General features: G+C 37.6%; 2 protein-coding genes and 1 non-coding gene across 4 annotated transcripts; 2 read left to right on the forward strand and 1 right to left on the reverse strand.

Annotated features, from left to right (window-relative positions):
- The first annotated feature begins 14,272 nt into the window (after nt 1-14,272).
- Nucleotides 14,273-14,344, forward strand: trnah-gug. Its single transcript has one exon. It is a non-coding gene; the product is annotated as a tRNA-His (tRNA).
- Nucleotides 14,345-14,849: 505 nt separating this feature from the next.
- gripap1 (GRIP1 associated protein 1) lies at nt 14,850-214,187 on the forward strand. 2 transcript variants are annotated; one of them, XM_039773970.1, is made up of 28 exons: nt 14,850-15,097; nt 29,769-29,835; nt 38,848-38,909; nt 39,190-39,216; nt 39,445-39,552; nt 42,677-42,833; nt 43,524-43,702; nt 44,721-44,769; nt 45,642-45,712; nt 48,046-48,093; nt 59,325-59,356; nt 63,408-63,455; nt 66,387-66,486; nt 71,652-71,729; nt 79,240-79,332; nt 83,358-83,492; nt 89,852-89,947; nt 92,630-92,842; nt 95,557-95,670; nt 103,413-103,490; nt 103,643-103,738; nt 112,446-112,502; nt 112,603-112,702; nt 136,223-136,353; nt 147,641-147,757; nt 159,096-159,189; nt 203,953-204,113; nt 209,939-214,187. In XM_039773970.1, the coding sequence occupies exons 1-28, from the start codon at nt 15,056-15,058 to the stop codon at nt 210,023-210,025; spliced, it is 2,640 nt and encodes an 879-aa protein (XP_039629904.1). In that variant the 5' UTR covers nt 14,850-15,055; the 3' UTR covers nt 210,026-214,187. The 2 variants fall into 2 exon arrangements, with proteins under 2 accessions (XP_039629904.1, XP_039629905.1); XM_039773971.1 differs by lacking the exon at nt 79,240-79,332 and having other exon boundaries at nt 14,851-15,097.
- Nucleotides 53,021-54,793, reverse strand: LOC120541955 (zinc finger BED domain-containing protein 4-like). Its single transcript, XM_039773972.1, has 2 exons — nt 54,022-54,793; nt 53,021-53,818 (listed from the first exon to the last, which is right to left on the reverse strand). The coding sequence occupies exons 1-2, from the start codon at nt 54,712-54,714 to the stop codon at nt 53,672-53,674; spliced, it is 840 nt and encodes a 279-aa protein (XP_039629906.1). The 5' UTR covers nt 54,715-54,793; the 3' UTR covers nt 53,021-53,671.
- Nucleotides 214,188-224,014: the final 9,827 nt, after the last annotated feature.

A 224,014-nucleotide genomic window follows, 5' to 3' on the forward strand; every position in this document is an offset into this window, starting at 1 on the left:
TGTTGCAAATTACTTTCCCACATCCATTCCACCCGTTCACACATAAAAAGAAAATACTATCAATACACAAAATCCTGCTTTATTCAGTTCAGGGTTGCACAAAGTCAGAATCTACTGCTGTAGAAGCAGAGGTAATGCAGGAACCAGTCTTGAATTATATCCCATTTATTACAGAGCACATATACGCAATAGAAAAATTATTACAATCTGCAGGAAACATACATATACATACAGTACAGAACATAGTTTATATTCAATACATACGATAAAAGAGAAACAAAGTTACAGATAAAGATTTAGAGTTCCAGAGATTACCTTATTTAATGTCCAAGATGTTAAATTTTAAAGAAAAGAAAAGAAAAAAGAAGTCTGGAGCCTCTTACCAGCTCTGATGCTCATATGAGCTTCAAGAATATATTCTGCATAGTGGAGCTTTGTCCTTTTAAGAAGCGGGTTCCAGAATGAAAGCCGACTTCCGGGAAAGTTACTGTTTGTATAGAAGGTGTACGGAAAGGAACAGGACTTGCAGAACTGAAGTGGAAGTAACCTTCAGACTCTGTGAAGTGCTTCAACTTCATTCTACAGGAATAAACAAAAACTGAGTAAAGGCCATTAGATGACTTTTCCAGAAATTTTCAGCTGTAGCTTTCCTTTACATAAACTTAAATTCCAAGGCAGTCAGCACTCCTGTCAGTTCAATTGAATAATGTGACATGCCCAGTGACTCACTCCAACTAGCCACAACCTGCCACCAAACAAAATTAACCTTCTTAGTGTTACTAATGTTCTCAAAAAAAACATGTAAAAAGTTGTATTTTTTAGCTAAAAATTTGGCCTCAATCTAAAGGATATTCCTCCCAGGTGCCGGACTAGATAACAAGGTCATGCAGGTAGGGTGCACTATAGTTATTGTGGGGCAGAATCATTTTATCCACCAGTTGTTGAATGAGAAACAATACTGACAATGGATGCCAGGGGTGCCGGGGGTGTTGAACACAGTCTTTACCTTGGCAGATTCCTTTAAAGGAATTTGCCAGTACCCTTGTGTCATGTCAACTGTGGTCAAATATTGAGTCTTACAGAGTCACTTGAGGAGTTTGTTTACTTGTATCATTTGATATACATCAAATTGTGAAACCTGATTAAGTCAATGGAAGTTGCTGCAAAAGTGCCAAATACCATTGGGTCTAGGGACCAGGACTATGGGACTAGACCAGGGACAAAACCTTTCCTTAATAAACCAAGATCTAGAATCCTCCAGATCTCAAATTCCACTTCAGCCCTTTTTGCCTCCAGGAGACAATATGGGTGATCTTGAACAATAACCCCCAGGTTCTGTAATGATGTTGTGCACAATTAGGGAATTTCTTCTGGATCAGTCATTCACCACTCCTGAGACAGACAAAATTGCGGATTCAAGCTGTTGTTGTTGATTGGGTGTCAAATTAGGACCAAAATTAATTGTGTTGTTTCAAGTGACGTAAGAATGAGATTGGCCAGAGTAGACCAGGATCCATGACCTTCCACAGCTTCAACAGATCCACATTCGTTTGGTTGGACAATGGGTTGGTTGTTTTACCAAACAGTCAACCAACCCCTTCCTCTCTTTAAGTTCATAAAGGGCCTTGCCAATGCACCAATAATTTTGAATGGTAATGGGCCGATGTTTCTGCAATGGTCTTAATAGCAAGACTGAGCTGACTGCGCACACTCCATATTTTCTAATAGAATTGGCTAAATTTTATCAAATCTGTGGCGTAATTATACATAATAATAAATACATTTTATTTATATAGCACCTTTGCCATTCTCATACACACACACTTGAACTGTGCATACATATACATACTGTATATATTTTATTTTGTAAGAAATTCCTGACTGAAATGTTATGTAATGAAACCATTACACTGCAAATTTCACTACTCCCATTATGTCCATCTTCTGGCAGACAGTCTTTGAAAATACGTTTTTACAGTGACCTTTCACACAACACACCAGCATAAGGTTCTTAAAAAGCACACAAGAACAAAATGAATGCAAAAAAATAACAAATACAAATGTTTATTGAATCAGTGCATTAATTTAAAGAATGCTGTATATCTTAGTGTTCTACAAAATCAGACTATATTTAAAAAATAAATAACTGACACTCAAGTGACAATTTAAAGAACCAAAGCTTGTATCCATTTAGAACAACTGTGTTCTGGCATATGTGACTGAATGTTACTTATTATGTAACCATCTCATTAAACCAAGCTAACTGAACTCATAAACATACTGTACTTTTTGAACCAGTTTTAAAAAGGCTGCATATTACGATTGAATATGAGCTGCTGTTAATTGATGAGGTAATAATCCTCCTTTACGTTTTACAATGATGAAGTAATAATCTTTTGTTTAGTGTTACACAAATTTTATACAGAACCACAGCAATGCATTTTGAAGTGTTATAATGGCAAAGTATTTCAGTATTTTTCTTTTCATGCAGCATTATTATGATGCACTCTTGAAAGAGAGATTGCTGAGAAATGTTTTGGGACTTAAAAGTGTATCATAAAATTACCAGAAAGACAGGAGACTAGACTGGAGGCCTCTGTGCAGTGTAAATGTCTCTTTAATACACTTGATATAACCCTATCAATACACAATAGATATTCAAAAGGACCCTTGGAAACCAAGCTACAACATTAACAACAAATGTTTGATATAACCCTTGAGAGACCAAGTTTAAAGTGTATAAATGAATATTTAAATTTACGAACACTAGAACTTATGCTGATTCGAGTATGTAAAATTGATACAGTGTTTACTCCATTACAAAAACTGACTGATAGGCAAAGTTCACTTAGTGGACATGACCCTAACCAACCAAGAGTTACACACGGACCCTTAGTGGTTCATGGTAGTAAACACAGGACACTATTAGTATGTTGGACTGTTTTGTAATTTTATCATTTCCCAGTGCAGTTATTTTATCATGGATAACTTATTAAAGACCTTTCACCATTTTGCTAGGCTGAAATGGAGAGACTCCACTATGAACATAGGATGCCTTTGCAGTCAGAAATAATTGACCACTAAAGACAGGGGTCTTCTTCTTTTGCTCAGCTGCCTAAGATGGCTGTACTCTGCAATTTAAATCCAGTAGTCCAAATTTGTGTTTACCAGCTCTGAATAAATGTGTGCACCCCTCAAGTGAATTCCTCTCAGGGGATATTTCCATTCCTTTGTGATGGAATTATAGTATGTAGAATAGGAGATGCACATGCTTGATAAGAAAAATCACGATTTATGGTGCTAGAAGTCACTAGCAGTACTTGAGGTATTATACAGTAAATGGCACATAACCCACCAATTAGACTGAAGTTGGTTTTTAGACCCTGCATGTTTAACTACTGCTACTAATTTTTTCTAAATGAGTCTACTGGGTATGTGCTGTTTTGGGCACTTTTGAAAAATAAACTGATTGGAAATGAAGGAAGGATAAGGACTGATCATTTGATAAGGTGCTCTTCAGTTTTAATGGTTGCCAGTGCTTGATAACACCATGTAACTGCTTCTCCAGTTCTATAATATTTGTATCCTGATCACAACCATCTCTAAGAAGGCACATTGGAACCCCTTGTGCTTTAACGTGCCCCCTAGAATTTTCTAATAAAGTGAAAAATATGATTTAATTTTTTCAAAAATCCATCCATCCATATTCTAAATCCGCATAATCCTGAACCGTGTCAGGGAGAGCTAGATCTTATCCCAGCAACCACAAGGAGCAAAGCAGGAACAATCCCTGGACAGGGCACCAGTCCATCACAGGGTGAACACACACACACACCCAACACACACACGGGCCAATTTTGCATCTCCAGTCCATCTAACCTACATGTCTTTCAACTGTAAGGAGCCCCAGAGGAAACGAGACATTGGTAAAACATGAAAACCCTTTTTCAGAAATAACGAACAACATTTTGTAACTGTTGGATCCATTATTAAAATGTGAATATTTTCTATATAACTTGATTATACTTTGTCTGCATATTTTTCTGCCCAGCATATAGGGTGCTGTGAACTTAATATAACCTTGAAGTTTGTAAATATTTGCAGCTGTGAGAGTAGTTGAACTGCTTCCTTGTTCTTAAAAGTAGACTTAATTTATTAAATGACCTTGGTCATTAGATTAGCTTAGTTTCTGATTTCCTCTATGAGAGGGAGGATCTTTTCTTTCATGTATAAAATTAACTGCAAGACCTTTGCATCTCTGAGATCTTTTGAAAGATTTATACTGTACTTGAATCTCCTTTACCTATAATCTGAAAAAAGACTGAATTACAGTGCTTAACCTTGGATTAGTTATTTGCCTCAACATAAATCAAATATTTCATTCCAATTTTCCTGTCATGATAAATGAAAAAATGTTGCTTGGTCTTGTGTCATATCTGAGGCTTCTGTATGGGATTTAAAATGCAGCACAAAAGATGGATTTATAGCTAGAAACTAATTTTATTTTATTTGTCAGAATGCTAGGCTAAAAGCAATCTAAATAATGAACACAAGAAAATTATTCAAAAGAACCATCTGCAGTCACCATCAAAATGGGTAGATGTGGGGAAAAGAAAAAGCAACAGAGATTTAGTGAAGCATATATAGGGTGGTCCAGATCTAATTATGCAATTTTCATTACGCTATAACTTATTAATTTTATTACATAGAAAATTACCTGAAAAATCCCAGACCATCGAGTAGTGTGCGAACTGACGACATGAAGAATCGTCTTTGCGCCGAACTGGAATTGTCCCTGCATAAATCAAAGTCATCCAGACTATCTGGATCTGCATAATCAGATCTGGACCACCCTGTAGGTGTTACAGATACACATTGTGTCCAGGGATCATTGTGAGAGCAAAAAGTCCTGGGGCCTCATGTATAAAACCTTGCTTAGATTTCATACTAAAACTTTGCTTTTGCTTGAAAGACAAAAATTATAATAATTATATTATTTATATGATTATTAAAAATATTTATAAAACCCTATGTATGCCAAGTTCCTGTTTAAATCCCAGATCATCTTAAATTTCTGTGCTGTGCATGACTTTTAAGCTACTCCTGCCAGTAACCATGTATGGCTTAAAAAATGCCTTTTTGAAATATTCATGATCTAATCACCATATAAATTTGGCCATTTTCCTGTGTGACGTCTTTAATACAAACCATGGGAGGACACAGAAAGCCAAATTTCAGTGAATGTGAACTTAAGGTATTACTGACTGAAGTGGAGAACTGCAAAAAACTTAAAAATACAAGAGTGGGGATGTGTAACTGCAGCTGAGTAGAGAGAGTAATAGTAATGTGTCATCATGCAGAGCCCAGACCACCACCAGCACTGTGAATCCAGGCTGACATTTGTTGACTGACAAGGTGTTGCAAGCATAAAAAGAATTGATTCAGGCTGTTAAGGCCTTGTGACAAACAGTACAAATTAGTGCAGGATGTATGAGCAGAACTGTGAGATATTAAGAATATTCTTAGTGAACTACTGAAATAAAATCATTGTGAAAAGTAAATGTCAATGTTGCAATACATACAAATCTCTTAACATTCGATGTACAACATCCAACATATTTGAATTGTCATTGCATTGCTGTGTTAAAGGATAGGTTCTGAGTCATCCATATACTCATCTTGGCCTATCTCTGATGGTAAAGGCAGTCTGTGTGTCTGACTTATGTTGTGCAGTACTGCACAAGCTATCATAATGTGGCAAACCTTTATGTGGCTGTACAGCAGCTGTACAGTTAAAAAACTGGCATCTATTTTTTAATGACCCAAGGTCGATTCTGTTGTGACAGTGTGCATTTGTGCCTCTCATTATATCTTTTCTTTTATGGTGTTTGAGGGTTGGAGAGCGGTGTGAAAAGCCAGGCTTTGTGCAGCTAGATGATAAATTGGACTGGACTGCCAATACTGATGCTCTGTGCAAGACAGGACAGAGCTGACTATACTTCCTTAGAAGGCTGGCATCCTTCAACATCTGCAATAAGATGCTGCACATATTCCATCAGACGGTTGTGGCAAGGGACCTCTTCTCCCTGCGGTAGTGTGCTGGGGAGGCAGCATAAAGAAGAGGGACACCTCACGACCGGACAAACTGGCGAGGAAGGCAGGCTGTATTGTAGGCACGGAGCTGGACAGTTTGACATCTGTGGCAGAGCAACGGGCACTAAGCAGGCTTCTGTCAATCATGGAGAATCCATTGCATCCACTGAACAGGATCATCTCCATTTAGAGGAGCAGCTTCAGCGACAGACTGCTGTCACCGTCCTGCTCCACTGACAGACTGAGGAGATCATTCCTCCCCCACACTATGCGACTCTTCAATTCCACCCGGGGGGGTTAAACGTTAACATTATACAATGTTATTGTCTGTTATAACTGCCTTGCACTCTCCACCTTGTATTTTTTAATTTGCACTGCATTTTTTTAATTATTTAATTAATATTGTTTTTTATCAGTATGCTGCTGCTGGAGTATGTGAATTTCCCCTTGGGGATTAATAAAGTATCATCTATCTATCTATCTATCTATCTATCTATCTATCTATCTATCTATCTATCTATCTATCTATCTATTTTTGTGGCCCTGAAGCATAAACTGGTAAGGGGACCCCTTTGCAACCAGCAACAAGGTTTGGTTAACCACTGTTATCTTCTTCAGATTTTGATTACATTTACTGTACTGGATTATCTCACATGTCAAAGTCACTGTTGTGAATAAAAATGTCCTATGCTTTATAGTTTTTGAGTTATGGGGGGATGAAAATTAAGGAAATGTTATATGTATGCATTATGCATCCTAGAATGATGAAATAAAACTTAAAAAAGACCACAGTCAATATATTTTTTTTAAATTTCAGACACCTATAAGAAATAAATAAAAATTTACCAAAATGTTGCCCTTTATAATGACAGCAAGCAGCAAAATATTCTTTCATTTTTTTTTAATTATGGCTAGCCTAAGATAACTAAAAAGAAAAATATAATTTCTGTCATAAATGTTAATAGTGTTTTAAATTACTTAGAATTATTTTAGATTGAACATATTTAGAATGAATCATCCTTAATTTCAACATTTTTGGTTTATGGCTAGGGGCGGCACGGTGGCGCAGTGGTAGCACTGCTGCCTCGCAGTTAGGAGACCCGGGTTTGCTTCCCGGGTCCTCCCTGCGTGGAGTTTGCATGTTCTCCGCATGTCTGCGTGGGTTTCCTCCGGGTGCTCCGGTTTCCTCCCACAATCCAAAGACGTTCAGGTTAGGTGGATTGGTGATTCTAAATTGGCCCTAGTGAGTGCTTGGTGTGTTTGTGTGTGTCTTGCGGTGGGCTGGCACCCTGCCCAGGATTGGTTCCTGCCTTGTGCCCTGTGTTGGCTGGGATTGGCTTCAGCAGACCCCCGTGACCCTGTGTTTGGATTCAGCGGGTTAGAAAATGGATGGATGGATGGATGGTTTATGGCTAGCCTACATGACACTTTTATAACCTTTTAATTTTTATTTTAACTGTTATTTTGTATTGAAATACATTGCATTATTAATATTATTTTTTTTTAAAAGAAACCCTTCTCATACAGTAGACACCCAAAATTGAATCAATGTGGGCTAAAGTCACTTCTGCAACCCTGGAAGCGTAAGCTTCATTAGCTTCATAGCAGATCTGCCCCTGCCCTATCACCTGTAAGAAAGATTAGACAAGTTGTTTGTAACGTACTAAGTTTAACTGCACTCCTACTCACCAAGAAGACAACCATCACCTACAGCATGACACTGACATTTGCTTCCCACATTATTTGCCACCTTGCAAATGTTATTCAATGTTAATCAGACATATTTGAGCATCACATATTAGTTGTATATTAATTGAATGAAAGTCAAATAAATTATGTCATGGTGCCTTTATACATGTCTACAGTTAATTGCACCTATTAGATTAGGAATATAAAAAATTGCTGCTAATTGCCTTTTGATATTGGCTTGCTCACGCTGGCAGAAAGAATATTGCATGTATCTTGGTAACATTCTAACTGTACCAGCCCATATGGACAGCATGACACAGCTTGGGCATTACTGCAGTATTATTGACTGACCTGCCAGTTCACACTGAAAAGCACATGTCTTCAAGTACCTTATGATTGTTAAAACCTGTAATAGAATGAGATTGTGTGATTTCTGCGTGATGGTCCAATTCAGCACACAACTCCAAGAAAATGGCTGTAGGAAGGCTAAAATGACTTTTAAGCCAGTAATCATCATGAGCCAAAAAAATTAGTGCCATCCCTGTAAATGAACACTGGTGAGATCCTCCAAAAGTGCTAATGCTGCTATTACCAATGTGGAGAATGGCCAGCCGTTTATCCCGGCCAATACCCCCAAGCCGCCAGGTGGAGCCCTCCTTGCAGCATGGAGGTCCCCAGAAGACCAGCAGGGCATCATGGACAATGGAGTTTTTATGCACAGCCCTGCTGGATGCCATGGGGGCCACTAGGGGATGCTGCAGGGAAGAGTAATGATATTTTCCCTACGCCCTGGAAGCACACGTGGACAAGAGGAATGACATGCTTCCGGGGTGAAAAAAAGAACTTGTACCTGACCTGGAAGTGATTGAGAGCCAAATGGACTGGGGATTAGGAACACTTCCGGGTCAGGAGATATAAAAAGACTGTGGGAGCTCCCAGACGGCAAGCTGAGTTGGGAGGCAGGGTGGCTAAGCGTCTAGGACTGGAGGATTGGTTTATTGATTATTGTGTATTTGTTTATTGAGTATTGTGGAGAGGAGCGTGCTTTGTGCACATTATTATTATAATAAATAATTATTTAGACTTTTACCTGGTGTCTGACGTGTGGTCTGAGGGTACAAGGGTGCGAGAAAACCCTAATCTGTCACACCAATTATGTTGTACAAAACACTGCGCACCTTTTTTATAGGCAACATAAATAGGTTACACACATTATGCAGTTAATATTAAGCCTATGCATTAGGCACTATTACCAGCATTAAAGACAGCAGTGTTGAGTGAACATGTCAATTGGCCATGATGAGATAGTTAAAGAACATTGGAATTCCACTGACACATCACGGAAATGGGCAATGACACAAGATTTTCTGGTTACTTAATTGTCCTGCTGCCTGGAGTTGCTAAAATACCTAAAAAGTCTCTCTAGGAGTTATGGATGGTCAAAGTTTACCATAAAATTAAGCTAATTTTCACATTACCTTACTGCTACATAAATCACGATTTTTGCATAAGGAATGACCTATGCACGTTTCTGAGTATAAGCACTTTTTATACATTGCTTTTCTTTAAACAAAGATACACTAATTGAAAACAGTTCTTCACAAAATATTAGAAGAAAGAAGAGAGAACTGTTTAAAACCTCTTGTTGCAAAATGATCAAACAGTGTTTTTTAAACAGAAAGACATATCTGCAACACATAAATACTTTCAAAAAGCACACAAAAAGCCAAATGTAGCAAAGTGTACCCATAAGCAAAACAGAATAAAAGATGTCCACAAAAGTCAAAAATCAGAAAATCCAATACTTACGGAGAAAGTTTACCACAGAAACAATGCCAAACTTAAATAATAATAATATGATTTATTTATAAATAGTGCTTTTCTCACTACTCAAAGCACTTTACATAGAGGGTTTGGAACCACTTCAACAACCACCGATGTGCAGCATGCACCTGGATGATGTAACGGCAGCCATTATTGTGCCAGTACACTCATCACACATTAACTGATGAAGGGGTGAGGGAGCTCATCAATTAGAGACAGGGGACAATTAGGGGGTCAAAATGACTAGGTTATGGTAGGCAGTTTAGCCTGGATATCAGGGTACACCCTATTCTTTATGAAGTTTTTCTCAGGGATCTTTTATGACCACAGAGAGACAGACCTCAGTTTTACATGTCATCCAAAGGACGTTACTATATTTACAGCACAGTGTCCCAATCATTGCACTGGTGCATTGAGATCCTGACACAGACAACAGGGTGAGCACCCCCTGTTGAGTTCTCCAAAACTTCTTCCAGCAGCAATCCAAGCTTTTCCTGCATGGTATCCCATCAAAGTACTGGCTGGGCCAGTAAAACCATAAAAGTAGATTAGTTCAGGCTGAGTTACAGTTTTTGCAAAGATCTATCAAGGAGGCAGATGACATTTTTTGATATTTTAAAGCTTTTCAAAGTCATCTACCTCCAAATTTTGTTTTTTCTCATTGTAAGCATCTAAAGGACATAACCAGAAAACTTTAATCAGCATTCTCCTTTACAGTATATACAGAATAACTAATCTTGAGGAGGACAACAAATATTATGATTTAAAGGACGACATCCTTTCAATTATTTTGGACCAGTATAGATCTGCAGTAAAATTGTATTTTCAGATGCCTATGTCTAAAACAAAATCAACCCTTTCATTGCTCCCAAGTCTTCTAGTATTGTATCTAAGCTCCCAGTGTTTGCTACTGCCTCAACTAAGCCACCTACCCCAGTTTGTACTGTTGTGTTATTTAAACCTCTCATTTCAGTATCAATTGCTTTTTCATTTGAACTGTCATCACCAGACCATGCTACTGCTTGCCAAATTCGGCAACCCTCACCAGTATGTTCAAAAATATTTTTTGACCCACTCACCCATTTTTTCCATGTCATGGGCTGCTAATCATAACAGTCAGAAAGAAGTGGGGGTCAAAACTTTAACAGCAAAACAAAACCAGCAAACAACTATCAAAAGGACAAGACGGAATCGAGAGTCAAAGTCAAAAGGAGGTCATAACCAGAATTCAAAATCCTACTGCTAGGACCAGCTTAAAAAATTAACTAACACTAAGAAATGCAAGGAATCATTGTACCTGTCAGGGATAAAGAATAGTGCACTTACTTAGATATTGTTGTGTTCAATACCTGTGATGTCATCAACATGGCAACCATGGTCATGTGACCAGAAACAAAACAGCATTGAAATAAAGAAAAACCCCTATGGAAGCGTATTAGGGCCACGGTGAAACAAAAAATATGGACACAGTGAAGAAAAAAAAAATCTAAATGTTGAGAATAATGTCAACATGTCGACTTTAATCTCGACATTTAGATTTTTTTTTCTTCACTGTGTCCGTATTTTTTTTTCACCGTGGCCCTAATACGCTTCCGTACTTTTAGGCTTTGTTATTTCACTTTTTCATCTAGTAGTATTAGGACAGACAATATGGCCTTTTAAAGGGTTTTTCCAATTTTTCAAAAATTTACGCCCACAGATGCCCTCTGGAATGTCCTGCGAATCACCTGAATCTTTTCATGGTGACTGCCATCATCGCGAGTTCTCCTCTCCATCCTGTCCATTTTTACTTTTTGTTCCTACGCAACCTGCCTTACTATTCGTGTTTTTTTTTTCCTGAATTTCCTGCTTTATGATGTTTGAGGCAAACATTAAAGCTAATTTGTTTAAGATGATTAACTACCCAGCAGCCACAACTTTGTTTCAGCTCAATAAACAACAGCATGGGGTTCATATATGGAGTATTTATTAGCCAGTCATGCAAAGATATTTTTAGATTAGATAGATTAAATATCATACTGACCCTTCTCAGGATTCAGTAGGCTTGGAAAGAGGTACAGTAAGATATTGTCACATATACTGAGCATTGAGAGTTTCATATGCCACAGTTTATGGTCAATATAAAACAACAACAAAAAAATAAATGACAAAGGTTAAACAGTCCAGTAAAAACAATTGTGGCCTCTAATTGCATCTCAGATCCCAAACCCCAGATACAATCACAGCATAACAGTCTCAGGTTCAAGTTATTGTTTGTTATACAGAATAGTTTGCACAAGCATCTTCCTCCAGGCATGAACATAATTCCTTTTCTCTCAATTTTTCCTCCACTCCTCCTACGCAAGCTGTGTTGCCTTCCTCCTTCTCCTCTCCCAACGCCAATTTCCTGAGTGACACGAGTATAACCCTTTCATGCAAAACCCAGGAGTACTTCTACTACCAGAATATTGCATGGAAAAGCACTTCCTCGTTAGGCAGAAACCCCTTTAAGTAGGGACAGCCAACCCCTGCAGATGTTCCTGGTGGAACCCACTGAACCCAGGGGGGCTGTCTAACCGGTGTTACAGTTCCCAGTATTCCCTCCAGGTGTGTGTATGGGTGCACCAACCCAAGAGCCCTGCCACCTAACAGGCTGGGGGAGCATACCATCTTGGAAAACTGTCTCCCTCATTCCAACCACTTTACTGCCCTCTTGGCTTGATAAGGGTCTTCTCTCCATCCCAGCTGTGATGCCAGTCCATCCTTGACACTATCAATTTTATGGTAAAGCTCACACCATTAGCACTTTCAAGTTTGTGCACAACTTGCATATTTGTATAGAGGTAGCATTCAAACGCTACATGAGTACTGATTGCTGTGTCCCATGCTTGATTGTTAAAGGAAGATCTCCTCAGGCAAAAGAATTGATCAAACATGTCTGCTTTTTAGGTATTTAGCTTTCTTTGCAGGTTAGTATGAAGATTCAACGACCATCAAAATATATTCTGGCTGCTGCAAATAGTCTTATTGTCAGTCACACTCTGTGCCATAATAAAAACTGTTAAGGCTTGAAAGGCCTCTTGTTGTAAGACTTAATTTTCTACTTGACATCAATTGTGCCTTGTAAAAAGCCAACTTTTCTTAGTCGTCAGAGTCAGGGCGGTTGTCAGAACAATTCAAATGGATGGACTCTGGGTCATAACTGGGAAAGGTAAGCCAGTTTGAGAAACAAGATGATAGACATGACAGATAATTGATCAATACTGTAATATACCAGACAAAGTCAAATGTGGTTCAGTAAATACTCCAGGATATTGAGAACAGAATCTTTAAAATGAATAATGTCAGCTTACCACTCCTATAACCACAGATAAAGGACACCACACATGGGGCTGATAGCATACTGTGCCACAATCACAATGTGCAACAGTCACAACTCACAATACCACTTTATCAGCACCCTGTTTGTAAAAATCATTGGAACATGTGCATCTGACTAATGGCCAATCATTTTAATCATCATGCATAGACAATGGTGCGTATAAAATACAGGAATAAACAGGGTAACTCGATTTTAGAAAGACTGAAGATGACAAGTGTCAGCACTAAATCTGCTTAGGAAATTCTCTTTCTACTCAGTTACACACAGTTGGCTTCTGATTAGATATCTTTCAAAGGGACGCTCCATAAGCTGGGCATTGCACACTCAATGCATGGCACTTCTGTGATCCGTAAAATATTTTGTCATTATTGATAATTAATACTCACACATAGCCATGGAAACACTGGATGTTAAAGAAAGCTCCATGGTAATGGGAACAGTTGGCATGACTTCCAGTGCATTTTGATGTATTAGGAAATGTTGTTTATTTGTCCATTTGTTGTCTTCTTTGCTTTCTGTCTGTGGCAATACCATTTTACAAACATTATTAAACTATAGTTGAATGTGTTCCATGTGTTTAACAAGTTATGTGACTCTCCAGAAATATATCATTCTGCATTAACAGCCATAAGTGCACAAGCACGCCACTTGTTGTGCACATTGAAATGCTATCTTAGTCACCAATCACAATATCAATTGCACTGCAGAATAGCTGCCGTAGTTCTGTCTCATCATTATCCAAGTGTCCAAATGAGCTTTCAGTCACACTCCGGCACATATTCTCATTGATTGTGTGCTCTCATGTTTAAGTAGCACCGGCCTCAATGACAGATGCCACAGCTCGGTGAATTTGGTTCCCCAGCAGAATTTACAGAAACAGTCTGGCATTAACAGCGAAAATTCAAATGCTATCAATATTGAACACCCTATTGGAATATAGGTGAAGTTTAAAGTACAGTTTTAGTTATTTTGGGAATTTTATGCATACAGACATTATTATTTATAATGTTGAGTTGCACATTTTGTTTTGAATTGAAAAAGTAGGGGTTCTTTACCGTTTTGTTTTTTTTTCACCGTGGCCCTAATACGCTTCCGTATAAAAGAAACTGTTATTCGTTGTGATACTTTATAAAAATCTTTAGGATAATTTATTACTGTAAACATTTTGAAATGTCTGTTTTATGGTTAAACGTATACAGTACTGTACATTAATACCACACTGACATCTATAGGAATAAAACCAAATTACATGAATAATCATTAAAAACACAAAGCGCGCCTCTAACGTCATGTCTTCGGTAGCTCGCCGTGATCGTATAGTGGTCAGTACTCTGCGTTGTGGCCGCAGCAACCCCGGTTCGAATCCGGGTCACGGCATCAATAACTGAAGAATATTTTTATTTATTGTGTCTAATATAACACATTGGTGACAAATACTCCGTGGTCGCATTTCGTATGAAATGTCATTGTGTTTTGTTAAAGAGTACATCACGCGTGCCGCGTGGATCATGCGGTGGCATCTGTTGCCACTGAATCGAAAATACGATGCACGTCTGTAGTGTAATATAAACGAGAACAGATCTTAAAAAGATCGTGCATTGCGTGTCATAAAAAAGTTTTTCCTCATTATAGAAATGTTAATGACCTAAACTGCATGAATGCAGTAATTGGCGACCAGAGGTGCGACATAAAATTAGTACAAAGCCGCAAGGAGACTACGTAGTACGGGAGCGTGCAGCTCAGGCTGCGTCGTTTTCAAAATAGACGCTTATTTTAGTTGGAAAGGCGCTACACAAGTGTGATGGTAGGCGATTTCAGCTTTTATTAGACAATAGACATAACTGGGGAATGTGCTGTCATCCACAGTTTCTCATTATATACAGTAACAAAGGCGTGGTGTGCTTTCCTCACTGTTGTTACACTTTTTATTGAAATAACGAATTTGTCTACATTTGCTGGATGCTTAACAGTACTGGATTACATATACACCAGAGGGACTGAATGTAGGAATCAGTTCTTCACCACTACGTAGTCTTCCCCCCTTCTTGGGGAGTTGGTCGCGACCAGTCGCTCCAACCTGCAGTAAAGATGGCGCAGGCACTGTCGGAGGAGGAGTTTCATCGTTTGCAGGTAAGTCAGACCACTTAGATGAAACAAGGCGCGACAGGTAGGGCTGCGTGTTCCGAAACCTGCGGCGATGTGTTGTTTTAGGTGTTGGAGAGTAAGGCAAATGTACCGGTTTAAATTCAGGCGCGGTTCTGTGCAGGCCGCGGTTGCATCCACGGAGCTCGAGTAGTTATGCTGCGGAGGAAGAATTTCCTTTTTTTGCGTTGAGATATGTCAGGCTGCGTAGTTCCCTTGTTTATATGACGATTGTTAGTGTTCACGGCCCGTCCGATTAAGCAGGCTTGATTTCGTCGTGTGTCATGTCACTGAGTAGATGACTAAGACCAGGTAAACACTTTACAGGTGATGCTCGTAATCTGAGTGTACTGCACATTAATAATTGTTTGGCAGTGTTTTCTCTAAGTTCGATAAACCTCATCTTCCAATTTTTTTGTCTGTTACGTTATTGTAACAGAGTAGCCAAGCCTATTTAAACTGTTGTTAATAGTCTGGAAGAGGTGAGACTTTCACCGGTTTGGTCTCGGTGAAGGAATTGGTTTTCTTGTCATTGCCAACAACGACAATGCAAAACGATAGCTCTGATATCGGTACAAATCTTTTTTTTCCCTGCAGCATGTTACGAAGACATTGCCTACACATGTAAAGGAAGCTGACACATCACGGGGAAAATCTCAGCCTGATAGTGTTATGAAATCACATTACATACTTGACAGTAAACTGCCCTCTCATGCGTCATTTTATGAAGCAGTTCCTGAGAATCTACTGTTTGAATTTGGGCTTCTTTGCCTTTATTCATTGCTTTCAGCAGTTTAAAACTCTTTGTGTGTAGGCTACGAAAACTTTACATCCTTGTAACAGTTTCAAGCCATGGTATTATGCCATGGGACGTAGTTCCTTTTTACCATTCCTGTAGATCTTATTGGCTGTTGATTTTAAGGCTTGCAGTATTTGTGGCTATTCATATGACACTATTTATATACTATATATATAATACTAGAAGGAATATACTTATGTACTATTTAATATTAGTTTCCGGAAGCCCTCAACAAATGTTCTCTTTATTTCAATCTGATGTTTACATTGCAGTTATATAAAGGAGGCATACATTTCCTGTTTGTGCTAGTTTACCCATACTTCCAATGGTCTGTGGTATCCTTAGGGGTGAAACTTTGCCACAGCTTTATTCCATGTTGTCATTGGCCAGTTCTCTATGGAAGATGTTTTTGTGCCAATACAGGTTAGGAGCATGCACTGATGCAGTACATTGCCGCACCCACCACAAACCAACTCAGGATCCAGATTAGGACCTCAGTGCAGCCATGATATGGGTGATACCTCAATACCACACTAGTTCAGATGGAGTGGAACAGAGTAACCCCCAATGTTAAATGCAATTCACCATGTTCACTACATTGCAATACTGTAGGAAAGGAAAAAAAAATTTCTTACCCAGGGATGGTCATAATAATATAGGAAGGAGGAGAGATTTTAACTTGTTATAACGATTATTGGTCTTTCCTTTGGCAAAGCTGTTAATTGATCGGTTTTGTTTTCGTATTCCACGTTAAATGGACACAAAAAATTGTGTGCTGAAAACAGTCAATCATTTGGTTGATACGTTTATATTTATAACATGACTGTGCCAAAATTAAATGCACCATGTGCACATGTATTGCATTACTATAATGTTAACATGTTGAATTGCATTTATTTTTGGTGCAAATAATCTTGCATATTTCTTCTTTTTCCCTTGGCCTACTTCATAGTGCACTTTTACTCCATATGCCCAGCTCATCCTAGTCAATTTTTTTTCTCACCACACAATGCTTGTATGACAAATCCTTTTACTCTTCCCTGCACTGGTTTCCCTCTCGGTCAGTGAAATTTACGTAATCATTCACATTTCAGTCAATTTTAATTGGACTTCATGTGTCATTTACTACAGTTTTCAATAATTACTTTGATGTTTTTCCTGTATTGTGACGTAACTTTCACAGCCATGTGGTTTGACCTTTTTTTCTGAGTTGTACTTGTACAACTTGTACTTCTCTCTGGGCTGACCTGAGTGATGTGGTGATGCTTTGGTTCAGATCTCCATAAAGCCTATGTATAATAACTTCACTCATTTGGTTTCTGTTTTGGTATAGTATACTACAGTTCAAAAACCTGTGTCATTTGTCAAAAGTCCTTGTTTTTAACAACGGTGTAGGGTCTTGTATCTTTACAGATAACTGCTTAGGGTCATTGTGTTGTTGGAAGGTAAACCTTTGGCCCAGTCTGAGGTTCTTAGCACTCTGGCGAAGGTTTTTGTCCAGGATATCCATGTACGTGGCCGCATTCATCTTTCCCTCGATTGCAACCAGTCGTCCTATCCCTGCAGCTGAAAAACACCCCCACAGCATGATGCTGCCACCACCATGCTTCACTGTGGGGACTGTATTGGACAAGTGATGAGCAGTGCCTGGTTGTCTCCACACATACCGCTTAGAATTAAGGCCAAAAAGTTCTATCTTGGAGTTTTCAAGACACCTGAAGAACTCTGAGATGGTGAGAAATAAGATTCTCTGGTCTGATGACTGGGCCGAAGGTTTACCTTCCAACAAGACAATGACCCTAAGCACACAGCTAAAATAACGAAGGAGTGGCTTCACAACAACTCTGTGACTGTTCTTGAATGGCCCAGCCAGAGCCCTGACTTAAACCCAATTGAGCATCTCTGGGGAGACCTAAAATGGCTGTCCACCAACGTTTACCATCCAACCTGACAGAACTGGAGAGGATCTGCAAGGAGGAATGGCAGAGGATCCCCAAATCTAGGTGTGAAAAACTTGTTTGATCTTTCCCAAGAAGACTCATGGCTGTATGAGCTCAAAAGGGTGCTTCTACTAAATACTGAGCAAAGCGTCTGAATACTTAGGACCATGTGATGTTTGTTTTTCTTTTTTAATAAATCTGTAACAATTTCAAAAATTCTTTTTTTTTTTTTGTCTGTCAATATGGGGTTCTGTGTGTACATTAATGAGGGAAAAAATTAAATGGTTTTAGCAAATGGCTGCAATATAACGAAGAGTGAAAAATTGAAGGGGGTCTGAATACTTTCCGTACCCACTGTATATGTGATATCATTTTCATGATGATAGGAGTTAAAGCATGTTATTAAACATGGGACAAACGGTGGTGTAGTGATTGTGCGCGACCTTCGATAAACTAATTTATTGCAGCAGTACTGTCTCTTTCAAACGTACTAACCTCCAATTCCTGTCCTTCCTTTTCTTTCTCCAAATACCCAATCACCACACAATCAGCTCTGTGGTTGACGTTAAGCCATCTAAAATTTTTAAGGAACATTGAAATATTTTCGTAGTACATGTTAAATTATTCCATCCTTTATGCCAGTTCCAGTGAAGCATACAGTGCGAGGCGGCAGGAACAACCCGTGAACGGAGCTTCAGATCCATGCTAGCATAGCAATACCGGTTCCTTTTAATTATTAACAATATAGATTATTTAAAGTTTTATCTGTATAATAAATATATTTTGCTGCATTTCATCTTTAAAAATGATATCATCATCATATGTAAATACGCTCTTTATAAAATGGCTCAGATTGTGCAATATTAACTGTATCATAAGTTTACAGTGAGGTAATTGTACTTATAAGTACAAACAGTTCTACAAGGAGCAGTTGATGGAGTGACAGAGTGCATTTACAGCTCTTGGGATGAAACTGTTAGGTCCATACAGTAAAGGTTTTGAAGCGTTTGCCGTGTGAGAAGCAGTTCAAATAGGAAGCATGGCTGAGGCAACGTGTGCTTGATACTGTATACCGATAATTCTGTTTCCGATCAGCTGCTCTGAGTGGTGCAGTGAGAGTAATATGGAAAAAGATGATCCGCTGTGTCAACCCCTAATGGGAGCAGCTGAAAGAAGATGCAGTGAGAGTAACAACGCTAAAGCAGCTATGGTATTTAGAATAGTATATATATATATATAAATAGACCATCCTGTGGACCATTATATTGTTACAGGTTATTTACAATCAGATGCATTAAACTAATAAACAATATGCGGTTAATTTCAGTGCATTTATAAAGCCCCGTCAGGAGTGTGGATCTGAAAAAGAAAGATAAACCACACAGGAACAGTAGCATTGCTTTGACGCTGGGTGCCGCCAGTCTGCAAAACCGAGCGGAGAACTTACGTACGACAGGGTATGAGGTACCGTGGAAATGTGCGTGGCTTTAGGCCAAGTTTAGGTTTTATACATTGCGATTTGAACATGGAAACGTTCGTACGCAATATTTCTGTGCGTACGCACCGTTTATACATGAGGCCCCTGGTCTTTCATGCATTTTTCTTGAACTCTTTTGCATTCAAACTAGCTTTTTATTTCAGTATGTTCTTCTTCAGTTTAGCTTATCTTTTTGACATCAAAATATTATTCACATTCATGAGATCCCATGACAATCCTTTATACGTTTCTGATTGCCACCTCTGATTACCACATTATCAAGCTCTGTATATTAACACTAAAATCACCAGAGCCTATGAAAAAACATGTAGATCCGTCCCACCTTAAATCGCTTCTTAAATCCGTTCACACCTCTCCGTCGGCGTCTTTTGTCATCTAAATGTGTTGATAAAGACTAGCTGCAAGCAGCCGGCTATTCCATGGTAATCCTATTCCATGGTAATTCCTGGTAATTCTAGTGTTAATAATACTAATAAATTGCATTTATAGAGCGCCTTTCATAAACCCAAGGTTGCTTTACATACAGAGGTAAAAAAAATAAAAAAATTACACAAAAGTTTAAACAGGAAAATTTTTGGTTGAGATTTAAAGGTTAAAGGAAAAAGAGGAGCAATCTTGGAGAGACTGAGGAGGAGAGTTCCAGAGTTGAAGGGCCATACCACTGAATGATCTGCCTCCAGGGTGGAGAGTCTAGTGTGTGGAACAGTAAGGAGATTGCTGCCCGAGGATCAGAAAGATCAACAAGGAGCGTAAGGAGCTAGAAGCTGAGTGAGGTTTGGTGGGGTGGTGGTTGGCAAGGTTATATAAGGCTTTGAAGGTGAGAAGCAGAATCTTGAATTTAATCCTTGATGGAAACTGTAACCAATGAAGCTGGGAGAGAACAGGGGAGATGTGAGCAAAACGCTTTGTGTGGGTGAGGACTCTGGCTGTGGAGTTCTGAATGTACTGTAGCTTCTGTATAGATTCTGCAGCGAGGCATTATTAAACCCATGAACCAGAGTTTGAGCATCATTAAAGGACAGAAATGGACAGAGGTGGGCAATGTTACGGAGATGATAGTTAAGTGATGAATCAAACAAAACACCAAATTTTTGGCAACGGGAGCAGTTTTGACAAGTGTACCATCAACAGAAACAGAGGTTGGATGCCTTAGAAAGTTGGGAGTTTCGGCCTACCAGTAACACTTCAGTTTTAGGAGGATTTCATGATTAACAGTGTCAAATGTTGCACTTAAGTCAAGAAGGAGGAGAATATTAAGTGAGCCGCAATCTGCAGACCGGAGAAAATCATTAACTTCACGGAGAAGAGCTGTCTCAGTGCTGTGCTGTGTGCGAAAGCCAGACTGAAATGGCTCATAGAGTGTATTGTGTAGAAGAAAAGCATGGAGTTGTGTAGCAATAACGCATTCCATCACCTTAGCCAAAAAAGGGAGATTAGGGATAGGCCTGTAACTAAAGAGAGAGAAGAATGATCCAGGTCAAGTTTTTTTAAGGATTGGGGTAACTGCAGCAGTTTTGAGGGCAGTAGAGACAGAACCTGAAATGAAACATGCATTTATTAATAAGACATCAGGAATACCAATTATGGATGAGCATGTCTTAGGCAGAGAAGTAATTGTTAAGAGAAGATATTGTTAAAGATAGCTAAAAAATTTTTCTCCAATACTGACTTGCTGATGAGATACAGAGTTGAAATTTATTACATGTAGACATGTCACAAGGATTGATACTTTTGTACTAGGTCAGTATTAATCTGAAAATGTAATGGTATTAGCTTTTTTTCCCAGTATCTGTAGTACAGAATGAACGTCCGTACTATCCTCGTGTAAATGAAAATAGATGAATTACTTGGGAAATTATAATATGTAAGAAAAACGTGAGTAAAAACTACATATGAAAATGGCTCACATAGGTGATATTACAGCACCACATTAACTTTTAAAAAATAACTGTTGAAGTTGTGTGGAATTTCTCCTTTTGAGACAGGAACATTTCAGCACTCAGTTATGAGAATTGTGCTTGTTATTAACGGAAACAAAAAAACAAACTTACACTTTTATTGGTATTTTTATATAGTACTGGAATTAACTGAAAAATACATTTGTGCATACTCTGAGAGTGCAAGGATATGACTGAACAGATGCGAGTTGTAATCTTTTAACTTATACTGTCATGAGTTTGTAACAGGAGCTGAAAAAAATGGTGAGATTATAATCCGTTTTTAATGTAGTGTCCTACACAGTCCCAATAAAGGATTAGAGGCTTTACATTAGTGCTGAGCGGTATAACGGTTCATACCAAAAACATTTTTATTTTTGTTATGATATAGATTTTTCTTATACCGGAACACCGGTTTAAATAGCCTAAACAATGTTCGGAATGTGGCTCAGCGGGAAACTGTTTAAGGGGGGACCTTTTTCACTGCTGCACTGCTAAACAGGCAAGCAACAGAGTACATGTGTTAGTGGAGGTATTGAGTGGTGAAAATGGACAGAGAACATTCGTAAACGGAAGCTGTAGAAGACGATAAAGTTGAACATGATGACACAGAAGAACTTTTGACGAAAAAGGGTGCCGTGTCTGTTGTCTGAAGATACTTTGGTTTTAAAAGTTAGCATGTGGACCATTTATGTTCAAATGTGTGAATACTGTTTCTATACAACCGGTTAATACTGCAAGCCAAGTTTTACTAGTTTTATTTTTATTTTTTTTTCAATACTGTGTAATGTACATGAGTTCTGTGTAATAGTGTGACGATGCCCATCCCCTACAGACTCCCTTTTCCCACATGGGAGTCTGAACCAACACCGTCATAACCGATAGTTATGACCGAGATGAGCTGAGAAATCTCCCTGAAACCAGGGGATGGTGGAAAGTGCTCAAGTGCTTTTGTTAAAAACAGTCAAAAATAAAACCAAAAGTGTCCATTGTGCAGTGTTCAGAAAAATACAGTACCCAAATAAATAGCAAATCCATAAAACCAGTGAAACATGGGTATAAAATCCATACTAAATAAATCTGTTAAAATAGAGGTTAAAATGCAGTCTCTCTCTTCGCCTGATCGCAGCACACCACCTTCTATCTCCACGGCTCACCCTTCACTGGCGTTGCTAGCGAAGCCTTTGCAGCACGAACTGCTTCCTGTCGGCCCCTGTCTTGGCTACCACTACACTGCGCAGCCAGACTGTCCGAGGTCGGCACACCTCCCGTCTTCCTTTGTGCTCACTCAGTCACTCCTCAGATCCATTAGGAAGTCTTACATTTTGCTCGCCCCACTCTACACGCTTAATCAGTCGGGTGAACCAGCCCCTAGAGCATCTCAGCCTGTGCTCCCTCACGGAGCCCCAGCTCGTGCTGCCTTAACATTCTTCGTGTCTGGATCGGCTCCCATGACTACTTTTTCCCTTCTTTAACCTCCTTGTGTTCTATCTTTTGTTTTTTCCTTCCCCCTATCCTGCTGGCCCATAAGTACAGTGGGTACGGAAAGTATTCAGACCCCTCAATTTTTCACTCTGTTATATTGCGGCCATTTGCTAAAGTCATTTAAATTAATTTTTTTCCATTGCAAATGGCCGCAATATAACAAAGAGTGAAAAATTGAAGGGGGTCTGAATACTTTCTGTACCCACTGTATATGTCTCAGTGGGCGCAGCGCCATATTCAGACACTGCAGTAAGCTGATGAAGCAGTTGAGAACGATCGGGTGCGACTCGCCCCAATCACCTCATCTACTCCCCACGGTCGTGCAATCACGCCCACGGAGATGGACCCGGCGAACTGGATTTAAAAACTGACCTTTTTTTTTTTTTTTTTTTTTTGAGCCTCGTACCCACTATACCACAAATAGCATTATAAATACAAGTTGCAGTTTTATTATTTTATTTTTATATTGCAATTTGCCTTAATGACGGTTCAGTTGGTGAAGATGTCATCACCAGGTTGCAGTTGTTTTATTTTATTTTGGTGGATACTGTGTAATGTACCTAGGCTTGAAGTTTTGAACTAATAGTATTAATGGAAGTTGCACTATTTTTTATTATTTTATTGTTATCATTTATTAGTTTAAATATTATGCAGTTTAATGATGGTAAAGTTGTTTAAAAAGTCACATTAATGTGTCAGTGGACAGAGATTAACATTAACTGAAAGTTGGTTTTCAAAATATATTTACTATTCCTTTTCTAAGACATGTCCAGTGCAATACAACTTTTGACAAGCACCTCTGAATATTTTACTAAGTCTAAATGCCTCTTTGGATGGTTGACAATATGGTGTCAAAATTTTAGTTTAAGTTGTTTGCAAAATTTGTTCAATTAAAAGGTTCTATATTTTGATTGCAACTGTCTTTCTCTTTATTAGTGCCTGATTAGTTCCCCCCTCTTTGAAAACTATCACTTTATGGGGCCATGCATACTTGTATGCACATTAAAATGTTTCTTTGTACAATTCTCATGAGAGTGGAATAGGTTATTCTTAGCCAGTCTACTGCAGTAATTGCAGTGGAAAATGTGGTTAACTCATGCATGGGGAAAATATACCGTTGAATACCTTGAAACTGGTACAATTCTGAAAAATACCATGATGTAGAATTTTGGTCATACCGCCCAGCACTACTTTACATTCATTCTTTGATTGTCATGAGCATGTCTACAGATGTCTGTCCAAGCATCCATTCATTTTTTTTTTTAATTTGCGTATATAGTTTAGGATTATGGGGGAAACCGTGCATGCACCGACAATTACGCATTAATCACTTTAGGATGTGGGAGGAAAATACACACTGACAATGCTGACAGTTGGTGCAAGTAAATAATTAGACTAAGCTTCAAACAAACTGTCTTATTTGGTTTTTTTTTTAGTTAACGTAATCATTCCATACAAATCAATCAATTTTTACAAGAAATAGGATTGAGAACAAATCCCCCCCACCCCTGAGAGACAGAGCATGGCCAACAGGGTAAAACTTAGGCTTGTAAACATACCTAAATTGATGAGTTTAATAGGCCAATAGAGATGAATGGAGAAGAATAAGAAATGCGGAGATAATTACTTCCTTGGTGCTTTAAGAGCTTATTCTAAAATATTATTGATCCTGCTATGTTTTGAAAAAAATCTGTACAGATCCTCTAACTGAATATTTGATTTTTTCCAATTTCAAAGAGTATTAAACATCGGTTTCCCACTGACTTAAAAAAGGAGAGTTAGGATTCTTCTATTTTAGCAAAATAAGTCTGCGTACCAAATGTGTAGTGAATGCAATCACAGTTTGTTTGTCCTTCTCCACTTTAAACCCATCTGGAAGAACACCAAACACAGCTGTTAATGGGTTAGGAGGGATTGTGACACTAAGGCTGTCTGAGAGGTATTTAAAAATTTTGGTCCAAAATGATGTTAATTTGGTGCATGCCCAAAACATGTGACCCAGTGAGGCTGGGACTTGATTGCAGCGTTCACAGGTTGGATCTTACCCTGGAAACATTTCGGAGAGTTTTAGGCGAGACAGATGTGCTCGGTATATAATTTTGAGTTGAATAATTGTATGCTTTGCGCATGTGGAGCTCGAGTGAATTCTCTGCATTGCTACTTTCCACTCCTTTTCTGGTATATTGATTAAGAGATCTTTTTCCCAGTGTCCTCTTGGATCTTTGAAAAGGTGGGACTGTAAAATAATTTTATATATTGCAGAGATGGTGTCTGAGTCCTTGAAATTGAGCAATATTTTTTCCAGCACGGACGAAGGTGCAAGATGAGGAAAATCAGGTTCTCTTTAACAAAGTTCCTAATTTGAAGATAGTGAAAGAAATGTGTAGCTGAAATGTTAAATTTGGAATGTAATTGTTCATTGGATGCAAAGATGTTGTCTATATAAAGATCTCCAAGCAATTTAATCTCAATTTTTTTTCCAGATATTAAAAACTGCATATGTTTGCGAGGGTTGAAAGAGGTGGTTCTCTTGCAGAGGTGCCACAGACAAAAGCTTCTCCATCTTAAAATGCTTTCTACATTGGTTCCATATTCTGAGTGAGTGAAGCACAGTTGGGTTATTAGTATATTGGCGATAATTTGCATTTATTGGGGCACAAAGCAGGGAATATAAAGAAGTACTGCAGGATTTTACTTGCGGACCAGGCCTGTGTATGTTCATCTATTTGTGTCCCATGTTTTTGTAGCTTGTATGTTTGCTGCCCAGTAATAGAACTGAAAGTTGGGTAGAGCCATCCCACCTTCTGCCTAAGGTCTTTGTAGGGTCACTCTTTGGATACATGGCTGTTTTGAGTTCCAAATGAATGAGGTTATTGTTGAGTCTAATTGCTTAAAAAATGATTTCTTGAAGGGTGACATGGTGGCGCAGTGGTAGCACTACTGCCTCGCAGTTAGGAGACCCGGGTTCACTTCCCGGGTCCTCCCTGCGTGGAGTTTGCATGTTCTCCCCGTGTCTGCGTGGGTTTCCTCCAGGTGCTCCGGTTTCCTCCCACAGCCCAAAGACATGCAGGTTAGGTGGATTGGTGATTCTAAATTGGCCCTAGTGTGTGCTTGGTGTTTGTGTGTGTCCTGCGATGGGTTGGTACCCTGCCCAGGATTGGTTCCTGCCTTGCACCCTGTGTTGGCTAGGATTGGCTCCAGCAGACCCCCGTGACCCTGTGTTCGGATTCAGCGGGTTGGAAAATGGATGGATGATTTATTGATGTATATTGGAATGTTTTGAAATAAAAAAGTAGCTTAGGAAGAATATTCATCTTAACAACATTTATTCTTCCAGCTAGAGTGAGATGAAGGGTTGACCATCTATGCAAGTCTTGCTTAATTTTTTCCATGCAGACGGCGAAATTTTGTTGATACAAAGCTTTGTGTTTACTTGTGATGTTTACCCCTAGGTATTTAAACTGATCTGCAGTGATAAAAGGTAGGGTGTCTAATCTAATATTATATGCTTGAGAATTCACTAGAAAGAGTATACTTTTATTCAGATTAATTCTAAGACCAGAGATCTTTTCAAATTCTGTACGTGCTGTTAAGACTGCAAGCACAGAATTTTGTGGGTCTTATATATACAGTACCATATCATCTGCATACAGAGAAATTTTCTGTTCCAGTACTTCTCTGATAATCCTCTTTATCTGATCAGCATTTCGACAGTGAACCACCAGTGATTCAGTGGCGATTGCAAACAGTAGTGGTGACAAGGGGCATCCTTGTCTGGTACCATGTTCTAGTTTAAAGTAGTCTGAACAAATGTTGTTAATACAAACTGAAGCCTTTGGATTGGTATACAGTAGTTTGATCTGTTTGGGTTATTGATATTATTTGTATCCAATATTGTATATGCCCTGTTGTTGTTTGTATTTCTCTGAAATGCTTTGAACAAGGGAAAGGTGCTATATAAATGACCTCTTAATTTATTATTGTGTACACTAGGGGGCTCTGCTTCCTGCTTGCTTTGCTTGCAAACCCTTGAGGGGCAGGTGCTGATGCCAGCTATTTGGAGGCTCAGCTGCTCGAAGAGTGTTGGGGCGCCCTTCTGTTAGAGAAAGCAATTGTATTTAAAGAGGTAGTATATAGAAAAGTATACAGAGCACTGGAGGAAGGTGGTTTGGTCCTTCGTTATTACAGATAGAAAATTAGTTACTTGAGTATTTCACTGCAAGTCTCTATTTTAAATACCAATGAATAATTAAACATAGTGAAAAGTAAAAAAAAGCAGAAATTAAAAAGTAAATAAAAAATTCAATTACATTAACACCTTGTCAAAAATATTAAGAATTGCTTTATCCTCTAACTTGCATTCTATAAATGTTGCTTTTTTGCATTTCTGTTCACATATTGTTCAGGATATTTTTCTCTTTCACGATTATTGAATGATTCTCATTGTTCTTGATTTTTTTTATTATATGCAGCTCTTTTTTGTTCCTTTTCTTTTTTTTGACAGCTCTTGTTGCTGTTTTTCTATCGCAATCTAAAATTCAACTTTCCTAAATAGGTAATTTTGATTTTCTGCCTTGCCCTTATAACCAATTATGTTGAAGGACTGAGCACTGAGAGCTGCACTTAGTGTGTTGTGGGGTGATACGGAGAGAGAATGTGCACGGTAGGAGTTATGATTGGGTGAGAGGTGTGGAGGGCAGTAGTCAAGGCTGAATGATGCGGACACAACAGAAAACTTTTTCAATATAATGGAGAGATAAGCAATAAATTAAGCAATTCCATTTGTTAATACAAAATCAAATTCATTTACCGTTTCAATGCTTTGAAACACAACACACATCGTTATTGAAGTTTTTTGGTATTGCTGCAGAATTTGGTTCATTGTGTCAAAACTCTACACAAATAAGACACAACACTCAGCGATAAACATCTCAATTCTGTGTCAAAATGAAACTCTGCTATCCAAACCTACCAATCCTTTTTCAAAATGGCTTTTTTACAACAAATTGATACACACATACACCATTTGAATTACTCTTTGAAAGTAGCAACAACACACTGATGAACATTATACAAAACACTGCTACTTTTAGCACACAGGACTACAGTGTATACATTTTCATTCAAGGAAGGCGGTGGGTAATGGCCTGGGTCAGCCACATTTGGTGCAAACTACAAGCTACAGATAGGTAGATGACCCCACAGACAACACTCCCCACCGGATGGTGTGCCTAGGTCACAATGCTGCTTTGTCTGAATGTATCTATGCAGTGGCAGTAGGGCATAATCTACTGCAGTTACTCTATTTCAGTTAAGTACAGTGACACTTACTTGCACATTCTTATAGCAAAGATCCTTGACTCTTAACACCGTTCCTCTTAAATGGAACCCTGTCCTGCTGCTTCTTTGTAAGCTGATGTTGACAAAAGATGCGGGAGTGTGTCAGTATACTGACACAGTTAATATTATGGCATGTTGTGTGATCTGTAATGATTTGCTCTTGTAATTGATGTAGTCAGATGGTGCTATTTGTCAACACTACAGGGTAGTCTAGATTTAATTATGCAGATCCAGATCGTCTGGATGACTTTGATTTATGCGGGGACGATTCCAGTTTGGTGCGAAGACGATTCTTCTTGTCACCAGTTCGCACACTTCTCTATGGAGAGAAGGATTTTTCGGGTGATTTTCTGTGTAATAAACTTAATAAGTTATAGCGTAATGAAAATTGCATAATTAGATCTGGATCACCGTATAGAGGGAAAATGGCTAGTTCCTGTTCATTCTTGAACAGATGTTGCCTTCCATCCTCAGCAGCTCATCCTGCTGTTCTGTAGATATTGCACGGAAATGTCATTAGTTCATTTTTACATATACTGTACACAATAACATAATTGTATAGCATGTACTTCAGCGAACTATACCTATTTTTTATTCACTGGGGAGCATAAACCTATTGTGTGACTTCATTGTATTGTACTGCGGTGCAGAATGATGTGCAACAATTGTAGGTACGGTCTAGTGTAGAAAGTTGAAGACATGCCTGTTCTCCAGCTTCCTGTGTTATGGATGGTATGTGTAGCGATTCAAGTTGGACTGGACTCTTTGCCCATTCTCCGTCATTGTCAGGCCATGATTTATGACATGGTCCACTAAACTACTCCTAATGTATATAACAACATGCAGATTTATGAAATAAATGAAGTGTAGAAAATAATTTTGCAAGCTCTAGTTATGTTATCACACTGTAAGTAACATGCAGCTAACTGTCATATTACCTCAAAGTCATAAAAATATTTGTAAGTTGCAGTGCCTTTTTATGTTTTGGGTGAATATTTTTGGGTGTACTGCACTGTGGCATGTTAACCTGTATTATGTGATCTTGGACCTTTCCTAAGCTGATAGTCTATACTGATAATGTAATATGAAGTACATTTCTTGCATTCTAAAATGAATATATATTTATTGTAAAGTGTATTTTTTTTGCAGTTTGTTGTGTATTATATGGCTGCTTGCATATGTTTTGGCAAATGAGAAAAAAGATTCTGTTGTCTTTGTGATGGGCATCAAAAAAGTAAAATGTAGTACTACTGTATTGCTTTGTTACCCATACTATGACAATATTAATTTGAACATATCACTTTACTAAAACTGACAGCTTTGTAGAATGGGTTTCAAATTATGCATTTATAAAAGGCTCTTAATTATTGTATCTCAAGTTAAACATCTTATAATGAGTTCCTTTCTCTAGAAAGTTTTATATTTATAAATGAGAACATAAGTTCTGTAAGAGAGGGAGCATAAAATTGTGCATAAGTATCATTTAACACTTATTGGTAAGTGACTCAGGAACATGTTAAATGCTGCTTTCAGTTAACTGACAAAGTGCCCTCATCAACAGAATCGAGTAATGTTCTAATTAAATTTAAACTCCTTTGCTTTGCATCCATTGAGTATCATTAATTTTTTGTTAATTATTGTCAATTTTGTAAATTTATAGGCTCAACTCCTGGAGCTAAGGTCCCAGAATTACCAGCTCTCTGATGATCTACGCAAAAACTCTGCAGGTATGAATGATTGTTTGTTTCTGTTTGCATTAAGTTGTTGTTATGCAATGAATTGTGGCAAATTTAGTTAATGCAGGTGCATTAGTTATAAAAAGTGTTTTTGCTGATTTTAATCATGAACAGTGGCCATGAAGAGTACTTCAGCATGTTGCATATCATAGCTGTGTTAGCTGCAGTTTCCACTTTCACAGGTGTGCATGGAGGTTGTATATTATGAACATGGGTGGTCTGAGTCTTGAGTCCATTGCAACTAAAACTGTTGTTTTTCTATCTTGACCAGAATCTATCTATCTATCTATCTATCTATCTATCTATCTATCTATCTATCTATCTATCTATCTATCTATCTATCTATCTATCTATCTATCTATCTATCTATCTATCTATCTATCTATCTATCTATCTATCTATCTATCTATCTATCTATCTATCTATCTATCTATCTATCTATCTATCTATCTATCTATCTATCAGTGAGCGCAAGCAAGACAGATATGCCAGTTTGAAAAGATAAGTTTTGAGGGTAGTTTTAAAATGTGTTATTGAATCAAGCCGATGTATTTGAGAGAGAAGAGAATTCCCGAGTTGAGGAGCACTATGAGAGAAGCTTGAGCTCCCATAGCACAGAGTTTGATGTGTGGTACAGAAAGTCAAGCTGCACATGAGCATCTGAGTGAGCAAGAGAAGTGTCCGTCTGTAGGAGATCAGTGAGGTTGTGGAGAGCTTTAAATGTTCAGAGAGGTATTTAGTATTGTATTCTGTAGTTAACAGGAATCCAGTTAAGTTGAGAGAGAATAAGTGTAGTATGTTCAGTGGATTTAGAACAGCAGGTTATTATCCTGGCAGCAGAATTTTGAATAAATTGTAAGCGATGGATACGTTTTTGTGGGATGACAGATAGAATACCATGACAGTAATCTACACGTGAGGTGACTCAGACATAAACCAATACTTTAGTACTGTGTTGCATAAGAACAGGACGAAGTATAGAAATGTTTCGGAGATGGAAGAAAGCAGTCCAAAAAATGTTACTTATACAGGAGGAATTATTTAATAATAATTATTTTATTATTTAATAAATGCCATTATTAGTGTATAAATGGATATAAATAATTGCATGTAAACGATTTGCCAAAATCTGTTGTATGTAAACGATACTGTTTAAAACGTTATTGTTTTTTCCACATCTACCTGTATTAGTTTAAATTGGACTTTTACCACTCGCAATAGGGCGGAAGTGCTGACTTATCGTGACGACTGGGCAATACAGTGAATGCGGCGTCTATCTATATATGTCTATGTTTTCTGTAGCCTGCTACAGGAAGGTACTCTCTCGACTATTGGCATTGGTTTCGCTCCTTGCTATTTTTGTTATACTGCAACGGTGGTTTCCTAAGCCTTTGTTATACTGAATTCCTTTCTCAGCGTTTTCCGTTCCTATTCTACGGCGGGCTTTGGCTAGTAACATTTAATTGACCAATTAAATTACATTTTTATATATATATATATATATATATATATATATATATATATAAAGGGCTTAATTCTTATTATTCAAGGTTGGTAATTGTGTAGGAGAGCAATTGAAAGAAGTAATGGTATTGTCTGCTATTCAAGTAGAAGAGTTATTTGACGTTTTAAATGGCAAGAAGTGCATTAGGGAAAAGTAATGCAGAAGGTAGGCTTGATTCACATGCATGCAGAGGTCTATAATCGAGTCACTTTAGACCTGGCCACCTTTGAGAATGTGTGCGTTTTAGTTTTTAATAATCTCTGACTTTATTGTCCCCCTTTCAGTTGGTAATGATTGGCAGTTGAAGGGTAATTTATATTTCACTTGTATGTAATTAATGATACAATTGTTTTGATACGATATTCATTATGTCTCAATATGTTTTCAAAACCCATTCAAGACTGAAGATCAGTACCATGTAGAAATGTAAATACTTGTTTTCTATGTAAAGTCCAAAACATAATATATTTTCCCACAAATATACAATATTTTAGCAAAAGATCTTTTTTCTTTTTTGAAATAACAATTTCATGAATAGCTGTGCCTTAAAGAAACCACTCAAATAACTTTTTTTATCAATCATGTTTTGTATCTCTTCTGCTTATCCGAGTTTCCATTGTTTGTATTGAATCTGTGTTTGCCAGTCAGTGAACAAAGCTCTTGATTCATTACCGCATTAATCTCTGATCATAGTGCATGAGAATATAGCATTATACTAATTTGTCAGTCGTGTGGCTGTTGTAAATGTGCTATATAAATAAACTAAACCTAAACCTAATTTGAAGGCAAAGAACATTTAACATAATGTTTTATGATTGCCATTATTTGTAGTCGTTCCAAATTATATATTTTATATCTGTGCTTTTTTTTTTCTTTTTCTTTGGTCTATAACAGTTTAAGACGTATGTGGGCATCTATGTTATAACACTGGCATAGTAAGAACTCCTTTTTTGGAATGGCAACTCATATTTTATATCCAGTGCTCTTAACAGCTTCTTGAATCTTTTTATTTCTCTACATTATAGATAGGTACTTTGCATAGCTGATACCAGGTAAGAATCTATAAGGGGTGATTGAAATTCTGAGGTGGGTGGTGACACGGAGCATTTTAAATTATATAGTGAAGCTTCGTTTTCAGTGTCAATCTGAATAAACAATGAAGTAGCTTCTCCCTATTAAAATCTGGCATTATAAAATGACAGATTTTTATTTCATTAATTAATATTTTATTATCCTATGACTAACATTTGCTCACAACGTAATATCGTTATATATTTGACTTCCTCCAAATAATCTTAAAAGATTCAAATATAAGCAAGACAGTGTAGGGTAGTGCCCCTGGGTCCAGACCTGAGAGGGACATGCTCCTCAGGTAGTTGCAGGCCATCAAAGTGATTGAGGATATTTTGAAGAAGCTCGCTATAAAACACTTGCAGGAGCTGCCAGGGGTTGGGGTGCACATTCAGAGAAGTTAAAAAGCACTTTGAGTGCGTTTTCCCACTGCTAAAGCCAATCAACCTGAGTGCATGGCTACTGGTGAGCCTTGGATGTGCTCGTGGAGCCTAGGTGAGCGGGGTGATGCTGATGGTGTATGTGGTGGCCTTTGTGTGAAGTAGTCACACACACACAGCACATTGAGACGCAGAAGACCTGTGTGTTTTGAAGGAGTGGCCAAGGAAGGTGAAAGTGGGTTCAGCTGCTGAAGAAACTAAAGTGATAAATCCATTCTTCCATTTTCTAAACCTAACCAAAGGTCATTACAATATTTATAAATTGTAATTCAGAATGAATGCACTTTGTTTACACTGTTTTAATCATGGCTGTGGAGTGGGAGTCGGAGACAATTTTGGGTACCTGGAGTCGGACTCGGCAAAAAGTTAACCGACTCCGACTCCTACTAAATTTAAATGGGAATTAAAAAAGTAAGTTGAAATGTCCAAATTCACAAACAGTCATAATGAACTACTTCTCTGCTGTAAGAATAAAGCCCAATGCATGCAGTGCATAATGTTACCACAAAACGAACATATCAAGTAACCATGAAGCATGCTTTTCATTGACTGTATGCGTCACTATATGGGATGTAATGCACAGGTAAGGTGCGGCACCGCTTTCCATTGTGTTGTGTTCCACTGTTACAGGGAACTGTGAACCTAGCCTAAAGCCCCCCATACATTTACAGATGCGCTGCCGATTTTTCGGCCGTTCAACGAGTCATCGCGCGTCAAACGCCTGAAAATCATCTGGTGTGTTCTCAGCTCGGCTCCCCTTCACTATGTGCTAGTGAAGGGGGCTGAAGGAGCCGAGAACACAGATCTCCCTACCTGTCTCCAGCAGGGGCTCGTTCTGCTGATCAGCTGGCCGGTGAGTGACAAAATGCACTAAACTTCCGGCTGGCTGACAGAGGAGACAGCCACTGCAGCAGACCGAGGCATCACATTACTTTGAATGGGGGCGGTGGTCGAGATTTTCCGCAAGCTGGATCTGCCCTCCATGTGGACACCCGCAATCCGCGCCGCCAATCAATTGTGTTTGTCTTTAATCTGGCATTATAGTAGAGTGTTGGCTTCCTAGCCAGTAGTTCTTTGGTGAAATGACATGTATGTTGCCTTCCTTTCCTTCAATGGATGTAGAAAATACATTAGCATAGTATATACATACAGAGGAGTCGGAGTCGGGGAGTCGGAGCATTTATCTACCGACTCCACAGCCCTGGTTTTAATTAGGAAGGTCAGTTTACCTGCTATGCAAAAATATAACCTCATAATGGGGAAAAAAAAATTGGCTAGAATGCAGTTTACCCCATATATGTTACGCAGACACTGAATAATTCAGACACAAGTACACTATAACGCTGCTGTTTTTTTTCCCTTGTAACTTTTCAGTATTGGAGAGATTGGAGAGTATTAAATGGATTGATGAGGATTTATACTGTGTGGACAACTAACTTCTGGTGTGATGTAAATTACTGGTTAGTTTAGCTATCCGATTGTCATCTTGGGGGGGGGGAAACTAAAATATTTGCAAACAGCAGTGCTAACCCTACCTGTTCTAAATGCTTCCTCTTCTGATCCTCACTCCATTTTTTTTCTCATGCTCATTGCCGCCAGGCAGCATGGCCAGAGTCAATGTAGTCCTGTTTAGAAAGCACCCCAGCGGTATTGTGGATTTTATTTAATGTTCAGAAAAAGTTGTGGAAAATTAAAGCGCTGAATATTGCAATATTGGGTTTTTCATATTGATTTTCTTAAACGTCAAATTGAATTACATTTCATATTTGGGGAGAAAGTGGAAGCTTATATTTAACCGCTTGTGTCAGTTTTCCCGATTGTGTGCAATGTTTAACACAGAATTAGTTTAGGCAGCAAAACTGATGACTGATAAAACATTTTACATGCTGCCAGAAAGTAGAAATTGTGGTGTAGTCTCTTTTTTTCATGCCAAGCTATGTGGAGAAAGTATTTGAAAAGTGAGCTGATATTTTCAGTAATAGGTCTTTGCTTGGCACAGGTTAGACAAAGGCAGTTAGGAGAAGTAGTCATGTTGTCCTAAAAATTTAACATTTGTACAATTTTCAATCCTAAACATGGTTTATACACAGTAAATAAAGCAAATTTAAATAGTACCAATATGAGTTAGCCAGCAATAAAACCACTGTGGTCTGCCATGAATGATGCTGATCGTCCTGATTTGAATGATTTTTTTTTTTTTTAACAAAACTTAAATACAGTTAATGATCAGTCAGTTTTATGGTACTATAAATCAGTAAGGTATGACATAATCTGTGGTCTCATCTAAACCTTTAAATGAGTAACAGGTTAGGTCAGGTTGGGGAGCATGCACTGGTACAGTGCTTTGCTGCAACCTCCACACGACAAAACAGCTCAGGATCCTGGTTGGCAATCCCCCAGGCAGACATACAGTCCAGTCCTACCCTCTGGAAATGATCATCTGTCTGCCGCAGCCAGGTGTTATGTGGGTGTCCCATTGGCCTGGTCCAGCTGCTCAGGTCCTCAACAATGAGGATCCTGCGTTCTGGATCATCCTTGGGGAATTGCCCCACATGGCAGTAATGCCGTAGCTGATGCTCCCTCACAATGCTGGTAATGTGCCTCATTTGGGATTCTGTAAGCTACCACTCATTCGACACAAAGTCAAACCAGCAGTACCCAAGGATTCTCCGAAGAGACACGGTACAGAAGGATTCCAGTGTTTGTCTCGGTTCACTGGAGAGCGTCCATGTCTTGCAAATTATAGCAAGACAGGAAGCACCAGGACTGGAAAGACTTGGACCATCGTCCTTTTGCATAGATATCGGGAGTGCAATACAGGCAAGAGATGTTGAACACATAACTAAAACAAACTTTTTTTTCATGTTCTACTAATAATTGTCAAAATGCTGACGTGACATGTATAATGTGTGAATACTGAAATTCAAATATCAAAAACACTTTCACAAAAGGTATAACAAAACAATTGTGCCTTTATTCAAGAACTAGACATTAAGCCCGTTACAATAACGGGAGCTAGAACAGTAATGCATAAACATTAGTAGGAACAGTCTATATTAAATGTCAAGGGACCTTGTATGTGACTGTAATATGTGTCACTGTATTGTGTGCCTTTAATTTTCTCTCGCAGTAGTACTGGTTTGCATTTCCGTAAATGCCTGTAATTTTCTCTGACAGTAATACATTGAAACCGAAGTCATTTCCCCTATAGGATTGTATGTAAATACAGTTCATATGGTCTGGAAAGGATTAATTGTATGTAAATATATATATATATTTTTTAAGTTTTTAAGCACAAATATAGTTAATTACACCATAGAATGCACATCATAATAGTAAACTAAATGTAAAAACATTGAATAACACTGAGAAAACCTTGAACAATAGAGAAAACTAACACTGCAAGAGTTCGCTCTATAGTGCTACGAAACGCTCGCTAAAAACACTTTTTTTTAATGAGTTTTAAGCACAGGGAAAAAAAATGAACATTTAATAAACAACAAAGAAAAGTAACATTGCAACAATGCACGTGGGCGCCTGTGTGTGTGTGTGTCTCTCTCTCTCTCTCTCGCGCACCTGTGTGTGTGTGTGTCTCTCTCTCTCTCGTGCGCCTGTGTGTGTGTGTTTGTCTCTCTCTCTCTCTCTTCACAGGGAATGCACAGGGAGAGACTGAACATGTGTGGCCCTGCGCATGCGCACTTCACCAGAAGACACACACGGACACCTGGACGCACATAGGGGTTTTATTAAAGAGGATATAACCAAAGGAAAAAAGTATTCAATACATAAAGTTTCTGCTTTAGTTATGTGTTCAACATTTCTTGGCTCGCATTTCCTGTCATCCTACATTTATCCAGATTATTGTAGAAATGGAACACACATGAAATGCATGTATTCCAAATCTATATATATAATTCACTAAGGCAAGACACCCATGGAAAACATGCCAGAAGGGGCATGGATTCACTAAGCCGCCGACAAGTAAGACACCTATGGCGCATGCAGTAAGGAGTCACGCCCACCAACTCCAAGAAGTAAGCAGTCTTTAAAAACCGAGTTTTCGGTTACGATGCACGGCCGCATCCACCATAGCAAACTTTTTTACACGCTACATACAGCAATTCGCATCTGCGACAAACCTGCGTCTTCTTAGATGCTCCTGCAGGAACACGGAAAGTCTACGTGAGTCACAGGTGCATCTGGACTTTGCAAAGACGACAACGACTCAAGTGACGAGTTGGAGGTGGGCACATGAGCGATGGCGGTCCGCCAGTTTTCAGTCAAGGATGATTGTGTGTTGGTTCATTCCGTGCATTGTTACAATGTTGCTTTTCTTGCTGATTTATTACATTACCGATTTTTCAAATGTTCATTTTCTCCCTGTGCTTAAAAATCATTAAAAAACCGGCCTGATTATGTGGCGTATGGTACGCCGCGGGTTGGCTAGTAATGATATACAGAAATCCCTCCTCAATTGCGGGGGTTGCGTTCCAGACCATATCTTGTATCATTGAGGAGTTTCAGTTAATATGTAATGCATGCTCTGATTGGGTAGCTTCTAAGCCATCCGCCAATAGATTCCCTTGTATGAAATGAACTGGGCAAACAAACTGAGGAAGCATGTACCATAAATTAAAAGACACATTGTCCGCAGAAATCCGCGAACCAGCGAAAAGTCTGTGATATATATTTAGATATGCTTACATTTAAAATCCGCGATAGAGTGAAGCTGCGAAAGTCGAAGCGCGATATAGCAAGGGATTACTGTATTTACCACTCAAGGCACCTTACACCCAGTTTAACAAACTTGAGCTGGGAGAACTTCAGCTGCGTGGGTGGGGGAAGGGTTAGCACTCTGCTTGCTGTTTGTGCTGATTGACACATTTGCAAAACAAATACGCTGATGAAGAGGTGCAAAGGCACATAAAATGGCCTGGTATTACTTTTTTATTAGGCTTCAGTGATTCTAGTGTTAAACAGCTGCTCAAAGTAGCCTGCTCGGTGAGTCACAACTGCAGTGTCATCTGTAAGGACTGTTCCATCAGCCGCCTGGACTGTGACTCTCCGAGGAACAGATTCAGATGTACGTAATGCTTCAGTTCCTCTGTAAACAAGACATGGGTCACTAGACCATAGATGGTATGTCACTTGCTCACAGATTCCTCTAACAAACTACTTTGTAACTTTGTAACTGCCTGCTTATCCACGCTCTGGTACAGACTGGGGTTGCCATCAAGCCATGTGCTGCGGTTCCTATCGATGATATCCAAAGTGCACTGCGAGATGAAACGCCTCCTTCTGGGAACACTGGTAACACCAACACTGGCACAATATTTCTAAGCATCAGAATGTGTACACTTGACTATTTTTTTTTTTTTTTTGGCATATATAGTATTCTGCTCACTTGTGCAGTCTTATATTCATTTGGTAAAACTTACTATATGAAGCACTAGCAGATGGTTAATTTAATCAGGCTTTGATGTTAGTGCCAGGAGTACAATTGCTATGTATCTGTTTTCAATTACTACTGTAAGCGCAACCTTTTACTGACAAGGAATTGTCTCAACTGCCACCCCTATCCTTGAAAGTACAGTTAGTATTCTCAAGGTGATGTACAGTTTCCTCTTGTTTTGAAAAACTAATACTTTGAGCTCAAAAGATTTTAGAATCTGATGTAACTTTTAGCAGAGTGTTGCCATAATTTCCTTTGGAGCTGCTATTTATTTCTCATCAGCATTTACACTTCTTGTCGGGATACTTCATTTTCAAAGACACCTTGTTGTACTCAGATTCTCTGTTTTTTTTAATGGAGTTTGCTGTGTTTTGACAGATTTTTTTTCCTTCAAAATCTTCTGTCATCAGACTGGTGGTTGTGCTTCATTTTAAATTAATGTTCCTTTGTCTTTAACGTGTACTTTTTGTTAGGATCTGCATTAACCAAGTGAAGAATTTATTATGACATTATTTATTTTCCATTTTTATATATAGAGCTTGCAGCTCTTCGGGTTAGGAGCACAGCTCTTGAGAAGGACTTCACCAAAGCACAGAAGGTAGTCTGAACTCTCAGAAATCCTGTTTACTTATGATGCAACATTAAAATTTTAGTCTAATGGATTAAATACTTCAGGTTTTTTAGAAGTTTAAAACCCTAAATCCAGACTCTTGTCAACATACATAAAACTTTAAAATTGTATTGTTATTAAATATTGCAGTGTAGAAGATGGGTTCTGAAAAATGGCATGGGATGCAGAATCTTTAAAATCTTAACTATTTCAATAATGATCAGCTGCTGTGACCTATGAGATGTTTTTTTTTCTTACTGTTTTTCAGGCCCTTAATAAGAGCAAGAAAGCTCAGGTTGGTGATTTTGTTTTTCTTCATACAATATGGATTGCATTTCTTGATTTGCAGAAAGCATGCAGAACTTAATTGTTACATCATGCTTAAGACAAAAGATTAAGCAGTGTGAGTAAGCATAAACCAACAATTGTTTGTTTGCAAAAAATAATGTCAGTTGTGTAAAATGTGTGTTATGAGGGAATCTTTGCAAAGTAAGCTCTGGAATAAGTATCTATGTATTTTTAGGAGGTTGATGCACTTTTAAGTGAAAATGAAATGCTGCAAGGCAAACTACACAGTCAAGAAGATGACTTTAGACTGCAAAACAGCACACTCATGCAGGAGCTGTCCAAGGTACTTATAAAAATACTTTTTGTTGAATCTACCACTGGGGGCATAAATGGCCTACTGTATAATGTTGAGTCCTGCTTTTAGTTATTAAATTTCTGTTCTTCCACTGACTCTGAATTTGTATGTTCCCTCCATCTTTGTATGGGGTCCTGCACTCCAGGGATTCTTTAAATCCTGAAAAGTATTTAATTCTCTTGAAAGTCTTCAGTTTTCTGCATGACAAAAGATTTATACACACTTATCCGCTCAGTATTTTAATGGATAAATGTGTACAATGTACACATAATGTAATGTACTCTTATGCTGTAACAATACACTTCCAGAGTCAAAATATAATATTTTGTCAGAGTTGAAGGGACAATGGATGGGCACGTTTACTGCACAATATTGCAGGAGAATTTGTTCCAGTCTGCTATTAACCTGTGACTCGGGAGAAGAATTATCTTTCAGTATGACAGTGACCCTAAGCATAAGGCCAAAGTGACACTGGAATGGCTAAAAAAACAGAAAGGTTAGGAATGACCAAGTCAAGGCCCTGATATTAACCCTATTAAAAATCTGTGGCACTACTTGAAAACATTGGAAAGGCACTATATTTAAATTAAATGTATTATTATTATTTGTTATTGTTTATTAATATTAACTGCTCTCCAGAGGCCTAAACATAGAGGAACTGTATAAATTCAGCTAAGAAGAAGGGAGACGACTAACTCCTGAACAATGTGCACAACTTGTACATATATACCCCAGAAGAATTAAGGCTGTTATTGCAAAAAAAAGTGTTCTTCAGTGTATTAATGTGTAGGGCTTGAATACTTATGCAAACACTAACTTTTTAGTTTTTCTTCTTCAATTAAATATCTACAGAAAATGGTTTATTTTGATTTTGGAAATGTATTGTTACGGCAGAAAAGTTCACATTAAAAATACTGAATGGATAAATACGTGTACAAATCTTTTGTCCTGCAGAAAATTGATTACTTTCAAAGGTATTGAATAATTTTCTCTCAAGGATTTTACTGTGGAGCCCCAGTATAGGTGATCTGGCAAACCTATACTATAGAGGTCTGTAAGAATTTGTTTACTTGATAAAAAGTAGGCCTCAATTTGATATGATTATTATAATTTGTTTGCTTTACTTTGAAGAGTTTCATCCTTATGCTGATAACTGAGTAAGAAGTCTTTTTGAATGAGTTTGGAAAGGTATTGCTAAAGACACCAAATAAGTTAATACCTTAGTTTTTCACACCACTGTATTTTAAACTATTTGCCCCCTTCCTGATTTCTTATTCTTTTGCATGTTTGTTACACAAAATGTTTCTAATCATCAAACACATTTAACCATTAGTCAGATATAACACAAGTAAACACAAAGTGCAGTTTTTAAATGATGATTTTTATTATTTAGGGAGAAAAAAAAATCCAAACCTTCATGGCCCTGTGTGAAAAAGTAATTGCCCCCTGAACCTAATAACTGGTTGGGCCACCCTTAGCAGCAATAACTGCAATCAAGCGCTTATGATAACTTGCAATGAGTCTTTACAGCGCTCTGGAGGAATTTTGGCCCACTCATCTTTGCAGAATTGTTGTAATTCAGCTTTATTTGAGGGTTTTCTAGCATGAACCGCCTTTTTAAGGTCATGCCATAGCATCTCAATTGGATCCAGGTCAGGACTTTGACTAGGCCACTCCAAAGTCTTCATTTTGTTTTTCTTCAGCCATTCAGAGGTGGATTTGCTGGTGTGTTTTGGGTCATTGTCCTGTTGCAGCACCCAAGATCGCTTCAGCTTGAGTTGACGAACAGATGGCCAGACATTCTCCTTCAGGATTTTTTGGTAGACAGTAGAATTCATGGTTCCATCTATCACAGCAAGCCTTCCAGGTCCTGAAGCAGCAAAACAACCCCAGACCATCACACTACCACCACCATATTTTACTGTTGGTATGATGTTCTTTTCCTGAAATGCTGTGTTCCTTTTACGCCAGATGTAACGGGACATTTGCCTTCCAAAAAGTTCAACTTTTGTCTCATTAGTCCACAAGGTATTTTCCCAAAAGTCTTGGCAATCATTGAGATGTTTCTTAGCAAAATTGAGACGAGCCCTAATGTTCTTTTGCTTAACAGTGGTTTTGCGCCTTGAAATCTGCCATGCAGGCCATTTTGCCCAATCTCTTTCTTATGGTGGAGTCGTGAACACTGACCTTAATTGAGGCAAGTGAGGCCTGCAGTTCTTTAGACGTTGTCCTGTGGTCTTTTGTGACCTCTCGGATGAGTCGTCTCTGTGCTCTTGGGGTAATTTTGGTCGGCCAGCCACTCCTAGGAAGGTTCACCACTGTTCCATGTTTTTGCCATTTATGGATAATGGCTCTCACTGTGGTTCGCTGGAGTCTCAAAGCTTTAGAAATGGCTTTATAACCTTTACCAGACTGCTAGATCTCAATTACTTCTGTTCTCATTTGTTCCTGAATTTCTTTGGATCTTGGCATGATGTCTAGCTTTTGAGGTGCTTTTGGTCTACTTCTCTGTGTCAGGCAGCTCCCATTTAAGTGATTTCTTGATTGAAACAGGTGTGGCAGTAATCAGGCCTGGGGGTGGCTACGGAAATTGAACTCAGGTGTGATACACCACAGTTAGGTTATTTTTTAACAAGGGGGCAATTATTTTTTCACACAGGGCCATGATGTAGGTTTGGATTTTTTTTCTCCCAAAATAATAAAAACCATCATTTAAAAACTGCATTTTGTGTTTACTTGTGTTATATTTGACTAATGGTTAAATGTGTTTGATGATCAGAAACATTTTGTGTGACAAACATGCAAAACAATAAGAAATCAGGAAGGGGGCAAATAGTTTTTCACACCACTGTATACTTGGTAAAGCTGTTAAAAATGGACGATCATGAATGTGTATGTAAGATAAAATGTTTGGTTCTTGCCTTGCATATAGTGTGACAAGGGTAGGGTCTGACTTCCTGCAACTCCCAATGGATAAAATTGGGACTAAAAATGTGTGAATGGATAAGCCCGTTGACTTATTTTACTTCTATTCAATTCTGCCAACAGATCAAATATGTAATACTTGGGACCATTTTTATATGATGCATATATATATTTTTTTTTAATTAAGTTGTGTTCTCAAATTGAACAACTGGAGCAGGAGAACCAGAGAATGCGTGAGGGACTGGGTGTGGCATCAGTGATTGCTAGACCAGAGTCTATCCCAGTGGATGGTGAGCTGCTTCGTCTCCAAGCAGAAAATTCTGCATTGCAGAAGAACATGGCAGGTGAATTCTCCAGAAACATTAAAAAAGAAATTTAAGGACATTGTTTTAAATTTTGATTTGCAGAATTATTTTTTACACCATCAACACATGTGATACTTATTGAATCATTTGTCTCTTTAGTCATGAGTTTTACCTCAAATATTCTGACCTTCTCCCTAAACACAATACATCTCCTCTCTAAACACAACACTATTACATTTTAATGTTAAATCTTTTTAAGAGAGAATCATCATGTTTTTTGGTTTTGTTAGAAGTCAAAACCCTTGTTTTATTTTTTGATTCTAGTTTATACTACTTAGAAGGAAATGTGAAATCTTAAACTGGCTGTTGTTTTTGCTTTAATTTCTTTTATTAATAATCTTCAAAGCAAAATGTAATGACATTTACATTTAGTGTCAGTTAGGTCAGCAATGTGACAATTTTTTTAAAAATTAACATTTGTTTATATTTTTTATTTATTTATTTTTTTAAAGATCTGTTATAGTATTCAGTATTGGAAAAAGATAAAAGTAACTTTAAGGCTGTAGCTGTTAATGTAGTAAAAGGTATATATAAATAGGTTATGGCTTCAGTCATTGTATGTCCATTAACATTAAGAATACTATTTGAAAACTTAAGTACAGTAAAAAATTAGTATTCTGAGATATACTTTGGTGTTGTTTTTTTTTTTTGTTTTTTTTTTCTTTCCAGCTTTGCAAAAGCGTTACGACTTGGAAGTACATGCGTCGAAAAGAACAAGTGTGAATGGGATACAGAGTACAGAAAATGAGAATGCCATTTCACTAGGAGATGGCGAGAGCTCCCATGGACAAACAGACAGTGCATCAAGGGAGACAGTGGACAGAATACCCACAGAGAATAATGATCAGGTACAAATTAGAGAAACACACTCATGAAGATGAATGAAAATGTTATTAGCAAGATTTTTTTCCCTTATAGCCAGCTTATATTCAAGCTTCGTTTAAATTTTAATTAAAAACAACAAAAAAATCATTTTGGCACTTGTGGCAGTTTGAAACTGATAATACACTCTGTTATGCATTGTAAAGTATTAATATCAAATGGAAATTTAAATTTCTTCTGTGATATTTCAAGTATTTCTGATGTGCTGGAATTTTTAAATAAATTTTTAATAAAGTTTAAGGGCTTATATATGAATCATTGTTTTGCAGTATTCTGCAGTTAATAGTACAGTAATTTAAAAAGTCTGAACGTTTAAAAATTGGCAAAGGGTAATTACAAATTTTGTTTCTTCTTCTTTCGGCTGCTCCCGTTAAGGGGTTACCACAGCAAATCATCTTTTTGCATATCTTTCTATCCTCTGCATCTTGTTCTGTTACATCCATCACCTGCATGTCCTCTCTCACCACATCCATAAACCTTCTCTTAGGCCTTCCTCTTTTTCTCTTCCCTAGCAGCTCTATCCTTAGCATCCTTCTCCCAATATACTCAGCATCTGTCCTCTGCACATCTCCAAACCATCACAATCTTGCCTCTCTGACTTTGTCTCCCAACCGTCCAACTTGAGGTGAAACTCTAATGTACTCATTTCTAATCCTATCCATCCTTGTCACACCCAATGTAAATCTTAACATATTTAACTCTGCCACATCCAGCTCTGTCTCCTGCTTTCTGGTCAGTGCCACATCCTCCAACCCATATAACATAGCTGGTCTCACTACCTAAATAACTTAAATGAAATTAACATGTTCAGTTAACAAACTATAGTGTGCTTGTTAAAATAGAGTCACTACTACCAGCTACAAATAAGTAGTATGCTATGATGATGCATATTAATTGAAGACCAGTTTTACATATACATTTTTTCTTAGCAAGGAACGAATAAGTTAAAGTACATTAATTATTCTTGGTTGACTATTTATGAAGGAAACTGCAAAATATACAATACTGGAACAGCGGATCAAGGAGCTCAGTGGTGAGTATACTGAAAGGATAACCTATGAGAAGATATAAAGTGAGTAATGAAAAAAGTTAGTAGTCTGTAAGATTATGTGGTTGTAGAAATGTGTAATGTACACTATAGTGTTTTGGAATTTGTACTGTGGTAATGAATGACTAAAACATATTTTATCATTCAAATATCAATGCTATTTAATGCTAACCCATCATCAGGGTTTGTCTATGGCAATTGAGATCAGGTGGCGATTTCCACAAAAGGAATATTTCCAAAAGATCATTACCAAACATCAGAATAACAAGATCTTTAGCTGATTAGGTAATTTCAAGTGTTGTTTTTATTTTGCTTTCTTGGAATAAAGAATTGGGGATTATAATTAAAAAAAAAAATTATATTATTTGCCGTGTTACTTAATGCCATCAATAGGTTAATGTCAGTTGGTAATTCAGTAGATGACAGACTGTTTAAGAAAGGGGTTGCTGTTAGCAAAATCTTAACCTTATGACCTGAAGTAAAAAGAGAAAATTCCTCATTTTTTAAAAGAAAAAAAAATAATTTTGCAGTTTTTGGTTTCTACAAAATAAAAAAAAGAAGTATTTCATTTATCATTATACCGATCATGTTCTAGGAAAAAAAAATATTTTCAGTTTCTAAACTGACATATAGCACATTATACTGCTAGAAATAGTTTACATTTTGGGTAATGGGTAGATAAATACATAAAAATGTTAAGCCAAAGAAAATAACTGGCAATATAAAAGCACATCTTTGTTTTGTTGCTTCTGTTTCCTGAATAGGTAGAGTAACAGTAAATGTTAAAAGCAGTTTATTTGTTTAGAATGATAGTAAAAGTAAAAAGCAGTCAATTTGTGTCATGATTTTAATAACAGAAGTGGAGCTGCAGCTTCAAATGGAAAGAGAAGAAAAGAAATTGCTGAAAGAGCAACTGCAAGCATTGGAGGTACTAAAAATCAAACTTAACATTAGTACTTCGAACAGTCATTAGTACTCCACAATATTTGTATTTGTGAAACCTAATATTTCCTTTCTTATAGTGGGTGCAAGATAAACGTTCAGTGTGAATGTGAATTAACACCTTTTTAGGATCTGCATATACTAAGCCAGGCAAAGGAAGAAATTTGATTAAGCAGTACAAACTAATCGAATGCAACAAGAAGCTCTCAGTTGCGCATTGTACCAGCATGATCACAGAACTGGTTTAATGCCAAGCAATATATATTTCCATGCAAACGTTTGGTCAACCCGGCCAAATTATATATTTTGTTGACATTTTGAAAAAAATGTAAATGCAGTTGTGACAGTAAACAAAATAAAACAGTATTTGATGATCTAAATAAAGTAAAGTAGATGTGGCATTTGCAAATGTTTGGGTACCTTACAAAGTCAGTATTTAGTAACCACTTCAGCAGAGATCACAGTTGCAAACATTTTTGTAGCCAACTTTGAGTCTTTGGATTCTCATTTTGGAAATTTCATCTCATTCCCCCTTGCAGTTAGCTGATGTCTATAAGATATCCTTGGGCTATCTATTTATACCAGCTGCTATATCCTGACTAACATTCTCCTCAAGTATTTAATAATATTTATTTGAATCCATTCTTCCCTGTGCTCGCACAGTGTTTCCTGTGCTATTAGCTAACACACAACCCCAAAACATAATAGACCTATTCCCATATTTAAGAATTTGCAAAGCGTTCGTTCCTTAAATTTCTTTCTCCAACCAAAACTTTTGTAGTTGTGACTAAACTGTTCAATTTTAACTTAATCTGTCCACAGTACTTGGTTTCAAAAATGCCTCTTTCTTGTGCAGATTGTGCTTTGCATACTTAAAACTTTTTTTTGTAATGTTTTCTTCTAATGACTTTTCCTTGAAGTTCATTTCTTCATTAGTAATGCTGTATTGCAGAACTAGCTAAACCTGCATGCAGTCCCCATGAACTCATATGGGAGTTTAGATTTGTATTCCTGTACAGTACACAAACTATTATCTTGGTCTTTCAGATATGGTCTTGACCTCCATGGCTCCTCTTAACTGTTATTTCTTAACATTTTGGACTGTGGAAATTGGTAGCTGGAAGTGCTTTGACAGCTTTTATTAGCCTTGCATTGCTTTGTAGGCATCTGTTAGTTTAATTTTCAGGTTGTCAGTCAGTTGCTTAGAAGATCCTGTGGTTGCTGAGTGTTGCACAATGTTTGAAGATTCAAAGAATTTATTATTAGCCTCTGGAATTGTGATCAGCTTACAATTTCTAATGACAATTCTAGACCAGACTAACATCTGATGAGCTAAGCCAGAACAAACTATTGATCTAACGAGTTCTTAGCCCAGACTTTTGCAAATGTCACATTTCCTATATTTTTTTTTTTTTTTACATTTTTTTAGTTTGTCAGATAACTTGTAATTATACTTTAACATTTTCATAAAATGCCATTGTTTTAGTTTGCTGTTTAATTTGTATTATTATTATTTATTTATTTACTGAAAATGTCAACAAAATATGTAATTTGGGTAGGGTTGTCATTTTTTGAATGGAACTGTACATTTACATTATACTGTAGGCATATCAAAGTTATGACACATGATAAAGAACATACATTTTCTGTACAATAGTCTTTAGTATTTTTCCCATCAATTACACTATTTGCAATGATGAGTGACACTCGGTTTATTTCTGTCTAGTCTTTGTCCATTAATTTGAACTTCAGCTTTTCCCCTCACTTTTGGTTGCATTGTTTCATACATTCTAATGTGGCTTCCACACAAGTTAAATATTCTTGAATAATGTAGTCATTAACCTAGGCATTTCTTTAATGCGACACAATTGTATTAGTAAAAAAATAACACTATTAATAGTATTGTCACCGCTACAGAATTGTTTGGAGCAGGAGTTTTCACGTTATTTTAAGGAAAAAGTTTTGTTTTTTTAAATCCACTTCCTTTATGGTTTAGAACTGTGGGAAATCATTTTGTGTATTATGTATTTGATTTATAATAGCTCTTGGGTCTTGGATTATTCAGCTAAAATGGGGATATAATTGAGTACATAATAGGGAAATTCACAAAATTATCATAACTGGAATGAGTGTAAAAATGTGGCATGCAAATTCTTAATTTTATATTTTATTCTATAAAATATTTTTATTTAAATTATATTGTCTTTTAATTCCTGTAACTTTCTTCTAAGATAAGGCTATGTTTAAAGTTTTGAGAGTGCAGATTTTTCTAAGAAGGTGGTATAAGCAACAAAGTAAATAGTATTTTTCCCCTTACAGTTATCTAAACAAACTGAGATGACAAAACTTCAAGAGGAGATCACTAAGGTTTGTAAATAAGCCCTAATTGAGCTTGTCCTTTAATATCACTTATATAATACAACAGTTTAGTACCCGAGCATCTCATTATATTTCATCCTGTATTCCTGGTTTCATTTTGAAATTAACAAATAAGTAGGTATAAAGTGAAAGGGATTTATTGATAGAAAAATGTCTTTTAAGCTAATCGGAATTAGCCAGTTTAACATGTCTTTGCAATATGGTAGAAAAGCCACATAATTAACGTTTTCTGGGCCAATAATTCCGTTCGTATTGGAGTATGTAAATTTATGTATTAATTATTTAAATAGATTTTATTCGATCTTATTTCTATATTTTATGTAACATTACTTGGAAATTCAGTTTAGTTTTAGTTTTCCTTCATCATGTATTTTTTAGTTTTTTTTTTCACAAAGATATTTCTATTTTATTTTTATATTTATTAGTTTTAAAAATTTATGGCATGGAGCTCCTGTGGGGTTTAGTTTTTTGTCACGATCAGACAGAACTGTACACATAATGGATTTGGATATGAGTTTAATGTTAGTGGAAGCTTACTACACTACATGATTTGCTATCTGGTTTTGTTTTTTTCTCATAAAAACGAGCATAATCAAAACCAGATACTGAATATGAACAATTTTACAGAATTTTATAATTTTGTCATTTGTGCTGAACAAATCTGTGCTGACTGTTGGCACTTTTTTCTTTATTGCCCAGAATGGGCCAAGTTGTAATGAAATTTAGGTGAATTTTAATGATTGAGGGTTTTTTACTCAAAATGTCTATAGCTCACAACATATCCTGCCATACTGTGCTTAATTTTCCACCAACCATATTGATCTCTGTTTCGATATCAGGCACAGAAAATGTATCAAAAATTAGAAAACAGATTCACCTGTATTCTGACAGGTGTGATCATGAAGATCGTGGGGGCTTAGGAAGAACAGGACTCTTGAAGTTGAATCAGTGTCCAGAGCCCACCTAGCTGTATTGAGGGAAACAAAGAAAAACAAGCATGTAATGTGAAGGTTAGGGGTGGTGAGACTTGAATAGCCTAAGAATGGTAAACCTTTAATGAGCAGAGTAAGAGCAGGTAATATGTGTATGGACAGCTGCAACATGACAGAGATAGCATCTGAGATTAAGAACAATATATACTTGACATAAGCCTGTTTATCCAGAGTAGGATCGCAGGAAACCTGGAGCCTACCCCAACAGGTTTGGGCGCAAGGCAGGAAAAATCCCTGGTATGCAGTATGTATGATATAGCTGATGTTAAGAACATAAAGAATATGATATTTCAATCATCTACTTTGAGAGGGAGAGAAACATTGTAAAAATGGGGTCAAATATTTTAAAATATAATTCTGCTACTGGATTATTTTCACAATATCAAGTATTTTGAGCTGTGAATCTGTGAATCTGTCTATCTGTCTATCTATAAATAATTCACTAAGGCAAGACAACAAAGCACGCCGGAAGGGGCGTGGATTCACTGAGCCGCCGACAAGTAAGACACCGATGGCGCACGCAGGAAGGAGCCACGGCCACCAACTCCAATACCATTGGATACGACGATAACTTGCAGAGCCACGCCCACCAACTCGGACGCGATGACACGGAAAGAACGGCGTCATTTATATTCGTCTGTCGTAGAGGCCACATGCACCTGCACGTTGACTGTTCATAAAGGCATGTTTCTCGCGGAGGTAAATTGCCATATGCAGCGTGTAAAACGGTTTGCGAGGGGTATCCCATGGGATCTTTAAAACAATCCTTTACAACTGAGGTTAAAACACAATGAAGTAAGCAGTCTTTAAAAACCGAGTTTTCGGTTACGACGCACGACCGCGTGCACCATGGCAAACTGTTTTACACGCTACATACAGCAATTCGCATCCGCGACAAACATGCGTCGTCTTAGATGCTCCTGCAGAAATACGGAAGACGTTTCCCTACCCACTAACACTCCTTTTTCACCGGCCTGCTTCTACTCTCGCTCTCTAGGCATTCACACAGCCTGCCCATGTGCCCGGACGCAAAAACTCACCGACCACTCAGTTAGCCCCTTTCGTCTGTGCTAGGAGTCCACATGCACACCTAAGCCACATTGACTTTTCATTATTCTTTTCGGTTTCGACACCCGACCGCGTCCACCATGAAAAACCATGTCACAGGAACAACGAAGCCCCACCCAGAAACTACCCCTCCTCCCACGCGCTCAAGAACGCACCTCAGACCACTGCCTGCCAAATCAAACAGCTCATCAAACACATACTCACTCACTTTGGTCTGTGCTGCGGTCCAAACCCAGCTGTGAGCAACTTTGACTATTCTTTTGCCCTCCATGGCTACCGCTTCAAATGTATTTCATGGAAACAACACTTCTTTTAATGTTATAGAAATTCCTGCTTTCTGTCAGTCGGGTTTTTTTGGAGAAATGTCATTGACGAAACTGTTGCTCTCAAACTTCGTAACATGGCTGTTACCTTTGTTTGCCAACATTGGGATAACTTGGTGACGTGGTGTCCGTTGTTCTTAGTCTCAGAGGCATTGTTATGCAGTCTGCTCAACAATACGCTGATTACATGAATATGTCCGGAGTCTATGGCAGCGAGGCAGAAATTGTGGCAATGTCCCAAATCCTTCCAGCTACTATCAGCATTTACTTCCAAGAACGTCCTCATGCCTCTCCTCAAGTTTACAATCCAGCCCAGCATCTCTTCATATCCCCGCTCTTTAGCGGTCCTTTGGATCATGGGCATTACGAGGTTCTCATGCCTCTCAAATACCCACGTGATAACCTTCTGGTGACACACCCACTTGCTCACCACACTAATGTGACATCACCTGCCCACTCTCCTCTTCCTGAAAAACATTTAAAGACACCCTACCCTGAACACGCGCATTCCACACAGGACTTTCAATGCACCTTTTGTTCCAAAAGCTTCAGAGTGCACAGATATCTGAACGCACATTTGAAAAAACACAACACTAACCGAATAATGCAATGTTCACATTGCCAACAATGCTTCGAGACAACTCGCGCTCTCAAAAAACACTTACAAACTCATTCTACTCTCACCTTCAATTGCACATTTTGTAACGAGGACTTCACAGGTGAGATGGATCTCCACAACCATATGCAGATCCATTCAACGCAAAGATTTGTATGCAAAATTTACGACAAGCACTTTCACGCATGGAGATACCTTACTAACCATCTCAAAACACATTCCCTGATGAATTCTTTTCAGTGTCAACACTGCTCCCCCTTCACACGCAGAAATATCTCAAAGCACATTTACACACCCACTCCACTGAACGAACGCATTCCAAAAAGATCTTTGAATGCACGATTTGTTCAAAAACGCTCCGAGTGCAGAGATTTCTCAACATGCATTTAAAAACACACTCCACAGAACGAATTATGCAATGTGAACATTGCTTGCAATGCTTCGACACAACTCATTCCAATTCCCTTCATGCACAAACATTGCATTTACTTTTCTGCAGCTTTTCAAGAAGATACCGCCTTTCACGTCCAAGAACATAACATTGGCCTACCTACCTACCGCACTATGTGCTTCTTGCAATGCTCTTCATTGTCCAGCAGAGGTCAACAAATCCGGACATTACACTAAGTGTTGTCATGCCGGCAAGGTGTCTTTGCCACCACTATCCTAGCCCCCTCTTTTATTGGAAGACCTCTTGACTGGCAAGAACCCGCTCTCCCGAAAGTACTGTGATCATATCAGGGAATACAACTCCGCTTTAGCTTTCGCGTCAATGGGCGCACACATCGCTGAACCATCTGGGCAAGAACCGTATGCTTTCAGAATCCACGGTCAAATTTATCACCAGGTCTCTCCTTTATATAACAATCCTGACACGTCACCACAATACGGTCACCTATATATCTTCGATTCTGCTGAGGCTACCAGTCAGCGTTTGCAAAAGGAATGTAATAGCGCTTGCAGTGACATTTTGTTGCTTCAACTAGACAACATCATACGCCAGGTTAATCCCTTCGCAAAGTCTTACATGCAAATGCATGACATTATCACTCACTGTTACTCTGTTACTGCTGCACGAATGGTGTTCATGGAAAATCCAGGTCTGGATATGAGTTGGGAAACGCCCCGTCCTGTCAAACTGATGTTGCTGCTTTGTAGGTGAAGATGGGGAACTTCCTGCACAATGCAACATTTGCATATATCCAAGGGGAGATGCTTGCAAGCGTATCTCTGTTCTCAATATGAACTGTGATGGTTTTTCCACTGCTATTCCCTTTTGGAGATCCAGGCTGGCACATACAATTAACCTATGTTGAGTAAAAGCGAACCGCGAAAAGAACGCGAGTCACACAGCTTCAATTTTATGCTTTCAGGCTTACCATGAGATCTTCATTTAGTGTCTTGCATTTCAGTGGCAAACTCTTCCAGCAATACATCGTCGACGCATCTGTCAGAACAGAGGGCACGCGTCTACATTTCCTTCGCTCACATCAACAAAATTGGTCCGCCAGTTTTCAGTCACGGACGATTGTGTATTGGTTCATTCCGTGCATTGTTGTAATGTTGCATTTCTTGCTAATTTATTACATTACCGATTTTTCAAATGTTAATTTTCTCCCTGTGCTTAAAAATCATTAAAAAACCGGCCTGATTATGTGGCATATGTTATGCCGCGGGTTGGCTAGTATGAACTAAAAAGAGAAATTAATAACTATATAATAAATACAAGAACACTTTAGTTTGTTTAGTTTTTCATCACTTGGCAGACTCTTTTGCCTACCTACTAGGGGTGTGACGAGACGCTTTCCCCACGAGACAAGACACGAGACTGGGTTCACGAGAACGAGACGAGACTTTTGGAGACTTTTTTTAAAGAAATCCTTAATGTTTAAATATATAGCAAAAATAGCCTTTTATTTAACTGAAAAACACAAAATGCAAAAAATGCATGTCCATTTTGAAATCAACTTTTTGAAATAAAACTTCTATTTTGATGAATGATATGCAGTAATAACATGTAAACACTGTAAAATATTTTGCCACAAACTGATAGGCAATTAATTGCACAATAAAATTAAATAGTATAAATAAAAATAAATAATAAACAACACAAATATCCCTTTACGTGCAATTAACCATAATTAGTGTAACTATCAAAGTAGTGCTGTCTTAAAACTCAGAGTGCAAAACAATGAACAAAATTTTCTTAAGCATGGAAAAAGAGCTAAGACGTAGGTAATGAGGTAATGACCTATACAGAACAGCCTAAGATATGGTCATGTTCTTTTTTAAGAATATAAGCATGTCTACATTTTCTGGCAGCAATTGTGACCTCTGGGCAGTGACTATGTCTCCTGCAGTTGAAAAGACACGCTCACTTGGAACAGAGGTCGCAGGAATGGAAAGATATTCTTTGACAAGTGGAGACGGCAAAGGATATTTGGAGCTGTTTTCTCTCCACCTTGTCAGAGGGCAGCAACTAAGTGGGATAGATGCTTCTCTTCTGTAAAGTTCAGTTTCCCTCTCAATTCCTTTGCTGGGCTGTTCTGTCTTCAAAAAAGAGTCCCCTAGCAGATCCTCAAGTGCTGTCTTCTTGGAAGCAGGTTCCTCGTCTGACTCAGCTCTGCCTTCAGCTTCAAGAGCCCCCTCGCCCCATGTGTGGAACAATGAACTGATGCCTCTTCCTTGCGCTCCATACTCTTCTCATCTGTGGGCTTCAAGCAGCAGAAACACTGGCTTTAACATTAGCAAGCAGCAAAGCAGTCCCCCTCTCTCTTTTAACACAAATACACTCACTCTGATGCTCTCATGTTTACAACACACACACACAAATACAGCATGAACCTATTAAATCAATTAAAATTTAGTACTGGAAACATAAATCTTCTAGGGGAAAAAAAAATCAAGTCAATGATACCTGGTTTTGCTGCAACTGTTCCACCCTTTTCTGTATCCTCTGAAAGACTGCCTCACGCTGAATGCAGTCTAGCTGCGGTAGAGACTGGAATCTTGGGTCCAACGCAGTGCTCTCCAGCAGGTAGTTGTATACATCCCCACTGTATCTGCCTGAAATATTGCTGAGAATTGCTCTCTTTGTGTCGGCCACAGTGGGGGAATCACTGTCATTTGGTGCCATGTTTTGTTCTATCATGTTCTTCAGTGGCACGATGAGAGACACTGTGGGCCTCTTCTCTTCACACAAGACAGTGGTAGCTGTCTTTAAAGGATTCAGCAGCTTCACAAGAAATTCGGCATTGACAATGTCGCAGGTATCCAGTGTGTCAATGTTTCGGGCATTTTGTCTTATTTCTGGGCTGGTGAGCGCAGCCTGCTGCTCCAGGTAACGAACCAGCATATCCAATGATGAATTCCATCGCGTGGTGACGTCCATTATTAATTTGTGCGGTGGCAGTTGTTGCAGCTTCTGCTTAGACTTCAGTACCGTGGCAGCTGTCGAACTCTGGTGAAAAAAAGCAGTTACACGTCTCACCCGCCCGAGCAAACGAGCGACACGCACAACACCGAGGCCAGCCTGTGTAGCGAGATTTATTGTGTGCGCGAAGTATTTGATGTGCGGCTCAAATCCTGCCTCGCACACAGCCACATCCATATTACGCGCATTGTGTGTTACAATAGCGATGCAATGGTTTGGCTTTTTAAGACCCCACTGTGTGACAGCTTCTAGTAAAACTTCAGCGACGTTTTCCCCTGTGTGTGATTCAAAAAGTGGGCGCGTCTGCAGTACAAAATGTACCATTTCCCAGTTACTGTTGATAATGTGGGCTGTAATTGTGATATAGCTCTGTGTACACCTAGAAGTCCAACCGTCAGTAGTTATGGCGATGGTTTCTGCCTCTTTCAGAGCCTGTACAACGTTTACCTTGCACTCTTTGTACAGGGTCGGGACCACCGTGCGAGTAAAATATGCGCGTGACGGGATGGCATACTTTGGTTCCAGTGTGTGGATGAGTCGCCGAAATCCCAGATTTTCCACCACAGAAAATGGTCTCATATCGGCTGCAATTAAAACGCAGATGTCTCTTGTTATTGTCGTGGCTCTTGCATTGGATGGTGGAAGTTTAGCTGCAAAGGCATTTGTTATGGTTGTTTGCCCTTTTATGCGAACTGAATTGCTTTCCATTTTCTTCACAGGTGCAGCTTTTAGTAACGAGCTGTGGTTGTTTTCTAAATGCTTTTGCATAGTGCTTGTGTTAGCAGAGGTGTACGGTATTAATTTCTTACAGTGTTTGCAAATTGTCTTTGTCATTTTTTCGCCATTTCTTATTTCCACAAGGAATCCAAAATGTTGCCACACCAATGATTTAAATGTCGCGGGCGCATCTTCTATCCTTACTTCTTCCTCACACTCCATCATGCCAATTCTCGCGAGACCAGATGCATTTCGCCAGACAAATCTGATCTCGCGAGATCTCGTACCACTACCTACCTATAGTTCAGTAGAGGCGTTACCAGGTTGAAAATACTGTTAATGACTTTTTAAAAAAAAACAAAAAAAAAAAACTACATATTCCTCATATAACTGCTTATTACATTTTAATAAAAATCTACGAAATTTGAATTGAATTACACCTTGATATAGAACAAGCGCAAAGAAAGGAGGCACAGTAAATTGCTTTTTATTTCACACTCTTTTTACATGCCCATATTTGGCTTGCTGTTTCACCACAAATGCTGTGTGAACACCTGCCCTCCATCACCAGCCACCATTCACTGGATGAATATATGCGGATGGCTTGTGGCGGATGACTTTCTCTTTCAGAGTTAAAAGTTACAAGGGTTAAAGACTAATGGCAAGAATATTCATTCAAAAATGAAAACTAAAAATATTTTTACTAAATTATCATTTTTATTTCAGTTAGTCATTACTAGTCATCTACTTTAATAGTTTAGCTTTTGTTAATTATTTTGTTTGTTTCTACTAAAATGTTTTTTTAGTAATAGTTTCAGTTTTTATTTTAGTTTTCGTTAACTTTAATAACCTTGGCTCTTTGTAACATTTCTGTTTTCTAATTCAAAATATGAGCTACTATACTAAACACATGCTTACGTATTGTCCATACTCCCACAATAAGTGTCTGCTGTAATTAAAATAAAAAAATAAATATGGCTGGTCTCATCAGAGAAGTTTCTCTTTTAATTTCTACCAAAGATATCGTTGGGGGCGGTTTATACTTCACACTTAAAAAGCGCACACGTCATGGCTGCCACGCATTCCCAGCGTTCATTTGATGCGCCTTCTCAGCACGTCCTCTGAAATTAACGAGATGCGTGTACAAGTTGCAGTACCAGCAAAAAGTCGTGGGGTGCAATGCGATCAAGTTGGAATGTGATGTCCGAGTCTCTATATACCACCTACATGTGACAGAAAGCCGCTTTACAAATCCTACAGGATCGATGTGCGTGCTTCGATGTTTGATGAATGGTTTGATGTGGTGAAGCAAAATGCTGACATACAAATCCAGTTTTGTGGTGCTTGTATATTCAAGTGTAGGATACTCCCCAACATAATGGCAAGATACATTTTAAACGACTCCAATTACAATCTTCTGTGCTGTCTTTTTTTAATTTTTTCTCTTCATAACAGCATCAGAATATATGGCAGTGTATTTGAGCCACTGAGAAAAAAAATTAAGGACGCAGTGAAAAGGTCTTTTTTGTGATTAAAGTGGAAATTTTGACTTTAATCTCAATGTCCACTTTAACCTCATAGTTTATTATCATTAAATAGATACTTTATTACTCAGTGGAACAGGACAGTGACAGCAGTCTGTCGCTGAAGCTGCTTCTCTGTCTGGAGATGATACGGTTTAGTGGATGCAGTGGATTCTCCATGATTGACAGGAGCCTGCTCAGCGCCTGTCTCTCTGCCACGGATGTCAAACTGTCCAGCTCGGTGCCTACAATAGAGCCTGCCTTCCTCACCAGTTTGTCCAGGCGTGAGGCATCCCACTTCTTTATGCTACCTCACCATCACACCACTGCCTTGAAGAGGTCGCTCGCCACAAACGTCTGATAGAACATCTGCAGCATCTTATTGCAGATGTTGAAAGACATCAGCCTTCTAACAAATTATAGTCGGATTTGTCCTCTCTTGCACAGAGCATCAGTATTGGCAGTCCAATCCAATTTATAATCCAGCTGCACTCCCAGGTATTTGCAGGTCTGCACCCTCTGTTCACAGTCACCTCTGATGGTCACGGGGTCCAGGAGTGGCCTGGTCCTCCAAAAATCCACCACCAGCTCCTTGGTTTTGCTGGTGTTCAGTTGTAGGAGGTTTGAGTCGCACCATTTAAGAAAGTCCTTGATTAGGTTCCTGTACTCCTCCTCCTGCCCACTCCTGATGCAGCCCACGATAGCAGTGTCGTCAGCGAGCTTTTGCATGTGGCAAGACTCCAAGTTGTATTGGAAGTCCGATGTATATAGGCTGAACGGGACCGGATAAACTACAGTCCCCTGCAGCACTCCTGTGTTGCTGACCACAGTGTCGGGACCTGCAGTTCTCGAGACACATATACTGAGGTGTGTCTGCAAGATAGTCCACGATCCATGCCACCAGGCATGAATCTACTCCCATCTCTGTCAGCTTGTCCCTAAGGAGCAGAGGTTGGATGGTTTTGAAGGCGCTAGAGAAGTCCAGAAACATAATTCTTACAGCACCACTGCCTTAGTCCAAGTGAGAGAGGGATCGGTGTAGCATATAGAGGATGGCATCCTCCGCTCCCGTCCTCTTCTGGTATGCGAACTGCAGAGGGTCGAGGGCGTGGCGGCCCTGTGGCCTCAGGTGGTAAAACAGCAGCTACTCCATGGTCTTCATCACATGTGATGTCAGAGCGACAGACCAGAAGTCAATCAGCTCACTAGTAAAGTAGACCATCGTAAACTTCATCTTAAAACCAACCCTGTTGTTAATCGCTACGTGCTTCTGGAGCTTTCTCCTGAACTGACAACAGCAATTACAACATAGAACACATTAAATGCATGATATTCCAGCTCTCTGCACATTTAGAAGCCTTAGATTTATACTAGATATCACTTTCATGATGAAATGAATTAAAGTATGTGTGGTACATTTTACAGAGAAATTGTTAACTTCATTTAAATAATGAATACTATTGTTAATTACAATAAATGCAACTTTCATTTTGTTGGCAGTCTTGGAGTCTCCAACTGTCTCATCATTGGGTCTTTTCCTGTTTTTAAAGAAGCTCTCAATTGGTATTTGTTTTATACTCATTTTAGCTAGGGGTAGCTTGTGGACTTAATTTATCAAACATCAGAACTAATGGAAATGATGGGGGCATTGTTGAACGATGAGTGGTCACAGTTATTAAAAGTAAACAACAGTTTATTGTACACCACAATCAAATAAATCTGCACGCACATCCAAATCTTACTTAATACCTCTTGCCCTACTTTCTTAACTACAGTGGTTATCAAGGTACATGAGCAACATAACATATTCACTGTGCTACATCCTCCCTCTTTAACTTTGTTCCTTATTTCAAAGTACATGAAGAAGTTTGCTTAAATACTTTCTTTAAACACATTCAAGAATTAAACATTATATCAACCCTTCAACATAGCCTGTCAAATTTAAGTATAAATGCTTATGTGAGTGTTTCTTTGCCTGAATGTGCAGCCGCTATGAAAATATGGTGTTCCTGTTCAAACACACCAGTTCTCTGTGACATTGCCTTCAAACATTAGAGATTTGGTTGTATGAAATCCTTCTGCCATGCAGTCAATGTATATTCAGTTACTATGCACACTTCAGTCACTCATAGCACTTCTATGAAACTTTGTTACTGATGACTTCTTCACCATGTTGAATGACGAGTTATCACAGTTATTGAAATTTATCAACAGTTAATTGTACACCACAAACAAATAAATCTGCATGCACATCAAAACCTTACTTAATACCGCCCCTCCTACTTCCTTACCTACAGTGGCTGTTAAGATACATAAACAACAGAACATAGTCATTGTTGTGCCGACATGATCTGTGGTCATTTTTCAAAGTAAAACACCCTACAGACTTCAACATTAAACCAAATAGAAATAAAAAAAAAAATATATATATATTTCTGTTCTTTTAAGCGGCCCATAGGTTGGGGACAACTGTCCTACAATAACATTGCATCCTGTTTCATGTTCAGTCTTGACTTGATATACTTTTCTGTCTCCGTTTTTTTTCAGGTATCAGAAAAATTGAAAAAGAAGCAAGAAAGGTTTGTTTTTTTGTGGTATTTGGAAAGTTTTTGAAGAAATTAATTATGTAAAGGGTCTGTAAAATCATTCATTTATTGCTCATATTAAAAAAGTATTTAGGAAATTAACAATTGCAAATGTAAAAGAATTAAGTGAAAGTAAATGGTTATATTGGATCAGTTATAAATATAGGAAGAAAACCAGTAGTAGCCAGTAGCTTTTAGGTCCATTCCTTTGAATTTTTATAATGATAATCTTGTATCTTGTGCTTAACCTGCAAATAAAATTCTTCTTTCCTTTTTTTTCCTGTAATGCAGCATTCTAAAGCATATAATGTATGCTATAATTGCTCTTTTTGGTAGCAAATATATATTAGCAATTTTGTTTTGTTTTTGTATTTACATTTTGAAGGAGACACTTTAGTATATTAGACTGTGATAATATTACTGTTTGACATCAAAACTGGGACAGTAAAGTGGTATCTCGGTATACAGTGGTGTGAAAAACTATTTGCCCCCTTCCTGATTTCTTATTCTTTTGCATGTTTGTCACACAAAATGTTTCTGATCATCAAACACGTTTAACCATTAGTCAAATATAACACAAGTAAACACAAATTGCAGTTTTTACATGATGATTTTTATTATTTAGGGAGAAAAAAAATCCAAACCTACATGGCCCTGTGTGAAAAAGTAATTGCCCCCTGAACCTAATAACTGGTTGGGCCACCCTTAGCAGCAATAACTGCAATCAAGCGTTTGCGATAACTTGCAATGAGTCTTTTACAGTGCTCTGGAGGAATTTTGGCCCACTCATCTTTGCAGAATTGTTGTAATTCAGCTTTATTTGAGGATTTTCTAGCATGAACCGCCTTTTTAAGGTCATGCCATAGCATCTCAATTGGATTCAGGTCAGGACTTTGACTAGGTCACTCCAAAGTCTTCATTTTGTTTTTCTTCAGCCATTCAGAGGTGGATTTGCTGGTGTGTTTTGGGTCATTGTCCTGTTGCAGCACCCAAGATTGCTTCAACTTGAGTTGACGAACAGATGGCCGGCCATTCTCCTTCAGGATTTTTTGGTAGACAGTAGAATTCATGGTTCCATCTATCACAGCAAGCCTTCCAGGTCATGAAGCAGCAAAACAACCCCAGACCATCACACTACCACCACCATATTTTACTGTTGGTATGATGTTCTTTTTCTGAAATGCTGTGTTCCTTTTACGCCAGATGTGACGGGACATTTGCCTTCCAAAAAGTTCAACTTTTGTCTCATTAGTCCACAAGGTATTTTCCCAAAAGTCTTGGCAATCATTGAGATGTTTCTTAGCAAAATTGAGACGAGCTCTAATGTTCTTTTTGCTTAACAGTGGTTTGCGTCTTGGAAATCTGCCATGCAGGCTGTTTTTGCCCAGTCTCTTTCTTATGGTGGAGTCGTGAACACTGACGTTAATTGAGGCAAGTGAGGCCTGCAGTTCTTTAGACATTGTCCTGGGGTCTTTTGTGACCTCTCAGATGAGTCGTCTCTGCGCTCTTGGGGTAATTTTGGTCGGCCGGCCACTCCTGGGAAGGTTCACCACTGTTCCATGTTTTTGCCATTTGTGGATAATGGCTCTCACTGTGGTTTGCTGAATCCCAAAGCTTTAGAAATGGCTTTATAACCTTTACCAGACTGATAGATCTCAATTACTTCTGTTCTCATTTGTTCCTGAATTTCTTTGGATTTTGGCATGATGTCTAGCTTTTGAGGTGCTTTTGGTCTACTTCTCTGTGTCAGGCAGCTCCTATTTAAGTGATTTCTTGATTGAAACAGGTGTGGCAGTAATCAGGCCTGGGGTGGCTACGGAAATTGAACTCAGGTGTGATACACCACAGTTAGGTTATTTCTTAACAAGGGGGTAATTACTTTTTCCACACAGGGCCATGTAGGTTTGGATTTTTTTTCTCCCTAAATAATAAAAACCATCATTTAAAAACTGCATTTTGTGTTTACTTGTGTTTATATTTGACTAATGGTTAAATGTGTTTGATGATCAGAAACATTTTGTGTGACAAACATGCAAAAGAATAAGAAATCAGGAAGGGGGCAAATAGTTTTTCACACCACTGTACGTCCGCTTTGGAATAAGTCCAACTTGGTGCACGTCCTGTTTGGATGCGAAAAATTTTGCTTGGTATACATCCTTTGTTTGGAATACGACTTGCGTGCTAGAACGCCGCATGCTACCCTTGTTTACCTCTCTCGAGACAAAAGTCACGACTGCCCACGAGCGTCAGTGTGCCAGTTGCTAGCATTCAGTGAACAGCCCACGCTATAACTCTCTGTGAATTTTCACGTGTCTGGTATAGCGGGCCCACAGATCCTGTCAAAGGCCAGTTTTAAAATAAATAATCACTGCGCTCGCGGCTTGGTTATGGGGCGTGGTGGTTGTGTGGCTGAAGCGGTTCTCAGGGCGATTCTCGATGGGGCGTTTCTCACCTAAGTGCACAGGTGAGAAACCATCCACATTTGTGATTGTTCCTGGGGCTGCTGATTTCAGCTGCCATGCCCTCTTGATAAATAGGAGCACGAGTTGGCTAGAAGGGGAGGATAAAGAGAGAGAAAGAAAGAATGGATGGACGGGAGGTTGCAGGAGAAATGAGGAAGCAGTGGAGAGAGAGCAAGTGCAGGCTTGCATTGCAGCTGAACAGGGAGCCTGGGTGTTGAGCCGACACCCAGGGAATAGTAGTAGTGGTCACTCCCGCTGAGTGATCATGGAGCGGGATTGACCGTAAGGAGGATGACTCTCCGCGTAAGGCAGCGGGAGTCGGGACTTGGGCGAGTGTACAGTATTTCCCAGCATTGGACGCCCTGGTCGCTGTGGATCCCAAGTTGCTGTCGGGAGGAGCGACAGCTGAAGTAGGCAGAGTGAAGGTCAGCTGCAAGTAGGGTGACTCCCCTGTTGAGAAGCCCAGACGGAGGAAGCAGGGTGGCCACCAGGTAAAAAAGCACCGGGCTTCTTGTTGTGTTTTTTTTTAAAAGAATGCTTCCTGCTGTATTTTAACATTGTTGTTTTTAAGAAGACTTTTTTTCTATTGTTTTTATGATCCACGTTTCACTTCTGATTTTATGGATTTATTTATTGGAACTTTGGACACTGCACTTTAATTTGAACACCTTGTTTTGTTGATTGTTTTAATAAAATCACTTTGCACTTTTTTACCACCCCTTGCTTTGTTGTGCCTCACTGCTGAGCTCATCGGTAATTACCGACGGTGTAAGGTTCAAGGCCTCCTGGACAACAGATGGGAGCATGCAGCAAACCCACATCGTCACAACGTGATTTTGTGTTTTTTTTCATGTAAATTTGAATCGATTGTTGAAAAGTATGAAGGTGGCATGCGTATTCGGGACTTGGCTGCTGCATACCGTATGCCGAGAGCGACGGTATCTATGATTGTGAAAAACAAAGACGTTATTAAAAAGTAAAGTGAGGTTAAATTTTCATTTATTTCATCTAATTGCTTCTGTATTTATGTATTTTAGTATTAAGCAGTGTTTAAATTGTATACAACCCCATCAATGTATAATATGCCAATAACAATAGGATTTTTTTTCATGGGAACGGATTAATCATTTTCCCATTATTTCTTATGGGAAAAATTTGTTTGGTATGCGTCCTAATTGGTAAAAGTCCAAGGACCTGGAACAGATTAAGGACGTATACTGAGGTACCACTTGTATGCTGTTTTGAATACGTGTTTGTCTCTTGTCTGAAATTATACTCTAGAATTCAACTTATTTTTGCAAGAGTTGGATAAATACTGATTAATGACCTAAGTTGGGGGAAAGTTACCTGTTTGATTAGTCTAACTTTCTAAGATTCCAAGCTTAAATTAAAAATAATGTATTATGGCATGAAATAAAATGTATTTATTTATGTGAATTGTAATGAAGATGGTGTCTCTTTTATGCATTTTCATATTCAAGAAAAAAATTTATTTAATAGCACACTTTACTGTATTTAACTGTGTTTGATCAGCTGCAGTATTGTAACAGACTTGCTTACATTTATATGGTTATCTCTTTCAGCTATGTCCGCTTACAGATGGAAAAGGAGACTCTGTATAATGACAGCAGGTAATGGGAGCTTATGTCACATATTAAAAAATATGGTGTTTACAGAACACTGTCTTTGATAAATCACTATTTTCTCTATCAATGAAATACTCTCCCCAAAAATGTTTTTTTTTTGTAGCAACAGCAGTGAAGAAATGTTAATCTCGCTACTAAATGAAAATTGGAGATACAAGAGTTTCTTATATAATGGGCTTTAATGGCTGCCATCCACAAGCCATTTCTGAAGAACAGCAAACAAAAAAAAATCTCAAGTGTGTAACAGTACAAGCAGGCTTGCTATTGAGAATAAATGGGGGCAGTGAGGGGTAATTCATCACCAGCCCACCTTACAGTCACCTCCACTACAGTATGCTGCTTGCAGCGTCCGCCACACCACCGCCCCCATTCAACACGCAGCCATCCGAGGCACACTACAATGCTACCCCCTGCTGCCCCGTTCACCCTCAATAGCCTCCGTTCAGCCACAAGCGGGTCACCACTTGCAGCATTACCAGACACCCACCGAGAATGAATGGGCAGCCATGTGTGGTGGGCGGGCAGTGAATCCGCATGCTGCTGGGAGCCACCCGAGGGACACTACAGTGTTTGTTTGTATGTCGTAGATCAGATGTCCATAACCTGGGGACTACCTGTATTTTATACAGGCATTTCATACAAAAATAAAACCATCTGTTTATTTGATGCAAGCTGTTAGCGTTTAACACGCAGTTCAAGAATGATATTGGTGTAGAAAGTGTTGCTTTAGCATCACACATGTCTTAAAACCTTTGAAAGAACCTCCATCCTGGTCATTATTTCCCACATTGCAACCCAGTTACACTCAAGGCTTTTAACCCACCTAAAGACGTGCTTTCACACATATCTTACTAATTAATGGATTCTTTCATGCCCCCTAGCAAAAAGTGCTATGCATTGCCGTTGATTTGGTTGAGTGGTGCACCTTCACATCAGTTTCTGTTTCCAAATTCTGTATTTATTTCAAAATGACAGTTTACCTCTGTTGCTTCTTGCACAAATCTCCAATGTATTGCAGTTCAATCCTATGCATGGAAACAATCGATCAGGAAATAACATACAAGACTAATTCAAACTATCTATCTTTCTTTCTTTCTTCCCACCTTTACAGCTGCAGCAAAAAGGTTATTCAGGTGCCCTGAAAATGTAATATTTTACATACATCCCATTGTTTTAAGCAATGTGCATCCAGTTATCTGCCCACACAGACTGACTGTGAAAACCCTGCTCTAGCTGAATTAATTAAATAAGCAGTGTTTAAACTGAAAAGGACCTATAAAATAGAAACTTTAAAGCTTTTGTAATAATAAAAGCATAATCAGAAATATGGCATTTAAGTGGAGTCTGTACAAAAGAGTCTGTAGTGTGAGAAACAGGCACTGTACAGATCCTCAATTGGCTTCTTCCTATAATTCATGCCAAATACCAGTGTTATCTGAAACAAAGAAAAGTTGACTACAGAATGCTGGCCATAATGCACTTTTCCAGTCGTCTTCAATCCAGTGTCTGTTTTTTTTCTGCATTTCACCCTTTTCATTGTATGGCTTTTACTTTTAAACTTTTGCCTCTAAGGAAGAGGTATTGTCACATAAAAAGAATTCATTTTTACCAAAAACAAACATTTTTTGGTTGATTTCAAGTGCTACTGTATGTTTTTAGTACAAATGTAAATCCAGTCATAATATAATAGTAATGGCAGTACCATATGTGATATTGGAGACGCTTGATATCTTTAAAATAATATTTAGGTTTTAGTGTATATAAAGAGTGTGTTTACATACATAATTTCAATGAATCTTACCTAATATCTAAGAGAATATGAAGGGTTTATGCTGTATAACTGTGTGGGGAATGTTTATAAGAGTGTGGGAGAGTTTATAAGGGTTTAAAATATATAAAAATAGCAATATGAACATATGGTTTTTACTGTGCGGATTTTCACCTTTTGCGGGGGGTTCTGGAACGCAACATCCGCGATCGAGGAGGGATCACTGTAATAAAGGTCAGAAAGAGGTGAAACTTCATCATTCATTGGCAGAGCACTTGGTTACAGTTGCCAACAATAGCATTTATTAAAATAATGTAACTGTTCCGACTTGGATACAAATTCAACTTAAGTACAAACCTACAGTCCCTATCTCGTACGTAACTCGGGGACTGCCTGTATTATATTGAGTACCTAAACAAATAGTGTATTTCTTTTTTTTTCTTCATAATTTATAACAGAAACCAAATTTTCAGAGTAGAATCTGTTATTCCGTAATGTTCTGGAGGTTCCCTTAAAGGTAAAAGGCAAAATTGTTAATATTCACTTTGTCTTGGAAAAGTAGACAGCAAGTTTAATAACTTGTAAATTTTTATAGTTTTGAATATCTGATGCTGAGTTAGTCAATAGTACTGCGATCTCCTTTGTACTGGAAGATGTTTTTCCATATTTTTAATATATGAAGGAGAGCAACCCATACTATCTAACAAAAGTTAAAATGTACTACTTATAATTAGTAGCAAAGATTTATGGATCAAATAAAATGCTATTATTTGCAGTGTCAATATTAACATACTATGTATATAATAGAACTGCTCACTTATAACCAAGGGCTTCATTATTGAGAGCTTTTCATAGTGATTGATAAACACATCCAATTGAAAGAAGAAAGCGTTAGTATGTGTTTCAGGTTATATTTTACACTACAGATTCCATAACCGCTGCTGTGTAGAAGTTCACTTAGGAAGGCTTGAATTCCTCCTGCAGTTCTGTCTTGAACCTGACATGTTTAATAGAAAAGCATCAGTTGGTCCAATAACTGCTTGGTGTGTGTGTGGGTGTGTGTGTGTTTTTTTTTTTTTAAACTCTCTACAGACACTGATGTACCTACTTGCATATTATTATCATTATTATTATTATTCTTTGTCTAGGACAAAAATTGATGAGATTCAACAGAAGAAAGAGGAAGACCTGAAATCTTTAAACATCCGCAATCAGAAGCTTCAGGCTGATCTACAGGCAGTTAATCAGGTATCTAGCCTCAGCATAGGCATTGCAGTGATGCACATTTTAAATAAAAGGTTACAGTGATAACTGAATATAAAGGTTCAGAACGATTCTATACTGCTTGCTGATATGCAATTGCTACATTTATCATTAATTAAGTATTCCCTGTGTTGTACACTTGAGAGTACCTGTCTGCTGCAGGAATACCTTTTAAATATATCATATCTATATCAGAATATTTAGGTAAAATCATCACTCGGCTTTAAAAAATGGACCACAGGCAATTGCTCGCATTGTGTCTGTCTGAAATATTCAGGTTTTCCTAGGTGGTTCAATATGTGTTTCCTTGCTTTGAAAACCACTGATTGAATCTTACTGGATATACTGTCTAAAGGGATGCATAAAGCTCTTATTGATCCTTTGTTTAGGTTTATCTTGGAGCTGTTTGAAAGGTATTCTCGTTCAAGCTGGATGAGTACTATAGTAGAGAATAATTTCCTTGTGCAGAAACCTTAAGGATAATTAACGCAGTTACTAAAGGCACACATACTGGGTTCTGATTCCTACCATATTCTGACAAGACAAATATTTGCAATCCTGTAATAAAACCATAGGTTAAATAATCTCATGCCACCGTTTGCTTTAGATCTTTTTTGAAATACCTTTTTAATGCATACCTTTTGTACTTTAGCCCCCTTTTTATGCTAATAATAAAAATTAGTTGAACTGTTTTTCTTGTGGACAAAAATAAATTGTTTGAACTTCCCTTTTTGTAGAACATATTATTAGGCAGATTTGCATACTCTTGGTTGGTCTTGAAATCTCAGTAATCAGTTTAAATGCCCTTCTGGCTTGCAATATATTTTTATCCAAAATCTATGAAAGCACTTGTCCCTTCAGGTACACAGTGTTTCCCAGAGTGTTCCTGCCGAAGTCTGAACTGAATTCTTTGTCATCTAAGTTCATTGCATATACATATATTCATCAGAATAATTTTTCTTTTTTATACTTTTCCCACCACCATAATACAGTGTTGTTTTAGTGTTCAATATTATTTGAACAGTTAAGAAGGGAATGCCTTTGTGAATTGCTATAGTTTCAATCTGTTTCATATCAACAGGTTTTAGAAAATCTCTAATTAGCTACCTAATAACTAGAGTGCAAAATTGTTTCCATATCACAATTATGGAGGCAACTGTGCTCCAGAGAGCACTCATTAGAAATGATTTTAGATTCATACCTTCACCAAACATTGATCACAGAGGTCTACAGAGAATTGTTTTTTGTCCTGATATGTATTATGAATTGTGGGAACCTGTATACAGTGGTGTGTGAGCATTCATAAACTATGTCTAATCAATTCAGCTTGGCAATGGTTAAATACAGTTAAGTTCTATATCTGGGTCCCCAATGAACCTAGTGGCTTCAGGTTTTCATTCTAGCCCTTTTCTTAATTAGTGACCCGTTTTTGCTGCTAATTAACTTCTTTTAAATTAATTTGATTTGCTCTTAAAGACTTAATTGTTTTTTTTCCTTAATTAGCAGCCAAAAATCATAAAAGGAGCCAAAACATGACCAGCGAGCAATATCTGAAAATAAAGAAAGATGATGGTCTCAGGAATATTGATCTGATCATATCCACACAACATTTTTAACACTGCTCTTAGAAAAGAGAAAATCAACAATTTTCAAAATGTATGCTATTGCACAGTGAGAGCAGCAATAATCCATGGAATTAAAGAATGGGTTTAATTAACAACAAGACCCTGCACCTAATTAAGTAGCTGGTTGGAATGAAATTGGTTGTAGTTTGAAGCTCTGACTTAGTTGGTCTTCTGTTGGCTTAGTCACTTCACATTTCATATCTGTTTGGGTGCCGTTTAAGGAAAGAAATGACGCAATTCAGAGGAATGATAAAGAAATTCTGGGGAACAAATTTTAAAAATAAGTCAATATTAATTCAAAAGAAGTTAATTAGCTGCAAAACCAGTGCACCTATTAAAAAAGGGTTAGAATGAAAACCTGTAGCCACTAGTGCCCTCCAGGACCAGATTTGGGGACCCCTGTTCTAGATAAGAAAAATGAAAGCTAACAATTCACCAGACCAGAGTTTGGAGAGTTACAGCAAAAAGTGTGAATATTTATATAAATGAGAGATCTCAGTGTTTGATTTTTAATAAATTTGCAGACTTTTATGAAAACATGTTTTCACTTTGTCATTATGGATTATTGAGTGTAGATTGTTGGTAAAAATGAAACATGTATCTCTTTAAAATTAAATCTACAACACAAAGTGTATTGAAAGTAATAGAGGTCTGAATACTTTACAAATTCACTCTATATACTTGGTCCCTGTTACGCTCTGTTTTGTATTTCTCTGTCATTTGTGTTAGTTCTAAATTCTTCAAATAACTGAAAAATACTGTTTTGGACACCTGCATGTTAATAAGAGATACTAATACTTCTAATGTTTTAAGTCTATTCATAGTGTTTGCAGGCTAGGAAACAGAGTTTTAGCATGCTGTTTCTTGTATGTATATTGTTTTATTGCTTTCTTGGTTTATATAAGTTTAAGGTGTGATGTGCCTTTATATATGTACAGTATAGTCTTTTTGCATATAAATAACAAGTATACTAGTTGATTGATTGTTCATGAATCTGTCTTTAGAATTATTGAAGCCTCACCCAGGGTAGGTTTTACCCTGCCAGCTGGATAGGGTCTAGTCTACCACATCTCTAAACTATATTAGTTAAATTTGATTTTGCTTAGATGTTTATGATAAACTACTTTTTACTTGGTAGTTCTCTTCAACCTGTTTAAAAAAAAAATTAAAAAATCTAAGTTAATGCTGACAAAAGATAAATAGGAAAGTTTAAAAAATACCCTTCACTCAACATAAAAAAGCAGTTAAATTTTTCAACATGTCTATTTCATAGATAAACAATTCTAGTTTTGGACTGTTTATACAGTATACACAGTGTACAGACAGACACCAACAATTTTCACATGAAAAAATTTTCACAGTGAAAAACTGTTTTGGGAGAAAAGTAACTGCTAAACAAATAGTAAAAGAATATACACCTTTCCTTAATTGAAGAAAAAACAAAGTGTGTAATTCTTGGGAATACTATAGACCTTCTCTTTTTGGTGCAACATGTCTTTAAAAATCTAATTCATACACCATGATTTGAATTTATTGCCCTGTTAACATGGAAGTGGTCTCAGATGAACATAGTGAGAGGTTCCACCAGGACATTACTAAGATGGAGAGATGTTATAGTGGAAAGGGGGATTGAGTTTGTTAGCTGGTATCTGTTCGTACATCTGCCATAAATCAAAATCAGAGGATTATAACTACCATGTGACTACTTTTTGAAAATAGTTGTATTTAAAACAATTGTGTAATTTGTACAATTGTAAATAATCTTTAAATTTTTTTCACTAAAGTAGTTTTTTTTAATTTTAAACCTTCATCTTTCAAAACTGGATGTGATAGAGCAATTCTTTTGCCAGGTTTTTATTCCGCTCCCTCACATCTATAAAGAACAGGTAAAATTTTTGACTGTAACTGGGGGAAAAAAAAAAAAAACATTTTTGCAGACCAGTGTAATGTTACCAAAGGGACAGTGACACCATTACCTACTGCAGTGCACAGAGAAAATACAGAAAGCTATAGCTACAGTTACTAAAATAAAATGTTAAATGCATATTCATTTTATTTTTAGGTAGTTGTTAAACAGGCAGAAATAAATCAAAGTCTGATTAATTTTATTAAAAAGTTTATATATTGTAGTTAAAGTAAATAAGTGACAGTGCAGTTGATGTGAATAAGCAACACTGCTGTGGTTTTAATGATTTGGTTATGCTTAAACTTTAGGCCTGTTTTAGTTTGTTATTTTAATAGCAGTTGTTGTCTTTGCTTGAACTAATGTTCTGTTTTATGAACATTCTAATTTTAATTTTAGTTGTAGCCTGATAGCTAATAATAACAAATCTATAACTTAGACATTCATTATTCAGAGAACCTAGCACTAAATATTGTTAATTAGGATCAGTAGCTTCGTTTGGTATAATTAAGTTAATGGTATCAGAAGATTTGAATATATATTATTTCCATTGTTAATGCCTACTACAGGCATAGAGGTATACCAGTAAGTCTAAACATAGATTGGAGGAAAGGGGGCCACAAAAAACACACACTAAAGAATATATTTAAAAGAAACTTTTTTTTCGCTAAATAAATAAACAAATAAGAGGTAAGGTTGGAGAAAGTAATGTCTAAGACAAGTAAAATATTAACTACTCAAAAACCCAGTCACCGCTAACTAACTAACTCATAGAAATAAAAAGTTGTAGTGGCAAACTATGGTGGTATAGTACCTACCAGCTATAAGTAAATAAACTGTCTACCAAATAATATAAATATAGATATTGACACACTCCTGTAATCTTATATATTAAATATTTCAACACTACTGAAAAGAAATTGCTAATAGCTTAATTACTGCTTAAATTCTATGTATGTTTTATTAAACAATAGCCAAGTTCTCTGTGTTAACTTTGCATACCTGGCTCTGTGCTGAGCACAGCCACTGCTCCTTTTCTTTCAACTCCTGAAAAAACTTCTTTTTTGTATTAACCCTGCACCCTCAGCAATCTTTTGGTCTGGTCACAACAGAGGTCGTCTGACCTGGAAATGAAAAGCAGCTATGACATAACCAATTCAGATATTCTAAACAAGTGACATTCTAGCTAAGAAGTGGCAGTGTCTAACAACGATTTAAGGTAGCAGATTCAGAACCATCCAAGAACTTAGCTTCACTCTGGTGTAGTATTTAAATAATTTTAATTCATTTATGTTATAGTACAGAATTGTCATCTTCAAGCTCGGGGTGCTGTATGTAATACTAATCTTTGATCATTTGCTCTTAATTGCTTTCTGGAGTATCCTATTTATTTTGAAATTGGAGTGGCATTGCCTATAATATATAGTGTTCAGAGGTTCCCTTTGTCTCTGGTAATTTTATTCATGTTCCTTTTTGCAAAGATCTGTATGTGCTATGAAATTAATTGATCTTGCATTTTAAGTTGATTTCCTCACTTGTATGTGTAGTACTAACTCTACATAACAAAGTAATGAGTATCCTAATTTTGTAGTTACTTTATTCATGCTATTGTTCCCCTACAGACTACGAATGAACTGAAAGAACAGTTGGCCAGCAGACAGAAAGAACATGAATTGGCACTGCATGTGCTCAAGAACCAGGTAATGCTTTCAGACCTGTTTAATAATAATAATACATTTTATTTATATAGCGTCTTTCCCATGCTCAAGACGCTTCACAGTGTCTTTGGGGGGAAAAAAAACAAAAACAAAAAAAAAACAGCAGGGTATATGTAACATTGGATATGTTTTCCTGAATAGAACAATGAAAGAGATAACAAAGCATTAAATAGAATAAAGAACAATAAACCAGAGTATAATACTAAATTCAGTATTAAAAGGATATGTTTTCCTGAATAGAACAATGAAAGAGATAACAAAGCATTAAATAGAATAAAGAACAATAAACCAGAGTATAATACTAAATTCAGTATTAAAAGAAAAACTTAACAAATAACCTGATTTGCGATATGACAGACAAATAAATTATCCTTCGCACCTGGACAGACAGGTTAACTGAAAGAAAGGGCAGAATGTTAAGTTAAGTTAAAAGCCTTCCTAAATGGATGACTTTTAAGTTGTTTTGGAGAAGAATGAATGAAGTCAGCTGATATAATTTCGGGATGTCATTCCAAAGTCTGGGTGCTATGGAGCTGAAGGTCCTGTCACCCATAGAGTGCAGGTTAATGTGAGGCACAACAAGATTACCAGAACCAGAGGACTTTAGTAGACGAACAGAAGCATAGTGATTTAGAAGGTCACTGATGTAGTCCGGTTCAAGGCCATTTAAAGCTGTGTAGGTTATTAATAGAATTTTATATTCAATCCCGTAAGACACAGGGAGCCAGTGTAGGCGAAGCAGGATGGGTGTGATGTGCTCACTGTTGCTGGTTTGTGTAAGGACTCTTGCACCAGAGTTTTGAATCAACTGGAGCTGTGATATAAGATTAGAAGGAGCCCCTGCCAGCAGTGAGTTACAATAATTGATGTGGGATGTGATAAAAGCACGGACAAGTTTCTTAGCATTAGAAAAGGAGAGGAATGAGTGAACACGGGATATGTTACGGAGGTGACAGAAAGTTTCTTAATGTTTCAGAGGATGGTCTGATGAGATCACCATCAAGAGTGACTGAAAAGGAGCTCATTTTCTTAAGTAGCACTTTAGTGCCAGTTTACAGGAGTTCAGTTTTGTTGCAATTTAATTTTAAAGAGTTCTGCTCCTTCCAGGTTTTAATTTCACTGAGGCAAGTTATGACCTGAGAAAACTCTGATAAAGTTGCACTTTTGACAGTGAAATAGAGTTGAGTGTCCTCTGCATAAAAATGATAACCCAGTCCATAGCTACGAATAATATGGCCAAGGGGAAGAATATAAATATAGAAGAGAAGAGGGCCAGAGCCCTGAGGAACTCCTTGTGTGACTGGTGCTGAGCTGGATCTGCTGTTGCCAAGACTAACAAACTCTTGCCTAACAGTCAGATAGGACATGAACCACTGGAGGGCAGTGCCAGAGATACCCAGCATGTTCTCCATTCTGGACAGTAGAATGTCATGTCTGACAGTGTCAAATGCTGCACTGAGGTCTAACAGAATGAATATTCTGAAGAGTCTGCTGCCATAAGCAAATCATTGGTTACCTGAACAAGAGCAGTTTCACAGCTGTGCTGCACCCTGAAACCAGACTGAAAGGGTTCCATCAAATTATTAGAAGTTAAGTGATTGGTGAGCTGGCTTCTGTCACAGATAACATAAAATTACTTATTAGAAAGATTATTTTTGTTTTTAACAAACTTCAATACATAATGAGTAGATATGCTCGTAAGGTGATAATTCACGTGTTGCTTTTATTACAGAATATAGTATTACTAATACCTCCTGGCTATAGACTGATTTGCTGTGTAATCACATGGCCTTTTTTTTTTTTTAAAAGAGTGTTTGTGTTTTCAGAGTATAGTAAAATGCACATCCTTCTAGATGTAAACAATGACTGGTGTACAAATAATAAGATTTTATGCACGCACAGCTCTTCTGATTTGGAAGCAATAACAGTTTTATGCAGACCTTTCTATCTACCATGTGAGCCGACATTAGTGATCATTACTGCTGTTTTTATCCCTCCTAATGCTAACATTAGCTCAGCTCTTGCCTGTATACATGTTGTGATCAACAGGCATATCTTGACGGTGTACACATTGTGGTTGGTGATTTTAATCAAGCATGCCTAAAGACTGTACTCCCCAAATGTGTGCAGATATGTACAGTGCTTCACCAGGGGGAACAACAAGCTGGACCAAGTTTATTCCAACCTAAAGCATGCTTACAGTGCGGTACCTCTTCCACATCTGGGCTTCTCTGACTATCTCTCATTGCTCCTCATCCCAGCATAAACTCAAGCCATCCATAAAACCATCAAAACCTGGATTAAAGTAGGCCTTCTTGCAGCTGCAGGACTGTTTTGAAAGCACAGAATAGTCCATTTTTGAACAATTAGAGGAGCACACAAACTGTACTAAGCTAATTTAAGTTCTGCACTAATGTGGTTACAGTGGATAAACACATACAGGTCTACCCTAACCAAAATAATGGATGACCAGTGAGGTTTAGTCAATGAGAACCCAAGACATTGCATTCAGATTAGGGGATAAAGCCTGGTACAGTTCTCCAAGAACAAATCTTAGAAGAGGCATCAAAACTGCCAAAATGGTCTGCAAGAGTAAGGTAAACGCCCACCTGATAGACAATAACCCATGGTAGGTATTGCAGGGAATACAACAATTCAACAGCTACAAAAGCAATACACATGTGCCAATCTATGCTGATGCCTCATTGTCATAGGAACTAAATTTTTTCTTTACCCACTTTGTGGCAAAGTGATCTCACACGGACTCTTTGACCCTGCTGAGTTCCAGCTGCAACATACTCATTCTTCAGGAACTTGAAGTGAGATGGGTGCTCAAGACAGTGAACCGAGGAAAGCTGCTGGATCAGACAGCATACTTAGCATTGTAATTAAAACTTGTGCTGACCAGTTGGCAGGAGTCCTTTTTAAGTTATTTAATCTGTCACTGATGCAGGCCACTGTTCCCCATATCTTAAGTCGGCCACTATTATCCCTGTCCCTAAAAAGTCAGTCAACAATAACCTTAATGACTATAGACCAATTGCATAAATATGTAACAGTCATGAAATGTTTTGAAAGACATTTCGCTCAGCACATTAAAGCCAGCTTCCCTCCCACCTTCGACCTTCACCAGTTTTCGTTTAGATCAAATAGATACAAGGAAGATGCCATCAGTACAACCATCCAAACAGTGATGAGCCGTCAGGAACAGTCAGAGACCTATGTAAGGATGCTATTGGTCGATTATAGCTCAGTGTTTAATACAGTCATCCCTACCAAACTAATCAATAAGCTGTATATCCTGAACATTTTCCCCCTACTTCTGTGCTGGGATAAAGGATTTTCTCATTGGCCACCCACAAACTGTTAGAATTGGCCCCCAAAATTCCTACACCCTCACACTTAGCACTGGCTCCCTTCAGGGCTGTGTATTGACCCCACTTATCAATGCCCTGTACGCTTATGACTGTACATCTAGTTATTCCAGCAATACTATCATCGGGATCGCTGATGATTCCACTGTGGTAGGTCTCACAACCAGTGACGATGAGTCAGCATACAGGGACAGGGTGCAGAAGCTGTCAGTGTGGTGGTCCAGGAACACTCAACACTTGCAAAACTAAAGACATGGTCATTGACTTCAGGAGGCGCAGAGCCAGCCCTTCTATACATCAATGGGGACCTACTGGAGAGGGTTGCCTGCCTTTAGTTCCTAGGAACTTACATTTCTGAGGACCTGCCCATTCTAGCGGTGGTCAAAATGTCACAGCAGCGATTGCATTTCGTGAAAGTTCTCCAGAAAGTGGTAATGAAGGAGAAGCTGCTGTTGACCTTCTACTACTCAAGCATTGACAGTGTTTTTGCATACTTTATTACAACATGGTGTGCTGGCTGTACAGCAGCGACAGGAAAGCTCTGCACAGGGTAATATCCATGCCAGACAAAATCATTGGCTGCTCTCTGCCCTCCCTGGAAGATCTCTCCAGTGCCTCTGCAAAGCCAGAAAAATCATTAAAGACGTTTCCCATCCTGGCCACTCACTGTTCACACTACTGCCCTCCAGCAGGCGATACAAGAGCATTAAAAGTAAAATAAAAAGATTTGCAGATAGTTTTTATCCTTGAGCCATCAGAATTTTAAATTTTATGAACTCCTAGAACTGTTACTTTTTTTTCCTCCAGTACATATGACGATTACTTTAGTGAATAATAATTTTCTGCCCTTTTATGTATTTATTTTTCATAGGATGTGTGCCTTTTATATTATTTGCTCGTCATTGTTTGTACTTGCACCATTTTACAGTTGTAGCTTTTACAATTCAATTGTTCTGGTACAATGACAATAAAGATTTCCTTATTAGTATTATTTTTACAATGATTATCAGTGTAGAACATCATATGTTACATTTGAAAGGCTATTATTCAGTTTGCTTGCGGGGTCTTCTATCTGGAAGGCAAATTTTTATTGTAGACAGCAGACGCAAGGGATCACTTAGAGTGAATTAATTATACAGAAACAGAACATGGATTGATGGCTGCCTTCAATATTTTTTGTTCATTACCACAGGGTATTCTAAAAGAAATATTTGTACCTGTGTATTGATAACATCAATCGTAGATATTTGGTCCCTTCTAAGTTCTCCTGACTTTTCATGCACTTACTATTTATTATGTGTTGATATTGTTGTAAAAAATAAAACATGCACAGTTTTTTTAAGCTCTTTTAAATTTAGCCTATATAAATTCGCATTACTAACTGAAGTTTCAAAATAACCTTGATCATATTTCTCAGTCTTAACTACAGTACAGGCCAAAAGTTTGGACACACCTCCTCATTCAATGTGTTTTCTTTATTTTCATGACCATTTACATTGGTAGATTCACACTGAAGGCATCAAAACTATGAATTAACACATGTGGAGTTATGTACTTAACAAAAAAGGTGAAATAACTGAAAACATGTTTTATATTCTAGTTTCTTCAAAATAGCCACCCTTTGCTCTGATTACTGCTTTGCACACTCTTGGCATTCTCTCAATGAGCTTCAACAGGTAGTCACCTGAAATACCATTGATTTGATGCCTTCAGTGAGAATCTACCAATGTAAATGGTCATGAAAATAAAGAAAACACATTGAATGAGGAGGTGTGTCCAAACTTTTGGCCTGTACTGTATATGACTCTTATTTTACCAAAAAAAAACAAATATTAAAAATCTAATCTAAAAAATAAGAGCAGGTATTTAATATCCGAGTGCAGAATGCCAAGCAATAAGATCTTAAGTATACTGTAGTCTTGTGAAAAACATTGGCTAACATTAACTGTTTTCCAAAAGGTCACAACTCCATTTATGGCATTTTCATTTCTACAAGCTCTGCATTTGCAGTGGAAACTAAGCAAATAGGCATAACACAAAGTTTTGTTGTATTGAATTTTACACTAAAAATTACTTGGCTGAAATGAAATAAAAGGCAAACTAAAATGTAATTTTGTCAAATGCATGGAATTTAATAATCTGTATCATGTCACACCTTACTTCTAGTTTTTCAAATGGTGCATGCTTCAGTAGAACCATTATTCACTGCCTTTATTAATGATCACCATATGTAAATATGAGGTGACACAGAATTTAATGAGTCTTATCCTTAGAGAGTATGGTGAATTGCAACATTGTTTCATGAATGCACCACAGCTTCCACAGGCTTGTTTTCAAATCAGACTCTTTTAGAATCACCAATGCACAAACTGATCGTATTGGAACAGTTCTTATGATATACTTGCAGCTGCAGGTGTGAAAAAGGACGCTCAGCACATCAATATATCTTTCACTGATGGTGATTCAGACATTGGGGTAGATTACAACAAGCTAATACAGTAGTGGATCTTGCAACAGCAGTTCTATAGCATAGAAGAGAGAGAAAGCAGCCAAATTCTCAGTGCTTGATTTTTCTGTTCAAATCTGTCCCTTCTACTTCTTGACCCAGTAAACGAGGTCTTGGCAGCAGCAGAGTGTTGATGTTTTCATCTTCCTTTAAAGTAAATATACTGTATCTTAAGTTCTTCCTAGATCCTGTCAGGACCAATAGGTAACATGTCAGTAACACAGCGTTTCTCAACCTTTAAGTATTTGCAACCCGAGTTTTCATAACAGTTTTAATCGCGCCCCCCTAACATTTTTTTGAAACCCAAATAAAATTTACTCCTATATTTTTTTGCTGCCGATGCACACAAGTTTTATTATACCTACTTTTATCGACATTTATCTATATTTATTTTTCTAGTATCAGAATGTAGTTTAAGTTAATTTGTTTTGGTTTCAATAGATGTATTTTTCATATTTTCGATTCTTGTTTTCTCTTTTTCCACATCTTCGTGCCCCCTTTTTTGTTGAGAACCGCCGCAGTAACACATTCATGCAAGATAAAATGACATTCATTGTTGAACCAATGTTTAATGTTAACTGAGAAAACAAAAGTGTAAATTTACATGATTTTGCATTAATTTTATATTTTAGTTTTATACAATCATTGTCATATGAACAAAGTAAACTGAAATTCTTACTTGTGTGTGCTAATCAACATAAAACAGATATTATGTTATTGCAGTGGGAATAATTTGTGTTAATATTGTGGTAGTTAGCAGATTACCCTGAAGATGGGCAACACTGAACACATGACTAACAGGGACTTGTCATACAGGTACATAGAGCTCTGCATTCCATTAACCCTGGGATTATTTGTAATATGCTTTACAAGGCTGAGGAAGTTCATGAATGCAGGCAGAGACTCTCAGAAGATAAGTGGTCTTCAGTTGATTGTGCGGAGAAAATGTAAATGACCGTGGAAGATGATCGGGAGCAAGAATAACCAAGCCTACTTGCTAGTTTGTTTTTTTTCTTTTTAGAAGGTGTCTCCAGTGTGATGACTGTGGGAAGGTGCTACTTCTCCTAGTACCATTTTTCCTTGTTAAATAAGCAAACCTGTTCTTGGGCTTAAGTATCATTTAGTGTGTGTGTCTCAGTCTTTCCAGCTTGGTGTTCATCATAGAATTTAGGATTATTTTGTTTTAATGCAAAAAAGTATGTATATGCATACTGATTTGAATGTATTTTGCTGTTTAATATATACATATCTTATAATTAGCACCAAACATGCCGTACATGTCTTTCTTTTATTCACATATTGTGAAAATATCAAATCATGAAGCCTGAACCCCCAATAACAATTGCATCACAAAAGAAGTATCTTGTCTCATACCTATGATCAATCCAAGAATTTTCATAGAAGAATCAAGGAAGCTTCAATAAAAGGCAGTGGGAATAAAGCAGAAACCAGAGGAAAGTTTAATATTAAACCATGAATACAGAATATGAAGAAACACCAGTACTACCTTCAAGCACTTTTCTGTTTAATATCTTTTTATATGCTATTCTATTCTCTGTTTCCTTCTTTTTTCCATACTCTCTTCTGTTTCTTTGTCTTGCATATACTGCAGGTAGAGTGTCAAAGTGCAGAGAGTCAAGAACAGGTGGAAAGTATCCTATCAGAAAATGATGCACTCCGGACTAATCTAGCTGCACTAGAACAGGTATTTTGCTCCTTTGATTTAGTAGGGCAGGTTTTTTACCTCTGGTAGATGCTTATATGGTTGGTCATATTACAACTTTTCAGCATTTTTTTTTTTTATTTTTATGTTTAATGGACAGCTCCTAACCTGGCTAGAGACTGGACTGGTCATCTATTTTTTTTTAAAAGGGGGGGGGGATTGGGGACGTGTTGGGGGGGGGTGCGTGTTTGGGGGGAGAGAGAATCTAATCATCAAGAAATCACACTTCTTCCTTCATCAGAAAGCTAAAGCTGGAGAGCAGTCTTTGTCCAGCAGCTAAGTCTTAGATCGAGAAGATGCAATGGTGATTCCATTTTGGCTATGGAATGATAGACTGACTCTTTGTCTTAGCACAGATATTGAAGGATAATTTGAATTTGCTATCTACATGTACATGTAGTGGAGAGTTTATTATCATGTACCTTGCGCTATTTTGTGGAAGGAGCATTATGAATATACGGTTCTGAAACATTTGCTGCATCCCTTCAGTCCATTTGGACTTGTTAATGTTGTACTGGCCTGCTATAGTCCAGAGAAAGCTAAGTTTTAACACAAAGCTTTTGATTTACTGGTTAGTTTATATCCCCATGCTTATCTTTGGTCAGAATCACTTCGTAGTAATGAAAATAATGAAACTATGAGTTCAAGCTGCCAAAATGGTATTCCTTTGCATGGTTATTGGTCTCACTCTCTGACAGGGTGAGAAAGTCAGCAATACATGTGGATCTTCAAGTAGGAGCACAGATTCTACTGATTGAAAAGGACCAGTTAAGGGGGTTTCAACATGTAGTTAGGATTGCTCCTGGGCACCTCTCTTGGGAGTTGTAGGTACAGCAGCAAAGGTGAGTCATATTCGATTGACTGCCAATTAGTAGTATGTGTCAACTATTGTAGAAATATATGCATTAGCACTTTGAGATGTACATTTTCAAGGCAGTATGAGCCAAGTAATAGAGTTAAAAAGAACCTAATACTTGATCCTCCGATTACAGGTGTATTGATTAAAATACTGCATTATTTCATGTGTCAGGAGTCTTCAAAATAATAATGGCATATGCCAAATATTAACAAACTGCATCAGCAAGGAGAAACAGTGTTCCAGGTCAGAACTCACTTATACGGATAAACAGACACATCTAGGTATATTGGCTAAATGCAAATAAGATCTAACCTTGTAAATTATGACAGAACTGAATTGGAAGGTCTGAGACCCAGTCTTAGGCTAAACTATACATGTCTGTTTCGCAAGGTAAGAAATTATCTACATAAATAGATTGATAATACCTTGTTTGTCACCATGGGGAAATTAACATTTTATAGGGGCTCCAAAAATAAATAAAATAAATATGATAAAAACAAACAGCCCCCACCCCCATAGGTTTATATTTATAGGCATTAATATTTAGAAAGAGCAGTGTCCACAAATAGAACATACCTAAAAGACACTTGATTGATTTTTTGAAGTCACCAGGATTAAGAATGGTTTATCAAAAAGACTGGTACAGAGTGAATCATGTGTGTTGCTGAGACAGCCAGGATGATGTAAATGTGTAACTTACCTTCCTGGGCATTGACATGGACAAATTCACATCTAGTTTTAATTTTACTGTGGTCCCTTTTTCATTATTGCACATTCACAAAAATCTCCAGCCCTCCTCCTGCCTTATTCCATTCAGCCTGATGAAACGCATATAAGCATTAAAATATCGTCTGCAGTGACAGGTGTAAGCTGGTCCAGATCTAAACACTAGCGTGGAGAGTCGCTCGCATACTGAAGAGTCTATAGCTGCAGGTGGAAGCTGCCGTCACTGTACTTTGTATGTAAGAGCCAGATCGAATGTTATTTACCTATTTACCTTTATTTATTTACTTACTTCCTACAGCGTAAAGTCACAAGTAGAGTGCAGAGCTTTTCGTGTACATATACAAAGTACAGCGATGGCAAAAGTACGACGTGCATTCTTGTTCCGATGTAGAAAGTTGTCATGATCTGAGTTCACCTTTGTTATAGCGCATCTATGTGAAAACAGCAGTGTCAAATGGGGTGGGTGGTGGACGGTTGGATCGTGAACTCGACTGAGAGAATAAAACTGAATTAAAATAAAAAAACAAAGCTAACCTTTACAAGTATCATAAATGTACACCGGCTGTTACAGACTGGAATCAAATGTATGTTTTTCTTCTAAAATAGTAAGAATAAGAGCAGCTCACTTCTCAAAATGGACTCATCTGGGGTCGAACCCGTGAAGTTTTGATTACCAGTCAACAGTTGGTACCGTTGTGCCACCGAAGCGGTCATAGTAAATGTGTGCCAATATCGCACCATAACGCGGGTTCTTTTTCTGCAGTTATATTCTTGAATATTAGCGCACTTGTTCTGTTATATTTGTAGCTTTTGTGAAAGTGTTTATTTGATATTCGGACCATAGGCTTCACACATTATACACTTCATGTCTACATTTTGTCAATTATTACTAAAACATGAAAAAAGCTTCTGTTTTAACGATGTGTTTACATAGATCGTTGTAGACACGGAACACACATGAAATGCATGTGTTACAAATAACAATAGAGTATTTATAAAAGGTGCCATTTTGCTTGACTTCTCACTCTTTACAACTCTAAGCAACTGACACGCAGGTAAACAGACTTGAGTTGAGAAAACTGTGGGGAGATGTAGTAGTAGGCTGCTAATCGACACATTTATGGGCAAAAGATGCTGATGGTGAGGTGCGAAGAGACTTAAGGTGGGATGGATCTACGAGTTTTTTCGTAGGCTCTGGTAATTCTAGTGTTAAAGTCTTTTATATTCTCCAATATTATAGGCGTGGGCAACCATCAGATTTTTAACACTCGCCATATGACATTGCTTAAGTTTGCAGCTTCTCTGAGAGGCAGTTGAGGTGGGCTGGTGCGCAGATCAGCGCTGATAGCAGCATCTATTCAGTTTAGTTTAAAAATTCATTCATAAATGTATGGTAAAAAAACAAATCTTAACATTACTAATTAATAACATTTATTAATTGCATTACATTTTTAAAGGAGGAAGAGTGACTCTATAAAGGCTGCTGCATGGTGCAGTGCCTGGAAGTGGAAGAACTTAAGGAAGGATTGTAATTCAGAAGCTGCTTATTTTCAATGCCAGCAGGCAAAAATGCTTAGCTAATTATAACAAACACAACACTTTGAGTAATAGGAACGGTAGTTCGTTTGGATGGGTCAACTTCCATTCTGTTTCTTTGATGTGGAGGAATGATTAAATTTGGAGAAGGCAAAAGGATGCCTTTAATTTGAAGTGTCAATTGCCCGCTGTTAAACATTTGTTATAGTCATTAGGCCTAATAATTACTCTTCATTGTTGTGTAATGACCAAGGGATGTAAGGCTATGTTACAATAACCTACGGTCAATAACTATTTCCTCGTGATATTCTGTTTTTCTGGGATGACAGTGCCCCTGTAAATACCTGTAAGGTAATCTAAGAGTACTTTCCTACACAGTCTTCCATGACCTTCCCATCACCAGATATCAATATAATTGAACCTTTATGGGAACTACTGGAGTGCAGATTGTGAGATAATGTAGACTTCCACCTACTTTATCCCTGAAAAAAATGCATTCCTTTCTTGAAAAATGGTATGACATCCCACTATACACAGATCATGACTTGTATGTCCACTTTCCAAAATGAACTGAAAGCATGAGGCACTTGATATTTATTATTAGTTGTTTCCATTATTTTGTCTACCTCCTGTATGTGTATGCATGGTCTTTAAATATCTGCTCTAAGCTTGTCATGGTGATAAGTTCCTCAAATCCAGTTTTTGTAGATACATTTTTTTTTTTTGGATGTAATAATTTCAAATCATATTATGGCCATTAGTATGGCTTTTGATTTAAATGACATTTTGTGAAGTCTGCTTTTAAGAAGATTTGAAAAGTGCAGATATTCTGTAAGCTAGACTGTTTGATTAGCTAATCTAATTGCTGAATAATATTGTTTTTCAGATTCAAACAACAAAGACCCAGGAGATGAATCTCTTAAGAGATCAAAATATGGCATTGACATTGGATCTGGAGCAGATACGGAGTGACAAGGAAAACTTCCTGGCTCAGATAGATGACCTTAACTCACAGCTGCAGGTGATTTCTCTGTCTTGTAGTACTGTAAAATGATATATTTAGAGATTCTTTTAGGGTGTCTTTTCACAGTATGATACTGTAGCTTTCGCAGGCTTAGTATGAGGAATTTTAGTTTCCCTTTTGAAGTTTTTTCTTTTTTCCTGTTAAAGCTTACCCCCACTCAAAAATATTTGTGTTATTCACCAATCATGAATGGCCTGTGCTGTTCTGTTCAAAGAACAAGCAGAAAAAGATTCAGCAAGGAATTTGTGGCCAGCACTGAAACAGAAATCTAAATATATAGTATTGGTTTCATTTTTTTGTAATTAATTTGATACAAGTCAGCAAGGTATGGTATGATATGGAGGAAAAATGATTATGAACAATAAATCTGGTTAATAGTCAATGAGAAATGATATTCTAAATTTGAAATTGAGGTTATGCGTTGTACAGTATCGCCAATTACCATGCTGCCAATACAAATCATAAAATATAATATGTCAATAATATATAATGCAAAAAGATAATGTTTTGTGCGAAAAGCAATGCTGAAAGCTATTTTAAAAAAATAATAAATTCTATTGTTCCCAGCAATAGTGAAAATCTAAACAAATTTTTGGGTTACATCTCACCTATCACCTGCCAATTCACAAGAATATGACAATGTCATAGTAGCTAAGAGAACGGAAAGAAAACAAGCATATCAGAGAAAGGGAATGGAACTTTGTAACTCTGCTTTTAATCTTTTAAAACCTCTTAATTCCTCTTGACATTTCCTTAAAATGTATTTGTGTCAGAGAGAGACAGTGACATAACAGTATTAAATCCAAAACAAATTACAGATTTTTTTTTAATCAGAAATACAAGCCTGTTCACTTTGCTTGGCTTTGAAGATGAACACGAAATGTCCCAACATTCCCTGATAATACTAAAAATTCTTTCAGAAAGTGTGCTTGTGGCAGGCACACACATATACTTCCTGACCAGGTTGTTTAACTGAGGAACATTAACCTGTTGAATTTTCCAGCAAGTAATAGGATTTCCTTCACTCCCAATTGTGTGAGTCAGAAGGTAGCTACTAAGTTCTGCTTCAGTAACAGCTGCAGTGGAAGCTGTGGTTATAACTGGTGCTTGCAAAACACTTCCCAGAATCCTTTAAGAGAGATGAGTTGAGCATGCACATATTTTTAAATACATCGGAGTTGTATTTGAAGCTCTTCCTTTTCCAAATAAAAACAAAATTACCTTTCGTGTCATCGTAATTTCAGACAATAAATGTGTTGGTATATCAGTTAGGTTTTCAGGGCACATATAGTTGTCTTAACTTGTGGATCAAGGAAATTAGCATTGTCCAACAGAGTCTGGGCAATTGGGTTCATTGTTTTTCCTCTCCATGTACGCCCATACTCTAATTTTGATTGTGTGGGTCAAATCAAATCCCTCCTCTTGTTGCAACTGTTTCCATCATCAAGAGATGAAGTAATGGTTGTACATGAGACACACATTGCCATCACCAGGCAGCTCATCTGTAAATTCTTGGAAGTGGCTTTAGTTCCTTGTTCACTGACTCAAGGAGCTCTAAGTCCTTCCATGCTGTAACCAGGTGCTATGTCTTTCTGTCATCAGAGAGGAGTTGTGACAGAGCCCATTGTTGCTCTAGGGTGTGTGCAACCATTTTTTTGCCTTGTGCCCCATCTGGTTACTCATTCTGTAATCGGACCATGCTCAAGTAATTTTAGTTCCTTTTGTTTTGTTACATTTTCTCTCTAAAGTCACATTTCCACAAACTAAAATAACATTTATAAGCTTTACCAGCACTGAGTATATGGGCTACATTTTTTCGCCATAGTTTCTATCTAAATGTTTTATGTTGGGTTGTCTACAATTTATTTAGGAGAGATGTTGATTTACCTGTGGCCTAGCCAATAATACATTTTGAATAAATAAAATTATCAAGTCTGATACCAGCAAAACTTAATAACAGTCTAGGCCTTGGGGTGCCATCGCCCACAACATCACTCTAAAGACAATAATACACTTCAGGAACAGGACAAAAGGCATGTACGAGTATAGTCTGTGTCCAAAACAATGTTGTCTCGGCTAGTCATTTATTCAGTAGCTTTGATCATAAGCTTTGCATTGTCAATGGTGAAACACCCTAGCCCACCATCACATAAACTCACAGCTATATTCTCTCCACTATGTTCTTCAGAGAAGTAAGGATGACTTTACTAAGTAAAGATGACCTTTAATTCAAAGTCACAGTCTATGAAATTAATTGTCAGACATTTGTAAGGCTTTATTGTCCTGCTTGACCAAAGATGGGTGGTGCATACGATTATGCATACGAAAAATTCTTTTACCTTTTCTAGTACCCATTTGCATCACTGCCCATACATCTCCAGGATTCTCCAGAGTAATGGATACCCATTTTCAGTGAGTCATTTACCAAAACAAGAATACAATCTTGATCCTATGTTAAATCTTTAAGCTGTTTTATAAATGTATGACAGCATTAGGAAATAAAAATTGTTTTGAAATACTACATACCAAAACTAGTATGTAGTCTCTTGTATTATTAAAGAAAACTAGTCTGAATTGAGTAATCTGGTTTGAGAACATTTTTGACTACAAAAAAATGATAAAATTTTTCTGACTGGTAGTCACTTTTGCACATCCATTATGGGAGTTGTTTTTAAAATAATGCATATTTTTTTCATGATAATCTATCTCCCATTTCTTTTTTTTTAAATAAAATCATTTCAAACAACTATGTTAAAATTATATTTGATTTTGATTCATCTCTATAACATTTCTGATCACCAGCTCCAGGTGCTTTACCCTCTTCCTGTTCTTATGATCCATATACCACTTGCTGATTAACTGATATGTGACGTTACTTTAATGTGTATTATTTTAAATTATTCTTCTGGAAATGTATTATACTATATATTGAAAAAGGTATTTTCCATTTTATTAGCAAAGATCAAGATTTTTTGCTGGTGACTAGGGCTGGGCGGTATGACCAAAATTCTATATCACTGTATTTTTTAAAATTATACCAGTTTCACGGTATTCAACTGTATTTTTTCCCCCATGCACGAGTGGATGTTAACCACATTTTGCACTGCACTTACTTCAGTAGACTGGCTAAGAATAACCTTTTGCACGGTCATGAGAATTGTACATTGTACAAAAATTTTTTTTGATGTGCACACAAGTATTAATACAGTTTTGCATGGCCCCATAAAGTGATAGTTTTCAAGGGGGTGGCAGTAATGATGAGAAGGAATCGCATTGCATGACAGTTGCAGTCAAAATATAGAACCTTTTTATAAGGTTTATAATCTGAAATGTAGAAGGCAATTAGTAGCTAACTTTCAGCTTTTGACTTGCGTTATTTACAGTATGATACAATTGGGTCTGTAAATAATAAAGGGATACAGTATTTATTATAGTTTTAAGGGTTGCTGCCTTAATTTCTGATTGTGTTTAGTGTTTCTGTGGAAAATATGATGAGATGGACATTAACACTGCAGCTTTGTGGGTTATGTGTCCTGCATTTCAGTTCCACACCAAGTTGCTGTCATGATACCAGAATTTTAATATTTAATACCAATACCAGTGACATTTCACAGTTTTTGATACCACAGCAACACCTGAAATCCTATTTAACTGCCTTTTACTAAAATTATATGCATTATTAAAGTAAAGAATATTGTGCCTTTTTAACTTGAATATAAAATACATAAATACTAGTATATTTACATATTTGGCTGACACCTTTTCCAAGGAGACTTGTAATATTTGCGATGCAATTGGTTACATTTATTTTTCCATTTAGTGCACAGACGGGTGAAGCAATTTGCTCATGGTCATGCAGTGTCAGTAGGGAGATTTGAACCCACACTGTCAGGGTTTGAATTCCACAGCCTTAACCACTATGCCACACTCCCACATATCTTATGCCTTCACGAATGAAGTAATAAAACACACCTGAGTAATCACAAACACCTGTGTTATGGTAATTGTCACAGTTATTATGGTGCCCTGAAATGGGGAGACCACATATAAAAAGTGTAATTTCTACATAGTTTGACTAAAATGTATGCAAATACCCTTAAATTGAAGTCTGTATTGTGCATTTTGAATCATGTCTGAATTGTTTAATTTGTAATTTTAAACTGTGGAGCAGATGGGGAAATAAAGTAGAAATGTATCATTGTCCAAAACATTCTGGAAGGCACTGTATACACCAGCTATTACTAGTACAGGCAGTCCCCAGGTTACGCACGAGATAGGGACTATAGGTTTGTACTTAAGTTGAATTTGTATGTAAGTCAGAACAGGTACATTATTTTAATAGATGCTATTGTTGACTGACTGTAACCAAGTGCTCTGCCAATGAATGATGGGGTTTCACCTCTTTCTGACCTTTTTATTATTTGTATTTTATTTTCAATGGTGATGGTTTTTCTTTTCTTTACTGTATCACCAGCACTTGCATCAGATTTGTATTTCAGAGACATTCTTGAAGGGTGAAGACAAAAGATTAAGATGAGCTCTTCTGTACAGCACTGTACACGCTATCACAGCAGGAAGGCACCAGTCGTCAACACGTCTGATGTATAGGGTGGTCCAGATCTAATTATGCAATTTTCATTACGCTTTAACTTATTCAGTTTATTACATAGAAAATTACCCGAAAAATCCCGGACCATCGAGAAGTGTGCAAATTGACGACACAAAGAATCTTCTTTGCGCCAAATTGGAATCGTCCCTGCATAAATCAAAGTCATCCAGACAATCTTGATCTGCATAATTAGATCTGGACCACCCTATACTCACAAGAGACAACTTCCTGCTGTGTGCGTAACAGTACAAGCAGGCTTGCTATTGAGAATGAATGGTGGCAGTGAGGGGCGGTTCATCACCAGCCCACCTCACAGTCACCTCCACTACAGTATGCTGCCTGCAGCGTCCACCGCACCACCACCCCCATTCAACAGGCAGCCATCCGAGGCACAGTACAATGCTACCCCCTGCCGCCCCGTTCAGCCACAACCCGGTCACCGCTTGCAGCATTACCAGCCGTCCACCGAGAATGAACGGGCAGACGTGTGGTGGGCGGGCAGTGAAACCGCTGGCCGCTGGGAGCTGCCTGAGGGACACTACACTGCACGAGCAGTGAAATTGCCCCCTCCAGCCTCCGCCAAGCCACCGCTTGCAGCGTCCCCAGGCCGAAGATGACTGAGCAGCAGTTACTGAAGCACATGTGTCACAGCTGCGGCCTCATTCGTATGTCGTAGGTCGGATGTGCATCACCTGGGGACTACCTGTATATGCATTATTATTCATATTTGCATAAATTCTTTAAAACTGCATATGTAAAGTTCTCTATTATGGTTTTTTACATAATCATCATTTAGATAAATTATGCCTTTTGTTTAAGTTTTAAAATTTACAGTATATTTAAAATTTAATTGAAAGGTGGCAAAAAATTTTTAAGAATCTTTTTTTTTTTTATTAAAAGCAAGGAAGGAATATACAGTTTTAATGCATTATTTTAGCCACAGAAACAGTGCAATTGTGTGTGTGTGTATGTGTGTTTTTTTTCCCATCTTCAAAGTAGTCACATTGCTGAAATTATTAGGGTGTTTCAAACAGTTATGTCAAAATCGTGGGTATTTTGCAATAATTCAATATGTTCTGAAATGACCAAAATCTGTCTATCACTTAAATACTGTTTTTATGAAAAACATTTTGCCGACTGTCAACGAAACACATCACATTCTGACATAAGAATTTTAATCTACCAACCTGGCTCTGTTAATTGTGCTAGTTCAGAGTTTATATTGAAAACAAATTTAACTTTAATAAATTATTTTAAATTTGACTTTAGATATATTTTAAATACAGTTCATAGAGTTTTTCATTTTATAGAGCATGGATAATTGTATTGGTTGTATGTTAAGGGAACCAAAACAACCTTTTTTGAATTACAAATTATAACTGTATTTAGTGTCATATCTGGAGGAAAACTCTTTTGATTACATCACTTAGTTGTATTGTGTTTTGGTACTGAAAATGTGTCTTTCGTTGCCGTCAACTTTTTACAAGCAAACAAGTTCCAAGGGAGTGGCAACCTGTTGCATATTTATTCGCAAATGTGAATAATAATGGCACTGTAGAGTAATGCTATAAACAATGCTGCTGTGTATTCCGAGGCTGTATCTGAAAAGAGATTGATTCGCTAAAGGAATTAAACTTAAAAAATAAATCACCCTATTATGGTTTTAGGGACATTTTGTTCTTAATAAAAAGGACATTTTATACGGTAAGGCAGGTGTTGATTTTTATTTTTTTTATTTTTTGTATAGGAAGCACATCATGCAAATGGTCGTCTTTTAGAACAACTGACAGAGTTGGGACAAGAGAGAGATTCTCTTCAACAAGAATTGGAGGAGAGCCGCAAGGTATATTCTGAAACCAAATGCCCAGAACACGTGTGGACTATTTTTTTCCTTAAATGACAATTTAACTTTTTAAATATGTTTCAGCTGAAAATAATATAATGGGTTAATTTTTTTTGTGGTCTCATATCAAAAGAAAACCTTTTCAGACTGTGTGGTGTAACTGGCATTTTTCCTAAGGCACTCTAACCTTAATAATATTACTATTATTAACGCAGTTCTAGGGTATTATATCATTTTAGCCATTATAGATGTAGTGAGAAGTCGAGCAAAATGACACCTTTCATTGACTAACTAAATAGATTACAATATGCAAGCTTTCGATGTAACTCAGGCCTCTTCTTCAGGCAAGATCCCTCGAAAGCTTGCATATTGTAATCTTTTTAGTTCGCCAATAAAATTTGTAATTTTGCTTGACTTTTCTTTATTATTAACACATTAATATTAAGTATTGAGTCTTTATTTTTCAAGGAATAAGACTATTACCATTAATCAGGCTTTTGTAAAGTATACATCTTTATAAGAATTAGCAAGTTTAATATGTAATATATTATTTTATACACACTCTTTCATGTTAAAAACCTTGTGCCTTTTATACTGTGTAAGTTTTACAGGTCAGTCATTTTTGTGCTGTTTCAAAGTTTATCATGAGAACAAATTGAACTTTGGCAAACTGTTTTAAATTTGACTTTAGATGTATTTTAAATACAGGTTTATAGGGTTGGCTTTTTATAGAGTTTGTTGATATCATTAAGCCTCAAATTTTTTTTATTACTGAGAGATGGAACTGTGTAGGTCTTGAATTAATAAGGTCTCCTTAAAGTTCATTGAGAACTAATATAAGTAAATTAGATTATAAAATGAAGTTTCCCAGTTGTCAAAAGAAAAAAGCTTGGGAGAGTTCCATTGAGTGGTAAATAATATAACCGGCAGAATGCCATTGCAGAGCGCTTGATGTTGGTAAGAGGTGTGGAAAAGCACTAAAAGCTCCAAAGTAGATTTTAGGAGAGTGTTTCTAAAAACTGTGTTCTGAGGTACCTTGCTGCATTTCTTTGAGCCATCAGTCATAATGCCTTGTATCAGCTGTAGCTACTGGAAAAATTTGTGGTGATTAGTATATAGGCAGAATTTAACCCATCACTGATTACATTTCTTGCCACGCCGATCAGAGCTTCTCCAAGTCAGTAAGCAGAGGTCCCACTATCTGATGATAGTAAATAAATGGTTGTCATTTGAGGCACACAATGTTGTATTTGTCACCATGCATCTAGTTATTACTAAGGTAATAATTACTATATTACCTTTCAGACATACTTGGACTTTTGAAAAAGTTTAACCTATCACTTCAGGAAACATATAAAACAATATTGACAGTTCTAATAAAGTAGAACGCCTAAAAAGAAAATTAAACTTTGGATACAAAGAATTGAAAATAATTTCTTTGATAACTTCAAAACTTAACTGACCAAATGAATAAGGCAAAAAAGTGAAATGAAGTTTACAATTTTAACCAACTAACACTTAGTGTGATCAATAATAACAAAAAGTCATTGGGTGAATTTGAAGGCTGTTTTTCTGAAAGTTAGGACTCGAGGTTTGTTCTTTTTATTGTGGATTCTGAATCCATTTCATTTCATTGAACAAGTAAAGAATTATCTATTAACAAAGAATTGTGGGACAACCTTTAAGAGGTATCTGGATGAGGTATCGGAACAGATTAGCGATTATTATTAACTATTAGCTAAATAAATAAGCTTGATGGACTTATTGGTCTCCACTCATCTGTCAATTTCTTATTTTCTTATAAAAGGTACATTGGATGATTTTTCCTGAAATGTTATGTTAAAAAAAAAAAACTTGAAAGACCAGTTTACTTCTTTATAAGTAAAACAAAAAAAAAACATAGTGAATGTGGATATTTAAGTCAATAAGCATTTAGGATTCTACTCCAGTTTGCTTCTACATTTTTATATGAAAGTACATTTTTGTCTGTCACTGCAAATAAAACAATATATCAAAATAGGCTAAATACTGTATAACATCTATATTAAGGTTATCTATAAACTTTACACAAGACTTGGGTTTACAGTGCCAGCATATCCTTTTCATTTGCATTTACATTTCATTCCTGAAACAGTTTATTTATTACATCTTTTTTTCATCAATATATACTGTATATGCATATATTATAAAATTTTCTTTTTAAGGTGTTTTATCCCATGTTATTAATGCTCTATATTTTGTAAGGTGTGCAGAATTAAAAGTTAATTTTGTAAAGGCTACAAATATGGCATCTTTAAGTATGAAAAAACCAAACTGTTAATAGCAATAAACTCTTGCTTTACACATAGGGTATTTATGTTATCTATCTACCAATCTGTTTAATTCGCTCAATGTTTATAAACTGTTAATAATTACTTATAATGGAACCTTATAATGATTGCAGTTTTTTTTTTAAATAAACTTAACAGTGAGGTTGGTGGTGCAGGAAAAAAATTAAATCATCATGTATTAACATGAGAAATAACCAACTTTTATGTAGCTGTGAAGAACTATATTATTTAAACTGGACGCTCAACTAAAATTAAAACAATATTGACTCTAAATTAATGTACAGTTGCTTTTAATAAATCATTATTTCTTGCCAAAAATGTTTTATTTTTTTGGTCTTTTATGCATTTTTAGACAGCAGACAAGCGAAAGTCAATGCTTGATGAGATGGCAATTGAGATGGCACAGGAAAAATCTTTTCATAAGGAAGAGCTGAGCAATGTGCGCCTGCAGCATGAAAAAGAAGTGCTAAGTATCCGGGCAAAATATGAGAGGGAATTGAGGGAGCTGCATGAGGAGAAACACAGGGCCATGGATGAAGTCAAAACCCAGCTTAATGAGGAAAGGGTAATTGAACTCTGCATTAAAGTATAAGAGAAAACATGATGAAGAGAAGTACAGTATTGTTAAACGGGGAAATGAAATCCTACATGTGAGAATTGAATGACTGATACATGTTAGTTTTTATATTTCTCTTGAACTGTACTATTCTGGTTCATTGTAACTATAAATTATGATAACAATAGGCAAGCTTTGTTGGTTTTTGGCCGGCAAATTATGTAACTTTTTTAGTAAATAGCTGGGTGACCAGATGCCACAGTGGATAACCCAACTGCCCCATGGTCCCAGAGAAGTGAGTTTGCAGTCTCTTCCTGTGTTTGTTTGAGTTTTCTTCTGGATATACTTTTTTCCTCCCTTTTTCTTGTTCATGCTAGGTTAATTGTTAATTTAAAGTGGCTGAGTTGAAGTAAGGGTAAATATGTGCAGGATGTTTTTCTCTTTTTGTTCAGTACAGCCAGATTACAGTAAACATTTTTGAGGCAGAACCAGAATGTATGGTTTTATTATCTGAGTAGAAGAAGATTAACTTGCTTGTACAAATATGTGATTTAGAACTTTCTTCAAGAGATTATTCATTAGTTATATGCCTGTTAAATCTGTTTTCATGAACAGTTAAACATGGTCTAGGCTCATGGTTTGCTAAGAATGTTGATTCCTGAAATAAGGCTTCAATGCTTTGTGAGCATTGGTCCAAACACCACCAAACAAACACCGGCACTTTATAAAACACACGTTTATTTAAGCATAGTCCCATACAATACACAGTGCTCCGAACTAAACACCATTAACACGGGCCTTCCTCTCAAATGTCCGTGGGCCACCTTTCCTCTCCTCACGGGAGCTTCATCCTGCTCCCGACTCTAGCTTCCCGACTTTTGGAAGGAGAACCCTTTTATTTCTAGCTGGATGTACCCCAGGTGCTTGATGATGTTCTTCCGGCAGCACTTCCTGGTGTGGCGGAAGTGCTGCCCTTGCACCCGGAAGCACTCCGGGCACCCCTGGAAGGTCTTCCCTTCACCTTCCCAGGTGTGGTGGAAGTGTCGATCTCCCAGGCTCCCTGACGCCTGGGGCGCCCCCTGGCGGTGGCCAAAAGCCCCAGTGGGTTTAAGCCTCCTTGCTATGTCCCCGTGGTCCTCTCATCATCAAGGGCAATGCCCCCTCGTGGCCTGGGGTACGTATAGACCACCTCCTGGTCCTTCCAGGCATCCCGGCTGGGTCTAACCCCCAGGCTCCTGTGACAGCATCTAATGTTTGAAGGTAAATTTTGAGGTAATAAATTCAACCTGGGAGAAATTTACAAAGCATTTCATCAATGGGGATGAAACCTAGATACATCTTAATGACCCAGAGTCTAACCATCAGTCAAACAACTGAAGCATGTGGATTTTCTGACACAATTGAAACTCAAGGTCCAAATGAGATCATGTGCACATTTTTTTTTTTTTTTTGTTGCTGAAGGTGCCATGTGTATTATTTACATGCCTCGAAAGCTTCTTATATCTGATCTGTATTAAACGTCTTTGCTATGGCATTTGTGGCAGTCAGTAGAAGGAAAGAAATGAGAAAAGCTTTGGACCACCCTGATTTATAGTAAAGCAGTGGGTTACAAAGGCAGATCTGCACTGGTCTGGATTTGAAGAAAAAAAAACATGCCTACCGGTTTTTCTTGACCTGTTAAAGTGACTGACTTGCATCTGTCCCTCGATCTGAAGTGATTCCTTTGTGGAACTCACTATGTCATTGATAAAGAATCTCTGGTCAACTAGAGGACATTGGTTGCACAGAAAAGAAAAGTTTTATCTGAATTGTATTGGAAAGCTTTGATAATGTTAAAAATGTTATTTTATTTTAACTGTTATTTCATCACGTAATTGCTGTATAGAAAAAATGTTTTGTATGTTCCGTAGCAACTGACTCCTCTTATCAGCCCTTTTAACTATGTAGATCTGCTTCCTAAGTTGTAAGCATGTTTAAGTCATATAAGTTGTGGATGCATTTCACATTGGTTACATCTGTGGGCATCCAGAGGAGCAGCTTCAGCGACAGACTGCTGTCACTGTCCTGCTGCACAATGTTATTGACTGCTATACCTGCCTTTGCACTCTCCACCTTACATTTTTTAACTTGCACTGCATTTTTATTAAGATTGTTTTTATCGGTATGCTGCTGCTGGAGTAAGTGAATTTCGTCTTGGGGATTAATAAAGATTATCTATCTCTCAAAAAGATCATAATGTACATTCAGATTGAAATATTTCTTTTTAAAACATACAGAAGGGCAGAATAAACACAAAGTAATAAGGCTTGAGTATTTTATTCTTTTTATGGCACAGAGAGAAAGTGTTCCAAAGATTTGTAACATGTTTAGACATAGTTTTAGATGCATTTCAGAGAAGCTTGTACAGATTATTCATAAAATATGAACATAATTATTTAAAAAAAAAATCTTTTATTTAGGATGTTACAAAATTTAGCTGTTACGTACTCTGCCTTCTCACTTTGTTATTGAAAAGCGTTATTTTATCAGTATGCTGCTGCTGGAGTATGTGATTTATCAGTATGCTGCTGCTGGAGTATGTGAATTTCCCCTTGGGATTAATAAAGCATTTGTTTGTCTGTCTGTCTGTCTATCTATTCTTGAGTTTATATTGGGATGTACATAAATGGACCATGTCCAAAGTATAAAGCAGATTCATTAATGAATGATTTTTTTTGTTTCAGACAAAAATTCAAAAGCTAGAGGGTTTGCAGCATATAGTAGATGAACTCCAGCAACAGATTCAGTCAATGGAGAGTACAAAAGGTTGGTTTGAGCGAAGGCTGAAAGAAGCAGAGGTAAATCCAGTTTACATTTCCCAATGCATAGTTACTGTAACAACCATGTTTTCGTTAATAAAAACCTATCTGTCACACATCTTGCAAAGATAATATCAGTCTTTAGAGGACATGTCTAATGATCACACCATGCTTGAATTCTTTTAGTACTTGTACATTTTGCTTTGAAATATTTTTATGATAAAAATCAATTATAAAGTTAATCTGAATATTTCTGTACTGCTGCATCAAAAACTAAATAAGTGAGTTGAAACCAGGCTCTGCAAAAAAAAAAAAAAAGTTTAGAAAGATTGGATTGTCTTGTCTTTTAGGTAGCAGTTCCAGTGCTCTCCACCATGTGTCATTGTGTACTAAATAAACTATGCAGTAGCTATTCTAATGTCTTTCCCATTCATGAAAAATACAGGAGTAATTTGTGCCAAAAAAAAAATCTCTTCTAGCTATTTCCAAAGCCTTGTCAAATTTACTCATAAAGTTTACATTGATGTAGCATTCCTGTAAGTGCCCAAAAGCACTTAGGAGAGCATCATCAATTGCTCTAAAGTCACCTTCAGCAGGACTTTGATTTTGTTTCTTGTGGATAATCATTTTGCAGCTGATCCAGGGTTTCAATAATGATCTTATAGATCTTTGTGCTCTTAACTTTAGTTCATCAGGCATATATCTTAAAAGATGCTATTGTATTCTTGTCCATGATGCACCTTAGAGAACACATACATTTTTGAAGCCTTTTCTGTATTCAGTAGAGAATTCCCTGCATTTGTGTTTATATAAAAAAAAAAAAAAAACTCAGTTTTGAATGAATGCAGAAGTTTCACCTTTTAATTGAAGCCTGTTCATTAACCAGTGAAAATGCACACTCACTGTCTTTTATCATATTATTGTTATTAGGAACATGTGTACACTTCCTTATCCTTGCAGTTATCTAATCAGCCAATCATGTAGTAGCTGTGCAATGCATACAGTCATGCAGATACATTTCAGAAGCTTCATCACATCAAGCACCAAAATACGGGGGAAACAAATGTGATCTTACTAATTTCGACTATGACTTGATTGCCATGGTGCCGGACATACTGATTTGAGTATTTCTGTATCTGCTGTCTGTTTCATGCATAACATAGAGTTTACTTAGAATGCTTTGGCAAACAAAAATCATTCAGTAAGTGGCAGTTATTGAGAGAGGTCTGAGGATAATGGCCAGACTGGTTTGTGCTGACAGAAAAGCTACAGTAACTCCGGTAACCCCTCTGTACAAGTGTGATGTGCAGAAAGGCACATCAGAATGTACAACATGTCGAATTTTGAAGCAGATGGGCTATAGCAGCAGAAGACCAAGTTGGGTTCTGCTCCAGTCAACCAAGAATAGAAAGCCAAGGCTGCAGATGGCACAGGCTAACCAAAAGTGGACATTTGGAAGACTGAAGAATTGTAGCATGGTCTGATGAAACTTGATCTGTGCTGAGGCACACAGATGGCAGGATCAGACTTTGGCACCAACAGCATCAATCAATGCCCCCAGTCTGCCTTATGTCAAATGGTCCAAACATGTAGTGATGGTATAATAGTGCGGCGAATGTTTCTTGGCACAGTTTAGGCTCATTAACACCAGTTAATCATTGCTTGAATGCCACAGCCTATTTGAATATTGTTGCTGACAATGTGCATCCTTTTAATGATCACAATTTACTCATCTTCCAATTACTATTTCCAGCAACTGATGCACCATTTCACAAAGCAAAAAGTCCTCTAAAACTGGTTTCATGAACATGATAAGTAGGGCTGCAACGATTTAGTCGGCGTAATCGACGATGTAGACTACAAAAAATTGTCAACACGGAATTTTTTATTGTTGATGCATCATAAACAGAACCTTCAATAGAGGCTCCAGCCACAAGGAACCACATTGGTTTTTGTAACTACAATGCACAACATGAACGTCTGGGGGCAGTCCTACCAACGAAGAAGAACGTCTGAGGAGAAGAAGGATGTAGAGGAAAATAAACATGGTTGCAATGGTGAATTGGGGGAAGGAGATGGGGAACGCGGTCATTGATTACAACCGCAAGAAGGTATGCGAACGAATATGAATAATGTTGCATCCGTGCCACAATGTTTTCCGAAATGTACTATAAGGTCATAAAATGAATAATTCCAAATATCATATATACCTATGTCTCTGTTTTTTTGTCAGTGCGGCTTTAACATCACGGGCTATAAGGCACATACTAATTCAGCGTAAGCAGGAACACTCAATAAAATAAAAAATAAAAAAATCAAGTGACAATGAGATACGAATAAGGCAGATTTGCCAGCGTTTTGTGTGTCAGCTTTTATCCATCCAGATCAGAGAATTTCCAGTTAGATTGTCTCAAAAAATCACTCACATCTACAGTTATTCCCAGCTGCATATAAAAGGTAACAGTGTCAGATCTCTGGGGGGCGGTAGTATGTAGCATGATCGTGACTGACAGAATAAAAGTGAAAAAAAAATGTTAACTTTTACAAGTACTACACAGTTAATACAGTGGCTGTTACAGACACAAATCAAATGTATGTGTTTATTGTATAATCTATACTAATAAAAGGCAAAGCCCTCACTCACTCACTCACTCACTCATCACTAATTCTCCAACTTCCTGTGTAGGTAGAAGGCTGAAATTTGGCAAGCTCATTCCTTACAGCTTACTTACAAAAGCTGGGCAGGTTTCATTTCGAAATTCTACGCCTAATGGTCATAACTGGAAGGTATTTTTCTCCATTAACTGTAATGGAGTTGAGCTGGAAAGACGTGGGGGACGGAGTTTCGTGTGACATCATCACGCCTCCCACGTAATCACGTGAACTGACTGTCAACGCAGTACGTAGAAAACCAGGAAGACCTCCAAAAAGTGCTTAAGAAAACATGCATTATATAATTGAGAAGGCAGCGAAACAATAAGAAGCGAGCGAGTGACATATACTACCATATTCATGAGTGCTGCTACCTCGGAAAGAAAGCAAGGTGTAAACCTAAACTTTAAATTAAGTTCATAGACAGGCTACCGCTGGCGTTTCACATGCCCACAGGTAATGCGGGATACCAGTTTAATGAGAGGACGCAGGATATAAACGAGTTTTGATCACTTTGTAACTAAGTTAAAATTGTAGGTGAAGGGGTGTGCTTATGCAAATTCGAGACTGTGTTTGTGGGGATTGACAGTTAAGGCGGGTGGGGAGTCACGTCATCATCTCCCTCCCATTTACCTCATTTCGCTCTGAGCTGAGCTCATGGCTAACGCCGTCTTCGAAGCAACTTCGTCACACTGCCACCAAATACTCACAGAAAAATCCACAAGTTAATACACACGCTGTCTCTAGAGTTTCTCCACACTGAATCCTCCAGGCACTACTTACAAAAGGTTACATTGACAATCGTGTTACGTTATTTTTAAAATCTTTCCTTTTCTTAGCACAAGCACAGCTGAGAAGCTTGATGCATGTGCTCCATAACGTTAAAAATAATGCATTTAATCACACTTTGCATTACAAGCAAAGGGAGCTTTTGTCAATGCATGATTTCCTGGTACACGATTACATTGATCAGCGCATCCCGATTCATTTTACCCTCGCACCACCTTAGTTTGAGAAGAAGTATGAAAAATATGAGGTTAACACAGAAAAACAGATCACCAATTCAAGCTTTATGAATAATCGATTCGCCATCAATAATTGTTTTGGTAAAGCCATCCTCCTTCCATTTTATAATTTTTCCGCCACTAGCCATGATTAAATGAACGGTAAAAAGTAAGAGCAAGCGAGGTGACTTATTTAGGCAGGAATATATATGACAGCAACACTCATGACAATGTCAATCATGTTACGTTATTATTAAAATGTTTCCTTTTCTTTTCATTACTTCTTTAACACACTACTTCTCCGCTGAGGGCTGGTATTTTGCTATATATATAATATATGAATTACCTCCAAAGAGCGCTGAGACTTTTGATATCATGAACGTGTGTACAAAAGGGGTCTCCTGCCCAGCAAAAGTCGAGCAGCCAGCGCGCGTGCATAGCTGTGCCGGCCTTTGAGACGCTGACTGCGCTTCTGCCTTAAGTCAAAGTGAGCACTTTTAATTTTTTTCTTCCTCCCCCTGCGCTATAGCCCAGACAAGTGCAAACACGGGACCCCTTTTCTACACCACGGCAAAATAATATTAAGGCGATTCACACTTTCTTTGCACGTATACGATTATGAGGTCCTCAGCTCGGATTATGAAGACACGCACACGAGTGGAGGACTGACAGTGCCATCACAGCCGATTAATGGCGGGACGTCTCACCAGTCTACACAAGACCCACCGCGACTGTCCCAAAAGGCGATCATAACGTCAGCGAACACATCTCTATACTATATAAAAGAAAAAGGCAACTTTCCTTTCTTTACACCTTTTTCCTTTTATCCCAAACCAAAGCCTTTCTCTCTTAACACTGCAGAGGACACAAAATAATTTTCTTTAATTGCCGGTAAGGCACATTACCAGAGGCACAAATTTGAACGTTCACATAGAAAATGTAATTTCTATACCACAGCCATCGTGTAGCACCTTTCAAAAGGGATCTACTACCGAGAGATGATCCATATACATTTTAGCTGCTGTTAGTTACTTACCTGTTGTGTTACAGTCTCCAGTAGTGCTCAAAGTACCTGTACTTCTTAAAACGTTAATGTTTTACTGTTTAATAACTTATAGACTATATTTTATTATTTTTTCCTTGCACTCAGTGACCAAAGCTATACACACACATATAGACACATACAAACATACACACAAGTATATATATATATATATATATATATATATATATATATATATATATATATATATATATATATATATATATATATATATATACATATATGGACAAAATTGTTGGTACCCTTCAGTCAATGAAAGAAAAACTCAAAATGGTCACAGAAATAACTTTAATCTGACAAAAGTAATAATAAATAAAAATTCTATGAAATTTAACCAATGAAAGTCAGACATTGATTTTCAACCATGCTTCAACAGAATTATTTAAAAAATAAACTCATGAAACAGGCCTGGACAAAAATGATGGTACCCCTAGAAAAGACTGAAAATAATGTGACCAAAGGGACATGTTAATCCAAGGTGTGTCCACTAATTAGCATCACAGGTGTCTACAATCTTGTAATCAGTCAGTGGACCTATATATAGGGCTCCAGGTAGTCACTGTGTTGTTTGGTGACATGGTGTGTACCACACTCAACATGGACCAGAGGAAGCGAAGGAAAGAGTTGTCTCAGGAGATTAGAAAGAAAATTATAGACAAGCATGTCAAAGGTAAAGGCTATAAGACCATCTCAAGCAGCTTGATGTTCCTGTGACTACAGTTGCACATATTATTCAGAAATTTAAGATCCATGGGACTGTAGCCAACCTCCTGGACGTGGCGCAGGAGGAAAATTGATGACAAATCAAAGAGACGGATAATACGAATGGTAACAAAAGAGCCCAGAAAAACTTCTAAAGAGATCCAAGGTGAACTTCAAGCTCAAGGAACATCAGTGTCAGATCGCACCATCCGTCGTTGTTTGAGCCAAAGTGGACTTCATGGGAGACGACCAAGGAGGACACCATTGTTGAAAACAAATCATAAAAAAGCCAGACTGGAATTTGCCAAACTACATGTGGACAAGCCACAAAGATTCTGGGAGAATGTCCTATGGACAGATGAGACAAAAATTGAACTTTTTGCCAAGGCACATCAGCTCTATGTTCACAGACGGAAAAATGAAGCATATCAAGAAAAGAACACTGTCCCTTCTGTGAAACATGGAGGAGGCTCTGTTATGTTCTGGGGCTGCTTTGCTGCATCTGGCACAGGGTGTCTTGAATCTGTGCAGGGTACAATGAAATCTCAAGACTATCAAGGGATTCTAGAGAGAAATGTGCTGGCCAGTGTCAGAAAGCTTGGTCTCAGTCGCAGGTCATGGGTCTTGCAACAGGACAATGACCCAAAACACACAGCTAAAACACCCAAGAATGGCTAAGAGGAAAACATTGGACTATTCTAAAGTGGCCTTCTATGAGCCCTGACCTCAATCCTATTGAGCATCTTTGGAAAGAGCTGAAACATGCCGTCTGGAAAAGGCACCCTTCAAACCTGAGACAACTGGAGCAGTTTGCTCATGAGGAGTGGGCCAAAATACCTGCTGAGAAGTGCAGAAGTCTCATTGACAGTTACAGGAATCGTTTGATTGCAGTGATTGCCTCAAAAGGTTGTGCAACAAAATATTAAGTTAGGGGTACCATCATTTTGTCCAGGCCTGTTTCATGAGTTTATTTTTTAAATAATTCTGTTGAAGCATGGTTGAAAATCAATGTCTGACTTTCATTGGTTAAATTTCATAGAATTTTTATTTATTATTACTTTTGTCAGATTAAAGTTATTTCTGTGACCATTTTGAGTTTTTCTTTTATTGACTGAAGGGTACCAACAATTTTGTCCACGTGTGTAGATATGAGAACAATAGATATAGATATATAGATATATATAGATAGATATGAGAACAACACTCATATCAATGACAAAACAATTACATTAACAATCATGTTACGTTATTTTTAAAATTTTTGCCTTGGTATTCTGCTAGTATTAACAATAAGAGCAACTCACTACTCAAAACGGTAAATATACGAGGCAGTCAGGATCGAACTGGGGAACTCTTGATTATAAGTCAGCAATTCCTACTGCTACGCCACGGAAGCTATTGTATCATCCTTCAACCTTTTGTGAAAGTGTTTATTTGATCTTTGCACTTCAGGCTTTACACATTATATAGTTTATGTCTACATTTTGTCATTTATTACTAAAATATAAAAAATGTTTCAGTTTTAACTATGTATTTTTTGGTTAAGTTAAATGCACTTTTTTTTGTTTAAAGACTACGTGCACTTTAGTTTGTATTGTTTAATGTATTTCTTTTTTGTAGTGATGGTCACACCAATATAAGAACATCTGATTATTTTCAAATTCATATGTTTCACTGGTTGTTATTTTAATTTGATTATTATTAATTTTAATCGTGTTAATGCAGAGACATCAGGGTGACACTCACAGGTTGACAGGTGTGACCAGATGAGGTAAGACATGTACTGGAGCCCAGAACAGGATGTGCAACCACAGGTCGCAGGCATCAAAATAGTCAGGCATAAAATAATCGTGACTAATCAAAAAATTAAATTGAACGATTAGTTGACTACCAAAATAATCATTAGTTGCAGCCCTACTTGATAGTGGCCTTCCCAGTCACTGGATCACTATTAGAGCAGTTTTGGGATGTGGTAGAATGGGAGATTCACAGTATTAATGTGTATCTGTAAAATCTGCTGAAGCTACATGATGCAGTCATGTTAACATGACCAGAATGTCAAAAAAGAATGTTTTCAACATCTTGTGGAATCTGTGCCACAAAGGACATAGACTGCTTTGAAAGCAAAAGTAGGCCCTACCCAGTGTTAGTATAGAGTTATTCATTGCTCAGTTAGTGTAAACCTTAAATTTCTGTTGGAGTCATTACCTCATTCTTATTTAAGAATTAAAATAATTCAGGCAGTTTTTTAAAAATTTGGTGTTAAATGTCATTTCTTTTCAAAAGTGTATAATTAACTTATAGTAACTGATCATGCAAATCTTTTTTTGAATAATGTATTTCTTTTGTGATTTTTATAGGAGACTATTGAGAAAAACTTGCTGGAGTACCAGGATGAAGTTAAAAAACTACAGGCTGGTCACAATGAAGACCTGCAGGTATTGAAGGAAATGTCCTTTCAAAATTAGGTCTCTGCACAGCTGAACCATTCAATGTAGAAGTATTTTGGATTTACCCAATGCAATAAAAGGTTATGGGTCTTATTTCCATTTTTTAACATGTGATTATTTCTTTTTTCTTTGTTTTAAAGAGGAAAGAAGATGAAAAAGAGAGCATCAAACAGACACTGGCAGTCATGGAGCATGAGCGGGATGCACATGCTTCTGCTATTGTCAGCTTAAAGCAGGTGTGTGCAAGTCTTTTATAACAACTAGTGGTTGTTGAATAGAAGTGCAACCATCACACAGATAAATTCTAGTCTAGGGGATTGACAAATATGGGGTCTAAGCATTCTTTCTGTGCATGTATGTGTTTTCTGTTAATAGTTCATAGAGGTGCAATTATTTTAATTGCAAATCTAGGTTGGCCCATTCAAATGTGGTTTGATGGAATCACGGTTATTCTAGGTAATAAAAACTAAAATCAAAACTGAAACTGTTAATAAAAAACATTTTCTTAAACTGAATTAAAATAATTAACAAAACCTTAATGAAAAACTAAAGCTAAACAAAACTATTAAAGTGGCTGAAAAGACTAACTGAAATAAAGTAACAATTTACTATATTTACACAGTGGCTAACCTTGGCTACAGGGGTTCTGAAATTAATCAAAATATATTAAGAATTTCATATTTGGTCTTTGAATAAATATTCCTGCCATTATTCATTAACACTTGTAACTTTATCTCTAAAACAAAAATTCATCTACCGTGAGTCGCCCTCATATATTCATGCAGTGAACGGTGGGTGTTGACACAGCATTTGCAGTGACAGAGCAAGCTGAATATGGGCGCATAAAGCATGTGATGAAAGAAGCAATTTACTGTGTGATAACTGATAATTCTTCGGTAGCTGATAGTGATAGCATGATGGATACTGTTTCAAGTTTTAGTAAAGCATACCAAGGTGATGGTTTTGCTTGTAATGTGCTCTGCAACTTGCAAAGCTGCTGTTCACTGGATCTCCAGGGCTCATGAGAGAAATATTAGGTACAAATAATCCCCTACAGAGTTCCAGACTGTTCTTAAATGATGGCATGTTAGCTGTAATTCTGACTGAGCCATACATACAGTATGTACACAGCAACTAATAAACAGCAGCACACACTAAGCCATAAATGTCAAACTCAGGCCCACAGGCCAAATCTGGCCAGCAGTGTAATTATATTTGGCCTGCGAGAAAATACTAAATGTCTACTCGAGCTGGCCCGCTGGTAGACAGAGTATGCACCGCTAATACTACAAATCCCAGAATGCTCTGCTGGTATGTTAGCGCATCAATTAGGACCCACAAGCGCCCCCTCCTCTGTTAACATTCATTAGCGACCTCATGCTACCAGTCACATTGGGCCACCCCTCCCAAAAATGGCCAAACGAAAGGTGGAAAACAGAAGCTTTCTAGAAAAGTGTGAAGCAGAATATCTGTTCAGAAATGTAAAGGACAGACCTGTTTGTCTTTTGTGCTGAGCCAACGTAGCTGAAACCAAAGAATATAACATAAGACAATATGAAACGAAACACCACGACAAGTACAAGGACCTTGACATAGCGCAAAAGTGCCAGAAAGTAGAGGAGATAAAAAGAAGTATGGTTTTACGAAAGACTATGTTCACAAAAGCCATATCACAAAGTGAGGCAGCTGTGAAGGCTAGTTTTATTGAGGCAGCAGAGATTGCAAAATCAGCCCAGCCCTTTAGTGAGGGAGAGTTTGTCAAAAAGTTCATGATCAAAGTATGCAACGTTGTGTGCCCAGATTGTATGCCCAGGCAAGCATTTTTAAATGTGAGCCTTAGCAGAAACACAGTAGCTGATCGTGCATGTGATCTTGCCACAAATCTACATGAACAGTTGATGGAAAAGGGAAAAGATTTCATTGCATTCTCCCTTACTGTGGATGAGAGCAGTGACACTTCTGATACTGCCCAGCTGTCAGTCTTCATCCGTGGAGTGGACTCAAATCAGTGCGTTACAGAGGAACTTTTAGGATTAAAATCAATGCATGGCACAACCACAGCAAAAGAAATCTTTGAAGAGGTTTCCAAATATGTAACTCAAATGAGGCTACCTTGAGATAAACTTGTGGCACTAACGACAGATGGTGCGCCTGCGATGTGCGGTCAAAGGAGTGGATTGGTGACCAGGATTCGGGGGAGAGAACTGTGCAAGTGAGCTAACTGTTTTATCACTGCATCATACATCAGGAATCGTTGTGTGGCAGAGCCCTGAAGATGGAACATGTTATGAGCACCATAACACGAGTAGTTAACCTTCTTAGAGCTAAAGGTTTGAATCACCGCCAGTTCAAGTCTTTTCTGGCATAGTGGTGTTTGGAATACGCAGACATGCCATATCACACAGAGGTGAGATTGTTACTGAACAGATATTTCAAGCTGCGTGAGGAAATTTGCCAGTTTCTAGAAAACAAAGGGAAGGCCACAGCAGAGCTCCAGGATAAAGAGTTTCTGTCTGAGCTGGCATTTCTCTTTGACATCACGAGCCATCTCAATGTGCTGTTCCTGCAGCTTCAGGGGCCGGGCTGTGTCATCACAGACATGTACACCACAGTAAGGGCTTTTAAAACAAAATTGTGCCTGTGGGAGACTTAGATGCTGCAACGAAACCTGGGCTATTTTCCTTGCTGCCAAACCATAAAAACACAGATCTCTACCGCCGTGTTCCCAAGTGCACAGTTTGCTGAAAAACTCTGCTTACTTAGTTTACCTGGCGATTTGCTGACTTTGATGCTCAGAAATGTAGGTATGAATTGCTTAGTAATGCGTTTGCAGTTGACGTGGAAAGCGCACCAACTAACCTCAAAATGTAGCTGATTGAACTCCAGTGTAGTGACACGCTTAGGTCAAAGTATGATACTGTGGGCGCTGCACAGTTTCCACGTTACATCCCTGACGCAATGCCCCAGCTCTGTACCCAAGCTGCTCAAATGCTCTCTATGTTCGGCAGCACATATCTGTGTGAGCAACTATTCTACTTGATGAAGATGAACAAAACATCACACAGAAGTCACTCACTCAATCCTGAGGATTTCCTCAACTCAGAGCCTGACCCAAAACATTAATGAACTAGCATCCAAGAAGAGATGTCAAGTATCTGGATTGGATCAGTGTAGCAAACTGAGCCTGAAATAATGTTTTCTTTATGCACTTTTTCTTGTTACTCGAAGGCATGCACTTGAATGGTTGGATTTTCATTGAAATAATTATTATTATTGTTAGCCTGTGAAAAAAAGGCTACCATTAAAATTTACCTCAGAAGGCAATTGGAGAAAAAGGCAAAATCATTTTTTTAAATTTTATTTAAGAAATGAATGCCTCAGATGTTTCTTATCTGACATTTGATTTCACATGTGTTTATAGTATTAAGCTTTGCTTGTTCCAGATTCAATGTTTGAGCAAAACTTAAGTTTGTTTCCATATGAAAATTGTTCATCATTATATCTGATGAGAAGGAAAAACTTCCTCAAATGTAGACATTTTTTCAGCAAATATCAAGGTTGGCCCGCAAGTTTGTCCAAGTTTTTAATTTTGGCCCACTGTGTATTTGGGTTTGACACTCCTGCACTAAGCCAAATTCCAGGCTTCACATGAATCTGATGTCTGTTATGAAGAGATGACGTATTTCGTAGTTCTTCTTGTATATCAAGATGTAATTCAACGTCGGAATGTGCTGTTGAACAAAACCTTGTATGGACAGAAAAATCACAAGTGAGTAACGTTTCGGTTTATTTGTCAGGTCTCTACGTTTTGTTGACAATAATTCATCCGCCACTTCACACTGAAGAAATTCTTTTTGAAATAAAACAGCACTGATTGAGAGACTGATGGTCAACATGTAAGATCAGCATAATGTTGCTGATCAATCACTTTTGCTTTAAAAAGGTCGTTCAGCAACTAAGCAATGCAATCTTATAAAATTCCCAAGTTGGCAATGTCTACAGGTAGGTAGGTGAAGAGAGTCTTCCAACTGGTGAAAAACTAAACCTACTAATGTGTTTTTGTATTTATTATTTATTTATTAATTTCTCTTTTTTAGTTTGCAGTCACAGCTCAAAATACATGATATTGTAAAAATAATCCAGTGGTAGAATTATGTTTTAAATATTTGTCTCCCTCTTTTCAATCTCGCTCTCTCCATCAAAATAGATAGTTGAAATATCATACTTTTTTGTTCTTAACATCATATATATATATATATATATATATATATATATATATATATATATATATATATATATATATATATATATATATATATATATATATATATATATATATATATAGTATTGTTACAATAGGCTGTCACCTTGTCCAGGGATTTGTCATGCTTGCAACCAAAGCTTATGGGATAGGCTGTAGGTTTCCTGAGATCCTGCTCTGGATAAGCAAATTTAGAAAATATATTTATTGCTCCTAATCTCAGATGTTGTGTCTTTCATTTTGTGGTTGTCCACACTCCTATTACCTGTTCTTGCTCTGCTCATTAAGGGTTTATTAAGTCTTATGCATGGGCTATTCAAGTCTCACTACCCTTAATCTTGACACGACATGCTTGTTTCTCCTTTGTTTCCCTCAATACAGCTAGGTGAGTTCTGTACACTGATTCAAGCCTAAGAGCCCTATTCTTTCTAAGCCCCCATGATATTCTTAATCGCACATATCAGAACACAGTAGAATCTATTTTCTGAATTTTTTTTTATTTTTTTTTTTTTATATCTTTTCAGGCCTACAGGTGGCAAAATTCTGTTTATAAATTGTATGTGCCTGAAACGGAATGAGAGATCAATACGGCTGGTAGAAAATAAAGCCTGGTATTGGAGATTTTTGAATACAATATTGAACGCATTAATTGCAAACTTATTGTCTTGGAGTAGGATATGTTGTGTGCTGTAGACATTTAGGGTAAAAAGCCCTCAAACATCTTAATATTCACTTAAATTTCATTACAAATTGGAAAAGGAAAAGATGAAACATGCTAATAGTCAGCCCACATTTTTTAAGAACAAATGACATCTATACTAATAAAAGGCAAAGCACTCACTCACTCACTCACTCACTCACTCACTCACTGACTCATCACTAATTCTCCAACTTCCCGTGTGGGTGGAAGGCTGAAATTTGGCAGGTTCATTCCTTAAAGCTTCCTTACAAAAGTTGGGCAGGTTTTATATCGAAATTCTACGCGTAATGGTCATAACTGGAAGCAGTTTTTCTCCATTTACTGTAATGGAGATGAGCTTCAGCGCCGTGGGGGCGGAGTTTCGTGTGACATCATCACGCCTCCCAAGTAATCACGCAGTACATAGAAAACCAGGAAGACCTAAAAAAAGCGCTGAAGAAAACATGCAATATATAATTGAGAAGGCAGCGAAACAATAAGAAGCGAGCGAGTGACATATACAACCATATTCATGACTTCTGCTACTTCGGAAACAAAGCACGATGTAAACCTACACTTTAAATTTAAGTTCATAGACAGGCTGCGCTGGCGTTTGTAATTTAGTGCCTGCCCATATAAGGCCGTCCGTCCGCGGCAATCCAATCGCAAACTCCACTAAATATTCACGGGTTAAGGACTGTGCTTATGCAGAGGAAGATGAGATGGTCAGGGTGGTGTTTGGTACAAACTCAGCGAAACTGCGAGAGAAAGTTTTAAGTGCCAGGACTAAGGTAACATTAAATACAGCCATGGACATAGCACGAGATGGCACCAGCACAGCTGGGAAACTTCGATGCATGTACACCGAGGCTCACGTGAACTGACGCAGTGCACAGATAAAAGCAACAGTTCCAAAGAGCTGAACAAAACCGAATTACACAATTGAAAAGGCAGCAAAAATATGAAGCGCTTGATACATACAAGCATATTCATAAATCCAAAACAAAGCACACGTTGGAAAAGTCAATGTCCCGCTAAAGGAAGACAGTGTAAAAAACGTGCATGCAGTGTGTCAGGTCTCAGATAAAGAAGAAGACGAGCTGTTTATTGATGCAGTAAGAAACGAATCGATGAATGAAACCTGTCATCTTTACAACGATTGACAAACACGGAATGTAACTTGAACACAACACATCCTACAAATACGAACCTGATTGAAAGAAATAATGATAATCAAATCCTTGATGACAGCAACACTCAGTAACACTCACAAAACAAATACTGTATATTGACAGTCATGTTACGTTATTTTTAAAATGTTCCCTTTTCTTTTCATAGCTTTTTAACACACTACTTCTCGCTGCGATAGCGTATATATATATATATATATATATATATATATATATATATATATATATATATATATATATATATATATAACCCGATCTACATACTCGAATAATGGATACTTTATTCGCCATCAATGATTGTTTTGGTAAAGCCATACTCAGTGTATTCATTAGATGAACGGTAAAAAGTAAGAGCGAGGGAAGGATGACTTATTGAGGCATGCAGGCTGTAGTGCTTGCGTCAACTCTATCTGAATTGCGCGATCACATTTGAAAAATATATCTTTTCAAGTTCTATTTAGTCCATATGTGTCAAACTCAAGGGCGGGCCACATCCGCCCGGCGTAATTATATCCGCCCCAGATCATTTTATATACTGTATTATTGTTATTAAAGCCCGGTATATGAAGCGCTGGTAACACAATAAACTACAGATCCCATAATGCAGCGCTTCAGCTGCCTTGCCGAACACTTACCGAGTTAATCAAGTTATTGTGAAGCTAGCTCACACGATGCTGAAGAGAAAAGTTGATTCTGAAAATAGAGCCTTTAAAAACCGATGGGAGGCTGAGTATATGTTTACTAAACCCGTGTGTCTCATTTGTGGAGCTAATGTGGCTGTAATTACAGAATTTAATCTAAGACGGCACTATGAGACAAAACATCAGGTTAACCTGAATGCAATGCAGAAGATACAGAAAGCAGCATAATTAAATAAGAATCTGACACTTCAGCGGACGCTTTAACCCGTGCACAATCACAAAGTGATTTCAAGTGAAGCTGCTTTTATGGGAGACACAAATGCACCAGTGCACTTGCCCCACTTTCCCTGTTGCCAAGTAATGTTAAACCAAGTCGTCACTACGGTGTTCCCAAATCGCACTTTGCTGATAAACTGAGCGCACTGAGTTTGCACGGCGCTTTGGTGACTTCGAAGAACAAAAAGTCCGTCTACATGCGGCTCGAACCTTGTGCATGTTTGGTAGCACATATCTGTGTGAGAAGCTCTTCTCAGTGATAAAGACTAACAAAACAGCACACAGGAGTCGCCTCACTGATGAGCACCTGCAATCCATCCTGAGAATCTCCACAACACAGAACCTCACACCAAACATAAACGAACCTGTGGCCAAAAAGATGCCAGGCGTCCAGCTCTAAAATGACATATGAGCAAAGACAACTGAATGATTTGATTTGTTATTGCTGAAAAGAACACATTTCATTTATATTTCTAGGTTTTGTTATGCAGCATGTTCATATTTGAATTTGTATCATTTTGACAGGATATATTTTTATGGAGAGCAAAATCTTTTGGGATATTTAAAATCTAAGTTTATTTTTTATATAAAATTACATAAGAGTAAAGAAATGTGAATGTTTGTTCTTTTAACGCTTACTTTATTTCTAACTTGTATAATTTAGACAGGATAAATTTTTATGGAGAGCAAAATATTATAAGTTGTTTAAGGTTTGAGTTGATTTATTCACGAATAATATTCCTGTCTGTTTTTACCATTCCTACCAAAGATATTTCTGTCGACTAAATAAAAATTCCTTCTATTTAAAATTTAAATAGAACTTGAACAAATACGATAGTTCATAATATCCACGCAGACTTGCACGTAAGAGCGGGAGTTATCCGTTTTAACAAGCAGCGTATATGTAGATATGTATGTATATGTATATATATATATGTTTATATATGTGTGTGTGTGTGTGTATGTATGTATATATATATGTATTTGTGTGTGTATGTATGTTTATGTATGTGTGTGTAAATATATATATATATATATATATATATGACAACAACACTCATCACTCACAACAGTGACAAAACAATTACATTGACAATCATGTTACGTTATTTTCAAAATGTTTCCTTTTCTTTTTCATTGCTTCTTTAACACACTACTTCTCCGCCACGAAGTAGCGGGTATTTTGCTAGTAGTAAATATTTTAAAAATTTCAAAATTGTATAAAAAATGTGTTCATATTCAGTAACTGGTTTTGATTATGCTTGTTTTTAACTGACACAAAACAACACAAGATAGTAAACTATATAGTGTAGTAAGCTTCCACTAACATTAAATTTATATCCAAACCTATCAAGTGTACGGTTCTCTCTGATTATGACACAAAACTATACTCCATAGAAGTTCTTTAACCATACCATAATTACTGAAATTAATATATATAAATAGAAATATCTTTGTGAAATAAAACTCAATTAATACTAAACATACACGATGTAGGAAAACTAAACTGTATTTCCAATTAAGATCAGAAATATAGAAATAAAAATTTAAATAAAAGGGTAAAACTTGTAATAACCTTGGATTGAATAATATGATACATATATAATTTTGCTGTTTGAATGGTTTTAGGTGCCACTGAACAGGTAATGTTATAGAAAATTAACAGAGAAGGATTTTCATGGATATTTTTTGACTGAGAATGCATAAATTATAGAACAAGTCCTCTAATAAGAGTCTACATATTTTAAACTTTTAAGGATATGTAGAGTGTATTGTCCACTATAATGCTTGTAAAAGTTTACCCATCCTAACCCAACAGTTGTAAGGTTTGTGTTTGAAGAATTAATTATATCTAATAAGACAGTATTTCACTTATTTCTTCTTAATTTTCTTTAGGAAATCAAAGACACTTTAGATGGGCAGAGAATCCTGGAGAAAAAGGGTAGCTCAGCAGTAAGTGTGATAATTTAACTCATTGTCCTTTGTTTTGTTGGTGTAGTTTCTGTCTTTCTAATTTAATAGGCAACCAGAAACTTATTTTTGTCCTCTATAGCTAAAAGACCTGAAGAGGCAGCTTCACTTGGAGCGAAAACGAGCAGATAAGCTTCAAGAACGTCTTCAGGAGATCTTGACCAACACCAAAACCAGAACAGGTGTGCATAGCTGTTTGTGTGTATACATTTTACCCTTTGTACAAATGTTAAATAGCATTTGGTCATGACATCCTTGAATTTTAGTAATATTTTAATATTTGACAAATTGTCCATTTCTGAATATGTAATAATGTAGTGTTGGTTTCAGTATGGATTTTTTTTTTTATTTTTATTTTTAAAGTGCATGAAACTTGAATTAGTAGAGCTTTTTAGGTTAAATTACCAAAGAACCCACATTTTTCAGTCGTACATGAGCACAAGTTTAATTTCTGCACCCCTTTGGATGATTAGGGTTTTCCTTCTTTACAAATCAAAGGTGAACCCTTTGACCTAAAACCTAAGACACTCTAATCATTAATTAATTTTCCTCTTCATTATTGGGAAGTTTTAGGTTTTGTTTAAGTACTTTTCTGTCGAGTTTCCAAGCTGGATGTGTATTCACTTATCTTTCCTACTTTGGCAATACAAAGGCATCAACTTCTGTATTTCCAAATGAAAATGTATTTGCTGATGGATACATTCTTATGATTTCTACTTTCTTGTTGTGGTGTTATTTTGACTCAGACAACATACTTGTAAAATGCTGCTCTTTTACTTTAAAAGTAATTGATTATGGAAGACATTTTAACAGCTATTAGGGAAGCATCTTAAAAAGTGATTCCACCCATTTTCAAATTTATTTTGACCTCTTCTTTTGGTAAAAGGCGGGGTGGTGGCTCTGAGGCTAAGGATCTGTGCTAGTATCTAGAAGGTTGCAGGTTCGAATCCCCGTCACTGCCAAAAAAGAGATCCTACTCTGCTGAGCCCTTGAGCAAGACCCTTAACCTTAAATTGCTCCAGGGGCGCTGTACAATGGCTGACCCTGCACTCTGACCCCAAGGGGTATGCGAAAACTAACAAATTCCTAATACAAGATATTGTATAAGCCGCAATAAAGAACAAAAAAAAAAGGGTTTGTCAGATTTAATGTATAACATAGCTTTTTGGCCTTTGCTCTAAATTTTCAAAATTGATGTCTAATAAGTGGCACAAAAAAAAAAAACGTTGGTAATAATCAAAAATGCACTTACAGACAAAAGTGCAAGTCTACAATTATATTTACTCAGGTGAAATTAGTTTTCAAATTGAATTTATAAGTACTATAGTCAATAGTCCAGTGCTAAATGAGAGTAATTCCATAGTGTACTGAGATCTTAAATTTTCAGATTATTCCTTTTAGCACAAGGCTTTGCACCGCAAACTATTTTGATTAATTCTCAGTTAATTCTCAGTTTAAAGTACATGAAAAGACTTAAGGTAAAAGTAAAGGATCCCTTGGAGTCTGAATGATTCTGTAGTGTAGTGTAGTGTAGACTCCTGGCAAATGCAGCCTAATCTTTTGTTAGAGACTGTGCGACAGTTGATTGCTTCCATGAGCAAGTGGCAGAAGGTGTGAAACCCATTAGTTTGCTGACACTAAATGGAAATCTAATTTGGTCAGCTAATTGATGGCTAACAAGCTCAATCTTTTTTTTTTTGGTGATGATTTTTTTTTAGTCTAATAAACAGAAAAATGGATGAATTAATGTAAATAACGGTAACAAAAACTTATGTCCACCTTTTTATTTTTAATAATAAGAAAACGACTAGCCACAACATACTCATGCTCATTGCCACATTCTCAAATTCTACCCCACCATAGATTGTTGGAGAGAGTAAACAACTAAGCATAAATATAAAAGTGTTGCTATGAAAATAATTGTCTGCAGCAAATTGCCTTATTTTGCAAGTTTTTTTTAAAAGAAGTTTAGTTAATTCTGTCTCCAAACAAAATGCATTACAAATGAGCTATTCTTTTACCTAGATGTTAGGAAATTTTACTTCTCTATGTTATCAATAGAGAAGTTCCTTTTCATTAGGCGTTAAGTGAAACCAAACCTTTTTAGCCTGAGACCATGTTTAATAAGAAGACATAAAGGCCTGGAAGGTAACATTGAAACCCCTACCCTAATGCTGATCCTTACTTAAAAAGAAGGATGAGAGGATATCAGATTGAGAACATAGTTCCAGTAACATGAGCAATATTAAAGCACCTGCTTTAATATGATAGATTCTGCAAAGCTTTACACCTATCCGTAAGCCAAGAGTATATAGTAATTGGATTTTGACCTTTCTGTTTATATATGTTCTCTAGCTGTTTCTGTGTTGGACAACAAGGGTCATTGTAATGCTTTGATGATTATCTCTTTGTGCTAGTGGTAACAGCCCATAATAGCCTTTTAACGTCGACCATCTAGGCATTTCTTTAGGCACGGGACACCACCTTCCTCCTGAATGCTCCATCTGTCTTCCTTCCCAAGGATTTTTATGAGCATAAATTCATCAATATCACTCAATGTCAAGGCCTTTTTATTGATTGTCTTTAATTACAAAGTGATCTCAGATGTGTTACCTTTCGTCATTGTGTGTGCATGTGAACTATTTAGTTCAAATATGCAGTTTTGCTAGATTTTATAATGTTTGTTGTGGTGTTCTAATATGTAATTGGCAGAAATTTTCTTTTCTCATCCCAAATAAATATTTGCTTACTTACCTAATATTAATTTTGATACAAAGTATTCCTTTTTTAAAGAGGTCCCCAAAATTTGCATTATCCTCAGGCCACACAACTTTGATCTTTGGCAGAATAAGAATAGTATGGTTTTGACAATATCTATTTCTCTTCTGAATAGACCTTATGCCCAAATAAGTCTGGATGTCAAAGAAGATGTAATAATTACTGATATAGATATAAGCCTGCCTTTTCATACTTAAGTAATACTTACTTTCTATTTTTATATATAAAATGCCACCGTGGCTGTTCATTTGTCTGTCCAGCATTTTAAATCACCTGTAGCTTGGAAACGGTTTGACCTGTTGACCTGAAATGTGGTACACATATACTACGTAACGTCTACTATTCGCTTTCGGAGTGATGATTGACCTCCAAGGTTATTCCTATTTTTATTCTTATTTAATTTTATTGTAGAATCAACTCTGGGCAGCGGCCAGCAGGACGGCCATGCGGCGCATATGTACGTGTGTCGTTCTTATCCCTACCACCTTCACCGTCACTTCCCCTACCTCTTCATATCTTAAATCATTCTTAAGGCAGATTGAAGACTTAACTGCCAGCTTAAGAGGAAAATTAAGGAAAACTAAGTACTTGAAACACAAACACTGATTTAATCAGTTTTAATGCAAAAAGATGTCAATGCAAGAAGAGAAGAAGCAGGCCGCTAGGGTGGAGAAAAGAAGAACTGATCAGGGAGCAGCAAGCACATCAATTTCTGAGCAAACGAATGCTAAACGTACAGAGAAAAAGTATGAAAACTATGAATGCTCAAGTCAAGTGTATTCACTGCACGCTCATGTTTTATATTTGAAAAGAAAGATATGGTTTCTGGAAGCATTTATCGTTGACATTCTTTCACTATTCATTGTCCAGCTCGACAAATCCCTACATCTCCTTGTTGATCTTAGTATTTTTTATTTGCCAGCTGACATGGAAGCCAATCCCAATTCATGCATTTTGCTCTGTTTCTGCACTTTTAAAATGTTAAGTGCTGTATTGGGATTATGATATATCACTCAGAAATAACATATATAAATTGTGCAGTTGCATCTTTAATTAAGTCTTCATTGTTTTATTTAGCATATTTCAAAGTTAAAGCTTTTTGTGTAGATTTACACAAGTCATTGATGTGTTTTCTTTTGATTTAATAATTTTAATTAATTTAAAATTACTGTTTCAGTTTATGTTTACATTAAATACATCAGTTTACCACCGTACCTCCTGCTAGGACTGAAAAAGCATGGATAAATAAAGGGACATGTGGTGTTTGAGAAATTTACATATACCTGCAATTTCACACATTTATTAAATCAAATTTGCATCAACTTCTGCAGTTTTTTTTTTAATTATACATGCAGCTTGGATAGAGATGGGGATAGACGCATATAATTGAAACTGGTGAAAGAGATTTGGTTCCATCACAGGTGACAGGCTGATTAAATTCTTTTCATAAACAATAAGTGTTTTGATCACAAAGACCTCCTCAAAGTTCTCTTAAAAGGTCATTCCATGACTTTATAAAAAGTTAGAAATACACCATTCTTTCTAGATTTTTTTGTAGTATAAAAAATAATGGTGAACCTTATGCCCTCACAGTAAACTTTTTACAAAACACATTTATCCATCGAAATACATTTTCACTAAACAAGTTTTCCCACTCAAGTATTAACTGTACTAAGTATGGCAGTTTAGTTTACAATTTTTTTATTTCTTTTTTTATTTTTTTTTTACATTAGTTTCATTATAAAAAGCAGTATACGAAACAAACCAACTGTGAAACCTGCTTCTGCATAGTGTAAACAACATAGTGCAAGGTTATCATTTGCAGAACACCCTTAAAAATTAATGTTAAATCAGTACTGTCTTTAGTTTTATTTCATATTTTCAAGGATAAAAATTAAACAAAAGGTAATAATATGTTTGGTTGGTTGTGAGCATGAATATCTTGGTATTAAATTTAGGGCCACTTATTTATTTACCTCCATTGAAGTTTGCCTATATAAGGCTGTCAATTTCTTTGTATTTTCATATATCCTTATTGATACATATAAGTACAGTGATACCTTGAGATACGAGTTTAATTCATTCCGTGACCAAGCTCGTAAGTCAAAATGCTTGTATCTCAAATCAGTTTTCCCCATTGAAGTTAATTGAAATGAGATTAACTTGTGCCATCCCCCAAAAAAAAACCACCCCACTTTTTTTGTTAAATGTTTTCAACATAAAAAAGTGTTTATAATGAAAAAAAATTGATATTGCAATGTTTTTTTCTTTCAATTTACTTTTGCTTAATTTAATTCTTTTTTTTTTTTTGCCATGCTTTCACTTTCATTCACAGGGCATTTTGATAGAAAACTGTCCACGGAGCTTTGTTTAGTCCTCCCCTTTAGAATGTTTCTGAAATGAGTTAGGCAAGTGTCATTAAATAGCGCGGCTGCGCGATCAGTTGCAACTTTTTCAGGGTGTTTCTTTTCTTTAAAGTTCGAAACTTTTTCCCATGTTGCAAACACTTCCTTTATCTCACTTTAAGAGATAACCTCCTCCGTGATACCAATCTCCTCTAGAACCTCCGTATGTTGCTGCATCTGTAGTTCTGTCAACTCCTCTGTTGTCAGTTCCTCGGAATGTGTGGCAACAAGCTCTTTGATGGCTCGTATTTCGAAGTTTGGCTCGTAACTCAAGGCAAAAAATCGACTTAATGATGGCTCGTATCTCAAAAAACTTGTACATTGGGGCACTCGTATCTCAAGGTACAACTGTACTGTGTTCCTTCTTAACTCTTTCCTTCTTAAAATCGGACAGTACTTCCTTTTTATGGTTGACAGTAATTTGTGAATATGTAATGTTCCAGTTGAGGGAGAGATCAGTGTCTCGTAAATTGGAAGTGTTGTGATCATTTTTTTTTTTTGGCGAGTATCAAAGAGTCTAGTCAGTGCTAGTTGCCACACAATGTTTCATCTCTTTACTGCAACTCGTGCTTAACATTTATAAATCTGACCAAGTACATCATGTTTTTAACCTGCTTCTTGAAAATATAAATGTTGCCTTTATGTTTATTGATGTTGGCTGGAATATACCATGATTATGTCTGTTCTGAATATTTGGTTTCCAGATTTGAGCCAAAAAAGTTCTTTGGGTTTTGGGTAATCTTGACAATAAGGTGTTAAGTTGACATACATATTATTCCTTTTGGCAGAATACCATACAACTAGGTTTTTTCTTCATGAAAGAGATCCTGAAAGCATACAATGTATTGCCAAGTCTTCTTCATTAAGTCAGTACCTGAATATTATATACTGTGTGCATTTTTACATATATATATTTAGAGTATTGTTTATCTAAGCTCTTGTGTGCCCTTTCAAATTATATTTAATATATTAATCAATTTGACTGGCCCCTTCTAGTAGTAAATATAGTCAATGATTTACTTTCAGATCCCTAGTTAATAATAATGTAGTCAGACTTTTCTTTTAGAAGATAATACCTAGTGACTTAGGAACGTGGTAGAATAGACTTGACATTTATTTCAAATGTAAATAACTTTTTTTTAGTTGCTTTAAGGTGCATACTTCGCCTAACCTAAACATTTGTATTTACCTATTTTCTGTTCACTATGGTTGTTCATACGCCCTTGGAAAGGTCAAGGGAGAGCATCTGAGCTCTGTCAATCGATGTTAGACCTCGTCCATCCCCCATCTTTCCATTTCTGCTAGCTCTGATAACGGCCTATGATAACGTCACTACTTCTGACAGCCATCTTAATGCAAACTGCTTTAAAATCAATAACCCAGGGGTTGGCAGCTCTAATCTGTTCAATAACAACAGCTTGGCCAGTGCAGCATCTTAAAGAGCAACTTCTGTAACACTCAGAAGATGTTTTAAATGGCTTTTAAAAGACCTAGTTTCCTCCCTGTGAAGACTATTAATTTTTCATTTTCTATCTATTCAGTGTTTCACTGTCTCCTTTCTGCTGCAATGTGTCTTATTTTTTTATATTATAAATAATATACCAGCTGCGTCTTTGCCTCGCATTTCAGGTGTGATTCTGTCAGCCTTGTATTTAACAGATATAGCTTTTTAGTCTTGACAACACTTGGGTCTCAAATATTTTTGGTTCTGAAGTTGGCCTCATAGATTTTCATCCAGTACAGTGTGGATACTTCATTTAGAAGTATACTTCATATATTACATTTATGTCATATTTATTGTACACTTTTACGTTAACACTTTTGTTTTTGAATTGCCTTGTGAAATTTACTTTGATTTTATATTCATTTTATTGATTACATTTTGTATCCTGTGCTTGTAATGCAATTTTAAATAGGCCAGAAGAGGCACTGAAGCATTTTTATAGTACCAGTAAATCCAGTATGTAGACTTTTGTCATAATGTGCCTGAAATTATTCAATAGTCCAAATGTAGATTGTTTTCCAACTAATAAAGTTAATAATGTATTTAAGTTAAGAAAGTAATAATAAATGATATAAGCAAAATTCTTTAGGGTTCAGTTTGAATCCAGCGGGGCTACTTTGTATTTTAATAACATACAGTTGTGGCCAAAATTATTAGCCCCCCTTATGAAATTAGGCAACACTCCTGATTCCAATATGAAAATGACCATTAACATCAAATGTTTGTTTTTTAAAGCGTATCTGTGTCCCAAATAACAAGGCCCACTAATTGTAGTTTGGATATTTTATTAACACACTAAATGGAAACAAGAAAGGGCAAAAATGAGACATCCAAAATTATTAGCCCCATGCCCATTAATAGTCAATACTGTACCCTTTTTGAGCCACAACTGACAACAATCTATTAGAGTAGGTCTTTACTAGATTAGCACAGGTCTCCTGAGGGATTTTGGTCCATTCCTCCATTGCAAATTGTTCTAGCTTGGCCAAATTGCGTGGTTTCCGAGCATGGACATTCACTTTGAGCACTCGCCACAGATTCTCAATGGGATTGAGGTCTGGGCTCTGTGCGGGCCACTCCAAGATCTTGGTTTTGGTATCCTTGAAAAACTGTTGAACTAATTTTGATGTATGCTTTGGGTCATTGTCTTGTTGGAAGACCCAGCGATGACCTAAGCCTAGACTACGAGCAGATTTCTGCATATTCTCCCTCAGAATGTCAACATAATTTTCTTTTTTCATGATGCCATGCACCAACAAGGCTCCCTGTGCCTGAGGCTGCAAAACAGCCCCACAGCATGATGCTCCCACCACCATGTTTAACTGTGGCAACTGTGTTCCTAGGGTTGAAGGCCTGTCCCTTTCTTCGCCAAACATAAGCAACACCCATGTGCCCAAACAGTTCCAGTTTAGTCTCATCAGACCAAAGCACAGACTTCCAAAAATCATCTTTACATTTTAAATGTTCACGGGCAAACCTCAGTCAGGCTGTGATGTGCCGCTCTTTGAGTAAAGGGGTTCTTCTGGGACGATGGCCGTGAAGCCCACCACGGTGAAGAGCCCTCACAACTGTGTTCCTTGAAACATCAACTCCAGAAGAGGCCAGGTCAGCAACAATCATCTTGGCAGATGTCCGGGGTTCCTTGCTGACATCTCTGACTATTTTTCTCTCCGGAGTTCTTGAAATCTTGCGCTTACGCCACGCCAAGTTTGTTTCTAACAGAATTTGTCTCCTTGTACTTGGCAATGATGCAACGTACAGCAGTTCTAGACACTGTGAATCGCTTGGAAATGGCAGTGTAGCCTTGCCCCTTATCATGAGCCTCTACTATCTTCTTTCTGAGCTCCAGACTGATTTCCTTTGTCTTTGGCATGGTCAGTAACAGTAGTCCCTCTCATGTGTTCAAGAGCCCTGTTCCTTGGGAGTCTCTTTATGCTGATTGAGTGTTGTTAGGAAGCCAATTGACTGCAGGTGTTGTTAGGAAGCCAATTGATTGCACAGGTGTGGTTTCAAAGCTGATTGGTTAATTAGTGTAGGTGTGTTTTGAAAGCAAACATTAACATGGGGCTAATATTTTGACCACCCCATTTTTTACTATATTTGATATAAAGCAAGACTAAAAATATATTTTATATTACAAAATGTATCAAAAGCTAGTAAATAGCACTGATGGATGTTTGATTATATCAAGTTTCATCAATGTTGCAAACTCTGGGAAGAAGTTTAGGAAAATGTTCCATGATTCCAGGGGGCTAGTAATTTTGGCCACAACTGTATATACTTCATGAAAAGTAGATTGGCCTGTAGATTTTTTTTTTTTCATTGATCCACCTTTTATTAGATTAAATTGTCAAGTACATAGAAATGAGATGACATTCTGACTGTTTAGGTCCGATATTCTCTGTGATTTGTCTAATTGTTATCAAAGTTTAGCTCAAAATTTAGCTTCTCATTGAATGGTGCTTTTGGTGAGATATAGGTAGTGATAACTAAATATGTCAAGTTAATATCTTAATAGGCATTCCTCCGTTTCAGTTACCAATTTAAAAATATACTTCAGCTATTAAAAAGCATCAAATAGCGTGTTTTTTCCTGTTTATATGTACTATAGAAAAGCTGTATGTTCATAAATGTAATTATAAACAATTGTGAAATAAATGCTAGTGTTTATGAAATGAAAGAAAATATTCTATGAATTCTATAATTTTAAGAACATAGATCACCTTGCCTTTGATCCACTTTAGACCAATCTTTCCTTTTTAGTGCAAACGGATATTTTCCCTATTTTTCCATTTATTTTACACCATCTGTTAAATTGATGCCAATTCCCTGCTGATTATTAACAGCATCAGGCATAGAGCTACATACTTCACTGTACATTTGATGTTTTTCAGAGATGTAAGCAGTATTACATTTCCACCAACAATCTCTTTAAACCTTAGCAAAAATCTGTATCAAAATGATTGTTGTTATTGTAGAGAGATTTGAGCAACAAAGCAGACTATGTCTGGTTTGAGGTAGCTTCCATTTTCTGAAAATGAAACCCCATTGGAACATCCATACACTTATTGCTTTTACCCTTTTCTTAATTTATTCATTTCTAATATTGATACCTCTAACTTACTTGGAATGCCATTTAGAATTCATTTTAACTATTGTCCTTTGTTTTTACAGTATAAATAATTATTTCTTAACTGTCCGCTTTTATCCAGAAAATATTAGTTATTTTAATGGTTCACTGCTAAATAATCAATAATTATGAAATGGAAGACGTTTTTAACTACAGAGTAACTGGGCAAGAAGAGCTTTGGTCGGGCAGGTGACCCAGAACCCAATGGCCACTCTCACAGTGCTTCAGAAGTCTTCTGCTGGAATGGGAGAGCCATCTTAGAGACACTCCATCAATCTGTTATTTATGGTAGAGTGGATAGATGGAAGCCACTGTTGAATAGACCACAAGTAAGCTTGCCAAGGTTGCCATCATCTGATTTTTTTTTTTTTTAATTTGTGAACTGTATTCGCTCACAAACTTTAAATTAAAACCAAGATTAAGGTTTTAGCTCCATTAGTTTGCAAGTAATTGTGTTATAGTCCTTAACATTTTATAGAATATAAGATTCTAATCCTTTCTGATCCAAATTCAGATTAATTGAAAATTTAATTTTAAAGTTAAAATAACACTATCACCATAATTGTAAGCGTTTTAATGAAAAATGTTGTAATCAATAAAGCCAACTAGGAAATATTACTGTTTTCATAGCCTTTTATTGTTTTTGTTTTCATCATTTAAAGCAAAAATCGATGTGTTCAGTACAGGGTTTTTTTTTAACGTTCTTTATAAGTTCATCTAATATGACACATTAAGAATACTTTTTATGTTTAATTGTGTTGCACTAGCTGATTTGTGCAGCAGTTCCTTTTACAAATTATTTTTGTTTAAATATATATTTAAAAAAATGTAAATCAGTGTATTTAAGGCAAATGTAACTGTTTATTTTATCACCACCAAGCCATCTCTCTCTCTCTCTCTCTTTTTTAATATGTAAAAAGTATTGTTTATTGAGACAGTACCTACTGAACTCTCTAGTTTCATGAGGCTAGGGCTGATAAACTCAAGTTTTTGTTTATTACATTTACATTTATTATTCTGACGCTTTTTGGCTTCTCGATAACTGCATATCATACACCATGTAGAATTATTGTTTTTGGTTTCCCTGTGAAAATCTTTTGTCTGAGATGGTTAAGGTTAACCACATTGCCTGTAAACCTTTGGGAAACCTACATTACCTTATCTTTTAGCCTTGTATGTTTGGATTGATTGCAGGAGCTTTATTTCACTAACGGCAAATCATTGATGTTTGCTGTAGCCTATAGCTGAATCTCTGATCCTTCCTTTCTTGTGTCAGTGCTGCCCTTTGATTGCCCGTTCCCTGTGAACCCTGCTGACTTTTATGCCAGTGTGTTCTCCGAATGGTGCAGTGTGTAGGCGGTAGTTTAAAGTGTAGCCCTGTGGGGCTCTTGACATACTACAAATGCGGTGCTGTAAATATTTTATAGCCCCCTAAAGATGCGCCAGGGAGCAGAGCTTGGCATGGAGCAGCAAGATGAGTTTTTGCTGGGTACTTGGCACTGCCAGACAAACCTCTTTGTGCATCTATAATTCAAGCATGTTTCAATGTTTTATGTTGACTTTAGAGAAAGTGGAAAATCGTTCATTTTAAATCAGTAAAGCTGTATTAATTTTGTTTTCAAGGCTTTGACAGTTGGTAAGAAACCCAAAATGAAAATAGCTTAATTCCCTTAGTTTCATTAATGCATTTTGTGTTCATTCTGCCATGAAACAACGTGACATGATACATTTAAAAATTCCAGAGAAGATCCAAGGTTTTAGTGTGTGTTGTTGGGTGGAGAGTTTTCTGAGCACCTTGGTAATAAATTAAAACATTAAAAGCCAAATTCTATATATGTGAGTAATATGTCTTCTAGTTCTAGTACCTTCCTATTCTTTTCTGCATATGCTGGGGCAGCCCACACAATTTATAAAAACAACTCTGAATTAACTCTTCTGTTTTGTTATTATACCCTTTACCATTTCATTGTCTGAAGTAACTAATACTACAAAGCAGTACTTATAAAAAAGAATAAAAATAACTTTGAAATTAACTTATTTTCTCTTAAGAGTTTTTCTATTTCTTCTACCCTAATTAAAATCCCATAGAGAAATAATTATTGAAGCTTTTATCTTCCTTTTTAGACAAAAAAGTTACAAAGAAGGCTTGTAGTATTTCTCCCCAATCTCCTCCCAACTACCAAAATGATGTGTGAACCACCGCGTCGTGTATAGCCGCCCTCACCCAACACAGACAGACAGAGACGCAAGTATTGCACGGCACGTTTTATTTACAGTCAGGGAAGCATTTCTTCTTTGCTCCCCCAAAATACAGCACAGTGTTCACAACACCAGCACCAAATGCGCAGTCCAGCAAAAAAGTCTTTCCTTCTTCCTTCTCCTTTTCCTCCTCCAGCAAACTTTGTCCTCTTCCACCTGACTCTGGCTCTTCATTTGGAGTGAGACGGCTCCTTTTGAGTTGGTCCTGGGAGTGTTCCAGGTAGCTCATTAATCACTAATCGCTTCCAGGTGTGATGAGAGCCCAATGCAGGGCTCTGCGGCTACCCCGGCTGTCCCATGGAACCCAACAGGGCTGTGCCAAGCTCTAAGTCCCAGCATACCCTGCAGGAATCTATGGTGCCACAGCTGCCCAGGAGAGCTGTCTTCTAGCATCCTGGGGAAGGTATTGCACTGCAAATGCTCTCTCCTACAGTCCTTCAATGCAGTTGGTGTTCCACCCAGGTAATGGCTGTGGCCTCCCATCACAGATGTTACAACCTGGGCTTTTGATCCATGTGACTGGGAATTATTTTTAAATCGGACACTCTTTTTCACAGTGATGCCTAAAGAGGAAGAAAAAAACTTTTTTTAAAAAAATTGACTTTTCAGTTTTAAAATTTAATTTGGAAGTATTTATCTCCATCCCAAATTATGTATTTTGTTGAACCATGTTTCTCTGCTATGTACAGCAAGTGCTTTTTTTTGGATAAGTGTTTAATTTTTTCATGATATTATGGAACAAGATCTGCCCATTCTTCTTTGCAGTATTTCTCAAGGTATGCCAGGTTAGTTGGGGAGCAGTGGACGAAAGCAGTTTGCAAGTCTCATCAGTGGTGTTTAATGTAGTTAAGATCATGAATGTTATCCCACAAAGCCAAAAGAATGTACCAGGAGATAAACAGGCGTCAAAAACCAAGCTGACAAGATCAAAGTAGTGAAACCTGAAATTGAATCCTAACTCATAGTCCATCCATATATCCATCCATTTTCCAACCCACTGAATCCAGTCTGCTGGAGCCAATCCCAGCCAACACAGGCACAAGGCAGGAACCAATCCTGGGCAGGGTGCACAACACACACCAAGCACACACTAGGACCAATTTATAATCGCCAATCCACCTAACCTGCATGTCTTTGGACTGTGGGAGGAAACGGGAGCGCCCGGAGGAAACCCACGCAGACACGGGGAGAACTTGCAAACTCCACACAGGGAGGACCCAGGAAGCGAACCCGGTCTCCTAACTGCGAGGCAGCAGCGCTACCACTACACCACCGTGCCGCCTCCCTGACTCATAGTCAATAAGTCCAAAATGAAAGACATGAGAAGACCTGTTTTTTTCCTTTTTGTGACATGATAAAATTTGATTTTGTTTTCTTTTTGAAAGATATTCACAAACTTCTTCTCAAACTTGGACACTTAATTGATTTTGTCCATTGCCTCTGACGAAGATGCTAGCAACCGAAAATGTGGATAACAAAGTCTGGCTATATATAGTCTTTAGTAAAACATATGAAAAGTTCAAGATGAATTTCTCAGGGTGGCACTGATTTAGCAATTGATATTCATGGAATGCTTTGAGTGACGATCATATTAAAACGGTTGCACGTGGCTGGTGCCCTCTTCTGACATCGTTTTGTCCTCTTCTAATGTCGTTCTCAGATGAGGCATATTTATTATAAAATTCCCAAGGGGGTTTCGCAGAACACATGATTATTACATACTGTAATTGGCTGGCTGTCAATATGATGGATGAATTTGCTCAATGAACAGTCCCATGGCATCATCTTCTGTTCGCAGGTTGTAAAGTAATCGGATACAGCTTGAACCTGTATGTCTTCCTTTCCCAAGCTGTAAATCAATTTAGTCCTGGTGGTCATCTCTTCACAGGTGATATTCAGTTCAAACAGATGTTACTATTATTGATACTGGTACAATTCAGGAAAACAGAATGCCAATGCAAGTGTCCTGCATTTAAGTTCATTGTGTTTTGTTATGAGCAAAATATAATGAAAATGTAGACATAATTTGCAGATTTTGCACACCACAACAACCACCCCAATTCAAAAAGATAAAATCGGGAACGGCTACAGAGAAATCAAAAAATATTACAGATAAATAATTCCTATAAAAAATAATGAATAACAATTGAAAATAAACAGTCATGACAAAGTATGTGAATGTACCACTGATGGGTGATTTTCTTTATTTTAAGCCCCTTCATTGTTGCTGTGGCACTGTGCTTGGGTAATTGCCCTGTTGTAAGACAAGCTTCCTCCCTGTTTACTCTTTCTGGAAGAGGAGCAAGGTTTTTCTCTAACTCATTTCTCCATCAGTCTTTACTAAACTAACAGTCCCTTCTGGTGAAAAGCATCCCACAACATGATGTTGCTACCACCACATTTTACAGTGGAATAGTGTTACCTGACTAAGGTGCAGTATTAAATATATGCCACACATACTACTTAGCAATCAAACCCACAAAGTTCCACTTTAATCGCATCTTACCTCAAGTCTGCCACGTCTTTGCATTGCCTTCCAAATGATTTTTTGGCAAATTCTTCATGGGCAAAGGCATGTTTTTTCATTCCGATTTTTTTCCTTGCTTCTGTCCCATAAAGGTTCTTTTTGTGCAGTGCTGTGGAGATTGTTCAGTGTAAACATCCTCACCAATTGCATTGATCGACTTCTTCAACTCTTACAGAGTGACGATTTGTACAACAGTAGCCTCTCTGACAAAAATGACTCTGGTTTGGCAACAAAGTTTACAGGAGCAGCCTGACCTAGGTAGTGTAGCTGTAGTTTCAATTTTCTTCCACTTCAATATTATAGATTCCAATCGGCTATGAGGTGTATTCAGTGCCTTTTGAGTTGCTTTTGTACCCTTTTCCGGGTAAAGGTACATGCAAAATTTTGGACACCCTATCCAAATTACATATTTTGTTGACAGCTGAAGTAAAAAAAGGTAAATGCAACACTGACAGAAAACAAACTTAAATAATGGCATTTTATAAAAATGTTAACGTACAGTTAAACTAATTTGATGAACTTAAAAAAATGTAAAAAAAACAAAAAAAAAACAAAGCAAACTTTGGGTACCCTGTTAAGTCAGTACTTAGTAACATCTCTTTTGGCAATATTCTGTGAATTCTTGTTTTGGAAATTTTTCCTTGTTCTTTTTGCCTTTCCTGTACAGTATAAAAGCTGTTCTATCTGTCAGTTTTCTTGGTCTTTCAGATCTTATCTTGACCTCCATTGACATTTCGGACTGTAGGAAATGATGGCTGGAAGCTCCTTGGTATCTTCTTACAGCTTTATCTTGCTTTGAAGGCACCATGTAGTTTAATTTTAAGATCCATGGTCAGTTGATAAAGTGTTGCACAGTTTTTGAAGATTCAAGCAAAATTTTTAGGCTATGGAATTGCCATCACCTGACAGTTCCTGATGATAGTTCTTGACTAGACTAACACCTAATGAGCTAAGCCAGACCAGATTAATGGCCTACAGTCTCTTCAGAGATCTTAAAACAGAGAGGATGCCTAAATCTTTGCAAATGCAATATTTATTTTTTTTGTTTTATTTAGTTCATCAAATAAGTCATAGCTATAAATTAACATTAAAAATCTTTTTTTTTTCCTTGAGATGTCAACAAAAATGCCATTTGGCTGGGATATTCACACTTTTGCAAAAAACTGCATGCACTTCTCATAGATTATATCCCTGATGTGTTTAGAATTTTGTTTTCCTCATTTTGATTTGCTTTGTGGAATATCTCTACCATTCTATTGAATCTCAGCAAGAGAGTGGGAATGCATCCTCATAAATTAATTGAGTAAAGGTGATCACCCATTTCCTACCCAAGTGAAGGTCTCAACACATTGAATGACTTGGTAAGCTAATAACACTGCACCTGAACAAAGTCTGTCTTATATTTACAATGTGTATGTGAACTTTTAAAAATGTCACAATTACAATTTTCAACTTTTTTTGCAGACCGTTGAAAAGATTTTCATGTGGTTTCTTTTGATTTGGCTTGATATACAGCATTAATTGGAAAGAAATCTTGCTTTAATATATTGTAATTTAGAATCTGTGGCAATAAAATGTAAAAATAGTTTTGGGGGCAGAATTCTTTTTCAAGGCACTGTTTGTTATTCAGGGTTATTGTGCTATTTATATTTGGGGTCCGTGTGATCCAAGAAAGTAAACACATAACTCCAAATAGACAACTGGCCATTCTAAGTGTTTGTCAAAGAGACAAACTCATTTTATGCATATTTGAAGTTTACACATTCCCTAGTCAGTAAGACTGCAATCCACAGATGACTGTTCTTTAGAACCCACAATATGCTAAGGCTGTAAGAGAAAGATAAATAAATCAAGACTCTGCACCTTTCAAGGTGTGCAGACTGCGTACACTGTAAAAAAAAAAAAAATGTGTTAAAAGTATAAAAAAATAAGGCAACAAATTACAAGCAATGTTTTTGAGGAGATTTAATATACTGCACTATTAAGTAAATTTAATTTATTAATTTACTCAAATTTACCTAAAATGAGTTTGATTTTTGAATTACAGTACTAAAAAAAAAATAAGTAATAATGCAATGCTGGACAGTAATGACTGTATAACAAATACATGCTGTATTATCATTGTATTTCCCTCTACTTGCCCTTTACCTGTTTCCTCAAAAGTAAGTGTTCTGCTCAAGTTTGTTATCGGGTTGGTTTACTGTTGCACTTTAAGATGAACACACACATACATAGCTATACGCATACACACAGACCCTAACCACAACAGTGCCCCATGAATGACACACACACACACTGATTAACTTCTAGCACTTTAAACCACGCAAGTGCATTAGGAATAACACAGCCTGTTTATTATCGGCACGAACAACATACGATGTTTTAGTGATATCACAGACCTAAATATTACTTTTGGTCTACAAGAATACATTTAAACATGCAAAGACTCCGCACTCTTGACTATAGGCCATTTATCAGCCAGAAATACCTTCTTTAGCGTACTGTCCCTAACTATTGAGTGGCGCCCTCACTCTCAGCCTTATAAACCCCGCAGCACAGAAATAATGGCAAAAATCCGGCTGTCACCAGGTGCTCAAAGAAATCTAACTTATTACTTCAATCACTCTAGACATTTAGCTTAGAAAGTTAAAAGCAGCATGGTATTTATTACAAGAATAATAATAATACCACTGGAACAGAGAATACTGGAAAATAGGTACTGATAGGAATGTCTGAATATATATAGTCTTTAGAAAAAGCTTACGAAAAAAGGTAGAGATGACAAAGATGAATGTCCCAGGGAGGCGTTTGATTTAGCAATCGATGTTCATGATGCCTTTCTGACGACCAGTGCCTTCTTCGTCCTTTCCTCCTCTTCTTCTTATTCTTCTTCTTCTCCTTCTTCTTTGCTTTCTTCTGTCTGACGTTGCTTTCGAACCAAGGCATATTTATTATGAAATGTCATGCCTTGGTTTCACAACACATGCACCTGATTGGCCGGCTGTCAAAATGATTAATGAATTAATTCACTGTCCGTTTTCCCAAACAACAAAACCTTTAATGTACTCTGAGGTGTCAGTAGTTCTTCCTTTCCCGGGGTGTAAACCAAACTGTTGTTCCAGATGTCCATCCATAAAGTAATCAATAGCCTGAGGCATGGCTCAGGCCTCCTTTCCCAGGCTGTAAACCAAATTAGCACTAAGCTATGAACAACTGTTATAAAAGTAAGGTGTAAAGCTAGAAAACCTGCTTTCATTTGTCTTAGTTCATCTGTTGTCTCGTCTTGAACAAAATATAATGGAAACCAAAATGTACAGTTTTCATATACCATAACATATGCTAAAATTCCATATATTCATTTATTTGAACATACACATATAGTAACAACAACGGAGTTATATTTTAAAAGGAAAATTAAATCAAATGTCTGAGGATAATTTTTACTGAATTACTGACATTCAAATGTCAATGCAGATTTTCTTTTCTTTTTTTAAACTTACACAAAAAGTACATCTCAATCAAATGTCCCAGGAATGAGTGGTATATGGGAAGGAAACGTAGAGAGTGAAAGAGTGAAATCCTGAGGCAGATGCCGCTCTTCAAACACGTCCTGCATTTACGCCAACATATCCGCTTAAATGAATGGCCGCCTTTTCCACTACTTTTCAGTATGCGATAGCGAAAATCCTGAAATAAAATAGGATGTAGGAAATCAAACATTGAAAGTGTTTAAAGTTAACCAGAAAATACATTACCTATGTACTGTAGAACACTAATTAAATAAGAGGTCAAATAATACCGTGACGGTTAGGCAAATGTCTTTTTATGTTGTTTACAGGTCGTAACTTATCTCAAAGTGTCATTTTCATTTTCTGTGTAAAATAAAAGTTTTAAATGATAAAAAAAAATTAACATATGTAACTATCCAAGAAATGTGCTTGCTTCTTAAAGCAAACCAACAAGTGAGGTTGTTAAAAAAAACCTTGTACGCCATGTTTCCCACATGAAGGGAAAGGTTTTGTGAAAACAACAAATGCTTACGTCTGTAACTTTCGAAATGAAATACTAGTTATTCATAAATTAATTAATTAATAAAGAATTAATATGCTTTATACTTACACATTCGTAGTAAAATAGCTCTTATTATGCATAAGCGTTACAGCTGAATGCGTTGTTGTAACGACCAAGAAATCGATGTGAGAGGAAGTGCCATGTCATTAAATTTAACTTAAATGTGTTCAATTCACAGTATAGTTTTTTTACTTAGAATAAGTTATAAAAAATGTTTACATTTTAAGAAAAATAATAAGTTAATATTATTCTTCATTTTTTTATTGAATTAGAATTAAATAATCAATAAAAAGGGTAAACCCCATTTTTATTAATTAAAGTAATGGTTATTTTGCGTATAGTTAGCTATTTTTTATAATTATTTTTCACACATGCAAGATTTATTTTTGACAGTATATGTGCCCTACATAGATGTTTGTGATAGTTCATACATGTTATGTGAGTCTTGGAGTCACTATTTTATGTTCAGACTTGATGTCTGCCACATTTCTCAGCTGCTAGATTGTTGGGGAATTCTGGCTGAGTCTGTATCTCTCTCTGTGTTCACATTGGATAGGTTCAGCACTGTAGAAGTTAAGGTGGTTATTTCACAGTTGTTGTGTGCTTTTCTTTACCCCACAAACTTTTTTTTTTGTTGATTGTCACTGTATTCAGTAATTGTGTATTTTACAAAATGAAAAGGTTTTCCCATTTTATAGTTGCACCACCGCAGTCCAAAGAAAAGTAAAAACTTTAAAACTAATTGAAGACATTCACTTCAAATGGCAGTTTCAAGTTATGTTGACATGCCATATGTGTTTTTTGAGTTTTATGGCTAAATATAACAATTTGGAAATAATTGTTTCACTTATTTTTATACTTTTTTTTTCTCTTCTCTGAAACAGCCAATTCATGCAGGATGTAAAAACAAAACGAGAAAATGAAAGCTTCCTTTTAAACTGTCCATTGAAGCTTTTAATCCTCATGTTTTGAAGCTATGCCCAATAGCACATATATTGGATGTCAATACCCCATTTTCCTGTATAGTGGTACATCAGACTTTTTAGTAATCTCTTACATCTGTCAGGTATCATTTTAACTGGTGGATAGCCAGGAAACTTCTTTCCAGCTACACAAGGCCAATAATCATATTTGCTCTAATTAACCATTTGGTCCTCCCAGTTTCAATTGCTTCTTCCAGTCCATGATCTCCTGAACTACGTACATGGTAAATCATGGTAAGAAGTGCAAGTGCTGTGTAAGAGCTTTTTTAATTACTAGGCCAGTTAATGTTTTCCAACAGTGGTAACCACTCCCTGCAGTTATTTATTCTCAGTGTGCAGTACTGGACATATTATAGATGTACATTACCAGTTTCATAGCATCAAATGTAAAATTTCCTCTGTCATTTTTTGTTTATTCTTTTGTTTATTGTCTCATCCTCTGTTTTAACCCTCTCTGGTGCATCATTTAAGTAAGGCTCATAACTTGTATTAGAAGATGGATATATCATTGATTTAAGTAACATCTTGTTGCCTTAAAATGCATAGTCAAAGCTCAAGAGTAGCAATCAAGGTAAATTTGTAATTTTAACGTTGATGCAGTACCAGTGCCACTCTAGATGAAAGGGATTCTTTTTGTTTTATTAGTAATCTTGTACTCCTTTACTCCTTTCAATGATGGTAGAGTCTCGGGAAATGGAGTGCCACGCTCTCAAGATTAAATTCAAATATACAGCAATATTTTCTGTTATGAAATTAATGTATTCAATCATTTTGATGGCTTCAGTTTCACATTTGTCCCAGGACCCTGTTGTCCCCAATTGTAGGCTCTTCATATTACCATTAAAGCAGAATTCTAGCTTCACTTGCTTTCCCCCCACCCCCAGTAAACAAAAAAGCATACCTTTTTTAATAAAGTAAAATTTAAAAATCAGAATTACAAAAAGAAAAAAAAGTTCTCGCTTTGTTGTCTACTCCAGGAAAACTGAAACATAAAGAAACATAGCCTGTAGTGAATATACCTACACTTGCTGTTTCATCAGATGTCAATTAGCTTTAAAAAAATCTGAAAAACAGAGGCCAAAAAAAAAAATTTCTCAATATATCATCATTTAAAGTATGTTTAAATTACAGGTCATTTAAATTACCAGAGCATACCTAGCGTGAATTTTAAAAGGTGGTCTTCGGTTGTCTGTTGATCTCTTCTACATTTGCTTAACTTTTGTAACAGTTTTTTTTTAATTTAAAGTAGTTTTCCAATATGTTTTATTTTAATTGCTGTTGTGAACTCTACCATCAATTAAAATCTTTTGTTTACTTACATTATCTCGGGCCTTCTGTGTAACGCATTAAAATGCAAAGAAAAACTCTTGGAAATAAGCCAACCTGATTTAAATTCTTGTATATTCAAAATGATGGGCTTCGGTATTTTTTTTAATTCCATTAAACTTGTTTTTTATATTTATTTTATCAGATAATCACAGCTTTACACATTAGGGATTAAACATCAGTTACAGGAGCTGGGATAATTATTAAAAAGAGAATAAGAAAAAAAAAACCTTGTACAGTTTTACTAAAACAAAGGTCTTATTTTATAAATTGGCATTAGCAGTTATTATCATCTTTAATCTAGGAAAAGCACAAGAGAAGTATTTTATATTACTACTAATTCAAGATCTTAATCTTTTCTCCATTCATCTTCCACAATTAATTTCAGGATTGTGCTGGCAAATACCAGTGCCTATCTCGGAAGCATCAAACTCAAGCTGTGGACCAACCCTAAGCAGAGCACCAGTTTATTGCAGTACACGCTCATGCTAGGACAATTTAGAATTGCCAGTTAATTTGCAGCTCATTGGCATTTTTAAGGAAAACTGCTGTACCCCAAAGAAAATCCATTCAGGCCATGGTAAAATGTGGAAACTCCACACTGATGTTATTGAAATGCACAAAAAGAGTTTGTTGGCATCAGCTGCTGTAAATCCGAAAACAAGAATGAAGCTTGTGATAATTTCCTTGTGCTTTATAAATGCATTTAGTCCTTTGTGTGCTTTAAGTAAATACCATCCATCCCCTTCTTACATTCCGGGCCTGAGCCACTGATTTTTCGTGGTATAAGCACTGGCTGCTTCATCACCTGATAACACTGTTTTAACACATCTGTCACAAATAGCTAGATGAAACAAAACTGACACTTTATTAATATGTTTCTGTTACATGAATACACACAGTACACTCTTTTCTGCTTAGCTGTGCATAAATATTAGAGTACAATAAGTACATAAAAATCTGGTAAAAAATAAATGCCTTTTAAATTATTTTTTAAAGAATCAAGTTTTGAAGCCTGTTGAATATGCAGAGCTAACGAGTTAACATAACATATTAGCTGCAGAAGTAAATACTCAGTCACCTAGCAACTTGTGTTGAATATGGTAAGCCATAAATAATTCTACATTAGAAGACTGTCAGGTATGACATGGTTTGTAATAATATAACATTTTAGAAAAATAAAAGGGACACTATGTTGAGGAACGCTCTATGTAAGCAGAAGAACCTTTAATAGGCTACCTGTGCATGGGCTTTAATTAGGCATGAGATGTATGTTCCCAAGGTTCTGAGTGAACTAAAATTCTAGCTGTAGCATTTTTGAGCATTCCTGCTCTACTTGTCCTACACTTCCTTTAATAGAACTTTTTTATTATAATGGGCTATCCATTTAAACACTGCTTGTTAGTGTCATTTATCTATTTTTTTTTCCTTTGAAGATATTGTGAAGTAGAGTTTTAAGTGCCTTGCATAGTAGATTCTGCACATGTATTTCTATGGGGTAGTGAAACTTAAATTTTCTATATGGAGGACTTCTATTCAAAGGATATATACCAGTTGTAATTTGTTTTATTTCAATGATTATGTAGTTTTACCAACATTTTATCCATCAGTTGGCATCTGTGAGGAGATAGGATCTGGAAGTAGTGGTATGTTGATGATGTTAAGTGAGCTTAAATGAGTTCAGTACAGAAAAATGCTATCCTATGATGTCTGTAGGAACGAAACTCTGTAGAAATGTACATAAACCTCACAATATCGCAATCTGAAGAAATAACTTCAATCAAAAAATGTGTTCTCAGAATTTCTTCTCTCCTGTAGCTGAATGAATATGGTAAACATTTAAAGATAAATAGGAGAAAATCTTGTCTTTGTGTAGTCTTATTTTAAGTTTAGCTCCAACGTATTTGATTTTATAGTATGTTCAGATGAAAATAGACATCATATATTTTATTTGCTTCACATCTATTTGGCCACCTTCAGGTTTCATCTGCTTCAGCTGGTGGTGAATTTAGTTGTTTAAAAATGTAAAGAAAAATGTTAGCAGTCAAGATGAGACTTAAATTTTAAAAAGTTCTTAAAATACTTCCAAACAATCATTTTCTGTTTCTTACAACTACCAGAAACTGTGTCTTGTCAAGATCTGATTTAGTAACTCTCTTCACTCAGCTCAGCTCCAGTTTGCTTTGGTTTTGTTGAGTTCTTTGCTGTTCCACAGAATGTGCTTATTATATCTTAAGACCGCACTACATGCCTTTTACTTCTTTAATTCATATTAATATCCTCTAAGGTGGCACTGTTGTAAATTTTAATGGAAACTTTTCACGTTAAAAATCATTGTGAAGACTAGCATTGAAGCAGTAGTAAGGTACTGCATTGCCTTTGATAGATGGTCTGTCCACTCATTGGAACCAATGCTATGAATGATATACATTACCTATTATCCTCCCATGTTAAGTAGTTAAAGATTTGAAAAAAGTTATTCTTGAGAATTAATCTATTGATATGATATCAAACTGCCTTAGCCCAAACCACTTAGAAACAGTTAACTTGAAAAAAATGTTTTTGTCTTGTAATTCTTGTATAGAATGTATGCACCTGTGTCATGTACGTAATCCAGGTTTGGTATCCATAGTTATTCTGTTTTGATTTGAACTACTGATTTGCAAGAGTTTGTTGTAATACACAACCCCTTTTAGTACCATCCCTTTTTTGATTCAAGGTCTTGAAGAACTAGTCCTGTCTGAGATCAGCTCACCTAGTCGCACACAAACAGGAGACAGCAGCAGTGTGTCCTCATTCAGTTACCGAGAAATGATGAAAGAAGGACCAACGCAGCAAAGTGGAAGTAAGGTATGTTGTTGCTGTTTATCGAGGATGAGAAAGAAAAATAAGTTCTACAGTGTATAGATGTTCTTGTCAAAGTTCTATATTTGTTGAATATCATTAAAATATTTAAATGTCACATTCTGTGTTTGTAGAGGGATACAATTTAAAAGGTTTTAATTGTTTTCACATTGAGAGATGTTAAAATGGTTTTAGATGCCTGCCTGTTTCAGAAAATAATCTTAGAATTCTGTTAACTTCCGGTGTATCATTTTATTAGTAAAACCAAGTAAATTTATTCTGTTATTGTATACTAGGTAATGAATTAGCATTGATCATATAACAAAAAAATCTTTGAAAATTTTTACACAATTGAAGATAAGTTTTAAAAAATAAGTAATATAGTAAAAAGATACATGAGGTAAACTACCTGAGGGTAATTTATTTTTGCATTTTCTGAAATGCAATAAAAATGCACTAGAATGCATTAACACTAGAATCCCTGAAGCCTATGAAAAAAACCCGTAATCCTGGCGAGCCTTTGCACATCTCCATCAGCGTCTTTGTTTAGTAAATGTGTCAATCAGCACAAGCAGCAAGCCACTTGCTGTCCCCTTTCCCCCTGCTTGACGGAGCTCAGTTTGGGTAAAAAGTTCTCCCAGCTCAAGCCAAGGCTCCTTATCTGCGTGTGAGATACCTGGAGGTGTATAGGGTAAAAAATACAGTGTATTGTTATTTGGAACACATGTATTTCATGTGTGTTCCGTGTCTACAAAGATCTGGATGAGTGTAAGATAAAAAGAAATAAATACGAGGCAAGAAATGCTGAACACATACCTAAAGCAGAAAGGTTTTCCGTACTGTATTATTTTCCCTATACACCTCCATCTCATAGGCCTCAGGGATTCTAGTGTTAATTTGCAGTGCAAAATTGTTTTATTAAGCAGCCATTTTCTGACATATGATGTAAATGAAATGTTGAAAATGAATTCTGTTTGTTTATTGTCATGGTGTTGTTGCTTACTAAAGTATTATATTGCAAAATGCATATATATATATCGATACACACACACACATACTTTCATTTACATTTATAGTTTAACTGCTCTAGGTCTGTACTGAAATTTATAAAGTAATGTGCACTTAGTAAAATATTAGATGTTTTGACTGGCTGTCCTCTTCTGCTTCTGATCTCTTTTTAATCAGCAATTATCAGCCAAAAAATGTTATTTTCTACCATCACCCATTTATTTCTTACTGTATTTGTTATGGCATTTGCAGTTTGAATGTAGTACAGCTCAACAAAAATGTAGGTTGGAGTGGCCAAACAAGAAATTATTGCCCAAATTTGTTGCAATTTGATTCAAACTTACTGCATGTATAGAAAGTTGTTTTTTGTACATTTATATTTATTTGCTTATCAGATGGTTGTATTTATCTAAAGCAACTCACAAAGGAGCTTAAAATGATCAAGTATTTTTTATGATCAAATATTAAAGATAAATCAAGGCAAACAGGAAAACAAATTGTAATAATGTTCCCCATTATATATGTAAAACACGTAAGCAGTGCCCCAGTTGGAAAGGGCTTCTACTTCTCTGTAAGGACTAGAAAAGCTCCAAATAACCTCTTATAGATGTCCCATGGAGCCATGGAGGAGACAAGCAGGAGCAGAAGATGAAAACATAATGTTAAGAGCAGTCTCATCATGCTGCAAGCCCCCAGACATCCAGTTACCTACTAGTTTAGTAAATGAGATTTAATTTTCATTATTTCATTTGTAAAGCAAAGCACATAAGGACTGTTGGTTTCTGAATTTATATACAAGAGCCTACTTAGCAAAATGACCTTAGTGAAGCAATAATGTCTACATTTCCAACACTAATTATACATGCACAATAGACCTCCTTGCAACAAAAACAAAGAAAAAGCCAAACTTTTTTTGTTGGTAAACTTAACAATTTCTGACAGTTTTTTGGACTGATAAAGTAGGATAAAATGGCAGAGCATTGTCTTTTTGATTAACGTAGATTTTTTGGAAGGGCTGCATTTTGAAGTGTCTTTAAATCTTTTTATACCTGTTATCACACAAAAATAAAAAAAAAGCTATATCTATCTATATATCTCTCTATATATAGATAAATATCTATATATCATACATGTACTGCAGTTAGAATTTTATTCTACTATATACACCTAACAGTAAACTTGAACTTTAACTTAATATTTACACATGCCTAATTTTAATCCTATATCCTGAGTTTAGATGTTATTCTTCACTCCTGATAAAGTTATAAAGTCTGATTCTCTTTTTTGTCTACATTTCATCTGTCATTTTCCAAAACTGTTTTTATGGTGAAGTTTGCGGTTGCAGCAGGCCAGGCAAGTCACCCTAGACCTCCCTGTCTGCTTTAGCACAAAAGCTTCTGCCAGAATCATGTTTCAGTTAGGACAGTGAACAGCTTTTTAGTGTGGCTCAAAGATTTATAGATAAGAAACAGACTGCTCTGTGATTGAGCTAAAATGTTATTGTCTTTTTAAAAATAACCTGCCGTTTTTTTTACAGGGTGTCCCACTCGGGAGTATAACTTTAAAAATGCGAATTACTCGCGAACACATGAACGTAAAGGCGAGCTGTAAGAACTGAACATACCTGTATTTAGTGGAAAACAAGTCCACATTGCAAAAGGTGCTGAAAAGGTTCTCCCCCAACTTCTGCGCACAAGGAAACGCTATGCTCCATATTTGAGAATGTCCTCTGCAACATGTCACTGTAGATGGCAGCAGTTTCACCCTCTGTTTGCTTTCAGTTATTTGATGGTCCTGGGTTTGCTTGCATAAACTTTGCCCTTTAAATATCCCCATAGAAAAAAATCTGGGGGAGTTAAATTGGGTGATCGAGGTGGCCACAAACCTTTCGAGATCACCCTGTCTCCAAAAAACGATCGGATCTCTTCCATACTGCCATGAGAGGTATGGCACGTTGCCCCGTCCTGTTGGAAGTAACTTTCTTGAAGTTTGTAGTTATTCAGTTGTTTCACAAATTCGTCAAATATGGACAAGTATTGCATGCTTGCTTTCGCCACTGTGCAGGGTTGGTGTCTGGGGCTAGACGGCCGTCTGTGCCTGGCTGGCGCAGCCCGGCCGCTGCCAGATCCGTGGCCGCTATAGTGCCCGCCACTTTGACACAGAATCAATTCTTCATTAAATAAGGAATATTTTGAACCTTGTTGCATGATGATACATGCATGCGTTGCAGAGTAATTTGCATTTTTAAAGTTGTACTCCCGAGTGGGACACCCTGTATAAAAGCTTAGTAAATCAGGATATTTATTTCACTTGCCAAAAAATAAATCGGGTTGCAAATTTTTTGATTGAAATTTCTTTTTTTAAAAGAGTTTGTATTTATTGTTGTCTACACCTAGAATATTTATATTAACTATTGTTACTTTTAATAAATATCAATAAAATATTTTTTTCTTGAAAAGGCAATATTTTTTATTCATAATCCCTTATTAGATAGTATTGTACTGTTATCATATATTTGTTACTGAAAATGTCACATCATTCTTTGTATTTCTAATAAGATTCCTCGTTCAGCACTTGGTATTGGCCAGCAATGTGTAGTAAGTACTCTTTACATTGTTCAGGTACCCATTTCCTTTATCTTTCCAACCATACCCCCATTACCATGTGTATCGAGGTGATCACCATCGATCAAAGAACTGTCACTTACCGAGTGGTTTCCATGCCCGGAGATGGCACCTGCCTTTTCCATTCACTTTGTTACATATTGCACGGCCTTATCAGGCTCACTCTCAAAATCCGGAGGAACATTGTGTCTTATGTATTGAATGACTAGGACAGGTTCAAGGTGTGGACTGATGATGGTACAGGAGATAATTATACTACACAGGAGCACTATAAGAGTGAAATGCTTAAGCCCTTCACCTATGGTTCTGCATGTGAGTTGATGGCTGCCGCTGAATTGTTCGATTGTCGCTTTCAAGTGTACCAAAATGGCCAAATATTTTACACCTTTCGACAACCGCCAATGCCTCTTAAACATCTTAGATTCACAGGTGACGATTTCAGTAGTGGACACTTTGATGTTTATGAATGTTTAAACTCTCAAAAGCTGGATGCGATGTTATTGATGAAACCGGTTGTATGCTTACAACGCTTGACAGATGCCAAATGTCACTTCAACACAAGTCCTGCAAATACTGTCGTAATTGAAACAAACCATGAAACTCAAACCGATTATGACAGCAGCAATCCAAGCTGTGAGATTTGAGACAAGATCACTTTTCACATGGCCATCTGTACGTTGCATGGTCTAAGCTCAGCACACAGCTTGGTCATATTACAACCGGAGGGCGTAACTGACAATGTGTTATGCAAAGAGATCCTTAACAAATAATTTTTGGTATATTTTCCGTCAGTTTAAAAAAAATTTTAAGGCAATACTTTGCCACTGCGGAGCGCGGGTATTTTGCTAGTTGGTTATAAATGGTATCTGTGCATCCTTACTTTTTTGCGTTTACAAAGCTAGAAGCTAAGGAAAATATAAATTGAGTTAATGGAAAATAAGTTTTGTCAAAGTCTAGTTGACCAAAGCCAACTTGCCTCCTGTCACTCCCCAATAGACATGTACAGTGAAGTAGTGAAGCACAAAAACTACCTGGGGGAACAAACAAACAGCCTGAGGCTGCTTCAGTGAGGAATTTCAGAGCTTGGCCAAAAGTAAACCCAATGGGATTGTTAGAAGTGCTTCATACCAAGTGGGACATTGAGCTGAGATTTGGGAGTTGAGAGGATTTTGAGAGAGTGAGTATATTGTAGCACAGGGAGGCATTCATGTCTGTTTAGGAGGGTTCAGAATGGCCTCGTGTAACTTGTTTTCTCCGTCCTGTTTTATTTCATGCTTTTTGAGAACATTCTTTTGAGAGAATAAATGATAACTGTTTTTATTTGTGGTTATGTTACTATTGATATATACGCATTTTTTAATATTTTTTATATTACTTCAAGCTTCTGTCAGTTAGGTTTATTTCTGTAGCATCTATTTATTCATCTATACAGAGAAGCATCCCCTCACACTGAAATTTAAACAATTTAAACATTCCACATCAACTGTATCTCGGAACAAAAAAAATTCTTCCCTAAGCTGTAGGATACATTTAATATAAGTAAAATTAAAGGTGCAATCATAAAAAAGGCCAAGTCACAGTTCCTATTTTTACAATTTCGACTTTTCTGATCACTGGAGATGCCTTTTGCCTAATTTATATGGTAGAGACTAAAGGATTGCATTCTTGCAGAAACCTCCTAATACCATGGGACCCAACCAAAAGGTTTTGTGATGTGAAACTAAACTTAAGAGCATATACAAGTGGTTAAACTTTATGTTGGTGGTCAGAAGCAGATGTTCAATTCTGAAACTCGTTCACTGTATAAGTGCATGCCAGAGAAGAAGCATGTGTCAGTGACAGGGTGACATCTTTCTTTCTTTTTTTGTTTTATACCGAGTTTTCAAAAAACTATTACAAGCTTTGTGGCGCTTGTGGATAGGAGCTGGTAAAGGCAGATGCAGATAGTGATTACTGATTGGAGCATGGTTTTCTTTTTCTTCAACCATTCTAGTTTCTGCTGTTCTAAGAATTCATTTAGGCTATGTTCCCAATTCATGCGTTCTTTCGAGGGGAATGTGATCAGGACCCAGATCAACCTATCAGTTTTTTTCAAACAGAAAATGTGTTTCGTATATAAATACAAAAGAAAAATACATAATTTAGTATGTCACATTATAAGAAGTACATTATCTAAAATTGAATCGGATAGAAATAAGAGTCCTTTTGCAGCTAGTATACATGTACCTAGTAACAAAAATAAATAGCAACATCTGGAAAATTTGGAGCCTATCTTGGGCTTATTTCAGAGTAAGAACGTGAATCATTATTGTGGATTAAATAAACATGCATTAAAAAAAGGTTTTGTAATATTTTCATGCTCAGTGTACATCATGATATTACAGTAATTTATACTTGCTAAAATAAAAACAAACTTTCAAAGTTAGTCAGTTTAAAATACAACTCGCAATAGTAGACTTCTTTGCAAATGGCTGTTTATCGGTGATAACTGGAAAATGCACTCAGCTGCAAACTGATCAAATATATACTTTTAGGTATAGGACTGTAGAATTACGATTTTTGAACACTCTTTTTAAATGAGTGGAATTATGCATAAAGCATAGTTGATGTTCTATGTAGAATAGCTTTTTATTATGTTACAGTGTTAGTGTAAAGACTGTCTTTTGTCCTGCTTTTTCACACATTTAGTTTTCTTGTGTAGAGTAATCAGTGAATTCTAAAATTATTAGAAATGGCTACAATATAGTCCTTTCATGAACACATTTCTTTTACAACATGCAAGTTAGAGATTTCTCCAAAAAGAACCTTGATTGAGTTTTCTGCACACCCCTTTGTATCTACTTTCAAAACCTTACGGTTTAGTAGCAGTAGTATAGATAGTACCTTGTAACTTCATCTCCTCTTTCAAAAACTAAACCTTTTTTGGAACTAGAGTTAGTGTTAGAAATGTAGCTTTTCAATGAATTTTTCTGATGATAAATTGAAACAAGGACCAATAATACACTTAATTTATGAGAATCATTGTCTAATCTAACATGGAATTGTGCATTGTACTGTTTATTTGTACGTTGCATTTTTCCCCTCAGTTGGGTTATCTGAAACTCCAGCATGCATTGGGACAGTTTGAGACCAAGTGTGAAGTGGCAGGGATAAGGATCAACACCTCCAAACCTGAGGCAGTGGTTCTCAGTAGGAAAGAGAGAGACTGAATTCTGTATGTGGGAGATGAGTTACTGCCTCAAGTGGAGGAGTTTAAGTACTTCGGGGACCTTAACACGAGTGAGGTAGAATGTGATGGTGAGATAGATAGACAGCAACCCAGGTGAGCAGAGAGCTGAGGAGATTTTGTACCAGCAAAGCAGTGGGTCCAGATGGAGTATCGCCACGACTGCTGAAGGCTTGTGTGCTGGAGCTTGGGGAGCCCTCTACAGCGCATCTTCAACCGCCACGCCCTCGACCCTTTGCAGTTCACATATCAGGAGAGGGTGGGAGCGGAGGATGCCATCATCTATATGCTACACCGATCCCTCTCCTACTTGGACAGAGGCAGTGGTGCTGTAAAAATTATGTTTCTGGACTTCTCTAGCACCTTCAACACAATCCAACCTCTGCTTCTTAGGAACAAGCTGATAGAGATGGGAGTTGATTCATACCTGGTGGCATGGATCGTGGACTATCTACAGACAGACCTCAGTATGTGTGTCTCGGGAACTGTAGGCCTGACATTGTGGTCAGCAGCACAGGAGCGCCACAGGGGACTGTACTTTCTCTGGTCCTGTTCAGCTTATATACTGTACATCGGACTTCCAATACAACTTGGAGTCCTGCCATGTGAAAAAGTTCGCTGATGACACTGTTATCGTGGGCTGCATCAGGAGTGGGCAGGAGGAGGAGCATAGGAACCTAATCAAAGACTTTGTTAAATGGTGCGAGTCAAACCACTTACACCTGAACACCAGCAAAACCAAGGAGCTGGTGGTGGATTTTAGGAGACCCAGCCCCTCCTGGACCCCGTGATTATCAGAGGCGACTGTGTGCAGAGGGTGCAGACCTATAAATATCTGGGAGTGCAGTTGGATGATAAATTGGACTGGACTGCCAATAATGATGCTCCGTGCAAGAGAGGACAGAGCCGGCTATACTTCCTTAAAAGACTGGCGTCCTTCAACTTCTGCAATAAGATGCTACAGATCTGTCAGACGGTTGTGGCAAGTGTCCTCTTCTATGCGGTGGTGTGCTGGGGAGGCAGCATAAAGAAGGATGCCTCATGCCTGGACAAGCTGGTGAGGAAGGCAGGCTCTATTGTAGGCACGGAGCAGGACAGTTTGACATCCGTGACAGAGTGACGGGCGATGAGCAGGCTCCTGTCAATCATGGAGCATCCACTGAACCGTATCATGTCCAGACAGAGGAGCAGCTTCAGCAACAGACTGCTGTCACTGTCCTTTTCCACTGACAGACTGAGGTGATCGTTCCTCCCTCACACTGTGTGACTCTTCAATTCCTCCCGGGGGTGTAAACATTAACATTATACAAAGTTATTGTCTTTTTTACCTGTATTTTTATCACTCTTTAATATTGTTTATTTTTATCAGTATGCTGCTGCTGGAGTATGTGAATTTCCCCTTGGGATTAATAAAGTATCTATCTATCTAGATAGGGGACAGTAAGCGCAGAGATTGTGGGTACAAGTGATCGAAGTGAGCTTCATCAGTAGGGTGGCTTGACTTTCCCTTACAGATAGAAGTACAGATATCCGGAAAAGGCTAAGAGCAGAGCCGCTGACCACCTGCATCGAGACAAGCCAACTTAAGTAGTGTCAGGCATCTGAAAAGGATGCCTCCCCGGCACCTTTCTGTGGAGGTTTTACGGGCACGACCATCTTATATCTCCCAGATGGTCTGCGAACGCCTCTGGTTCCCACAATATGAGCTGGCAAGTGTGGCTGAGGTAAGGGGCATTTGGGCTTCATTGCTAAGACTGTTGCTCCCACGATAAACAGTTGAAAAACAATGGATGATAAAAATTAGGATTATCCAAAATGTATCCCAGTTATGAGCACTGTTGTCAGGTGCCCGTTTCCTTGGGTCATACACCATATAGCCAAATGTTTGTGGATACCTAACCATAACTTTTATGAGCTTGTTGGACATCCAGTTCTAAAACCATGGACAATAAAGTGGATTTGTCCTCCATTTGCAGCTGTAACAGCCTTTACTCTTCTTGAAAGGCTTTGCACTAGATTTTGGCATGCGTCTGTGGGAATTTATGCGCATTCAGTCAAAAGTGCATTTGTGAGATCAGGTCCGGATGTTGGATTAGAAGATCTAGCTCACAATCATTGTCCCAGTTCATCCCAGAAGTGTTCAGTTGGATTGAGGTCAGAGTTCTCTGGAGTGGCCAAACTCATTAAACCATGCATTTATGGACATGGCTTTAGGCAAAAAAGAAGCACGTTCATGGTGGATCAGAGTTCCCAGACAGTTGTCATATAGCTGGAAGCACATAGTTGTCTAAAATGTCTTTGAATGCTGTTGCATAAACTGTACCCTTCACTAGAACCAAAAGGTTTAACCCAAGGCCAAAAAAACAGCCCCAGACCATTATCCTTCCTCCACCAAACTTTACAGTAGGCACTGTGAAGTCCAAAAAGCATCATTCTCCTGGCATCTGCGAAACCCAAATTTGTCCATCAGACTGTCCAATAGTGAGGCAGAAAGGAAGTAAACAAACATGAGGAGAGCCCCAGGTGGAGAGCGTATGGCCGACACTCGGGGCTGCTGAAGTCGATCATCTCGGGGAGCTGGAGTGTTCAAGAGTGAGAGCAACTCTCCACGGAAATCTGAGATGGCAGTGGGAGTCAGAGAGGCTCTGATTGGGAGCCTTTCTGCGAGCCATGGACAGTAAGGACCCGAGCCTGAGTCCTGGTGGGGATCCTTGCTATTGAGCCATGGAGTAGCAGGCACCCGGGCCTGCCGTTTTAAGAATGATGGCTGTACCTGACGGTTTGGCGTCTTCTCCTTCTGCAAGGTCCAGTCAGGGTAAAGGGAGAAGATGCTAGGAGAACAGAGTTGCACCAGAGCTCAAAGGTTGTTAAAAGGACAGCTTCCTGTATTGTTGTTTTTTTTTTACCTCTGTTTTAATGGATTTATTTATTTGATTGTTTTTAACCTCCACTGGACACTGTTTTTATTAATTATGTATTTGTTTATTGACTTTTGATGCACTGCACTGTTTTGTACACTTTGGTTTAGGATTTTTAATAAAAGCACTTTTCATTTTCATACCTACCCCTTGCTTTGTGTGTTGTGTCCTCATCCGCTAGCTCATTCCTCAGGTATGTTACAGATGGTAACAGGTTCAAGAGGTTCCCTGGAAGGACCCTATAGTGTGGGGCTAACCCGCACCATCACAAATACTTCTGATGATGTTGCTCCTAGAGGCAGTTTTTCTACCTCTGTTATGAGTGATGCAACATAGAATAGATGAGTTTTACATGCTTTTGCACTTCGGTACTCAGCAGCCCCACTCTGTCAGTTTGAGTGTCCTTGTTGCTCCTAAACATTTCCACATCATTATAGTAGCAATTGCAGTTGACTGAGGCAGATAAAGCAGGGCAGACTTGTGGCAAAGCTATCATCTTATAACAGTGCCACATTTAAATTTACTGCTCTCTTCAGTATTACCCATTCTACTACAAATGTTTGTCAATGGTAATTGCATAACGATGTGCTTGATTTTATGCACCTGTTACCAATGAGTTTGGCTGAATCACCTGAACTTAAGTTGTAGGGGTGTACACATACAATTGCCCATATAGTGTATAGTGTCACATCAGCCTAATCAGAATAAGATTTTCTGTTAATCATCAAAAACTATTTTTGGAATCACAAAAAATGCCATACCTGAATAACATCTATGTGTTGGGATGCGCTTAATGTTACTTTACATCATTAAGAACAGTTTGGTAAATTACACTACATTGCTGGCACATCAAAATATTAAATTTGAAGAATATTAACCTACCTAAATCATACAGTGGAAACAATGATTTTTTACATAAAATTTAAAAATAAAAATCACTTAAAGAACTGTACAAAGTTTGGAATTTGGTGAGCATTAATTAATGATGTTATTAATTAAGCATGCAGAGACTGTAATAACCTTTTGATTGACTCACAATCAATGAATGAGTAGCACCTACTAAGTCATCTGATTACTGTATTCTAAGATGAATAGAGACGTAATCCTAATAAGTGTTACCTATAATAGTTTTGTGATAGTTGATTAGTTTGTTGAGAGTGGCTGGTCATAGTCAAAGAAGTAAATGACAATTTTCTAAATTTTTATAAATTATGTTGCAGCAGTTTTTTTATGTTACCAATTATATGAAACATGAAATCTGTTGTTTAGACATGATGATGAAAATATATTTTGTGGAAACTATTTTACATCTTAGAAGCTGAATACTGAAGTCAACTTGTGTTCTGTAGGTTTACATTTACATTTAATAATCATGATATGTGTAATTATTCTTATTTTTATCTTATTGAGTGAAAGAATTGTATTGCCTTAATGAATTCAGTGTGAATGAGCCATACTTTTTATATGTTTTGACAGACACTGGAGACTTTTTATTGTTTTAAACTATTTTGTTTCAGTCTAACACCAGCAGCCCCCAGTCACAACGACCAGCAGATCTCTCTGATGATGAGATTAGTGAACTGTTCCAGCGTTTGGCTGAAGTCCAGCAGGAAAAATGGATGCTTGAAGAGAAGGTAAAGTCTGCTATCAGTTTTGTTGATTGCGCATACTAACATTTTGTTATTTTCTTTTTCTTATGTTTTGGCAGACTCAACCACACTTTAATTACTTTGTGTTCCACGGAGGTGAAGTTAAATTAAGTGTATTTACTTAAACAGATTCTTAATTTTCTTAACTCACATGCTACAGAAGTGGATAGATAACAACATACTATTGTGTAAAGTAAAACACCTACACACTGCATATAAGGTCCTTCTCTTGTTGTGAATCTGGCTGGCCCTGTTGCATTACACCTACAATTTCAAATTTTTAACACCGTCTATACGTTCATTGATTGCAAACAGGGAGCTGCTTTGTGATCTTTAAATGATTCTGTTGTGATTCTGTTACCAAACAGGAACCTCAAGCTATATAAAATGTCAATACTTTTAACATTAAAGACTTCATTATTAAATAAATTTAATGATACATATTTTAAAACTCAAAATCAGATCATAGTCCCCAATAATAATAATTAAAAAAAAGTAAAAGAACCAAAATAAATTAACAAAACTGGAAAGAAAATAATTAGTCAATAATCCACCATCCAAATGTTCAACATTATCAATTCCAAAAATAGTCATTAGAATTAGAATAGCCACTTACACCTTCTCTCTTTTTGATAAAAAGGTTGTGATTAGGATAATAAAAGCAGTCTTTTTTTTCAAGTTTACAAAAATCTTGTGGCAAATAAGTTTATGTGAAAAATTAAACAATTTTATAGATTAAAGAAAAAAAATTAGATTTGCCTTAGTTGTATGATAATTGTTTGAGTTGCAACTGTGTTTGTTAAAATTTAACACTAAAATTACCAATGCCTACGAAAAAATTCGTAAACCTGGCCCACCTTAAATCCTTTCGCACCTCTCCGTCAGCATCTTTTGTCTTGTAAATGTCGAACAAGACAAGCTGCAAGAAGCCTGCTATACCGTTCTCCCAGGTCCAATAGAATCATAGTTTCACTCTCTCTTGCGTTTTCTCGGCCCCGAGGTGGGCACCTAAGAGGTAGGTGTGTGCTAGCTCGCAGACCTCCCGCGGGTAGGTCCGAGGGACTAAGGAGGACATCCTGACCTTGCCTTCGTGTTCTGCTACTTGATACAACAGGTCATTTTTTAGGACAAAGTAGGGTCCCGTTGGTGGTGGGGTAGTTTCCAGAGTTTGTCCGTCTACGGAAACGATGGCATTCCTGGCGAACTTCGGGGAATCCTCATTTCACTGTTCTCTTTTAAATGAGGCCGGTGTAGAAAAGAACTGATAGTCTAGGCTCGTTAATGTATTTTGGTGGTGGACCTGGGGTAGAGTTAACTGCTCCTGACCCCCACCCAGGTTTAGTTCCGGGTTGAGGTAAGGTGCGGAAGCCTCCCACTCCCATCTGTCCACATCATCAATAGTCGCGGAGGAGCACAGCTTGGGTGTAGCTTCTGGGTGGCTTCTTGTCTGCCCATTATCAGACCCAACTTAGTTCTAGGAGTGGGTTCCGTGCAATCACTTTTATTTTCCAACCAGTCATATCCTAATATAGCCAAGAAGGGAGGCTCGGGCAGGACAGTGACAAGTAGCTGTTTAGAGTCACCCTTCTAGGTTATAAAGCACTTTGCGGATCTATACAGTCTGGTCTCCCCGTGCACACAGGTCACACTCGTTTTCTGGGCGACCCACTGTCGCATTAAAATATAGTAGTGAGCAACAATGGTGATATTGCTCCCGGAATCAAAAAATACCAACACCGAATGCCCATTCACCAACACCACTCCCGTGTTTGGGACAGCCAGGGGATTCGACAGAGAAAAGTACCTCTCTCCTTTGAGCCAAGTGTTGTCCATTGGCTTGGCATTTAGGGGACAGACTGTAAGAAAGTGTCCCAGCTCCCCACACTTGAAACCGCGTGGTGGGCTGGGAGCCTTCTCCTTTGTTTTTTCGACAGGTGGGTTCAGGGGAGCAACACGTCCCTATCAGGCCCTGTGGGCAGACTTTTCTGACCCCTCCTCAGGGTCGGTTCACCACCAGTTGGCACTTCAGGACCTCCAGAAGACCGTTCATGTCTTTATAAGTATGCCAGTGGACCTGCTGGGCAAGGTATTCCGTCATGGCGCTTACTAGACCCTCACAGGCCGCCCCAGAATTCAAATGCTTGGACCCTCGCTGGGCTCTCACAGTCAAACTTCCAGTGCCTGCCACTCCTTCGCCTGCTGGCCCGAGGTCACGGTGTAGCGTATATTTTTGGCCTTCAGGAGGTCATAGTTGGCAGCTTCCTCCTCGGTGAGGTCATAATAGGCCTGCTGCGCAACGCCCTTGAGGTACAGTGCTAGTATGGAGCCCCACTCCGCCCTCGACCATTGATTACAAGAGGCAGTCTTCTCGAATACCAGTAGGTATGATTCTATATTGTCCAACTCGGCGAGCAGGACAGTCAGAGGAGATGGAGGCTGTGTGGGCTTCTGCTGCTGCGAGCCGTGTTTTCGTCTCTGCCAGCTCCGCCTTGGTTGTCACGAGCTCCAGCTTCACCCCCTGGAGCTTGGTCATGATGGTGGTCAGGACAGCGTTCAGGTTTGTCATTCTGTCATTTTAGGACTTTAATCCTGCTGACTACGCAACTGTAAAAATAAACAGACAAGGAAGATCATAAAGTTTTGGGGACTCCGCCCCTTTATACTGTAAAGTTCTTCCTTTCAAAATATGGTTAAGTTTGGCAGTACAACACCAGACAATAAAGAAATGACAGCCGTAGTATTTGAGGTGGGGAAGGAAATTGACACACGATGCTGGGAAGGAACCACTGTGGTGGATGGGTATTGGTGACATCATCAGATGGGGACCAGAGGGAAGGAAGGAAGGAACCCAGAAGTGGCTGGCATCTTTGTTTATATTTTTCGGCGTGAACTCACGGCGGTGGATTTTTATCTTTCCTGAAGGAACAAAGAGAGAAAAGTTAGTACTCTGCTGTTGTCCCCTGACATGCAATTTTGCGCTACTTGTTGGGTCTTTCAACTGCTCCCTATGCACTTGTGCGTGACAATAGATTGTTGTAGACACGGAACACACATGAAATGTATGTATTTGCAATACCATTCTTATTATTTCCCCTGTAAAACTCCAGCACTTCACTCCAAGATAATCAAGGCTTGAACTGGGAGAACTTCTTACCGTTTTTGCGGCGGTGGGGGGAATGGTATAGCAGGCTGCTTGCTGATTGTCTTGATCAACACATTTACAAGAAAAAAGATGCTGACGGAAAGGTGCGAAGACATTTAAGGTGGGACGGGTTTACAAATTTTTTCATGGTCTTTGGTAATTCTAAGGGTGCACCATTTATATGGATACACCTTAATAAAATGGGAATGGTTGGTGATATTAACTTCCTGTTTGTGGCACATTAGTATATGTGAGGGGGAAAACTTTTCAAGATGAGTGGTGACCATGGTGGCCATTTTGAAGTCGGCCATTTTGGATCCAACTTTTGTTTTTTCAATAGGAAGAGGGTCATGTGACACATCAAACTTATTGGGAATTTCACAAGAAAAACAATGGTGTGCTTGGTTTTAACGTAACTTTATTCTTTCATGAGTTATGTACAAGTTTCTGACCACTTATAAAATGTGCTGCCCATTGTGTTGGATTGTCAATGCAACCCTCTTCTCCCACTCTTCACACACTGATAGCAACACCGCAGGAGAAATGCTAGCACAGGCTTCCAGTATCCATAGTTTCAGGTGCTGCACATCTCGTATCTTCACAGCATAGACAATTGCCTTCAGATGACCCCAAAGATAAAAGTCTAAATGGGGTCAGATCGGGAGACCTTGGGGGCCATTCAACTGGCCCACGACAACCAATCCACTTTCCAGGAAACTGTTCATCTAGGAATGCTAGGACCTGACACCCATTATGTGGTGGTGCACCATCTTGCTGGAAAAACTCGGGGAACATGCCAGCTTCAGTGCTTAAAGAGGGAAACACATCATCATGTAGCAATTTCACATATCCAGTGGCCTTGAGGTTTCCATTGATGAAGAATGGCCCCACTATCTTTGTACCCCATATACCACACCATACCATCATTTTTTTTGTTCCAACAGTCTTGGAGGGATCTATCCAATGTGGGTTAGTGTCAGACCAATAGCGGTGGTTTTGTTTGTTAACTTCACCATTCACATAAAAGTTTGCCTCATCACTGAACAAAATCTTCTGCGTAAACTGAGGGTCCTGTTCCAATTTTTGTTTTGCCAATTCTGCTCAGTGCGCCGATCTGGATCATCTTCGTTGAGATGCTGCAGTAGCTGGAGTTTGTAAGGGTGCCATTTGTGAGTAGCTAATATCTGCCGAAGGGATGTTTGACTAATGCCACTCTCCAGTGACATGCGGCGAGTGCTACGCTGTGGGCTCTTGCTGAATGAAGCTAGGACAACCACTGATGTTTCTTCATTAGTGACCGTTTTCATGCGTCCACATTTTGGCAAATCCAACACTGAACCAGTTTCACGAAACTTAGCAAGCAGTTTGCTAACTGTAGCATGGGAGATGGGTGGTCTCGTAGGGTGTCTTGCATTGAAATCGGCTGCAATGACCTGGTTACTGCATTCACCAGACATCAACACAATTTCTATCCGCTCCTCACGTGTTAACCTCTGCGACATGTCAATGGCTGTAAACAAAGAGAAACTTGTAAATAACTCATGAAAGAATAAAGTTACGTTAAAACCACACCATTGTTTTTCTTGTGAAATTCCCAATAAGTTTGATGTGTCGCATGACCCTCTTCCTATTGAAAAAACAAAAGTTGGATCCAAAATGGCCGACTTCAAAATAGCCACCATGGTCACCACCCATCTTGAAAAGTTTTCCCCCTCACATATACTAATGTGCCACAAACAGGAAGTTAATATCACCAACCATTCCCATTTTATTAAGGTGTATCCATATAAATGGCTTACCCTGTAGTGTTAACCAGCCACATTTCAGGTTACAGTAAACCCTCGTTTATCGTGGTTAATCCGTTCCAGACTGTACCGCGATAAATGAATTTCCATGAAGTAGGATTCTTTATTTATAAATCTAATATTTTCACAGTTAGAGCATAGAAAACCTCTTTACCTTCTAAATACGTTTTTAACATTATTAGAGCCCTCTAGACAGAAAGAAAGAACACCCTTTAGTCAAAAGTTTAAACTGTGCTCCATGACAAGACAGAGATGACAGTTCTTTCTCACAATTAAAAGAATGCAAACATATCTTCCTCTTCAAAGGAGTGCGCATCAGGAGCAGAGAATGTCAGAGAGAGAGAGAAAAGCAAACAATCAAAAATCAATAAGAGCTGTTGGGCTTTTAAGTATGCAAAGCACCTCGAAAAAGCGGCTGCAAGAAAAAGGGAGCAATGTGAAGGTAGTCTTTCTGCATTTTTGAGAGGAGCATCCGTATCCTCTAGGCAAACAGCCCCTCTGCTCACACCCTCTCCATCAGGAGCAGAGAATGTCAGAGAGAGTGAGAGAGACAGAGAAAAGCAAACAATCAAAAATCAATATGTGCTGCTAGAGCTTTTAAGTGTGCGAAGCACCGCACGGGGAGCATATCGTATATCATTGAGTTTTATTTAATACGTAATACGTGCTCTGATTGGGTAGCTTCTCAATCATCCGCCAATAGCGTCACTTGTATGAAATCAACTGGGCAAACAAACTGAGGAAGCATGTACCATAAATTAAAAGACCCATTGTCCGCAGAAATCCATGAACCAGCGAAAAATCCGTGATACTGTATATATTTAGATATGCTTACTTTTGAATCCGCGATGGAGTGAAGCCGTGAAAGTTGAAGCACGATATAGCGAGGGATCACTGTATGTATAAAAAAAATTTCTTTCATGTGATAATTAGAGAGAGATTAGTTTTAAAAGTGAATAAAATCAGATGTTCCCGTGGAATTTCTCTCCAGGTTTCTTTCTTCCTTAGAGCTAACATAACTGCAGTTAATAAGACTGAAGAAGAGGTGCTATTTTTGAAAGGAATGGATCAGGATAGGGAATAAATAGATTAGAATGTTTTATATACTACTACTATGACATCATGTAATACTATGAAACCCTGTTTTTTTCACTGTATACCCTTTATTATGTAAACTTTTAACAAAATGCCTGCAATCCCTCACTCTTACTACTCTTGTCAGGTACTGCAGTTCAGGATGTCCTCTCCACTTTTACATTTTAATCTCAATTAAATAGAGTAAAAGAACAGGCAAGAGAGAGTTACACTTTCAGTTAATTATGTATTTTTGATACTATTCACACATTATAAGGAGGTAGAATACAGTTATTTTTTGTAATGCTAGATTGCGTCATGGACTCTCTGTTGAGTTCCTGCTTCTGGTCTTATCTGTGTAGTGTTTGCTTATTCCCCCTTTGCTTGTGAGGTTCAATCAGTCATTTTCCAAAACCGCTATATCCTAACACAGGGTCATGGGGGGTCTGCTGGAGCCAATCCCAGCCAGCACAGGGTGCAAGGCAGGAGCAAATCCTGGACAGGGCGCCAGCCCACCGCAGAATACACACCAAGCATACACCAGGGACATGTTAGGATCGCCAATGCACCTAACGGTGCATGTCTTTGCACTGTGGGTGGAAACCAGAGCACCCGGAGCAAACCCACGCAGACACGGGGAGAACATGCAAACTCCATGCAGGGATGACCCAGGAAGCGAACGCAAGTCTGCGAGGCAGCAGTGCTACCACTGCATCAGCATGCTGCCCTGCTTGTGAGGTTTAAAAAAAGAAAGAAAGAAACTGTTTTTTTTTCCACTCAAATACTAAAAGTTGACCATGTGGATGTGTGTTTCAATGGGCTCTGTGATGGACTGTCATCTTCTCCAGGATTAATTCCTGCCTTGCACCTTATGGGCTGATCCCTCACAGCACAGCAGTGGATTATGCACACTTAAGACTGTTATGTGTTTGTGAACAATAACATTAAAATCCAGAGTTTATAGATTTGCATTTCAAAGCCTTGGGTTTCAGCCAGTGATCCATAATAACACCTTGGCAATGAAGACAGCATAATGGCAGGCATACTTGACAGAGCTTTAGCAAGAGACGCCTGTGCATTCATTGCTGTGTAGAATTCAGGGTTTGCCTCTGCCAGGGCTGCTGTCTTAGGTGTGACGGTGAAGATGAAGCTTTTTCTTTACCCTTTTATCTAGCACTTGTTCTATATTTATGGCTAGAACAGAGAGAAGCATTCCAATACACACTTCACTGTCTGGTCACAAACAAAATAAGAGGTAAAAAAAAAAAGGTATTTCAATTTAGCAGCTTCTCATCCTTCTCATGCTTTATCAAATGTCAGTATTAGCCCTTTATGTAAAAGAATTTAAGACAAATGCTGTGTTCACCATCTAAAATGAGACACACATGATTGTCATTAGTTCATTTAATGTTAAAAATGTATATATATATATATCTATATATATCTCTGTTTTAATGCAGGTAAGACAAAACTGTTGCGTATCATTAATAAATATTTTTTAGCTGATACAGCAACTTGCCACGTTATTGAAAGATAATTGAATTCTTTGTGCTTTTTCATAAACATTTACATCACGTTTGACTGGCTATCATCCCCATTGGGATTTAAGATCATCTTTAGAGAATTGCATACTGCGCAAATTAGAGAGATTAATAGACTTAAATAGTTATATTTTATTAACCTTTGAAATCTAAATAAATAAATTCAACAACATTAAAAAAGTGCACTTAGAAATAGTGATCAATGATGTATGACAACTGCTATTGAAAAACAATAAGCAAGGCCAGGTATTTAAATTATTAAATGTTCACATTAGTGGTCCTCATGACAGCCACATAAAGGATCAAAATCTGGTTCACCATCTTGCTATTAAGGCACACTAGAAATGCCTAGGGGATGTATTTGTTAATTGTATTAACCGTTGAATGAATTAGTAGGGGCAAATCTTTGGTGGTGTTTATAGTACGTGGCCAGGTTGACTTATCAGGGCTGTTGCTGCTGGCACACAAGCAAAAATAGGAAAAATGTAGCTTTGATGATTGTAGTTAAGGTTTCATTTAATAATTAAGGATTTATACATTTACTGTATGAACAATGCAGCAATTGCTTTCAGATGCTGGACTCTATTCACTGCATTCAGTAGCATCTCTGCTATTGACCACTTCTTATTGTTGACTCTGCCTTGATTGTAATTGGGCAGAACAGCCTAAATTCCTGTGAAATTAAGTCGTATTATTACATGGAGACAATTAATACATTGTATCATCCATCCAGCCAACAAACTTGAATGACACGCCATCAGAACAGCTGGCTACTTCCATTGCTTGCAATGGGTAATTTGACCATACACAACCATTTTGCGTACCCTTATATTAACATTTGTGATAAGCACGTCTACTGCAATGTCCAGCCGTTTGCCCAGAATTCCTAGTTGACAGTAGCATTCTTTCTGGACAGACTTTTATCCGGACCTTTCAATAATAGAATATATGGATCATTTATTGGATCCCAGCTACAGTCCACTTTGTACCGGTCTGGTGCTGCTCAGATTCACACCATCGATAGGATGGTTATTTATTTATTTTTATGGTAGGGATTCCCAGAACGCACCCAGCCTTGGCCTGACCCACACACACTCACAGACAGAGACATGAATCAAGCTAATGTGTGAAATATATTGTGTTAAAATCAATTAACAACCACAAAAATCAGACAGCCCTCCCCTTCGGTGATACAACAACAACATTTATTTATATAGCTCATTTTCATACAAATGATGTAGCTCCAAAGTGCTTTGCAGGATGAAGAAAGAGAAAAAAGACAAAATATATAAGAAAAAAAAATTAGGCAACACTAATTAACATAGAATAAAAGTAAGGTCCGATGGCCAGGGAGGACAGAAAAAACAAAAACTTCAGACACCCAGCCCTCTCTAGGCATTCTACCTAACATAAATTACCTCAATCAGTCCTCATTGTATTCAGGGTTCACATGGAAGAACTTGATGATGGTCATGTAGACTTCTGGCTTTTAATCTATCAATGTAGGAAAATCACAGTGCTTTGATTAGGTGGTGGTGACACCGATTGCCACCACAGAAAAACGGAAAAAGAACAGCAGAGAAAGTTGGGGTTAGTACAGATTTCGAAACCACCTTAAATGATAATTAAGTATACAGAGCATCAGGATTAAACTAAAATGAAGCTTTGAGAAAGCCATGTTAAAATATATTTTTAGCAGTTTTTTTTTAAGTGCATCACTGTATTAGCTTGGCGAATTCCTATTGGCAAGCTATTCCAGATTTTAGGTGCATAACAGCAGAAGGCTGCCTCACCACTTTTAAGTTTAGCTCTTGGAATAATAAGTAGACACTCATTTGAAGATCTAAGGTTACAATTTGTAGTGTAATGTGAAAGACATTCTGAAATATATGATGGAGAGAGATTATTTAAGGCTTTGTAAACCATAAGCAGTATTTTAAAGTCCATTCTAAATGATACAGGTAACCAATGTAGTGACATAAAAACTGGGGAGGTGTTCTTGGATTTTCTTTTCCTAGTTAAGATTCTGGCAGCTGCATTCTGCACTAGTTGTAATTGATTTATGTGTTTTTTTGGGTAGTCCTGAGAGGAGTGCATTACAGTTATCTAGCCGACTGAAAACAAAAGTGTGAAGTGATTTCTCAGATACAAATATTAACACAACAATCAACCACAATAATAAACACTCCCGACAATGTCTTTTATCACAGTTCCAATGCGCAAGAAACGGATGAAATGGTATGGAGTAAAGATGACAGTTTCGTTCCTGGGAACAGATTTGGTAATAAATTAATTAAATAGTCCTTCCATTATTCCTGAGTGGTGAGGGGTGAGATTTGCGGGAGTGCTCCCTCTGAAGACTCACGACGACTAATCCACCACTATTCACATGACAGGCAGGTACGAAACAGTCCATTCATCATTGCTAGAAACAATCCAAGGTACAAATGACTTCACAGTGGTTATTTTGGATGGGACACATGGGCTATACAGAAACACAGATCTCCTCTTGCTGCTTCACCAGCCTCTTCACGTTTCCCACTTGCCTTTCTTGCCCCCAGCCGCCCCTGTGCCCATAGCAGACATCCAATGAGGGCAATCCTCTTTGGGGTTGCTGGGAAATGGACAACTGCTACAACTTTATATGCTATGCAGATCATTGCCCAATAAGAGAAGAGTTTGATTTACTGTACCATCAACCAGGAATGTTTTACCCGATACTAGCATTTCAATATCTTTTACTTTGTTTTTGGTTTTTGGTCTTACTCAGTAGACCAAAGTTTCGAGTTTTAACTGTGTATTTAGAAGAGTATAACACAGCAAAGTTTGCCACAAGTACAAAACTAAACACTCATTAATGGTCTGAAATGGAAGTGGCTAAAATGTCACACTTTTGTGAAACAAAACAAAGGACTAAAAGGGTTATTTTGTATTTTTGTATATATGTTGCCAAAATTGCATTTTTAATTGGTATAAAACCCAGGCAGGTTTTACATTCTTGGACCCTGCATTACCCTGCATTGATAGTCTTAAAGTGAGAAAACTTAGACTTATGGACAAGACATAACATTCAGTTGTGTTTTGGGGAGTTTTGACTGTTGTGGAAAGTAATCTGTATTCCTGTTTTGAAGTTGTTTTAAATACCGCGTGCATGTTCACTCAGCAAAACAACTTAGAGAAACCATACTTAGGGAATGTCATTTTCTATTGTTTACTAGTAACTTTTTTTTTGCATTTATTTACATTTACTAAGATCTTTTAACATAACTGGTGCAACTTAAAGCAACAGAGGACCTAAGTTGGCATTGCAGAGATTTTTGCAAGCCACTGAGTTTATGGCATGTACCCAGCCATGTGTAAGACTGCTAGCATTTAATTAATTTGTAATGAGGATTTATTTTGCCGTCAAGAGAGACTATCAGATGTGTAAAAGAGGAAAAATTGGTAATTTAAGTGAAGGAGGTTTGAAAATATGTTCCAGTTAGTGATTGAGATTGCACAGAATGGTTCTCTGTTGTTACATCTGGACAGTCAAACAGGTATGGTGTCAATAGATTCCTTGCTTTTTTTGTAGACACACACAAAAAGGCAATGACCTTGCTATTTTAGACTCTTTATTGTATAGGTTAGTAACTGGCAAATATGTAATGTAATCACATTATGGACTCTATTGTCTTAAGGAACTGTAAACATCATAATTATGCAGTTTATCTTTCAAATATGTACATTTCTTTGACTAATGATCTGCCTTTTTATTACAGGTAAAACACTTAGAAGTAAGCTGTTCCTCAATGGCTGAAGATATCTGCAAGAAGAGTGCAATCATTGAAACTTATGTAATGGAAAGCAGAATAGGTACAGTATGTCTTACTGGTTCATTGTGTTACCTAATTAGTAATCTGCAATATATACAGGCCAGTATTTATAATCCTGAAGAGTTGTAGCATGTATCAATGTGATCTTCTACTTAATGTAACTGCAAAAACAAAAGAATAGTAAATATAAAATTTACAATAAATAGTGATGTAAATATTTACATCTATCTATATAAATATATAATGCAAAGTTAATTGATCGACTGACTCACTTGCTTACTCAGTCAATAACACTTTATCCTTTTAGTTAAATATACATCTAGGACAGCATTGAACGGCCAAAAAGTGACATTGCACTATATCGGGGTCAGCAACCTTTCAGCGAAGTCGTGCCGAACCTATATTACAATGTTATTCTGTGTGCCGTCTTAATTCTACCAGTTTTATTATATGTAGTATCAAAATTGGTCCGGTTATAATGGGCTTCAAAAATATATATTATTATGTACTTTTGAGGCCCATTATAACCGGATCTTATATTATTGGTCATTCAATATTTTAAAATACATAGGATCATATGTGAAAAGAATGTTTTGTCAAAATTTTTTATAACTATAGTTGGTGGCTTTGTTTTTGGTTCCAATTATTTAACTAAAATAAGTAGTTTGTTTCTTAAAGCCAGAAACAGCCCTTTTTATAGCTTCAGTTTTCTCATCAGAGTTTTTAAATGCGGACTGATGTTTAGTTTGATAATGTTTTTTTACACTTGACGTACGACACATGATACTTTCACAGCATAACTCACACATTTTAACGTACCATGGCCCACACTGAACACATGGTCTCCCTTTACATGTGAATCACTTGTGCAAAATGTAGGTGGGGATGCGGAGAGCAAACACATGCGCTATATTTATAATAACAAGAGGTTTGTTTTAATGTACCACATCCTGCACTGAACACATGGCTTCTGTTTACATGTGAGTCGCATACGCAAATCGTAGGTGGGGACGCAGAACAAGAACACATGCGCTGTGCTTAACATATTTTTTACTATACAGTACTTCAATTCAATCAGAGCAGCATCGAAAATCGTTCCGCATGACACTCTTTAATGGTAAAACCCACCCACAGTAGAAAAGCTCAGTATTCAAAAATCTCAAAAATTGCTTTCACTGTTTTAGTTGGAAACTGGTCACTTGTAGAAAAAAAAGAAAATTAGCCAGCACATGCTTTTTTTATTTGTCAGAAATGTTCTTAGGCAGCACTCCCTTTTTTCTCTTCAGCTGTCACTGCGAGGAGAAATGGAGCATGCAGTTAATGTAAATTAACTCCACACTCTGAACAGATATACTGTGCAAACTGTAGCTGTAATTACACCAAGATAAAGGGCTGCTGGTAAGTGAAGGAGAGCATATGCCCTGAGCAGAAAAAAGAGACAAGGTGGCGAGCTGCATGAAAAATGAGATGTAAAGTGAATGAAAGTTAGGTGAAGCTCCAAAAAGACGTGGTCTACAAGTGTCATCCTTAGGTATTCTGTATTCTGGCAGCTTCTTCTTGCTCCTAATGACCCAGTACACGTCTTTAGTGAAAACAGCCGTGTCAGATGGGGTTGTATGGTTTGATTCTGAACGTGACTGAGAGAATGAAAAGTGAATTAAAAAAAAGCTAACCTTTACAAGGATCATAAATTGCACCAGCTGTTACAGACTGAAATCAAAGGTATGCTTTTATTCTAAAATAGTAAGACTAGGAGCAGTTTACTTCTCAAAACGGAGTGCTGCAGGATCAAACTCGCGACCTTTTGATTCCAAGGCGAAAACTGATTCCATTGCACCATGGAGGCAGTTATAAAAAACTGCTGTCAATGTCGCATGTTAAAGCGGCTTTTTGTTTCTGCAGTTATATTTTTGAATAAAAGCGCAATTGTTGTGTTATATTTGAACCTTTTATGAAAATGTTTCTTTGCTATTTGGACTTCAGGCTTCATACATTATATAGTTTATGCCTACATTTTGTCATCTACTACTAGAATATAAAAAATGTTTCTGTTTTAACAATGTGTTGACACAGATTACTGTAGAAACGGAACAGACATGAAATGCGTGTGTTCCAAATAACAATCTATTATTTACACTCTAAAACTCCACTTCACTCCCAGATACTCAATCAAGGCATGAGCTGGGAGAAGTTTGTGCACGTTCTAAATTGGTGGGGGGATGGAATAGCCGGCTGCTACTAGCTTCTCTTTATCAGCACATTTAGAAGACAAAGGGCGCTGGCGGAGAGGTGTGAAGGGATTTAAGAAGCGATTTAAGGTGGGATCGAATTACGAGTTTTTTCGTAGGCTCTGGTAATTCTAGTGTTAAACAGGATTGGATTGTCAGTCTCACTTATTTACAGTGCATATACTTCAAAGTATAGGACAGTGTGGGCCCTTGTTGGTATATTACATTTAATATTGCAGGGAACTAATGTGTCCCCTTCAAGGTCAGACAGCGATGTGCAACTGTGATCCAGTTTGCAAAGTGCAAACAGGCAGGTACCAGTACAGTGTACCAGCCCACTTTAAGCCCTGGGTAAAACACAAGCTGCAATATGCCATGGTTAATTTAAATGCTTAGACAGCATTTGGGGTACCCTATGGACAGAATATAGAGATGTCGATATTGAAATTGTGAATTTATTCTATTCATTGTAATCTATAAATGTCAATGCTATGTGTAATAAGTTAAAAGAAACCATAATTTTGTGTGCAATTTGCTTTTGATCTAAATCCCTTCAAAACGTCCGTACTAACAGTACAAGATTAAAGATCTAAGGGCTCATTTATACTTCACACTCAGGACGCATACGCGCCCACATCATGGCTGCCACGCGTTCCCAGCGTTCATTTCACGCGTCCTCTGAGCAGTTATTAGAAATTTGCGCTATGTGTGCGCGAGTTGCAGTACCAGAAAAAAGTTGGGGGGCGCAGTGTGCTAAAAGTCGGAATGTGACGTCAGTGTCTCTGTTTACTATCTACATGTGACAGAAAGCCTCTATGCAGATCCTACGGGATCAATGCTTCGATGTGGTGAAGCAAAATGCCGACATACAGATGCATTCGTGGTGCTTTTATATTCAAGCGTCGCATATTCCCGATCGTAATGACATGATACATTTTAAAAGTCTCACATACCATCTTTTGTGCCGTCTTTTTTTTTATTTTTTTTTATTTTTTTTGCAACTTAACAACAGCAACATAATGTATAGCACTGTATTTGAGCCACTGAGAAAAAAATAAAGGACACGGTGAAAACGTGTATTTTGTGATTTAAAGTGGAAATTTCGGCTTTAATCTTGAAACGTCCACTTTAGCCTTGTAGTTTACTTTATCATTAAAGCAGACCATCGTAAACGTCATCCCAGCTTTTAATCGCTACGAGCTTCTTGGACCTGACAGCAAGCGACAAGCAGCAATAGATCACCACACAGAACACATGACATGTATGATATTCCAACTCTCTGCACATTTAGAATCTTTAGATTTGTACTTGATTCCTGCTTATATTCCACACTGTGTTCCGGTTTTCTTCCAAAGATATGCACATTTGGGGATTTGGTGCCACTAAAATGACACTAGTGTATGCGAGTGTTTGTATTCACCTTGCGATGAGCTGAGGCCTCGTCCAGGGATTGTTTCTCACTCGTGCTCAATGCTTGCTGGAATGGACACATCCCTGGATTGATGAATTTAATGAATAAACATAATTTTCAGAGATATTGCGGTAAAGTGTCATCAGAATTTAATGAGTGTTCCAGGCAATTCACAACACAGAGAAGCTGAACGTGTTCTCACCTTGATAATATCTCGTACTGCCACCTGGTGGATTCCTCCAGATTTACGTAAAGTATGCGCGCAAGTAAAAACATTACAACGCTTGCGTAACAGGAGAGTCCGCTGCAGCATGCGTCGCGTGAAGTATAACTCCGGCCTAAGAGTTACATTAAAATCTGATTGAATCTACCATTTTTTACAGGATATGCTACTAATTTCCTGTTATAATTCAAACAAATACAGTTTGATCAAAAATGGTCTTTTGCAGTGATCATCAACAAAACCCAAAGTCAGTCATTAGGAAAAGTAAGAAGTGGTCTACAGCAGGAATGTTTAACTTATGTGTATATTGTACTAGCAGAATACCCGCGCTTCGCAGCGGAGAAGTAGTGTGTTAAAGAAGGTACGAAAAGAAAAGGAAAAATTTGAAAAACAACGTAACTTGATTGTTAATGTAATTGTTTTGTCATTGATATGAGTGTTGTTCTCATATCTATCTATCTATCTATCTATCTATCTATCTATCTATCTATCTATCTATCTATCTATCTATCTATATATATCTATATATATATATATATATATATTGTTTTCATATCTATATATATATATATATATATATATATATATATATATATATATATATATATCAGCAGCAGCGAGAAGTAGTGTGTTAAAGAAGGAAAGAGAAAGAAAAGGAAACATTTTGAAAATAACGTAACATGATTGTCAATGTAATTGTTTTGTCACTGTTATGAGTGTAAGCTGTGAGATATATATATATATATATATATATATATATATATATATATATATATATATATATATATATATATATATATATATATATATATATATATATATACCAGCAGCTTCACAGCGATGTCATGTGTTAAAGAAGTTATGAAAAGAAAAGGAAACATTTTAAAAATAATGTAACATGATTGTCAAAGTAATTGTTTTGTGTATAATGTAGATAGGGGTGTGTGTGTGTGTTTATATATATATATATATATATATATATACACATACATACATATATATACACATACATATACTTGTGTGTATGTTTGTATGTGTCTATATGTGTGTGTATAGCTTTGGTCACTGAGTGCAAGGGAAAAATAATAAAATATAGTCTAAACAGTAAAACATTAACGTTTTAAAAGTACAGGTACATTGAGCACTACTGGAGTGGTTTCAGGTAAACTACATTTTAAAGACTGTGTAACACAACAGGTAAGTAACTAACAGCAGCTAAAATGTATATGGATCATCTCTCGGTAGTTGATCCCTTTTGAAAGCGCTACACGACGGCTGTGGTATAGAAATTACATTTTCTATGTGAGCGTTCAAATTTGTGCCTGTGGTAATGTGCCTTACCGGCATTTAAAGAAAATTAGTTTTGTGTCCTCTGCAGTGTTAAGAGAAAGGCTTTGGTTTGGGATAAAAGGAAAAAGGTGTAAAGAAAGGAAAGTTGCCTTTTTCTTTTATATAGTATAGAGAGATGTGTTCGCTGGCGTTATGATGCTTGTGTAGACTGGTGAGGCGTCCCGCCATTAATCGGCTGTGATGGCACTGTCAGTCCTCCACTCGTGTGCGTGTTTTCATAATCCGAGATGAGGACCTCATAATCATATCGTGCAAAAGAAAGTGTGAATCGCCTTAATATTATTTTTCCGTGGTGTAGAAAAGGGGTCCCGTGTTTGCACTTGTCTGGGCTATAGCGCAGGGGGAGGATGAAAAAAATGAAAAGTGCTCACTTTGACTTAAGGCAGAAGCGCAGTCAGCGTCTCAAAGGCGGCACAGCTATGCGCGCGCTGGCTGCTCGACTTTTGCTGGGCAGGAGACCACAGTTTTTGCAGACACGTTCATGATATCAAAAGTCTCAGCGCTCTTTGGAGGTAATTCATATATTATATATATAGCAAAATCCCGCGTCGCAGCGGAGAAGTAGTGTGTTAAAGAAGTAATGAAAAGAAAAGGAAACATTTTAATAATAGCGTAACATGATTGACATTGTCATGAGTGTTGCTGTCATATATATGCCTGCCTAAATAAGTCACCCTCGCTTTGCTCTTACTTTATTTACCGTTCATTTAATCATGGCTAGTGGCGGAAAAATTATAAAATGGAAGGAGGATGGCTTTACCAAAACAATTATTGATGGCGAATCGATTATTCATAAAGCTTGAATTGGTGATCTGTTTTTCTGTGTTAACCTCATATTTTTCATACTTCTCAAACTAAGGTGGTGCGAGGGTAAAATGAATCGGGATGCGCTGATCAATGTAATCGGTGTACCAGGAAATCATGCATTGACAAAAGCTCCCCTTTGCTTGTAATGCAAAGTGTGATTAAATGCATTATTTTTAGCGTTATGGAGCACATGCATGAAGCTTCTCAGCTGTGCTTGTGCTAAGAAAAGGAAAGATTTTAAAAATAGCGTAACACGATTGCCAATGTGACCTTTTGTAAGTAGTGCCTGGAGGATTCAGTGTGGAGAAACTCTATAGAGACAGCGTGTGTATTAACTTGTGGATTTTTCTGTGAGTATTTGGTGGCAGTCTGACAAGTCACTTCTGAAGGCGGCATTAGCCGGAGCTCAGCTCAGACCGAAATTAGATGAATGGGAGGGGAGATGATGACGTGACTCCCCCCGCCTTAACTGTCAATCCCCCACAAACACAGTCTCTCGGAATTTGCATAAGCACACCCCTTCACCTACAATTTTAACTTAGTTATAAAGTGATCAAAACTCGTTTATATCCTCGTCCTCTCATTAAACTTGTATCCCGCATTACCTGTGGGCATGTGAACGCCAGCGTAGCCTGTCTATGAACTTAATTTAAAGTTTAGGTTTACACCTTGCTTTCTTTCGAGGCAGCAACACTCATGAATATGGTAGTATATGTCACTTTCGCTCGCTTCTTATTGTTTTTCGCTGCCTTCTCAATTATATAATGCATGTTTTCTTAAGCGCTTTTTGGAGGTCTTCCTGGTTTTCTACGCACTGCGTTGACAATCAGTTCACGTGATTACGTGGGAGGCGTGATGATGTCACACGAAACTCCGCCCTTCCAGCTCAACTCCATTACAGTTAATGGAAAAATACCTTCCAGTTATGACCATTAGGTAGAATTTCGAAATGAAACCTGCCCAACTTTTGTAAGTAAGCTGTAAGGAATGAGCCTGCCAAATTTCAGCCTTCTACCTACACGGGAAGTTGGAGAATTAGTGATGAGTGAGGGAGGGAGGGAGGGCTTTGCCTTTTATTAGTATAGATGTAGAAGAGTAGCAGGCTCCAGTGAACTAATAATAAAGTGTAAGGGAACAACAAATCTGGTATTCAGAAAAGTACTCTGTTGCTTACATAGTACATTTCAAATTTTCCACATTTTGTTATGTTACAGCCTTATTCCAAAATGGATTAAATAAATTTCTTTCCTCAGAATTCTACACAAAACACCCCATAATGACAACGTGAAAAAAGAGAAATCACATGTACATAAGTATAAGTTATCCTAAGAACTACATTAGTCTTCTTTGCAATTACTATTTATGTCTGTTTATAGTACCGTATTCATGTTATGCTCTGCTTATGCCATCTTTGTAGTTTGTATAAAATACTGAGACAGAAAAGAGCTGCGTACAAAATTAATAGCTACTCCTTTTCTTTATTACAACTTGTAGTTTTACTGAAACAGACTGTACTTGTTGGGATTACTTCTCTCTCTCTCTCTCTCTCCCGTTCCCATTAACATTAGCCTGGATACCACAACCCTGGCTAGGTAATTCCTTAATTCTGTGACAGTAGTAAAGCAAGCCATTTCTGCTGAATCAGTGCTATCACTGTCTATTGCTACCTGCTTGGCCTTGAAGATTTGTACTTTACATTTTCATGTTCTTTGAATAAAATGGCTTATACAAAAGCAGGTTACAGGTAGTCCCTGAGTTACGGACCTCCGACTTACGAACGGGGCTGTAGCTGCTTCTTCATCTGTCTGGGGGACGCGGCGCAGGCTCCTCAGTAACTGCCGCTCCGTCATCTTCGGCCTGGGGATGCTGCAAGCGGTGGCTGGACAGAGGCGATTTCGCTGCTCATGCTGTGTAGTGTCCCTCGGGCAGCTCCAGTTAATGAATGGGACAGTGGAGGCCACACCCCATTCATTCTCAGTGAGCGACTGGGTGCATGGCAAGAGGTGACCCCGGGGTCCATAGTCACCGGGGCCACAGCTACTGCTCGTGTGCAGTACAGAGGCTTGATGGGGCATTTCACTGCCCACTCGCCACACAGCCTTGCAGTGTCCCTTGAACGGCTTCCCCGTTCGTTCTCGGTGGGCGGCTGGTGATGCTGCAAGCAGTGACCCAGTTGTGACTGAACAGAGGCCATTGAAGGTAAACGGGGTGGCGGGGGGCAGCATTGTAGTGTGCCTTGAATGGCTGCCTGTTGAATGGGGGTGGTGGGGGGCGATTCACTACCCGCCTTTGACCACACCCTTGTCGTTCTCAGTGGGCAGATGCTGCAGGCAGCATACTGTATTGCAAGTGGAGGTGACTGTGTGGTGGGCGGGTGGTGAACCACCCATTGCCGCCCCCATTCATTCTCAATAGCAAGCCTGCTTGTAATGTTAAATATATAGCAAGAAGTTGTCTCTCGTCAATACACCAGACGTTCTAACGAGGGGTGCCTTCCTGCTGTGATAGCGTGTCAATGCTATGCAGAAGAGCTTGTCTTAACCTTTTGTCTTCACCCTTCAACAATGTCTCTGAAACACAAATCTGATGCAAATGCTGGTGATACAGTAAAGAAGAGAAAAACCATCACCATGGAAAATAAAGTAGAAATAATCAAAAGGTCAGAGAGAGGTGAAACTCCATCATTTATTGGCACAGCACTTGGTTACAGTCGGTCAACAATAGCATTTATTAAAATAATGTACCTGTTCAGACTTACATACAAATTCAACTTAAGAACAAACCTACAGTCCTTATCTCGTATGTAACCCTGAGACTGCCTGTATTTCTGATGAATAAGTACACTACAGATGAGACTGAAAATTAATGTAGGTTTTCTGCTGGGAAGAAAAACATGGTGGTTTGTATCAGTTACCTTCTGTGAAATTAAATTATATTTTGTAAGTCATTTGAATGGAATTTGGTCCCAAATATCTACTGTATAAATGAAATGCTTCAGACTTAGTTCAGTTTCTGATAGTTTTGAAACTAGCTAAAGAAAAAAAATTATTACACATGATACTTAGTCTATAGTGTCCACAGAGGTTTGTACGGCGTGCTGGTTCAGAGGTGTGAGAGTCAGTGTACCTTAACATGGACTCTTGTGTTATCTCTAGTGTTGGTTTATGCCTCATGACTGATGCTACGAGACAGTCTCTGTCATTTTTAAATATCGCTAGTTTATTTTTATTTTGCGTAACCATTTCATTGAAAGCACTGATAAGAGGTGCTTTTTAAGTCACTGACAAATTATATATTTATAACACAACTGTTTAATTGTATTTACAGTTTCAGATGTGGGCGGTTAATTGACATGGTAAGGGTTGAACTATGAATGAGCTGAAGATATTGAACTAAGAACATTGTGATTTGTACTCCAAGGTTTTGACCAGTAGTTCAAACTGCTTACTTTTTTTATCAAGATCATTTGCACACAAACAGAACTAAAACTGCACAACATTCCTCACGGATTTTGTCTAGTTTTTCTTTTCTCTGAAAAATTCCTAAAATTTGTTGTTGTTTCTCAAAAAAAAACCAAAATTGAACATTCATCATAATACTCTCATGTTAAAATTAAGGCAGAATGTTAGATGAAGAAGGTATTATGGAGTAAAGTTGGACAGTTTAACATCTGTGGCAAAAGCGACGGACATTAAGCAAACTCCTGTCATTCATGAATAATCCACTGCATCCACTGAACAGTGTCATTTTCATGGCAGAGGAGTAGCTTCAGTGACAGACTTTTGTCACTGTCTTGCATTACTGACAGACTGAGGAGATCTTTCCTCCCCCACACTGTGCGACTCTTCAATTCCATCCGGGGGAGTAAATGCTAACATTATTTAAAGTTATTGTCTGCTTTTACGTACATGCATTTTTATTACTGTTTAATTTAATATTGTTTTTTGTATCCGTATACTGCTGCTGGATTATGTGAATTTCCCCTTGGGATTAATAAAGTATCTATCCATCTATCCATCCATCCATCCTTATAGCAAAAGTGAAATGTTGCATTGGCCATAATAACAATTTAAATTGTCCTCCTTTGAGATACTGTCTTTCTGCTCTTTGGAATATTGTGTTGAATTTACTAAATTTGAAGTTCATCCATGTATTTCCTAATCAATGATTAGGATTTAGAATTGTGTAGCTGAAGCCTACCCTAGCATCTTTCTGTCAAAGGGAATGTTCACACACTCAAGGTCATGCTTTTAGAAATTCAGTCCATTGCATATAGATGAATGAGGTTTTGTGAACTTTTTTTTGCATGTTAAATGTAACAGAGTATAAATAGGAAATTCAAGAACAAACACAACCTTAGATATAAAATCTTTTTGCCTTTTTCAGTCTTGAGTTGTGCTTGAAAACCATTGTTAACCTTCATATTTGTCAAGTTTTAATACAGTATATATACTGTAGCATTTATATATATATATATATATATATATATATATATATATATATATATATATATATAGATAGATATAGATATTGAGATATATATATATATAGATATATATATATATATATATAGATATAGATATATAGATATATAGATAGATAAAAAACATTTAAAAATAACTTGTAACCCATAATCTGTGTTTCAATTTAAGTGGAAAATTGAAGGAAATTTGTTAAATAACTACAGACTTCGACGTAAGCAGCTCACTTACATCATGCTGACTTTAAGTGATAAAAATGGTTTATGTAATAACATTATTTTCTTAAAAACAGAAAACTGTTCCCCACAAGTTTTTCTTTAGCAGAAAGTTAATGTGATATGTTTACCATTTCATGCACATCCAAAATTGTTTTTTTTTTCCTCTGACATTCCTAATCTTTCTGACATGAGGTGATGAAACCCAGGTAGACAGGATAAACACAAAACTGATTATTGGCCAGTTTCTAATAATTCTTGTATCTCAGCTAACCACTACAATTAATAACTTCCAAAGGTGATGGCATTGAAATGAAGCAATTGTTCTCATTATAGGCCTAATGTGTTTTAATGTCTAGTGTCTGGGAAAGACTGTGCATCGGAAAGAGAGGTTGTAGTTGGCAACCTTATTATTAAAAGCATCTAGCTACAACATTATAGAATTTCAAGCTCAACATTTGAAATGTTGTTGCATCAGACTACTTGTCTGGCCAATAGGTAGCCAGGCAACAATCAGTTTCAACCTGAGAGCATATTACCATAGATTTGTACAAACTGGCCTCTTGCACATAGTGTAGATTTGTAGAAGAGACTATGGAGTAAAATCAACATCCACAGTAGTGTGCTTAGCCACACAAAAGAAAATAATGTGTAAGTACATCAAAGTACCCAATGTTGCTAAAGGAAACTAGATCAGTTAATTCTGTAGATTACTTCGTGCCACAGGTTTATGGTGTGCTCCATGAAACACATATACCTACAGTATTCTTTTAACATCTGAAGATTACTGCAATTATATAATCCAAAAAGGAAACCAATCTAAAACTCTTCAGGTGCTTGTCACCGACATGTGCCATGGTACACCTGGACTTGCACATGATTTAGCCAAATTCAGTGCTCCATGCTGTGGAAATTTAAGATAGAGATCATAAAGTGTTGGGGCACCGTAAGGTGAACCCTGTGTATTTGATGAAAAAATAATGGGTATCAAAAAACATCTTTCCAGATGCAAGTCCAAAATCATACAGCTCAAAAAGGAAGAGGTGGGCTCAGGGGGCCGAAACCCTGAAGTCTCATCATTGTCATTTTTTTAAGATCTGTTGAGTAGACAGGAGGAGAAGAATTAGAAAACAGTGCCAACCCTCATATTGGTTGCCATCCAAATACATGTGTGACACAGACTTAAGCAGGTATGCAAACAATTTCAAGGTCCCTGGGTATTCTACATACCTAGATAAGATAATAACACAGTACAATGTTTTTAACATTCAAATTAACAAAGCGTATGAAAAAACTTGTAATCTCTGGCCACCTTAAATCCATTCCCACCTCTCTGTCAGCGTCTTTTGTGTTATAAATGTGTCGATCAACACAAGCAGCAAGAAGCCTGCTATCCCATCCACTCACTAACGCAGAAAGGGCTGAAAGTTCTCTCAGCTCAAGTCTGTTTACCTGCATGTAAGTTGCTGGGAGTTCAGCTTTGTCAGCTTTGGTGGGGGGATAGGATAAGGAGGCTGCTTGTGTTGATCGACACATTTACAACACAAAAGATGTTGACAGAGAGGTGCAAACGGATTTAAGGTGGGCCAGGATTGCGAGTTTCTTCACAGGCTTTGGCAATTCTAGTGTTAAACAAAATTACTAGTGTCTTTTTGAATGCCCAAAAGAAAGTGTGGTGGTTGTATTTTTTTGGTGGTTGTATTTTTATAGAAAGCTACAGGTGTTATTATTTTGTTTTATTACAGGAGAGGTACATAATGAAATTCCTGTCACACTGAATTTATGCATAAATGCATTATTTTTCTTGTTAAAACTGTAATGATAGCATTTATCATAATTTTTCCAAATATTGGTAAGCAAATTATCCACTAAAACATAATGGAAAAAGTATTTAGATATCTGTAAATTATTACCATTTCCATGACCAAATTGGTAAACCTTTCAAAGAATTAAAATATTTTTTTGCATAATAACTTTCGTCTGGAAAGTTGAATGTTGACTGCAGAAAGTAATCGCAGAAACGCTGAAATTATTTAGTACCTCATGTTATGACAGAATACTTCTGGTTCTGTTTTTTCAATTTTTTATAAATATCTTCTTTTTATGTATCTTCTGTAAGGTTTATAGATTACCACAGTCAGTCGAGAAGGGCTCATTGCAGGACAAGTTGATTCGGGATGCAGAACACCCATATTTGAATAAGTAAAAAACAATGTGGATCCCTACAACTTGTCAACTAAGGAGTAGACATAGACAAGCTACATTTGCCCACATACATTGACAGCATGAACTATATCATTTATTAGCTCAGGATATTCTTTATAGCCAAATTAGGAATTTCTCATGTTGTTGCCTCCATATATATAACAAGGTTAATACAATTAAATAATACAATATAAAGTACATTACATCATCACAATATGTTATACAGTAGTAGCAAAAACATACTGCACAAAACACAAATATATAAAACAATATAGTAAAGCAGAATTGCTATCCTGACCAGTGATATATTAAGTAAGTCCTTATTAAATAAATATAACTTAGATTGGATGGAAGAGTTTAGAAATCAGTAAAATACACAGATTTAACAGTACTGACTACGGTAGAACTGTTTATATGTCTAGTAGTTTTTGCCTTTAGTGACAGTGACTGGTAATATTTTTTTTGTTGGTAATAATTGAAAGAGATGTCGGCCTGGGTAAGTGGAGTCTTTAATTATATTTCTAAAACATCATGCTAGATACAGGACCTCAGTGGAGTCTAATTTCAGGCCTACAATCAATGCAGCTGTCCGAATAACATGCTGCAGTTTGTTTTGAATGAGCAAATACATTGCTATACTACACTGTTATGGAGAAAATGAGCACGCTTTCATTAACAACTCAATAAAACTGTACAACACTGATTGGAACAGGTTGATGGAAACATTCACTATTCACTGCTGAGCTCCAGTTCAGTTGATAGTTGTGCCAAGAAATTGAAATTATTTCACCCTGTTCACAGTGACATAATTTTAAACTAGTGGTGTAAGAGATGAGGAGTGTCTACTAAAATCCAAAGTAATTCTTGTATTTTTCAAGGAATTCAAGTTAAGATAGTTATGGCATCTTGTTCTCGTCTGTGATCAGGTCAGTCATCGTGGTGCCATTAGCAGACTTCAGCAGTTTAACAGATGTGTCACTGGAAGTGCAGTCTCTGTTGTAGAGTGTGTGATGATCAGCCCAGACACAGAGACTGAGACACACAGTCCCAAAAGCACACAATATTTTTTTTTTTTTTGCACAGCAAAACACAGGCCACAGGCACCAACAGGGTTGAGCTTCTAAGCTCCAATGCCGTGGCTCCGATACAAACTAGGAGGACTGCCCTCTCTTGTCCCGAGGGAGGTACTGTGTCTCTCCTGGGGCCTCATGCATAACGCCATGCTTAGAATTCACACTATAACATGGCATGCAGACAAAAGTGGAATTGTGCTTACGCACAAAAAAATCCAGATGCTTAAATCTGTGCGAACGCTAACTTCCCCATTCTTCTGCTCCAGAAATCCTGTTGAGCGTGAAAAGTAACGCATGTGCACGCGCCTGCTGTCCCGCCCCAACTCTTCCTAGAAGTAACGCCTCTTTGAATATGCAAATCAGTATAAATAGCACTTAAGCTCAGGCTTCTGTGAAAAGGCAATGGCAAAAGCACACAGGAAAATAGAAGAATTTCAGCGAATACCAAGTAGAGGCAAGGAAAAACATACTATTTGTTGGTTTAAACGGTGGTATAAACAACAAAAGGAAGTTGATCGAGTGACATAGCATGTTGGAGAAACTCAAGCTCAAGTTCACAAAGTCGCACAGTGCCCTAAATAAAAAAGAAGTTGCCAGATATCAAAGTTGCCGTGAAAAGGTGAGTCGTAGCCCACTGTCGATGAGTGTCATATGAAAGCTTATTAGGGTACAGAGGGGGAAAAAAGCACAAAATGTCAACTTTAATCTCTAAATTTCCACTTTTTTCACATAGTTTATTTTGTCATTAAAGTAGAACATCATAAACTTCATCTTAAAATTGTTTAATTTACTAGTTTCTCAAATCCCATCATCTTTAAAGTAGCACATTAAATGCTTTGTTTTGTATTTGATCTTCTATGTGCTCTTTGTGTGTGAATCACTACGTGCTTCCGGGCTTTCTGTTCCTCTGACAAGACACACTATACTTTATTAAATACTTTATTGTAGCAGTACTGTCTCTTTCAAATGTACCATCTGTAAGCTTAGAACGCAGATTCTTCAAAACTTTTAAGGTACATTGAAATACCTTCATAGTACGTGTTTAGTTATTCTATCCATCTATCCTTCCAGTGTCGTGCCAGCACCAGCTAGAATACAGCACGAGGCAGGAACAATCTGTGAATGGAGCGCCAGCGCCTTGCTAGCACTGCGGCACCGTATCCTCACATGTTTAATTATTAACAATACAGATTATTTAAATGAAGTTAGTTTTATCTGTATAACTAGCAAAATACCCTCGCTTCGCAGCGGAAAAGTAGTGTGTTAAAGAAGTAATGAAAAAGAAAAGAAAACATTTTAAAAATAACGTAATATGATTGTCAATGTAATTGTTTTGTCACTGTTGTGAGTGATGAGTGTTGCTGTCATATATATAATATATACACACACACACATATAAACATATATATATATATATATATATATATATATATATATATATATATATATATATACACATATACATATACATATACATATATATACATATACACAACCCACAGAAAACCCTCAAATAAAGCTGAATTACAACAATTCTGCACAGATGAGTGGGCCAAAATTCCTCCAGAGCGCTGTAAAAGACTCACTGCAAGTTATCGCAAATGCTTGATTGCAGTTATTGCTGCTAAGGGTGGCCCAACCAGTTATTAGGTTCAGGGGCAATTACTTTTCACACAGGGCCATGTAGGTTTGGATTTTTTTCTCCTAAATAATAAAAACCATCATTTAAAAACTGCATTTTGTGTTTACTTGTGTTATATTTGAGTAATGGTTAAATGTGTTTGATGATCAGAAACATTTTATGTGACAAACATGCAAAAGAATATGAAATCAGGAAGGGGGCAAATAGTTTTTCACACCACTGTGTATATGTATGTATATATATATATATATATGTGTATATATATATATGTGTGTGTGTGTGTGTGTGTGTGTGTGTATATATATATATATATATATATATATATATATATATATATATATATATATATATATATATATATATATATATAATATATATATATATATATATATATATATATATATAAGCAGAAAATAATACTAACGTAACATGATTGACAATGTAATTGTTTTGTCATTGTCATGAGTGTTGCTGGCATATATATATATATATATATATATATATATATATATATATATATATATATATATATATACATACACACACATAGTAGTGTGTAAAAGAAGCAATGAAAAAGAAAAGGAAAAATTTTGAAAATAACGTAAAACATGATTGTCAATGTAATTGTTTTGTCACTGTTATGTGTGATGAGTGTTTCTGTCATATATATAAACTGCTCAAAAAAATTAAAGGAACACTTTGAAAACACATCAGATCTCAATGGGAAAAAGAAATCCTCCTGGATATCTATACTGATATAGACTGGGTAATGTGTTAGGAACGAAAGGATGCCACATCGTTTAATGGAAATGAAAATGATCAACCTACAGAGCCCTGAATTTAAAAGGCGCCCCAAATATCAGAGTGAAAAATTATGTGGCAGGCTAGTCCATTTTGCCAAAATTTAATTGCAGCAACTCAAAATTATACGCAGCACTTTGTATGGCCCCTGTGTTCTTGTATACATGCCTGGCAACATCGGTGCATGCTTCTAATGAGATGACAGATGGTGTTGTGGGGGATCTCCTCCCAGATCTGGACCAGGGCATCACTGAGCTCCTGGACAGTCTGAGGTGCAACCTGGTGGCATTGGATGGACCAAAACATAATGTCCCAGAGGTGTTCTATTGGATTTAGGTCAGAAAAGTGTGGTGGCCAGTCAATGGTATCAATTCCTTCATCCTCCAGGAACTGCCTGCATACTCTCACCACATGAGGCCAGGAATTGTCGTGCACCAGGAGCCACTGTACCAGCATAGGGTCTGACAATGGGTCCAAGGATTTCATCCTGATACCTAATGGCAGCCTAGGTGCCTTTGTCAAGCCTGTAGCGGTCTGTGTGACCCTCCATGGATATGCCTCCCCAGACAATCATTAACCAACCACCAAACTGCTCATGCTGAATGATGTTACAGGCAGCATAATATTCTCCATGGCTTCTCCAGACCCTTTCACTTCTGTCACGTGCTCAGGGTGAACCTGCTCTCATCTGTAAAAAGCACAGGGCACCAATGGTGCATCTGCCAATTCTGGTATTCTATGGCGAATGCCAATCGAGCTGCATGCTGCTGGGCAGTGAGCTCAGGGCCCATTAGAGGACATGGGGCCCTTGGGTCACCCTCATGAAGTCTTTCTGGTTGTTTGGTCAGAGACATTCACACCAGTGGCCTGCTGGAGGTCATTTTGTAGGGCTCTGGCAGTGCTCATCCTGTTCCTCCTTGCCCAAAGGAGCAGATACTGGTCCTGCTGATGGGTTATGGACCTTCTATGGCCCTCTCCAGCTCTCCTAGAGTAACTGCTTGTCTCCTAGAATCTCCTCCATGCCCTTGAGACTGTGCAGGGAGACACAGCAAACCTTCTGGCAATGACACGTATTGATGTGCCATCCTGGAGAAGTTGGACTACCTGTGCAACCTCTGTAGGGTCCAGGTATCGCCTCATGCTACCAGTAGTGACACTGACTGTAGCCAAATGCAAAACTAGTGAAGAAACAGTCAGAAAAGATGAGGAGGAAAAATGTCAGTGGCCTCCACCTGTTAAACCATTCCTGTTTTGGGGGTCATCTCATTGTTGCCCTCTAGTGCATCTGTTGTTAATTTCATTAACACCACAGCAGCTGAAACTGATTAACAACCCCCTCTGCTACTTAACTGACCAGATCAATATCCCATAAGTTTCATTGACTTTATGCTATACTCTGATTAAAAAGTGTTCCTTTAATTCTTTTGAGCAGTATATATACATATCTATACATATATACATATACACATATATATACAAACACACATATATACATATATACACACACATCCACACCCACACATATATATATATATATATATATATAGATATAGATATAGATATATATATATATATATATATATATATATAGATATATAGATATATATATACACACATACATATATATAAACATATATATACACATACATATCTACATATATACATGCACACACACACACACAACTATCGTATATGTTCAAGTTCTATTTAAATTTTAAATAGAAGGAATTTTTATTTAGTCGACAGAATATTATTCTGGAATAAATCAACTCAAACCTTAAATAACTTATATTTTGCTCTCCATAAAAATATATCCTGTCTAAATAATACAAGTTAGAAATAAAGTAAGCGTTAAAAGAACAAACATTCAAATTTCTTTACTCTTATGTAATTTTATATAAAAATAAACTTAAATTTTAAATATCCCAAAAGATTTTGCTCTCCATAAAAATATATCCTGTCAAAATTATACAAATTCAAATATGAACATGGTGCATAACAAAACCTGGAAATATAAATAAAATTTGTTCTTTTCAGCAATAACAAATCAAATCATTCAGTTGTCTTTGCTCTTATGTCATTTTATCATAAAGACGCCTGGCATCTTTTTTGGCAACAAGTTCGTTTGTTTGGTGTGAGGTTCTGTGTTGTGGAGATTCTCAGGATGGACTGCAGGTGCTCATCAGTGAGGCGACTCCTGTGTGCTGTTTTGTTAGTCTTCATGACTGAGAAGAGCTTCTCACACAGATATGTGCTACCAAACATGCACAAGGTTCGAGCCGCATGTAGGCGGAGCTGGAGCATTTTGTGGGAATGGAGTGAATAAACTGTGCGGGCCGTGCAGTATCGTACTTTGCCTTCAGTGTGCCATTACACTGCAGCTCAATCACCTCCATCTGAATCTGCACAGGTGCAGTTTCCACATCGACGGCAAATGGGTTGTGAAACAACTCAAAATTCTTTTTTTGTTCTTCAAAGTCACCAAAGCGCGTGCGAACTCAGTGCGCAGTGCGCTCAGTTTATCAGCAAAGTGCGATTTGGGAACACCGTTGTGCCGACTTGGTTCAACATTACTTGGCAACAGGGAAAGTGGGGCAAGTTGCACTGGTGCATTTGTGTCTCCCATAAAAGTAGCTTCACTTGAAATCACTTTGTGATTTTGCACGGTAAAACGTCTGCTGAAGTGTCAGATTCTTCTTTAACTCTTCTGCTTTCTGTATCTTGTGCATTGCATTCAGGTCTTTCAGGTTATCTTGATGTTTTGTCTCATAGTGCCGTCTTAGATTAAATTCTGTAATTACAGCCACATTAGCTCCACAAATGAGACACACGGGTTTACCGGCAATGTCAGTAAACATATACTCAGCCTCCCATCGGTTTTTAAAGGCTCTATGTTCAGAATCACCTTTTCTCTTCGGCATCGTGTGGGCTAGCTTTGCAATAACTTGCAGCATCATAAGCTAGACTTGATTATAGCGGTAAGTGTTAGGCAAGGTAGCTGAAGCGCTGCATTATGGAATCTGTAGTTTATTGTGTTACCAGCGCTTCATATCCCCGGGCCATTAATAACAATAATATATAAAATGATCTGCGGGCGGATATAATTACGCCGGGCGGATGTGGCCTGCGGGCCTTGAGTTTGACACATATGGACTAAATAGAACTTGAAAAGATATATTTTTTCAAATGTGATCGCGCAATTCAGATCGAGTTAACGCTCACTACAGTACATTGAGCCTGCGTGCTATTGTAATTTTGCCTGTGTGCCTCAATAAGTCATCCTTGCCTCGCTCTTAATTTTTTACCGCTCATCTAATGAATACACTGAGTATGGCTTTACCAAAACAATCATTGATCGCGAATAAAGTATCCATTATTCATAAAGCTTCAATTGGTGATCTGTCTTTCTGCGTTAACCGCATATTTTTTCATACGTCTCAAACCAAGGGGATGTGAGGCTAAAATGTGTCGGGAAGCGTGTGTACATACTCAGTGCATCCCCTCTCGGGAATCGAACCTCTGAAGCTGGCCTCTACTATTGCGCCACGGCGTGTGGTTTGTCTATTTGAGTGTAGCAGTGTAATTCAGTTTTTGTTCAGCACTCTTTGGAACTGTTGCTTTTTGTCTGCGCACTGCGTGAGCCGCTGAATGTGGTTTTATATGTCACTCGCTCGCTTCTAATTGTTTTGCTGCCTTCTTAATTATATAATGCATGTTTTCTTCAGCACTTTTTGTAGCTCTTCCTGGTTTTGTACGTAATGCGTGATTATGTGGGAGGCGTGATGATGTCACACGAAACTCTGCCCCCACGACTTTCGAGCTCAACTCCATTACAGTAAATGGAGAAAAATAGCTTCTAGTTATGACCATTACGCGTAGAATTTCGAAATGAAACCTGCCCAACTTTTGTAAGTAAGCTGTAAGGAATGAGCCTGCCAAATTTCAACCATCTACCTACACGGGAAGTTGGAGAATTAGTGATGAGTCAGTCAGTCAGTCAGTGAGTGAGTGAGTGAGTCAGTGAGGGCTTTGCCTTTTATTAGTATAGATAAACATATTTTGCTGCATTTCATCTTAAAAATGGTATTGTCATCATATGTATATTGTCATCATATTTATAAAGTGGCTCAGGTTTTGCAATATTATAACTGTATTGCAAGTTTATAGTGAGGTAATTGTACTTATAAGTACAAAGCATTTTACAAGGAGCACATAATAGACTGACTGAGTGCATTTATAGTTCTTGGGATGAAACTGTTTCTGAACTGCGAGGTCAGTACAGGAAAGGCTCTGAAGCGTTTGCCATGTGAGAGCAGTTCAATAGACAGCATGGCTGAGGCAACATGTACTAGATGCTATATACCGATAATTCTCTCAGCTGCTGTACAACTGTGATTCCCCACTCAGATACAGTGATATACTGTAAATACTCAGTGGTGTAGTGAGAGTAATATGGAAAAAGATGATCCACTGTGGCAACCCCTAACGGAAGCAGCTGAATGAAGAAGGTGCAGTGAGAGTAACAACGCTAAAGCAGCTATTGTATTTAGAATAGTTTGACCATTCTGTGCACAATTATATTGTTACAGGTTAATTACAATCAGATGCATTAAACTAATGAACAATATGCAGTTAATTTCAGTGTATTATAAAGCTGCGTCAGAGATGTGGATCTGAAAAAGAAAGGGTAAGCGCACAGGAACAGTAGCACTGTTTTGACACTGGGTGCCGCCAGTCTGAAAAACTGAGCATAGAACTTACGTACACCAAGGGTATGAGCTACCATGGAAATGTGGGTGGCTTTTCGGCAAGTTTAGGTTTTATACATAGCGATTTGAACGTGAAACATTCTTACACAGCATTTTTGTGCATACGCACCATTTATACATGATGCCCCGGTCTTTCCATCCTCCAGGAGTCCCAGCAGGCTAAGATCCTCAGCCGTCCAACACAAGATAGAGAAAAGAAATACAGAACACAGTCCTGAGGGGCCCTGACTGATACTCCCTATTTGCCACTCTCTGACGTCTGTTCCTTAGAAAGTCAGAAATCCAGAGACGTGGCATTGTCTAGATTGATACTGAGAAGTTTGCTATGGAGAATCTCTGGTATGATTGTGTTAAATGCAGGAATGAACACAAATAAGGATATTGTATAAGTAGCTGAGGTGTCTAAATGCTGTAAGATTTACTGAAGAGCCATGTTTACCGCATCCTGAATTGACTTGTTGGCACTGATAGCAGACTGTAGTGGTTCAAGGTTAGAAGGTAAAGAATTAGACATTCAAATGTCACTTTTGTAGAGGGTCAGCCCCACTGGCCTGTAATCATATACAGAGCAAATATTTTGCTTCTTAAGCACAGTGATTATTAGATTGTGGATTCTTTGAAACAGGCAGGGATTTTGCATTAAATGAAGACTAAGTGAATGTATGAGTATGCAGGGATAAATGTTGTCTGAACTGCCTTATGAAATTTCCGTCCCCAGGAGAGCAAACAAACTTCATGCTCAGAAGTGTGAAGAGTGAGGTACAGTTGGCTTATATGAGTCCGACATTTTGATATTGTATAGTGTGTGGCAGAAAGGAGGCTTCTAATTGTAACCAGTAATCACTTGTATAAAAAAAAAAAAAACTCTAGCAGAGGAATAGTAAATGGTGGGGAAATTCAGTCCCAGCTTGGCCTCATATCTTCTTTTGGGATCCTTTTTAGCGTTGTGTAGTTAATATTTAGCCTCTTTGCAAATAGCCCTCTCTGTTATTTTAAGGTCCCTCATTAGTTATCCATCCATCAGTCCATTATTCAACCCGCTATATCCTAACCACAGAGTCACAGGCGTCTGCTGGAGCCAATCCCAGCCAACACAGAGCGCAAGGCAGAAAAAAACCCGGGCAGAGCACCAGCCCATCGCAGGGTGCGAAAGCGCATACACACACACACTAGGGACAATTTAGAATCGCCAATGCACCTGACCTTGCATGTGTTTGGACTGTGGGAGGAAACCAGAAACCCACGCAGACACGGGGAGAACATGCAAAGTCCACGCAGGAAGGATCCGGGAAGCGAACCCGGGTCTCCTAACTGCGAGGCAGCAGCGCGATCCACTGTGCCACCCTCATTTATTTATTTATTTATTTATTTATTTAAACTTTCAAACATTTAGAAAACCATAGCTTATCATTATTGTTTTTTGTTTGTTTTAGTTGGAATATAGTTTTAGTGGCAAAAATGTTTAAATAATTATCTATGTATGTATAATCCAGTCCTTTATGTAGTCTTTCCATAGCCTCAACAGACTACTTATGCACTGTTTTAATTTATGGCATAGCCAATTTTAATTTTTGTCTTTAAAAAAGAAATTTCTTTCTCTATACAAGAAATATAATGACATGGTCAGAATTTCCCAATGGATCCAGACGAACGGCATTGTAAGTATCTGAAATAGTGCTGTAGCAGTGGCCCAGAGATCTCAAGTTGTTGCAAATTTGATTATATATGAGTTTAAAAGTTATCACTTGAAGCATATTTTCAAATTATTATTGACTACATTCAAGATCTTCAAATTTACAAAGGAGAAAGCTACGAGAGTACAGTCGCTTTAACCCAAGTAAATTGTGTTTAACTGATGATATCTGATGTTACAGGGCATAGCTGACACTTGGTAATGGATCATTTACTACTGCCATGTAGACCTCTGGACCTGTATGTTGTTAAAGGATGCTGACATTAGTGAACATATTGAGCTCTCACAGTGTTGTTGCTTTGAGGACACATTTGTAAATTTTAGGTTGTCTTACTAATTAGTTATTGGCTGAATTGTTTGAATTGCACCATGCAAGTAACTTTGACATACAGTACAAGAAGAGTAACTCAAATGAATTTCAGTTGTTTGTTTTATTTGTACATAGCTTTACTGATTCCATTAATGCCTTATTCCTATTTGTTGTCATTGAAAGCACATGGGTAATTCATCATTATGTACATTTTTTTAAATATATAAATATTAAGATTCATTTTGTCCCTGTATTTTACCATATTAAGTAAATGTATTAGATGTGTGTAAATGAGAGGGAGGTCAGTGGAATGGTTAGGATGCAAGGAGTAGAGTTGGCGAAGGTGGATGAGTTTAAATACTTGGAATCAACAGTACAGAGTAATGGAGATTGTGGAAGAGAGGTGATAAAGAGAGTGTAGACAGGGTGAAGTGGGTGTAGGAAAGTGTCAGGAGTGAGGTATAGCGAGTCCACAGCTCAGATGAAAAAGCCCAGTTTTTAAATAGATCATCACCGCACTCACAGCTTATACAGGGGGCATGGTAGTGTGGCCGGAGCGGTTCCCTGGTGCTTTGTGATGCGGGTGGTCCTCACTTATGTGCAGAGGCGCGGAATCGTCCACATCTGTAATTGATGCCGGGAACTGCTAATCGCCACATCCCCATTATAAATTGTAGGAGCGTGAGTGCAGAGGGAGAAAGGAAAAAGAAAGTGAACGGAGATTAAAGGAGAAGGCGGCAACATGAAGCAGGAAGGAGAAAGCCAGTGCGCGAGTGAGTGAAGTCACGCTCGCTGTCGAGAGCAGAAGGCAGCTGAGCAGTTTGCCCTAGCAGGGTGTTTGGCTGGCACCCGGGGCAGTCGGTAGTGGTCACTCCTGCTGAGCATTTAGTAAGGAGCAGGAGTGACCAGAAGAAGGATGGCTTGCCGCAGAAGACCACGGGAGTTGGGAGGTGGATACCCCAGCATGAGCATCCTGGTCACTGGGGAACCCAAGTTTTAGTCTAGCAGAACGAAGCCAGGGATCGTAAAGCCACCAGACCAGAAGGCAGAGAAGGTCAGCTGCAGAAAGGTCGACTCCCCTGGTACATAGCCAGAATGGGAGAAGCAGGGGAGTCGCCAGTAGAAGAATGCGCTGGGCTTTGTTTTTAAAAGGACTGCTTCCAGTCAGCTATATTTTAACCTTTTTTATTGGAATTATTTTAACCTCCACATTTTTCACTTGGTTTTTAATGGATTATTTATTTAAAGACTTTTTTATACACTACACAAATTATTTGAACACTTTGTTTGGACTGTTTTTAAATAAAAGCACTTTGCACCTTTTTACACAATCCCCTTGCTTCGTTGATGTCTTCACCGACCAGCTCATCCGTTGCCATTACCGATGGTGTTGGGTTCAAGAGCTCCCAAAAACAGAGATGGGAGCATGAAGTGGAACCCGCATCTTCACAAGGAGTGATTTGTGACAGACGGGTATCAGTAAGAGTGAAAGGGAAGGTCTACAGGACGGTAGTGAGAGTTAAAGATCCTAAAATTTGCATTGGGTGTGACAAGGATGGGCAGGATTAGAAATGAGTACATAAGAGGATCAGCTCAGGTTGGACGGTTGGGAGGTGAGATTGTGTTGGTTTGGACATGTGCAGAGGAGAGATGCTGAGTATATTGGAAGAAGGATGTTAAGGATAGAGCTGCCAGATAAGTGGAAAAGAAGTTTGGCCTAAGAGAAGGTTTATGGATATGGTGAGAGAGGACATGCAGGTGATGGGTGTAACAGAACAAGATGCAGAGGACAAAGATATGGAAGAAGATTATCCACTGTGGCAACCCCTAATGGGAGCAGCTGAACGAAGAAGAAGAAGAATTAGACATGTTCAATAGTAGTAGTATTCATTTTATTCTATTTTCATTAATAGTAGTAGTAGTAATATTTATTAATTTGCAGTGGCATTAAATTTACTGTTTGTTATTGTTGTATCACATGTCACAAATGATACTGTTTTCTATGTCAAGTAACAAAGAGTAACAACACACTGGCTCCAGGATCGTCATCATCATTATTGTTAATACTACTTAGGCCTTCATTTATAAACGAAACAACTGAATAGGTATATCATTGCCTTTAGATACCACATGTTAGCTCATCAAGACATATTTGAGGTCATCCATAGCACAAGAACATTTAAACAGCTTGGCTTTCATCAGCAACAGCTCAGACCTTGCACAGAAGCTTTAGTATGATGACCTCATAGATAACTCTAGAAATATTTAGACATGTGCAACAAAGAGACTCAAACCTCCATTTTCAAGGTTTGATTATTTAAAAAAATATTTTTATTCAGTATTAAAATGTTAGTTAAGTTTGTGATGTGTGCTTCTTTGTATATTTATTATTTTTAATATACAGTAATCCCTCGCTATATCGCGCTTCGTCTTTCGCGGCTTCACTCTATCGCGGATTTTATATGTAAGCATATCTAAATATATACCGCGGATTTTTTGCTGCTTCGCAGGTTTCTGCAGACAATAGGTCTTTTTACTTCTGGTACATGCTTCCTCAGTTGGTTTGCCCAGTTGATTTCATACAAGGGACGCTATTGGTGGATGGCTGAGAAGCTACCCAATCAGAGTACATAAAGTTACTGTGTGCTGATTCACTCCGCGACGGAGCGACGAATTCGATTCCGCTGCATTAACCAGGAAGTCTTGTCTCGCTCATTCAGCATCAACGTGTTTCGCTGTGTTGAGTTAACTTTTGTGCTCTTTTGTGTTTATCTTTGTGCATAGTCAAGCCCTTCGTTATGGCTCCAAAACGATCTGCTCCTGCTACTGCTTCAGGGGCCGTGCCCAAGCGCCAACGATTGCCGAAAAGGTAAAAGTTTTGGTTATGTTGAAGGAAGGGAACAGCTACACCACTGTAGGACGTCATTACGGCATCAACGAGTCCACAATTCTTTTTATTTAAAAAGGAGGAAAAAAATATAAGATCTACGGCCGCAGTGTCCTTTTAACCAGGGCGCAAAATGAGTTGTAAGTGGACGTAATAAGGCGGTAGTCTAGATGGAATCTGCTTTAGGGTTTTGCCTGAAGAGGCTCCTTTAGAAGAGCTGTAACATTCTCCTTTGTTGTGCAGTAAAATAAAACTCATCGTTATCGGACAAGTTGTCGTGTCGTTGGTGAGTAACCATATATTAATTTTCTACGTACAGTACTTAGTACATGTATGTACGGTTAGTGTCACTGTACACACATTTTACTGTATATAATTTTCTTGCATTGTACGTATTTATTGCTGGTGGCCTGTCTATCATAATGGCTGTAACGTGATAATCGGAGATGCTCAATATCTTTAAAATATTTAGGTTTTACTGTATATAAACAGTGTGTTCACATACATAATTTCAACGAATCTTACCTAATATCTAAGAGAATACAAAGGGTTTATGCTGTATAACTGTGCGGGAAATGTTTATAACAGTGTGGCAGAGTTTATAAGGGCTTAAAATATATAAAAATAACCATATGAACATATGGTTTTACTTCGCGGATTTTCACCTTTCGCAGGGGGTTCTGGAATGCAACCCCCGCGATAAAGGAGGGATCACTGTATTGTTCAAATTAAAGTTGTAAGCATTGTCAGTCAAAGCTCATATTGCATCTTTTGCATTTGGTAGGGGCACACACCCCTCGAGTTACCAAAACAGCAGCTCTCAGTGTCCATAGTGTGACAAAGGTGGAAAAGGCGAAATGGTCCGAAGCATGCACTGCTTGAGTTACATAAATGGCATTCATAGTGCACTTTTAGTATTAGTAAACTTCAACAACTGGGTAGAGGTGTCCCCCTCAGTGTCCAGGGTGTACATTCTATTACTGGCAAGAGTGTGCACTCCTTGGAGCCCCTCGCAGTGAGGACCATGAGCCCCTGAACTTTCATAAACAGTGCCCTTCATGGTCACCTATATAACCTACTGGGTTGACTGGCTCTGTATAGGAGAAATAGTATTGTAATGTATTCAGGGAGGGACAGGGTAAGGAGTTTGGGAAAAGGTGTCCCAAAGAAGAAGATAACGACTAGTGCCTCAGTTTGGCAAGGGACAGCACACTGTTCCTCGGGTTTTAGTCATAGGGTTAGGCTCAGTGTGCATGAAAGCGAGCAACCAATGAATGAACATCCACAAGTACAGTAATTATAATGCAGTGTCAAGTAATAAGGAACATGGGTGTTTTGGACCTAACAATCAAAAGAGAAACTTGTACATTAGTAACAGTGTCTCATGCCTGGCAATTATTTGTGTAAATTGATGTGGTCCAGTGAAAAGATAAGAAACTGCAGTTGGCAAGTCAGACATACCCTATGACATAAAGTCATGCAACGTCATATTGACTATACTTTGTAAAGCTTTGTTGTTTGATATTTCATGTTGATTCTGAAATAATACTGATTTATTGACTGACTGAATGGTATTTCTCATAGTTTCCCTTTAGTGTATCCATATTCTAGGTCCCATTATTTTTCATACCAAAGCAGTAATTAATAATAGCTAATATAACTACAATAATGCTTTCAAAGATAAGGAAAGTCTATCTTTTTATGTATTTATTTATTTTCTAATACAAAACACATTTTTTCCTGCATGTGTGCAGATAGAACAGTTTATTGATTAGCTAGTTCAAAACGTCTGGTATTTATCATATTTGTTATGTGGTAGTTTATTCAAAGTTTAATTTTTTTTATTTTTGCCATAACCTATGGACAGACTAATAAATTCAAAGGGTCCATTTTATTATTTTTTGTAAGAAATTCTGCTGGTATCGTTACAAACCATAGCTAACATACAGATCTGCAAACAGGGTTACTGCAGGTACGACTGAAAAAAAATTTAAGCATTGATAATAAGCTTTTTCTTGCATTGCACTTGGGTTGAGTGCTTAAGAAAGGGTTTAACCCATCTCCCTGTTTTTCTCCGTCTGCACCATTTCCTGTATCAGCTGACCACCTGATTTCAGGTTTGGTTTTTCGTTTTCTCAGTAATATACAAATATTTTTTGTGTTTTTGTTTCTGTCAGAAATACAGTACACATTATGTAGTGTTTTATTAGGAAGGAAAATTTTTTTTTTTTGTAAGCTGGTAATGCGAAACTGGACTATGTGCATTTTTCTTTCAAAGGAGTGGGCTTATGTTCTGGTTAGTTTCTAGTTTGTGTCTGAATTAATTACTGTCAAACTTTGCTTTTCATTTGTCGTTGGTAGATTAATCTTTACACTGACCAGTGTTGCATTGGAATCTCTAATAATATCCATGGTCCTACAACTTGAGTGATTTACCTTTTTTTTTTTAGTCTGTATTTATTAGTAATGCTTTAGCGTATACAGATCTTGCAAGTTAATGAGTGCCTAAACAAATACAATGCAGACTGTTCAGCATTGAGAGTGTGGAAGAAAGACAGCAGGTTTAATAATTTTGACTCATAGAATCCAGCATTTATTTAAAATTCTGCATGCAGGATTGAGTACACTGGACAAAATTCTAGTGAAGTGCCATGTGTCCAACTTCCATTTAAGCATTTCCTTTTATATATGCTTTTACCATCACGCTATGCCAAGGTGGCACTACTTTACCAAAGGTCATTACAGGCTTGCAGGATCTGATGAATTCTACTTTCCCAGATACTTATCTGTACAAGTCTTTATCAATTGCCGTTACAAAGGTCTGTGCCAACATGTGCAGTACCAGCTTTTACAGAATCAGTTAATAAGTTCAATTTATAATGGAATGAAAGTTTTAATGTTTAAACTAAAATTAAGGTTAATGCTTCAGTACTTTCACTTCCCTATTTCATCCATATTGGATGAATCACAGTGCTATATTAGACAAAGGAAATGATAGATCAGAATCTGTAGGAATTGCCATATGTGTCCCACCAAGAACAAAGAAAAATTATAAACTTAACTAAACAGTAGAATATAATGAGAATAACAATAATTCTTATAATGAAAATTTCTTTATCCAATTAGGCATCCTCTGTATCAGGTATTATGTAGGAAAAAGTCTGATGCACAGTCGATATTACAATAAGATTTACATATAGTAAAATGGACACACTCAACATAGATTATTATTTTGACAGCATTAAAAAGTGCAGACATTGGATCTGTGTGCCAAGACATGTATTGCACACTAACACAGTGCAGACTTTCCGCATCTTTAGTTGACATGTATACCTTAAATTGGAAATCAGTGACACAACACAGACACTGAGTTGAGAGCCCCTGTGCATGCTGCATTATTAAAGATGAGTGTTGAGCCCAGCCAGGCATACTGTCATTCTGAATCATTTAGATCCTGCTGCTGTCAGCTCTCATCGGCCAACATTTACCTCCTCCCACCATAACTCCAAACTCTGCAGTGTTTCTCTTTAATTTTTTTAAACTTCTGTTCTTTCCCTACATATTTTAGAAATTTCTCACTTTTTTTTTCTTTTCAGCTTCTGAAAATCCATTTTATTGCTCTTTATTTTTTTATGTTTTTCTTTTCAGACATTTTAACAGAGTTCAGTAGAAAAAAAGATATGCAACATTTTTTTAGTTGGCATTAACTTGTACAAACAAAATGTTTTCCAAATTTATTGATCAAAACACAAGTTTGATTTTACAAATGTACATAAAAACAGTTGGAATTTTGTAATAAATATATGTGATTTGCTCATGACTAAATTTGCATATAATTCAGTTTGTTTCTAGTTTAACATATCTATACACTGTGTGCACAATTATTAGGCAAGTGAGTATTTTGACTATATCATATTTAATGCGTATATATTCAACTCCAAGCTGTATTAACTTGAATGCTTATTGGATTTAAGCACGTCAGGTGATGTGTATTTGTGTAATGAGGGAGGGTGTGGCCTAAGGAGATCAACACCCTATATCAAGGTGTGCAGAATTATTAGGCAGCTAGTTTTCCTCAGGCAAAATGGGCCAAAAAAGAGATTTAACTAACTCTGAAAAGTCAAAAATTGTAAAAAGTCTTTCAGAGGGATGCAGCACTTTTGGAATTGCTAAGATATTGGTGTGTGATCACAGAACCATCAAACATTTTGTTGCAAATAGTCAACAGGGTCGCAAGAAACGTGTTGAGAACAAAAGACGCAAATTAGCTGCCAAAGATTTGAGAAGAATCAAACGTGAAGCTACCAGGAACCCATTATCCTCCAGTACTTTCATATTCCAGAGCTGCAACCTACCTAGAGTGCCCAGAAGTACAAGGTGTTCAGTGCTCAAAGACATGGCCAGGGTAAGGAGGGCTGAAACCCAACCACCACTGAACAAGAAACATAAGTTGAAACGTCAAAACTGGGTCAAGAAATACATGTATCTGAAGACAGATTTCTTTCAAAGGTTTTATGGACCGATGAGATGAGAGTGACTCTTGATGGACCAGATGGATGGACCTGTGGATCAGTAATGGGCACAGAGCTCCACTCCAACGTGGAGGTGGGGTACTGGTATGAGCTGGTATTTTTAAAGATGAGCTAGCTGGACCTTTTGCATTGAAGATGAACTCAAAATCAACTCCCAAACCTACTGCCAGTTTTTCGAAGACACTTTCTTCAAACAGTGATACAGGAAAAAGACCATGATTTTTATGCAGGCCAATGCTCCATCACTTGCATCGAAGTTCTCCACTGCGTGGCCAGCCAGTAAAGGCCTTAAAGATGAAGGAATAATGACATGGCCCCCCTTCCTCATCTGACCTAAACCCTATCGAGAACTTGTGGGCACTTCTTAAACGCTAGATTTACGGGGGAGAAAAACAATACACCTCTCTGAAGAGTGTCTGGGAGGCTGTAGTCACTGCTCCACAAAAAGCTGATCGTCAACAGATCAAGAAACTGACAGACTCCATGAATGGAAAGGCTTATGACTGTTATTGGAAAGAAGGGTGGCTATATTGGTCATTGATTGATTGATTTATTTTTTTTTTAAATGTCAGAGATGTTTATTTGTAAATTTTGAGGTGTTTATTATTCTCACTATAACAGATGAAAATAAACAAGTGAGATGGGAACATTTTCATTTTTCCTTTAGTTGCATAATAAATCTGCACACTAATAGTTGCCTAATAATTGTGCGCACATATGTATTCCCCTGATGATGTTCACACTCACATTTCCGTTGTGAAACTTTCAGGTTTATTAACATTTTGGATTGACTGATTGCACTGTGTTTGTTCCATATTAAAATTAATCCTCAAAAATACAACTTGCCTAATAATTCTGCACTCCCTGTATGTGTTTTCTGTTTTTATTTTTCAAGAATAAATAAGAAAAGTATTGCTAAATAAAACAAATTTCTCAAATCTTCTTAATGCAGTTTGTATTGGAATTTTTCTCGGCAGAATAGACATCAGTCAGAAAACAACTATGGACAGAATGCCAGTCAATTACATAACCCATTCATGTCCAAACTCACATAGGGCCAGTTTGGAACCACTAATTCCCCTAACATGCATTTCTTTGGGAACGTTTGAGGAGAACCCTTGTAGGCAATGGGAGAATTGTAGACTCCACATAGACCACCCAGGTTTCAGACCCAGATAGCTGGATCATTGATGCAGCAGCACTAACCACATGCAACACTGCGTTGCTGTAGTATAGCAGAATAGTTTTTTAAAATTTACAGATTGTACCAAGTAACTTTACTGTTCTAATCAAGTACATGTGGGTAGTTTTACTATTTTGATACTGAATTTCTTTGTAAAATCTGTTCTGTTAGAAAAGTATTGGCTTATCTTTCTGTTAATCTTGGCTACAACATGCTTAACAGTTTCTCTGTCAGCATGTGGGCTGATTGAACTCATTACTCATTGATTTGGGTTACTACACTAATCACACCAGTATTTCCAAATATAAACTAATCAACGTGAGGTGTGCAGTTGGGTCAAAATGCATTGTAATATAATATAGTCTTTAGAATAGTGAGGATGCTGGAATTGCGTGGTTAGATAAATGCAAGGTCTAGAGTAAAAGAGGTTATTATTATGGGCACTTGTATCATTGTTGTGCTGTACCTGAAGCTGTTTGCATGCAAGGTGCCTATCACATTGACTACAAGAAACTTGTTTTCTTATTCTGTTGCGTGTTTGGATCTACCAGAACTTTTCCTGAAAGAGTTTTCTCCAGCTTCCAAGTTTCTTCTGATGGTGTAGGAAACTGTACTCACTGACACCTTGGCTTTCTTTGCTATTTTTTTAAATGTAAAACTTGCAATTTTATGTAATATAATTGTCTGTCTTCCTTTGTTAATTTCCTTTTTTCAGGCTGTTATGATAGCATTATATAACTTCCTTCAGCACCATATAGTCCAAAAATGCCTCCGAAGGCCTTGCAGCACAGTTTGTTCCAACAATACTTTTATTACACAGGCTGAGGATTTGTAACTAATCAGCAAATTCTGTAACTTTTGTTGGAATTGTTTGCATCAACTTTCAAGGCTTAATTAGTTTCCCTTACTGCCGAAAAGCTATAAGTTGTTAACCCGTTACTTGTTACCTACAAAAGGGACTTTATGAATAACTGAAAATTATATTAGTTTTCTGTTTTTGGTAACCTAGGCTTTTATTTTTAGCCTTTGATAGTTTAATGCTTACATAAGTGTTTAAACCATGCTTTCCAAATTATGTGTTACTAATTCAATGATACCAAAAATCATGTCCATTTCTTTTGGCTTGTATAAGTAATTAATTGCTAGTTTTCCATATATAGATTGATTAGGGGATGAAGCAAATGCTTTCTTTTCTCTGACACATATTTAGGAGCACTGGATACAATTATGTTTGTCAGGGCTTTGTTTATACAGGGAGTGCAGAATTATTAGGCAAGTTGTATTTTTGAGGATTAATTTTAATATGGAACAAACACAGTGCTATCAGTCAATCCAAAATGTTAATAAACCTGAAACCTGAATGTTTCACAACGGAAATGTGAGTGTGAACATCATCAGGGGAATACATATGTGCGCACAATTATTAGGCAACTATTAGTGTGCAGATTTATTATGCAACTAAAGGAAAAATGAAAATTTTCCCATCTCACTTGTTTGTTTATTATTCTCACTATAACAGATGAAAATAAACACCTCAAAATTTATAAATAAACATCTCTGACATTCCAAAAAAATAAATCAATCAATCAATGACCAATATAGCCACCCTTCTTTCCAATAACAGTCATAAGCCTTTCCATTCATGGAGTCAGTTTCTTGATCTGTTGACGATCAGCTTTTTGTGGAGCAGTGACTACAGCCTCCCAGACACTCTTCAGAGAGGTGTATTGTTTTTCTCCCACGTAAATCTAGCGTTTAAGAAGTGCCCACAAGTTCTCGATAGGGTTTAGGTCAGATGAGGAAGGGGGGCCATGTTATTATTCCTTCATCTTTAAGGCCTTTACTGGCTGGCCACGCAGTGGAGAACTTCGATGCAAGTGATGGAGCATTGGCCTGCATAAAAATCATGGTCTTTTTCCTGTATCACTGTTTGAAGAAAGTGTCTTCGAAAACCTGGCAGTAGGTTTGGGAGTTGATTTTGAGTTCATCTTCAATGCAAAAAGGTCCAACTAGCTCATCTTTAAAAATACCAGCTCATACCAGTACCCCACCTCCACGTTGGAGTGTGGAGCTCTGTGCCCATTACTGATCCACAGGTCCATCCATCTGGTCCATCAAGAGTCACTCTCATCTCATCGGTCCATAAAACCTTTGAAAGAAATCTGTCTTCAGATATTTCTTGGCCCAGTTTTGACGTTTCAACTTATGTTTCTTGTTCAGTGGTGGTTGGGTTTCAGCCCTCCTTACCTTGGCCATGTCTTTGAGCACTGAACACCTTGTACTTCTGGGCACTCCAGGTAGGTTGCAGCTCTGGAATATGAAAGTACTGGAGGATAATGGGTTCCTGGTAGCTTCACATTTGATTCTTCTCAAATCTTTGGCAGCTAATTTGCGTCTTTTGTTCTCAACACGTTTCTTGCGACCCTGTTGACTATTTGCAACAAAATGTTTGATGGTTCTGTGATCACACACCAATATCTTAGCAATTCCAAAAGTGCTGCATCCCTCTGAAAGATTTTTTACAATTTTTGACTTTTCAGAGTTAGTTAAATCTCTTTTTTGGCCCATTTTGCCTGAGGAAAACTAGCTGCCTAATAATTCTGCACACCTTGATATAGGGTGTTGATCTCCTTAGGCCACACCCTCCCTCATTACACAAATACACATCACCTGACGTGCTTAAATCCAATAAGCATTCAAGTTAATACAGCTTGGAGTTGGAATATACGGATTAAAAATGATGATATGGTCAAAATACTCACTTGCCTAATAATTGTGCACACAGTGTATACCTTTTGTACATGACCTTTATCATTTTCTTTTATAAGATGTAGCAGATGAGATGCTTTTTAATGTAAAAATACACACTGAAACTAATTAAATTAAAGGGAAAATATCTTGTGGTATGTAATGTATGATGTTATTTCTACTCCAAAATAGAACATTTTTTCCCCCAAATGTTCATGTGCACATCCAGATGGAATTAACCAGCAAAAGGAAAAAAAATGCCATTTGGTTGAATCTTTTTCATTATTCTTATTAGGAAAATTACTTCCTAGCTGTGAACTGTGTATTCATTTGGATGATCCATTATATCCTTTTAATGATTTTATGAGTCATTATGCTCTTTGTGTATTTGTGTGTTTTCTTTGCTACACATTGTGTGCTCTCTTTTTATCCTCTTTTGGTGGTTTTCTTTTTAAGAAGGACTGTTCAATCTTGGCTTCTTTGGGATTTTCAGCACATACCATCTCACATGTGCACATTCTACTAATTTGCTTTTAAATCAAAGTACTTATTCAGGGGTACCTCTTAAATTCCTGGAACTGTTCTTATTTGCTCATTTCTTAGATTGCTCAGTTTGAAAGTCACTGTGCATAACACTTCTAAGTATATCAGCAGTAATCAATTCATATGTAGCCACTCCCAGGTATACATATTTCATATGTTCTGTAAAAGAATATCCCATAAATCTTTGCCTGGTCTGTTATACACTAAGACTTTTAGATACAAGTGTAATTCTTTTAATCTTTTCAGTTCTTCAGTTCTTCCTGGACTAATACATCATATGAGCAGAACTGCTTATCTTGCAATCTTGAATTTCCAGATTCTTGCAAAACATTGAAAGTGACTAGTGACAAGTAGGAAAAAAACTCACCTTTAGAGGCTTTTGGTTTCTCTGAAGGTGTTCGTGATTTCTTGAATGCTTCTTTGCTTGATTTAAAGGTCTGCTCTCTACTGATGCTAATGTTAAACAGTTGTGTATAATTCTTTTAATGGCCCCATGAGACACAGCAGGAATATGAAGAACCATAGTGCTTCAAAGCTAGGAGCCAGAGGAATTTCTGTAACATCAATAACAAATAGCGAGTGGATAAAAGTTTAATAAAATAGAACATTTTGCTGATAGTCACAAACATGCAAACAGACTTTAAGCTAATTGTGATGCTCTTTGTTTGTCTGAAGCAGTACAATATTCAGGGAGAGACTAAGCAACTATTTGGCTTCTTAGTCATTACTTAAGCTGCTTGTGCTTCTTTGATAGTTTAAACCTTTTACCTCTTTTGAATTTATCTTTTTCAAAATTGACTTTTAATTTACAGTATGTTTTCCATTACTTAAGTCTTAAATCACACTTTAAAATATAAGGTTTTTGTAGCTGTATAAGATTAGAGATTCCTTTTTTCTGTTTTCATGCTGCTTTTATAATGCATGTTATTAGAAGAGTCTGTACCCATTTTGTAGTCGCACACCTGTGTCATATTACTTGACCTCATATGTAGATAAACTGCTGAAAGTCATCTTAGAAGAAGGAAAAGTGAGTTATACACAGGAACAGTGGGCTTAATAATTGTGTTGGAACCCTTGATTAAGATCAACGGAAAAAACTTTATAAAATAAATGACATCATTTGTATGCTCAAACATTTATTACTTTTATTTGTACAATTATGTTAAATCCAGTGTTTTAACCCAAGTAATATTTTTTTCACCCCTCAGGATTATTAGTTTCCCATTGTATCTGCTGTATGGTGCTCAGAGCCATCAAACCCTTCGCTAAATCATAAAAACACATGCATGAAATCGCTCAGTCCAATCCAACAGCATCTGTACGAATGCTTTTTGAGGAAAACCCTAGGCAGGATTGACGATGATACAATGCAGACGTGTCACATCAATGTTTCAGTGATTTTCGTCTGAGAAGATGGCGAACCACCTGCCGAAAGGGACATTTGCATCTGTCCCATAGGCAACTCCTGTAAACAGATTTCCACGCTCAATATTAATTGCGATCCCATGGTTTACCCACTTTTATTCCCTTACGGAGACATTGGCTGGCACAAAGATTTACAACATGTTCCCGATAAAAGAACCGCCAAGCAAGTAAGGCTTACTGAATGCCAATTTTACTCGTACAGATTAGCAATGAGGAATACATTTAGTATTTTGCACTCCAGCGGCGAACTATTCCAACAGTACGTAGTAGATGCGTATGTTAAAACAGAGGGCGCGCGTCTCAGCTACTTCAGATTAGATCAACAAGATTTGCGCGTGGAACAATACAAAGGACTGTCAGACGCACTGCAAACAAACGCTGAAAATAACAACGTACGTGTAGGCAAAATGATCATATTACCGTCCACATTTCCAGGAAGTCCAAGATACATGCAGTAAAACTAGCAGGATGCCATAACCATCGTATGTAAATTCGGACAGCCTAATTTTTTTATCACTTTCACACGTAATCCTGCTTGGCCGGAAATTCTACATGCACTGTCAGGTACCCAAAGACCGGAGCACAGACCTGATATTGTAGTATGAGTCTTGTGGATTAAGCTGTAGGAATTACCTAGAGACATTCTACAACAACATCTTTTTGAGGTTGTTATTGATTATATTTACGTAATTGAATTTCAGAAGCGCGGCCTTCCTCATACCCATATGCTGTTTACTCTTCACGATAATTCTAACAACCAGTCTTCGGCCACGGTCAGTACACGTGGCTTTTTCTAGGGTTAGATCTTTCGACTCATTATCTTTTGTCACCACCAAAACACCTATTTACAACTGTGTCTTTCAAGAAGTATTTATTTCTTCTTGATTTCTGAATTCCTTTCTCACCGTTTTCCGTACCTATTCTAACACCGCTGTATGCTATGGTGGGCTTCAGCTAGTCTTATTTAAAGTCATTATGTTAGATCCATCTTGCCATATTACTTATTTTAACAAAAGCCCAGACATAAGTCATGATCCAGAACATCAAGAATTTTGCTCCATATGTCTTTTTCTTTTTAAATAGCTGCCAAATGTGTTATAGTTTTTGGCTGGAGTGTGGTTTTTCTTATTGTCATTTGGATTTGGTGACAGCAAGATGCAGACTTTCTCCAGAGTTTGGTAACTATTGCCTGACTTACCTGATTTTTCTTTTTCATGTTTTCCTCTGATGGTTTTAAATGGTTTTTAACTGTTGCCTTTAGAATTGTTAACCAAGTATATAACTTTTAAGAAGTGTTTTATATCCATTGTCTGATTTTTGCAGGCAATTATCATTGTAGTTATTTTCCTTTTTCTAGGCAGATGGAAATTAGTTGTCTTTTTATTTATATACTGCAGAAGGACAGCATACCATTTAAATGAGTTATGTTCAGTTAAACAGTAGTTGATTGGAGATTGCATTTTAAAATATGGGTGATACATTAATATTGACTAGTTTTTGTTTTTTAGAAAAAGAACTAATTTCATTTTCTCACCTGGCATGTTCCAATTTGGCATAGGGGTGGCAGCATTAGTTTTCATCTGTTTTGAATCACTAAACATATCTCCATATCTGTGCTGTTTTTTTTTTTTTAATTGCTTTTTTGTTTGTCTTTTACAAATTGGCTGGCATTTATTTCTATGATCTGTCGATTTTATTACAGGAGTTCACCAAAGATAATTTCAAGTAACTACTGTTTTAACAGTCATAAATTGAAATTCTGTGTCATAACAGTTAATAAATACTTTAAATTCTATGTGCCCTCCAGACTTGGCTATTTTCCTTATTAAAGCACCTGTAATTTCACTCATCCTTGTTAAATATACAGTGCATCCGGAAAGTATTCACAGCGCATCACTTTTTTTAAATTTTGTTATGTTACAGCCTTATTCCAAAATGGATTAAATTCATTTTTTTCCTCAGAATCCTACACACAACACCCCATAATGACAACGTGAAAAAAGTTTACTTGAGGTTTTTGCAAATTTATTAAAAATAAAAAATTTGTACAGTAATCCCTCCTCGATCGCGGGGGTTGCGTTCCAGACCCCCCAGCGATTGGTGAAAATCCGCGAAGTAGAAACCATATGTTTGTATGGTTATTTTTATATATTTTAAGCCCTTATAAACTCTCCCACACGGTTTATAAATATTCCCCGCAGAGTTATACAGCATAATCCCATTGTATTCTCTTAGATATTAGGTAAGATTCACTGAAATTATGTATATAAACACACTGTTTATATACAGTAAAACCTAAATATTATTTTAAAGATATTGAGTGTCTCCAATATCACATATGTTACAGCCATTACGATAGACAGGCCACCAGCAATAAATACGTACAATGCAAGAAAAAACGTATACAGTAAATGTGTGTACAGCGACACTAAACATACGTACATGTACTAAGTACTGTAAGTAGAAAATTAATTATGGTTATACACCAACAATGACACGATGACTTGTCCGATAACAATGAGTTTTATTTTACTGCACAACAAAGGAGAGCGTTACAGCCCCTAAAGGAGCCACTTCAGGCGATTGTGTAGCACTGCCGTTGTTCTTCTTCTGGCAGTCTTCAATCCAAATCCCTAAAGCAGATTCCATCCAGACTACTGCCTTATTACATCCACTTACAACTTGTTTTGCACCCTGGTTAAAAGGACACTGCGGCCGTAGATCTTATATTCCTTTCCTACTTTTTAAATAAAAAGAATCGTAGCTTTCAACAAATCCAAAAACGTTTACCTTTTCGGCAATCGTTAACATCTTCCGTTTGTGCTTGGGCACGGCCCCTGAAGCAGTAGCAGATCGTTTTGGAGCCATAATGAAGGGCTTGACTATGCACAAAGATAAACACAAAGAGCACAACTCTTTACACAGCGAAACACGTTGATGCTGAATGAGCGAGACGAGACTTCCTGGTTAACACCGCATTCAGCAGGCAGGAACTTAACTGCGTGCTCTGATTGGTTAGCTTCTCAGTCATCTGCCAATAGCGTCCCCTGTATGAAATCAACTGGGCAAACCAACTGAGGAAGCATGTACAAGAAGTAAAAAAGACACATTGTCTGCAGAACCCACGAAGCAGCGAAAAATCAGTGTTATATATTTAGTTATGCTTTCATAGAAAATCCGCGATATAGCGAGGGATTACTGTACATAAGTATTCACAGCCTTTGCTTAATACTTTGTCGTTGCACCTTTGGCAGCAATTACAGCCTCGAGTCTTTTTGAATATGATGCCACAAGCTTGGCACACCTATCCTTGGCCAGTTTCACCCATTCCTCTTTGCAGCACCTCTCAAGCTACATCAGGTTGGATGGGAAGCGTCGGTGCACAGCCATGTTAAGATCTCTCCAGAGATGTTCAATCGAATTGAAGTCTGGGCTCTGGCTGGACTACTCAAGGACATTCACAGAGTTGTCCTGAAGTCACTCCTTTGATATCTTGGCTGTGTGCTTAGGGTCGTTGTCCTGCTGAAAGATGAACCGTCTCCCCAGTCTGAGGTCAAGAGCGCTCTGGAGCAGGTTTTCATCCAGGGTGTCTGTGTACATTGCTGCAGTTGTCTTTCCCTTTATCCTGACTAGTCTCCCAGTTCCTGCCGCTGGAAAAACATCCCCACAGCATGATGCTGCCACCACCATGCTTCATGGCAAAGGCTGTGAATACTTATGTACATGCTCTTTCTCAATTTTTTTATTTTTAATAAATTTGCAAAAATCTCAAGTAAACTTTTTTTCATGTTGTCATTATGGGGTGTTGTGTGTAGAATTCTGAGGAAAAAAATGAATTTAATCCATTTTGGAATAAGGCTGTAACATAACAAAATTTGGAAAAAGTGATGCGCTGTGAATACTTTCCTGGATGCACTGTATAACGGGGTACCAAATAATTCCTGGAATTGATCAATAGCGCAGAAGTAAGGTATAGTTCCCAAATATGGTATTATATGCCTATAATCTGGATACTCAGTCTGTTGATTGACATTGTTTTGAGTTGATAGAGTGCAGATTTCTGGCATTTATTCTACAGTCACAAAGTTGACTTTTGCCTCCCCAGGCAACAATGGTAGATTTTCAAGAGATGATGATATTTATTTTTTTTTTTTGATACTAATGGACAAGCTCATAAAGAGTTTGTACTCTGTGGACAGACTTTTAATCAGAGATGTACCATTGAACTATGGAGGTGTTTACAGGAAAGCATCTGGAGAAAATGAGAGAAGTAGTACATGCAAAACTCCATTTTGTTTCATGACAACACACCTGCACACCATGTTGTCAAAGGTTTTTTTGCTCCTACAGTATTTACCAGATCTTGCTTCCTGTGACTTCTTGTTGTTATTGAAATTAAAGATAAGAATGAAAGGATGATGAATTGGTACCGTGGAAGAAATCCAGTTAAGTAAGCCATGAGAACCTCAGACCCCATAAAATACCCACTACCACCACTTTGGTGAAGGGCCCAAATAAGATCCCTTTTATGAGGAATCCTCTAGTTTCCTTTTTTGTAATTTACATTGAATTGGCATATAAAAGTTCAGTCATAACAGTTATCTACAATACCATAATACACTTTAAAAGCTCAATCTATATATATAATTCACTAAGGCAAGACAACCATGGAAAGCACAGCGGAAGAGGCGTGGATTCACTAAGCTGCCGACAAGTGCAACACCTATGGCGCACGTAGGAAAGAGCCACGCCCACCAACTCCAAGACCATTGAATACGATGACAACTCGCATGGCCACGCCCACTAACTCGGACGCAACGACACAGAAAAAATGGCGTCATTTATATTCGTCTGTCGTAGAGGCCACATGCAGTGCAGGTCAGGTTAATGTCATGCACCTCTGTGCTACGTTGACTGTTCATAGAGGCATGTTTCTAGCGGAGGTGAATCGCTATATGCAGCGTGTGAAACGGTTTGCGAGGGGTATCCCATGGGATCCTTAAAACAATCCTTTACAACGGAGGTTGAAGCACAATGAAGTAAGCAGTCTTTAAAAACCAACTTTTCGGTTACGACGCACGACCGCGTGCACCATAGCAAACTGTTTTACGCTACATACAGCTATTCGCTTCCGCGACAAACATGCGTCTTCTTAGATGCTCCTGCAGGAACACGGAAGACGTTTTCCTGCCCACCAACGCTTATTTTTCACTGGACGGCGTCTACCCTCGCTCTCTAGGCATTCACACTGCCTGCCCATTTGCCCGGACACAAAAACTCACCGACCACCCAGTTAGTTCCTTTCGTCTGTGGTAAGAGTCCGCATGCACGTCTGAGCCACGCGCCGTTTGTTATGCCGCGGGTTCACTATTGTGTTGTATTTTGCTCTCTCCAGAGTTCCATCTTTTCATTCACTTACTGTTGTATTCTCACACCAACCCGTTTTAGACATCCGTGTCTTTCCAGGAGTGTTTAGCATTCAATAAATAATTATGCATGACATTGACCGTGTGTCTATCCAACGCAGAGAGGCGTGGGTAAGCCGTTGAACCCCATTCGGGCTGCAAGCCGTGGAATTCCCACTAAATGTGACTCATACGCTCCCACTCATTACGACCCTACACTTTGTGCACACCCCCCTCCTACCGTGGTCGGGTATCTTGGTGGATTATACATAGAAAAGCAGCCAAAACCGAGGGGTATCCCATGGGGTCCTTAAAACATTTCTTTACAACTGAGGTTAAAACACAATGAAGTAGGCTATCTTTAAAAAAAGGTTTTCGGTTACGACGCACACCTGCGTGCACCATAGCAAACTGTTTTACACGCTACATACAGCAATTCGCTTCAGCGACAAACATGCGTCGTCTTAGATCATATGTGTCAAACTCAAGGCCCGCGGGCCACATTCGGCCTGGCATGTAATTATATCCGGCCCGCGAGATCATTTTATATATTATTGTTATTAATGGCCCGGCGATATGAAGCGCTGGTAACACAATAAACTACAGATCCCATAATGCAGTGCTTCAGCTGCCTTTTTGAACACTTACCGCTTTAATCAAGTCTAGTTTATGATGCTGCAAGTTATTGCGAAGCTAGCCCTCACGATGCCGAAGAGAAAAGTTGATTCTGAAAATAGAGCCTTTAAAAACCGATGGGAGGCTGAGTATATGTTTACTGACATTGCCGGTAAACCCGTGTGTCTCATTTGTGGAGCTAATATGGCTGTAATTACAGAATTTAATCTAAGACGGCACAATGAGACAAAACATCAAGATAACCTGAAAGACGTGAATGCAAAGCAGAAGATACAGAAAGCAGAAGAGTTAAAGAAGAATCTGACACTTCAGCAGACGTTTTTTACCCGTGCAAAATCACAAAGTGACTTAAAGTGAAGCTACTTTTATGGGAGACACAAATGCACCAGTGCAACTTGCCCCACTTTCCCTTTTGCCAAGTAATGTTGAACCAAGTCGGCACAATGGTGTTCCCAAATACGCACTTTACTGATAAACTGAGCGCACGGCGCTTTGGTGACTTTGAAGAACAAAAAAATAATTTTTAGTTGTTTCGCAACCAATTTGCTGTCGATGTGAACCTTGTGCATGGGTAGACCGTGTGTCTACCCGGCGTGGGTAAGCCGATGAACCCCATTCGGGCTGCAAACTAAGTCCCACTAAGTGCGACTCATACGCTCCCACTGGTTGCGACCCAACCCTTTGTACACACCCCCCTCCCACCTTGCTACTACCGTGGTCGGGTGTCTTGGTGGAATATACAGTATATAGAATAGCAGCCAAAACCGCACAGAGCAATGAAAAGTCTACGTCAGTCACAGGTACATCTGTACTGTGTAAAGACAGCGACTCAAGTGATGAGTTGGATGTGGACACATGAGCGGGCAATGCATACTGAACAAGAAATCAGCAGACTAGCATGACGGACGGAGCTGAATCGACGTCATTCTCCTTTCCTCCCGTTCCACACTCCGCGCCATGCACCCCCATCCCTCTGTCTGACAGGAAAAGGCGCGAGGACGGTGCGCCAGTTTTCAGTCACTTCAGGCGATTGTGTGTTGGTTCGTTCCGTGCATTGTTACAATGTTGCTTTTCTTGCTGATTGATTACATTACCGATTTTTTAAATGTTAATTTTGTTCTGATGTTGAATTATTATGAGCTTTACCAAAACATATTCCATTTAACTGACATTTTCACAGCGGTTATTTTCTTTACATAATTCTTCCCAGCAACTAGAAATATCTTTTGTTTTCTACTGTAGAATGTAGTTTGGAAATAGTGTTAAGTAAAAGTAGAAAAAAAGCAGATTCTGTATGTATTTCATGTCTGATGATTTAGAAGAAATGACCTTGTGCACTTTTTATAAAAAAAAAAATTAAAAAAAAGTCCCCTACTGCACATTTAATTTATAAATTTGTATTGTGTATGTTGTATTGTTATGAACTTCAATGGAGTAAATATAAATTGCTCATCACTAGAAAAAGCGATTCATTCTGTAGCATTACCTTCCTAGTTGCATCATTTGTAGTACATCTTTAAAGCCAAAAAAATGTACTCTGGATTTCATTTATGCAAGGTCCACATGCTTTGTGACTTTAAGCTGACCAAGCCAGTTTACAGCAAAAAAAATCCTAGGTGCCTACATGATTTAACAGCAGCTTTCACCATGTATTTACAATATGGCAGTTTATCACTTCAAGGCCAGAACTATAGGTGTTGGCTTGTGTCTGTATTCCCCCATATCATTTAATTGAGATGTTTCCTTCTTTAGACATTTTAAATTCTCTCCCAAGTTATTTTCATTTTTACTTTTTGTTTTAATACAGGCAGTTTAATTTCTTAATTTTTCAAAACTTCTGGCTCCTCAACAAAAAATGTAGCCTTTTAGTACTTTGTGATGGCTTTTCCTTTTTTATTTGTGCAGCAGATTTGATAAGTTTAGTTTTTAAGATTTGACTTAATTGGTAATAAAAAAAGATAAACAGTTTATGGTAATTTTAAAATTGGTATTTATAGAAGACTAATTTCCAGTCCAAGTAAATTGCCAGAGTGATGTTTGCTTGTTTACAGAAGACTCAATTTTTATTTTTTGTTGTGTTTTATCTCGCTCAAATATTCGGGTACGAAGAATAGAATTTCAGGCTTTAATATACTCTTTGAAATGTGCTGTGGTTAAGAATGTGTTGTCGTATGCAAGTAACTTTACTGTATTTTAAATTAACAAAAGACTTACCTAGTCTTTTTTTGCACCCTAGATGTGTCTAATGCTGCAAGTGCGGGTCAGGCAGAACGTGGCACTTTAAGCTCTGTTCTACGTGATCTGGTCAAACCTGGAGATGAAAACCTGCGAGAAATGAACAAGAAGCTGCAGAATATGCTGGAAGAACAGCTGACCAAGAACATGCACCTTCAAAAGGTACATGCCTTTATATTATAGTTGGAAAGTATTTGTGACAATGGTGGAACTAAAAGACAAAAGAAACTCATATTTCTCAAAAGATTGTGTTATCTTTGTACTAAGGATGATTTTTAATTATTCCTTAAATTAATCTGGGATAATGCCTTTGACTACAACTGTTCCTTACCATTTAGTGCCCAGCAATTAGTGTATTAAATTTGCTTAACGTGCCCTCTCTCCACAGTAATTTTGTTTAACCATAAAAAATTGATGGAGTGAGGGCTGTTTTTCTACACCATACAATCGACGAGTCATCAACATTTAGGTTACTGAAAACTATTATTATACTCGTCATTGTTTTGTTTATTACTCATGTTGACAAAAGTGGCTTAAGTTTGGATACAAGCCCTATTGACAACACTTGGGTAAGATTATGTTAACTACATATCTGTGGCCAGTCTGCTTATGAAATACAGATAAACCTACCTTTTGTACAAGACAGATGTGGTACATATGGTTTTGCGACCAGTCCTAATCACACATTTTATATATGATATATAATTTTTATTTTAAGGATGGCTGCTCTGAATCTCCTTGACAACGTCTAGTCATACCCCACCATCAAGAGTCTTTAGCCATCTATATATATAATTCACTAAGGCAAGACAACCATGAAAAGCACGCCGGAAGGGGCGTGGATTCACTAAGCCGCCGACTAGTGAGACACCTATGGCGCACGCAGGAAGGAGCCACGCCCACCAACTCCAAGACCATTGGATATGACTACAACTCACAGGGCCACGCCCACCAAGTCGGACGCGAGGACACAGAAAAAGTGGCGTCATTTATATTCGTCTGTCGTGGAGGCCACATGCGGTGCAGGTCAGGTTAATGCCATGTTCATGTCATGCACCTCCGAGCTACGTTGACTGTTCATAGAGGCATGTTTCTCGCGGAGGTGAATCGCCATATGCAGCGTCGAAAGCGGTTTTGCGAGGGTATCCCATGGGATCCTTAAAACATTCCTTTACAACTGAGGTTAAAACACAATGAAGTAAGCAGTCTACGAGTTTTCGGTTACAACGCATGGCCGCTTGCACCATAGACAAACATCGTCTTCTTAGATGCTCCTGCAGGAACACGGAAGGCGTTTTCCTGCCCACCAACACTCCTTTTTCACCGGCCCGCGTCTACCCTCGCACTCTACGCATTCCTACCCATGTGCCCTGACGCAAAAACTCACCGACCACCCAGTTAGCCCCTTTCGTCTGTGCAAGGAGTCCACATGCACATCTAAGCCACGATGACTTTTCATTATTCTTTTCGGTTTCGACACCAACCGCGTCCACCATGAAAAACCATGCGAAAGGAACAACGAAGCCCGCCCACAAACTCTACCCCTCCTCCCCGTGCTCAGGAGCGCACCTCAGACCACTGCCGCCAAATCAAACAGCTCATCAAACACATACTCTACCGCTTTGGTCTGTGCTGCGGTCCAAACCCAGCTGTGAGCCACGTTCACTATTCTTTTGCCCTCCATGGCTGCCACTTCAAATGTAATTCATGGAAACAACACTTCTTTCAATGTTATAGAAATTCCTGCTTCAGGTAACTGTTTGTTTCTGTCAGTCGGGTTTTTTTGGAGAAATGTCATTGACGAAACTGCTGCTCATAGCAAACTGTTTTACGCTACATACAGCAATTGCATCGCGACAAACATGCGTCTTCTTAGATGCTCCTGCACTTTGTACACACCCCCCCTCCCGCCGTGGTCGGGTGTCTTGGTGGATTATATATAGAAAGGCAGCCAAAACCGCTCAGTGTAATGAAAAGTATTCGTGAAGTCACAGGTAGGGTTACCACTTTTAATACAAACAAATAAGGGACGCATACTGCAGCGGGGCCACATCCCTTGGGGCCAAGACCACGGCAGCGCAATTTCATTCTCAAATACGGGGCGATTCCGTATTTTAAGCGGGTGGCAACCCTAGCCTCACAGGTGCATCTGCACTGTACAAAGGCGACAACGTCTCGGTGGCGAGTTGGAGGTGGGCACTTGAGCAGGCGGTGTATACTGAACGAGAAATCAGCAGACTAGCATGACGGAGGGAGCGGAGTGGATGTCGTCGTCGTCCTCCTCTCCTCCCTTTCCACACTGTGCGCCGCACAGACGATTGTGTGTTGGTTCGTTCCGTGCATTGGTTAAAACCCAATGAAGAAAGCAGTCTTTAAAAACCAATAAGCCCTGTGCCTCTGTTTCATTACCGTCTCACCTGATTCACCAATGCAGACCCTGCAACAGGCGATCCGGCGTCATTCCCATGACCGCGGGCAGCCAACCGGTAACCAAAGTCTTTGGGTTGGGGGAGTATGGTTACAAAGCTGAAACTTAAAGGAATTGGCGGAAGGGCACCACCAGATGTGGAGCCTTTGCTTCATTTGACTCAACACAGGAAACCTCACCCGGCCGGACAAGGAGTGGATTGACAGCTCTTTCTCGATTCTGTGGGTGGTTGGTGCATGGCAGTTCTTAGTGGAGCGATTTGGATGCTTATTTCCGAAAACAAACGAGACTCCCGCCTGCTAAATAGTTACACGACCCAACAGCGGTCGGTGTCCAAATTCTTATAGGGACAAGTGGCTTTCAGCCACGTGAGATTGAGCATTAACAGGTCTGTGATGCACTTGTATGTCCGGTACTGCACGCGCGCTACACTGAATGGATCAGCGTGTCTACCGGCGTGGGTAAGCCGTTGAACCCCATTCGTGATGCAGACCGTGGCTTGCAATTGTTCCCCACGAACGAGAAATTCCCAGTACGTGCGGGTCATACGCTCGCACTGATTACGTTACTGCCCTTTGTAAATCCCCCCCGGTCGGGTGATTTGGTGGATTATATATAAAAAAGCACCCAGAACCGCAAAGAACAATGAAAGGTCAGCGTGGAAACCGGCTGAGGCGATGTTTGGAAAATTAACAGTCAACGTGACTCACAGGTGCGTGTGGACTGTACACAGACAAAAGCGACTCAGGTAGGGAGTTGGGGGCGGGCACATAAGCGGGCAGTGCGTACTGAACGAGTGCCGTTCAACCCCGTCCTTCGCTTTGGAAGGAGAAGGCACACCTCCGGTTTTCAGTCACGGACAATTGTATGTTGCTTCGTAGCGTGCATTGTTGCAATGTTACTTTTGTTGGTGGTTTATTAAATTACGGATTTTTCAAATGTTTATTTTTCCTCTTTGCTTAAAAAGCGGCCTGATTATGCGGCGTATGCTACGCCGCGGGTTGACTAGTATGTTTTAATTCAATAACAAGAGTTCATAACAATATTGATCTGTAAGCATAAGTGCACTTTCAGATATACCTTCAGTGTAAAATCATATATTCAGGTAATCTCTATGAATTACAGAATTACATCTACAGTAATCCCTTGCTATATCGCGCTTTGACTATCACGGATTTTAAATGTAAGCATATCTAAATATATATCACGGATTTTTCGCTGGTTCGCGGATTTCTGTGGACAGTGGGTCTTTTAATTTATGGTACATGCTTCCTCAGTTTGTTTGCCCAGTTGATTTCATACAAGGGACGCTATTGGCGGTTGGCTTAGAAGCTACCCAATCAGAGCATGTATTACATATTAACTAAAACTCCGCAATGCTATAAGATATGCTTCCCGCGCGGTGCTTGATTGTTTGCTTGTCTCTGCCTCTATCTCACCCTCTCTGACATTCTCTGCGCCTGACGGAGGGGGTGTGAGCAGAGGTGCTGTTTGCACAGAAGCTGTTTGCCTAGTGGATACGGACGCACCTCTAAGAAATGCCGCTTTATTGCGGTGCTTCCAAAAGCACACTTATTGATTTTTTGATTGTTTGCTTTAATCTCGCTCTCGCTCTCGCTCTCTCTCTCTCTCTCTCTGACGTTCTCTGCGCCTGACGGAGGAGATGTGAGCAGAGGGGCTGTTTGCACCGAGGCTGTTTGCTTAGAAGATACTGACGCTCCTCTAAAAAATTCCTTGGAAATGCTTTGGAATACTTAAAAGCACACGTATTGATTTTTTGATTGCTTGCTTTTCTTTGCGAGCGCTCTTTCTCTCTCTCTGAAATTCTCTGCTCCTGAAGAGAAGAAGATATATTTTCATTCTTTTAATTGTGAGAAAGAACTGTCATCTCTGTCTTGTCATGGAGCACAGTTTAAACTTTTGACTAAAGGGTGTTATTTCATGTCTAGAGGGCTCTAATAACGTTAACAGTGTGGGAGAGTTTATAAGGGCTTAAAATATATAAAAATAACTATACAAACATATGGTTTCTACTTCGCGGATTTTCATCTATCGCGGGGGGTTCTGGAACGCAACCCCCGCGATCGAGGAGGGATTACTGTATTGGTAATAAACTCTTCAATTATATAGTTATCCATGGGAAGGGCATAACACTTATTTAATCCTTTTTTGTGTGTTTGGGTTGAGGGGAGAGGTATTAAAGTTCATTTGTTAAGATAAATATTGCATAAAGAAAAGATTGTCACATGCTAATGATTTGGTCTGTTCATTCTGATGGATATGGAATTACTGAACGCTGTTTAGCTTTAGATAATCATGTTGCTATTATTGTTATAAACATATGTGAGCCTAATAATTGATTTTCTTTTTCAGTATTATTAAATGTATTTAGTAGAGTTTCTTATTTTCCACTTAACTATTTCCTGCATGCAGCTGTGTACTGTATATATGTACAAGTCTGCACTCATTAAAATGAAATCAATTGGATGTTTGTGCATCAAGTGTGGCTATTTCAAATTGTGATAATACAGGCATTTTGTATCCCTTTGTAAAATACGATACTCAACAGATTTTTAACCAGTTCTCTTGCTTATCTGTTCTGAATGTAACTAGGAAAAAACAGTTTGTCTTGTATGTGTGTAGCACATAAGTCTAATATAGATATCAAAGTGCAGAGACCAATACACGGGCAAGCAGAAGAATAAATATGCACTATAAGCAGGGGGAAATTAATTCAAACTGAATAAAGCAGACCTTGACCCTCTGGAGTAAAACACATTTATAACAACTTTTATAGTTTTTTTTTTTTTTTTTTCCTTCCCATTTTACAACTTCAGTTAGGTGGGCTTATTCTTCCTCTGAGGAAACCCTTTTAAACTTTATATTCCTTACTGTTACATAGGGGTTAGCAGCTAACTTTTGCTCTTTTGACTTTAGCTTCCCAAAATACTTGTAAGATGATCATCTGGCTTTTAGCATCTTCACGTACATTAGAGGAAGAGGAGGAGGCTTAAACATAGACAAAGTAAAGACAAGTTTGGACTGCTGATAGGAGTAGCTGTGAACCAAGGCAGTTTGAAGAGCACTGGCATTGCACACAAGGGAGTAGCAAGTTACACTGGCTCACAGTTTAACCTTCAGAACTTTTGTACATATACAGCTAACCAAAATAGAAAGTAACATTTAAAGTGAAAGAAGCAATTATAAGTCTAATTACACTATTGAGCATTAAATCTAATGCTGTTAATTTTACTTTGGTTAGCTTCTCGCACATTTCCATATATACTATTTATTATCTTTCCTGCATCCGGGCATATTGTTTCTGTGTACCTTTCATACTTGCAAGTCAGTTTGGTCTGTTTGGCCTTCCTTTTTTCCCCCCTATTCTCTTCATAAGCAGCACAGAGCTATTGTATTGGGTGATATCTGTTTCTCATTTATCTAGACGTATGTTTCTCTTTCTTTTTCTAGTATTTTTATAATAAAAAATGTCTCTTACATGATACAGTTTATATGGCATTTTATCGGTCAATTAAAATGGTTTCCTATTTTGTTTTAGGACCTTGAGGTTCTGTCTCAGGAGATTGTGCGCCTCAGTAAGGAATGTGCATCCAGCCCCAGCCAAAATCCAGGAACAAGTGGCTAGACATCTTTGGGACATATTAGTCTTCTTCAAGGTCCAGATCTTCATGGTTAGCGAATCTAGGAAGGATGAAGTGGACATTGTTTAATTGCTTTTGAGCAGAATTTTGAGGCTGCAAAGAGAATGGATATTCAACGTCTCTTAATTACCTGCTGAATGTATTTATTGTATGTTTCTTATGTATATTCAGGGGTGGGACTAAATAAAACAGTTAATTACCTGGGCTCAACTGCCTTCTTACTCCTTTAAGTGATTTAATTGGCCTGCAGTTGAATGTGTTCCAAGTTATTCAGGATCAGAAAGGCCATCCTCAGTGTTCCTGAACCTCATTTCTTATATAGTACTGTAGGTAGTAATTTTTATAATGTTATTTTTAAGCTTCTTGTCATTAGCAAACAGAGACTTGAGATGGTTGCACTTATCAAAGTTAGTTTCTGGAATCATTGAATATTTGTGGTACCAAAAGAATTTAAATAATGACTGGAGTAACTTTTGCATTGGGGTATATTGCAAAGAATGAAGTTAACCAGCAGTCATTCTGAAATGATTACAGAGATGCTGTGATTAAATTCAGCCTCACAAATCTGCAATGCTGTAAGGAAATTTAGTAAGTCATAGTAGCCATGATCAGTATCTCAGTTTAATCAGATTTTTCCTTCAAATTATTGTCTATCTTAATGTACAGATTTCGATTAGAAGTCAGGAGTCTATACTATCATTATGTATTTTTTTTTGTTAAACCTTTCCTTTCATAAATAGTTAAGCATATACTTGTTTTAAAGAAGTTTCATCTTTTGCGCCTTTGCTTAGATTTTAAACTGTAAACCTGCCTATAGTTATAAATAAGCTGTTCACTTATAAGAGCAGTGTTGTCCTCAGGTGGTTTTTAATTAATATTTTGTGATTGTTGTACTTTATGCATTCACAAATGCACACCATTAGTCTAAAGGGCCATTCTGAATGCACTTCTTGGTTGAAATTGGCAATAACAGCTCCCATTGTTGCTATGCCTTTAAGTATGTGTGGATATGATCAGATTCTTTAGCCAGACCCACACTCCTTAAGTTGAACTCTTTATTTAAATGTACTGCTGAGCTATAGTTGCGTCTTTCATGAAAATGGGAGCAATTTAAATTCCTGCTTTAATTTTATTTTTTAATATGTATGTTTTTGCAAGTATAATTTGCTTGTGTATGTATTGCACTGAGTTGCAGCCTTTGTTGAATAACTTTTGCCAGAGGTTTGTCTTCATTCCTGACACTTTTCACTCACCTGCTGACTAGGCAGAGGGTGCATCTAAACCTGGAAAACAAAAGCAGTTTCTCTGTAACTTTAGCAACTTTGCAGGAGGACATCTGCTTGGAAATAAGTTCTTTCTTCTACGATATCCAGGGATTCAAGAGATTTTTATAATTAAAGATATCAGTAACATGTTTCATTGTTAGTTGTTTTAAAAAAGTTATTTGCACAGCCATTTATAATAGTTAGTGTGTAAATATCTGTATACTTGAATCTTGCATACCAGAAAGTGGGAAATCAAAGGCCTAAACACTGTAGAGCTAAAAATTAGCTTTTATCAAAATACATGCATGCTTGTCTCATACATATATGCTGGTTCATTTTGATTGTTGTGTGCTGTTCAGTTCTGATATAATGACAGCAGCAAATATATGAAACATTCCTCTTTTTTAACTTTCACACCAACTGAAATCATGGTGGAGCACTTAAAGTAGTACTTAAGTACTGTGACGTATTGGTTTGCAAAGCATTTGATAAACATTTTTATTAAAGCATCTATTCTTACTTGCTTTATTTAAGCCACCAAGAATCCTCCTGATAGTTAGTGTTTACTAAATGTAACCAAAAAGACTTGAATAATATATCATGCATTTAGTCAGAGGAATTAAAATGCGGAAATTGTTCTGGATTCCAAACAGCTCTGTCGGTTGTCTTATTTTACCTGTGTTTAGGCTAGGTGTGCTGTTGTTAAAGTCTGACATTATATAGTATGTTGAAGAATCTTATTATTTTCCAAAAACACCTAACACATAAATAGTTCAATGTAAGCATAGTTTATTACTTTTTAATATTTAAAGGTAAAAGCATTTTCCTTGTTTTTTTTATTTATTTAATAACCTTGCTGGCATTTCAAAGATTGCCTTGAATTTAAAAGCATGAATTCTGTTCTGCTTATCTGGTTATGCAGTATTAAAATTTATTCCCTGTTATCATTGGTCACTCAAAATGAGAATGATGTACATTTTGGTTATATATGTGACTTTAGAGCGTTGAGTAGTCCCTTTCACTTGAGCCATAGACTTTGAGACAGTGGAGACAGGAGGCTCCATTTGAAAGCAGCTTCCATAAATTTGGGGTGTTCTTTTTCTCCTTCTTTCAGTTTCATTTAACTTTTTTTTTTTTTTTTTCTTATTTGTATCCAAATTTAACACCTTGGTAAAATTCTTTTACAAAATTAAGTTTAAAAGTATAAATATTGCAAGTAGTGATCACACTATTAGTAATTCAGGACTTCTTTTGACTATTTTAACTTTAACATGGTGCTAACTGGTGACTTTGTGCATGGTATTTACATTTTGTGGAATCCATCATGCGAGTGTAATGATCCATGTAGCTGCTAGAATTAACACTACTAAGAAAATAAGCCTACAAAAACTACTAAAACTGTGTTAATTGGCTGTAGTTACATCCCAGAAGTAACCATAGTTTTTACCTTACCTTTTGAATATTGTCCATTTCACTTATATTTCTACTAGAAAAGCCCCTCAGTCTGGTAACATGTAGCTTACCCCATGCATTTATTTCCAGTACATTCCAAAGTAATTCCAGAGGATTGCAACATTATAATTTTTGTATTTAGTAAAGTTGATAGAAATGAAAAGGTTCTAATTTTGTAAATATCTTTTATCATATATTTTTTTCTATGTTTACTGTTTGTCTTGCATTTTATTTCTTTTAACAATGTTACATATAAGTGGGATGTAAACTGACAAGTAAAACCTGCCTTATGCACTGGTTTCTGCAGTTTGATATTTTGCTAATTACCTTCCATTATTGACCTATTTTGTGTCTAATATATACTGACTGAAAGCAAATTTGATTTGTTTATGTTTTTAAGTATTTTTATTTCCCTGTTAAAACTGCAGACAATGTACGCATTGTATAAAGTTTGTTGTGTTGTTTGGGAATTGCCCATCTTAGCAAAGACAATTGCTCAGGTGTATACAAATATTGAATGTTTCAGCATATTGCAACAAACCATATTGGGCAAAGACACTTAATTAACTTTGAAAATCTTGTATCTTACTGCTAGGTGGCAAAATGTTTGGCAATGCATATCTGGTGCCACAGCTGCATTTGTATTCTGCCTGTACACTGGATTTATTTATTCAAAGTACTTTGAATAAATGAAAGTAGATTATTTTAAAATATATTGTTCTTTAATGTACATTGTTGTGATGTACAATTAATTATCTTGTGGTTTTTTTTTCAAAATTCTAGCAGCTATTCATTGTGTAAAAAAAAAAAATTACATTTCTTTGATATCAATACTAAAATTATTAATCTTTGTTAGTGTGTAAACCCATAACGAGCGGTATCCATTCAGCCTGATCTGTCTTGTGTGGCTTCCAGTTAAACATCATTGCATACATTGTTTGTTAAAGTTATGTAATGAAACTAAAGTCATAGCTTGTTAAAGCGTTTCTTCAATAAAATGCTTTGTGTCCAAATTACTAAATTTACCAGACTTTACTGAAAGTATTTTTCTGTTTCTTTCAGTTAAAAGCTGGTGATTATCCACTTTATTAGAATATTTTATACCATGGGTCCAAATAAATATAAATATATATATATATAAAATAAATTTTCACTCGCGCACATTCAGGAGTGGGAAAAAGTAGGTTTACAGGTGTGAGTATGTGAAACACAGTTTATTTGTGTATTATTTATTTATCAATTATTGTATTAGTATTGTTTGTCGTCGTCTTATTTTTTTCATTAAAGTATGTTTGATCATAGCAAGTAATCTACAAGAATGTGTTAATAATGAAGGCTGGCAGTTGGAGCACTGACAAGATTGTGTCTAAGTGCAGTGTGCCATTGTGACATTCTTTTGAGTTAATAAAGCTGTTGTAATAATCAATAACTACATGTCTTTTTCTAAATGAACTACTACTGTAAACCTACTTTTGCCCACCCCTGTATATAAAGCATATGTCACTCTCAGATTCATTCCACTAAAATATGAGGGAATACCCATTAGACTAAAGGGCGGTTTTACTGTGTGTGTGTGTGTTTTTTTCCCCCCTTCTATTGCCATAGATAAATATATGTATGTGTGTATATGTATGTATGTGTGTATATATACATATATACACATACAGTGCGTCCGGAAAGTATTCACAGTGCATCACTTTTTCCACATTTTGTTATGTTACAGCCTTATTCCAAAATGGATTAACTTCATTTTTTTCCTGAGATTTCTACACACAACACCCCATAATGACAACGTGAAAAAAAGTGTACTTGAGGTTTTTGCAAATTTATTAAAAATAAAAAAACTGAGAAATCACATGTACATAAGTATTCACAGCCTTTGCTCAGTACTTTGTCGATGCACCTGTGGCAGCAATTACAGCCTCAAGTCTTTTTGAATATGATGCCACAAGCTTGGCACACCTATCCTTGGCCAGTTTCGTCCATTCCTCTTTGCAGCACCTCTCAAGCTCCATCAGATTGGATGGGAAGCGTCGGTGCACAGCCATTTTAAGATCCCTCCAGAGATGTTCAATCGGATTCAAGTTTGGGCTCTGGCAGGGCCACTTAAGGACATTCACAGAGTTTTCTGTAACTTTCCCCAGATTTGTGCCTCGAGACAATCCTGTCTTGGAGGTCTACAGACAATTCCTTTGACTTCATGCTTGGTTTGTGCTCTGACATGAACTGTCAACTCTGAGACCTTATATAGACAGGTGTGTGCCTTTCCAAATCATGTCCAATCAACTGAATTTAGCACCGGTGGACTCCAATTAAGCTGCAGAAACATCTCAAGGATGATCAGGGAAAACAGGATGCACCTGAGCTCAATTTTGAGCTGCATGGCAAAGGCTGTGAATACTTATGTACATGTGCTTTCTCTATTTTTTTTATTTTTAATAAATTTGCAAAAATCTGAAGTAAACTTTTTTCACGTTGTCATTATGGGGTGTTGTGTGTAGAATTCTGAGGAAAATAATGAATTTAATCCATTCTGGAACAACAAAATGTGGAAAAAGTGATGCGCTGTGAATACTTTCCGGATGCACTGTATAAACAGTGGTGTTTGAAAGTTTGTGAACCGTTCAGAATTTTCTATATTTCTGCATATATATGACCTAAAACATCACTCAGATTTTCACTCAAGTCCTAAAATTGGATAAAGTGAAACCAGTTAAACAAATGAGACAAAAATATTATACTTGGTCATTTATTAAGGAAAATGAATATTACATATTTGTGAGTGGCAAAAGTATGTGAACTTTTACTTTCAATATCTGGTGTGACCCCCCCTTTTCAGCAATAACTGCAACTAAACGTTTCCGGTAACTTTTGATCATTCCTGCACACCGGCTTGGAGGAGTTTTAGCCCTTTCCTCTGTACAGAACAGCTTTAACTCTGGGATGTTGGTGGGTTTCCTCACATTAACTGCTCGCTTCAGGTCCTTCCACAACATTTCGATTGGATTAAGGTCAGGACTTTGACTTGGCAATTCCAAAACATTAACTTTATTCTTCTTTAACCAGTCTTTGATAGAACGACTTGTGTGCTTAGGTCCATTGTCTTGCTGCATGACCCACCTTCTCTTGAGATTCAGTTCTTGGACAGATGTCCTGACATTTTCCTTTAGAACTCTCTGATATAATTCAGAATTCATTGTTCCATCAATGAAGGCAAGCCATCCTAGCCCAGATGCAGCAAAACAGGCCCAAACCATGATACTACCACCACCACCATGTTTCACAGATGGGATAAGGTTCTTATGCTGGAATGCAGTGTTTTCCTTTCTCCAAACATAACGCTTTTCATTTAAACCAAAAGGTCTCATCTGTCCACAAAACATTCTTCCAATAGCCTACTGGTTTGTCCACGTGATCTTTAACAAACTGCAGATGAGCAGCAATGTTTTTTTTTTGGAGAGCGGCTTTCTCCTTGCAAACCTGCCATGCACACCATTGTTGTTCAGTGTTCTCCTGATGGTGGACTCATGAACATGAACATTAGCCAATGTGAGAGAGGCCCTTAGTTGCTTAAAAGTTACCCTGGGGTCCTTTGTAACCTCGCCGATTTTATATATATATATATATATACATATATATATATATATATATATATATATATATATATACACACACACACACAAACGCGCACACACACACACATATATACTGAGGCCTAGGGTGTCCTGGTGCCAAGTGCACATATGAACACCCTTATGCTTGAGCATGGTGTTCATTATGGACAATCCGTGACGAGCACAGAAGTCCAATAACAAAACACCGCTCAGATTCAGATCGTTTCAATTCCATTCCTCCCAATCATGCCCTTCCAGGTCTCACTGTCATTGCCCACGTGAGCATTGACATTCCTCTGCTGAATGATATGTTTGCTGAAAGTATTAAGTGTTACAATGTCCTGGAGAGGATGTACAGCTTTGTTCATAATGGCACTCAGTTTTGTTTTAATTCTGTCCTCCTCTACTATCTCCAGGTTTTCCAGAGTGCATCCCATAATTGAACCTGCCCATTTAGTTAGCTTGTTAATTTGGTGGACCTCTCTTGAAGTGATGTTACCAGTCCAGCAGACCACAGTAGATGTGAATGATGTCAGTACCCACAATAAACGAATGCAGTCTGCTAAAACAAAAGAATCTGCTCAGGCCATTTCTTATGTATCTCCTCTGTGTTACCAGACCAGTCCAACCTGTCATTAATGTGGATCCCCAAGTACTTGGAGAAATGCATCACCTCTGCAACCACTCCCAGAAAAGTGAATGGATGTAGAGGCTCTTTGGTGTGGTGAAAGTCAATAACCAGTTCCTTGGTTTTGCTGATTTTAAGATGCAGACAATTCTCTTTGCACCAAGAAACAAACTTTTCCACCTGACTCTTATACTCTGTCAGACTCCCCTTTTATCAATACACACTACAAATGCACAATCATCTGATAATTTCTGCAAGAGACATAACATGTTATATTTGTAATTGGAGGTGTCCAGAGTAAAAAGAAAAGGAGACCAGACTGTTCCTTGTGTTGTCCCAGTGTTGCTCATGTCCATATCAAAAGCAGTCCTTGAGTGTCACAAACTGATATCTGCCTGATAGATGGTCCATTATCCAGGACACCACAGGCTCATTTACCTGCATATCTCTGAGTTTACTTCTTAACAGGAATGGATGGATGGTATTGAATGCACTGGAGTAGTCAAAAAACAGAATTGTCAACAGTGCTGCCAGTTTTATCCTGAAGAAAGCCTAGAGGAGCAGATATTTTGAATCCTCCTCTCCAATTTTTGTCCAATAGCCAAACTACAGTGAATCCAGATGGTCTACCACAAGATGATTCATGTAGTCCAGGTCCTGTCTCTCAAAGGTCTTCATAATGTGAGACTTAAGTGCCACTGTTCTGTAGTCATTAGGTGAAGAAACACCTGCCTTCTTTGGAACCGGAACAAAGCAGGATGTTTTCCATAGCAGTGACACTTTCTGAAGCCTTAGGGACACACTGAACAGGTGACACAAGACACCACAAAGTTGGTTAGCACAGGCCTTAAGAACTCAAGGACTGAAACTATCTGATCCTGCAGCTTTTCCTATGTGTAGCTTCCTTGGTTGTCTCCTTACTTGGTCTTCAGTTATGGACAGGTCACACTGATGGTCAGAGGTTAACTTGATACTGGCCATTACAGTTGATGTGGTAGGAGTTGATAATGTAGAAGGGATGGTGTGAGAAGGCTGGTCATTGGAAGAAGGTGGCAGTGGATCTGAAAAATCTATTAAAAATTTAGTTCAGGGCCTTAGCTTTGTCCACACTCCCTTCTAGCACCTGAGCCCTGGATTGCTTAAGTCCTGGAATTATACTCTGTCTATTCCACGCATCCTTTATATTATTCTGAGTGAGTTTGTTTTCTGTTTTAGATTTGTAAACTTCCTTTCCTTCGCTCATCTTTTTCTTTACAATACACTGCATGTCCTTCAGAACGTTTTTGTCACCAGATTTCCATGCTTTCTTTTTTTCATTCAGGATACCTTTAAACTCCTTCGTAATCCAGGTTCTTGTTGCTTGAAAAGCAATACACTGTTTTAGTGGGTACCACTGTGGCTGTATTGACACAGAAGTTAATTTAATCTTTGATGCGGTGACAGAGTGCCTCAATATCATCCCCATGTGACTTATAAGCATAATTGCTTATTTTTTGATAACTACAGTTGCCATCCTCTCTTGATATCCAGCAATTCAGGTCACTTGCAAAGGAACAAACTGCAAGAAAGGTCCTCATTCCTAAACATCTATTGAAATAACCACTGGACATGTGTAGCTGTTATAATTAAGGGTATGGATGGACTGGCGTCTTGGCTGGGATGGTTGGCAGATGTTTCCCTGATAGGGAAGACAGAGTAATGGAAGGACAGTGTGGAATATACATCCCCACCAGTATACTAGGTGGCAGTATCCCTCTGGCTTTGTACCTGTTTGGACACTTGCTGGATTGCATGGAATATAATAGGCAGCCATGTTGGGGTCCTTTAGGACCACTGGGGGGAGCTACTGGGAAGAGGCTGTCCTGTTGTTTGGTTGCTCCGTTAGATATGGAAGTGCTTCTGAGCAAGCCTCTGATGTCCTGGAAATTCTTCTGTGTCTGACATTAAAAGGAGTTTCTTCTGCTCACCTGAGTGACTTGGAGCTGGAGTATAAGAGGTGAAGGAAGAAATTTTGTATTATAATATATTGTATTGTCATCCATCCATCCATTGTCTAACCCGCTGAATCCGAACACAGGGTCACGGGGGTCTGCTGGAGCCAATCCCAGCCAACACAGGGCACAAGGCAGGAACCAATCCTGGGCAGGGTGCCAACCCACCGCAGATTGTATTGTCATGTGAAGAAAAAAAGTTGTGTAGTTGTGTTCTGGGCTCTGGGTGCATGACACCCCCTGTCTTGCACACTATATTTATTACATGTACCTGATCTGTAATTGAGGTATTTATATGTAAATTTAGCCCATTCTGGTTTTTTTTTTTGGGTTTTTTTTTAAAACATTTAACATTACATACAAGCAAGTCAAGTTTAACAAAACTAGGTTTGAAACAAATCAGCCCCCACCCATGAGAAAGAGAGCTAGGCCAGCAGAGTAAAACTTTAATAATAGTAAAAATATGTAAATAAATAGAATTACAATGAGGAGAAGAAATGTGTTTTTAATAATTGATGATGCCTTTGTGCGGATTTTCTGAATAAGTTAAAACAGTAAAGGAGGTCACAGATGAGAATTAGAAACATGCAAACAGAGCTACCCTTCATTATTCTGAACCTGCTTTTTTATTACAGTTTTGCGTGTAGGATTTGGAGCCTCTCTAAGAGCTGAACTGAGCCCTAGACTGGGCACCAATATGCATGTCCAGTTGAGATTTGCCAGACAGCATGTTTTTTTGAATGAAGGAGGATACCATAGTACCTGCAGGAATACCCAGGACACATGTGGAATGTGTAAACTCCACATGGACTATGGCAGGACAGGATTCCAGCTGAATCCCTTTTACTTCCTTAATCTTTTAATTTCAGTACTTTTGTGATTTTCTCGATGCTTAGTGCTGTACAATATAATACACAAAGCATAAAAATATGCTTCATTTTCTGAACACCTATATTCCTGTCTTTGTCAAAGCCAAGGTCTAACCCTGGACAGGGCACCACTTCATTATATACAATATGCATAGTGTGGCAGTTTAGTTCCCGGAATAAGCCCAGATAAAAACTGTGTATGTTTCTGTGCAGTAGTCAGTACTCTGTCACCTTCACAGTAATCTCCTTCAGTAGCTATGCATTTAGTTAGGTGTTGCTGGAAACGTACCTGGAACTGTTTCTGGAATACCCTTGAGTTCTACATCATGTTACACTGGATGTCAGGAATGTCTGAAAATCTTCATCCTTTCATAGAAGTTTTTGGGAACAGCCAGAATTCACAAGGGGCTAAGTCAAGTGAATGGAGTAGATGGATGCTCCAATTTGGTAATTGATTGCTTAAGTCATGAACATTGAACGCGTCATGGCTTGGGGCATTGTCACGATGGATGATCTGATGATGGATGATATAATGGTCCCCGGAATGGCCAAAGTATTCCAAATACCATAGATGCTTTAGCGTTGTTACTCTCACTGCACCTTCTTCTTCTTCTTTCATCTGCTCCCGTTAGGGGTTGCCACAGCGGATCTTTTTCCTTATTACTCTCACTGCACCACTCAGAGAAGTTGATCGGAAAGAGAATTATCGGTATACAGCATCAAGCACATACTGCCTCAGCCATGCTTCCTATTTGAACTGCTTCTCACACGGCAAACGCTTCAAAACCTTTACTGTACGGACCTCACTGTTCAGAAAGAGTTTCATCCCAAGAACTATAAATGCACTCAATCAGTCCATCAAGTGCTCCGTGTAGAACTGTTCGTACATATTTTTGCAATCACCTCACTGTAAACTTGTGACAGTTATAATATTGCACAACCTGAGCCACTTTATAAAGCGTGTATTTACATATGATGACGATATAATTTTTAAGATGAAATGCAGCAAAATACGATTATTATATTATACAGATAAAACTTTAACTTTATTTAAATAATCTATATTGTTAATAATTAAATGACACGGTGTTGCTCCGTTCACCTGCCTCGCACTGAATGCTTCACTGGGACTGGCTTGAAGGGTAGAATAATTAAACATGTACTACGAAGATATTTCAATGTTCCTTAAAGGTTTTAGATGGCTTAAAGTCTATTACAGAGCTGATTGTGTGGCGATTAGGTATTTGGAGAAAGAAAAGGAAGGACAGGAATTGGAGGTTAGTACGTTTGAAACAGACAGTACTGCTGCAATAAATTATTTTATCGAAGGTCGCGCACAGTCACTGTGCCTCTGTGTTCTCATGTTTAATAACGTGCTTTAACTCCTATCATCATGAAAATGATATCACGTATCCATCTCAGTATTTTAGTTATTCAGAGAGCTGTAATATCATGAATGTAATGGATTTTGTGTCCTGTTGGAGGTAGAGAAAGAATGGAAGCATGTAGTGATTCACACACATAGAGCACATAGAAGATCAAATACAAAACAAAGCATTTAACATGCTACTTTAGTTATGATGGGATTTGAGAAACTAGTAAATTAAATGATTTTAAGATGAAGTTTATGATATTCTACTTTAATCTATACTAATAAAAGGCAAAGCCCTCACTCACTCACTCACTGACTGACTGACTCATCACTAATTCTCCAACTTCCCGTGTGGGTAGAAGGCTGAAATTTGGCAGGCTTATTCCTTACAGCTTACTTACAAAAGTTGGGCAGGTTTCATTTCGAAATTCTACGCGTAAGGGTCATAACTGGAAGCTATTTTTCTCCATATAATGTAATGGAGTCTTGAGTTGGAGATGGCGTGGGGGGGAGTTTATGTGACATCATCACGCCTCCTACGTAAGTACGTAGATAACAAGGAAGAACTCCAAACAGCGATCAGCACAAAACGCCATTTCACAATTGAGAAGGCAGAAAAACATTATGAAGCAAATGATGCATACAAGCATATTCATAAGTACAGCTACTGCGGAAACAAAGCACGGCGTGAACCGTAAGTTTATATTAAATTAAGTTCATAGACAGGCTGCCACTAGCGTTTGTAATTTAGTGCCTGCCCATATAAGGCCGTCCATCAGCGGCAATCCAATACAAACACTGCACTAAATATTCACGGGTGAAGGACTGTGCTTATGCAGAGGAAGATGAGATGGTCAGGGTGGTGTTTGGCACAAACTCATTGAAACTGCGAGAGAAACTTTTAAGTGCGGGTCTTAGCTGACATTACACGAGATGGCACCAGTACAGCTGGGAACCTTGATGCAAGAACACCAAGCGGCTCCGTGAACTGGCGCAATGCGCAGACAAAAGCAACAGTTCCAAAGAGTGCTGAACAAAACCGAATTACACAATTGAGAAGGCAGCAAAAAAATATGAAGCGTCTTATACATACAATCATATTCATAAGTGCAGCTACTGCGGAAACAAAGCACACGGTGGAAAAAGTGAATGTCCTGCTAAAGGAAGACAGTGTAAAAAAACCCGTGCATGCAGTTTGTCACATCTCAGATAAAAAGGAAGACGAGCTGTTTATTGATGCAGTAAGGAACTAATCGATGAATGAAACCTCTTATCTTTACAACGATTGACAAACACGGAATGTAACTTGAACACAACACATCCTACAAATACGAGCCTGATTGAAAGAAATAATGATAATCAAATCCTTGATGACAGCAACATTCAATAACACTCACAAAACAATTACTGTATATTGACAATCATGTTACGTTATTTTTAAAATGTTCCCTTTTCTTTTTCATAACTTCTACTTCTCCACTGCGATACGCGGGTATATATATAAATGTATATATATACCCGATCTACAATACATACTTTAGCATAGACAAGCCACACGCTGTGGCAATTGTAGAGTCTTAAGCCTCTAACGCCGACATTGAGGTTGATTCGAGAGGGATGTACTGAGTATGTATGCGCTACCGATTCATTTTACCTTCGCATCTCCTTGGTTTGGGACGTATGAAAAATATTAGGTTAACGCAGAATCATGTTACGTTATTTTTAAAATTTTCCCTTTCTTAGCACAAGCACAGCTGAGAAGCTTCGATGCATGTACTCCATAACGCGTTAAAAATAACGCATTTAATCACACTTTCAATTCCAAGCAAGCGGGAACTTTTGTCAATGCATGATTTCCTGGTACATCCATTACACTGATGCACACATCACAGCTACAAAAATGTTAGAGTCGGAATAAAGCGTTCCTACGACTGATCATTTCGACTACCCGAAAGAAGCCTTGATAAAAGCATGGTTTTGTGCACACTGAAAAGCAAGCAAAATTAGATGCATTACAGAAAGCGGACTTTGTGGCTCTTACTGGGGATCATTGGACTTCCGTGACCGTTAGTAATTCTAAATACATCTAATTACAAAATGTTCAATGATCACACTGTTTTAGCCTAATGTACAAAATAATTTTGGCTAATGTTACTCAGAGTTTAAAGATGGGTCAAATTACCTTTTATGTTTCTGACTTATTTTTTAAGAAGAAAACTGCACTTTATGTTGAAATTTTGGTTATTATTATTTAAAGACAATACTATTCTGAAAATGTACTTAAAAGTACTTAAACTACCACTTTATTTTTAAGTCTGCCCAATTTTAACCAGGGATGATATTTTTGTTTCTGTTTTGAATTCAAATGCAGTCTAAAAGCTTTTTTTCAGAAATTAAAACAGCTTCAGTTTACAATATTCATGTCCATGTCTATTATTTGATTCTGTAAGCCCACTAAAACCCTTTTAAATTAAAAAAAAACATTTGCGATTTGGGGCAAATTTACGTGTCGATTACATACGATTAATCAAGATTAATTCTTACACAGCCTCTAATTAATTGGATTAATTTTTTAATCGAGTCCCACCTAATATATATATATATGTAGATATATATATGTAGATTTATATATATATGTGTATACTCAGTATATATGTAGATATGTATATATATATATATGTGTGTGTGTATATGTATATATATATATATATGTGTATATATATGTGTATAGATGTATATATATATATATATATATATATATATATATATATACCAGCAACAC

Source organism: Polypterus senegalus, chromosome 13 (genome assembly GCF_016835505.1).
Source record: "Polypterus senegalus isolate Bchr_013 chromosome 13, ASM1683550v1, whole genome shotgun sequence".
In the NCBI taxonomy this organism is placed as follows: domain Eukaryota; kingdom Metazoa; phylum Chordata; class Cladistia; order Polypteriformes; family Polypteridae; genus Polypterus; species Polypterus senegalus.

Coding starts and splice junctions, on each gene's coding strand:
- gripap1 (XM_039773970.1), top strand. CDS start 15,056: ATGGCGCAGGCACTGTCGGAGGAGGAGTTTCATCGTTTGCAG. Junction 39,217..39,444: donor ATAAGAGCAAGAAAGCTCAG/GTTGGTGATTTT, acceptor ATGTATTTTTAG/GAGGTTGATGCACTTTTAAG. Junction 92,843..95,556: donor CCCAGCTTAATGAGGAAAGG/GTAATTGAACTC, acceptor TTTTTGTTTCAG/ACAAAAATTCAAAAGCTAGA.
- LOC120541955 (XM_039773972.1), bottom strand. CDS start 54,714: ATGGATGTGGCTGTGTGCGAGGCAGGATTTGAGCCGCACATCAAATAC. Junction 53,819..54,021: donor AACAGTTGCAGCAAAACCAG/GTATCATTGACT, acceptor TGCTGCTTGAAG/CCCACAGATGAGAAGAGTAT.